Source organism: Diuraphis noxia, unplaced genomic scaffold, assembly GCF_037042655.1.
Source record: "Diuraphis noxia isolate RWA-SAM2 unplaced genomic scaffold, SU_Dnox_SAM2 contig0005, whole genome shotgun sequence".
Classification (NCBI taxonomy): Eukaryota; Metazoa; Arthropoda; class Insecta; order Hemiptera; family Aphididae; genus Diuraphis; species Diuraphis noxia.
The window spans coordinates 34,891,361-35,103,963 of record NW_028301715.1 but is presented as its reverse complement, the minus strand read 5'-3'; the positions used below and the strand labels follow the sequence as shown (position 1 = coordinate 35,103,963).

The window sequence follows — 212,603 nt, the reverse complement described above, 5'->3', positions numbered from 1 at the left end:
ATATAGAAATAATTTTTGGGGTGGGCTATAATATATAGCAACAAACAATAATTATCTAGCACCTAGAGACTATTCAATATAGTTAACAGTGAATACTGTAATTTCTGGAGAGGCTGCAGCCACTTGGCCTCCCCCTCCCCCTAAATACGCCACTGAGTGAACGGTATTTTTTAATAAACTATTTTTATTCAATATCAATTTAAAAGTATTTCGTGAATTTTAAGCACAGATAAAAATACAATAAGTAAGTGAAATAACATAAGAAAAAATAGTTATAATAATATAAAAGTAGTTCATTAATGTCCATGCTAATTAAGACTTAAAATATTTGTATTGTGTGTCCAATTTATTCCATGATGAAGAAGAAGGTTATTGGCGATAGTTATATATAGGAAACAAGTCTCCTATTATCATGTTTCAATGATTATAACATATAAGTGAGTTTATGGACCTATTTTTTATAATAATTAAAGGTTATACTCTGTAGTTAGGTAATATTTGAACTTTAAGTTCATGAATATAAATGAACTTATACATTTTTTAACAGATTTGATATTCAAGATTTTTTTTCACTTATCTCTCAATTTTGTCTTGAATACTATATTACAGCAAACATATTATAAGATTAGTATTCTTTATTACATTATTACTATTCTTCATCATATCAAATAAAATTCATCCAATAATTCATTATGAGCACATCATAATCGAAATAAATCTCAGCAACTTATCTACAAAATTATAAATCACTGGAAAAAATATCAAATCATCAATTAATTCCAAATTCAAAGTCTATATTTTATTTAATATCTCTAAACATAATCATTTTTTATATACATAAATTATTGTAATTTGAATAATGATATAGGTCTAACTATGTCCTATACCAAACGTTTTCTGATTTACATATATTTTTCTTAATTTATTAAAACTAAACATTCTGTGAGCTGTTGAAATATACTCTGTTTCAATAATATTAGTACCCACCAAAACCATTTTATAACTAACAATTCCATAGTGTCTTATATCAATCGATTCAAATAAATTACAACAAAATACAATTTTAAATAAAATCTCACAATCTATAATATAATGCATTGTACATAACACACTAAATACAAATTATTTATTTTTCTAAAAGTTGTGTGGGATTCCTTTTGGGTCCTACTTCTGATTTATTTAAACGTTAATTCACTTGCATAAATTAACCGACTGTTAAAGAGGATTAGTGTCAATTCATAAATACTATTTATCCAGGAAATGAATATTAATAGTGATTATAAATATATTATAATATACAAGTGTAAATCGTAAATGTAATGAATCGATGATAACTCCAATATGTACTTAAAAGAGAGATTCCCCGATTACATCCAATTTCGATCAGAATAGTTCAATTTCCAATCACATGTTTATGTTAATGCACAACGACCCTTCAATAACACATTGTTATAATATTGCAAGTGTAGGTAAGTCACAAATAGAATATATGGTAGGTAGGTTAAATACAAGTTCAGTAATAAGCAGGGCTTGGATTTGTATGAAACAGCATGTTTTTTTTGCGACTTCTGATTATTGATTTTGTCAGTAATGTCCACGAATCACCTCATAATGAGAGAAATGGTGGTGTTTTTATTATGCATATTTTGAATAAAATGCATATTAATGCATATATTGAATAAAATTAATATTATTGCATATTTCGATTATAAGAATGCGAAAAATGCATGTTTTATAGTATATTTCGTAATTAATATTTAAAATTTAATATTAATATTTCATATTTAATTCTAGCTCTGCTGATTAAAGTATAAAACTTGGTTTTTTTGTCAAACACAAATTTTATTTTTATAAATACAATCCTATGTTACAATAAGTATGCGATTAAAGATTGGATAGTTTGACGGAGAAAGATAAACACAATTAATAAAATTTTGTTGGTCAATATAATATCTAAGATAGAAATTAAAATGCATATTTTACAATTTTATTGCATATAAATCCTAGCCCTGGTAATAAGTAACTGATAGAAATTACGAAAACACTTAATAACTAAAATTACATATAGTTAAATAATGAAAAAATAAAAACAATATAAAATAAAATTATAAAATTATTACAATATAATATATTTATCAAAGAACACAATCAATTGCATTATTATCAGAATTGGTATTCATTAACAGAGTATTTTTTGAAGAGAAAAACATATTATAACTATCTAAGGGATGTTTGAATTACATAAAATGAATAGGGATCTCTTATATTATGAGAGTAAATGTTGAGGTATACTAAGGCTCAATTAATGTGAATCATCTATTACCTTTTTTTTTAAAGAGTAACAATAGAATTTCTTCAATCAGCTAAGGATTTAAGATTTAAAAAGTTATTGACGTTTATTTAATCAGAACGAGAGGCCTCATTCTATTTTAATATTTTTCTATATTATATTACATTGTACTTTCGAATTTAATTAATAATAATATAATAATCATCATTGACTGAATATATTTTAATGCGACTAAATAATAATATAAATATGTACATTTGTAATACACTAATACACGTTGTATTTATGTTATGAAACAAAATTTAAATGTCAAAATGAAATAGAACAAGAAAAAACTTTTTTTTAAACTCAAATCTAATGTTATAAAAAATTCACATCGTATTATATTGTATTATTGTGTTGTAATGTAGAATGGAATAAAAGAAAATAACTTTGAAGAGAAATGTTATAAAAAAATCGTATCGTGTCGAAAGGTAATTTGAAAAAAACACCAATAGACTTCTGGGTAGTGCTTTATTAATATTATTAATAATCATATACCTTTTTCATAACAAATCCTGCGATGAAGTACCACGACCTATGGGCAGCATTATTGTAATAAAATTATGTGTTTCTGTTTTTGTTATCTTCTAACTTTCTGTATACCAATGATCAGGCAAGTGAAATATTCTCCCATGCTTTAATAGTTTTATTTTTTATTAGTAAAGTTATTATATATTAACCATAACCTATCAATTGTATTTTGGTATATTTTAACAAAAAAATATCATTGAATTATATCAAATCAATTTGACGAGAATTATCAAGATATTAAGTCCCCAGCTAATAATATTACAAGGATGTTCAGTGTTCACTAAATATTTTTAAAAAAATACTTGAAAGGTTTTCAAAGTATGTTATATTTGTTTTATATAGTTACATTGTATAATATGATTTTGATAAAAATAAATCTCAGTTCAACTGCAAGGTGTGTACTATTTAAAATACAATTGTAAAAGATATGTAAAAAATTATGTAATTAGAACTTAGGTTTATTCATAAAAATTAAATACAAAATATTAAGATATGTATGACGTATGATTTTGAAAACAAAACGCGGTATCTAATAACAATTTATAAATATTTACATAATATCAGACATTCTAAATTTTTAATTGTTGTTTGACATCATATTTTATTTTAATATTAAATAACACCCTATACATAAACAGTACCTATACATCTATATTATACAAGGCGTAACATAATTACCTGATAGATATGATAACTTTTGTTTCAATCAATATTTTCAATTTCTGATTCTGAGCGAAGCGATGAAGTATTGATTTTACGATGATGTATGTTTTTTTTTTAATTTGTGTCATTTTGCTTGATAAGTTGTTAGAATAATTTCAACTTCAGTATCTTTTTTAGAGTAAAAAATCTAGCCAGAGCATTTGGAAGTCAAAATTCAAAGTAGTTTTCAAAAACACCAGGAAAAATTATGGAAAAACGGGATATTTCTAACAAAATTGGTTTTTAACAAAATCTATTTTGGTATTACGTGTAACTCCAAAATAACTTAGCGAAATAGACAATTTACACTAATTTTTACACCAATATTTTATACACACCATAAAACTTTTAATATATTTCGACTTCTGTTGATCTATTAATAGGCATATGAAATTATCAATTATTTTTAGTTTTTTTTTTAAAATTAATGTCGATAAAGAAATATTTGCTCGGTAAAAACATGAACATTTAATATAAGATTTCTCATAAGTTTGTCTATCTTAACCGATAAAAAATTGTCTATTAAAAATTCAAGTTAAATTTCTTATGAGTTTTGATGTTCAAAATTCTACAACATTAGATATTCACATGGAACGATATTCCTATTTAAATGTAATTCAAAAACTAATACTTGTTAAACAACAAGCTCCTTATACACAAAATTATATTCAAACCAATATAAGTCTATGGTATACAGCTCTGGGGATCAGCAAAACTAACATCAATAGAATACAAACCTATCAATCTAAAACTCTAAGACAAATCACTTGAGTATCATATTACGTTTTCAATCACACACTTCATCATGAGTCATGACCTCTCCATACCCTTGGTTGTAAACATGGCTAAAACATACTACAAAAGATTTCATAACCGCGAACAATAAACTACGCCTGACAAAATTTATCAATTCACCTTATTTTGACTTACCTTGTTATATTTAATACCTTATTCCTATCGGTTAATTCCAACTATCTATTGAAAATAAAACACAAAAAAAAATCAATTGCATCGAGCTAAAAAAAACCTAATCAGATACGAAACACAAACCGGTTTTCTTAATTCACTTTACTCACCTCTAGGATATAAATGGCATCGGTGTATTGATGTATAACATTTGAAAGCAGTGATAAACTACATTCGAAATTCGTTGAAAAGCTTGATAAAAATACCCACGTTTTTTGAGATTTTTTCACATTTTTTTTACGATATTATTTCCATATGCTTCAAGAAACAATTGAAATAACATCAGTAAATTGCATTTTTAAATAACCATCGTTCGATTTGGTCAATACAAAAATAATAATAAATTAAACTTTTTGAGTAGGTATGTACAACTTTTTCAGCTAAAATTGTTCACAAAAATAAATCAATAAACATTTGTGTTGCACTTTTAATACTTATTTATTAAGTATTTACATTGGTATAATTATAATACTACCGAACATAAAATTTGTAATTTATACATTCCTCTATCTTATAGACGAAAAATTTCATTTCGCCATACGCTATTTAAGAGTTATTTCATATTATTATCAATTTGTTTAATTGAAACAGCCTCACGAAGGTCCAAACAATTAATTAAAATTATACGTACTACTGATTTGGGTAAACCACAAAACAGACAAACTAATTGAACACATGTGTTAGAAATGTGGTTAGCCTTTAGCCAGTTAGGTATAATATTAATATACTTCAATATTATTTCCGTAGGCATGCGCTCGGCAAAAATCAAATTATTTCATTCTTTATTAGTTATTCATTTATTGATATAACTACTCTTTGTTCATATCAATATATTTAATATCTAAGATTTGAAAATTTTTAATAATCTAAATTATATCCTAGACAGATAAACCGTCTCCGCTCAGAATCGTTTTTCGTATACAATGGTATAATATCATTGGATTAAAATTTAATTCCATCCATTATAATAACCTACTGTACAGCAGTGCGACATCCACGACTTACCCGCTTTTTTAAAGTTAAATATCCGTAAAATTTAACACGTTGTTAATCTTCTATCAGACATATAATAAATTATAACAACCTTAATGTGGTAATTTTATCGATCCATTCAATAATTATTTAAATAATTATTAAAAATAATCTTTAATTACACATGTTTTTCAGTCTTAAATTTAGAACGTAATATATTTTGTTAATTAATAACAAATGCAATTAGGTACTAATACCTAACCTTTGAAGTCATGTAGTCTATCAAAAAATAACTTTAAGCTTCTATATTTAGTAAAAACAAGATATTTATTTCACCGTTAACTTTTCGAATGATTCAACAACTGTCAGTATAATTCAATGGTTTAATAGCAGTGAGTGGAAGATTTTCCCTGCATCATTGCTGATTTGTTTAAATAAACGATGGGGGTCAGAGGAGAAATATTGGCAACATAGTTCCTTCTCTGGTCCTCGGTATCATATTAAAAAAAGTATAATTTAAAGGTATAAGTCTTGGAAAAAAATAAAAAAAAGTTCTAAAACAAAACATATAGCGTTCAAATCCAATAAATATATCAAAAACAGCAAAATTCCCCATATTAAATATTGTTCCTGTCAGTGCAGAAAAAATATTATACCAATAACCGTTTTAGATTTCATTTTCAAATGTGGGTACCAAATGTTAGTTAACAGTATGAACAGAAAAGTTATTTTTATTCGTCATAGTTGACAGTACGTAAGTACCTACTTTCCAAACATATTTTTTTAATGTATTTATCGTGGAGGTAAGAAGGTATTCATTGCAAGTTCTCTGAACATATCTAAAATACGTAACGTGAATCTATAAACAAGGTGATTGAATCATCTAAAATCTTGATTGTCTATTTTATTTAAAAAAAGTTTTATGTCATTCTAAGCGAGATATAACGATGTAATATTTATGATATCTTACAATTTTAAAAGTCGCATGATTCGCTTAAAAATAGGGATTTCGAAAAAACCTTATGGATAGACTTTAAATAGTGTTCTTATAGGTACATTTAAATTTTATATTAAGACAATTCACTTTTCTAATATTTAATGATAAAAACACAAATATAATGCACTGACAAATTATTTTAACTTCATTTATGTAAGATACCTATTACCTATGTATTATTTGACTTTTAATCACGATCAAAAACAAATAAAAACAAAAAGAAATCGAATTCAAAAATGTTCTTAAGAATTAAATTATTACTCGAGATCACTATTTCTTTTTGTTCTGATTTTTATGGAATCTGAGCCCAAAGATCCTTGGAATCTATGACTGCGAATTCTCATCCCTAACTTTTATAATTTTGTAGTTGTTTTTATATTATTATCGATCCCATCAATAAAAGAACATTTTTCATTCCTCATCGTTCTTCACACCTTGAATTTTTTTTAGATATTTTCTTACTTTATTTTTGTACCTATTTTATTTCTTCGTATTTTGGAAGTTTGAGGCCGGTTTGATGACGATCGTGCCCTTTACATGGTTGATGAACAGCGTTACACGTATAAGAGAGTTACAGGCCAGACATATTTGTATGAAATATAGTCGCACTTATATAAGACTGGCATCATTGACTAATTTGGCTGATTGTAGAAAGTTTAAAACGCGTTGTATATAGGTACAGGTGCATTTACGGAAAGATTAATATTATTCACCAATAATACAGATGTTTTATCATATACACGTTTTATATAGAAATTATCAGACTGCAGATTTAGGTGTTGTGGTTGGTTTGGCTAATACGATTGATTCAGATCGTGTGATAACAGTGATATCCGCATTTATTTTATGTAAAGTACTCTATATGACTATATATAATACTAGTAAACTTGATTCTTCTTATTTTATAACCGTTTGCAGGGGTTTAAGTGGGGGGGGGGCGCAGGAGGACTCAGTCCCCTTACTTCTGACGGCGGTTAACAAACGTCCCCTTTAACAAATTAGGATTTTATACATTAGACATTATACATAAAATTATAATATATGGGACGCTTAAAACTATATGGAGACATTAGCCCCCTCTGGAATTTTTTCCTACTTTAACCTCTGCTGGAAATAACAATTTTAGAATTTTTACCGTTTTTTCTTGATATTTTACCAAGTTTATAAAATGTACTGGATACCTACTTACTTAAATTTCATTGTAAACTCAAACATACATTTTTATGCTTTATTATTTTCTTTTGCTACTCCTTGCTTTTTCGTAAGTGACGCAAATGACAGGTAACCATAAATGGTTAAGTCCAGTTAAACATCACAACCTGTAGGTCATTGATAAACTTTGCTGAGAAAAGCGAATGTGCTTATAACTCTAGTCACTAAAACAGCCACGTCATCTCAATCAGTTATTACTTTAAGTAATTTATGCCTTCCACTTACCCATAATTGACATTCATAAAAAAGGAAAGATTCTCAGATTTATGTCATCTGTAGTCAAAGTTAATACCAAAATTGTTGAAAGGCATACGCCTCTCTACTCTGAATTTAATATATACACTAATAATGAACAGTGAAGTACTTATATATAATGCATGCAAGATTATCGAAACCGTTCGATATATTATTATTATATTATGTTTAAATCATTGTTAATAAACATACTTCGATTTTTAATCAAAAACTACCTACAATTTTTTAATTGCTTTTATTAAACTAAAATATTCATATCTAAAAATCTAAAACCACGTTAGAACCGATAATTTCCTAACATGTTAAAAATGTGTAAAAACGATAAAACTTAACCTAAACTAACTATAAAACATGCATGATCCATTATAGCATTAACTAGAAATATACATAATCATTAATTATCTGCCTAGAACAAAATTAGTTTCTGGCAGTCTTACCTCACATATTTAATATTAACATTTTTTTAGATTCTGAACGGAGTGATGAATGTATTGATTTTACAATGATTTTTTTTTTTTGTGAGTGTGTGTGTCTGTGTACAGCATAACTAGTCGAAATAATGCTACAATATCAAACTTTGGGGGTGGTTTCTGATGTAAAAGTGACTATCCTTGTTGCATTATAGAAGTCAAAAGTAAACATTTTCCTTCAGTTTTCAAAAAAATCGATTTTTTATATGGTTTTAATTCAAAAACTAATCACTGTAAATACTTGAAATTTTCACAAAATATTTATGATAGTATATAATATACAGTTTAATTTTCAAAAATTTTGACTTTTCTTGTGTTATTTCTAGACCACTGAAATTTTCGACTTTTAAGAGAATTTTTGTTTGAAGTGTCGGTAAAAAAATGTCGGATGACCAAAAAAAATTGAAAATTGAATAAAAGGTTCATTATGAGTTGTTCTTATTGTACCTAGCTAAAAAATTAAAAATCGTTGGTCACAATTTTTTTTTATAAGCGTTTATAGTTCAAATTTTTACGAAATCTGTCGAAAACGCAAAATTTGCAAGTAATTTTGAAGTTGAAAAATCATAAAATTTTTGTGTTTATAACTAAGGATTAAAAATACAACACTAAGTTTTCCATAAGTTTTCCATAAGTTTTCCTTCAAGTAGCTATAGAGAAAACTTGAAGCATCATTATAGGAAAAATTTTATGTGCGTTTGAATTTTAAATTTCTACGAAATAGTGTAACGATAACGATTTATCCTCAAACAATTTTAAATATTTGTTATTATTCAAAAAGTATAAGTCGTAGATACTTGAAAATTTTACTAATTATTAATATTGGTATTTTCTTTACATGATTTAATTTTCAAAATATTTTGACTTTTTTTGAGATATTTATAGACACCTGAAATTTTCAATTGTTCTGGAAAATTTTTTTTTGAAGTGTCAATAATTTTTTTTTGGTCCTATAAAAATACTTGAAAATTTAATACAAAGTTCCTCATAAGTTATTCTTATAATGATTAAAAAATTATAAGAATACATAGGCACAATTTTTTTTATTAGCATTTGAAGTTCAAATATTGACAAAAATTCATCAAAACCATGAATATTTGCAAATTATTTTGTAGTTCAAAATTCATAAAATGTTTTGTCTTTATATCTAAGGTTAAAAAATTCAACACTAATTTTTCCATAAGTTTTGCTTCAAACAGCTATAGAGAAAATTTGAAGCGTCATTATAGGAAAAATGTTTTGAGCGTTTGAGTTTTAAATTTGTATGAAATCGCGTAATGATACGATTTATCCTCAAACCAGGTATATGTATATCTATGATAATATAGGGTATTATGAATTATGATAAATTGATAACTACATGCAATGTTTTTGGAAAAATTGACTATGCATTATGCATGCCTTATGCAAAATGCGTCCTAATTGAAAAATAAAATTTTTGTTTCAAAATAGAATATATGACAATATTTAAATATAATATATCCTAGACTAACAAATCATCTCCGTTCAGAATCGTTTTTCGTATAAAATGATACCTATCATTGCATTCAAATCTAACCTACCCTAGTCAGAGGTCCACCCCACCACTTAATGTACAGCAGAGCGACATCTACTTACCCGCTTTTTTTAAATTTACTTGCCGATCACATTAAACAATAATATTTGAATAAAAAATTCTACATATTATCATGGTCCGAAAGCAAAATAAACAACCAATCACTGGCGAAGTCGTGACAGGTCGGCTAGTATACATATATATATATATACAAATGTAATTTTTAAGGACTATTTTGGTCATTTTTTAGAGCATATTTGTATGGTTTTAAATTCAAGTGCGAAACGCCATTAAATAAAATTATATAGGTAGCCGTAGCTGTACTAATTGTTTGTGATTGTGTATTAGTATAATTATACACGATTTTCAAATGACGATTTACGTGTTTTTATTATTATTACACACATCATATCTGTCATGAGCTAAGCACTCGGGCGAAATAAGTTTAATAATAATTGTATAAAGTATGACATTGTTCAAATAATAATTATTACATACCTATAGTAAATAATTGCCTGCACATGTTTTACTTGTTGCTTTTATTTACTAAAGTCATTATATTAAACTTTATACAGTTGGTCAACTGCATCCAACATCTAATAAGTTGACCTATTGAAATATAAAATTAAATTTATAACAACCCGTGTTCATTGTGAAATTACTTAAAACATATCTGACGTGAACTTTTACTAGTGTTTATTAGTGTTTGTTTATGAAAGCCATCATTAAACTGGTATAAGTACGTATAACTGATTTTCTATTATGTAATTTTAAACAAGATGCCTAATTTAAGACTGTATGATATTTTATTTTTAACAAACTATGACTCAAGTTGAAAATATTTATTAATATCTAATTAGTTTTTAGTTAACTTAATATATATATATATATTTATTACAAAAAAAAGCATAACATTATTGACTATGGATTATAAATTTGTTAGTTTATATGATTATTTATACATCCACCCAAATCGTATAAAAATTAAAATATTAAACTCTGCAAGAAATATTACCTCAGACTTATAAAAATAAAATATGGGATTTATGAATTTATTTATTTTTTATTTAAAATCTATCAATATATTATATATTAAATATGATACATATTTTTATTTATTTAAATTATTTTTTTATTTTCCTTTTATTTGCCTTTTATTAAAAAATAATTATAGCAAAAATTTAGGATATTATAGTATTTTTTTATTTTATGTAGGGGAAATCCGCGGAAACATAAACCATTGGGTGTGAGGTGGTACGGTATGGGTTATTTTTTTTTTGTAGGTTTTTAAGTTAGTAGGGTTATAACACGTGTTTTTGTATGTGTGGCAAGGATATGTTGCTAAAAATCCCGGGTGGTCACCAAACCGGGAGCTAGCAACTGCGGCCGGTACATACGCTCAGTGCGTTTCTGTAGATTGAGCATACGACCGCACCTCACCAAGCCACAATATTATAGTATCATTATTATCAAAAATGTGTTGTACTCTTACTAATATAAATAATAAAAGTGGTATGAACATTATTTAGGTTTAGCGATAATATTACGTTATCATCATTTTTGGCTTCTAAGTTCAATCACTAATAATATACAATAAATATATAGTAAATACATTATGCTAAAATTTGTTATTTTTTTAGGTTGTATAAACTACTCGTCGAACTTGTGGATATGATTATGTATACAGCCTCATATATTACCAGTAAGAAAATATGTACATACTTTAAATTCATATTAAAACAGCATACCTATTTGTTGAAAATTCATTTTTGAATAATCATAATAATAAATAATAATGAATAACTTATTTTATGTCTTTTACAATAAATTCAGTAGATAGTTGAAAGTACCAGCTATAATTTAATAATTACTTTATGATATTTATAGTTTTATTTTTTAAAATTCAATAAGGTATAATAGCTTAAGATAAATAATATAATACTAAAAACATGTTTTAATTCAGTTTTATTTTTTTTTATATATACTTACCTTAGAAATTGACTTAAGGAATTAAAATGCCATGCTGTATTATAGTACAGTGATTGATTGATGTATAATTTTTAATTACTTAATGAAGTCAGCTGAAACTAATTAATAATTTATTTCAATAAAAAAAAACTTAAGAATATATTTGGAAAACCTTTGGAGTTTAGAAAAAATATTTTAATATCATAAGTTAATTACTTATATATTTTTAAAGCCCTACTTTTGTTGATCAAAAAATAAAATCAGTGAATTATCCATTTTGAGGTCCAAATATTCTAATGACCTAGAAACAACTATAAACTATAATACAACCGTGACAAAAAAAAACCGTGTCTTATTATCACCACAAACAATGCTCCCAATGTGATAGCAGCTATACTAAATGAACGAGGTGCAATTGTATCATGCAGTACCTATATACTGGATTAGTTTAAGTTTATTCACACCTACATAAAGCCGTGTTTTAAAAATTGTACTCGAAGAATTTTTCATTTAACGTCAGAGAAACCTGATAAAATGATTATATTAATATACTGTGAGTACCAATACCATAATATCTACGTATAATATTATATTATATAATAAACAAAACTAAATTGCATCTATTGTTTTTAATACAAATCAATTTTTTTCGAATATTTTAGTTAGTTAGACCCAATTAATCATCATCAGTATTGTAAAACTGCTTATTTTTTAATGTCTATAAAATACATATACAAGTACGTAAAAATATAATCAATAATATGTTATATTTCGATTTTTTATTCATAAATTAATTCTAATTTAAAAAAGCTGCAAATAAACTAAAAATAAAAACTTCAAAAATGATTTATTAAATAATAAATAGTGAATGATGTTTTCGTATTTTCTTAAAACCATTTAAATAAGTTTAAATGTATGAAAATCAAAGGATTAAAAAGTACCGATTATTCCAATGAAAAATATATGAAATGTTATGACTATTACATTACACTAAAACTGAAATTTTTAAACAATTAATATTTTCGTTTTGCAAAGCATAGTTTAAAATCATTTTCAAATAACACATTATTTAAATCATTTAATTAAGCCAATAGTCATTACACTATTTAAGCTTCAAATTATCTTAATATTAGGTGAAATCATAATGCAATCGTATTGTAAGTGAAACTAAAACATTATAAGAAATAAAATACGTCTTTTTTGAATCTTAAGGTACTTATTTTGTAAAGAGATTAGACAATTTAACAAATATTTAATTATAATTTGATCAACAAAAAAATATAATATAATACAGCATACAAAGTTCTAAATTATTTATTTTCAGGATTTGTAAACACTTGCACAACAATTATCGTTACACTATATCTACAATTACAATGTTACATAATTTCATTAATTTCAAATGTGACACTTTCTCTTTACAATCTACGTATCATATACGATCTGGTTGTTTTTTTTTGTAATATTACAAATCACATTACAGGTCCGATATAACTATAATTTAAGCAAACAAATTTTAACTACAAGCTGAACAAATTTATTTATGTAGATACATTTATTAAAAAAAAAATTCTGAAAAATATAAAATAAGCATTCAAAACTGCGATAAATTGATTTGATAAAATATGATATAGTTTTTAATTATCAAGCTTGTATTGTGTTTTACCGACTTACATATATTTAAATGAAAAATTATGCAATATAATTCGAATGTAAATAATAAATATAATATTGTATAATTACCATTTATATTACCATATTATTTTAGAATGGTTGTGAATTTTTTTTATGAATAAGATTTTGTATCAAAAAAAAGTTTAACACCAAATTACCTTATTTATAGTTTCGCCTTAAGGATTCTATTTTATCATTATTATTACTATTTACCTATGTACTTATTCTAGCTATTGTAAATATTTTTATTTTATTTTTTTGTCTCATGGTTAATTAATAAATATAAAGAGATTATAGATGTATAAATAAATAGTTTATGAATATACGTTATAACTTAATCACCTAATAAAATTAATATTTATTTAATTTTTTTTTCGAACAAAAAGATTGGTCAGAATCATAAATATTTGGTTCTGAAAATAAATCTATATAGGATCATTTTTCATAAGTTAAATATCAACTTCAAACAAAATATTGTAACATGATTACTAAAAAATCAATAAGTACTTCATTTCTTGAAATCCTCTGCATCCTTTGCATCTACTGAAAACAATGTATTAGTAGTATAAAAATTAAAGTTTTCGATATTAAACAATTAAATATGATAAATCTTACTAGATATAGTTCAACTAATTTAACTAAACATTTTATAAAAAAATTATTCAATAGAATATTTGAAATTAAAATAAATACCTAGCATTTATAAAATATATTATTTTAAATACAATTTCACAAGGTCACAAATTCTTTAATCTTTAGAACAATTATATTTTACGTGTGCAAGCTGTAACTCTACTCGTGAATTTCACCTGGTATACATTTTACACACAAGTCCTTTAGATCAGTTAAAAATTTGTTTTATTAAAAAACACAAAATATACCTTGAAACAAAAATATTATGAAAAGTACATAAATGTCAATGTCAATTAATTAAAACTATACAGTTGACCAAAAAAATATTTTGTGTATCCATATGTTGTGTACTCAATGTACCCACTCATATTATCTCATAATAATTTTTTACCAATCATTACACTGTACAATAAACAACTATTAAAATGTTAATGACAACTGTGTCTATAAAATTAAAATATTTTTAATATTAATGTAAATATTTTGTCAGACAACTTAATGTTTCACGCATAGTTATAATAAAATAAAGGCTTATTAAAAGCCATATTTTGAATATATTTTAAGATTTACAATATACATATTATTAATAAGTATTAATAAATCATAAACCAATACAAAAAAAAAAATAAATAGCCATTAATTTCATTATGTACAAATCCAGATATTTTGCTTTGATTTACTAAGTCAGATAACTTAAAGTTGTATGTTTTTTTCGTTCAGTTGTCCCTTAAAAAACATTAAACATTCACAAAAAATTATAGCTAAAAGGAATAAATAATTATTATGCGCTTGCAATTTACATGAGTGCATTTATTTTGTATTATTTAGATACGATTAACATTATTTCAACGCTTCTAATTAACTATGTTAAAACAAAACAATTATGTAGTCTTAATTAGCATAGGTTCACAAATGAGAGAAACTATTTTAAATATGTATAATTACATTCATTATGAATGATTACTCAGAAATAAATGTTAAATATTATCGTTTTGATAAGTTACAAAAGCAATTATTTATTTTTCTTATTTTCTATACTGAAATATACATAATGTAAATAATTTTAAACATGATAAAAATGTGAATCTCAAAAAAAAATTGCGTTAAAATCATTTTATGTGATATCATTAAAAGACACTCCTTTAACTCTGATGTTTCTGATAAACTTGACCCCAAAAAATCTGTTTTTATAAATACAATTATAAATATATATATATAATTATTTAACCCCAAATATAAAATATATACAGTACGCGTAAATGAATAAGAAAATCATTTTCTTTTCACACCGGTGTAGTTCGAAGTGAAAGATAAATTCAATTCCTATTAGTAAATACAACCTTCTAGAAATTAACAAGTGCGAACTTTGTGATTACTATAATTGGGACCCTGGCCGGATCTTGGTTTTTTTTCGTTGTTAATATTATTATTTGATTATCTATTCGCTTCTTCGCTGTTGTATTGGAAACCCGTAAAAAAACGATAGCGTTAGGGTGATAAGGACGTGTGACAATCTTTACATTATTAAATGCAAATACTATTAGACGGGCCCCTATTACTGGTCAGACAAATTAACGTAATTTATGGGTTTACTATCAGACATTCAGTGGGATGGGATAGTATAGTACCTGTAGGGGAACTGGAAAAAATGAATTTTGCTCAATGACTCGGAATCGTACGAATGGCGCCATGCAGTTCAACCGCCAGTGACCCAGTGTAATACAGAAAAATCCATTTGTTTTCCTGTTTATATTTTAACTACAATACATATAATATGTATAATATAATATTGTACACATACTATAATAGAATAAAAGGTCTCAAATAATTATAATATTTACTTAAAATCTCATCAGTATCTTTAGTTAAATTATTCTGAATAAATAATAGTATAGGTATAGTAACTTTAATTGACAGTCTCAAAACCATACCATAAATAAAAACATATATTGTTAGTTCTTGTAATTATTATAAACCTAATCAAATATAGTCAAAAATGAATATAGTAAAAATAATGATGTTCAAGATGATCATAAATAAAAATCTTAAGTCAAAAATACATAGTAATTATTATAATACACAGACATTTCTAACATAAATAATTTGCTGTGATTTTTATTTGTTTACATAGTAGACTTTACAATACATCTGATTTATATTTGGCAATAATTTAACATTAATATTTAAATCAATTGTGATTAATTTCTATATTCTGAGGGAAATATAATATAAATCCTATTATAAGATAACAGTAGTTTTTCTTCAATAATCATTTGTTTAACTATTGCAATAATTCCAAAATATTAATCACTTCTCATTTTAATATTTATTTTATAAATAGTATAGACATAGAACAAAAGTGATTTCTAACAAATAATTGCACGTCTTTTCAAGTATATCAGATAAATTATAATAGATGATTTACTTTAAATTATACCATCGACGAAATACTATTAAATTCCAATTTATTATTGTGTTATTCCAAAAGACTTATGTCGTTAAAGTAAATCTTTTATACTCACATGGCCAAAGATTGAAGTCTGCTTTATATTTGTTTTAATCTTTTTACGAAGTCTTTAACGACCTATTCTCTTATTCCACATAAATTATAGACAAAACACAAAACCACAAAACAGTGTATCACTTTACAATATACCAGTAATCACCACAAAATCTTTTGACACTTTAAAGCCTAGAATTAACCCATTCTGTAGATAGGTGGTTGGTTTAGGATACAGGGTAATCCATTTGATTAATTAAACTAATGTTTGGAAGAAACCACTTATTTAATATCATGAATTTAAAAAAAAAACTTACACATTACATTGACATGTTCATATATATTTCGCGTTCTTATTTTATAACTTAAATTTGCTGATATCAATGAAAATCAAATAATTATTTAATTATTTTTCCCAATTTGAAAATATTTATTTCAACACCAACCAGAAAGGGTTTGAAATGCATGCAATGCACCTCGTATATATTATTATTAAATCATAAAAAGTACAAATTTCTAATATTATATATTGGCTTTTAATTGTATTTCTATCTGTAAGATAAATTAGAATGCGTGTTAACCGTTCAGAAATACGTGCACGTACGACTTACTCACAAGTGATTTATAGCATAAAACTCTTATTATTTATCTTCTTTAAGCCAAAAAGTCTACAAAAATTTCGATTAATCCAATTTGAATCTTAAATCAATCAATAATGTATTCCATACAGGTATTGAAAATATTCATTCAAGTATTCGCTTATAAACACAATCGACACCAACCAAAATCGTGATATTACCAAGAAAAATAAGATAAAACAAAAGCTTAACTTTTAATATTAAAAAATTTCAAATAAAAAGTATTTGAAAACTGTTTTATTAATGGTATGACGATATAAGGATTTTAAACTTTTTCGAAGTTAAAATAAAAGCACTTTTACTCATTTCGTTTAACCTTGAAGTGAATTTCAGTTGATTCTTCAAGTCTTTAAGCATAGTCGTTGAAAATAAAATAAAATAATATCCTTATCATAACTTATATGTTTATTGTAGTATATGGTATGTAACTATGTACAACATAATATATTACATTATATACGATAAATTAATTAAGAAAATTTCAAGTTTCTACAAGATCCCGTATTTTAACTTTTAAGATGATTATAAAAATCTATATCGGTACGATTAAACAGTTATGAATGCATTATTTCCTCTAGTTTATATATATGCAGTTGTTTTTCTATAATAGTTAATTTGCAACAAAGCTTTTGAGTCATTAAAACACCTAATCATCTTTCCAATCAAACAGTTTACTCAAACAAATAAACAATTGAGTGAAAATCTGTAAAGGTAATATTAGATCAATATTAAATATTAATTGATGTTAAATTTATATTATTTATAGTTATTATCAGTTATATTATAGTATTTCTATAAACGTAATGAAACTTAAAATATTTATAAATAATATTGTAACTTTTTGTAAGTGAAAAAATCATATTAAAATATTATGAATAAATTTACTAGATATTATGTCTATGAATGACAAATCCATTACTTTGCAATAATATGAACGACACAAAAGTTTTCTACATTTTTTATGTGTAGACATTTAAATATTTGGATAACTATTTAAGTTATAACTAGATTAATTATTTTGTTAAACTAAAAACTAAATAACTTCCACACGCTTCCAAGTTTTAACATTTTATCAAAATTTGTTTTATAAATGTTTTTTTTATACATTATTATTTAAAACAAAAAAAAATTACAATATAAATAATATCTAAAATATCTAAAATATAAATAATATATTTAATATTCTTTAAGAATACTCGTATTTTTTACAATTCCAGTAAATTAAAACAATTGTTTCTTCCTTGAATTAATTATTATTTAATTAATTATATATTACAACTTATTATTATTTATTAGTTTAATACTATTATACAATATTATAGAAATTGATTTTAATTACTAAATTTCATGTGTTAATGTTAAGAATACTTTTGTTCTTTTGTATATTTGGGATGATGAACATAGATTCGATGATATTATATATTTTTCTAATGTTAACTAAACTAAAACATATATGAAATGAGAACATCTAATAAATAAATAAAATAATTTACATATCTGTAACAACTTATTTGTTAAAAAAAATCGTTATAGGAAAAAAGTATAAATGTGCGCTTAAAACTATTTTTATACTTAGGTATAATTTATTGATACTACTCTACTACACAATACTGATATTATTATCATGATTAATAATAACTGTTATACATATTTTTGTATTATTAACAACATCTAACTATGATAAAAACCACTCAATAATGTTAGGTTTCAAATGAATTTATAAAAACTATAACTGTAATTATTTTAGTTATTTACAGTAGAATACACTTTTTTTTTAAATATTTTAATTTTTTATTATTTGTTCAAAATTTTAAATTATAACGTCTAAAGATGTAGACATGTAGTAAACAGATGCAAATCAAATTAAATATCTATGTACGTAGATGCATGTAGAACATTATTACTGTACCTACTACAATTACAATATTGAAATCGTTTATAACTTGTGAACAAAATCATTTGTTTGAATGGATTTTCAATCATTACAACAAGATAATAATATTTTTATTATTTATTTTTTTTTTATTACCTAAGGAAAAAGCCTCGGTAACGTGACCATTGGCTTGTTTTTTCATGATGATGATAATTTAAATTAAATTGTACAATTCAATATCTTTCAAAAATAAAATTATATTTTGGATGGATTCTTCGTCAGGGCCCAGTGCGTCGTGAAGGTGTTCCGGTATGTTGTATTTTTGTCTTGCCTCTTTTGTGTCTCTGCATTCGGTAATAATAAGTTTGATTGTAGTTGTAATTCCACATGTAAGGCATATTTTTGGTGGCTCTTTTTTCATAAGGTGGCCATGAGTGTGATGTGTATGGCCTATTCTGAGGCGATTTAGTATGACTTCCTCTTAATATTTTATAATTGAGACGAGTGGTTTATTCAATAATCCGACGACTACTTAATTTAAGTGGTTTTTATCACGGAGTATTATTTAATGGAGAAAAGATAGTACCTATTACATACCTAGTTGTATACCTCTCTATGTACGCTGTGGGGACGCACTAAAGTTTGGACTGCAGGCGTCCCGAAGGACGTTCGGTCGGGTGTTCTAGACGTGATACGTGATAGCTACAATATAATGTAATATAATAGTATACATGCATAGGTTACCACCGATTACCGTGGATGTCGCAGGAGCGTGTACACGAGAATGCAGTGGTGTGAATATTATACTGCATTTTTCGGAGGTATTTATAATAGAGGCGGAAAAAACAAATACACGCACACATAGGCGCCAGGTTTTCAAAAAGCTATTGGGTGCTCTTACCAATGTAAAACAACAATGGCGCAAGCATTGGCGGGGAGGGAGTAATGGGTTGTACCCACCCCCATCTCCCAGAAAAAAAGTCCTGTACGTGCCACTGATGTCAAGTATTTGTGAGTAGCTTTTCCCCCTCACTCCGTTTACTAAATTTTCTACAAACTGGTAACAAAACATATTTACAATATAATATAAGACAATTTTTAATGAATACTGAGTATATTATAATGAAATAAAAGTTTTTAGTAACACATATTATAATATTATAAGCTTAAACAATTAATATACAAATATTTTACATTACAATTCAAATGTGTTTTGACGAACTTTGGCTTTATTTATAAAAGTATTAGCGACTTTTTCAATATCCACATCTTCATTTCGATGGACATGAAGAATAGCTATATCATTGAGACGATTTTGTGTCATTGTTGATCTCAAAAATGTCTTCAACCTCCTTAATGCTGAGAAAGACCTTTCTGCAGTGCAGGATGATACTGGAATAATTAAAGCAATTTGTAGGAGCTTGGAAAATTCTGATAACATAACACACAAATTTTCAGATTTCATTAAATTTACGGCGTCTTGTAAACTTTTTATAGAGACTTCTCTAGATTTTGCAATATCTAAGAACATATCTCGATGTAATATCAATTTATCTCGGTTAAAATCACTTCCATAAAATTCAATGACATCGGTAATATATCTGTCTTTGCCGATTACAAATTGTTCTAATGAAAAAAGATAATAACGTATTTTGACGCTTCATAATTATTAATTACTATTTAATTAAATCGTCGAATACACAGTAGGTACCTACACAGCAAGACCTTTGTCACTTTTACAAAATTGACGAGTTGACGAGGAACATAAAACAAAAAGATTTACGAGCTTACAACTTACGACTTTTTGTTATTGTGAAAGTATCTTATGAAAATACCGGGAAAAATAATGATATCGTGGTGATAACGGTTTACCTATTTTAATTATATATTGGGTGCTCCGCACCCAATGAATATTTTCAATGGGTGCTCGAGCACCCGAGCACCCATGTACTTGGCGCCTATGCACGCACATACACAAATTTATTAAACGGTGTCATTATAAATATTAGTGATGTGTAGATAACCATTGATTTTGTGTTGAGGCTATGAATAATAGTTTCGTCGACTGCAATAGCTAGGTTGTTATTATATACTCAGGTCTTTTATAGCACCCCAACAATAAATCGTTATATAATATATTTAGTTCATAGCATTTTAACAACGTACGTTACCCCAGCCCCCCCCCCCAATTTGATTTTTGCAATTTTTTTGCGCCAGTAATTAGTGCTCAATTCCTGCCAATTCCTGCCGCAAACCCCGGAATTCCTGCTCTAACGGTTTTCCCGGAAAGTCGAATTTTCTCCTGGTGGGGCTGGGGTAACGTTACTCCAGCCCCACCCGGGGAAAATTCGTCACACATATTTTTTTTTTATTTTTACGGGGGCGCTTTCTGAGCAGGAATTGGTAGGAATTAAGCACTAAATATTGGCGTTGGAAAAAACTAAAAAAGTCGAATCCTGTCCTTGGGGGGTTGGAGAAATGTTTCCCCCGCCACACATATAGTTTTTTTAATTTTTACGGGTCCGGTTTTTGGGCAGAAATTCCGGGGTTTGCGGCAGGAATTGGCAGAAATTGAGCACTAATTACTGGCGCAAAAAAATTGCAAAAATCAAGTTGGGGGGATTGGGGTAAAGTACGTTTTTTAACAAGCACATGTGGGACAAAATCGGTAGATAGGGAAAAACATCAAAATCAAAATTTGTTTCCAAAATAGTGAAGGCAGAACGTTAGAACGTTCTATAATATTATAAATTTTAGTTAGGTTTGGTATACCATTTATATTTCTAGTATTTAACAGTATTAAACAATAATATTCATCTTGATTTGAATACTCATTTTCGTAACAATTTGATTGAATCGCCACCATGTCATATTCTTATGAGTTTACTCTGATTCAATATCTTAAGCATACGTTTACAATTATAGATGGACTGAAAAAAGCTGCTTTACATAGATACCTTGAATCATATATTGTGATGATTTTTTTATATTGTTTATATTATATTTGTTATTATTATTACAACCATATATTCAAATAACATTAAGAACTAATAAATATATTAAGATACGTCGATACAATTCTATTCTTCAATAATCTTAACCACAATAGTTTTATACCAAAAGGCAAAAAGTGTGTACTGTGTAGTACATATTATATTATAATTTCAGTAATTTCACCATTAAAATATAATTATACCAAATGCATCTACGCAATTATTTAACTAACTCAAAATAATTATAGTGTAATAATGTTATACCCTTACAAATAACACCTTTTTAAAACTTTTTCTTCAAATAAATTTTCACCATCATAGTTTCAGATAAACTTAAATTCTTAAGTATTTCACTAAAAATATTTGACTTTTAAAACGTTTAAGACTAAAAACTATAGTAATTAAAAGTATACATAGGTACCTATGTTCGTAAACTAAAACAGAAGCTATACATAACTCTTACATAACTCTTACATTTACATATCAAATTATATAATTGAGTAATAGTTAATGGTAGGCGGGTACCTATATAGTTCTTACATACATTATAATATACGTCTTAAATAAACAATACCATATAAATTTATGGGCAAATAATATAGACATATTATACACGTATGGAACTCAGAAGTATGTTTATAAATTATAATTTTAAAATATTTCTTTTAACATTTAAAAATAAAATATAAAATCACGAAGTAAAATTTAATTGTGAATTATAAGTTGTTTTTTATACACAATAGCAACTAAGTATGTGTTAAAATAACTATTCATTGTGAGTAATTAAATCATTGAGCTATTTCAAATAAACTAAGAATTTTTTTCAATATTATTTTATGTTTTTATTCATTTATCAAGCAAATAAGATTACAATATAATAAGCATATGAGCGCGGCAAAGACAAAATTAATATAACATATTATGTCAAAAATCTTCATTATCATAATTAATTTTTATATTTAGCAGTTTAATAATTTAAAAATCATTAGTTAATGAAAAAAATTAATTATTAAAAATATTTAATCATTTATAATGTATAATGTTTCTAAAAAAAAAGAATGTGTTTTATAATCCTCCAATATTTTTTTTGTCACATTAATTGGTAGTCAGTAGTCACGCTGTCGTGTTTCGAGTTAAAATTAGATAAAATGAGATTATTAATAACTATTTTACCTTATACTTACACATTGTGTCCAATACTTTTGTTTAAAATTTAAAGTAGATATAAAAATAGAATGATGGCTTTATCACTTTGATCTATCTCAAACCACTGAACATTTTGTACATACTATAAATATTTAGTATTATGCATCAAATATAAAAATAACAATGAACAAATAAATAAATACATTATACTCGTAATTCAATATTATAATTTATTAACAAGTAAATTATTAAGGATAAGGATGTGATGTTTTGTTGATGTCGATACCTAAAATGCATTATGTAACTAATTTAGAAATAAATTACAGCACATCATCCATATATATAGATAATAGTGAAAAAGATACTTTTCTTCATTATACCACCACTATTTCGTTTATTATATTTTAACCACGACATAAAAAATCAGTCTACTTGGTCACAGTCTAGTGGTTTTAAATATTACCCATGTTATAAGTCATATATATTTCTAACTATTTAAGAATATCTAATATTTATGTTTCAGTATGGATTCTGAGTTGCCTAGTATCAAGCAGAGGTGATTTAAGAGATTTGCCAGGGTTCAAAATGTTTGAAAGTTGTATAGAACCACCATCAAAATGTCCAAATCCAAATATAACATTTCACTTATATACAAGGTAAAATTAAATTATGTAACTCACATACGATAATATTATTGTGTTTTTACAAATGAGACACAAATTGAATTAAATTATATTTATCTTATAAAATTAAATGTAATATTTAAATTATTTACCATGTGAAAATTACAATACTATCTACATCTAAGTGTTCAAATGTGTACCTACACATATTGGTTTAGTATTAAAACACTATAATATGTTTTCAGTTAAAAATAAAATTGTTATACTTTTGCTTTCAAGATTAAAATCTTGACAATCAGATAAAAATGAATGAATTTTAAATATTGTATTTTATTTTAATGTTATTTAATTAATTTAATTTAAATGTCCATTAGCATAAATAACGATGTTTACAATGGTGTATGTTTTTTTTTGTTAAAATGTAGTATTAGCCTTCATTAATTACTTACATATTATAAATAAACATACATAGGTACCTATTATAGGAGAGTTCTTCAAATTAACTAAGCAGATTTAAATAAATAAAAAGAAATAAAATCATATAATATTTCCCTTATATTTAATTTAATTTTAAATCTAATGAATTTATTATATTTCGTTAACCCGTGAAAGCATTTAAAATATACGATTTTAATCGTAGAATTTTATAATTTATTTTAAATAAGTACAGGAAATACTCTAAAATAAAAGTAGTCTGTAAAAAAAATTCTACCTCCCACTTTCTAATCTCTACCCTTTTTGCTTTTTTACGGAAATAATTCATTTTGATTTACGACATCAAGTACACGGAACTCATACCATAGAATTTTCGTTATCATAGTGGTTTGGCGAAGCTATTAATTTTCACTACAATAATAAATAAAAAACAATTTTCTACTAAAAATCTGAGTTTTCTATTTACTTTACACTGTAGAGAGGTTGTAATATACTACAGAAACATAAAAAAAATATTAGACACTTATATTAGTTGATATGCATCGTATATACATCCATACTTAGTGATAAATACATTTGTTTTGAATGATTAAAAAAATATGATATAGTATAAACATAATATATTGATCAACTGATCAATGATATTCATCAATAAATTATAATTCATCAATTATAATTTAATTTACAATTTACAATAATAGACCAATTTTTTATTATTCCGGGGCCTTAAAATTCTAAATCAGGCTCTGAGCATATATAATATGTTATTACTTATCACCTACATCTTGTGACGAATAAAAATACCTACCTACCATTACCATACATTAAAAACAAATATTTTAATAAATATAATACAAATATTTATAAGTGTTTGTATATGTAGGTAATTATTTTTATTTATTCATTCATTTTTTGTTTCAATAATGGACCACCACATTCTAATTCATATCCGTCTAATTGATGAAAAAAAACATTTCCATAATGTACATTTGTTAATGATACCTATATATAAATATAATATATTATTACTATACATTGTTGGCTATTTGGTAATTTATACACCGCCATCACATAATAATATACAGCTGATACAATACGCAATGAAACACAAACGAATAATGATGTATACATTATGTATGTTGGGCTTAACAGATGTCTCGTTAAAAGAAAAAAATATCCCGAAATTGGTTTTCCTGTTCGCTACTTCTATCTTTGTCGACGTAGGAATCTTACGTATGTCGTATACTACCTACACAACTTTTCTCCCGTAAAATCACTCAATATTGTCGATTTCAGAGAACTGCACCACGTAGACGAGTAAAATAGTGAATCAGTTTATGAATTGCTAGCAACACGCTCACACACGACCTCACTACACCAATATTTTTCATAGGCGTGGATCCACGGGAAGGGAGGGAGAACAATTTCCAAATTATAACATAACATTTGATTTAACTTACATTGTCTCAAAATAAATAATTCAATAAGATGTTAGAAGTAAACATTGGGCTTGTTTTTCATATCTAATAACAATATAATTTAATAATTTGTTATTAAATTGCTGTAAAGTTTTTATAAAAACTTAACAACTATTTAAAATGGATTCTTTGATTTTAATTTTAATAATAATATTATAAATACCTACTAAATATTTGTATTATAATTTTATTTTATAACGGGTTATAAATTTAGTTAAATATGTAAAATACTAAAAATGTATGTATGTATATTCGATGTAAATGTTTATCGATTCGAAAAAATTTAGTACATCTCCTCCCCATTTTGAATTTCTAGATCCAAGTCTGATACTTCATCGGACCCTGTGCATATTTAAATACTAAAATCGATCTTTTTTATGAAGTGTAGTTTTAGAAATGCATTGCCCAATAACATACGCATAATACTGCAGCTGATTATTATTTATATTTTAAATATACCTAATTCATAAAATTATATTTACACGGTTCGCGCGTTAAGTCTAAAGAATAACTTTCGACAACCGTTTATTTTTATATAACGATTTTCTATTAGATACTGTTATAATATAGTGAAATAGTACATTCATCTCCAATAACCAAGAAAATTGTTTTGGTATTCATGAGGTTAAGAAATTATCGATATTGTCATAACATGTAATGAAAAGTTTAAAACTAATATTTGGATTTTAAAAATTATAATTTTATAGCATTTACACAATATTACCTATAGGTTGTCAGTTATTATTAACTAAAACTATAAATAGTATCTAAATGAAATGATTGAAAATATAACATTTAAAGTGCTATATTAGAGCATATCGTGATGACTGAATACATATATACTTGCATTGTATTACGATTTTGTTTATCTAACCGAGCTAGTAAATGGTAATAAACATAGATACAGAGTAACGAAAAAAAGATATCATTTCAATTTTTAAAACTATAATATGAAAACCAAAAACTCAAAAACATACGCGGTTATATGACAAATTGTATATTATAATACTGTTAGTACTTCTTTGTGTTAGTATTCACGTGTGGATGAAATTCTCCAACCAAATACAGACAAAAAAAAAACCATCATTTGAATCGAATTAATGATGTGTTACACGTATAAACCAACTTCCACTGGCCGTCTTTATCCATATCAATTTCCATATAAATTTTACTACCCGCTTGCCCGTCCCCGACTAAACTAACCAGGTTTATGCTTATGTACTCACAGGTTAGAACGTTTTTGTTATTATACGTAGATATAGCTACAGGCCGCACATATTGGTGAGTGTTGTTGTACGCTCTCTGAATAATATGCCATAGAAAGAGAACGCAGTAATATATAGAGAGTCGAAAGAGGAATAAACACAAAGTGACAAATAAATCCAAGAGCATGCCGCTTACCCCTTTTTTTTGTTTCTCTTCAATTCCGTTCTCCTCGTACGTACATGATTTGTCAAAGATAAACGTAGCCACGGGTTTCTCGTCGTGTTAGGGAAATGAACCGCTCTCAATGATCCCTTTCTTCGTTTTATTCTCTCCCTTTTTCTCGCATTTTTTTCTCTGCTGGAAGTGGGTTTTTCACTCCATAAAACAACTTTCCTTTCGAACGAAAGGAACTTACGTAGATTTTATTCCGGGTCAAGTGCAGGAAGCAGACACTGGAACTTTACAAACGATGACGGGTCTCCTTCAATAATAACTTCAATGTAAGTGTATACGACACAATTTTTACCCGAAGTCTTGAACGTAATTTTTCCGAAATTGAGTAAAGAACATAATCATATAAATAAGAAACCATTCTATTCTGCATATTTTCATCTCGTTATATTATTTTTTACTTATTTATTTATTGAAACTTCTTAATAAATAAACAATTATACAACTTCTCAGGATAAAATGTGTAAAATATTTTAGTGCATTATTTGTGTAATTTTTTTAGGTTCTGTGTGGAGCAATGGATATATTTTATTTTGATCTAATACATATTTCATAAGTTGTAAGCGTATTTTTGATTTAGTGTTTATATACCTACTTACAATTAAAACCACAATATCTATTTATTGATAATCAAAACAATCTATATATAATTTAGGTACTCGTATATAAACATAGTTATAAGGTATCAGTTATTGAATTGATTCCTTTCAAATGTATTCCAGATCAAAAACAGATAATTATAGCTTAAAGAAACTTACACTATTCATTTAGTTTTAGAAGATGACGCCCCAACAATAAATAGAGTAGTTGCTCTACCTATATTTTAATCAGTGGTAGGTTTAAAGGGAAGGCTATGGGGGCATTAGACCCCCCCCCCCACCCTAGAGGTAAGCTATTTATTTTTCGAAGACTAGTATAATAATACACCTATTTGTAACGCCGGCTAATAACCATGCAGTTGATGCCACAAACAATTAATAAAAAAAAAAAAAAAATAAACCTATAAATAATTATTATAAAGTAACTTCATTGAGGAATATGATCTCGACAGAAATAATAATATCATTAAACGATTTTCAAAAGTTAAAAAAAGAAACTTGGAATTAATAAAGTAATATAAATATTTTTTTAAATAAACGGTTCATTTTTGCTATTACCTACTTTAATAAAATTACTTTAATTGATAGCAATATAACTATTTAAAATATGTTGTCACTGTGAAACAAATACATATAAAAAAAAACAAAAAAGATTTACATATTAGTAAAAGCATATTATGTTAACTAAAATTGTATATAGATTTAAAATACAACTACGTAAATTCTTGAGCCTCAACATCAATCATCAATTAACCCCCCGCCCTATGTGAGTGATAAACCCAACCCTGATTTTAATTGAACGTGGATTCATCATGTTGATTATAGATACCTAGTGTTATAATTGAGTAATATATGATTATGGTAATTGAACGTAAGTTGATTATACAAATTTATATTATATTACTGATAAAGGATTTTTCATTCAAATCTGTATCGTGTCGCTAATTATGCTGGCTATGACAATTTTTCGTTTAACATCTAAGAAATAGAATAAAAGTGAAAATTATTGTTTTATTTGAATTTCACTCCATAGTCCATTCTTACACTACATTATTATTTATTTTATTATTTATATAGATCTAGTTTATTATTATTAAAATTAAGACGCATTAAGATTAAGTAAAAATTACAATACCTATATTAAATACAACTACAATTACAATATTAGAGATTAATAAACTTATAATGAAAATAATATAGTATAGGTACATTATAATCATTTTATCATGTATATGTAGGCACATACTTAAACTATAAATTCTCAACTAAAAACTTAAGCTTACCGCTTACCCACACTATTAAAATGTAATCTACTTAAGTTATTTGAGCCCGTTCAATTTAAAAGGCTGTAAAAACGTTATTCTTAATTTAAATAAACTTTCGATTACCTATGTATTAAATATAAATTAACAGCAATTAAAATTTAAAACTAATTTGATATAACTTTAAAAATTTTCTTGAATCGTAATTTAAAAGTTGCTGGTTAGAATTCGATATTCCATCAATTACATTACAACAATTATTTTCAGTTAAACAATATATTGTACAACTATACATTCAACACTCTAATAGGTTGCAAAAACATTGCAAATACTTACATGCGTTTAAAACTAATTGAATGACATGGTTGACCTAATACAATTTTACTAATTTTAGGAAGAAAGAAAAAGAGCCCTGTGCTTTTATATCCTTTACCACTGCACAAAACTTATAAAAACCTAAGGTAGAAACGGTGACATTGTAAGATTAACAACTATTAAGATCGATGCTACTAAGGAATGACATTACAATGTTTAGTTGAAACTTGAATTATTGTTCAAAAACAAAAACGCCTTGCCGTGTGAAAATGCAGCCATGCAGGATATCTACTTTAATTTTATGTTATAAACTAAACCAATTAATTCTAAAGGATTATTATGCGATTGAGCTTATGAAAACTTCTTGATCGTCAATTTATAAAATATTATATTAAACATTTTTTAACTGCCATGTATCAAAGTGATTTACCATGTACCTAATGTCCTAATTTTTACTTTCCCTTTTCCTTGAGTAACGAATTTGTTAAAATTCCGTTTTTTAGAACTTTGAAGTATACTTATATAAGGACCATGTTTTCGAATGGATTCTTAATTTTTAATGCAATTTAAGAATTTGTGTGTGGCAAGGAAAATTGTTTATATTCAAACTAAAACCACCTTTTTTTTGTTATAACTTATAATATATTGTAAAGGAGTGGTTTATTTTTTAATGTTAAATTTTTGATTTAAATCAAAATTCTAACGAGTAAATTGTGAGTTGTTAAATTTTAATTAGGTACAAAGAATAAAAATCTACGATAGCTGATTTAAAAGATATGAATATAATAATAATTTAAAAATTATAGTAAATATTAGCCAACAAGGTTATTGGTATTTATTTATAACAATTTAACAATTTGAGAAAATTATAGAGGTCCTATACTCTACATAATAGGCGTCCTTTATTAGAAACTTTGTAATTCTTTATAGATTAAGTTTAATAACTTAGAAATTACACGATTGAATTTTGATTTAGATTTGGAAAAACAAAAAAAACAACAAATTGACAATAAACTACAGTATAAAAAGAGTAGTTCTCATTTAAAAATAAGTTCGTATTTATTAGCACAAGCCACATCAGCGTATAAAATATAATTATTTAAAAATATTGTCTTTAGGTATATTTAAAAATTCTAAAAAATTAAAATTTGAATAAATAAGTTATAAAAAAATGAGGGGACCTGTATTGAGAGAGGGAGTATTAAAATGTTTGGGTTCCCACGCCTAAAAATAGAACATGGACAATTATAGCCGTTCTTCAATGAATATAGTGATATTATTATATTATACTAATATTTATTATTTATACTAAAAGTGGAAACAATTAATATCATGTAGTAGACGTAGTAGACATTAAATAAATGTAAATATATCGGATAACCAATAACTATTTTACCAGAATTTACAGATTGAATACAAATTTATAATAGGTACATGGCCAAATAAGTACCTACGTACAACATAGATACTGAATGATACTGGATATTAAAGCATTCTTGTAAGTATCTACCTACTATTTTAATATCAAAGTTAAATAGAGAGAAAACATACAAATATTAAACTACATTATAGTATGCAATATTCGCAACTAACATATTCAACCATTCGTTAGACACACTTTGCTTTTCAACAATTTTGCCATATAGTTCAAATACGTAAGTACAACACTTGAAATCTATCTCACTACTTGTATGCGTACCCCGTGGCAATGTCACAAAATACTAACATATTAATATAATACATACATAGTAGTATGATTAGTAAAACCGTACAGTGGCTCACACGTATAATAAAACACTAAAACAGTGCACTAATATAATATGATATAATATATTATGTTCTCTGCAATGATTAATTAGAATTTTACCAAATTTCCATTATATACAATGAGATATTACATTATATCGCATTTAATAATAATATTAAACGTTTAAAATATTTTATTTTGATAAAATAAATTCACGTATATTATTATTTTTTAATGTGAATCAGAATTATATCTTCAGTAAGTCAGCAATTTATACTTTATTTGTACATTCTATTTATGGTATACATAGTATGTTATATAATAAATTAATAACTAATTATATTTTTAGTATTTACCTATAAGCGAGTCTTTTGTTTTTTTTTTATATATTATATTTTTATTTTATTCGTAGTTTGCAGTTTGAAATTTCACCAACTTTGACTTTAAAAAATAATAGTTAGTACCTGAACTATTAAAACGATTTTTTTAAGTTATATTTTGTAATTAAAAACAATAAATATATATATGGGTTATACTATGATAACTATCATTCGAAAAAGATAAAAAAACAAGAAGGAAGACAATTGTTAATATTATTAAAATACAATTAGAAGAAGAAAAGAAAAATTATCCTTATAATATTATTCTTTTTCTAGGAAAGCTACTTATTGAATGATGCACGTTTAAAATACTACTCTCTTTAATATCACAATATGTTATTATTTATTAACAATGGTTTATTATTTATTTTGATAATTATATTTTATTTAATTAAAATTAAATGAACTCGGGTTGGTTGTAAATAAAATTATAACAGCTAAATGAATACAACAAGTAATAAAAATAATTCTAAGTACGAGTGCTATAATATTCTAAATATACTAAAAATTTAAGTAAATTTAAGTTACTTAGATACAAATATTATTTTCTGACCATAGTATAAACAGTATCTATAGTTTAATATGTGTTAATGCTTACCCAATAATTTCTTAGTAGAAACTATGGGTGTTCGTGGACTAAAGAGAATATTTTCTTTTATCCCTCTCAAACCCTCTTTATAATTTCCCGAGAGACCTGTAAATTTAAGTTTTGTTATTGTTTATAATAATGATTACAGTGGCGATAGTTATTAAATTAATTCCACAAGTTTAATCTATAATGAAATTTAAATCCCAATTAAATAATAATTGTGTGCTATTTTAGGTATGTTTTTTTAGCACGCTAAATGTGTTATTATTTATTGTATAACATTTATATTATTACATTTTATAGATTAAAGTATAGTTACACAAAATATAGTAAACATTTTAGTTGTGGACAGTAAACTCAAATAATGCAGTGGTCGCCGGTTAATGTAATCACTTTTGTACGGGACATAACTGATAACATAATCCGATTGATAACTCTACACGAAAGTTGAAAAAATAATAAAATATTGTTATTAAGAAGTATAATTATTTAATTTATTATTACTGATTAGTAATTAAAGTATATAATATCATGTAGGTAAACAAAATTTAAAACTGTTAAAAAAATAAAATAAATATTAACTACTACTAACTTGAACATAGTATTTTTTAATTGATGTCAGTTTTATTTTCACCGTTAAAATATCATTGATAAATGTTCATATTTATATAGGTAGGTACCTTGGTAGGTAATTGTTATTCAAAATGTTGATAATTGTTGTTGCACTCCTCTTCCGTCTTCGTAATATTCGTAGGACACTAGGGCCTCTCTCATTTCAAAAGAACTTGGAAGTTTTTCGGTATCTGTTTGTGACTCGAGTTCAGTTTCTTCGTTTTCAATGTTTCCAGGTTTTATTTGCGATAAAGTACAATACCTTCTTCAGTAAAATTTGATGGAGTAGGTATATTTTCATAGATTTTCAATTAATTTTCTGATAACATTATGTGACGTATTGATTACGATAAATTGCATAATTTATACATAACACATTTAAGTATACATTCGGCCCGTACTTATACTTTTCAATATAAACAGACTATTGATAACATTAAAATAAAATAAACCGTGATCATAATAAGCATTAAAATATTAAAATAAACCGTGATCATAATAAGCGACGACCACTGTACATTCAAAATATGTGATTATTATAGGACTTTAGGAATTTAAACTTTTTGAAACACAGAAAATAATTAAAATTAGGTAAAATTAGGTAAACAGAAATCTAAGAAAATATGGTAAGAGCTTTAGATTTTGGTATAGGTCCATTAAATTTCCAAAATGGCTGTACCTATACCAAAACCAAATAAAAATCCTCATTCCAACTTCGGAGCTATTAATTATAAATATTTATTTAAAATATCACTTTAAATGTTCAAAATATTACCTAAACTCATTCAATCCCCAGACACCCTTACTTAGCACGTCCAAAATCGATCCCACATACTATGGTAATATTAATAATACAATAGTAAAATTGTTATGCCATAATCTCCAAATATTAATCTGAAGGTATTGGACGGTTTCTATATGCTCACACGTCTTGTCACGTTATGTGTGTGTACTTTGTATTCTTCTCTGCTCTTAAATTTACTTATTTTATATTACGTGTGTAGAGTGTTAATACCAACTTTTGTCGATAAGTAAATAAAATTGTTTAATACTGCAAATAGTTCATATTCTCATACAATAGATCACTTAAAATATTTTAAACGATACACGTGCATAATTGTTCAAACTAGTATTCTAAGACTATAATGCGTTCAGTAAAGTATAAAGGAATCGTGCGGCATTTTATTACTAAAATTATAGATTTTGTATTGTAAATACACAGGTATTAAAATATCACTTATTAAGTTTTATATTCTAATAGTTTGTGTTAAAAGTTTATTTTTCACTAAAATTCCAACAAATAATTTTAGTATTAAAATAAATAATTTATTATAGGTACCAGTAAATATTTCAAAATGGTTCGAAATTCAAACATTTCAAGCTTGCTGAAAGTTATTGTATACATCAATCATTTATTTTTTTTTTTTTTTATCAAAAGATTTTAATATATCAATATAAATTGATAGCAATATATATATACATATGTATATATAATATATATATTGAATGGCAAACTGATAAAAATAAATAAACATACGTCATATTTGAAAAAATTTAATATCTATACTCTATAAAATTATAATATTACCTAATTATAAATAGGTATTAATCTTCTACAATCAGTTGCAGCAGGTAATGTCTTAATTTTTCTAAATAATAGTGTTTTATTTTTTGTTATATTCACAAGTTTTCACTTATTAAAAACAGGAGTCGTGTGAATGAACAATGTTTCAAGCTTAGAAAATCTCAAGGCTGAGCAAGTTGATGATTTTTTTTAACTCAGTTAAGTTAATATGAGCTATTAACAAAAAGTTTAAAGTTAAAAGTTAATTTAATTATAGGTTAACTCAGTTAAGTTAGAAGTTAATTTTTTTTCACATACTTTATTATTTTACAAACCCTGAAACCCAAAACTAATTTTTGGACTATAACTATAGAACAAATGTTTATACTTTATACAGTATATTATTGTATTTCATTGAACTTTTCATTTCTAAGAAAAGAACAGTAGTTACATAATATATATAATATTATAATAACTAATAAGTCATAAATACCTAAAAATAATGAATTGGTTTTTGTTTATTTCTAGACTTGTTGGAATTTTTCCTGAAATGACGACTTTAGTCGTCACTCGTTGATAACAATAATATACCCATATAGGTATAGCCATAATGCCATATAGTCATAAAGGGACTATATTATTATTGTTACTTGATATCATAATTAATTTAATAATATAAAATCTATTATTATAAAATATTTTCTGATGTATACACTGTATATACGGTAAATATTTTTGACATAAAAATGAAATTGACTGAAATAGTGAAATGTAAAAATTAACATAACTTCTTCCGTAAAATAAAAATCAACTCGTTAATTTCAAGTCAATTAAAAAATAAATTTAATAAGTTAATGAATATCAAAAAGTAACTAGTTAAGTTAAAAAGTTAAGATAAAATTAGCTTTGTAACTTAACTTTAACTTTTTAACTTGTTAATGCCCAGCTTTGGAAAATCTGGATCATAAGTGTTCTTTAGATTCGTGTACGTCGCTAAAAAGTGGACTGTTTTCCATAGTTTTCTATATTTACACTAAACCAGGAGCCACCAATTAATATTTTCCGCGATCCACATTAAGAATTCGGAAAATTCTCACGGGCCATAAAAATTCAAAGTACATAATATTTATTATAATATGCCGGTTGGCCAAAAATATTTTATTTCTAAATAAAAAAATACACACTTATTAATTATTTAACTAAAACTAATGAAAATATAATTAAATTATTGGCTTTTTATCTCAGTCTGCGAGCCGGTTAAAATGCATTCGCGGGCCGAATACTGCACTAGACAATACATTTTGCTTTTGGTTAACAATTCGAAAACAAGGTGAATAACGCATAACAAAATCTAAAAAGTTCCAATCATAAGTTAAAATAATATAATATTAAACGATCAATACCGGTGAAATAATATTGTTTAACAACAGGCGTACCTACTAACCCACGTACGGATAACCGGATCGTAACCGTAATAATTCATTATTGCATCGTGCACATTATTATATGTTGGATAAAGGTACCATGCATAAAATAACCAACATGGTTTTAGGTTGGTCATATTTATAAGGATTACGATATGGATATGTTGCGTTACTATCGGTTAGTGCACGTATTAGAATATTTTATACTAGTTTGGTTGTAAATTTCAAATATATTGAAATGTGGATTACCTAGCCACAATGTTTTTATGAAATCTGAAATCCATTCAGAATAATATTATGGAAGGCCCACTCAAATTTTTTCCAAACTTATGAAAAGTCTATGCCATAAATATAGCCTATAGATATTTAGTATTAAAATAATAATTTACATCCAAAAAATTACAATTCGAAAACACCACAAGTTTATACTACAATAATAATAATAATCTATATTGGAAAATATTCCAATATAAAATTATTTATATAAAATGACAGTTTCAATGTGAACAAGTAGAATAAAATAAATATTCAGGTAAATCAATATCAATAATTAGGAATATCGCAGCTAAAGATAATATAGAGGTAGGTAGGTACGTAATACCTATTTATATTATTATTATTTTTATTATTTTGATATAGGTACAATAGATTAAATAAAAAATATAAGCATTACAATATGATTTAATTTACTTAATTTATGATAGAATAATATTAAGCCGTTAACTTTCAGTGATAGATATATTGAATGGATCAATACTACACGATTTTAAAGTTACCAATCGACATAAATTTACCTGCAGAGGAGTACAATAATTTGTTAATTAATACCTAATCTATTAGAGCCGATCTAAAGATAAAAATCGGTAAAAATGAACTGTAGAAATGAGATTTATTCCCAAAGTCGAAATAAGAATATTGATCTTGAAATGTAAACGCTCAATTGAACAATCGATGTAAAATATTGAGGGGAAATATTTTAAAATAGACACTAAGACCATAGGCGCAAATAAGGGTGGCTTAGGGGGTATTAGCACTCCCAATTTTAAAATTAGCGCCCTCAAATAACGTTCGTGCTTATATGTATCAAAAAAACTTCTCGCAAAAAAAAAACTAAAATGAAAAAATGCGTAGCTTAAGCACCCTTAGTTTTTTTTTTTATTGAAACTGCGTCTTTAACTAAGACATTATTATTTATATGTGTATAGTGTTTACCTATCTACCTTAATAATATTATAGCTAGAAATGTACGTGCCATAAACATATACATGCGTATTAAACATATATATGTATATACATCCTTGAGAATTTGAAGAGTTCTCAGACGGGTAAATCACGATCCGTTGAACATTGCTTACACATACTTCAGATGGTAACAGTGACAAGGGGGCGGATAGCTAACGAGCGAGACTTGTCAACTGAGACGTATTGTACCTACTGCCATAGACCATAGTGCCGTGTATGCATATAATATTGTGTATAATACGATGTATATATATGTTCATTGTAGTACATATTATTATAGAACTAGAAAACTCTGACGAGGTTATGGATTTCCCACTCGTACATTAGAAATTATTTTAGACTTGCGTATCGAACATGGTAATATATGCATACCTACGTCACATGGGAAAACACCAAAAACGACGAAATAAAAAAAATCCGAAACATATTACGGTTATCGTTTATTGATAGTATCGGCCAGAGTTTAAATATACGACTGGCATCTGAATATTTACAAATGATCATCAAGTAAGACATCACTTTTCCATGTAGACGTAGAGTATCTGAATATTTGCGAATGGTCATCATGTAAGACATCATTTCGTAGCACTTGGGGTTGAACAAGTCCAGAGAAATCGTCATTAACAATAATTAATTACAATTTAAGGAAAAACTGAAAATGTTCATGAGTACATAAAAAATAATTTTGGACTACCAAACCATAATAATATACCTATGCAGTTGCACAGGGAAATGCCAAAGTGTGTATACCAGATTCTAATGGAAAAAATTTAGTATACGACTGGCATGGAGAATATGATGTATTTGAGTTCGGTCATCCATCGCACAAACCATCACTCCATAATAGCTGGTTTATGGGGGTCCAGAAAAATTATAATAGCCTAACAATTATTTTTTTTTATATAGGTAGGTGCACGATTAATATTTATAAATTTCAACTTCAATATTTTGCTGTACCTATACTTGCCGAATTTATATATATATTTTCGTCGACGGATAGTAATATTGTGTAGTTTTGCAGCTGTTTAGACACAATATACATCACTCGACACAAGCACAACATTATAACCTCAAACAGTCTAACGACCACATATTATTATTATAGTAAAGGGCAGAAGAGAAACTACCTACATAGAAGGACATGAGCTGGGTGGGCAAACAAAAGCCCCGTGGATAATTAAAATACCTGCAGACCATATATATATATATATGTGTGTGTGTGTGTGTGTGTGTGTGTGTGTGTGTGTGTGTGTGTGTGTGTGTGTGTGTGTGTGTGTGTGTGTGTGTGTGTTATTATATGCACATTTGTATGCGTCGTACGTGTATTATGCGTTTATATACATATATATATACACACGTCCTGTGGACCGTTGACGATTTTAATTAGACAACAAGCGGCGGCGAAAAAAGACGGAATAATAATTATTGTATTCATGATAATCGTGTACCTAAGTTTATATGTGTGTGTGTATCCTAAGGGCTGCGTAGTAAAATAGTTAAACAAAACGAAAAAATAATTATTATACTAGTCTTTTATTTAGACGTTTGTTTTTTTTTCTCTTGCTCTCGCTATACATACCACTACACATAGTATATAATATATACATGTAATATGTACCCATAGGAACGTGGACAACTATATTCTAGACTTCATGAAGTCGGAGACCTTGTTGGAAGCTCCTTTTGTGACGCACGCACCCATCAAGCTGATCATACACGGTTACACGGGTCACAAGGACTATTCACCAAACACCGAGCTCAGACCAGGTAACTGTAACACTAGAACTATATTATACATTACTATTTATTCGTACACAGGGATCGGCAAGCACTTTTTTATGTCAATCCAAGAATACCTACTATTATATTATAACGTATTGCGATAAAAAAGCGAAAAAAAAAATCCCCAAGATAAAAATTAATCTATTATGTGATATTAATATGCACCCATGGCCACGCCCCAAATAATCTATAATTGTTGAAAATAATTTAATAATAGGTAGAGATCAATAAAACATATAAATACAATTTATATTTGTACCATTAGACACAACGTGCATCAAGAGCAGAGCATACTGGAGTACTTAAAACAAATTATTAATAAATATAAAATGATAATATACATATCTACCTACATTACCAATTTCTGATCGAACCTGAGATAACTATAATACATCAATAATTCAATATACAATCAGACATCAGCTATACTTGAGCTATATTGCTTAAAATATATAAATACAAATAAAAATGTTTTATATATACATTGTAGACACTATGTTACATAAAATATTAGCTTTTTGAAGTAAAAAAATATATTATCCAATTGGCAACTACACAGAAATTCAAAATACAAGTCACACGACAATTTAAATTAACATTGATTATTAACCAACAAATTATACAATATTTAAAATATTTAAAATATATAAATACTTACATAAATATAAAAAATTATAATTATTTGATTGATTAATTTTCTAAAGTTGCACAATATAATTTTTTCTAATTTTTACTTACACTAGGTTAATATTAATATATGGATGTAATAGTATTTCTGTCAACCTGTATTTACTTAATATATAACCCACTAATCTGAACTCCGTTACAAGCAGTATTTTATCCAAAAACATTGACCTGTTTATAAAATAACAAGATACATCAACATCACATAATATCATAGTAATCAATTATAATTTATTTAATCACCACCCACAACATTTATAATATTTTTTATAACACCACCAGTCTGCCTACTTCTTTTAAACTTTTTAGTAAATATAGTCACCCGATATGCATAAAATATTATTCTATAATTATTATTACTAGGCACAATATACATTTTCTTTAGTAAAGCCAACTAAAATTTTCGTTTGTATAATATTAATAGCGTTTTAATTTCAACTCTTATTCAACTTACACAAATTCGTTTAATTTCAAATTATAACAAATTCTATCAACTTGCTCGACTTTATATTTTAAGTTGGTGTTTAAGTTTCGGTATACTAGTTATGTATTTACCAAGATTTCACTAAGTCACTTGACATGTCGTATTAAAGCCACGTACATTATCATTTATCATCATAATTATGATACATTATTACTTGTACCACAGCACAACGGATATAATGTTTTAGTACAACGCTGTCAGCAAAAGCAAATTAAACGATTAAAGGGAAGACCTTGTTCGGTGAAAACCTTACAACATTAGAAAAATAATTTCCCCGACTAAAAAATATGATACCTATGTACGCAATACCGTTGGGCGTTGATTATAAATTCTAGTATTTAAAATCAATCTTAATAATGAATAAAAACGCGAAATCATAACCAGTTAATTTTGTATACTGACGTGTATATATTGATTTGCCTAATAAATAACCCCGGAAAAAATAACCCCGAAAAAATAACTCTATAATACAATTGATTTGTAAGGTGTACCTGCAGGCACCTACCTATTTGTAATACAATACAATTTCAATAATATAATAATAATTTAAAATAAATTGTCAAATTTTTCAATTACGGTAAAAACGAATGGAAATGTCAATAATATATAAATAAAAAATATTCACCATAAATGTGTAATACAATGATGTTCATGATCAATTTTAATTAAACATTTTTTATCCAGGGAAGTTTTCAAACATTTGTGACTATTTTTTTTGCAGCATTTTCACCTATTTAAACACTCTGTGTGTACAACATACATATACTTTTTAAATGCCAACTTTTCTTTGCCCTTCTGGCTCTCAAAAATATCTAGTATATCCATATTATTATTAAATATAAATTAAAACAAAGCACAGAGAAATATATAATATTAAATTTAAATATACGAAAGCACACTGTAGTACCAAATACTGAGAAATGAACTCACAGGACTTGACAAATTTTATAAATTACCGCTTCTATCAGAACATTAAAGATAAAGGCACCTTTCTTATCCATTATAATATTATTTCACATTGTCGCTGTACCTTGTTATTATATATCTGATCGATATGACAGACAGACTGGCATCGTGCTCTGAATCGTTTTTATCGTAGGTAATCAATAATTTATCACTGAATCCAAAAATAACGTTATTTGTGGGAACATAAAAATTGTATGTAGGTAATAGGTATATTAAACATTTTTTAATTTTTTTCACACAATGACATATTAACACCAATATTTAGATTAATTTGCTAAATCTCATTTGGGGTAATTTTTTCTGTGGTTATTTTTTCACGGGGTTATTTATTCGGGGTTCTTTTTTTCGGGGTCTAAATTTCCGGGGTTATTTTTTCGCGGTACCATATATATTATACAGTAGACTTATGTCTTTAGAATAAACATAGTACATACATTTTATATTTCAGTTTTTCAATACCATTCTCATTGTCAAAAGTTTAAAACCTTAACATCCCGGTTATAATAATTACGAACCACGGCTATATAGATTAGTAGTATAAAAGCATATACCCACCTATATGAGTTAATCAATAATACCTCAATGGTGAAAAATACGTTCCAGATAAAATTTAAAAAATTATCTGTGCAAAACAATGATTATTTTTAAAGAATAACACAGTTTACCGTAAATAGAATTATTGATAAAAATGAAACAGAAGTCAAAACCTACAGCAGTGATCACTGCAGGGTGTAAATCAATTTAATTTAAAAACAATAAGGTTAGGATACCTACCTACATTTATTTAAATGTATCAAGAGAAGCGACTTTTCTGATGACTAGAATCATTAGCGTGGTGAGAGGGTTTTCAGGGGCCTCGGCGCCTGTTGGTTATTATGTGGATAGGTGGATAGGTACTCGTCACTGGGCGTCATTAAAAATTAGAGTCTAATCTATGGATTTAGAAAATAATGTGTTTCGTATTTTTAAAAATGTAATACCTACCTACTTGTTATTTAGTCGTAGATTTGAATAATTTAAGTAATTACTTGTTGTTTACCTTTACCATTACCATTTTGATTATTATCCAAATATCTAGTTTAACTTTCTTTTTTTTTTTAAATATTTTTAAATTATAATCAGCAAATTATTAATTTAAATAATTTGTTTTTAAATAGGTACCTAGTATTTAAAATAATAATTTAATTAAAAATATAAATATACGAATATACCTTATACCTATACCTACCTACCAGGTATCTAATATATAAAATATATCTCAGGATCGTTATTCGTATGCAATGATTTTTCACTGAATTCAAATCAAACAAATCTACTACAATGACTTATCAATGACAAGATGCATATACACTCGATATTTACTGCACAACAAATTGCAGAGTAGCTACCTTCTTTATTATTTTACCTATGCAATCTTTTGATCGTTATATGCAAGGCTGGGCAAGTTAATGATTTTTTTTAACTCAGTTAAGTTAGGTTAAATATTTTTTTTTTAATAAATAAATTATGTTAGTTTTGTTAACTTAACTTTAATTAATAAGTTAAGTTAATAAAAAAAATGCATTGAAAAGGTTTTAAAATAAGTGAAAATCGCTTGTATAGTAGGTAATATATATGTTAACCCTTAAATTGGAAATATCACCAAACACGATTTTCACCGAGGAAAAAAATATAGAGAAAGAAAAGAAAACCGCAATAAGCATGTAACACATAATATATAATAATATACGACCTCGAACGACGAAATACATTATTCTTAAATGGAAAATACGAAATATCGATAGAGATTTTTTTCTCCCATATAGATAGGTGGACTACGTAGTACCTACTTGTACGTATAACGACGCCGTAACGCAATTATTTCCAATGACATATACAGGTAACAACACATATTTTTAGTTTCTCATAGATCCGATGTCAAATTTCGGAGTCAGTGACCATTGCTCGGCCAAAATCGACATAATCCTATGACAATATTGTTATTATGCCTATCGTGATATACCTCTCACGTATTCCTGCAGTAGCTGCAGCTATTGATACGTCAAAATCTAATTTTTTTTTTCTCTTCTCTTCTCTCTCCGAAATTAAAAGCCAATACGTACATCATATTTCCGAAATTCAGATATATATACATAAATTAATATGATGTATATAATTTAAAAACTGTTGTAGGGCTCTATCATTTTATAACTCTATTTAATATTTATATTTTACTTTGGAGTCTGGGTTGATTTAAATTTTAGTTTAAATGTGTTTACTATATTGTTTAGCCTTTACAATTCAAAAATAAATAACTCAAACATTTAAAAATGAAGTATAAAAAAAGCGGGTAACTTCCAACAATGTTTTCTGATATTCTACGAATTTTAAATCGACGATGTTTTAGACTAAAATATATCCTAGATAAAACGAAAATTCAAAATTTACTTAATTGGTAATATTAAAAAAATCGGGTAAGTCGTGTATGTCGCTCTGCTGTACAGTAGGTTACAAGTGGGTTACTGTAATGGATGGAATTAAATTTGAATCCAATGATATTATATCATTGTATACAAAAAACGATTCTGAGCGAAGACGGTTTATCTGTCTAGGATATATTAAAAATATTATTAAAAATTTTCAAATCTTAGATTTAAAAAGAAAAATTTTTATGAATTTCTAGCATAAAATAATTTACGAATTTTCGTGATTTTTACATAATATGTTGTAAAAATTCAAACTTTGAATGCTTAAAAAAAAAAATTGTGACTACATATTTCTTTTATTTTTCAATTGCTATTGTAAAAATATATAATGAGCCTTGTATTAAATTTTAAAATCTTAGATATAAAAAGAAAATTTTTTATGAATTTCTAGCATAAAATAATTTACGAATTTTCGTGATTTTTACATAATATGTTGTAAAAATTCAAACTTTGAATGCTTAAAAAAAAAAATTGTGACTACATATTTCTTTTATTTTTCAATTGCTATTGTAAAAATATATAATGAGCCTTTTATTAAATTTTCAAATCTTAGATATAAAAGGAAAATTTTTTATGAATTTCTAGCATAAAATAATTTACGAATTTTCGTGATTTTTACATAATATGTTGTAAAAATTCAAACTTTGAATGCTTATAAAAAAAAATTGTGACTATGTATTTCTTTTATTTTTTAACTTCTATTGTTACAATGTGTTAGAAACCTTGTATTAAATTTTCAAGCTTTTCTACCGAACAAATAAATTTTTATCGATATTTATAGAAAAAAAAACTAAAAAAGTTGAAAAATTAAAATATCAGTAAACAGCTCAAAACCAATCTAAATATTTTGAAAATTTTATCAAATATATAAAACGCCTATATAAACATTCAGTCAAAATTTCAAGTATCTGCGGTAATTTGTTTTAGAGTTACACCAAAATAAGGAAATCGCTAAAAGTGAAAATCCAATGTTGTAAAAATTTAAATTTCAAATGCTCATAAAAATTTAATTTGAATTTCCTGTGGAATTTTTATTTGTGATAAAGATTGAAAAACTTGTAAGGAATCTTGTATTAAATTTTTAAATCTTAGATTTAAAAAGAAAATTTTTTATGAATTTCTAGCTTAAAATAATTTGTGAATTTTCGTGATTTTTACGTATTTTGTCAAAATTCAAACCTTGAATGCTTATAAAAAATATTGTGACTATGAATTTCTTCCATTTTTCAACTGATATTTTAACAATATGTTAAGAGCCTTGTATTAAATTTTCAAGCTTTTCTGGCTAACAAATAAATTTTTATCGATATTAATTTAAAAAAAATTAATAATGATCGAAAATTTGACATGCCTATGAATAGTTCAACTTAAGTCGAAATTTTTTGAAAATTGCATGGTGGATAGAATATACTTATATAAACATTAGGTGAAAATTTCATGTATCTATGGTCATTTGTTTTAAAGTTACATCAAAAACCAAAATCGATTTTGTCGAAAAATGAGTGTGCGTAAAATTTCCCGTTTTTCCCTTAATTTTTAGTTTGTTTTTCTCAATTATTTAGAAAAGTATTAAGAATTTTTTACTTTTGACCCCCCAAAGTACCAACTAGATTCACTTTCTGATCGAACGAGGTACTGAAGTCAAAAATCAAAGCATTTTTACTGCCCCAAAACGTGATGACAGACACAAAAAAAAAAAAAAAAAAACACACATCATGGTAAAATCAATACATTCATCGCTCCGCTCAGAATCTAAAAGTAGAAGTTGATTTTAAGTTAGTAGATATAAATGATTTATATATAACTTAAATTAAAGTTAAGTTCATTAAAATAGCGAACTAGTAAGTTAAGTTAATAAGTTAAAATTAACTTTATTTATATGTTCATCAATGTAGTTGCTTAAGTCTAATAATTTTAATAATATTACGAACACGTAAAAGTATGAAACTAATACATTATACCTAGGTCCCTAAATACTTTGTGGTTGGATCGTGGATGGATATTTTTAAGTATTCAATATTCAAACTTACATAATTTCATAATATAATGGAACTTGATGATAATAACATCGAAATAAACTAATGTCTTATTGATTTATATGCTGAACCATTGACAATTGACATATAAATATATTTATAAAACATCAGGTTAGGTTAGTTTTTTTAAACATTAATTTTATATTTTTAATATGGGTTTATAATTGCTAAAAATGATAACAGTTATAAATATTTAAATAACGAATTAATATTAATATTAATAATTCAGTGTGTTTATGTAAATGTTAAATAGGTGTCACTGGTGTTTGGTGTGGGCTTATAGTTATATTATTCAGTATATAACAATGTGTTCTAACAATCTTTTTCTTTTATTCAAAAACTTATCTAACATATTATTTAAAAAGTAAGAACTAGGTATTATTTTAATTAATAAATATAACACATAGATATAACAGATAGGACGAACTAAAGGCCTTTATTTTACAAATCATGATAGTGGGAGTTATGTCACCCGATTACGCTTATAAACAACACCTTTGGGAACAAGACCGCTTTTTTGATCTATCTAGATACGTGCTTGACACTATATTATTTAGATTTAGGGTTCATAAAATTAACTATTAATTATTACTCTTATAATTTTTTTTTTACCATCATATAATTTTAAAACACAAAATAACTTGCTTTTAATTTATAAACTGATACTCTCGTGCCTTGCACATAAATACCTATATAATATGATAATATCACACTCAATAATAATTAAATATTAAGCGTCTATTTCTGATAAATCATCATATTTTGTAAATTACATGTTTTATGTGTGTTCAGCTCTCGAATTTTATTAAATTTAATTCTTAAATCTGACGCTAAGTCGTCTACCTGCAGTATAATCAAACATTTTTATTAAGGAATTTCATAACAATAATAATAATAATTTAATATGATGAAACAAATTTCTAAAAGAAAAAAAAACACTACAAAGTAAAAATGTAAAATCTCATAACTATTAACCGCCGCGCCGTTTTGGTCTCACAAGACCTGTACCCTCGACCAAAACATGTTGGTGTTTGCGCATTCCCGTTCCGCACTTCCCACTGACACACTTCATACTGACTGACCACCGAACACCCATCGGTCCATATCTACAATGGTCAGCCACGCCGTTACCTGTTGTTTATCGTGTCATCAAAAGTCATGACTCATGAGGAAACAGGAACGCAGGTAATACTCGAACGGTCAGTTGTATGCCCGAAACATTTATTGCACTAGACAGGTACTTAACATAAATATCGTTTATGGTCTCTCATGGACATGGGTAATAATATTATCATTAAATTATTTTTAATTTTAAAAACGAAAGATAAGCCCGCCCAATTATAAGATAAAAACGGACAATATAGTTAGTTAAGCCATATTTTAATTTTATATACCCATACCGAAAAAGTTAGCCTCAATATTATGCACATGGGTGAAACTAGAGTCCCATCAAAAATCCTACTCTAACTGATAAGTATTGAACAAATATTTGTCATTACGTTTACAACTAATTAGGTATACCTATAATAACGACTGTCGTCATTGATTTTTAATTGTTTTGTTATATAAGCAATCGTGTTACTGTGTTAGTATTATGTTGGAAGGATGAGGCGTGAAATAAAACATTAATCACAAACACCGTAGATATAGACGAAGAGGTTTTGATCATAATAATATGCACAGAATCGGGTGTACTAACAGTTAACTGTTTGATATTCGAAACGGTGCTGCTACTAGATCGAAACCTAAATTTATAGATGACTTTATACGGTGGCATGTGCCCCTCAGTTGGAATTTCATCCCTCATCCCCGCCCCCCATAAATACATAAAATATATAATAATATAAATACATTGATAAGCAGTGACTGTTGACTATTAATAAATGGCGAACATACACAGACATTTTATACTGACATGATCCTTGAGTAACTATACAATATTATATGATTACCATTGCCATGGTCGCATAATATAGGCCTAACTAGGGCATTATGTTAGGCACCTGGAGTTCTCCCCAGCCACTAATTAGTTTTATGGCGAAAAATAAACCACCAACCCCGCGAAATTAAACCCTAGACACTCTGCTACTAGCTCTAATACCAGTTTGTCGGTCGTTATTATCCACCAGCTTACCTTGAATACCAAAACCTGAACGTGATATCTGTGGACTACAAAGAGCTGGTGCAACCGCCGTGTTACGTGCAAGCGGTGCACAACGTTCCACTGGTGGGCAAATGCACAAAGATGTTACTGTTGAGGCTGTTCAGATTGCGGCCGGACCTGTACTTGCGTGACTTGCACGTGGTCGGATTCAGCTTGGGTGCTCAAGTTGCCGGCCACGTCGGACGGTTAATGAACAGCACTATCCAGCGAATAACCGGTATGAACGAATTATATTATTCTTTAACTATGATAGACCATGGTAATAATATTATGATCTAAGATTTTATTATTTTTTATATTTAGTCTAGGTGGTGAAGGTTCTTATTTCTTATTCGTACCTGTACACATAATATTAATTATTCCTCTTACAGGCGGGAATTATACACACCAAAAAGATGATAGATTAAAATGACAAAATGTACACAAATATAAATAAAATTGTTCAAAAATATACACATCATTAGGTACCTATCAAATCCAAAAATAAAACCGGTAATAAAATATACGTTTAGTTAGGTACGAAATCTGTGAAATTTCGGATGGAAGGGGTAGATCTAATTAAATCATTAATCTTTTAAATACGACCTCGGCACCTCGCTGATCTATTTGCCCCTTATAATGGTATAACCATAATTTTGTTTATGACAGGTCTAGACCCAGCGTCCCCGCTGTTCGACACGTTTTTGCTTAGCAACGAAGTATTGGATAAATCGGATGCGATGTTCGTGGACGTAGTGCACAGTAACATAGGCTTAAAAGGAAAAATGGCGCCGCTAGGTCATTTGGACTTTTACGCTAACAATGGTATCATACAACCTGGCTGCGGTACAAGTAATTATTTCCTTTTTATTTTATATTGGTAGTGTACACCATACATATTTATAATAATTGGCTAATATTTGCCCATTGTAGGGTTATATTGATATAATTATCATAGGCGTGCGGCGTGCCATGGTCCACGCTGCGAGCAGTACAATACCCACTTGTTATGCGTATTACGACCTGATAAATTTTTATCATGAAACTTTAATAGTAAAATTAAAAATTACAATTTTCAATAATAAAAATTAATTAAATACATTGAAAAATTGAATTGATAAAATATCTCTTATTATCTAAATCAAGGGTGGGCAACTGGCGGACTGCGAGATTTTTATCTAGCGCACGCTATCCGAAATAGAAATCGATTTTGCCACAATGTCAATAGAAGTCGCACATGTTCAAAACTTACACTAAACAATATTTAATTAGATTATTTTTAATAACCCTTTTTGTATTACCTATTACATTATAAACAAAATAAATGCTAATTAAAATGTATATTTTGAATGAACATTTTTTTTTTTGCTTTCTATGCTCTGGCCCGCCAGAATTTTCGAATTTTCTAAAAATTGGCCTTCTTAGGGCACGTATTATAATAGTTGAACTTCGGTTAAACCACGGATTCGGCCGGAAAAATCAGTGGTTCAAGCATAACCAAGGTTTAAACTATTATTGTAAAACGAGTCCAAAGTAACTTTGAGTTGCCCATCCCTAATCTAAATCATAATTGGTTTGTCCCATAGGCGTGCGCAGACTTTATTCGCAGGAGATGCCAATACAATTCAAAATAACTCAATTTTTAACTCTCTTCAAAAAAAAAAAAAAAAACATTAATCAGAATTTTTTCTAAAATAATGTAATACATAACTACAAAACTCTGTTACGTTTATGATAAGAATTATGATAATATTGATAGTTTTCAGGGTTTTCACTATTAAAAGTAAAAACATAAAACAAGCTATCTGAGTAGACTGCAGGGGATGCCATGGCATACCCGGCATCCCCCCTGTGCACGCATATGCCAACTCCCACCATGACACTAAGGCTGCTCACACTTATGATAACCATATGTATTTGTCGTCGATGTTTTGTAAGCACTAATTGAGTTAAGTGAACTGTCCACAGATACGTCGTGCAGCCACGTGAGGGCTGTTGAATATTTTGCAGAATCAATTAATAGCAAAACACCGTTTTTGGCCGTCAAGTGTATAAGTTACATAATGTATAAGTTGAAATTTTGCAAAACGTCTGAAACGTCACCATTAATAGTTATGGGCGAACATGTGAACAAAACGTGAGTGAATATCTATGTGACGTATCTACAATTCTACATATAACAAACAATATGAACATTACAATGTTGAAAATTTTAACAAAAAAAGAATAGATGTAAAGATAATTTAAATGCTGATTTTGTTTTACAGCCAAAGAGGAATTTATTATTTTATGACTAACAGTAAACCGCCATATGCACAAGGAATGGATACATATGAAAAGAAAAAGACAATCATACCATCGACAACAGACTTGTCACAAATTGACCAAAATGACATACCTTTGACTGACCAATAAATAAAAAAATTTTCTACTATCCAAAAACAATATGTCAAGTATTCTAAATCCAAAATCAAAAGCATCAATATATTTTAATTTTATTACATGTCAATTTTAATATTGTCTATAAAATATATTTCAATTGCTAAATACATAGGAGACATCTAAATAGAGTATAATTTAATTAGTATCTAACAAGTTTTGTAATTTTACTGTATCAAACTATGAATAAGGCAGAAATTGTCCGTTGTTAAATTACCAATAAACTGTTAAATATTTGCAAATAATTATTCATTTCAGCCAATTTTTGTTTTTGAAATTGAACCCCTATAGAAACAATAAATGTATTAAGTTCAATTGTAATAAAAAAAAATATTTAATTTTTACCCATGGTTTTGATGAGTAGACTTAGTTCCACTTAAAACTATGTAAGGAGATTGTGTTTCTTTCTGCTTAGATTGTAACATATTCAATGTACCAAGAGGTGTATCTGTTGAGCTCATTTGCTTCATTAGCTAAAAAATAAATAAATAATTTATTAACCATTAAAACCTATGAATACAAGTTATGTTTAATATAATAATTAAAAGTTAATTCATTACGGCTTCTTGTTCAGCTTTCTTTAAACGTTTCTCTATTTTATTTTTGCCAGGTCCCTTGCCATGGAACTTATGTGACAAATACCTAAAACAATTTTAATTTGTATAAATTTCTACTCATTTTAGATATTACAATTTTACAAACCTAAATGCTTCTTTTTCGCTTAATAAATGGCCATCATCGTCAATGTAATCCAATTTTATATTTGGTTTATAGCTGTCTTTTTCTCTGAATTCTACTGTAGGGCCACTATATCTATCTCTTCTACTCAATTTATCATCCTCAGCTCTAAATTCACAAACATAAAAATAATTTAATTAAAAATTAACAAAAACTTAGTTACAAATTAATGAATATTAATTTAAAAATGATCTAATCATTATGATAATATCTAACAATATAACTTACAAAAATGTTTTATCTTCAATAGAATAATTTTTAGCTTGTAAATGAGCAAATCTTGAAGCAGATGGTCGAGCATTTTCTTCTTTTTCGATATACCCTTTACTCATAGCCAATCTTAATGCACCAGCTACACCTTTACCCAAATCAGGTTCTGGTTCTAAGATCGGCTTGCTATCAATTGTTTTTAGATCTATTAACTTTTTCTCTGAAATTAACAAATTAAATGTAAAAAACACTTTTAATAAATAAAAATACAGCATACCCATTTCTACTTCTCTCCATCCATCATTAGATTCATCAGAGTCAACTGCATGTTCTTGTCTTAAATTATTTCTATCATAGTCCTAACATAAATATAAATTAAATACATTTTTTTTTTTTAAATAAGTTTAGTCTAATTATGTATATTATATACTACCATCAATGATTCATCTTCTTCTTCTTCTCTATTCCCAGCTTTACCATAAGTTGGTATATCTCCGAGAGTTCTACAAAACTCAGCAGTAGAGTTTAACACAATTGCGCCTAGTGCATTATCATTATATTCAGCTTTCTAAACAAAATAAATTAAATATCAAATTATTTATTGAATATATATATACATACATATATATAATTTATAGGACATATCAAAAAAATACTTACAACCAATACATCAGACAAATCAGGTTTTCTATCAATTTTTTCTAACTGTTTCAATTTCCTTGCCTTTTTTAATGCCAATTGTAATCCCATGTCATCGTCTTCTTCATTTTCCATCTTCATACTATAGGAATTCATTGGCTTGTCTATTTAATAATTAAAATAGTTTTAGATATTTTATAATTTGTCTATTTTAGTCTTGATTATTACTTTAAGACTCATAATTGATTAATTAAGAGTATGGCATGTTGTACGAGTACAGTTATATTTATAGATAGACATATATCCTAAAAAAGCGCCTAAATAAGTAGTAGTTATGTCCCCAAACATTGCTATGGAAGCAGTGGTGAATGGTGATGGTAGTAAAATGAAGCTGAATAGTAAACACAATATACCACCAGTGCCACTAAGATTATAGAACTTTAATGCTAACACTACAGGATTATTGTTATACATTTATTATTATGATATTATATTAAAATATTACTTTTTTTCAATGGAAACAACTATATCATAATAACATAATTGGTTGAATGGTTAAGTAACTGGAATTTTATTTAAACTATATCATTGAATAAACTAAAAAAGCAATTACCATGTACTTTTTGAACTTAAAACAATTTATATTTCAACACTGGAATTGCTTATTGAAGAACATTTCAACACTTAAGTTAAATTATATGGTATATTATTCTATACTCTTGGCTGCAGTTGCACTATTATTGTACATATGATTATACTATAATTGTATTGAACGTGCAACATGAGTTTTCAAACAATATTTTATGTTCGGCCACCAAGGTATGAATTAGACGAATTATGACTTATAGGTAATAATTAGTCACTAAATTTAGCTATTAACAATTTTTTTACATTCAAAATAAGTTCTCCGGACATACTTAAAAAAATAATTGGTACAAACATTAAAAAAATAACTAACTCCAAATAAAACTACAAACTTCTCTCTTTTCATTAGGTACAAAGGTATATTCCGGATCAAGGGTATACAGGGTGATTTTTTTATCGAAGAACACTCATACTCATACACTCATACTTTTTAAATAATGAGTGTTCTTCGATAAAAAAATCACCCTGTATTAGAAAAAATTAAATTTACTTAAACCGAGGCCCACATACATATAATATTTAGTGAAATAATTAATATACTCAATATAATCATAGCAAATGAAAGACGAAATCAAATTTAATATTAAAAAGCAAAAGTTACTTGAAAGATTTAACAATTTAATGAAGGCTATGATTAATATATCTACCACAAAGTCTATACATTAAATACAAATATATAATATAAAAATACACATACCATGTAATATATCATCAATATCATCAAGATCATCATTTTCTTTGGCGTTATTATTTACAAGCCTTAAAGATCGTTCCAATTTATCTGCTTTCAATGGGTTCACTCTTAATTTTTTTTTCTAATAAAAAAAAAAAACAAAAAAATAATAATAATTGATAATATTTATTGATAAAATATTAAATTAAATTACCTTGACTTTTTTAAATTTAACACTCATTTCAGTATCATTATAATAATCAGAAGCTAATTTCAATTGAGTTGTATTTAAAGTTTCTTGATTTAATTTTTTTTTTAATTTCTCCTTTATACTATCTCGTTTTACTTTATACTCATCAACACCTAAAAATAATCCATATACAATAATGATAACAAAAAAATATGTAATTGAAACATTAAAAAATGATCAATTTTTAACTTTATCTAACTAAATTTGTGCAGTTTCTTTCAAATTGAAAAACAAAACAAAAATTGGAAATATTTTAACCTAACCAAAAGCTTTATAATTTAATTAAAAGTTTTAACTGATAAAACCAAAACATATACTGAATTTCGTGAAAAATATAAAATGATTTATGATTATTGCTAAGGACTTTACCAGATTAATTATTTATTAATATTATTTGTATTTTTCATTACAATATCAAATATATATATACATATATATATATATATATATTGTCTAAAGATCATAGAATTTTTAAATGTTTGGTTTGACTTTAATATAAATCATACTCTATCTATGATAAAAATGTGTGTATATTAAAATTTGAAAAAAATTAGGGCCAGTTTTGGTTCGTTCTTAAAATAACATCACTACTATTTTTAATAGGCTAATAGTTTAAGTAATTTTTATTGGATAATATACCAAGTTTAAAACTTTTTTTTTTCAATCCTTCAATTTCTTCATCATATTTTCCAAGTACTACACTTGGGCTGTCAATATCCATTTCTTCTAACTCATCATAACCACTATAATTGAGTCGTTGCTTTCGTCTATCAATATTCTACATAGCAAATAGAAAACATATATAAGTATTTTATTTTAGATAGTTGTCCATAATTAATGTACTTCAAAATTGTATTATTACTTGTTTATATGATTCATTATCAACCATATTAACATTGACCAAGACATCTGCATCTTCTGCTAATACATCTTTATCTTGTAATGTCAAAATAACTTCTTTTCCTTCAGTAAAATCATCCTAAACAATAATTATGAAGAAATATGTATAAAATACAAAAATTTGGATCATTTGTGTAACATACCATTGAGTGTTGAACTTCTAATCCTTTCAAATGTTTGCTTGAATAAAAATTTTTCATTTCACTTTTGGTGCTTTCTTCTATGAGATTGCCAACACCAAATACATTGTCCATTTCTTCCAATTCTTGGGCCTTTTGACAAAACAAAAACATTGCTGAAAAATCAGTCCCAAAAAAAAATAATAATAAAATATTCAGTAATAACAAAAAAGAAGGTAATTAGTCACCTTTTTCTTTGCTTTTTCCATTTCATCTTGAATAGTTTTTGTTTTTTTCACCCAACTAACTGCATCTTCTTCTGAATCACTGTCTGCTAACTTTTTAACATTTAATATTTTGTTTTCAATCATACGTTTTTCCTTTTTCTCTGCTATTCTTGCTTTTATTTTATCGCTTTTATTTTTTTCTGTTAAGCTTACTAAATTATTTAAAAAATTAAATAGTTAATACAAGAATAAATACTTTTTAAATTAAAATTGTCTATTACATGCAGGTTTATGAACAAATTCGCCTTCATCGCCAGCAATAACTTCTAATCCATCATCTCTACTTTTGGTAGTTTCTTTATTATCCATCTGCAATGGCTTTAAGCCTAATTTAGCTCTAATTTTATTTGTTTCTTCAATTGACAGACTATCTGCAGCTGATGATATAGAAGGAGGAGGCGGAGGTGTGAGACTTGGAGGCGGAGGAGTGCGAACCTCATCTCGAGATATTTTTGGAGGCGGTGGTACAAAAATAACATCATCATCTAAATTATAAGATAAAAAAAAATTATTATGTACATATAAATATAAATATACCTAATGAGTATGTATTTTCTATTTACTTTATAATATACATTTTTTCATAAAAATTATTTCAAAAATATTTAATTTATTAGGTACTATTCTCAATTATAATAAACCTAATCATAATAATAATGTATGTATATGAATAGAATGTATTTTTCTAATTTTGAAAAAAATAGGATTTGGTTGCTAGGATCATAAGCAAATTAACTATTGCAAAGGTACATCTACAATATTATTTAAAATGTTATTTCCACTATAAAGCTTCCTGCAAAATTTAATAAATGATACAAATTGGTATCTAGATATCGTATTAATATAGAAAAGGTAAAATAAAAAACCATCCTTTAATGCTCTGGTAGATTCTTAACCCCCTTTTGGTTGAATATATATTAACAAAATAACTTGCCTGAACTGTGATACTTAGCATGTTTGTCCTTTGGCTTTTCTTTTTTCTTATGATGTTTCTTGTGTTTTTTATGTTTATTGGATACATCAACATCAGACAAATCACTAGATGGATGTCTTCTTTTTCTGTGTTTTGACGATAAGTCACCGTCCGACGAATCGCTGGAATGATGTCGTTTCTTCTTGTCCTTCTTCTTGTGTTTAGATGATCCCATTATTTCGAACGGTGTATAATAGTTCAACTATTATATAAATCGCAGAAAGTGATCGAGTATTGATATTAATTTTATTGGAATTTTCAATTAATATAATATGTTGTGCGACCGTGTCGTTCGTGAACGTTTAAATAACAGCGATTGTCCTAATATATAGTTATAGCAAACTAGCAGTAGTGCTAATCTCTCTTCTGTTGTGCGTTGTGCCGCTGTGGTTGTGTTTACCAAATCGTGGTCATCCGACGAAAATGATAATGTTCTCATCATGGAATAATCGCTTTTTTGATGTACCAAATTAAATCATTATATGGTAAAGCATTGGCAACACTGTCGGACCAAAACATAAATAGATATTTTTATTTATGTAGACCACGAACATATAATAGTATAGATATAAACATATTATTATTTTGTTTTAGGTTTCCGTGTTTTCCTATTCAATATTTTAAATTATACAATTCTAATTCTATATTTATACACAGTTTATACACAGAATAAAATACCAAGCAGATGCTGTATCATTCTGTGTTGCTATGCTGATTAAATTGGATGGAGTGATGAACTGATGATCAGAGGCGTCTGGATGGCATGATGCCCAAATATATCCAAGATCTAAAGTAGGTACCGAGAAATCAGTCATTTTGTAATTTAGTCACAGTCTCGTTTATCGTCAACTGCTCGACCACAGAATGGATTAAATATAGTCGACGGTTGTTGAACATTTTACAGTTCATGGTAGAAACAACACTCTATAGACTATAATGCAACAGTTTTCGGTGGTTGATTTGTGATTTGTGACTAAAACTTTTTTCACCAAATAATCAATAAATAGCTTGAGTAATCTCCGGTTGCGTTTGATTTGTGCAATTGTTTCTTGTAACGGTTGAGATTGAGCAGTTTGGACGACTCGAAGATGTTTGCAAAATATGTTAGTTGTTTAATTTTCATTAGTTAACAGTGCGTATTGTGTTACATATTCGATTTCATCACCATTTTATTATAGACTGCGCAGCTCATTGTGTTCCATACCGGTTCCTAACATATTATATTCACCGCATTTATTGTTTATTTATTTAACGTTTTCAAATATTGTTGACAATTATCGTATCGCGTGTACTGTTTACGTTTCATATTTATTCATCATGTTTTCTGATATTGACGTTATGAATGTGTTTAACGACGGTATTATGTCTTCCGAAATCGATCGGTTGTTCTATACGGAATGTTTTCAAAAAAACGAAATCATGGGTGAGGTGTATATTACGTTTGCAAAGTTACCTACTGCTGCAGATAAATTTCTATACACTTATAATCTACTAAAAAAATATAATAGATTACCTACGGAATGTAACTTGACAAATCCCAAAAATAACAAAAAAGCTCGACAAATTAGAGTCGATGCAAATATTAAGTTTCAAAATGGAGAGTATAACTCTGCTTTTTATGAGTACAATAAAAGTGTTATGACTGCAAAAATCAATAGTGAAGACTACGCATTGGCTTTGGCAAATCGTTCAGCTGCCCTCTATCATCTAAAAGAATATGATGCTTGTATCCAAAACATTCACTGTGCTTTAGCAAATAAATATCCAACTGAACTGTCATATAAGTTATATGAAAGAGAAGTAAAATGTCTAAAACATATAGGAAATTTATCACAAGCCAAATTAAAATTTAAAGTAAATATATCAAACACTTTTATGAGAAATAACACTGAACATTTTATTTATTTATTTTTTTTTTTTTTAAGGAATTTTTGTCCCATTTAACTCTAGCCACTGTATCCAAAGACAAAAAAAAAGACATCGAAATGAAAATGAAAAAGTTTTTAAAGGAAACTAATATAAATGAGAAAAATAATAAGGAAGATACACTAAATGTAATTAAATTATTTGGAGGTCCAAATAAAAATATTCCAGCATTGTCCAAATTCGTTAAAATGAAGTATTCAGAATCAATGGGTAGATGTTTGGTTGTTTCATCAGATATTAATCCAGGTAAATGGTGATATGTCTAACTTTTTGCCCATCTTGTCTGTGTAAACAATTTGAAGCTCATAGATATTATTATAGTGAGGAGTCTGACTGAGATGCTTGATGTACATTTTCCTGAGGTGAATTGTCACATATTGCTATTGGGTTATATTTGTATCATGAACTAAGATGAATAAATATGCAAAATTTCTCTTTGTGCACATCAAGCATCTCCTTCGGAAACTTTTCATTGACGTAAGCTTCAAATTATTGGGACATGGATTAATCCATAAAATAATATAATCTAAGTAGAAAATCAACAGTTACCTGATCAATTTTTATCTCGATTTTTATAGTAGTGGTTCCCAAACCTTACTATAAGCACTTTCCATGGTCGCCAGACATTATTTTTTGATTTTTGTTACTTCAAATTGAATCTTATAAAAATGTAGATCACAATTTTCTTACCTACACTGCAACTACCTAATAGGTACCACAATTGTCTCAACACTCGGAATCCAATTGCTGACTAGTTTAAAATATTAAAACAACAAAACCTGACATTTTTAAATTTTACAAACATTAACAGCCATTTACATAATTACATTTAATTAGTTACAATGCTAAAATATGAATGTTTAAAAATCATATTTATTATTTATTATAAGTATAAAAATATGTCAATTTTAGATTGGCTGTGTATGTTTAAAGTGATTATAAATTGTATGATATTCAATAAAAGTATAAAAATTGAAAATCAATGAAAATGGTTAGTGTTCATTTAATTTTTATGTTTCTCATAGTATTCACTACAGATCACTGTGGTTGAAATCGGTTCAAGAAAGAGCAGCTCTGGGAAAAATTTCAGAACTGCTGTTCAACAGCATAATGGCTTCAATATTAAATTTTTATTATATTAGTAGTATTAACTATTTCATTTTATTTATGACTACCTGTACCTATCTAATTCTAACAATTGTATAAGTATTTTTCGTATTTGTTCTCCTTTTGGGTTTTGTTGGGGACCCACTTTAAACTTATGGATTTGTAAATTGCTTTCTATATTACTATTTTAATAATTTAAAGCAAAATATATTATTAATATAGGATGTTAAAATATCAAATACTGAATAGCTTTTATTTCTTAACTAAAACATTTTAAATTTTGATAAATTGAATTAAGTAATATTATAAAGTCATCAATTTTTTTTTTTTATTCTTCACCATGAGTGTAATTCAGTTTTTTTGTTAATGCTCAATAGCCCAATTATAATATTACAGGAGAAGTCCTTGCTATTGAAAAACCTTACGCCGGGATATTAAGATATGAATCCTATGGATATAATTGTCGGAACTGTTTTAAACGTTGCTTAAGTGGCATACCTTGTCTAAAATGTACTTTGGTAAGAATTTATAACATCTATATCATCATTAGTTAAGTTAAATATAATATATTTTCTTTTTTAAAATAAGATTTTTATTTATTATTTAAAAATAAGCATTAATTGATTATTTTTTAATTTATGATTTTGTAGTAAAATAAATCATGAAAAGGGTATTTTTAATTGCTAAAAATTCATTTATTTAATTTAATTTTTAAAATTACAGTTTAATTATTTTTTTACCTTTCTAAAAGTTAATTGAAAAAACTGCAATAAGCTATTTTTAGACAATTATATTGTCACCCTTTTAACAATTATATTACCTTAATAACAATAATAACAAACCAAACAAATTTGATGACTAAACATGAAAAGTCTGGATTTTACATATTTTTACTAAAAGTAAGCACTAAGCAGCTCCAATTGGATAAAATTTCTCAACAATTAATTTTCCTATAAATTGACGTACTACCTTTTTTAGCACTCAAAAAAGCTATTCAAGGTTAAAAATATATTTTGTGTTTAACAATGTTTTAGGAATTTTTAACCGTATTGTAGTAAAATTAACATTAAAAACATGTAATATTAATTAATAATTATTATAAATTTATATGGTTCAACAGGTAATTTACTGTGATGAATCTTGTAGAATGAAATCTTATAATAGTGGTCATAAATATGAATGCTTAACGTTTTCAACATTTAAAAATTGGCCTGGCATGGATCACATGGAACATCTATCATTTTACATATTCTTAAAATCAATTTGTAAGTTAGGATTTGACGAATACATTTCAACTGTGTGTGCTTTGAATGCTGATACTACTGATCCAATGATGCGAGGCTTTAATAATAATGGAAAATATTTATCTGATCAATTTTGTTCTGTTTACACGTTGGAAGGAAATGAAACTAAAAGAACAGTAAGCGATCTATTTTCAAGACATTGTTATGCTGCTGTCATGGTTTCAATTATGACATTAGCCGGCCTACAAATACCAAATCATCAATTAGGTACTGTTGGTGAATCATTAGTTCATATTATATGTGTAGTTTCTTCTAATGCTCATGGTATATCACAATCCTTGGATTGTGAGACACAATTTAAGAAGAGTCTTGAGGTTAATAAAAGATTTATACCAGTTGCTTCTTTGTTAATGCCAGTGTTGAGCTTACTAAACCATCATTGTGATCCTAATGTAGTAAGACACAACTACAATGGAACTATAGTCCTCACTGCTATTCAGCCTATTTCTAAAGACTCACAGGTAATAATTTATAACCATTATTCAAATATATTTTAATTGTTAACAAAATAATTAAAATGATTACACCTTATTTTAAATTGTATATTTTTTTTTACCGAATTAATTTTCTATTCAATCAATATAATACTTAGATAACTTAGGTCTCGTAAAATTAATTTATAACTGGTAGTTGTCTTAGTGTGTTTCCCTAACCTTACTGATATTTTTGTTTTTAGCTTTTTGATAATTATGGTTTATTGTATGCTACACATCCCAAAGAATTTAGACATCAAATACTTAAAAACCAATATTGTTTTTGTTGTGAATGTTCAACTTGTAAAGACAATTGGCCGTTGTATGATGTATTAGCTGATCAGCCACGATCAGAGTAAGAAACAGTAATTACTTCAATAATATTATATATTTGTATTCATCAGTTATTTTATTACAGATGTAAAATACTTACTGACATCAGTTATAATTTGTTACAAAAATCATCGATCAAGTTGTATGAAATAATTAACAAAATTCAATCAAAAGAATGTGATGGTCTCCAATACATTCAGTTCTTGTACTCTCATTTGAAACTTCTTCACAATAATATAAAAAGACCCTGGAAAGAGTACTGTGACTGCCAAGAAACTATCAAAGAGATTCTCTATAGTACAAACAATAAGTTTATTATTGAAGATAATTAATAATTGTTAAATATATTGAGGAGTTATTTTTTTTAATCAAAAACATTTAAATTTTTATGCAATAACCAATGTGACAGTTATATTTTTTTTTTATATATATATATAAATATTGAAGTTTAATATTATTATTTTTTTATTAAGAAAAATCTTAAATTTTATGTTGTGACCTAGCCAAAAACTTGTTTAAACCATGTATCTACATTATTATAATTTGTCTACTATTATTTAAATTCTTAAATTTCAACATAAGAAATAAACAATTGTAAGTACTAATAATGTTTAAAACAAACACAAGATTTAATATATAATTTACTATTCAATATTTAATAAAACTTACTTTTATTATCAGGTCATGAAATTGTTTACAAAAATATTTATTGTATTATATACACAACAAAAAGTCATAATTCATTGTAAAAAGGGTAGTTATTTAAAACTAAAGAAATTAAATGTTGATCTTTGTTTGATTTTTTAGTATCAAAATGATTTAATTTACATTTAAAAAATAAGAAATCTTCTTAATTCCTTAGAGAAAGTTTTGCATTCAATTTGCATTGGTTTCCTCGTTTGGATTGTCTTCAGCGAGACTATCATCATCTCCAGAATCCGTGCTATGTTCATGTAAAAGCACATATTCTCTAGAACTGAACCCAAACTTAACGACGTCTTTTTCCATCAATTCGACATATTTTTTTGGATCTATGCGCTGGTTATTAACATATGTGCCATTAGCTGACTCTAAATCAATAATATATGGCCGAATACATCTGACATGGCGCCCATCTTTTTTGGCTGAAACTAACCTGTATTGAAGAGCTGCATGCTGTTTAGAGCATGACGGATGATCAATTGGTATGTCTGCCACTTTACGATCACGTCCGAGTAAATATCCACTTTGTCTATGTATGTGTAATACCGGTAATTGTTTCTCTCCTTTAAACGGGTATAATCGCCAGCGTCGTTTCGGTTTTCTCGCCTCAGCTGGCTCACTATACTTTATGACTACTCCATTAAAAGTATTTGTATCCTCAGCTAACTTGCCAGTAGTTTCAAAATTTGGTTCTTCTTTTTTCACTATAGGTTTCTTTTCACTAGACGAGATTTTGGTGCCCCATACGTGATCAGCATCCGACTCGCCTTGATTCCTTGAGTTGTCCCTGCGATTATGCCTTGGCCTCTTTCTACGATTATCGTCGTCCGAATTTGAATTATGTCTTCTAGGTTGTCGTTCAGGGGATTTGTTACTGTCACGATACTTGTGTGGCTTTCGACGGTCAAAATTGTCTTCTCTAAAATCAAATAAATTAAAAATGATTAATTGTCATGTTTAAGTTTAAAATTTGATTTTGAATGTCTGAGGGCCATAATCAAAACAGCTGAACAATTATTAACAGAGAGCCTAATAACAAAAAGTTTGTTTATTAAACAAAGATCGCCAAAATTAAAACCTAATCTCAAGTTTGAAATTCGTTATGCTGGTCATAATTATTGTCATTTCGACAGGCAATGTCAATTATTTATCAAGACGTCATACACTTTCTAAAATAATAGTGTTAGGTGATAAAATAAGAAAACCTACATAAAAATAAAAAAATAGAAGAATAAAAAGGTTAATTAGTTATGTAAGAAAAATTAGGTGTTAATATAAAAGATAAATAATTTCGTTTGAGAAAACCACTGAGATACACAATGTGTTGGTTTGCTAAAAACACCAAAAAAAATAAATGCGGAAGCCATGCAAAATGGTACGAAGTACAAACAAATATTCAAGATTACACTATGACTAAGTCAGACACAAAAATGTTGATAGGCGAGATATGACATATTCATATTTCATGATCACGAATTGTCTGTGTGTGGCCATATCTCACTTTATTTGTCAGTCAATTTTCAGATAATAGATTTATTTAATATATGACTACGATTACTAATTATAATTATTTGAACGCATTATGGGTATTAACGTATTTATAATGTACGAACAATTTGCATGTCTAATTTACTAAAAAAAATATACCATTTTAAATCAGTTAGGTACCTGGTAATTGTAAATAATACATAAATGAAAGGCAAAATAATTCTCATCGAACCAATTTCTAAATTTCCATTAAAATAACAGTCAATCCTGAAATTGATTTGTCAAATATTATTCACTAGCATTATATTGACCTCAGTTTTCTGAGTACTTGTGTCCAAAGACAATTGCCCATTAATCGCGTTAAAAATATTGCCGTTCAAACAGCGTTTATATCCGGACAGGACACTGTCAAAGGAACAAATAAACAACATAATATTATATTTGAAGTTGGAATTCGGAAGCTGGATGCCTCGGGAAATCATCACGTGCAATAATGTACTAGAAGTCTAGTAGTATAAAAATAGAAATAAAGTATCTGAGCATCTCTCACTCTAAATGTTTCCAAAAACACTCCGTCGTCCATGTTGTGCAAGATTAAATCTAATTAATTGCATTATGCATGTAAAATTATAATTTATTTTGTACACCAAAACAATATATCTTCGATATCATGATCAATAGGAAGATTCTGAAATAATTTAGGAAATGTTTTTATACTATGACTCGTGTGCATGTATGTACAGCCAAAATATTACAATATTGATAGAAAAATCACATTAGAACTATTATAGTATTTACATACTATAATAGTATGTAATTTGTTTAGATTTTCATATATTTATGATTAATTATCTTTAACCCTTTGACTACTGCATTAAGATGTAAATTTATCGGAAATAATTATTTCATAGAGATTTTCTGTCAATGTTTAATAAGCAAGAAGAAAGCCTACACAAATCAGCAGTACCAATATAAATGTTTTTAGACTAATACAGTAATACCGTAGTAAAGAGAATTGTATTTATACTATAGTCACAATATTAAACTAGACCATTTTAATCAGAGTTTTTAAAATTAAATTAAGATTAGGTTTTTTAATTTTTCAATTAGAAAAAATTTAATTTAATATTTCTGTTTATCTATAAATGTAGATAATTTATAAAAGGTAATTATTGAAAATTTAGTTTTTGGGCTATTTACATTTTTTTTTTTTTTTTTGTGGGATATTTCTTATGGCTGATGCAATATATTTTAGTTAGTTTGATATTTTTTCCATTGTTAAACAGTTTTAGACTATTAATTTAGAGTACAATCTATTTGAGAAGGTAGGTGTAGTAGCATATAAAATATTATTTGTTGTTTAATGTAACTTGCATTTTTGCGTTTTCATATTTAGTATCAAAAAAAAAAAAAAAAACTATTTTTAAGAGTATTAAACGGTAGTAACAATATAATAAAATTATACTTATCAGTTATCACAAATATGCTTTTTTAACATTAAAAATTAATATTACACAGCTAAAAATCACTCTTGTTAATAGTTATGTGTGTTTATCAGTGGCATGGCGAACATCTTTCAAACCCTAAGCAAATTATTTATACAATGACCCCCCCCCCTCCCCCATAAAGGTATAATTTTCGGTATACAAATTTTGTATGTTTGTTTTAGGGCTAAGCAATTGCATTAGGTAAACGTCGTTCACCACGCCACTGATGTTAATGATAATAAATGTTCACACTTGGTAAAAATAAAATTATTTACCATTTTTTTATTCTAATGTAGTAGAATTCAAAAATAAAAAAAAACATATTTTTAACAAAAATAATTTGTTAAGACTTATAAATTAGTAAAATTTTTAACATAATTGAATGTATACTATACACAAATAATTTTTACATAAACATTTGGACACAAAAGAAAACAAGTTGGTATTGATATAATAAATATAAACAAGTTAAAATATAATTTCTTCAATAATATGTCTTAATAAATGCACTCATACAAAAAATATTGCTCCTTATTAAATAAGTTTATTTAATACTAGTAAATAATTAACATTTAAAAGGTAATTATTATTATCACAACAATTGAATCGCCAGATTCCATAAACATTATGTGCTTGTTGATGCTGGTAATGTACTTATCATTTTATTTTTTGTCATTTTCAGCTAACACAGGGTAAGCTAATGTAGTAGTCAGAGAATCATTATGTTCTTCTAAGGAAGTTTGAGAATAATGCATGACTAAATCTTTTAGAGAAGAATATATATTGTAAGGTTCAGCAAATCCAAATCCTTTAGGAGTTTTATACACTATACAATGATTCACAACTCCATTGCAAACTATAGATAATGCTGATTGCCCTGTACGACTGGGTCGTATCAAAAATGTTCCATTACGCTTGCCATTTAACAGACGCTCAGCATCTGCACGTGAACAAGATTGCAGCAGCCAAGTACTCTCATCTAAATGAGAGAGGTTCTGAGGAAGTTGAATATCTTCAGGCTTACAAGTATTCCAATCTGTACCATTCAACACTCGATGGATTGCTTCGTAAGCTACACCATGGGTCAATAACCACCGAACTGATTTATCTTTTTGTCGTGTGACTACTGCTCCTTCTTGTTTTAATTGATACATTTGCCGCTCCAATGTCTGGCTATAGACCACTTGTCTAAAAACAAAATAACTAAATTAATATCAAATATTATAGATATTTTAAAAATAAAACTTACGTGTATAATTTCTCTTCAAGTACCGCTTTAGCTTCTAGCAGTAACTTAATTCGTTTTTTTACTATTTCTATATTTTTAACTAGATTATCAGCTTCATGGCGTTCAGCTTTTTTAAGAAATTTATCATGTACTCTTAACTGATCTTCAAACATTTTGTTTACTTCCTGGTACTGCTGTATACCCATACGCATCACCGATATATCAGCCATTGCAGCCTGGAATTCTTTAGACAATTCTTCATATGAAATAGATTTCTTCAAAATATCTTTAAGCAGTTCGATTAAACGCATCCATACAACATCAACATTTAAACTTTTCCAAGTACCAAACTCTTCATCTTGTTGAAATCTTGACACTGGGTACAATAATTTTACATCTAATGTAGCGTTATATTGCGATAAAGAAACTTTACGATAATGGTTCACAAGATCAATAACAGAAGAAAACTTATAAGGTTCTGAAAAGCCAAATTTTTCATTTTTGTGATATATTTTAATTAATTTATTGGTTCCTCCTTTTCTTAATGTTAATGTATACTCTCCTGCTTTATTTGATGCATTTCGAACCAAAAATGTGCCATCAGGCATGTCAGTAAGTTTTTCCTGTACATCATCTCTGGTTATATCACCCCAATACCATTCTGCTTCTTCTATGCAAGTGGGTTCTAGTAATGGATTTTTCAGTCTGGTTGCGATTGGTTCAACAGATTGAGGGCGATTGGTTTGTGACAGTTTACGAGGTGGTAGAGCCGGTGCGCCTGTGGGAGACATGATGCTCCATGACTCAAGGGCTTTTACCATAATCTGCTATAATTAACTGTCAACGAACAGCAGGATTTCTGAAATAAACAAAATATAAACATGAATAAAAGTTAGATCAACCAATTTAAAAATACAGATATTATTACTATTCATAATATGATAAAAAACTAATTATCCTGCGACCATTGTTTTAATATAATTTAATAAAGAATAACCTCACATTTAAGTTTAGTTTAAGTTTAATTAACACTTACCAGGAGCGTTTATGCTTATTACATCGGCGTTAACTAAATGACTTCCATCAGTTTAATTTATATTAAAAACTGATTTGATATTTAACTTTTCACACTTTTTAAGAGAAATCACTTGCGTACACAACAAAAAAATTTAAATTAACAATAACAACAGTATAATAATAATAATAATATTCTCAATATTTTTATTTTAATACATTTAATTAGATACAATTAGTACATTTGAAGAATTGTATTTTGGTAATAAAATAATTTTTACAAGGTTGAAGTTTTAGGTACATAGTACCGATGCATAAACAAAAACACTCCATTTTTTAAAGGCACCTTAATAAAGAATAAATTAATAATCAAAAAAAAATATGAAACGTTTGCATAAAATGTTTCGATTATTTTATGATATTAATTTATGTACAAATAATCAGAAGTATAATTTTTAATAAGATTCTTACTAATTGTAGGACTATTCTATAATCAGTTAGATGTAGTTTATATTAAACTAAATATGAAAATCAGAAATCACAGTCATATAAAAGTTATACCCAGCAGGATATTAAATTAAAAACATTAATTATTATTAAAAAAATAGAATAGATAGAATATAATCAATTTTGCACCATACTTGCTAATGCAAGATAATTTTTGCTAGCACATCAATTAATATTAATTTGAGACCATACATAATACTTAAGTCATGATATTAAAATTAATCTATCATTAATTCTATTTAGTGATTATACTACTATCAAAAAATAGTCTGGAAGAATGGTAGATAAATCTATCAGTAATTTATCAAAAAAAAAAAAATACTTGTCTAGTCAAAATTAACTTCTCAAAATTTCTTGGGTTGAATGACTATGAAAATTGATTTCCACATAAAATAATCTATGAATAATTTAGATATTAATTAATTTTTTTTTTTTTTAACAGCAAAAACAATGGTAAGTTATAAATGATAATGGTTAGCATATATTACTTTTTACTCACACAAAATTATAAGGCCTACACATTTATCATTAGAGTTAAATGCATTATTACACTGAAATCACAGTTTTTCTGGCAAGATACAATTTTAATTTATAAAATTTAAATTTATATTGCAAAATAATATTTAAAAATCCTGAGAAAAAAGAATACATTTATTATTCATTTTATGATTTAACTGATATAAAATAACAAAAATATTGAATTAGTAAACTTATTAAAATTAAGAAAATTAAAATATAGGTACCTACAACTATATTATTAACTTAATTAAGTTAGTAAACTATATATAATTAATACATGATAAAAGTCGGAGATAAACTTCACTAGGTATACCATAAAAAACAATAAGCAAATATTTTTTGTTTTATACTGTTCTTAATAATTTTAAACAAATAAAAATCTAATATCCCTTTTAATATTACTAGAATATTAATTGTATTTAATTATAAGGTTATATACCTACCTAAAATATATTCATATTCGCATGTAAAAATATTTTGCAACCAAAAATAATCAAAATAATTTAGAGATAAAAAGCATATATTATGTTTTTTAAGGACTTAAATAGATGTGTAACAATTCAGTTTTAAATGTTTGCACAGAAATATTTTAACATGACACTTAAAATTTGTTCTATGAATATGTGTAAGACTGAAAGTATATTAACAGCTTTGCTCTGTCTATTAATTATTATAAATTGAACATTTCCTACACTCTAATCAACAGAAAAAAACATTTTATTATTATAATACGTCTACTTTAAATTTTAATTGTTTTATTTTTAACCCTGAATAAACAGTTACTATTTAATTAGTCACAACCAGGGAACTCACTTATAGTAAGTATAAAGTGTTTCTTAATTTGAAGAACATTAATTGATGTGGTAAAATTAGAAATCATTGTATTTGTATATGGAAAACATTCTGATCAAAAGAGACAGGTGGTGGATCAGCATTTAATATTAAGAATTGTCCATGTTATATTATGTTTATAATATCTTAAGAATTTTCTTAAGAAGATGTCAGTGCACTATTTGCCATAATATTTTTGAGGGACTGACATATCGATATTATACTTTATTGTAATATGATTTTATAATCGACTTTCAAAAAAAACAAATTATTTTTATAAATTTAAATTATGTTTAAATGGTTTTGAGACAATATTTAGATAAATCGATATGTCATTCCCTATCTTTTTTGTAATGTGTGATTTTACTATAAGATTAGGTACTTAAAACATAGATAAATTGATTCTGCGTAAATGCGTTTAGTTTATGTTGAGTGTGGGCCAGAGAGAGAAAACAAATAGGTATCCTCTTAATTCATAGGTTGAACTAATTTTTGAAATAAAGATTTTATTAAACTTATGACATTATCAATGTATCATGTCCATAGAATACGAGATAGAGTAGTTTGAATAGGTTTGTGGCATAGTTTAAAATTATGGCTAAATAACTTGTGTATGGAAAATATAAAAGTAATAAAAATATCAAGTCTTAATAATTTATAATTTTATCATTGTTCTTAATAAATTAGTGACAACTTTGAGAAGAACTTCCGAGAACTTATAAAGAACTTTATATAATAAAGTAGGCATTTTGTCAAAGAAACAAAAATTCTACTTAACTTTAGATAAAAGATAAATTTAATAAATAGAACATTTTAAATATCTATAAATAGCTTAATGTCAAAATGTTTTGTAAATTACAGCCAAAAAGCAACATTATTTTTGTCAAAAACTGACATAACCCATTAAAATATTTTAATTTTTTGAAAGTTTATCTATACTATCAAAAAAATTACTTGGAATATACTCAGAATGCTAAGTCAATCAAATTTTGTAACAAAAACAACCCCCCAATGTTGAAAATTAGAGTAAATTATTTGTTCTGAAAGTGGTGTAAGACAAAAACAACGCTTAAAAGGACGCTACACATATATTTGCTGTCTCCGTCTTACAAATGTGTAAAATACCAAATGTATGCTTAGTTCCAATAGTTTAAAAATTAGAGTAAATTGACATATTATGAAACTTGATGGTTAGAACATTTTCGCTAAACCATCCTAAACAAAAACAATAAAGCATTTCAATCAATTACTCTACGTTTACTAACTTCTGCACCCTGGTATGTTTCTAACAATTCACTCCACAGCAACCTCAAAATTGAAACTGTTAGCACAGTTGCATTCAAACACTATCAAAAATTCCACTCCAAATTTACCACCCACAACAACCCTCTAACCCTCTTATAGCCAATCAAGGCGGAGCGAACCTACCTAATAATTTCACCTGTCGGTTAAAAAAGTGTTGATGTAGGGATTTATTAAGCCCTTGACATCATTGACGTATGAGGGTTCTATCACTGGACAGCCATCTTCTTCATATTATATATCACCATGTAAATATTTTGTAAAAAAAAAAAAAGAAATCCTATTTGTTTATTGTAGGTACTTATGTTACAGATTGTAAATATTCTATTTAAATAAAAAAAAAAAGAAGTAAAAGAACATTTTCTGTGTTTGGATGTGTGTATTTTTTGATAACTTAGCTTTTAAGGGAGTTACGACTTTATGAGCCTTTTAAATTTATACATAACTTACTGAAAAATTAAATTATCAGAAAAAAAACCCACATACAAACAGGCGCGTAGCCAGGGGAAGTGTTACAGGTGTAATAACACCCTCTCCCCTCAGCCGTGGTATACTTAATAATTTTTAATAAAGATTAAGATGCATCATAGGCGCAAATTATCTTAAATCGTGATTTACACTTATTTATCAAAATGAAGTATATTAGTTTATATTACGATAACAATAATGTAAAGCACTAAAGCCGGGTACGGCATTAATTACTATTTAAGACTGTTCTGTGACGTTTTATTGATTACTCGTTTCATGCACGATTTAATATACCTATCTTTTTATGCAGCGTGTAAGAAAACGTTTACAATTTCTTAATTATTGATTATTTGATTATCATAATGAACTATTGTATACCTTGGTAAAGTTATCAATTTTGTGTTTATAATTTTTTCAATTCATTTTGAATAACACCCCCCCCCCCTTAGAAATTTCTAGCTATGCGCCTGCATACAAACATAGATAATGTTCTTAATATCAAGTTTCATACCAAGTTGATTCACTCAATAATTAGGAAATTGTCATCTTTATATAGTTAGGTAGAAATTAAAACAAAGTACTATACATATCTTAAACACTTATTTAAACCAAATCCCTATCTATCACTTACTAGTTGAATAAAATAATGCCAATTGGTTTGATTTGAATTGTAATATAAAAACATAGTCACATGGATAGTCAATTTTAATAGCTTTATTTACTTAAGATATATACATCATATATTTATTTTTTAATGCAATAGACTAATAAGTATTAATGTTGAACTCTTTCCTATAAGAGAAGAAATCTGTAGCTTGACAAACTCATAAATTTTGGATATCACTGCCCTACAATGTCCTGTTACATGACCGACACTCAATCAGTCACATTAATAATTGCCATCATATCATCATCATAAGAGAAGAAATGCCTGAATGAGAGAAATAGGCTTTGAAATGTTTATCGATAAGCAATTGTTACTACAATGTAGAAAATTAGATAAATGCCATAAATTGTTATAAATGGCTATAAATATTAAGATTAAAAAACAAAAAAAAGGAATAGAGTTCATATCGGTTTATATCATCATAGTACAGTATACTTTACTAGAATAAGCCCCTTAAGTTTTACTAAAATTTAAATTTAAGGGTCAAATTAAGCATAAAATCAGGAACTGACGTATTTTGCAATGAGAATGACTGTAAGAAGCAAAGAAAGAAATATGATTGTTAATATGCACTAGAAGATTGAGTACTATTAATAAGAATAGATATAAGCAGATGGTAGGTAGTTTTAAATAAAATACTTCAATTTAAGTAAATATGTATCGGTACCAACTCTATTTTTATAAACTATTATTAAAATATTGAAAAATTTATATATTTATAATATTTTATAATTTATAAATTTATATAACCTGGGTAGGTACATAAATACATTCATTGAGGATGTATTTCATTTTTAGTTTCAATCCCAAAACTTTAGAAAAAGGTGGATACTTCCACAGGTATTTTGTTTTAGTTCACAAAAATCAAATAAATTGTTGGTTTTACATAAATAAGATTAGTAACCCTGGGTTACCATTAGTTTTACAAAAAAAAAAAAAAAAAAAATAGTAAAAATTAGCTAACCAGCTATTTGATTCTATAGATTTTTTTTTAATAATTCTAATACATAGTGCAATGCCCTTGAATTTATAGCTTATAAACTCAAAAAATACTCAAACAATTCTGCCAAGTTTCAAAATTTAAATTTACCTAATTAACTTTTAGAATGGAATCATTTATTAGATACTTACTTAAGTACTCAACTATATAATAGATTGTCATTAATGTAATAAGAGTAGGTATACATTATTTTTAAAAAAACTCAGATATAGACAGGCAAACCCAAACACTGTGTATGGTGTCATTATTAGTCATTACTCTATTAGGTACAGAGCAAGTTACTTGAAATTCAAAAAAAAAATAACATCATGCAGAACAATAGAAACAACTTATTATTTAGCACAATTCTCATTGACATGAAACATTTAAAACAAACCGTCTTAGGTAGTCTAGGAAGTAGACAATAATCTGTACATGTAGTGTACATATACCAAGTGAAATCATTGAAACCTAAGACACAATCAAAATACCTAAAGCTCACGCGATTACCAGAATTCAATAAATTTAACGATAACGTACATAAAACATCAGTTCGATCAACAAGCATAAATCGGACGGGTACCAAAATTTTAACGATTTTCGCAACATGTACACCTACCTACCACAGTACTACTCATTACTCAGACGCAGTTTGTGGGTGCATACAGATATCTACGAAATACCTATCTATATTTGTTTTGATTGACACTCACTCTCCGTGCCTTTTCGACGTGTGTTTGTGTTTTCTTTCGTCCTGTCTCGATGACATCTTGATGTATAAGTTCCGACGACGGATGCGTTCGATCAGCGGTCGATTGTGTTTCCACTCGTTGTCTGCTTCCTAACATAATATCGCGAACACCGGTCAGGCATACAACATACTTACGATATTTCGTTACTGACAATTAGAGACCGAGAGTCCGTGAATGGTAAATAAAAAAAAATTATTAGAAAAGAAAAAACATTGGTAATGTACAAAGGCCTAAAACGAACTATGGTTCAAGGACAACAGGTGTCACGGATCAAAGCAATGCGTTTGACGTCACACGGTATTACGGGCTACATCAAACCGAAATAAGTATCTTTTCCCTTGGCCATCATAGCCATTGATGTTACCTATGACAACTCATGGATACAAAAATCTATCGATTAGATAATCAACACCACTTGGAAACAAAACCATCTAAAATGACCAATCGAAAAAGAAACGGTTAATTTGGACTTTAATCTGGCTACACTGATTGTTGCCCTATCCCGGTAATATTGTTGACAATAATCATTTATGATTAAAATTTAAAATATTAAATAATTTGAAATTCATATAGTAATGTAATAATTTATTAATCATTTGTCTTTTAGTCCATCCACAGTCATACCATGACCGTCATCTAGATCCATACGATATTAAGGTATTGATCATATTAATCTTAGTCCGTGGTTGTAAACTTGTAACCATGAAAAATATACTTGTCATATTATCTGTTATAACAAGCCATCAAAAGTAATCGACGACAAAAAAATTGTATAAGTTCTAATTAATCATGTACTGTGTAGGAGTGTTACACGTACAAGGCCGTAACTAAAAAAAAATTTGGGGGTCCAACATTATTTAAATATAGATACTCAACACTTGTCATTACCTATAACCGCTAAAATGTTTCTACTCTTATAAACTTTAGAGAGGCGGTGAATTCATAACTATTTTTATATTTACAGTTATGCAAATATAAAAAAATTACAGGGGGCATCAAGTTTGTAAAACATTTGATAGCATAGATTGAAATATTATGCAATTTAATATACATCGAAAACCCAAATACTTGTTATATTCTTTTTAAAAATAAAAATGTACAATTTTCATATAGTATTTGATCAAGAAATAGTTCTAATAATATATATTTAATGTCTTATGATATGGCGTGTCTTCCAAAATTGCAGCATTTTCTCTCCGATAACCCCATAGATAAGTATCAACCATAATAGAATTGCAAATCTTATGTGTATTATATTTTGCCATCAATTTTTTCACTTCATTTACAACATAATCAACTGCTACAATAGAAGCTGCTCTAATTTCCACTTCTTCTGGTGCTCCATGTTTAAGAAGAATACCTGTGTTAATAAAATTAAAAATAAATTACATGGCATGACATAACGTCATTGATATGAAAAAACCTCCCATGTGCTAAATTTGCAAATTTGAAATTTAGGTATCCCTGGATTCAGAATAAATAGGCAGTCATTTTGACAAAAACTGTGGTATATCAGTCGTAGAAATAATGAAAAATAATAAACAATTTCTCTTATGTGTTAACCAAACATACATTTTTCATATTTCCTGAAAATTAGGTTTAAGCACATGGGAGGTTTTTTCGTGTCAACGATGATGTTTAATATTTAACTAAATATAATTCTAACTTACCTTGTTTTAGAGTATCTTTTAATTTGTCTGAATATTCCAAAATACCAAAGTATAATAGAACTTGAGGGACTCTGTAATGCATAAAAATTTCGGATATTAGTAATAATCATCTATAATAAGTGATTTATTAATAATTAATCAAATAGGCAAATTTAAATAGATTACAAAATGCACAATAAAACAAATAAATGTAAATATATGCGTTTAATATACCTATATTTTACCTATAATCTGCAAACATGGTTAAAGTATCTATGTCTCGAAATTCACCATAACCAGTACCTCTGAATGATGACCATATGTCAGCAATCAAAATTTGAGCTCTTTTATAAATAGCAACTAAAAAAAAAAATTGAATTATTTAAATGCAATGTGTTTAATATTCACATTGATAAATAATAATTTATTATATCACCTTTTTGATTGTTATAAATGGATTCATCTCGGAAATGACAAAAATTATTAGAAATTATGTTTAATAAATTTTGAGCAGAATGATTCGCTTCTAATATGCAGTTTACAAAGTTTCCTAACATAAATCATAAAAAATTATATTTTACAAATATTAAGTCTGCTAATAGTACAAAAGGTTATAAAATAAATAAATTTGAATAACACACCATCATATTTTTTTAGTAAAACATCTGCAGATTGTTGTAAACACAAATACCTTTCTTGTAATAGAGGAAGAGTTGTCCCATCATCTCCTAAAAGTATTTCATCCAATTGTTTTCTTGTTAATTCCAAACAAGTTTTCATATCAGTCATTTTTATTCCTTTCTATAAAAAAGGATTATTTCAATTGATTTTTAAATTTACAAAAATAACTTTCTTTTTTTTTAATATTTACAAACTTCTATAGCTCTATTGATTGCAGCACACAATCCAAAATAGCCTGTGTGTTTTTCATTTTTCCAAGTAACACTCCAATGCGATTTATTATTTGGATCAAAAAAACAATAGTTTAAAGAATCAACAATAAATATCCAATTTATTGCTTCTTCGTCTTCATTTTTTGGATGTAATGGACATTTTTTAAACTCATCAAGAGTCAACTTTTCTTCTTTTATTAATGTATAAATCTAAAATAACAAAAATGTATTATTAGAATATTGAAAATTTAGCATTCCAAGTAAATAATATTGTGGAATGGTTTGTAAATACTTAATAAATGTATAATATATATAAAAATACAGGATATTCACTAACTAAGCATGCTTAACCCATTTTTCGTTAATAATAAATTCGTTCAAATTCTGATTTTTAGAAGAAAATATGGTCTTTAAGTATGTCAGTAGAATTACAAAAACCAAATTTTGAATAACTAAATTATTGTATAAAAAAGGGAGTTAAAATGTTTGATGAATAACCTTGTAACTATATTATATCATGAATAATTGGTAAATTTAAAATTGAAGTTGTCCACAACATTTTATCTATATTTTAATTGACTTACATTAAATAATAATTATATAATTAAAAATCTAAATGTTAAGAAGGAGTCACACACACGTATGTATCCTCTCCATTTTACAAACATAAAATTTACTAATATAGCAAATTCAAGGTGGTGTCTTTTTATTTCTTAATAATAATAAGCATTAAAATGTAATGATAAGCTTAATGATTGATAAAATATTAATGTAATAAGCTAATAAACACAATTATAAAATACCTTTAGTGCCAATTTTGGAATATTTGATGAAATAATTTTCACATCTTTAGATTGACTAATTACTTTTTGACAAGTATCTAATACTTCACTGACCATTTTGTTCTAAGTTTAATAACCGATAATTATGTATCAAATAAAAAAATAAAATAAAATATTATATTTTTTTTAATTGCATAAGATACGTTAAAAACTATTGATCTATCTAATAAATTATGGACGTTAATAATTAAAACAGTACAGACTATTACAGTAGAATAGAGTATTATGTATAATATATTAATTTACTCTGTTCAATAAAAGTCTAGAAGTCGAAGAACCAGTAATGTTAACGTTCAAATGCTCGTCGCTCGACTGTAGATTGAAGAGTGAAGACTGAAGTCTGAACGTGGAACGTCTGAAGTCTGAACCTGAAATAGTGAGTGTGAGATCAAAGTATCAAACACCTGTACTTATTGGTGAGATACTGATTACTGAATTACAACAACTGATTACTATGATAAATAATTATTCTTTATCATGCTGACTACCAAATACCAAGTTACTGCCACATTACTGTCAACGATTATGATATGCCAAGTCAATTTTCTGCTATATTCGGCCCACGACAAAACAGTAAAATATACTAAATAAATCAGAAGTTTTATTTAATAGATCTTTTATTTAATTAAGCATAATTTAAGAATATATCTTTGGTAACCTTCCATCTTGACATCAGCTTCTAAGACCATGTTTCTGCCTATTGGCCATTGGGCATTGACTATTTATGGAATATGAATATTTAATTTTAATCTATAAAGATAAAGAACCTAACCATGGTCTTGTTTGACAATTAGTGTTAACAGCATGCTGTTATCACGGTAAACGGCGGTACATGATTTGTTTACATAATACATAATTTTCGACACTTGATCATTGAGAATAGAGCATAGCGCAAGTGTTCCACACAAAGCATAGCTAGACACTCCTTGAGAAACACTTTGTCAGTGTTTTAATTTTACATGTTGGGTTTAGTTTGCGTTCACCATTGAGTCCGTTACATAAATCACAAGTCCGAAGTCGTCTCTTGGAGATTTTGCTAGTGAACGAAGTGAGCTATTTTTCAGGCGTTCCTGTTTCTGACGATGATTTATTCCGAGGACAGCGAGGGGATGACGCAAGACGTTTTCAAAGCAATATTCGTCAACGATTTCGATGGCCTCCAAAAGATCTATGCCAAACATGATCTGAGCACTGATATACTGGACGAACATGGCATGACGCCGCTCCAACATGCCGCATACAAGGGTAACGAGCAAATCGTCCGTTGGCTGTTGAACAGAGTAAGTTAGATTATTTTTTGTTGTTTTCCATTATTGATTGTTTTATCCATTATAGGGCGCTGATGTTAATTCAGGTAAACACAAGTACCAGTACACTGCTCTGCATTTTGCTGCTCTCAGTGGTAACCCTGTGGTGTGCAGCCTGCTGTTGGCTGCTGGTGCCAAAAGCGAGCTGACCAATACTGTCGGTCGTACAGCTTCACAAATGGGTGCTTTTGTAGGTGAGTACATATAGGTTAGTATATCCTATGTGCTAGGTATTAATTTATTATTTACAGGAAATCACAACTGTGTGGCAGTAATCAGCAATTATGTACCAGAAGAAGAAGTCACTTGTTACACATTACCTGACTCAAATGAAAACGAACCAAAGTTACCACCAGAGTTAGCCCAACCTGTTCACAAATTTATTATGATGGTATTATTATAATTAATATTGGCAATATCATATAATCAGATTTCAATGAGTATGATAACTAATCATTGTACCATAATATTTTATAGACCAACATCCATCCAGTGAAAGTAGCTCTAGAAATACCTCCAGTTTTCCTGATCGATGATAATTCGTCAAAAATTTTCAAAGTGCTGAATTTGATGTGTGAACGTGAAATCAACAAACAACTAGAGACTAATGAAGTGATGGCTTTTAAGTTTCATTACTTAGCCAGCATTCTGATTGAAGTTGCCAAATATAAGTAATTTCATTCTAAGAGTTAACAATACAATATAAATTACAAAATATTTTTTATCTTTTATTTATAGTGATATGAAAAGTGAAAAACAATCAGATCCAAAGGAATTATTTATTAAGAAAATATTAAAAAGTGACATTTATTCCGAACAGTTTCTAAAGGATTGTATTAGAATGTTTCCATTTAGAGATTGTACAATTTTTAGACAGGTAAAATTATTCTCCTTAGTAGCATTGAATGTTATATTTATTTTAGATTGGGCATATCCTAGAATACTCAACTAGTGATAAATCCCCTAGGTACTTAAAATAAATTAAACAATAAAATGATAAAAATAGTATAATGTTAAGTTACCTATTTTATAATGGTAAGCTTACTAAATAAAATCCTTATAAAACTACTAAACTCTTGCACTTATGTCAATTAATTGATTAACTAGATTTTTGTAAACTATTTTAAGTATACATTTTTATAGTTTAATACATTATTTTATATGGATCTTAAATTCCTAACATTGATTTTTATTTATAAAATTCAGTGTATGATAATATAATAATGTATGTAATATAAATATTACTATTTATTTGTAGATGGTTGCTAGTCTGACACGAGGTAAAGATAGCATGACAGCCCTCAACGTTATTCTGGTAATGATTGGAAATAGACGCGGTATGGGTGTAGATTCTTTTGGTGATGAACGTATATGTGGTACATGCGCTGAAAATAATGCTACCAAAAAATGTGCCAAATGCAAAGCTGTACAATATTGCGACCGTGAGTGTCAACGTATCCATTGGTTTGTTCACAAAAAAGAGTGTAACAGAGAGGCCAGTAACAATGGAACCTTACAGACATCTGTAGACAGTTCACATGTAGCTGAAAGTTTATCTGGACTAGGGATTAACTAAATTTCGACACAAACAACTCAAGTAACATTATGCTATGTATAATTATATGCTATATAATATAATGTACCTATGCATAATCATTTAACGATTGATTGACAGCATATGTTTTGCGTATTAAATTTAGACTAACATGAATGTAGAATTGTTGTTAAGTAATTTGAAAATATGTGTCATAATACAATTTGTATAAATCATGTCATTTAGAAGCCTTTGATAATAGCTTTAATATTGTCATCAAAAACCATATAATATTATAGAAGTTTGTGTGGTAAAACATTTTTGACCTTTATGCTATGTTTGTTAGACAGTGTTTTGATTTTGACATGTTTTGTTTCCAATAAGTAATTCTGTACCTGTTTTTGAAACATTTTTTCTAATGAATATTATGCTATTAATTTGATTCAATACAACCTGCACTTGTTCAACAAATTTTGTCTAAATATATTGAGTAATAAAACATTGTTTGCTATTTTGTGTGTTTTCAATTAGACATGATATATCTATTTATTATTGGTCATAAGTTTTGATTTTATAATAGGTAACGTTATATTGTTATATCATGCGAATGTTAAAGTTAAGAAAATTAAATAACAATTAATGTAAAATAAAATAATACTACTACAAATAATTTGTTTGTATAATTGACTAAAAGTTATTTTATATCTATTAATTCATGATGTATACATATTGCATTAAAAATCTAAAATGAATTCTAAAAACCAATAATTGTAAAGTTATTGTTAAACAACTGAAGGGCTTACATAAAACATATAATATTATATAAACATAATCAATGACAAATATTTTAATTTTATTAAAAGTTAAATAAGGAAAAAAAGTGCAATATACCTAGTGATAATAATATAACAGGTATTACCAATTGCTACAAAATCATTTTCAGATTCGACGAATATTATATTTCCAAAATTGAAAATGTGCATGTTTAATAGCCGATGAACGGTGTCGACAATATTCACACACACACACACTGCAGAGTCGGTATCGGTGACTAAAAAAACTATTGATTTCGTTAAGTCATTCCTCGTTCATTGATTTTGTTGGACAAACACTGAGATCGCTTCCTTTATGGTGGTGTTTGTCGTCATGGACTTGGATAGGAGCGGTTCGTTAGTCAACGGGCTACTGAATTTGCCTCGGTGGAACCACGACACCAATGCCGATCTATCGTAAGTATGTCCGTCTATATTGAGAAGAAAAAAAATTATTTAAATGTATTGTTTTTGCGCTCCATTCGTTATTAATATAATATAGACAATGCGCGCCCAACTCGCGGCACAGTGTGCGAATCCGACACTCGGAAGTATTGAAACCGGTCGATGAATAGATCTACAGGTCAGCCGTAGAACGAACGAGCGAAATGTTTTTTGTTCACCCGATTTTAAGTTTCTTCTTTCGAACACCGTTCCCTAAAAAAGGGGTATTTAATGGGGCGCAAGGGATCCGTTGCCCTCGCCCGTTCATTTGCACTTTTTTTTTATTATATCGGTTGTAGAAGCACGCACCTTTAAGGCTTTAAGCCATGTGTATGCATCAACAATGCCCCAATATTTAATCTATTCGGATCGTAGGCCTACCTGAACATATCACGGGGTCTCTGAAGATCTGCTGCGTTATCGGACAGATGAACTCGTCGGGTATATCAATTGATGACGATAGCTTAGACAGTGCCACTTCCAAGTCTCGTTTGTCGTCATCATCTGCAAACGAAAATCATTGCCTTTAGTCGGACCTGTATATAGTATCATAAATTAAAATAATAAAATATATCAATAAATACTATTCCACAGTACCCGAGTGGGCGCCAAACAAGTATGATTTTGGGCCCGGGTACAAATAATAATGAATCCGGCCCCATTCGTGTGTTTTATAATTTAGTATAGGAAACGTAGGTGTACTATAATATCCGCCAGTGGCCCATTATTGTTCCGCCGGTTGTCGTTTTGCGCGTCAATTATTCTTCAATAATAGAAATGAAAAAAAGGTGTGCACACCCAAAGCGCAAGTTACTTTACTCACGTAATATTTAATTACGTACCTATAGTAATTTAATTCATGTATATCAGTCATTATTTTATTATACGTGCGTTTGTGTATGAACAATTAATATACAAATTTGAAAAAAGGTTTTATAAGAAAGCAATATAAAACAATGACTTTTCCTTAAGGATTTCGTCCGTTGGCGCCCGCCTGGAAGGAGAAAGCTGTGCACATTTGCCGTAAACATGTATTTTCTGAAATTTTTTTTATATAATATACCTATTATGGTAATAAATAATAATTAATACATAACAAATTGAATAAGTGGTTATATGATAAAAAAATAAATGATTCTCATAATAACAAATCCTGTCAATCCAATACCTATTTAACAATTAATTGATATTGTATACATTTTTACGTATATTTACAAGCTTCCTCCTCCCAGCGGATAGTCTACTGTCTATTGCTGAGGGTGACTGTTTTCGATTAAATAATTATCAATCACACAGACGAGTGGAGGGCCGGACAATGAACCATACCTAGGTATATGATAATAATTGCTTTTACCTAATATTATGCGGTAACTCTAACACACTTACCAGCCATGCCGTTTAATCGTGCTCCGCGTGTTTCAAATGACGCCTATCAATTAAAAAAAAACTACAAAGTATAATGTTTTCTTATAAATATATCATGGTAATTCGTGCCACGGTGGTCAAACTGGCGTAAACTACCTTCATAAGTGCATGTACATATTATAATCTGATACGAATAATATAATAATATCTACATAAAATTAAATAAATACAAGATTATAATATGCATTTTACTATTTTAGGCCCAAGAAAAATAATAACGCCTAAAATATAGGTAGGTACATTCATATTTATATGCGCAGACATAATATGTGGATAGTGTGTACCTACCTATTCACTGTACTAGTGTGTTATAAACTTATAAATATATTATACCGTGATAAGTTACCTAATATTTTGCGAATTAAATGCGCTGTAGTTACTTACCGATTTCCTAATTGTCGTGGTGTCTTCATCGTCCAACGGCAAATTCCATAAAAACAGCGCTTTGTCCAGCGACCCTAAAATCACAGAATCATGTGCTAAAATATTGTTAACGATTTTGCATCAACAGACTACCAACAGGCATTTCATTAACTTTGACCTATTATAGAGTCACAGTTTAACGATGGTAAAAATATAAAATTATAGATAACTATTAGATATATGTATCTACGTATTGCTCACTAGTTAGGTCCATAAATACAATATACATATTATTATAATTTATAATAATATCTACAAATAATTGTATATACCTATATATGTAACCTATTGTAAACCAACGCCAATGGCCTTTGACGCCGAGGCTTAATATAAATAATAATAATATCTACCGTATATCATCGTGGAGATATTAACAATATTATAACGATTTTATATTTACACTATATTATGTACATTGTACACTGTAGCTGCGTCGTGAGTGTTGGTGTGTCTATTTTTATTGTAATTTTCTTTCAAAAACTATCATACTTATAATTATTATAGTTCAAATTCGTTTTAAAAAAACAAACGAATTTAATTACATAAACAGTGTATTATATTATTATTATTAGATATTAATTACACCAGATTCAATAATTGTATGTAAAATTGATAATTAGGTAGGAATTGTTATAATAACCTGTAGCTAATATTTTATTATTTGACGAAAATGAGCAACAAGTGAGAATGCCGTCTTTGGGATCGATGACATGCAGACAATCTCCAGTTTTCTATAAGATAATAAAAAAAAAGCATTTAAAATATACACGCTATAAGAAATAAATAACATGAAATAGCAGCAAAGATATGAAAATATATCAGGAGACGTTCAAGCCTTCAGAGTATTTTTTAATACATTTTTTAATTAAACACTTATATTCTATAAAAATATTTTTAAGGAGGCCTAGCCTCATAGGCACAAATAGTGTTTGAGATTTGTTGAGGGACTCCAGAAGCTCAGGTTTATATTTAACACTTTACTGACACTTATAAAGTAGTGTATGTATGACATTAGTTTTTTTTTTTTTTTGGGGGGGGGAGGGGAGGCTTTACAAACTACAAAGTTTAGACGGATTAGCCTCATATATAGGCTAAGATATTATTATGATATATCGTTTACGTTTACCGTTTGCCATATCCGAGCTGTCATGTCCAGCGAAGTAGACGCCAAGAATGTAGTTATGTGCCGTGGGAACTTGACGCATGTGATGTCACTACCGTGGCCGACAAACTTCATTTTGAATTGAATTTTGTCCTCCAGTAGCCTCCAGGCTTTTACCACGGCGTCACTGCCACCAGTTAACATCATCATCGATCGTGGTTTTCTGGATGGGTCTGCGACACGCGACATTAACGGATCAATAATAGTGCAAATGATGATATAATATTATATTCAATATATATTGATTGAATATCAGGTATAAATAAATAACGTATTAGAGGATTAACACAAAAAAAAAAAGTAAAAAATAAAAATTGTTAAACATACGTGGTGACATAACAAAATAGTTTGCTGTCAAAAACAAAACCACAAATGTGTGTAAATATGTACTTATAGCTATAAACACGGAATATTTTATAATATTGGTACAAAAAATATACAGTAAACTCTCAACTATCCAGAATTAGACGGTTAAATCGCAAAATAATATTCGAAAAATATAAACTGAAACGGAAATGCAGTAATAAATAATCATATAGCTAGTATATTAAAGTGCCTAAATTTCACAAATTTTACTACTGCCCACTTAATTCCACTCTCCAAAATGTTTTGAAATATATTATAGTAGTAGTAGCTAGTAGTGTGTGTAATTAAAAGTAATAGTAATGCAGAATTTTTAATTTGCTGTACTTCACGTTTCATATCATTTTATTACTGCACAAAGTGTGTGTTACAGCATTTAATTATAGCCTATAGGCCTTAGTCCTATATAATACAATTAATTGTATTTAAACAAAGTTATAGGTACTATTTGGCCATTTTTTTCATTTTCCTGACATTTTTAATAAACTTAAACTTATTGACATAAATGTTAAAATATAGTTATTATACCTACATATAAATATATTTTATTATTTTTTTTTTTATTGGAATAAAAGGTATATAAATAATTCTTATAATAGTTCTACGAAATAACTCGAATGATTGAGAACCTAATCTAACTTGATAAATTATTTTTAAATAATAAGAGAAAAGCTAAGTTAATTCAAATGTCAATTAAACTATAGTTAAGTTCATAAGTCGGTTAGAAAATAAATTAACTAGTTAATGCCCAGTGTCCCCGCCTTTGCCTTCATCTATCGTATTTGTATAAAATATAAATATAAATTCTTTAGACGAAGCCATCACAAACACGACCATTTGATGCATACTTTTACCCCAATCTGCCCAAGTATCCAATGGAAAACATCTAGCTATATACCAAAAAAATTCTATTTCAATTGTGAATTTGAAAATCCTTGTGAAAAACTTTTTTAATATTCGAGTTTTGGAAATATTATTGTAGTGCAGACTTATATGGTGGTACAAAGATACTTAAAATATTTCAAGTCTCTAGTTATTATAGTTTAAGCTCTATGATGATCAGTCTTCAGTCAGGAAACGTTCGATTATAAATGTATGTAATAATTGTAATATACATATAGGTACTTTATAATTTATATTACTATTTATGTCAATATAAAAATTTACTCTTGAACGCAAAATGAGCACTTGTTATTCCGATTTCGTGCGCTTTGTCTTGGACTATTGTACTAGTTTTGGATATTATGTGCTTTTTCGGATGTACCGACCAAATTCGAAAGTGTCCTTCCACACAACCGGACATTAAATATCGAGAATCTGGGCTGAACGATACACAAGTGACGTCTTCGTCATTACCGCACAGTTTCCTAAAATAATTTCGATATTAAAATAATAGTATACCAATGTAATGTATACATTGGAATAAAACCGACGTTAAAAAATTATAAAACAAGACAACTAAATTTTATATATTATATGCATATATATTTAGGTAATATAATATAAGTTAGGGACGTTTGGGGTCGGAACTCGAGGGTAGTGCTATGATTGATCAGTGATCACCATATCAGTGATTACTGATTAATGATTATAAACCCATCGTACGTACGCGACTAGCTGTAATGTTTCCACTTTCCACACGAACACAATTTCGTTGTTGCAAGCGACCGCAATCAATTCGGAATTGCCAGAAAACGAACAGGATCGGGCCCCGCCGTACTCAGTGTGTAACGAACCTGTCTGTTCTAGAGTCTGTAAATTTATTTGCAATATAATTTCTAATAAACCTTATTTGAGTATTTTCCACTGTAACGTGGACAGACGGGCAGTTATATACTGAGGAGTGATTTACTAAGTATGACCCTTTAATATTTACCTAATTTATAATAATCTGATTTTTGAAATTTTTATATATTATAGTTATTTGAAGATAGCTTATAGTGTCCTATGATGATACGAACTTCTGTTGTTGTTGTTTTTTTAAAATTAGATCATATTTTTAATGTATACATTTATTAGCAGATAATTTATGTGAGAACTTATTTGATTAAGTAATTCAAAATATTCAAAATGAGTAATTTCTTAGTTATACTAAAAAGTTTACATTAAGGGTAATATAGTCCTTAAAAATATTTTAATAAAAATATAAAATAGTTGTAACATCTATTTGAACCGTTCTTATTTCTTACAAATTTTAAATAGTTTGATCGATTAATTTAGAAACTAGGTACTACAATATTTTTAAATTACCATATATTCCTCCCCTCCCCCCATCATCTTCAAAATGAATCATCATAGACCTATTACCCTTTGTATGAATATAAATTAGTAGAAGTTAAAAAATAACTTTTATTCGTTCTAATTTTGATTTTGATGTTTCAAAATTTTTAGAAAAACTATCCGTGAAACAAATTACGATATAAAAGGAAAGGGGATTACAATTTGAAAAACAAAAGTTTGTATCTTAATCCACTGGATATTTAAATAATTAAAAAATATCAACAATTTGAAAATAATATAGTCACTAAGTAGTAAGTAGGTATATTAATATATTATATATATTTTTTAAATGATTAATAACTACGCATAATTGATATATAACTCTGTGTATATAGGTAAAAATATTGTTAATCTTTACATTCAGTTCCCAAATAATGGTCATTCCGTCCAATGAACAGGTGGCCATGTACGACGAGCACGGAGAGATGGCCATATGTTGTATCGAGTAATGGTGGGCGCGCAACGGCGAGCCTTTGCATTCTTCAGTACGTCCGTTTTCATCAAAATTCCAAACTCTGACAGTCTTGTCACTAAGTAAAGTCGAAAAGAAAAAAAAGATGAAAGAAAATTTCAAATAGAATTTGGAAGTATAATCAGTATTTATCACACTAAAAATGCATTTCAATTTTCTGTTTGATTATGTTTTATTTATACAATTTTGGTATTTTTTACTTTTTTTTTTGGATGGGGGCAGTTAAAAGAGGTGTGTGTTCAAAAAAATAGTATTAGTCACACCTCATAGTCTGCATACGCTTATGGTAATAATAATCGCAAACATATACGTAATATAAATATATAGCGTTACCCGCCGGCCGCCACAAGGTATTTGCATTCGCTGCTGAAGTCACACGAATTCACTGCATTCGTAAACGTACTTAATTTTTCCCTTAGGAACACCTCTGCCTGAATATTGTCACGCTTGATAACATTTACTGCGGACTTTAAGTCCTGAAAATGATTTAACATATTGTTGAATAGGTATAGTTAATATATATTATTGTCGTTATAAATTCTACACAACAGCCAAAAGATAGGTATGCCGTTATTATTATTGTAACAAAACTCACCTCCGACGAGTCGTGTAATTTGGTGTTTAAATTTAAATCGCCTTTCACGTCCCAAACAATTACAGACTTGTCGTTAGACCCTAAAATAATATGACGTACAAATACGTGAGCAAATATAAAACGAAATATTGTGTACGCGTTGTTATTATTTGATTTACATATATATGCATAAGTATGTTATTTTGGTGTAAATATATTATAATGCACATACAACACGATCACAAATTACAATATTATGCTGAGCATGTGTTTACACGAAAAATAGCTCAAATTGTAAGGGTTTGTGTAGCGTGGACATACATAACAAGTCATAGAACCGTTGGCAATTTACCAGTCACAAACAGTGAACCGTCTTGAGAGAATCCACAAGTGTTAACATAACGGGTGTGTCCTTCCAACACTTGTAAGCAAACCGCATTGTTTGACCCGACCATCTTAAAACAATAACACAAAATATAATTTATATAGTGATATTATAATAGGTATTATATCTATATGATTCCATTTTTGTACAAAAAATAATTCGATTCGTTCTGAGAGATACTGTTTACCTCTACGAGGAAGACAAACTCGCATGACCTTCGCTGTTGCATATTACAAACTTAAAACGTAGCAAAATAATATTATGGTTGATTCACAGAACAAATTTTGCGTTGTTGATATAAATATTAGAGTGAATTAACTTTATTATAAGACTTAAAGGTTAGAATCAATTGGTAAGTCTTCACAAATCTTTTGAGTTAATTTTAATACTTTAATAGAATAAATAATATAATTTATAAAACTGTAAATCTGTAAATCGAATAACAACGAAAAAACGCACTAATAAATACCTACATGGTAGGTGACTATTACCTTTAGTAATGGTACCTATATTTTTTCCAAGAACAGTCGAATTATTAACATGATATATATATATATATGATATATATGTATTTATCGTATAAATATGTATAACTGAAAAATATTTTCAGCTTGAAGTTTGATAATAGGTCAATTTAAAGTTATAATATTTTAAATCTAACCATACGGAATTGGTTCTTCTGAACATATATTATCAATGTTGTATACTTGTAAACGAATTTATGACAGAAACAGAACACAAGGGCGTGTTCTCTAAATTAAATATATAATTAAATATATTTAACTAATGGAAGGGGTACAACTTTCTCCTTTCACTATATCTCAAGATACAATACGTTTTATATTTTGCCTCCTCACACTACAAAAAACAAATTTTTAAATAAAATTCTCCGAGATACACTACTGAATCTAACATAATATAATATGACCTTTACCTGCCAAATTCTCGTAGTCTTGTCCATCGATGTGGACGCGAACAGCGTTCCGTCAGCTCCGCCAAAACATACGCTGGTCACCGTAGATGAGTGGCCTTTCAGCGATTGTACTATTTCAACGGAACACTGATGAGAAACTATGTTCTTCTTCCACAGAGTCAGTTGCCAGATTTTTATCAGATGGTCGTTACCACACGTCAGCGCACTGTATACCTTACCCTTACCTGTAACGGTTTGAGGGATATAAGCGTGAACGGATTTAATTTAAGATGCATAATTATTAGGTACGTATAGACATTAGACGTATAATATACTCAAATAATTTCTAAGATTATATTATTTTTTCAACTTGATATAATAAATATTATATTATATACTTACTATGATATATCACTCACTTGTTATTGAAGTGATAGTTGATATGTCAGCGGAATTCACACCCATGTCGTGACAGTCGAATAACACATACAGAGGCGTAATTTTTTCGTAAGTATCACCTGTATAGGTCAGCTCAGAGACTGGCCACACTTTGGCCACCCCCGTCGTATCACCTGTCAACATTATTCTCAAGTCTGAAGAACAACATATCATCGAAATAGCTTCTTCGTGCGCTGTTGCTGTCCTGTAAATATTTCAACAGCTCATTATAATATGCACAGATAAAAAACTGAAAAAATTGTGTATTTATATAGGTATAAAATTATATAAAATTTATCATTTTATGATAAATCATAATTAACGATCATAATAATATCTATTTTCAATTAATGTCCCAAACAATGAATAATATTTGACATAATATTGAACTTAAATAATGTATATGATTCGTAACAGTTCAAATTTGAGAAATTAATTTTAATGAACCTGCAAAACTATATTATAGTGGCATTTTCAACTATTTTTCGAAAGGCGATTTATCAATTTATAAAAGTTACAGTAGATAAAAAATAAAAACAATATAATTAATGATACAATATTAGAATGTTTTTCATTGTGTGTTAAATTGGTTACACGGTAAAAGACATTTTTCGAACAGGGTTTCTTTTTGTTCTACGCACACCTTATTATTGATTTATATTCATTTATTTAATGATAGCTTATGGTATGATAAATATTTTAAAATATAATAATTTATCATTCGAATCAATTCACATAAATTAGAAACTATTCATTTCCAGTTATTTCATTAAAATATGGTTTAAAGTTATTACAATTTACAATAATAACAATAAAATTAATATTAACAGCAATGTACCTAAATTGCCTATACAACACGCCTTTCAAGTATCATAAAACTGAGGTTAGTTCACAGCATGATAGGCTGTATTTATATAAAATGTAATTTAATCATAGTCAGTTAATTTACACCAAATAAATATTATAATCTAGGGGTGGACAAATCATAGTTTACGTTTTATCGTAAGGCTCAAAACATTTTTAATATCTAACACAATAATCGGTATTTTATAAAGATAAAATTATACCTTACAAAATTTAATACGATATTATTGTATATTAATATATTGTTTTGCACTCTACAAATGTCATTAAATTTTATATCTTATTTTATCTACGATTATTGAGAAACATTTTTGTCCAGCTCTTGGCTCTTAGAGAAGAGTATTATTTTTCATTATACTGTGTGGTTCGCGACTCTATTACTGACAACTCTTATTTTATTAATTTAAAAGGATTGAAACCAATTACATTTTTTTAAATAATTAAATACAATTTTGTGGACTTAAATCTATTAAAAAGAAATACAGCAAATAGTATAATATGTATAATATATACAAATAATAATATTAAAAATTACAAAAACAATATAAAAATATAATTTAGACAATAATAATATAGGTAGCAGAAGTAATTTATAGATACAAAATATGGTTACAAAAACAATCAAAAGAAGGAAAATTAAATAGATCTATCTGGATGTCATTAGTTATTTTCATTAATCTATGAATAGGTGAATAAAGTGCATAATTAGTTCTTTGAAAAGGAATGTAAAAAGTATTTGTAGATCTAGTTCGACAATGAGGAACATTAAAATTTAAGCAGCTGAGTAATTCGGGACAATTTAAAAAACCATTTACTATTTTATAAAGAAACTTTAAATCAATGATTTTTCTCTTATTTGCAGCTAGACTGGTCATATTTAATTCGTTTAATAACGGTATATATTGTGAGTGTGGATTACGTGGTATGTTACATTTGTAAGAAACAAAACGAAGAAAACGACTTTGAATAGATTCTAGGCTTTGTATATGAACAACACTTACTTTCATTTACTTACATTCACTATTGCTGTAATCATTAAAATTCTAAGTGAAAAAATGAAATTCTGTATAATATTTTACGTTTACCAGCTCTACTAAATATTGATATAATATAATAATTAATAATCAATAATTTTAAACATTTATTGTATTGTTGTTAAACAAACACTCACAATTTTTTTTTCAATTTGTATAGATTACTTTCTATATAAATTAACAAAACGATTATAGGTACTACATTATATATATAGCTACCTAAATATAATTAGGTATTACAAAACTAATGAATATACAAAAAGTTAAATGATTAAATTTAAATGGTCAACTGCCAATTTATTAGATATTTAACGGTTTGGCGGTATTTATAAGAATATTACTCAATTAAATCTTTAACTTTCTTGTTACTATTTTCAGAGCACACATCAAAAACATTAATATGTAATAAATAATCTAAATAATTATATAGTACATGACTAAAACTATTACAGACTATATTATAGTACTTGATATTATTATATATTCCTACATAAATTAAAATACTATATAGTAAAACTTCTATATAATATGTATATAATTACTAAGTTAAATGGGCGAAAAAAAATTAGTTGGTACTCTAGAAAAATTCATTAAACAGAATTAAATAAACTTGGTTTTAATTTGGTTTGGTTCTAAAAAATATTTAGTTAAACAAAATATTTTATTAAATGGAAGTTTGTATCATACTATTGAAGTTTAACTGTAGGAAGCTTACCTAACCAGCACTCGTCTGAATATATCCCACACACACATTGTCCCATCGTCACCAGCAGATACGAAATATTTGTAATTTCCCATGAAGCATGACGATCTTATACCACCGCAACTATTTTGAACAAAAGTGTGCAAAATTCGTCCCGTCTAAAATGTATATTTAATATTAGAATAATTTTTAGTTTGTGATAATTTATATTGTAGGTAGGTATATTATGTAATATTTACATACCAATCTAAGTAATACACAAATTAACTACCTAAGTACCTACTAAAGAACTATATGAACAAAATATGATATAATAACTTGAAAGCCACAACTCAGATATTTTTTAAGCCATTATGTATGATTGTAAGTATAAGTGATAAATGGTTGAACAGTTTAAATTAGAATTCCTTTTAATACATTATATTACTCCAACGCATGTCTTAAATACATAATTATTAATTATATATACAAACACATAATGAGCGCGCAAATGAAAATGTATACATTCGATAAATTATATAAATAATAGTGGCTTGGCGTTGGTCGTACTCTCAACCGCGGAAATGCTCTAAGTGTACGCATCGGCTGATGTTGCTAGCTTCTGGATGGGTGGCCACTCAGTTTTTTAGCAATAAATCCTCGTTACACATACATTACGTGTTCCAAACCAAACGTTCTCTTCTACAAACAGCTAATGGCCATAGTTGTCGGGCTTATGATCAATAAAAAAAATATATACATGTATAATAGACAATAATTAGAATTTATTTAAAGTGAAATTATGCAAAAAATAATTATTATTCTTTTAATTATTTTCAAACAAAATCAGCAACTAAGTGGTGGGTTATCTAAAAAGACATTGATTTTCAAACTAATCTAACAGCGAACAAATACACCTATATTATATTAATAAATATAAGTGACTAAATAGGCATAAAAATATCAAAGATCAAATAATTACATTAATTACAAATATTTAAAAGCATTTTTTGAATTCGTTCATTTAAAGGTTAAATAACATACAAATATATCATAAATATCACGGTCATTAATGGAACTTGATAATAATTAGTTTCAAATTATGTGATATAATATATACACACCTGACTCCTGTATTATAAAAAGAATTACGTTTTGTGTAATGATTTATTAAATACCATTCGTACAAGGTACAAACCACAGATAACAACATTGTATATTATTATATTTACAGCTTTAATGACATATAAATATATAATTCAATGTATATTATATAGTATTTACTATAAATAATAATAATTAAAAATAAATAATGATCTAAAAATATGATCAGACAAATATACGAAAACATTAATTTTACAGCATATAATATGCATATAAAATTGAATGCATATAATATACATATAAGTACGAACATTTTTTTTATACGTTTCATTGAAAACGTTAATAAGGTATCATAAAAAATGTACGATATTTGATATTATAGACAATATAGACATAACATCACATCGTATAATATGAAATTAAAAAAAAATAAATCAAAGATTATTATTTGTATGTACCTGTTCCTGCATATCATATGAAAATTCAATAATATATTCATATTCGTTTGAATAAAATAATTATATGCACAGGATATGAGATTAATTTTAACAGATGGTTTCGTTGTTTTATAACAATGTTTAAATGTTTATTTGTATGAAGTACGTGTGCTTGTAACAATAATCATTACCGAAACTAAAAAATAAAAAAAACTCTATAAGGAGAAAGCCAATTCTAATAATTGTATGCGTTAAAATATTGGCAGCGAATTGGATATTGTACGATAAGACATAAGGATACATTTTCATATAAACGTGATCACAATGTCTTATAACTAAATGCTTTATCGAACCGATAAATTGTGAGGAAATATGATATAATATTTGTGACAGTTTAACACGCTATGTCGGTTTGAATTTAAAATTCTAGTCAAAACTTAATTTTTAAAATACTCGCATGTAACGATGACGATAATAATATAGAAAACATTTAAAACCGCAAAATATTATATAACATTTATATTTATTTATAGACACTATACAGTAAAACTATAAAAACATTATTTAATTTTGAAAAAACCCGATTATCGATATGGCTTATAAAATAATCGGACAAGTAACGATTATACAATTAAACATTAATCTATTAAAAGGGGTTATTATTGGAGATGATACAGTATAGACGTCATATTCTTATAATCATATTAATAATTATTCATAGGATATCCTCATAGCATTGATTTCAGGCCTTTTTTTCAAACTTCAGCAAGCTTCTCCGGCGTAGAAATAAAATAATAATACAAGTACATTGTACCTGCACAGTACACCTTTACCTCAAAATCGCACAGCGTATTAAAATCGGATAAAATCGATAATCAATATACCTTATAAAATAATCCCACAATATAGAGGTAATACTGAAAAACGTTTTTATTTTATCAAGAGGGAGATGTAAATAATACACATGTAGGTACACATGTACACGTCACATTCTTATTTACTGTTTAGGGAGGCCTCACAACGTTAAAACATATTATTGTTTCATTCGTCCGGTGCTGTAAAAATAAAATGATAATGTACACTCTTACCTCGACATCACAAAGTGTAGTGGTTCCATCTAAAGACGACGTGGCCAATATGGTTGCATCTCCGTCGAATTGTACACTAGTTACCATATACTTGTGGTGTGCAAGTGGCGAATAAGATTTTTCCTCGAAACCGTGGCCGAATCGCCATTCCCACACGCTCACCGTCCGGTCACTGCGACAATAACATTTATGGAAACGGACAATATTATAATTATGATTACTTCATTACTATTAATAATATAGTTTAAAATATAAGTTTTGATAACTCTCGGTGTTTCTTAATAGATATCGTTTTCTGCAATACAAATTTGTTAGCTTTAAAACTTCAAATATTTAACGATCTAACTTAATTACTTAAACAGTGCAGGCGATCACGTTTCAGAGAACGCGCCTTGTTTTATTTATTTATAAAATGTCTAAATATCAAACGCAATGTAAAAGATATTATTATATTATATTATTAAGTACATGTTATGTGTGCACGTCCGTTACCAATGTAATACACGTCATAACATATAGATCTTAACTAAATGAAAACTGATAACCATATCGATAGAAAAATCATCAAAGCGCTCTATAATGGCATCACGAATAAATAATGGAACATTTACCCACGATTTATGCAAGGTTTATACTTATTTGTTATAATTTAGAATACCTACCGGCTACTGATAAGTATTATAATTTATAACCAATAATAGACGGATTCGTGATTTATAGTATTTATAGTTGATTTTGGCTAAAAGATAAGTCGTTTATTCGTGCGTCGTTATATTTTATGAAGGTATTCTTGTTGTTTGATGTTGAGCATAAAATATTTTACTATAATTCATTGACACATGTGAATAAATAATAAAATATAGTATCTTGCTGATTATTGTAAGAAATTGTACGTCTATTGACTATTACTCTATTCCAATTTATATTATTTTTTTTGTAAACTAAAATATTTTTTAATCCTAAAATCCATATCTTCAACATTTTTTGAAACTTTTAGTTGAATGATTTGTATTCTACTTATTAGTTATTTTCCACATAATAACCTGTACGAACTGAAAAATCCAATTAATATAATATTTTCGGATTAGTGAAGTGACAAGTGAAGTGTAGGTATATAAATATCATAAAATATTGTAGGTATACTAACTATAAGAGCCTAAAATAGGTATTTTACCATATCTATTATTAGATAATTTAACTATAACAAACGAGAAAAGTATTTTTAAAAAGGCTACGTACTGAGTCCCAATAAAACCATTCAGCACGAATTGAGCCCCTGGTAGTTTTCAAGTAGGTACCTATACTATAGCTAATGGTATATTTTTCGGTTATAGTCTGAACTCAATCAGTATTGTATTTTTTTCCCCCGGTGACCCGGCACCGTTCGAAAAAGTATTCAAAGAGGAGTTTCAACCCCCCCCCCCCCCCCCCCGTAGTTTAAATCTTGATTTTGACATTGTACACAACATTGTATACAACCTAAATCGGTGTTGTACGATTGAGAACGTTTTATCTTTTTAGCAACACGATTGAGAACGATTGTCGGCAGATCAAGGAAACAATATTTTGTACCTTAAAATCAAACTTTTGAGCGACGTTGTCATTTATCTTAACTTTTAGTAATAATTTTTAGGGCTGGGATTTCGATGTAAGGACATCTTTTTTTTTGTGTTTTGAACTGTTGCTGATTAAAACTGATATTTTTGCATTTATTGACAAAATTCACCTTAAATTTGTTTATAAAATGAACGAAAATTCTTGCGATTAACAAAAGTTATTCGGCAGGTTTTTTGATTTTGGTGTGAATTGATGTTTTTAAATTTTTAATCTTAAACTGACAAATAAAAATACAAGTATATTGTAAATAAATATTTATTTTAATCTTAAAAAAATGCCTTAAGCTGACAAATAAGTGATAAATGTATTGATTTTACAATGAAGTGTGTGTTTATTATTATTTCTCAAATTTAATTCCACGTAAGTTTATCCTGTAACCAAAAACTTAAAGATAATAATTGATATCTATTATATATATTGTATATTTTATCTCTATTTTGTATTTTTAATTAATGTAGCAACGTTACATAAAAGTTAACAGGTAACAACGTTCTCAATCGTGCCTACCCATCTATATTAGGTACCTATATACTATATTACTATGTAATAAAAGTATATAATATATACGGACTGAAGCTCCTAAGACAACAAAAATTGCCTTACCTAGACCCGATAGCCAGATGATATTTTTTGGAAAAACAACATTTGGTCACGTCGCTTGCGTGTTTGCGAATGGTTTGGATACGTTTGGTGGCGACGGGGACGTCCGTAGCGCATGTGATGGCGGCCGAGGACATGACGGCGCGGCACAAAGGCCGTGACTGAATGAACGCGGAAAAATGCTATACACAGCGTATGTATGACGCGTGCTATATATAATAATTTATATGCCAATATGAAGTACCTGCTGCAGGTCAACGGCGGCGCATCGTCGTTAGGTAAACACTAATTATGACGACATTCACGTAACTACCTGCTACAGAATATTGTGGAAAATTATTATACGACCAATTTTTTTACCTACGCATATTTATTATTAATTCCGACTTGGCGGATTATTTATACTGTACAGTGTACGGTATACCATAATATAATATCAATATCTATAATTTTATAGTGATGTCACACAACTTCATCGCCGGCCTTAGTTGATGTATTTAAGTTACAAGAAGACACAAATAATTAATATTGACATGCGAAATGTAGCTTATATGGCTAAAAATTTTTTTTTTTTTTATTAACATAAAGGCTTCAATTACTAGGATTTATATACTATTATAATTGTATTTTTCAATTAGTATAATTATTATGGAATTTCAATTGTTGATCATACTTCTATATAATATATTATAATATGTGTATTTCACTGTACTCTTTATAAACCACTAGTCGCCTCATCGAACCAGATGAATAGTTCTTATATATTATTATGTGTGATAAAGTTTTTTTTTTTCTACAAATATGCGATGATTAAAGTAAACATTGTATTATATTATAATACAATATATATTTTTTATCACTGAAAAGAGACCATTATTTTTCATATTTTTAATTATCTTTTTTGCTATTATACTGACGTGTAATATAGTAATACAGTGGTCACCGCTTATTATGATCACGGTTAATGTTATCAATAGTCTATTGTTATCGAAAAGTATAAGTACGGGCCAAATGTATACTTATATGTGTAAATTTTAACGGTTATTGCAATTAATACGCCGAATAATGTTATTAGAAAATTGGTTGAAAATCGATGAAAATATAACTACTACATCGTCTACATCAAATTTTACTGAAGACGGTATAGTACATGCTTTATCTCTATCAATTCTTTGAGAAATTGAAAACGAAGAAATTGAGCTCGAGCCACAAACAGTTACTGAAAAAACGCCTAAGTTCTTTTGAAATGAGAGAGGCCCTACGAGTATTATGAAGAGGAGTGCAACAACACTTATCCAATTTTGAATTAAAATATAAATATGAGCATTTTATCAATGATCTTTTAACGGTAAAAAAAACAAATATCAATTAAAAAATTCTATAGTTCAAGTTAGTAGTAGTTAATATTTATTCATTTTATTTTATTTTTTTAACAATTTTAAATTTTGTATACCTACATAATATGTACATTAATTAGTAATCAATAATAAAAAATTAAATAATTAATTTTTTTAATAACTATGTGTACATAAAATTAAACACTAGGTACACCATTGTTATTATTTTTTCAACTTTCGTTTAGTGTTATCAATCGGATTATGTTATCAGTTACCTATGTCCCGTACCAAAGTGATTACATTAAGCGGCGACCACTGTATATATTTTCATATTATACAGAGCGATTCAACCAACATGGTCATAACACTCATAACCATCATATTTCTTCAATAACGCAGTTATTTAAAATCTGGAAATGTTTAATAGCTTTCATAGTTATAGTATGTGTTATTATTTATTTAGAAGTGTTTATATATTTAAATGTGTAAAATACTTATACTACAATGTTTTTTCCTAGTAGATTTATTTGTGAATAGTTATAATATCAAATATACGAGTATGTCATAGGGATTATTATATTTATGTTCTCATCGAGTTTATTTATTCGTGTTTTTTAAATTGAAATTTATATTAATACCTTAACAAATAAAATAAAAGCCAATGAAAAATTACTTCTAAGAGGTTTTTGATATTTTATGCATTTTAAATGAGAGTCACCTTGACCGTCTAATAAACAATCAACAATCAATATTGGTTATAACTTATAGGGAAAGGTTAATGTAAATAATTCAATATCTTTCAAAGTCTAGTAAATAGCAATAAGAATATTAATTATACTACAGGAATTATAAGTCTTAAATTTTAAGATTTTATAATGGTACAATTCTAAAAGAGTCTCATAAGTTATAATATTATGCGTTACCTATCGTGGCTAATAAAGTGTTCATTAAATTATTTATATTTTTACTATTATAAACTTTAGATATAATTGCCGATAGTATTATAAATATATATTTAATATATAAAAGCAATTATTTTTAAAAATTATCTATTTTATTAGTTTTAAATTTTTAATATTCATTCTTAAATACTTGATGAACCTAAAATATAGTTTATTTAAATAAATTTTTTCTGTTTTTTGAAATTAATCACAAATTTTACTTTTTATAAAAAAAGAATATTACTATGTAGTTTAAAATATATTATATAATTTATATAACATAATTTATATAAGCTTTTTCAAATACTTTTTAATTTTAAGAATAAACAATTGACTACATAGGTACGGGATAGATTTACGCCGACACTCACAAAGGGCACCGCACTGCGACTGTACTGGCACCCCACAGTTGGTTGGCCCTTACGGGTACAGTACTGGCCATAATTTTATCAAGTACTACACCAGTACTGAAAAACTAGTACTGGTAACCAGTGTGCAGCCAGTGTTGACTCAATACTGGCATACTACGGGCACTGAAAGAATTTCCTAGTGGATTTTGCGCTGCAGCAATCCATGGATCGATAGGTACCAATATCGAGGTTATCAGACTTTTTATTCGGAAGTTATGATTTTTCGTGTGTTTTTTTAATTAGAAAATTACGTAGTTACGTGGTTTTTAATATTGGGTTTTAGTTCGATCACTACGAAAATCGAGATTGGTATATTTTGGCGTACGATGATTTAAAATGGATCTTCGGTCGTACGGCTATTATTTCACCCGTAATCGGAGTTACAAAAAGTGAAAAAACGCATTACGTGATTTTTCGTTAACCATACGTTTCCTTGTATAGTATACGCCCGTTTAACGTTTTAAGTAAAAATTATTTTGAACATTTTTGGTATAAGAAGCTGTGTAGCTCATTATTTATTAATGTATATCGATACGTATATAAGAATAAAATATTAAAAACAAAAACTATATAAATAGGTATATAAAATTAGGTCAATTTGCTCTATAATAGTCTAATATAATATTTAAGCTAACAACATAAAACTGGAACGGCTTGATGTAAATTATTGGATTTACTTGTGATACACCTGCAACATCATTTCTTAAGCAGTGTAAAGGTCATAGAGGCTTTTATGCTTGCGAGCGGTGTGAAATTAAAGGCAAGACTAAAAACAAAAGAAGAGTATATCCCAGTGTAAATTCTAAACGACGCACTAAAAAAAGTTTTATTAAAAAACGACAAGCTGAACACCATCTGGGAGAAAGATCACCTTTATTAAGTATACCACACTTTGACCCTGTAAAATCAGTATTCTTAGATTCCATGCATTTGCTATACTTGGGAGTAATGAAATGGATATTACATAAACTGCTCAGGACAAAAAGAGTTGATCGTAGATGCAAAATTTCTCGTCCAAAAAAAATTCTTTTAAATTCTACTTTAAAAATATTTTCTAGATTTGTGCCTAAAGATTTTCAAAGAAAAAAGTTTGAATTAGATGCGCTTAGTAACTGGAAGGCAACACAGTTTCGTTTCTTTTTACATTACTGTGATGGTGCTTTGGTGCTACGTAAATGCCTTTCTAAAAATATGTATCATCATTTTCTACTATTAGTAGTTGCGTGTAGAATATTTTGTGATCCTGAACTATGCACTACCAAAGTCAACTATGCAAGAGAATTATTGAAGAAGTTTTTTGAGCTTCTTCCTTCATGTTATGGAACAGATTCACAACTGATGAATAATCACAACCTAATTCACTTGGCAGACGATGTGGAACACTCAAAAATTAATTTATCTAAAATTTCAGCATTTCCGTTTGAAAATTGTCTCGGTAAAATCAAACGATAGATTGTTGGAAAAAATAATCCTTTGGCTCAGTTGATTAGAAGAATGTCTGAACAGAAAACATGTCCACTAACAGCTAAGAAGAATGCTATACATAAAAAAAAATATCTTACTGTTAACCCTGATATTTTACATACAAATAAGAACAATGTTAAAAGTGTTATTTTAAATGGAGTTAAATTAAGTAATTTTAGACCCAATAATGTTGTTTTACTGAAGTCAGGTGAAATTTTTAATATATTTAGAATAAAAAAAAAACGGGAAAGTATTTGTTTGTATGGGTTTACATTCAGTACTATCTCAGATGTTTTCAAATATCCATGTAATTCAACAGAAGTTGGGATCATGAAATTAAGTAAATTATCAAGAAGGAAAAAAATTATTCCTTTAGAAAATGTACACAAAAAATGTGTCTTTTTTGAACATGGCCATAGCAGTTTTGTAGTTACTTTTCTTCATAGTTCATAAACATTACTTTTACAACAATTATTTTAGTTACTTACTATAAATTACTATTTATTCTATTAAAAATTTAGTGTTAATTCAATAATGTTTTACAATAAATATTAATAAAGGTATTAATATTGTTAAATATTTGTTTTTTTTCTTTAATTAAATTTTTGTGTTATGTAAATGTTAAATTTATGTTTTCAGTTTTATAATTTTTAATTGATCTGACAAATGGTTATTATAGATATGGATTATAAGAAAGATATAACACATTTCATAATTAAATTTATGGAAAACAACAAATATGGTAAAGCGAATATTGACCTAGTACCAATATCGTGGGCCTATTATGTGGAAGGCAAATTGTATTGCAAATATCCGACAAAAAAAGATTACCATAAAATAAATAAAATGAGCAAAGTTTCATCTATTTATGGATCTTTGTGGAAAGGTTATGAAGTGACTGTGATTAAAGAAGTTCGTGAGTATTAAATTTTGATTTTGATTTTAGATTCTGAACGGAGTTGTATGTATGTAGTGTATGTAGTGTATGTAGTGTATGTCAGTAGTGTGCCAGCATTAGCCAGTGCAGGCGCAATGCCGCGCCTGTTGTAGATTTCCGATTGGGCCTGAACGGAACGAATAGTATTTTTTATACTAAAGAACTGTTTAATGACTAGGCTGGCTATTTTTTTTTTGTTTTTGGTCAATGAAATTATTAGGATTATTACTCGTCTCTAACGAATGTCAACGATTGCGGTTTGCCATAGACGATGGATAATACAATATTAAAATATAAATGTATATTTTTATTTTTATAGATGCACTGTGTTTAGTAAATAATAATATACGAAATTGTGTTATTGAATAATAATTGTTTTGAAATAGTTACCTACCTATAGCAAAATAGGGAACTATAATAATATTATTTTTCATTAAAATACCTAATTTCGTTACAATTAATTTTTTGTATTTATATAGTTTCATCAAAAAAGTTGTTCAAATTCATTTTTTGTAAAATAATAATAATAAAACAACAAAAACAGAACTTATTGTTATTTATATATATATATATATAATAACTTATTGCACTTATATATGCATGTGATGAAAATATAAGCATTTATTATTATTATTTAATCGTTACTTGGACATAATAATATTAAACCTGTCACCATCATTATATACACACAACACCATAGTTTAAATACTCTCATAATGCTGATGCAACATTTATTATGTATTCGTATTTTGTGCTATAATAACCAAATCATAACATCTCTCTTTTATTTAGAATATAGGTCATAAATGCATAACATTCCATAAACACTATGCTTTTATATTTAGAAGTTAAAAAAAAAATTAATTAACTATTTGATAATACTTTCATAAAATGCCCAAAGTAAATAAAAATATTATATTTATTAAAATGTATGTTATTAAATGTATAAGAATTGGGTTTCAGCTTTTTCATTAGAACACCCACGATATTTAAGTAATAAATATTAAGTTTTATGTTTTTTTAATCCACTCACCGTAAAGTCGTAATTTATTGCTAGTGACGCACTATTCGTGCATTTTCAGCACAATTTCAGACTCTTGACATAATATATCCAGTTTTCACCACAACGTAACCGCTATCAGTTTTGAAAAAAAACTCCCTATGGCCTATAAAAAAAAAAACCACTCAATATTATCTTTGCGAAGTCATTGTATTAACTAAGTTTTTTTATTTTTTCAATTTTACCAAGAAAAGAAACTTTTATTTATACATAATAACACTATTATTTAATTTTAATAAAAATAAAGTATTGTCTAACTAAGTACGAAGCTTATAGACCACGTACTTAAGTACCTAAAATTGTACCAAGAAAAACAAAATAATAAAATCATAAGATATTCCGTAAGCGTATAACGATGACAACAGTTATATGAACTGATTTTGGTAATATAATCATACATTGCATTTCAATAATCCTTTAAATATACCGTTAAATGTATAAACGACAGTATTCTAACGTGTTGGGAATTGAAAATAACTGAATATTACAAAAGTAGGTACCTTGTAATACCATAATATTCTTTAGTCATGTAGATTCTACAGTTTTCTATAATTTGTAAATGAACCTCATAATAGCATTTAATAGTTTAACATATTATAATATTTTGTATATATTTATATAGGTACGATTACCTATATAGTTACTCACATCCCTGTACATACACTCCAGATTTTTCAAAATTTATTGTATGCCTAAATAGAATAAAATGTTATGATTTATGATATCCTATGTTGAATGCAAATAGGTAAAAAAAAATATATATCAAATTTGTATAGATTTTTAAATAAGTAGTAGAGGTAATGGAATATTTTATAACAGTTAAATTGTTCTTATTCCCGTTTTCAAAATTTAAAAGATTAACACTTAATACATTAAAAACATCATATAACAAATTTATATTTTTCAATAATACCTATATTTAAATGAAATTTCTGCTTTTATATAAAGTATAATGTGAAGTCTATCATTACGAATTCATAGACTTTGACGTCTAGTATGTTTTCGTTAAATATTTGGTATCAATATCATTTTAGTATTTGGTATATTATTATTAAATTTAAAATAGATATTTTCATTTGTGTATTATGAAAAATAACTAGCAATTAATTAATTTTTACAAATAAACGAAAAGATGAATATAAAATACAGTAATTTATATTGAAATAAAATATCTAAGAGTTTAAATATTTCGACATCCCCGACAGCCTGTCCGAAGCAATTGGTCCATATTCCAGCTACCATAATTTAATCTTTTATTAAAAAAATATTGGTTTGTATAACAAAATGTAAATTGTAAATATGTAAAATTTTTGTAAAAAGCTAATAACCTTTGTAGTTGATGCTTAACTAATAAGGGGGAAAAAAATAAGAATTTTCAACTCCTCTAAATTCCAATTGTATAACATTTGTATTAGTAGTTTTTAAGTATATTCTGGAATAGCATGTATGCAACTGAACAAAAAATTAAAAAGTATAAGTTCAAAATAATAGTCAATTTAATAATTTGTTGTTTAATTTTGACTTATTTATATAATTCAAAGTTTTAAACAGTGGAAGTTCTAATGAGATATTATGTGCAATACAATATTTAAATATTTTATTATGTACCTATAGTTAGGTATATACGTATTCAACTTTAAAAAGCGCATTTCACATCAAACATGTTCATAACTAATAAAGTAAACTTATTTTTATTTGAAACTTAATCAATCGACATAATATAATAATGTTAAAACAAGTTATTATTCAACGGTTATAAAATAGTTTAATGTATCATAATATTATATTAATCTGTGTAAATCGTTTTATATTAATACATAAATAACGATGAGGCCACGTTATAGATTAGTTTTTCATCCCCTTTGAGAGCCAATATCATAATAATAATAAATAATAATAGTATTATATAATAACAATAATAATAATGGCACTACGGAAGAAAACGTGGTAGGGGACTCTTGTCTCGACAGTTTGTCCGTCTTGACACGTCTGTTGCTGTTAACTGAGTGCAGTGCACATTATCTCGTCTTTCACACAACATATATCTTATACTTGCACTCCTGTTTGGATAACTGCAACTTCTATCGAGAAACATAATACATATTTCGTCAGATTCGAGCTCATCAAGCTCTTACAATATGGCCACAGCATTTGTAAGTACTACAATATAAATACATATTTTTGTTTTTGTCTCAAATATAATCATAATTCTAACAAAGTAATAATTATTTAAATAAAAACATTAATATAGCCAATATAGGTATCTAATATAGATTTCAGGTCCTTCGGACAAAAAACGCCTATATAATATGAATGCTTTACAAATCTGTAAATATAATATAAAATCACAATACGCGTGTTTTATGATAATGTATATAATATGTATAATGTATATTGTATATAAGTTAACATATAAAATTTAGTAAAACTAAAAAATACATAAATTAAATTATATTGAAGTAGCTTTAAATATAATATAGTAAACCATAATCATAATATCCAACGTTTAAATTCAATTTAATTTTAAAATTTATGTTTCATTCCGACTTGGTTTTATATATTTTTAAGTAAAATATACAGAGTGATTCACTAAACATTATTTCTTTCCATTATTTCTTCTGATAATGAACTATTGAATTATTAAAATTACGATTTTTTGAATTTTTAAGTATTTTCTAGGACTTAATTTTCAAATCCTTCGGTTTTAAACGAAATCATCTTGTCAAATGAGAACACTATTCTTATTATAAACTGTTAAGGAGATAATTTGTATTTATATTACACATATGAAAATCGTGGATAGGAGGATATGATATTTTGTTTTATTATTAATATTAAATGTAGACAACAAAAAACTGTTAACTAATTAAAATAGTTATTCAATAGTTATAACTATACATTGTAATACCTTTAATCTTATCTAGAATTATATATATATATATATTTAAAGCTATATTAACAATCTATACATAAAGCACAATAAGTCCATTGGATAATAATAGTAATAAAAAGATGAATTGATTGGCTTGAGGGAGGAAACCGTACATCAATAGTACCTCCTGTTTAATTTGGTGGGTTCATATAGAGATAGAGATTTTTATTTTTTGTATTACGCAAGGGGGTCTCTTGGCCATTTTCTTTTTTAAACTCAGAATTATATTAAATTTATTTATTTAAATTGTTAAAAAAAAAAAAAAACTTTAAAATCTAACCATTTTAATTATAATTTTATCTTTTCTAAAAAGAAAACTGTTATATAGGTATTAGGTACACATTTATAGATGAGTTTCGAGTATTATTTTTAAAACGACTTAGACTTCAATCAAAATAAATAACTAGTTGAACTTGGCACGGCAAATCAAGGTCAATTAATTTTCGGTAATCACACCCAAAGAAATTATGAAAACATCATTAAGGAGCATGTAATATGTCCTATATGTATTATGTATTATAGGTATACCATATAAATATAACGATCGCAGTTTTTTTTTTCATTGTCCGAAGGTCAATCTTACTTTTGCAAAATGTTTTATTCACGTTCAACCCTGGTGGCTCGTTATAGTATTTTTTACACCATATACTTATACTATATATGCATGCAATGTATGTATATTATTTACATGTCGCTCAACCTTGACAATGCAAATTCAATACAAAATAATATTATTATTGTGTGTAAGAAAAATAAGGACTGTTAACTTAAACACAATATATAATACAATGTATACACAGTGTATTTCAATTATTTCTAAAAATGTAGTCATCGTTATAATCTGATTTACTTACATATGTCAACTGTAAATGGACTGAGACGAAGATGTTTGTAAAGATGTTGTTATATAGGTTATGGTACTAAGTATATACCTACTTATATACACATTGGACGATCAAGTCGCCTTGGCGATTGTAAATGATTACGAATTCAATATTTTTTACACTTCAAGACCGTATAACACCAAAATATATCAAAACTAAACTCAGCATGTAAATTATAAGCAATAAGAAGAATATTATTAACTTTATATTATAATTGAAGGGATCTATCCAGTAAGTAGCCTTAGAATAAAATTGTACCAAATTGATAAAGATGTTTATCAGACAAAATCAATTATCTTTATGTGTAGTTGAATTATAAAACCTATTGAATTTATTCTTAACGAATTAAAATATTAAATAACAATAATTAGCGACTAATCGGATTAATATAAATACTACATATACGTAAGTAGCTTACAGCGTATAAATTTCAATTATTTCGTAAAAAGTAACTAATCATCGTTAGAATCTAGTTTACATACGTAAATTATACGCGGACTGAGACGAAGGTGTTTTAAATGATATTGTTGCATAGGTTGGTACTAAATTTTTACCTACTTATGTATACACATTGAACAGTCAAGTCCCGTTGACGATTGTAAATAGTCACGAAATTCAATATTTTCGACTCGTGAGGGTAAAAAATAAAATAATCCAATTTATAGGTTACAATTACCTATTTATAAAAAACAAGTGCACTTGATGCAGCGCTCTACATTCAGTCATGTTATCGATAATTTATTTGGGATGGTAATTAACTGGATGACCGTCATAAAAGTAGCATGTAGGCAGTAGGCATCTGCACATAATAACTATTAAGAAATCTGTTGAATATTTTATTTCGACGGATTAAGTAGGTACCGTTTAAAATCTATATTATCTCACTCATATTATTATAGTTTTTTATATGACAATTTTTACGAGTTAAAAGATTTTTTTTAAGCATTAAGACTTTAATATGACACTAAAATAAAACAAAATAACACTCAGAATGTAAACAATAAGGAGAGAAAAGTCTTTATATTATCATACTGAAAAGATTCTAATAAAACTAAAAATTTCATAAGCATTTTATTAAGCGATTTATTGTATTGGACGAAAAAATACATGTTTAAAATAAAATTGTACCAAATTGGTACATAGAAATTTACAGAAAAAATGCAATTGATTTATCAAATAAAATAAATGGTAATTTCGTATTGTCGAATCTTAAAATCTATTGAATAAGTACCTATTCTAATTTAGAATTCTATCCTTAGCGTATCAAATAACAATAAATTGGCGACAAAAATCGTATTAATATATTTAAGTAGGTACAACATAAACATAGCTCACGGAAAAAAATATTTAAATACCTATAGATATACTATCAAGTGTTTCATGTGATATAATCATTCTGATCGAGTTAAATAACATTTGCGTAGGTTTTTGTTTGCAGTTCGAATTATGGGTTCACATTCACTTTTTAACTAGAGCGAATATCCTACATGTTCAAGTGATATTTACTTTCGCCTAAAGCTACAAATTTAACATGATTCTCCATTATATCTACGGTGTTTTTATTATTGTTTAATGGAATTTTACAGTTAATAATTAGCATTCATAGAGTATAAAATAAATACATTATTATATACATCTTACGTGTGTTCTTACATGTTTACAAAAAGCTTAATTTTAATATTAAATCGTCCATATTATATTACTATATCCTTTTCATATACATTTCTACATATATCTGAACTAAATATATTAATATATATACTCTTAAAATTGTCTGTATTGTGAGTAATGATCCAATCCTATCAAGGTTATATATTCAATTATTAATTTATAACCGAAAGAGATTTTGTACGGATTCAAAACTTTCTAAAGTTAATTTCGAATGTAACATAAAAAATTTGTTGCAAATAATTTATGATGAGCAATTACGAATATTATATATATTAAAGTATGTATATAATATACTATATTATAAAAGTAGCTATAGTCAGTAATCGCTGTAAAATACTATATTATATAATCTTTTAATATTATAAAATTTAAAATTATTAGTGAAAAATTCTCTAATTTGTATTCAATTTTTAACGCGAATTATATTACATTCTACATCGATTTTAAGAATTTAGAAATTGATTTAGTTTGTTAAAATGTGTAATACTCGATAGGTATGATATAATCGAGAACTGTATTTCTACTCGAGTTTCTGCTGACGTTTAGAATGCATCTGCCACTTACGTATAGAATTCAGATCATTTTTAAGCGAATAACATTTAACATTTTCAAACAATATAACTTTTATAGTTTTATGCATGCAACATGCATAATATAAATTTGTGTTATCATAACCCACAAACACATCGGCTTGTTTAACACACGAAAACACGGTAGTGGTTTATCGGTTTAGTAATTGCGGTAGAAAAGAATATAAAGTAAACAGTCTCCAAAATGTATATTCGTTATTCGTCATAATATTATATTATAAATTATGTGGAGTCCGAAAAAATGATAAAAGCGTAAACAAGCCGAACAAATGCTGTAAATAGCGTAAATTGAAAACATACCCATATTGTACATATTTTGTGTTTGTACAATTATAATTAGCAAAGAAGAATAGTTAGAATTTTATTTATTTAAATTTAAAATGAGTTTATATTAATAATTTTTGTTTTGAAATTAGCTGATCAAAATACTATTTTCATACATATGAAATGGTTCTTAAAGGCGTATTTATCAAATAATTATATTCTATTTCGATTTAGCTAATTAAACTGCACTTAGACTAAGCTGATCGCTGGCCAATTCAACATCGCTAAAATGTGGTTAATAGATATATAGGCTTATTGCATTATTAGATCACGCTAAGCGTCACTATCCGGTTTCTTAGTTACCTAATCAATACAAATTATAATCACCAACACACTTATACATACCTTATTTAATAAGGTTAATAAGGCTTATTACAAATTATAATATCGTTTGACTGGTTCATACATTAATTCATTCATAGCATTAATTCCAATCACGATGACTATCAAATTTCGTATTGTTTTTCTGAAATCATAAATAAATCTTGTGTATACTTATAACTTAAAATAAGTATCTGTGATATCGGTTCAATAAATTTTTTTATATTGTAACATTTTGTCAAAATTAATATCAGAACATTTATTTTGATCTTTTAAAAATTACATTTACCTTTTTTTTAAATTAAAACGCTATTGATGCGTTGTACCTATTTTAATTTGATAAATAACTATAATATAAATATATCTTTTCCTAGTGAATATTTTTTAAGCCTGAGAAGAGGTAGGTACTTATATAATATAATATTGTATGTTTTGTAAGTTAAACTTATGCACCTATGTAATACTAACGTCATAATTCATAAATTTGGGGATTTTCTCTACCATTAAATGCGTGCAATCATCTAAAAGTCATCCTTTATTTTTTTTAAATTGTATTGAAAAATAAACCATTGAATAGATTTATCTTGAAAAAATCAACAACCATAGAACATAATGATAGAAAACACGCAGAGTAGTAAAATAACGATAGTGGAAAGTATATATTTTATTTAAAATGGCAAACGAACGGTATTAAATGAAAAACGAAAACTGGTCGAATAATTTATTCTCAAAAAATCATAATAATAGGATAGTAATTATTATAATAATATTAAAATGATTTGATTACGATATAACACATTCTATAAACCAAACACATTATTATATATGTATACATATAGGTATACCTATCTATTATTTAAGTTGCACTGCGTGGCAAGTCGTTTTTAGTAAATGGAAAGTCATCGATGACCTTCCTGCTGTAACATAACAATATTTTAGGGATCATCAATTATTGGTCTTGATACAGAAAATACAAAGGTATTGACAACAAAACTATTATGTTGACGAAAAGTCCAAGGAAATGATGCAAACGGGTTTTTATCATTTTATCTTCAAATGAAGATATTTAAGATAAAAGATATGATATGCAAGGAACCTGTATAATAACATAATAATATTATATTATATTAATACTAGTAACTGTAAAATAATTGCAATAGAAAGGCAATATAATATTATATATGTTTGGCAATTATATATAATAAAATATATCTGTAGATAGCCAGGTGTATACTTACTATTGATAGGTGTGGCGTGGACTAATAAATCGAAAACGTACGTAGTAGATACGCTGGTGTCATTATTGGACCATGCAAGATATACGTTCAATTTCCGTGTTTAAAATCCAATATGATTGTGATTTGGCACACTTCTTAACTAGGTAGTCCTAAAAAAGTTGATAAATATAAATACATTATACGATAGGTCAGGCAGATTTATGTATAAGCATAATGTAGGTATGATTACTCATTTATAGGTGACAGCTGTGCCCTGTGTGGACTTTAATAAATCTAAAATGTATATTAATATATTATGATTTATGATTATGACTTATATGGTGAGCACCACAGTGGCGTCATTGGAACATGTGAGATGTACATTTGCGTATTTAAAAACCAATATAGTTGTGATTTAGAGTATTTAGACTTCTTCCTAAATTGGTAAGCTTGTAAAATGAATTAATCTCGGAAATTAAATAAAGTCTTCATATGGTACAAGTATGTATCCAGCAGATTTTCGGTACAGAGCTCTATATCTAATCTATTGTAAATAATTCATTCGATAAATAAATTGTTTAGGTTATCGTTATAATACATTCACAAATTGTATAATTGTAGGTACCCGTAATTATTATGAGTTACTGAGGTAGGGGAAGTTATTTGCAGGAATTATATCCCATTGGATATTTAGGTGTATAATATATGTATAAATGATCAAAGCGATACATGGTATATAAATAATAATAGCCAGATTACCCTGAAACATATTCTCGAGAAGTGTAATTATTATTATGATAATATTTTGTTTTCGTATTCACGTCTTATTCTAAATCCTTTAGAGTAGGACTTATAGGAGACTTTATAAGACTTCCGTTTGTATCGAATAGTAAGGAACTTTCAAACTACTATTTACCTATTGTAGTAAACTAGTAAGAACTAACTCCATTCGATCGTCGAGATAATATCGTCGTTGCCCTGAATATTAATTTTAATTTATTGTATGAACCATAGGATTATTTATTTTACATATTATATTTGTGATAGGCATTATTATTATTATATTTGTCAGTTATTAACGTTCAACCAATACGACGGCCTGCGAGCTAACTCCTATAGTAACGATATCGACCATTTCTGTCTTCATAATATAATATGATCATGTAATATTTATGTTTTAAACGTGTATATTATAACTTAAAAAAATAAAAGGTGAAACTTGGAATGTTATATATGATACCAAATTTAATTTCGGTAACAAATTACCATACTATAGCTGAGATTTAAATTTTTTTATAGGTTATTATAGTCAATTACTAACACAAAATATAATTGAGCTTTGAACAGAATTGACTTAAATCAAGATTGTTTTCACCGTATTGAAAACGATAATTTTCTGCAATACAATCTGGGTTTTAAAACTTTTCATATTCTATATGAATTTATGTCGAGTTTAATAAGATCATTGTAATTTATAAAGTTATGAATAAATCTATCGACAAATAAACTGATATTATTATTTATTAATATTTTCATATGAAAAATTATGTCGTTGTACTTAAACATACTGTACATATAGTATATACACATATAAATAAAGCTCGTCATCCATCAGTGAGGTGTATTTTGTTGTAGTTCAGTGTTATTGTATTATAAATATATACGATACTTGTGTCTCGTTACGTCTCTCCTATCCTCATATAAATACGCCCCATCAAACTATACAAGTATCATTACAAACTTCGATCCATCTTATGCCCAAATTTTAAAATATATTTGGATAAACTACAAAACTAAGTTAATAAACTAATAGTTCAACTTATAAAATGTTTACATACCTATATATATATATATATATATATATATATATATATATAGCCTATAGGTTATCGGAAGACTCATATCTTAATACGCAACACGAAAACTGCAGTCAATAACTTGAATTTCAAGATGAATAAAAATAATCTTACAAGTTTATTTGTTGAGTTTTATGGGTGCTTCAAACATAACTTAAAAAACACTTCAAGGGGCAAGAAAAAATTCAAATTAGCGAAATTTTTAAGTCATCGTAACTCGGCTGTATGTATTGTGTCTGTAGGTAATTTTTTATGGACTCTTATAATATACAAATAATAACTGAATAACTATACAATATTTTCGTACAACAGTGTATTATATTTATATAGGTATTACCTAATCACTATAGTCAGCTCCCGAGACCGAGTGTATTGCAACATACTTTAACGGGATGAAAAAAAAATTCGTGTGAAACCAACATGTCATAATATTATTGGAACGCATCCGGCGAATAACGGTGCGGGACGACGACGATTTTAGTATTCCAAACATGGTATACTGCAATATAATTGTATACAAATACAAAAAAATATTATACACATATGGTATACAAAAAAATCGATCACACGGATTTGGAATATTAACAATAATCGATTATCGTCTGCATCGGTGTAGGGTATACTTGTTACCAGCTAGCTGTCTCGTCATATATAGCTATAGCCTATAGGTATAAAATATATACGGTTAAAGTTAGACATTTTACAGTGCATTTGAAGGTAGGTTTGGACAGAATGATTAAATACTCTATTTTTAAAAATATAAAAATATAATATTATATAGTATTATGCAAAATAAAGATTTTTTTTTGGAAATGTATACTTGCATTACAATGTACAAAATATATAAAAATAAAATTCAAAGTAAATAGTGAATATTGAACACAAAAAATATTTGATAGTAACTGTGGTGATTATGGTGATTTAATTACTAAAGGTAACTATATTGTCAATAACATATAATCTATTGCAATTGAAATTATTGGCGCAGCGTAGATATACATTATTAATATCATAATAGAATATAAACGGTTATTTAATAAAATTGTATAAAATACTGTATAGAAGTATTTGTTTTTTATAGTATACTGTGTGAATACATTTTTCTGATTAGTAACGTATTTTAAATATAAAAAAAAAAATTACCTAAAACGAAATATATAAATACAATTTTAAAAGATACCTATAAAAGTTTTTTGTTATTTTATTAAAAAAATTATACAATTTATACAATACAATTAGTTTAATGAATAAATTTGATAAATGGTTATTGGTAGGTGGTATCGCTTTTTTGTGCAGGCACTCAGCATTCAGCAATGCCACCCAACCAGGTACTTTTTAGGTATTATTGTTTGTTTGTATTTATATATTTATTAGTAAATCTTTAGTCCTCATGTATTTTAAGTCTTCTACGTATATATTATAATTTATATTACTAATTGATGAAGGATAAGAATTTTTAGGTCTTTGTGATAATAAAGTTTTTGTAAAATTTCAAGAGTGGACTTGGGAGGTGATATCTAAAGTTAACAGTTGTACAGTTAAGAGGTATGTGTAGGCTCCATTGCTCCAAGTTAAACATTTGTTTAGAGTTAGAACGAAATATATTATTAAAAAAGTTAAAAATTAAAAAATATATACTTCGAGTAAACATTGAAAATTAATCTTACATTGTAGTGTCGGATAATTTTTTTTAAACGTGCCTGAATAGGTTGATAAACTCCATAATGTTATACATTTTATCGGTTTCTGATTGTGTCTGAGCGTTGTGCAAGCGTCACGTGCTATATAGTAAACAACCGTTTTGACCCTATACGTAATACTCATAAATCATAATAATAATAATATGACAATAAATATGGCGTTGTGAAAGATGACTCATTGCGTGGTGTAAAATTTTTCTGACAATCCTTACCAAAACTATAAGTACTAAAAAGTTTAAAAATATTATAATATACCTACATAGGTTAAGTTTAATATTTGTATACATATTATATATATATATGTATATATGTGTAAATACAGAGTCTGAAATTTGTGGTTATCGGTATTTTCCCCGAAAATCCAAAAACCCGAAACCTTTTTTTCCCGAATCGAAATTCCCGAATGGTATTTTTTGAAAGTCCGTATACCCTAAATCTTTTTATAATAATAATTCTTGCTCTGCACTCTTTTCTACGTAATTTTGAACATTCCCTGCAGTATGTTTTTCCTTTGACTGGTAGTTTGGAACGCACGTAAATAAAACCACCGTAAATTAATTTTGTTTCGCCCAAAATTTTAATTTCGGCCATGATGGTAATTGATTAATTAAAAATAAAACAATTTTTTTTTTTTAAACGCATTTGAGAAAAATGGTTATCGAATTTTCGGGCAAAATACCATTTAGGAAAAAGTGCATTCGGGAATTCCGATTTGGGAAAATCGGTGGGTACCAACATTCGGGGTATATTATGACGCACGAACAAATATTATATTCAACATTAATGGAGTTTTGCGGTACCCGACATCATATTATGTTATCGTCATCGAAATTATTACCTTTTCATTTATACATGTATATATATATTACCTATTTATGTGTACCATTTACCAAGGTAACTGTATCTGAACACTGCAGGTATCTAGAAGAAATTTTATAACGAAAAACGTTTTACAATACATACACTGACATCTTGAACATTTGTAAGGCTGAAAGACATAAGCACTTGGTGTTTAACCGTGATTTAAGACATAAAAAGTTAAAAAAAGTTGATACTGATAAGTCGTGATAATAAAGAGCCGCAAGAGTATAAACAAAGTCTACCACGGTTCTGGTTAATATAATTAAACAGACCAAACGTTGGATCATGGCGTTTGCAAGGTTTGCAAACGTTTTAGGCTTCGTTTACCAAACAGGCAGTCCGAATTTCTCCGTTATCAAACGTTTACGTTTTCCGCTATAGAATTTCCCTCTATATTTTTATAAATATACCTACCATATACCACGGTCCACGATGCATATTATTATATTATGCAATTACTTATATAAATTATATAAATAATTAAAATTAAAATTAAAAAAAAATACCAGAATAAATTTATAGCAATATAATTAATCGTCATCAGTTGTATTGTATTTATAAGTTAGTCATTTAGGGTAGTGGAAACGTACAACTCTCTACGACCTACGCCACAGAGTTGCGGTAAGCTCGCTCTTCCGTTTCGGACTCGTTCGAATCGCGTTACCCGTCATACACTTATAATATATAGTATATACACATATATGTTTACGTGGGTCCCCAGGCATCTGATTTTCATATTTTAAATGAATCTTATTTGTAAGCCGTTAATTACGCGCGCTCGGTTGTAAAAGATAACAATACAAATAGAAAAATAACACTGACCCGAGGCTATTTAGTTATTATGTATAAATATTATTCTATTTATTATTATATTACTTATAAGTTATAAGACAGTAATCTGTAATATAATATACACACAATAACCGTAGTCCAACCAATTGGTCAACCACCCGCTCCGCGAAAGGTCATTGTACTGCCATTACATAGTCTTCTTCAGTGCATTCAAATACCTATAGCTACCTATCGGCTGATCATTATATAATATGCATATCATATATTGTGTTACGGAAATTTAGACAACTTGTGTATTTCTAAAATGGGATCTATCGCCACAAGTAATTGAAAAATGTTTTTAGAAAAAAAATTACAATCGCCCGTCGATAAAATACACCTATAAACACTATAATAATATATAAATATAATATGCACTTGAACGTCATCGTAACGGTCATTAATGGTCAGGAAACAGTCACGTGGCGGACGTGACTGCATTGTTTCAATGAAATATTTTTTTCTCTGTTCTCACTTTGGCATATTAAAGTTAAAAAAACCTCGATAGAAAGAATTCACCACGAATACCGTCTTGTCACATTCGTCCGACAGAGGCGACGGCGACGACGACGCGACGAGTCATATTAAACAGGTCGTCGACTTAGAAATTGTATTGTTTTTTCTCTCCATTAACATAAATGTCAGAAGATTTTTTGAATTTTTGATGTATATATAACTATTATTATAAATAATAATAATAATAATAATTCTGATATAAACTAGAGTTTCAGAAACAACATATGTATGCTTCTTTAATCGTCAGTCACCACACATACCTAACCTATAGGTACAACAACTATGCATTATATATAAAACCTATACCTAACACGTAATAATGCGTGATATGTTTAAAACGTTTTAGTTGTGACAATGTAGATACATCATTAATTATTAACTATCATGCACGTATACTTATGAGTTGTGATATTATATTAATGATCTGATCATCATATTTATTATAACTATAGATTTTCCTCGTAACGAATTTATTTAAAATAAAACCAAATTATTATAAAATTAAGAAGCCACAATACCAACATTTATTTTCTCTGCAGACAGTCTTTTGATTGCATGAGTAATATAGCGACAAAAGTATTCAGTACAACCTTGATATATATCTTTATAAAAAAAGATATTTCCTATGTAATGAACAATTTTTAATATTAAAATTTTATAAATAGTCGTTAATTATTAAATAAAAGATAAACTAAATTGAATTAAAATAATAGCTTATCTAAAAAAAAATGTTTAAAAACTTTCAGGGGAATGCATAACAAATATCCTGCTTTATAGAACTTTATATAGGTATAATAGATTCCTTTGTCCTAAAGTAGTAAAGTGTATAGCCAGTGTAGGGCCTAAACTTAACCACAGAGTCGTAATCGTAGAATTATTATGAAATACCTTTGTTGTTATATTAAACAGACGCTAACAGAGAAAACAAATATTAATGGGAATAAGAGAATAATATCCATAACTCACGAGTATTCACATGCTCACGCTCATCACTGAAAAATAATAGTGCTATATTTATTGTCTAGTGTTCGTATTTTATTCATAAAAAAAAAAAAATTATTATAATAACATAATAGATATGTACCTAATGATATGTTTTGAATCTGCAGCTTCAGTGATTGGTACAAAACCCAATGGTTCGCTGCAGACATGTCTATAAACTGTTTTACTCGCACTTTATTATTCTGATATTATGTTGAATCGTAAGACGTACAGTCATATGGATCTGCAATATGGTACATAGATAATAATAATAAAGTTCATAACATTTTGCGTTATTGTAGATGGCTGGTGATGGGGATTACAATAAAATAATAAATATTGTATACGCTGCTGTACCACCGACGTTAATGTTATTTATTATAATTTATAATCCACGCGCGAAACAAAATAATATACACCAGGGATGGCTAGTGATCAGAGAGCCACGAGCTGCACAGTATATTAATCTAAAATATGTAAGAGCAAAGAACAGGAATAAATGGTTCTCAATACTAATTTAAGTAAGATGCAATAAAATAAGTAAAATTCGAAATATTATGATAACTAACAAAGAATAATGTCGGATCGGATTAAATTGAGAGCAAGATAATTTTGTCTTCATATTATAATAGCTATTTTTAAACTAGTAAAAATTATTTGCGTCGTAAGAGAACGTTACATAGGCATTTGTTGTCTTCGTCTTACAAACGTACAACATGGTAATTGGTAATTTTTACTACATCCCGGATGATTTTAATGATATTATTTTTAAGTAAGTTATGACCATATTTAAACCTTTTTTTAGTACATTTTAAAACGATGATAACATACTTAAAAATAATAAAATCAATAAAATCCTCCAAGACGCCCTAAATAATATTATTGCCTTTAAATTGTATAAGATTACCTTTTTCAATCTAATTTTAAAAACTATAGAGTAAAATGTAGATTGTAAATGTAAAATTTTCCATATTGTATGTATGTATAAGATGAACACAACAAATGTCCATGTGGCGTCTTATTAAGATAAGATGCGAGCCAAGGCTTGACCACCTTTATAAATATCTTTGAAGAAAGTGGCGAAAATTCAAAGTCCTATCTGTTACAGATCTTATTTGTCACCACTTCTTTAATGGTGACAGTGGCGTTGGGCCAGCAACGCCCCGTCCCGCCAGCATTCACCAGACCCACGGTGCAGGGTCGTGGCATTGCTCAACTGAACTTGGACCCGCAGCAACAGGTACCACAGCCATTTCGCAGGGTCTCTTTGCCCCTATACAGAGGTCGAGGGTTCAGTCTGGAGGGACAAGAACCGAATAAGCCTCAGATGACGCAGCAGACGTTCCAGTCGAGACCGGTAGAAAACGTGGACGTTGATACGACGGCGAACGTCGACACGCCCCAGCCCACCAGGCAAGTTCCACAGCATCAATTTGAGAGAACACAGCAACAGCAAGTTGACAGGGTCCAACAGCAACAAAACATTGACAGAATTCAGGCTCAGCCTGAAAAACAGTTCCCCGGATTCCGGCCCCAGGTATATAGGAAATAGAAATATAAAGAAACTCAGCTGTAAAGACTTACATTATATTATTATATTAATATTACTCATTTTGAGAATCCGGTTTATCTGAATAGATATATAGGCTTGTATAAAATGTATAGCTCACAATATTCTCTGGTTGATTATTGACATTTTAACATGATTTTAAATATTGAAAACAGTGTTGAAACGTCTATAGTTATTTAAAGTTGTTGAACTATTTTATTAGCCATATTAAAAGTAATCATATGACTCAAAATATTACAGATATAAAATATTGAATATATTTATCTAAATAATTTACTAATTTCTTAGAAAAATCAAAATAGTCCAGACGGTTCAGTTTTATCGCTAATTTTATTTTTTTATCTGAATTTATTGGTAACTGCACTGCACTATAGTATTCCACTTCTATAAAGAATCTATAATAATATAATATAGGTTTATACTGTAGGTACCTAGTAAGTAATTTACATTAAAATTTAAAGCTCACCAGCCATCACTATAATTTTATTTTAATTAAATTATTTAGCCACAGATACAACCCATTGAATCACAACCAAATTTCGTGAGGAAGGTCGTGCAGAGGCCGGTGAAACGAGTACGAGTCACCGAAAATACGGAAGTTGTTTCTAAATCTCCGGAAACAATACAGAGAATGAAACTTGAACGAACAGAGTCTGCCGACAAACAACGGGCAAAGAAGCCGGTGTCTCAGGTGCCAGAATTAAATAATTTTAATTTTTTACACAATTTATAAACACCTCGTATTAGTCCCGTAAAAATCCTTATGGATTTATATCATTCTAGAGACTATAATAGTATATAGTATAGGTATTTTGTCATCGTTCCACCGAGATGTTATCACATCTTTATAATCACGTCTCTCTTATTAATTACTAGGAATTAATGTTAGTACTTTTCCACGCCACGCGGGAAAGGTTATCTCGAACTATTGCAGTAGTCATTATATTACACTCTCTTCTGACAACTGCCTTAATCCAAGTCATCAGACTCATTCAAATAACATGATATAATGGCCCGATATAAGCTAAAGTGTATCATAGACTTCACCTTTTACTTAAACTTCCTCGATCACTCATTCATTCACTCGGCACTTAGATAAAATCCTATATAAACCACACGTTTCCCCTGATGCATATTCGTGATACGATTGTCTATTTATTTTTTATTGAATATCGTGCCTTCATATATTATGCAGATACAACTCGGCTTTTAGTACATTTAGTGCTCTACTAATAAATAAAAATGTTTTCATCGAAGTGACTATTATACTAAACATACTATATAGGCACTAAAATATCGAAGTATCATAAGAAACTAACGAAACAAAATGATTACGATCACTTGCCATTAAATTGTATTTGTATTTAATATACAATTTATGTCAATTAAATACCTACTAGATTATCTTTATATTATAGAATTTCAAAACCAATTTATTTAAACTATCTATGCGTTTACTATTTGTAGCTTATTAAAATAACAATAAACCTCCAAAATGTATACATTACATATATATTATATAAATATACATAATATTTGTGTACCTTTATAGTTAAAACTTTTCGAGATAATGACGCACTGAAACGCTCGAAAAACCATTCGACAAGAACAAAACGATTAACAATAATAGTAATAATAATAATACCTACAGTGTAAAAAAAAAATAATTTTCTAATGATAACTAAATATGAATGTGTCTAATAAGTGAAAAAAATAATTAACTTTCAAATATAATAAGTTATGAAGGAAATTACATTTTAAATATATATAACATACACCATTGACCTTTTTACGAGTATATAAAAATACGTTTGTGGTGGAAGGTATATACCCATATAATAACATGAATACTTGTTAAATACAGTTAGTGTTGGACGGATATATCAAATATAATATGAACTAACGATTTGAAATCAAAAAGAATGAACCACATTCAAGATATAGTAGGTATTATAAATATGACACCTAGTTATAACGGTGAAACTCAAAACATTTGCGAAAGCATATACCTAATAAAAAAAACATATATTACATACAATATTAAACATTACATAATTTAATGTTTCATATTTAAATTATAATTACTTGATCTTATAAAATATGAAATCTGTTTATTTATTCATCCATTCTTTTTTCTTATTTTTGTAAAGCATTGTAACATTCGATATAATCATTTATGGTATGCGTGCATATATTATCTGAACGATTTTAAAAATTAACGATTTGAGAGGATCTTTACTATTTTTTAGTCACCATAGTTTTTACAAACTATGTAATTGTTTAAAATACTTTATTCATGAGAAATTTCTCAAAAGGTTCAATTCAAATATTTTTATGAAAAAAATGAAAAGATAATGTTTAATAATAATATAATATAGGTATAGGTAATAAACATCGATTAAAAATAATCCCAATATATGAATCCAAATGAAATAACAATAATATTGTACTGCAACTTACAGTTTACACATTATACAATGCACTCAATGCAGCATGGTCATATAATTGCTAGCAAAAACATTAATATTCTGATCACAATTTAAAACTGACCCGAGGAAAAAAAATAGTGTAAGTAATTACTAATTATATTCGATGTCTTTAATGGCGTAATTAGCTTAATGTATTATATCTACTGGCTACCTAACAAATATTTTATCATACAAATTTAAGTTTGTTTCTATATTATTCACAATATCCATAAGATCATATCATATTTTATAATACGTAGGTAATAGTGTAATACATAATACTAAATATTAACGACGTTCCAACATATAATATATATATATATATATATATATCACAATTTAAATTAAATTTCTGTGTCACTGATAAAAATATTGAGAAAGTACAATATCGAATTTACATTCACATTCGATTAACTGACGTACCTGCCAGTAATTTATGATATATAAGATATAAATAAATACCTATACTTACGTATAATCAGTAAACTAACGCTTCAAACCTACGACTACCTATCATAGACGGTGTAAAACAAATTAGAAATAATAACTGAAGCGTATAACAAGTGATCGTAGCGCCAAACAAGAAAGTATGGAAAAAGGTTTATAAATGATAAGACATATTTTTCGATCTATGATAATTGTATTGTTATAATAATATCATTATTATATCACGTGCTACGTGTAGTCTATATACAGGTATATATTGTGTGATAGGTACCGCGTGAGAGTAAAAACTTGAACACCACGTACACGAGAACAAAAGTTACGATTTCGTTGAAAATGTATCCAAAGTGGGGTCGAAGAGATGGCTAGTCACGTGTATATTATTATAAACTTAATAATTTAAATATTAAAAAAACACAATTAATTATTAGATAATAATATTATTATATTTATAAAAAGATCATCATGTTTCCTGTCACACAGTTTGATTTGATCTTACACCGCAAACCCTGACATCAGTAAATTATGCATTGTCAGGTAAGACAACAATCGCAAATTGTATGAAAAGGGAACTACCTAGGTAGGAACTTATACTTCGAAAAATATTATGTTTGTCCAGCTGCCGAAGATCTGCCCTTTATATAATCTATTGCTGGAGGTCGTATCCTGTTCCGCCACCTACTGCAGTGATTAATTTCCTAAATTATTTTCAAAACTTGGTTAGGTTAAAGACAGTGAAAGATGTAGGAGACGATTTTTCGTGTGAAATATGATCTTAGTACAATATCATCTGAAGTAAATTTATCGATTGATAAATCGATGAAAGTTATATAAATAAAATAGTGGTTACTGGTTAGCGGCGACAAAGTCAAGAACTCCGTCATTGTCACTGCATTATGCCATTATGCATGTAATTTTATACTGTATTTTATTGACTAGAACCTATTTTATTTATTTCAAGATTTACCTATACTATTATTATTATAAGTACGTATGAAAATAAGCTCAGCGAAATGAAACTGTGGAAAAATAAGAATTGATCGAATTTCATAATATTATACTAGGTACCCAAATCCAATTTGAACTTGAAAATAAAAAGCGGGAAAGTGGATATCGCTCTGCTATACAGTAGGTTACAAATGCCCCAAATGGGTTACTGATAATGGATGGAATTAAATTTAAATCCAATGATATTATATCATTATATAGGTACGAAAAACGATTCTGAGCGGAGACGGTTTATCTGTCTAGGATATATTATAGATTATTATTACTTATTATTAATACTTATTAAAATATTTAACTTTCCGGTGGAATTTTTTTTTTTTTGATAAAGGTAGACAATCTAATAACGAATCATGAATTAAATTTTCAAATCAGATTTTAAAAAAAAATTTTTATGAATTTCTCTCTAAGATAATTTGAACATTGCCGTAATTTTTACATATTTCGTTAAAATTTGAACTTTAAATTCTTATAAAAAAAAAAATCGTGACTATTTATTTTTAATATTTTTCAACTGCTATTGAAACAATATGTTGGAAGCATTATATTACATTTTTAAACATTTTGACCCAACCAATAAAATTTAATTGACATAAATAGAAGAAAAAAAGTTTAAAAATTAAAATGTCAGTAAACAGCTCAAAACTAATTAAAATATTTTGAAAATTGTATCAAATATAGAAAATGCCTTTATAATATTCAGTGAAAATTTCAAGTATCTGCGGTCATTTGTTTTAGAATTACACAAAAATAAGAAAATTGCTAAATGAGAAATCTAGTAAAAATCCAATGTTGTAGAAATTTAAATTTCAAACGCTAATAAAAACTTAATTTGACTTTCTGGTTGATATTTTTTTTGTTTTTGATAAAGGTTGACAAACTGGTAAGAAATCTCACATCCAATTTTCAAATCTTAGATTTTGCGAATTTTCGTGATTTTTACGTATTTTGTCAAAATTCAATCTTTGAATGCTTATAAAAAAAAAATTGTGACTATGTATTTCTTTTTTTTTTCAACTGCTATTGTAACAATATGTTAGGAACCTTTGATTACATCTTCAAACTTTTCTACCCAACAAATACATTTTTATCGATATTAATTTTAAAAAAAATAATTATTATCGAAAATCGTATATGCTTATAAATAGTTCAACTTAAGTCGAAATTTTTTAAAAATTACATAGTGGATAGAATATACTTATTTCTTATATAAGCATTTGGTGAAAATTTCATGTATCTATGGTCATTTGTTTTAAAGTTACATCAAAAACCAAAATAGATTTTGTCGAAAACTGATTGTGCGTAAAAATTCCTGATTTTTCCTTAAAATGTTTAGTTTGTTTATCTCAATTATTAAGAATATTGGGAAATACTTTTGCCCCCCCCCCCCCCCAAAGTACCAACTAGATTCACTTTCTGATCTAACAAGGTACTGAAGTCGAAAATCGAAGCATTTTTACTGCCCTTAAAACGTGATGACAGACACAAAAAAAAACACATTATGGTAAAATCAATACATTCCTCGCTCATCTGCTCAGGATCTAAAATAAATTTACAAATGAGCTTCAAATTTTTCAAAAATGAATAGATAATTCACCTAATTAAATCATAATTAATCTAATGATAAAAATTATTTTATTTTTTATCGTCTTTCAGCAAACCTAGTTCAAAAATTTTATTGGTTTCGTTAAATTAGTTTCCCAAAACGTGAATAGATTCTATTGTGTACAATCATATAACGAGGGGCATGTCTCCAATACCAATGCTTTATTTATGGCAGTATTTGAATGAGATATATATATTTTTCACCAGCATCCTTACATACGATTTTTGACGATATGAATAATATTATAACATTTTACCGTATAAAATTATTTTTACGTAACACACCTATATAATACCATTCATTTTTACCCATGTTTCAGGTGTTGAGGCGGTACAGAGACGACAACCCGGACGGTAGCATCACTTGGGGTTTCGAGAACGATGACGGTACGTTCAAGGAGGAGACCATCGGCGTGGACTGCGTGACTCGCGGCAAGTACGGTTACATAGACCCAGAGGGCGTCAAGCGCGAGTACTCGTACCAATCGGGCATACCGTGCGATATGGACAGGCGACCGCTGACCGCGCCGCAACAACAACAGCAGGGCGCCGGGTCATCCGCAGTACAAGAGGCGCAGGCCAGCGACAAATCCTACGGTTACATTGACTACACCAAGAACCAGTATGTCATGGCCAACGGACAGACGATCGACCTGAACGGCATGGCCAAGAACAGGGCGCGAAAACCGGTGGTCCGAAAGACCGTCTCAGCCGACCAACGCTTCTGAGGCGTCTGCACACGCGTGTCCCGTCGCATAATATTATATGTATCGCATCCCTCCCCAACAGCAGCGTATTATTATTATCATTATTATTAATATTAAATCAACAACGATATAGGAAACTGCAATGTAAAGAGTGCTCGAATTGGAAATCTAAATTTAGAGACACATACACAATACACTCGTAACTGCTTATTATAGACGAAAAAAAAATAGAGTCCTTAGAAATTTTTAAACGACATTCATCACCGGGATTTGATACCTGTACAAACGTAGAAATATAATATATTATATGATAGTATGCCAGAATATCAGATGAATCATATTACGTTATTATTATCTCAAAAACTATTAATTATGTTTTTGAAATAACAACTTTTTTTTAATAACTTACATTTTATTTTATTTATCCCAGAGCATAATATTTTTAGAATACTTCAACCAACAAAAATTGAATTTCAGACGAATAGGTTGGGTTTACATTTCTAAGTTTTGTTTTGCGGAATGGATAAGTACAAGCCGTACAACGGTACACTTACAATATGTTTATTCTGCAATATACTTTGCTTATCATCTAAACTTTAAATACCTAATTGTAAATAATAAATAACTAGTTCAATATTTGATTTTTGTATAAATAGAAATACTCCGAATAATAACATATTCTTCAGAGTATGAAATTAAAAATGCATTTTGCCCATCTTAAAAGTTAAAAAGAGTTAAAAAACGATATCGACAGAAAACATAATTCATTGTTTGAAAGAAGTATTCATAAAAACGTTAGTATCTTTTGAATTAATGAATGCATTTTTCCGAATATGTGAACTACTTAAGAGTTATGATGAGCGATCAAAATAAACTTTTTTTCATTCCATATTACTATAAATAAATTAAAATATCTTTTATTCAGCAGTATCATGATAAAAAATTAATTACAAAGGAGATTCGTCTTCCCCACCAATTTGAGCACTGGCAGTAAGATGATGACTTATTTTTTTTTTTATAAAATAAATAATATTATAATTTTAACGTTAATATAATATTATAATAAGCCACTGCCCCCGCAGTGTAACGCCTGACACTTCACTATTTCATTATTTTTTTGTAAAAGATCGCGTTTTATTTTAAATTATTTTAGACAGGTATGAATATAATTTAGTATAGATAGTATTTACGCAATGTGATATATATATATATATATAATTATATATACACCGCAATTGTATTATATGATATACGAAAAAGTAGACTGTTTATAATATATATAATATATATAACTATTTATATATTATATATATAATATATATATAAAATATATAACGAACATACGATGACTTTGAATTATTGCTGTACCTACTTTTTACATGGTAACGAACTATAAAAATACACAAAAACTACAATTGCAACATTTCCAATAAGACAATAAGTATTTTAATTGTAAATACCAATTTCAGATCATTTACAATTTTTAAATATTTACTTTTTTTGTGATATTACGATTATTACGAGTGCTATTCGCTGTCTTCAGGAGTTCAGAGCTGTAATTTGTCTAGGTAAATTTTGTTTTCCTCAACTATATGAGTGAACTGGTGACATACTATTGCGTCCCTATTAGTGCCACAAGTGAACTTATGCTGGCTGACATAGGTGCTAAATACGAAAACGGTTAAGTAACTACCGACAAGAGTGTACAAACGAACAAGATTTGTCTAAAAATACTTATATTAATTTTTTATATAAATTATATTTAGGTATTAGTGGCGGCGCAAGAGGAATATTAATTAGTAATTACTATTGTAAAGAAAATGTTTTTGCTAAAATGGCGAGAGCGGTGGGTATTATGAAAACATGGTACATTATTGGTTTATACCACGAACATGAAATTTTTAAGCATTAGAACAAGACAAAGTCAGGTGTGCCACCCATAACATAATTTCATGGAAAATTTTCATATTTATTGCTGGTTAATACATATATTATTATTAAAGTCAACAAACAGAAATAAATAATGGACGAATGCTTATTTTATGATAGCTTTTAACTAATTAACCACTATCGATCATTAAACATTCATCAAACCCGGATTAAGACCTTCAGGGGCCCAGGAGCCAATACATGGTCGTGGGCCCCCATCAATGAAAACAATTCTTTAAAATTATAAAAATATGTAATAAACTAAATTTAAACATTTTTATTTAAGTATGATAACGATTAATGAAGATAAAACATTAAAAACATATTATTTTTTATTAAAATACATATTTACAAATAGAATGAAGTATTTTTATGATAAAGTTTTTTTCTAGCTTTTTAACGAGCTCCATCGCCCGTTTGTTCAAATAAGAAAAAATAAAAATAGTGTGGTAGGTAGTATAAAATGTACAAATCATCATTCGATGTAATTTTAAGTCGAGAAGACTATGGGACCTTTACACTCGTGGGCCCCGGGGACGTGCCACCCTGCCCCCCCCCCCCTTAATCTGGGCTTGACATTCATAATTTAAGTTAAATCTTCATGTTTAAAGGATTGGGTTATTCAGATATAAAGTTACCTTTGAGGTTTAGAAGTTATTATACACAAACATTTAACATTCATTACACTATTATAGAACTCGATTAAACTACAGAACGATAATATAATTAGAAAACTATGCATTACTGTTAGTATAGTCACTAACCGTCTTTTCGCACGTATCGTCAGTATCTAGCCGTATAAGGTATAACTGTATAAGTGAAAACCTATTGGAGAAAAAATGTATGAATCTAGCTGTGATAACAACGATGTAAATAAAAATATGACACCACCTAAGAAAAAATTTAAAAGGTTAATGAAATTTAATAATACTAGGCTTAAAAATTATACGTGGATAATGTCTGCCCGAAATGAATATCAAGCCATGTTTTTTGGTTGAACATGGTTAAAAAAGTTTGAATATTTTGAACACAAAAATAAGGTAGAGATATATTTTGAAAATAAAATTGGAAAGGGGGTATTGGCGCCCGCAGGCAAATGATTTTTAAGGATCAAAAAAGAAATTTGGAAACAAAAAATTGTCTTTGAATACACAATGAAGACTTCATTATGTATTCTCATGAAAAATAAAAGAAGGATAATTAAATCATGATTAAATTATGTTTTTTTTGTGGCAAGTGTATAACAAAATTTAAAAATAGTGTCCAAATAAATAAACAAGAGCTATATTTCGAAAATAAAAATGGAAAGGGGGTATTTGCACCCGCAGGCAAATGATTAATAAGGATCAAAAAAGAAATTTGGAAAAAATTATAGTCTTAGAATAACTACAAATACTGCAATATGAATTCTCAAGAAAAATAAATGATGGATAATTGAATAATGATATAATTTTTTTTTTTAGTTGAACATGGTTAAAAAAGTTTGAAAATTGTGAACACAAAAATAAACAAGAGCGTTATTTTGAAAATAAAAATTGAAAGAAGATATTGGCGCCCAAGGCCAATGATTTCTAAGGATCAAAAAAGAAATTTGAAAAAATTATGGTCTTTGAATACACAATGATGACTGCACTAGCATTTTCAAGAACAATAAATGAGAAATAATTAAATCATGATAAAATTATGTTTTTTAGTAGCAAGTGGCTATAAAAGTTTGAAAATTGTGACCACAAAATTATCAAGAGCTATAGTTTGAAAATAAAAATGGAAAGGGGGTATTGGCGCACGCAAGCAAATGATTATTAAGGATCAAAAAAGAAATTTGGAAACAAAAAATTGTCTTTGAATACATAATGAAGACTGCATTATGTATTCTCATGAAAAATAAAAGAAGGATAATTAAATCATGATTAAATTATGTTTTTTTTGTGGCAAGTGTATAACAAAGTTTAAAAATAGTGTCCAAATAAATAAACAAGAGCTATATTTCGAAAATAAAAATGGAATGGGGGTGTTGGCAGCCGCAGGCAAATGGTTAATAAGGATCAAAAAAGAAATTTGAAAAAATTATGGTCTTTGAATACTCCATGATGACTGCACTAGCATTTTCAAGAAAAGCAAGTGGCTAATAAAGTGTAAAAATGTTGTCCACAAAAATAACGTATAGATATATTTTGAAAATAAAATTTGAAAGGGGGTATTGGCGCCCACAGGCAAATGATTTTTAAGGATCAAAAAAGAAATTTGGAAACAAAAAATGGTCTTTGAATACACAATGAAGACTGCACTATGTATTCTCAAGAAAAATAAATGAAGGATAATAGAATCATGATGAAATTACGTTTTTTAGTTGAACATAGTTAAAAAAGTTAGAAAATTGTGTCCACAAAAATAAACTAACGCTATATTTTGAAAATAAAAATGGAAAGGTGGTATTGGCGCCCACAGGCAAATGATTTTTAAGGATCAAAAAAGAAATTTGGAAACAACAAATGGTCTTTGAATACACAATGAAGACTGCACTAAGTATTCTCAAGAAATATAAAATAAGGATAATTAAGTCATGATTAAATTATGTTTTTTTAAGGCAAGTGGCTTAAAAAGTTTGAAAATTTTGAACACAAAAATAACGTAGAGATATATTTTGAAAATAAAATTGGAAAGGGGGTATTGGCGCCCGCAGGCAAATGATTTTTAAGGATCAAAAAAGAAATTTGGAAAAAATTATAATCTTAGAATACACTACAAATACTGCAATATGTAATCTCAAGAAAAAAAATATGAAGGATAATTGAATCATGATAAAATTATGTTTTTATAGGCATGTGGCTAAAAAAGTTTTCAATATATTTAAAAATAAATGAAGGATAATTGAATCATGATAAAATTATGTTTATAGTAGCAAGTGGCTATTAAAGTTTTAAAACTGTGACCACAAAATTAACAAGATATATATTTTGAATATAAAAATGGAAAGGGGGTATTGGCGCCCGCAGGCATATGATTTTTAAGGATCAAAAAAGATATTTTCAAAATATTATAATTATAGTATACACTACAAATACTGCAATATGTATTCTCAAGAAAAATTAATGAAGTAGAATAGAATCATGATAAAATTATGTTTTTAAAGGCAAGTGGCTAAATAAGTTTGAATATTGTGTCCACAAAAAATAAACTAACGCTATATTTTGAAAATAAAAATGGAAAGGGGGTATTGGCGCCCTTAGGCAAATGAGTTTTAAGGATCAAAAAAGAAAATTGGAAACAACAAATGGTCTTTGAATACACAATGAAGACTGCACTAAGTATTCTCAAGAAATATAAAATAAGGATAATTTAGTCATGATAAAATTATGTTTATTAAAGGCAAGTGGCTTAAAAAGTTAGAAAATTTTGAACACAAAAATAACGTAGAGATATATTTTGAAAATAAAATTGGAAAGGGGGTATTGGCGCCCGCAGGCAAATGATTTTTAAGGATCAAAAAAAAAATTTGGAAAAAATTATAATCTTAGAACTCACTACAAATACTGCAATATGTATTCTCAAGAAAAATAAATGAAGGATAATTGAATCATGATAAAATTATGTTTATAGTAGCAAGTGGCTATTAAAGTTTTAAAACTGTGACCACAAAATTAACAAGATATATATTTTGAATATAAAAATGGAAAGGGGGTATTGGCGCCCGCAGGCAAATGATTTTTAAGGATCAAAAATGAAATTTGGAAAAAATTATAATCTTAGAAGACACTACAAATCCTGCAATATGTAATCTCAAGAAAAAAAATATGAAGGATAATTGAATCATGATAAAATTATGTTTTTATAGGCATGTGGCTAAAAAAGTTTGAATAAGGTGTCCACAAAAATAAACTAACGCTATATTTTGAAAATAAAATTGCATAGGGGGTATTGGCGCCCGCAGTCAAATGATTTTTAAGGATCAAAAATAAATTTGGAAAAAATTATAATCTTAGAAGACAATACAAATACTGCAATATGTAATCTCAAGAAAAAAAATATGAAGGATAATAGAATCATGATAAAATTATGTTTTTAAAGGCAAGTGGCTAAAAAAGTTTGAATATTGTGTCCACAAAAATAAACTAACGCTATATTTTGAAAATAAAAATTGAAAGGGGGTATTGTCGCCCGCAGGCAAATGATTTGTAAGGATCAAAATAGAAATTTGGAAACAACAAATGGTCTTTGAATACACAATGAAGACTGCACTAAGTATTCTCAAGAAATATAAAATAAGGATAATTTAGTCATGATATAATTATGTTTTTTAAAGGCAAGTGGCTTAAAAAGTTTGAAAATTTTGAACACAAAAATAACGTAGAGATATATTTCGAAAATAAAATTGGAAAGGGGGTATTGGCACCCGCAGGCAAATGATTTTTAAGGATCAAAAAAGAAATTTGGAAAAAATTATAGTCTTAGAATAACTACAAATACTGCAATATGAATTCTCAAGAAAAATAAATGATGGATAATTGAATAATGATATAATTTTTTTTTTTAGTTGAACATGGTTAAAAAAGTTTGAAAATTGTGAACACAAAAATAAACAAGAGCGTTATTTTGAAAATAAAAATTGAAAGAAGATATTGGCGCCCAAGGCCAATGATTTCTAAGGATCAAAAAAGAAATTTGAAAAAATTATGGTCTTTGAATACACAATGATGACTGCACTAGCATTTTCAAGAACAATAAATGAGAAATAATTAAATCATGATAAAATTATGTTTTTTAGTAGCAAGTGGCTATAAAAGTTTGAAAATTGTGACCACAAAATTATCAAGAGCTATAGTTTGAAAATAAAAATGGAAAGGGGGTATTGGCGCACGCAAGCAAATGATTATTAAGGATCAAAAAAGAAATTTGGAAACAAAAAATTGTCTTTGAATACATAATGAAGACTGCATTATGTATTCTCATGAAAAATAAAAGAAGGATAATTAAATCATGATTAAATTATGTTTTTTTTGTGGCAAGTGTATAACAAAGTTTAAAAATAGTGTCCAAATAAATAAACAAGAGCTATATTTCGAAAATAAAAATGGAATGGGGGTGTTGGCAGCCGCAGGCAAATGGTTAATAAGGATCAAAAAAGAAATTTGAAAAAATTATGGTCTTTGAATACTCCATGATGACTGCACTAGCATTTTCAAGAAAAGCAAGTGGCTAATAAAGTGTAAAAATGTTGTCCACAAAAATAACGTATAGATATATTTTGAAAATAAAATTTGAAAGGGGGTATTGGCGCCCACAGGCAAATGATTTTTAAGGATCAAAAAAGAAATTTGGAAACAAAAAATGGTCTTTGAATACACAATGAAGACTGCACTATGTATTCTCAAGAAAAATAAATGAAGGATAATAGAATCATGATGAAATTACGTTTTTTAGTTGAACATAGTTAAAAAAGTTAGAAAATTGTGTCCACAAAAATAAACTAACGCTATATTTTGAAAATAAAAATGGAAAGGTGGTATTGGCGCCCACAGGCAAATGATTTTTAAGGATCAAAAAAGAAATTTGGAAACAACAAATGGTCTTTGAATACACAATGAAGACTGCACTAAGTATTCTCAAGAAATATAAAATAAGGATAATTAAGTCATGATTAAATTATGTTTTTTTAAGGCAAGTGGCTTAAAAAGTTTGAAAATTTTGAACACAAAAATAACGTAGAGATATATTTTGAAAATAAAATTGGAAAGGGGGTATTGGCGCCCGCAGACAAATGATTTTTAAGGATCAAAAAAGAAATTTGGAAAAAATTATAATCTTAGAATACACTACAAATACTGCAATATGTAATCTCAAGAAAAAAAATATGAAGGATAATTGAATCATGATAAAATTATGTTTTTATAGGCATGTGGCTAAAAAAGTTTTCAATATATTTAAAAATAAATGAAGGATAATTGAATCATGATAAAATTATGTTTATAGTAGCAAGTGGCTATTAAAGTTTTAAAACTGTGACCACAAAATTAACAAGAGCTATATTTTGAAAATAAAAATGGAAAGGGGGTATTGGCGCCCGCAGGCAAATGATTTTTAAGGATCAAAAAAGAAATTTGGTAACAACAAATGGTCTTTGAATACACAATGAAGACTGCACTAAGTATTCTCAAGAAATATAAAATAAGGATAATTTAGTCATGATAAAATTATGTTTTTAAAGGCAAGTGGCTAAAAAAGTTTGAATATTGTGTCCACAAAAATAAACTAACGCTATATTTTGAAAATAAAAATAGAAAGCGGGTATTGGCGCCCGCAGGCAAATGATTTTTAAGGATCAAAAAAGAAATTTGGAAACAACAAAGGGTCTTTGAAATTTGAATACACAATGAAGACTGCACAAAGTATTCTCAAGAAATATAAAATAAGGATAATTTAGTCATGATAAAATTATGTTTATAGTAGCAAGTGGCTATTAAAGTTTTAAAACTGTGACCACAAAATTAACAAGAGCTATATTTTGAAAATAAAATTGTAAAGGGGGTATTGGCGCCCGCAGGCATATGATTTTTAAGGATCAAAAAAGAAATTTTCAAAATATTATAATTATAGTATACACTACAAATACTGCAATATGTATTCTCAAGAAAAATTAATGAAGTAGAATAGAATCATGATAAAATTATGTTTTTAAAGGCAAGTGGCTAAATAAGTTTGAATATTGTGTCCACAAAAAATAAACTAACGCTATATTTTGAAAATAAAAATGGAAAGGGGGTATTGGCGCCCTCAGGCAAATGAGTTTTAAGGATCAAAAAAGAAAATTGGAAACAACAAATGGTCTTTGAATACACAATGAAGACTGCACTAAGTATTCTCAAGAAATATAAAATAAGGATAATTTAGTCATGATAAAATTATGTTTATTAAAGGCAAGTGGCTTAAAAAGTTAGAAAATTTTGAACACAAAAATAACGTAGAGATATATTTTGAAAATAAAATTGGAAAGGGGGTATTGGCGCCCGCAGGCAAATGATTTTTAAGGATCAAAAAAAAAATTTGGAAAAAATTATAATCTTAGAACTCACTACAAATACTGCAATATGTATTCTCAAGAAAAATAAATGAAGGATAATTGAATCATGATAAAATTATGTTTATAGTAGCAAGTGGCTATTAAAGTTTTAAAACTGTGACCACAAAATTAACAAGATATATATTTTGAATATAAAAATGGAAAGGGGGTATTGGCGCCCGCAGGCAAATGATTTTTAAGGATCAAAAATGAAATTTGGAAAAAATTATAATCTTAGAAGACACTACAAATCCTGCAATATGTAATCTCAAGAAAAAAAATATGAAGGATAATTGAATCATGATAAAATTATGTTTTTATAGGCATGTGGCTAAAAAAGTTTGAATAAGGTGTCCACAAAAATAAACTAACGCTATATTTTGAAAATAAAATTGCATAGGGGGTATTGGCGCCCGCAGTCAAATGATTTTTAAGGATCAAAAATAAATTTGGAAAAAATTATAATCTTAGAAGACAATACAAATACTGCAATATGTAATCTCAAGAAAAAAAATATGAAGGATAATAGAATCATGATAAAATTATGTTTTTAAAGGCAAGTGGCTAAAAAAGTTTGAATATTGTGTCCACAAAAATAAACTAACGCTATATTTTGAAAATAAAAATGGAAAGGGGGTATTGTCGCCCGCAGGCAAATGATTTGTAAGGATCAAAATAGAAATTTGGAAACAACAAATGGTCTTTGAATACACAATGAAGACTGCACTAAGTATTCTCAAGAAATATAAAATAAGGATAATTTAGTCATGATATAATTATGTTTTTTAAAGGCAAGTGGCTTAAAAAGTTTGAAAATTTTGAACACAAAAATAACGTAGAGATATATTTCGAAAATAAAATTGGAAAGGGGGTATTGGCACCCGCAGGCAAATGATTTTTAAGGATCAAAAAAGAAATTTGGAAAAAATTATAATCTTAGAATACACTACAAATACTGCAATATGTAATCTCAAGAAAAAAAATATGAAGGATAATAGAATCATGATAAAATTATGTTTTTATAGGCATGTGGCTAAAAAAGTTTGAATATTTTGAACACAAAAATCACGTATAGATATATTTTGAAAATAAAATTTGAAAGGGGGTATTGGCGCCCGCAGGCAAATGATTTTTACGGATCAAAAAAGAAATTTGGAAATAATTATAGTCTTAGAACTCACTACAAATACTGCAATATGTATTCTCAAGAAAAATAAATGAAGGATAATTGAATCATGATAAAATTATGTTTATAGTAGCAAGTTGCTATTTAAGTTTTAAAACTGTGACCACAAAATTAACAAGATATATATTTTGAATATAAAAATGGAAAGGGGGTATTGGCGCCCGCAGGCAAATGATTTTTAAGGATCAAAAAAGAAATTTGGAAAAAATTATAATCTTAGAATAGACTACAAATACTGCAATATATATTCTCAAGAAAAATTAATGAAGGAGAATAGAATCATGATAAAATTATGTTTTTAAAGGCAAGTGGCTGAAAAAGTTTGAATATTGTGTCCACAAAAAATAAACTAACGCTATATTTTGAAAATAAAATTGGAAAGGGGGTATTGGCGCCCGCAGTCAAATGATTTTTAAGGATCAAAAAAGAAATTTGGAAAAAATTATAATCTTAGAAGACACTACAAATCCTGAAATATGTAATCTCAAGAAAAAAAATATGAAGGATAATTGAATCATGATAAAATTATGTTTTTATAGGCATGTGGCTAAAAAAGTTTGAATAAGGTGTCCACAAAAATAAACTAACGCTATATTTTGAAAATAAAAATTGAAAGGGGGTATTGGCGCCCGCAGGCAAATGATTTTTAAGGATCAAAAAAGAAATTTGGAAAAAATTATAATCATAGAATACACTACAAATACTGCAATATGTATTCTCAAGAAAAATTAATGATGAGAATAAAATCATGATAAAATTATGTTTTTAAAGGCAAGTGGCTAAAAAAGTTTGAATAAGGTGTCCACAAAAATAAACTAACGCTATATTTTGAAAATAAAAATGGAAAGGGGGTATTGACGCCCGCAGGCAAATGATTTTTAAGGATAAAAAAGAAATTTGGAAACAACAAATGGTCTTTGAAATTTGAATACACAATGAAGACTGCACTAAGTATTCTCAAGAAATATAAAATAAGGATAATTTAGTCATGATAAAATTATGTTTATTAAAGGCAAGTGGCTTAAAAAGTTAGAAAATTTTGAACACAAAAATAACGTAGAGATATATTTTGAAAATAAAATTGGAAAGGGGGTATTGGCGCCCGCAGGCAAATGATTTTTAAGGATCAAAAAAGAAATTTGGAAAAAATTATAATCTTAGAATACACTACAAATACTGCAATATGTATTCTCAAGAAAAATAAATGAAGGATAATTGAATCATGATAAAATTATGTTTATAGTAGCAAGTGGCTATTAAAGTTTTAAATCTGTGACCACATAATTAACAAGAGCTATATTTTGAAAATAAAAATGGAAAGGGGGTATTGGCGCCCGCAGGCAAATGATTTTTAAGGATCAAAAAAGAAATTTGGAAAAAATTATAATCTTAGAATACACTACAAATACTGCAATATGTATTCTCAAGAAAAATTAATGAAGTAGAATAGAATCATGATAAAATTATGTTTATAAAGGCAAGTGGCTAAAAAAGTTTGAATATTGTGTCCACAAAAAATAAACTAACGCTATATTTTGAAAATAAAAATGGAAAGGGGGTATTGGCGCCCTCAGGCAAATGATTTTTAAGGATCAAAAAAGAAAATTGGAAACAACAAATGGTCTTTGAATACACAATGAAGACTGCACTAAGTATTCTCAAGAAATATAAAATAAGGATAATTTAGTCATGATAAAATTATGTTTATTAAAGGCAAGTGGCTTAAAAAGTTAGAAAATTTTGAACACAAAAATAACGTAGAGATATATTTTGAAAATAAAATTGGAAAGGGGGTATTGGCGCCCGCAGGCAAATGATTTTTAAGGATCAAAAAAGAAATTTGGAAAAAATTATAATCTTAGAATACACTACAAATACTGCAATATGTATTCTCAAGAAAAATAAATGAAGGATAATTGAATCATGATAAAATTATGTTTATAGTAGCAAGTGGCTATTAAAGTTTTAAATCTGTGACCACAAAATTAACAAGAGCTATATTTTGAAAATAAAAATGGAAAGGGGGTATTGGCGCCCGCAGGCAAATGATTTTTAAGGATCAAAAAAGAAATTTGGAAAAAATTATAATCTTAGAATACACTACAAATACTGCAATATGTATTCTCAAGAAAAATTAATGAAGTAGAATAGAATCATGATAAAATTATGTTTATAAAGGCAAGTGGCTAAAAAAGTTTGAATATTGTGTCCACAAAAATAAACTAACGCTATATTTTGAAAATAAAAATGGAAAGTGGGTATTGGCGCCCGCAGGCAAATGATTTTTAAGGATCAAAAAAAAAATTTGGAAAAAATTATAATCTTAGAATAGACTACAAATACTGCAATATATATTCTCAAGAATAATAAATGAAGGAGAATAGAATCATGATAAAATTATGTTTATAGTAGCAAGTGGCTATTAAAGTTTTAAAACTGTGACCACAAAATTAACAAGAGCTATATTTTGAAAATAAAAATGGAAAGGGGGTATTGGCGCCCGCAGGCAAATGATTTTTAAGGATCAAAAAAGAAATTTGGAAAAAATTATAATCTTAGAATACACTACAAATACTGCAATATGTATACTCAAGAAAAATTAATGAAGGAGAATAGAATCATGATAAAATTATGTTTTTAAAGGCAATTGGCCAAAAATGTTTGAATATTGTGTCCACAAAAATAAACTAACGCTATATTTTGAAAATAAAAATGGAAAGGGGGTATTGGCGCCCGCAGGCAAATGATTTTTAAGGATCAAAAAAAAAATTTGGAAAAAATTATAATCTTAGAACTCACTACAAATACTGCAATATGTATTCTCAAGAAAAATAAATGAAGGATAATTGAATCATGATAAAATTATGTTTATAGTAGCAAGTGGCTATTAAAGTTTTAAAACTGTGACCACAAAATTAACAAGATATATATTTTGAATATAAAAATGGAAAGGGGGTATTGGCGCCCGCAGGCAAATGATTTTTAAGGATCAAAAATGAAATTTGGAAAAAATTATAATCTTAGAAGACACTACAAATCCTGCAATATGTAATCTCAAGAAAAAAAATATGAAGGATAATTGAATCATGATAAAATTATGTTTTTATAGGCATGTGGCTAAAAAAGTTTGAATAAGGTGTCCACAAAAATAAACTAACGCTATATTTTGAAAATAAAATTGCATAGGGGGTATTGGCGCCCGCAGTCAAATGATTTTTAAGGATCAAAAATAAATTTGGAAAAAATTATAATCTTAGAAGACAATACAAATACTGCAATATGTAATCTCAAGAAAAAAAATATGAAGGATAATAGAATCATGATAAAATTATGTTTTTAAAGGCAAGTGGCTAAAAAAGTTTGAATATTGTGTCCACAAAAATAAACTAACGCTATATTTTGAAAATAAAAATGGAAAGGGGGTATTGTCGCCCGCAGGCAAATGATTTGTAAGGATCAAAATAGAAATTTGGAAACAACAAATGGTCTTTGAATACACAATGAAGACTGCACTAAGTATTCTCAAGAAATATAAAATAAGGATAATTTAGTCATGATATAATTATGTTTTTTAAAGGCAAGTGGCTTAAAAAGTTTGAAAATTTTGAACACAAAAATAACGTAGAGATATATTTCGAAAATAAAATTGGAAAGGGGGTATTGGCACCCGCAGGCAAATGATTTTTAAGGATCAAAAAAGAAATTTGGAAAAAATTATAATCTTAGAATACACTACAAATACTGCAATATGTAATCTCAAGAAAAAAAATATGAAGGATAATAGAATCATGATAAAATTATGTTTTTATAGGCATGTGGCTAAAAAAGTTTGAATATTTTGAACACAAAAATCACGTATAGATATATTTTGAAAATAAAATTTGAAAGGGGGTATTGGCGCCCGCAGGCAAATGATTTTTACGGATCAAAAAAGAAATTTGGAAATAATTATAGTCTTAGAACTCACTACAAATACTGCAATATGTATTCTCAAGAAAAATAAATGAAGGATAATTGAATCATGATAAAATTATGTTTATAGTAGCAAGTTGCTATTTAAGTTTTAAAACTGTGACCACAAAATTAACAAGATATATATTTTGAATATAAAAATGGAAAGGGGGTATTGGCGCCCGCAGGCAAATGATTTTTAAGGATCAAAAAAGAAATTTGGAAAAAATTATAATCTTAGAATAGACTACAAATACTGCAATATATATTCTCAAGAAAAATTAATGAAGGAGAATAGAATCATGATAAAATTATGTTTATAAAGGCAAGTGGCTAAAAAAGTTTGAATATTGTGTCCACAAAAATAAACTAACGCTATATTTTGAAAATAAAAATGGAAAGTGGGTATTGGCGCCCGCAGGCAAATGATTTTTAAGGATCAAAAAAAAAATTTGGAAAAAATTATAATCTTAGAATAGACTACAAATACTGCAATATATATTCTCAAGAATAATAAATGAAGGAGAATAGAATCATGATAAAATTATGTTTATAGTAGCAAGTGGCTATTAAAGTTTTAAAACTGTGACCACAAAATTAACAAGAGCTATATTTTGAAAATAAAAATGGAAAGGGGGTATTGGCGCCCGCAGGCAAATGATTTTTAAGGATCAAAAAAGAAATTTGGAAAAAATTATAATCTTAGAATACACTACAAATACTGCAATATGTATACTCAAGAAAAATTAATGAAGGAGAATAGAATCATGATAAAATTATGTTTTTAAAGGCAATTGGCCAAAAATGTTTGAATATTGTGTCCACAAAAATAAACTAACGCTATATTTTGAAAATAAAAATGGAAAGGGGGTATTGGCGCCCGCAGGCAAATGATTTTTAAGGATCAAAAAAAAAATTTGGAAAAAATTATAATCTTAGAACTCACTACAAATACTGCAATATGTATTCTCAAGAAAAATAAATGAAGGATAATTGAATCATGATAAAATTATGTTTATAGTAGCAAGTGGCTATTAAAGTTTTAAAACTGTGACCACAAAATTAACAAGATATATATTTTGAATATAAAAATGGAAAGGGGGTATTGGCGCCCGCAGGCAAATGATTTTTAAGGATCAAAAATGAAATTTGGAAAAAATTATAATCTTAGAAGACACTACAAATCCTGCAATATGTAATCTCAAGAAAAAAAATATGAAGGATAATTGAATCATGATAAAATTATGTTTTTATAGGCATGTGGCTAAAAAAGTTTGAATAAGGTGTCCACAAAAATAAACTAACGCTATATTTTGAAAATAAAATTGCATAGGGGGTATTGGCGCCCGCAGTCAAATGATTTTTAAGGATCAAAAATAAATTTGGAAAAAATTATAATCTTAGAAGACAATACAAATACTGCAATATGTAATCTCAAGAAAAAAAATATGAAGGATAATAGAATCATGATAAAATTATGTTTTTAAAGGCAAGTGGCTAAAAAAGTTTGAATATTGTGTCCACAAAAATAAACTAACGCTATATTTTGAAAATAAAAATGGAAAGGGGGTATTGTCGCCCGCAGGCAAATGATTTGTAAGGATCAAAATAGAAATTTGGAAACAACAAATGGTCTTTGAATACACAATGAAGACTGCACTAAGTATTCTCAAGAAATATAAAATAAGGATAATTTAGTCATGATATAATTATGTTTTTTAAAGGCAAGTGGCTTAAAAAGTTTGAAAATTTTGAACACAAAAATAACGTAGAGATATATTTCGAAAATAAAATTGGAAAGGGGGTATTGGCACCCGCAGACAAATGATTTTTAAGGATCAAAAAAGAAATTTGGAAAAAATTATAATCTTAGAATACACTACAAATACTGCAATATGTAATCTCAAGAAAAAAAATATGAAGGATAATAGAATCATGATAAAATTATGTTTTTATAGGCATGTGGCTAAAAAAGTTTGAATATTTTGAACACAAAAATCACGTATAGATATATTTTGAAAATAAAATTTGAAAGGGGGTATTGGCGCCCGCAGGCAAATGATTTTTACGGATCAAAAAAGAAATTTGGAAATAATTATAGTCTTAGAACTCACTACAAATACTGCAATATGTATTCTCAAGAAAAATAAATGAAGGATAATTGAATCATGATAAAATTATGTTTATAGTAGCAAGTTGCTATTTAAGTTTTAAAACTGTGACCACAAAATTAACAAGATATATATTTTGAATATAAAAATGGAAAGGGGGTATTGGCGCCCGCAGGCAAATGATTTTTAAGGATCAAAAAAGAAATTTGGAAAAAATTATAATCTTAGAATAGACTACAAATACTGCAATATATATTCTCAAGAAAAATTAATGAAGGAGAATAGAATCATGATAAAATTATGTTTATAAAGGCAAGTGGCTAAAAAAGTTTGAATATTGTGTCCACAAAAATAAACTAACGCTATATTTTGAAAATAAAAATGGAAAGTGGGTATTGGCGCCCGCAGGCAAATGATTTTTAAGGATCAAAAAAAAAATTTGGAAAAAATTATAATCTTAGAATAGACTACAAATCCTGAAATATGTAATCTCAAGAAAAAAAATATGAAGGATAATTGAATCATGATAAAATTATGTTTTTATAGGCATGTGGCTAAAAAAGTTTGAATATTGTGTCCACAAAAATAAACTAACGCTATATTTTGAAAATAAAAATAGAAAGCGGGTATTGGCGCCCGCAGGCAAATGATTTTTAAGGATCAAAAAAGAAATTTGGAAACAACAAAGGGTCTTTGAAATTTGAATACACAATGAAGACTGCACAAAGTATTCTCAAGAAATATAAAATAAGGATAATTTAGTCATGATAAAATTATGTTTATAGTAGCAAGTGGCTATTAAAGTTTTAAAACTGTGACCACAAAATTAACAAGAGCTATATTTTGAAAATAAAATTGTAAAGGGGGTATTGGCGCCCGCAGGCATATGATTTTTAAGGATCAAAAAAGAAATTTTCAAAATATTATAATTATAGTATACACTACAAATACTGCAATATGTATTCTCAAGAAAAATTAATGAAGTAGAATAGAATCATGATAAAATTATGTTTTTAAAGGCAAGTGGCTAAATAAGTTTGAATATTGTGTCCACAAAAAATAAACTAACGCTATATTTTGAAAATAAAATTGGAAAGGGGGTATTGGCGCCCGCAGGCAAATGATTTTTAAGGATCAAAAAAGAAATTTGGAAACAAAAAATTGTCTTTGAATACACAATGAAGACTTCATTATGTATTCTCATGAAAAATAAAAGAAGGATAATTAAATCATGATTAAATTATGTTTTTTTTGTGGCAAGTGTATAACAAAATTTAAAAATAGTGTCCAAATAAATAAACAAGAGCTATATTTCGAAAATAAAAATGGAAAGGGGGTATTTGCACCCGCAGGCAAATGATTAATAAGGATCAAAAAAGAAATTTGGAAAAAATTATAGTCTTAGAATAACTACAAATACTGCAATATGAATTCTCAAGAAAAATAAATGATGGATAATTGAATAATGATATAATTTTTTTTTTTAGTTGAACATGGTTAAAAAAGTTTGAAAATTGTGAACACAAAAATAAACAAGAGCGTTATTTTGAAAATAAAAATTGAAAGAAGATATTGGCGCCCAAGGCCAATGATTTCTAAGGATCAAAAAAGAAATTTGAAAAAATTATGGTCTTTGAATACACAATGATGACTGCACTAGCATTTTCAAGAACAATAAATGAGAAATAATTAAATCATGATAAAATTATGTTTTTTAGTAGCAAGTGGCTATAAAAGTTTGAAAATTGTGACCACAAAATTATCAAGAGCTATAGTTTGAAAATAAAAATGGAAAGGGGGTATTGGCGCACGCAAGCAAATGATTATTAAGGATCAAAAAAGAAATTTGGAAACAAAAAATTGTCTTTGAATACATAATGAAGACTGCATTATGTATTCTCATGAAAAATAAAAGAAGGATAATTAAATCATGATTAAATTATGTTTTTTTTGTGGCAAGTGTATAACAAAGTTTAAAAATAGTGTCCAAATAAATAAACAAGAGCTATATTTCGAAAATAAAAATGGAATGGGGGTGTTGGCAGCCGCAGGCAAATGGTTAATAAGGATCAAAAAAGAAATTTGAAAAAATTATGGTCTTTGAATACTCCATGATGACTGCACTAGCATTTTCAAGAAAAGCAAGTGGCTAATAAAGTGTAAAAATGTTGTCCACAAAAATAACGTATAGATATATTTTGAAAATAAAATTTGAAAGGGGGTATTGGCGCCCACAGGCAAATGATTTTTAAGGATCAAAAAAGAAATTTGGAAACAAAAAATGGTCTTTGAATACACAATGAAGACTGCACTATGTATTCTCAAGAAAAATAAATGAAGGATAATAGAATCATGATGAAATTACGTTTTTTAGTTGAACATAGTTAAAAAAGTTAGAAAATTGTGTCCACAAAAATAAACTAACGCTATATTTTGAAAATAAAAATGGAAAGGTGGTATTGGCGCCCACAGGCAAATGATTTTTAAGGATCAAAAAAGAAATTTGGAAACAACAAATGGTCTTTGAATACACAATGAAGACTGCACTAAGTATTCTCAAGAAATATAAAATAAGGATAATTAAGTCATGATTAAATTATGTTTTTTTAAGGCAAGTGGCTTAAAAAGTTTGAAAATTTTGAACACAAAAATAACGTAGAGATATATTTTGAAAATAAAATTGGAAAGGGGGTATTGGCGCCCGCAGGCAAATGATTTTTAAGGATCAAAAAAGAAATTTGGAAAAAATTATAATCTTAGAATACACTACAAATACTGCAATATGTAATCTCAAGAAAAAAAATATGAAGGATAATTGAATCATGATAAAATTATGTTTTTATAGGCATGTGGCTAAAAAAGTTTTCAATATATTTAAAAATAAATGAAGGATAATTGAATCATGATAAAATTATGTTTATAGTAGCAAGTGGCTATTAAAGTTTTAAAACTGTGACCACAAAATTAACAAGAGCTATATTTTGAAAATAAAAATGGAAAGGGGGTATTGGCGCCCGCAGGCAAATGATTTTTAAGGATCAAAAAAGAAATTTGGTAACAACAAATGGTCTTTGAATACACAATGAAGACTGCACTAAGTATTCTCAAGAAATATAAAATAAGGATAATTTAGTCATGATAAAATTATGTTTTTAAAGGCAAGTGGCTAAAAAAGTTTGAATATTGTGTCCACAAAAATAAACTAACGCTATATTTTGAAAATAAAAATAGAAAGCGGGTATTGGCGCCCGCAGGCAAATGATTTTTAAGGATCAAAAAAGAAATTTGGAAACAACAAAGGGTCTTTGAAATTTGAATACACAATGAAGACTGCACAAAGTATTCTCAAGAAAAATAAATGAAGGATAATTGAATCATGATAAAATTATGTTTATAGTAGCAAGTGGCTATTAAAGTTTTAAAACTGTGACCACAAAATTAACAAGATATATATTTTGAATATAAAAATGGAAAGGGGGTATTGGCGCCCGCAGGCAAATGATTTTTAAGGATCAAAAATGAAATTTGGAAAAAATTATAATCTTAGAAGACACTACAAATCCTGCAATATGTAATCTCAAGAAAAAAAATATGAAGGATAATTGAATCATGATAAAATTATGTTTTTATAGGCATGTGGCTAAAAAAGTTTGAATAAGGTGTCCACAAAAATAAACTAACGCTATATTTTGAAAATAAAATTGCATAGGGGGTATTGGCGCCCGCAGTCAAATGATTTTTAAGGATCAAAAATAAATTTGGAAAAAATTATAATCTTAGAAGACAATACAAATACTGCAATATGTAATCTCAAGAAAAAAAATATGAAGGATAATAGAATCATGATAAAATTATGTTTTTAAAGGCAAGTGGCTAAAAAAGTTTGAATATTGTGTCCACAAAAATAAACTAACGCTATATTTTGAAAATAAAAATTGAAAGGGGGTATTGTCGCCCGCAGGCAAATGATTTGTAAGGATCAAAATAGAAATTTGGAAACAACAAATGGTCTTTGAATACACAATGAAGACTGCACTAAGTATTCTCAAGAAATATAAAATAAGGATAATTTAGTCATGATATAATTATGTTTTTTAAAGGCAAGTGGCTTAAAAAGTTTGAAAATTTTGAACACAAAAATAACGTAGAGATATATTTCGAAAATAAAATTGGAAAGGGGGTATTGGCACCCGCAGGCAAATGATTTTTAAGGATCAAAAAAGAAATTTGGAAAAAATTATAGTCTTAGAATAACTACAAATACTGCAATATGAATTCTCAAGAAAAATAAATGATGGATAATTGAATAATGATATAATTTTTTTTTTTAGTTGAACATGGTTAAAAAAGTTTGAAAATTGTGAACACAAAAATAAACAAGAGCGTTATTTTGAAAATAAAAATTGAAAGAAGATATTGGCGCCCAAGGCCAATGATTTCTAAGGATCAAAAAAGAAATTTGAAAAAATTATGGTCTTTGAATACACAATGATGACTGCACTAGCATTTTCAAGAACAATAAATGAGAAATAATTAAATCATGATAAAATTATGTTTTTTAGTAGCAAGTGGCTATAAAAGTTTGAAAATTGTGACCACAAAATTATCAAGAGCTATAGTTTGAAAATAAAAATGGAAAGGGGGTATTGGCGCACGCAAGCAAATGATTATTAAGGATCAAAAAAGAAATTTGGAAACAAAAAATTGTCTTTGAATACATAATGAAGACTGCATTATGTATTCTCATGAAAAATAAAAGAAGGATAATTAAATCATGATTAAATTATGTTTTTTTTGTGGCAAGTGTATAACAAAGTTTAAAAATAGTGTCCAAATAAATAAACAAGAGCTATATTTCGAAAATAAAAATGGAATGGGGGTGTTGGCAGCCGCAGGCAAATGGTTAATAAGGATCAAAAAAGAAATTTGAAAAAATTATGGTCTTTGAATACTCCATGATGACTGCACTAGCATTTTCAAGAAAAGCAAGTGGCTAATAAAGTGTAAAAATGTTGTCCACAAAAATAACGTATAGATATATTTTGAAAATAAAATTTGAAAGGGGGTATTGGCGCCCACAGGCAAATGATTTTTAAGGATCAAAAAAGAAATTTGGAAACAAAAAATGGTCTTTGAATACACAATGAAGACTGCACTATGTATTCTCAAGAAAAATAAATGAAGGATAATAGAATCATGATGAAATTACGTTTTTTAGTTGAACATAGTTAAAAAAGTTAGAAAATTGTGTCCACAAAAATAAACTAACGCTATATTTTGAAAATAAAAATGGAAAGGTGGTATTGGCGCCCACAGGCAAATGATTTTTAAGGATCAAAAAAGAAATTTGGAAACAACAAATGGTCTTTGAATACACAATGAAGACTGCACTAAGTATTCTCAAGAAATATAAAATAAGGATAATTAAGTCATGATTAAATTATGTTTTTTTAAGGCAAGTGGCTTAAAAAGTTTGAAAATTTTGAACACAAAAATAACGTAGAGATATATTTTGAAAATAAAATTGGAAAGGGGGTATTGGCGCCCGCAGGCAAATGATTTTTAAGGATCAAAAAAGAAATTTGGAAAAAATTATAATCTTAGAATACACTACAAATACTGCAATATGTAATCTCAAGAAAAAAAATATGAAGGATAATTGAATCATGATAAAATTATGTTTTTATAGGCATGTGGCTAAAAAAGTTTTCAATATATTTAAAAATAAATGAAGGATAATTGAATCATGATAAAATTATGTTTATAGTAGCAAGTGGCTATTAAAGTTTTAAAACTGTGACCACAAAATTAACAAGAGCTATATTTTGAAAATAAAAATGGAAAGGGGGTATTGGCGCCCGCAGGCAAATGATTTTTAAGGATCAAAAAAGAAATTTGGTAACAACAAATGGTCTTTGAATACACAATGAAGACTGCACTAAGTATTCTCAAGAAATATAAAATAAGGATAATTTAGTCATGATAAAATTATGTTTTTAAAGGCAAGTGGCTAAAAAAGTTTGAATATTGTGTCCACAAAAATAAACTAACGCTATATTTTGAAAATAAAAATAGAAAGCGGGTATTGGCGCCCGCAGGCAAATGATTTTTAAGGATCAAAAAAGAAATTTGGAAACAACAAAGGGTCTTTGAAATTTGAATACACAATGAAGACTGCACAAAGTATTCTCAAGAAATATAAAATAAGGATAATTTAGTCATGATAAAATTATGTTTATAGTAGCAAGTGGCTATTAAAGTTTTAAAACTGTGACCACAAAATTAACAAGAGCTATATTTTGAAAATAAAATTGTAAAGGGGGTATTGGCGCCCGCAGGCATATGATTTTTAAGGATCAAAAAAGAAATTTTCAAAATATTATAATTATAGTATACACTACAAATACTGCAATATGTATTCTCAAGAAAAATTAATGAAGTAGAATAGAATCATGATAAAATTATGTTTTTAAAGGCAAGTGGCTAAATAAGTTTGAATATTGTGTCCACAAAAAATAAACTAACGCTATATTTTGAAAATAAAAATGGAAAGGGGGTATTGGCGCCCTCAGGCAAATGAGTTTTAAGGATCAAAAAAGAAAATTGGAAACAACAAATGGTCTTTGAATACACAATGAAGACTGCACTAAGTATTCTCAAGAAATATAAAATAAGGATAATTTAGTCATGATAAAATTATGTTTATTAAAGGCAAGTGGCTTAAAAAGTTAGAAAATTTTGAACACAAAAATAACGTAGAGATATATTTTGAAAATAAAATTGGAAAGGGGGTATTGGCGCCCGCAGGCAAATGATTTTTAAGGATCAAAAAAAAAATTTGGAAAAAATTATAATCTTAGAACTCACTACAAATACTGCAATATGTATTCTCAAGAAAAATAAATGAAGGATAATTGAATCATGATAAAATTATGTTTATAGTAGCAAGTGGCTATTAAAGTTTTAAAACTGTGACCACAAAATTAACAAGATATATATTTTGAATATAAAAATGGAAAGGGGGTATTGGCGCCCGCAGGCAAATGATTTTTAAGGATCAAAAATGAAATTTGGAAAAAATTATAATCTTAGAAGACACTACAAATCCTGCAATATGTAATCTCAAGAAAAAAAATATGAAGGATAATTGAATCATGATAAAATTATGTTTTTATAGGCATGTGGCTAAAAAAGTTTGAATAAGGTGTCCACAAAAATAAACTAACGCTATATTTTGAAAATAAAATTGCATAGGGGGTATTGGCGCCCGCAGTCAAATGATTTTTAAGGATCAAAAATAAATTTGGAAAAAATTATAATCTTAGAAGACAATACAAATACTGCAATATGTAATCTCAAGAAAAAAAATATGAAGGATAATAGAATCATGATAAAATTATGTTTTTAAAGGCAAGTGGCTAAAAAAGTTTGAATATTGTGTCCACAAAAATAAACTAACGCTATATTTTGAAAATAAAAATGGAAAGGGGGTATTGTCGCCCGCAGGCAAATGATTTGTAAGGATCAAAATAGAAATTTGGAAACAACAAATGGTCTTTGAATACACAATGAAGACTGCACTAAGTATTCTCAAGAAATATAAAATAAGGATAATTTAGTCATGATATAATTATGTTTTTTAAAGGCAAGTGGCTTAAAAAGTTTGAAAATTTTGAACACAAAAATAACGTAGAGATATATTTCGAAAATAAAATTGGAAAGGGGGTATTGGCACCCGCAGGCAAATGATTTTTAAGGATCAAAAAAGAAATTTGGAAAAAATTATAATCTTAGAATACACTACAAATACTGCAATATGTAATCTCAAGAAAAAAAATATGAAGGATAATAGAATCATGATAAAATTATGTTTTTATAGGCATGTGGCTAAAAAAGTTTGAATATTTTGAACACAAAAATCACGTATAGATATATTTTGAAAATAAAATTTGAAAGGGGGTATTGGCGCCCGCAGGCAAATGATTTTTACGGATCAAAAAAGAAATTTGGAAATAATTATAGTCTTAGAACTCACTACAAATACTGCAATATGTATTCTCAAGAAAAATAAATGAAGGATAATTGAATCATGATAAAATTATGTTTATAGTAGCAAGTTGCTATTTAAGTTTTAAAACTGTGACCACAAAATTAACAAGATATATATTTTGAATATAAAAATGGAAAGGGGGTATTGGCGCCCGCAGGCAAATGATTTTTAAGGATCAAAAAAGAAATTTGGAAAAAATTATAATCTTAGAATAGACTACAAATACTGCAATATATATTCTCAAGAAAAATTAATGAAGGAGAATAGAATCATGATAAAATTATGTTTTTAAAGGCAAGTGGCTGAAAAAGTTTGAATATTGTGTCCACAAAAAATAAACTAACGCTATATTTTGAAAATAAAATTGGAAAGGGGGTATTGGCGCCCGCAGTCAAATGATTTTTAAGGATCAAAAAAGAAATTTGGAAAAAATTATAATCTTAGAAGACACTACAAATCCTGAAATATGTAATCTCAAGAAAAAAAATATGAAGGATAATTGAATCATGATAAAATTATGTTTTTATAGGCATGTGGCTAAAAAAGTTTGAATAAGGTGTCCACAAAAATAAACTAACGCTATATTTTGAAAATAAAAATTGAAAGGGGGTATTGGCGCCCGCAGGCAAATGATTTTTAAGGATCAAAAAAGAAATTTGGAAAAAATTATAATCATAGAATACACTACAAATACTGCAATATGTATTCTCAAGAAAAATTAATGATGAGAATAAAATCATGATAAAATTATGTTTTTAAAGGCAAGTGGCTAAAAAAGTTTGAATATAGTGTCCACAAAAATAAACTAACGCTATATTTTGAAAATAAAAATGGAAAGGGGGTATTGACGCCCGCAGGCAAATGATTTTTAAGGATAAAAAAGAAATTTGGAAACAACAAATGGTCTTTGAAATTTGAATACACAATGAAGACTGCACTAAGTATTCTCAAGAAATATAAAATAAGGATAATTTAGTCATGATAAAATTATGTTTATTAAAGGCAAGTGGCTTAAAAAGTTAGAAAATTTTGAACACAAAAATAACGTAGAGATATATTTTGAAAATAAAATTGGAAAGGGGGTATTGGCGCCCGCAGGCAAATGATTTTTAAGGATCAAAAAAGAAATTTGGAAAAAATTATAATCTTAGAATACACTACAAATACTGCAATATGTATTCTCAAGAAAAATAAATGAAGGATAATTGAATCATGATAAAATTATGTTTATAGTAGCAAGTGGCTATTAAAGTTTTAAATCTGTGACCACAAAATTAACAAGAGCTATATTTTGAAAATAAAAATGGAAAGGGGGTATTGGCGCCCGCAGGCAAATGATTTTTAAGGATCAAAAAAGAAATTTGGAAAAAATTATAATCTTAGAATACACTACAAATACTGCAATATGTATTCTCAAGAAAAATTAATGAAGTAGAATAGAATCATGATAAAATTATGTTTATAAAGGCAAGTGGCTAAAAAAGTTTGAATATTGTGTCCACAAAAAATAAACTAACGCTATATTTTGAAAATAAAAATGGAAAGGGGGTATTGGCGCCCTCAGGCAAATGATTTTTAAGGATCAAAAAAGAAAATTGGAAACAACAAATGGTCTTTGAATACACAATGAAGACTGCACTAAGTATTCTCAAGAAATATAAAATAAGGATAATTTAGTCATGATAAAATTATGTTTATTAAAGGCAAGTGGCTTAAAAAGTTAGAAAATTTTGAACACAAAAATAACGTAGAGATATATTTTGAAAATAAAATTGGAAAGGGGGTATTGGCGCCCGCAGGCAAATGATTTTTAAGGATCAAAAAAGAAATTTGGAAAAAATTATAATCTTAGAATACACTACAAATACTGCAATATGTATTCTCAAGAAAAATAAATGAAGGATAATTGAATCATGATAAAATTATGTTTATAGTAGCAAGTGGCTATTAAAGTTTTAAATCTGTGACCACAAAATTAACAAGAGCTATATTTTGAAAATAAAAATGGAAAGGGGGTATTGGCGCCCGCAGGCAAATGATTTTTAAGGATCAAAAAAGAAATTTGGAAAAAATTATAATCTTAGAATACACTACAAATACTGCAATATGTATTCTCAAGAAAAATTAATGAAGTAGAATAGAATCATGATAAAATTATGTTTATAAAGGCAAGTGGCTAAAAAAGTTTGAATATTGTGTCCACAAAAATAAACTAACGCTATATTTTGAAAATAAAAATGGAAAGTGGGTATTGGCGCCCGCAGGCAAATGATTTTTAAGGATCAAAAAAAAAATTTGGAAAAAATTATAATCTTAGAATAGACTACAAATACTGCAATATATATTCTCAAGAATAATAAATGAAGGAGAATAGAATCATGATAAAATTATGTTTATAGTAGCAAGTGGCTATTAAAGTTTTAAAACTGTGACCACAAAATTAACAAGAGCTATATTTTGAAAATAAAAATGGAAAGGGGGTATTGGCGCCCGCAGGCAAATGATTTTTAAGGATCAAAAAAGAAATTTGGAAAAAATTATAATCTTAGAATACACTACAAATACTGCAATATGTATACTCAAGAAAAATTAATGAAGGAGAATAGAATCATGATAAAATTATGTTTTTAAAGGCAATTGGCCAAAAATGTTTGAATATTGTGTCCACAAAAATAAACTAACGCTATATTTTGAAAATAAAAATGGAAAGGGGGTATTGGCGCCCGCAGGCAAATGATTTTTAAGGATCAAAAAAAAAATTTGGAAAAAATTATAATCTTAGAACTCACTACAAATACTGCAATATGTATTCTCAAGAAAAATAAATGAAGGATAATTGAATCATGATAAAATTATGTTTATAGTAGCAAGTGGCTATTAAAGTTTTAAAACTGTGACCACAAAATTAACAAGATATATATTTTGAATATAAAAATGGAAAGGGGGTATTGGCGCCCGCAGGCAAATGATTTTTAAGGATCAAAAATGAAATTTGGAAAAAATTATAATCTTAGAAGACACTACAAATCCTGCAATATGTAATCTCAAGAAAAAAAATATGAAGGATAATTGAATCATGATAAAATTATGTTTTTATAGGCATGTGGCTAAAAAAGTTTGAATAAGGTGTCCACAAAAATAAACTAACGCTATATTTTGAAAATAAAATTGCATAGGGGGTATTGGCGCCCGCAGTCAAATGATTTTTAAGGATCAAAAATAAATTTGGAAAAAATTATAATCTTAGAAGACAATACAAATACTGCAATATGTAATCTCAAGAAAAAAAATATGAAGGATAATAGAATCATGATAAAATTATGTTTTTAAAGGCAAGTGGCTAAAAAAGTTTGAATATTGTGTCCACAAAAATAAACTAACGCTATATTTTGAAAATAAAAATGGAAAGGGGGTATTGTCGCCCGCAGGCAAATGATTTGTAAGGATCAAAATAGAAATTTGGAAACAACAAATGGTCTTTGAATACACAATGAAGACTGCACTAAGTATTCTCAAGAAATATAAAATAAGGATAATTTAGTCATGATATAATTATGTTTTTTAAAGGCAAGTGGCTTAAAAAGTTTGAAAATTTTGAACACAAAAATAACGTAGAGATATATTTCGAAAATAAAATTGGAAAGGGGGTATTGGCACCCGCAGGCAAATGATTTTTAAGGATCAAAAAAGAAATTTGGAAAAAATTATAATCTTAGAATACACTACAAATACTGCAATATGTAATCTCAAGAAAAAAAATATGAAGGATAATAGAATCATGATAAAATTATGTTTTTATAGGCATGTGGCTAAAAAAGTTTGAATATTTTGAACACAAAAATCACGTATAGATATATTTTGAAAATAAAATTTGAAAGGGGGTATTGGCGCCCGCAGGCAAATGATTTTTACGGATCAAAAAAGAAATTTGGAAATAATTATAGTCTTAGAACTCACTACAAATACTGCAATATGTATTCTCAAGAAAAATAAATGAAGGATAATTGAATCATGATAAAATTATGTTTATAGTAGCAAGTTGCTATTTAAGTTTTAAAACTGTGACCACAAAATTAACAAGATATATATTTTGAATATAAAAATGGAAAGGGGGTATTGGCGCCCGCAGGCAAATGATTTTTAAGGATCAAAAAAGAAATTTGGAAAAAATTATAATCTTAGAATAGACTACAAATACTGCAATATATATTCTCAAGAAAAATTAATGAAGTAGAATAGAATCATGATAAAATTATGTTTATAAAGGCAAGTGGCTAAAAAAGTTTGAATATTGTGTCCACAAAAATAAACTAACGCTATATTTTGAAAATAAAAATGGAAAGTGGGTATTGGCGCCCGCAGGCAAATGATTTTTAAGGATCAAAAAAAAAATTTGGAAAAAATTATAATCTTAGAATAGACTACAAATACTGCAATATATATTCTCAAGAATAATAAATGAAGGAGAATAGAATCATGATAAAATTATGTTTATAGTAGCAAGTGGCTATTAAAGTTTTAAAACTGTGACCACAAAATTAACAAGAGCTATATTTTGAAAATAAAAATGGAAAGGGGGTATTGGCGCCCGCAGGCAAATGATTTTTAAGGATCAAAAAAGAAATTTGGAAAAAATTATAATCTTAGAATACACTACAAATACTGCAATATGTATACTCAAGAAAAATTAATGAAGGAGAATAGAATCATGATAAAATTATGTTTTTAAAGGCAATTGGCCAAAAATGTTTGAATATTGTGTCCACAAAAATAAACTAACGCTATATTTTGAAAATAAAAATGGAAAGGGGGTATTGGCGCCCGCAGGCAAATGATTTTTAAGGATCAAAAAAAAAATTTGGAAAAAATTATAATCTTAGAACTCACTACAAATACTGCAATATGTATTCTCAAGAAAAATAAATGAAGGATAATTGAATCATGATAAAATTATGTTTATAGTAGCAAGTGGCTATTAAAGTTTTAAAACTGTGACCACAAAATTAACAAGATATATATTTTGAATATAAAAATGGAAAGGGGGTATTGGCGCCCGCAGGCAAATGATTTTTAAGGATCAAAAATGAAATTTGGAAAAAATTATAATCTTAGAAGACACTACAAATCCTGCAATATGTAATCTCAAGAAAAAAAATATGAAGGATAATTGAATCATGATAAAATTATGTTTTTATAGGCATGTGGCTAAAAAAGTTTGAATAAGGTGTCCACAAAAATAAACTAACGCTATATTTTGAAAATAAAATTGCATAGGGGGTATTGGCGCCCGCAGTCAAATGATTTTTAAGGATCAAAAATAAATTTGGAAAAAATTATAATCTTAGAAGACAATACAAATACTGCAATATGTAATCTCAAGAAAAAAAATATGAAGGATAATAGAATCATGATAAAATTATGTTTTTAAAGGCAAGTGGCTAAAAAAGTTTGAATATTGTGTCCACAAAAATAAACTAACGCTATATTTTGAAAATAAAAATGGAAAGGGGGTATTGTCGCCCGCAGGCAAATGATTTGTAAGGATCAAAATAGAAATTTGGAAACAACAAATGGTCTTTGAATACACAATGAAGACTGCACTAAGTATTCTCAAGAAATATAAAATAAGGATAATTTAGTCATGATATAATTATGTTTTTTAAAGGCAAGTGGCTTAAAAAGTTTGAAAATTTTGAACACAAAAATAACGTAGAGATATATTTCGAAAATAAAATTGGAAAGGGGGTATTGGCACCCGCAGGCAAATGATTTTTAAGGATCAAAAAAGAAATTTGGAAAAAATTATAATCTTAGAATACACTACAAATACTGCAATATGTAATCTCAAGAAAAAAAATATGAAGGATAATAGAATCATGATAAAATTATGTTTTTATAGGCATGTGGCTAAAAAAGTTTGAATATTTTGAACACAAAAATCACGTATAGATATATTTTGAAAATAAAATTTGAAAGGGGGTATTGGCGCCCGCAGGCAAATGATTTTTACGGATCAAAAAAGAAATTTGGAAATAATTATAGTCTTAGAACTCACTACAAATACTGCAATATGTATTCTCAAGAAAAATAAATGAAGGATAATTGAATCATGATAAAATTATGTTTATAGTAGCAAGTTGCTATTTAAGTTTTAAAACTGTGACCACAAAATTAACAAGATATATATTTTGAATATAAAAATGGAAAGGGGGTATTGGCGCCCGCAGGCAAATGATTTTTAAGGATCAAAAAAGAAATTTGGAAAAAATTATAATCTTAGAATAGACTACAAATACTGCAATATATATTCTCAAGAAAAATTAATGAAGGAGAATAGAATCATGATAAAATTATGTTTTTAAAGGCAAGTGGCTGAAAAAGTTTGAATATTGTGTCCACAAAAAATAAACTAACGCTATATTTTGAAAATAAAATTGGAAAGGGGGTATTGGCGCCCGCAGTCAAATGATTTTTAAGGATCAAAAAAGAAATTTGGAAAAAATTATAATCTTAGAAGACACTACAAATCCTGAAATATGTAATCTCAAGAAAAAAAATATGAAGGATAATTGAATCATGATAAAATTATGTTTTTATAGGCATGTGGCTAAAAAAGTTTGAATAAGGTGTCCACAAAAATAAACTAACGCTATATTTTGAAAATAAAAATTGAAAGGGGGTATTGGCGCCCGCAGGCAAATGATTTTTAAGGATCAAAAAAGAAATTTGGAAAAAATTATAATCATAGAATACACTACAAATACTGCAATATGTATTCTCAAGAAAAATTAATGATGAGAATAAAATCATGATAAAATTATGTTTTTAAAGGCAAGTGGCTAAAAAAGTTTGAATATAGTGTCCACAAAAATAAACTAACGCTATATTTTGAAAATAAAAATGGAAAGGGGGTATTGACGCCCGCAGGCAAATGATTTTTAAGGATAAAAAAGAAATTTGGAAACAACAAATGGTCTTTGAAATTTGAATACACAATGAAGACTGCACTAAGTATTCTCAAGAAATATAAAATAAGGATAATTTAGTCATGATAAAATTATGTTTATTAAAGGCAAGTGGCTTAAAAAGTTAGAAAATTTTGAACACAAAAATAACGTAGAGATATATTTTGAAAATAAAATTGGAAAGGGGGTATTGGCGAACGCAGGCAAATGATTTTTAAGGATCAAAAAAGAAATTTGGAAAAAATTATAATCTTAGAATACACTACAAATACTGCAATATGTATTCTCAAGAAAAATAAATGAAGGATAATTGAATCATGATAAAATTATGTTTATAGTAGCAAGTGGCTATTAAAGTTTTAAATCTGTGACCACAAAATTAACAAGAGCTATATTTTGAAAATAAAAATGGAAAGGGGGTATTGGCGCCTGCAGGCAAATGATTTTTAAGGATCAAAAAAGAAATTTGGAAAAAATTATAATCTTAGAATACACTACAAATACTGCAATATGTATTCTCAAGAAAAATTAATGAAGTAGAATAGAATCATGATAAAATTATGTTTATAAAGGCAAGTGGCTAAAAAAGTTTGAATATTGTGTCCACAAAAAATAAACTAACGCTATATTTTGAAAATAAAAATGGAAAGGGGGTATTGGCGCCCTCAGGCAAATGATTTTTAAGGATCAAAAAAGAAAATTGGAAACAACAAATGGTCTTTGAATACACAATGAAGACTGCACTAAGTATTCTCAAGAAATATAAAATAAGGATAATTTAGTCATGATAAAATTATGTTTATTAAAGGCAAGTGGCTTAAAAAGTTAGAAAATTTTGAACACAAAAATAACGTAGAGATATATTTTGAAAATAAAATTGGAAAGGGGGTATTGGCGCCCGCAGGCAAATGATTTTTAAGGATCAAAAAAGAAATTTGGAAAAAATTATAATCTTAGAATACACTACAAATACTGCAATATGTATTCTCAAGAAAAATAAATGAAGGATAATTGAATCATGATAAAATTATGTTTATAGTAGCAAGTGGCTATTAAAGTTTTAAATCTGTGACCACAAAATTAACAAGAGCTATATTTTGAAAATAAAAATGGAAAGGGGGTATTGGCGCCCGCAGGCAAATGATTTTTAAGGATCAAAAAAGAAATTTGGAAAAAATTATAATCTTAGAATACACTACAAATACTGCAATATGTATTCTCAAGAAAAATTAATGAAGTAGAATAGAATCATGATAAAATTATGTTTATAAAGGCAAGTGGCTAAAAAAGTTTGAATATTGTGTCCACAAAAATAAACTAACGCTATATTTTGAAAATAAAAATGGAAAGTGGGTATTGGCGCCCGCAGGCAAATGATTTTTAAGGATCAAAAAAAAAATTTGGAAAAAATTATAATCTTAGAATAGACTACAAATACTGCAATATATATTCTCAAGAATAATAAATGAAGGAGAATAGAATCATGATAAAATTATGTTTATAGTAGCAAGTGGCTATTAAAGTTTTAAAACTGTGACCACAAAATTAACAAGAGCTATATTTTGAAAATAAAAATGGAAAGGGGGTATTGGCGCCCGCAGGCAAATGATTTTTAAGGATCAAAAAAGAAATTTGGAAAAAATTATAATCTTAGAATACACTACAAATACTGCAATATGTATACTCAAGAAAAATTAATGAAGGAGAATAGAATCATGATAAAATTATGTTTTTAAAGGCAATTGGCCAAAAATGTTTGAATATTGTGTCCACAAAAATAAACTAACGCTATATTTTGAAAATAAAAATGGAAAGGGGGTATTGGCGCCCGCAGGCAAATGATTTTTAAGGATCAAAAAAAAAATTTGGAAAAAATTATAATCTTAGAACTCACTACAAATACTGCAATATGTATTCTCAAGAAAAATAAATGAAGGATAATTGAATCATGATAAAATTATGTTTATAGTAGCAAGTGGCTATTAAAGTTTTAAAACTGTGACCACAAAATTAACAAGATAAATATTTTGAATATAAAAATGGAAAGGGGGTATTGGCGCCCGCAGGCAAATGATTTTTAAGGATCAAAAATGAAATTTGGAAAAAATTATAATCTTAGAAGACACTACAAATCCTGCAATATGTAATCTCAAGAAAAAAAATATGAAGGATAATTGAATCATGATAAAATTATGTTTTTATAGGCATGTGGCTAAAAAGTTTGAATAAGGTGTCCACAAAAATAAACTAACGCTATATTTTGAAAATAAAAATTGAAAGGGGGTATTGGCGCCCCCAGGCAAATGATTTTTAAGGATCAAAAAAGAAATTTGGAAAAAATTATAATCATAGAATACACTACAAATACTGCAATATGTATTCTCAAGAAAAATTAATGAAGGAGAATAAAATCATGATAAAATTATGTTTTTAAAGGCAAGTGGCTAAAAAAGTTTGAATATTGTGTCCACAAAAATAAACTAACGCTATATTTTGAAAATAAAAATGGAAAGGGGGTATTGACGCCCGAAGGCAAATGATTTTTAAGGATCAAAAAAGAAATTTGGAAAAAATTATAATCTTAGAATACACTACAAATACTGCAATATGTATTCTTAAGAAAAATAAATGAAGGATAATTGAATCATGATAAAATTATGTTTATAGTAGCAAGTGGCTATTAAAGTTTTAAATCTGTGACCACAAAATTAACAAGAGCTATATTTTGAAAATAAAAATGGAAAGGGGGTATTGGCGCCCGCAAGCAAATGATTTTTAAGGATCAAAAAAGAAATTTGGAAAAAATTATAATCTTAGAATACACTACAAATACTGCAATATGTATTCTCAAGAAAAATAAATGAAGGATAATAGAATCATGATAAAATTATGTTTTTAAAGGCAAGTGGCTAAAAAAGTTTGAATATTGTGTCCACAAAAATAAACTAACGCTATATTTTGAAAATAAAATTGCATAGGGGGTATTGGCGCCCGCAGTCAAATGATTTTTAAGGATCAAAAATAAATTTGGAAAAAATTATAATCTTAGAAGACAATACAAATACTGCAATATGTATTCTCAAGAAAAATAAATGAAGGATAATTGAATCATGATAAAATTATGTTTATAGTAGCAAGTGGCTATTAAAGTTTTAAAACTGTGACCACAAAATTAACAAGAGCTACATTTTGAAAATAAAAATGGAAAGGGGGTATTTGCGCCCGCAGGCAAATGATTTTTAAGGATCAAAAAAGAAATTTGGAAAAAATTATAATCTTAGAATAGACTACAAATACTGCAATATATATTCTCAAGAAAAATTAATGAAGGAGAATAGAATCATGATAAAATTATGTTTTTAAAGGCAAGTGGCTAAAAAAGTTTGAATATTGTGTCCACAAAAATAAACTAACGCTATATTTTGAAAATAAAATTGCATAGGGGGTATTGGCGCCCGCAGTCAAATGATTTTTAAGGATCAAAAATAAATTTGGAAAAAATTATAATCTTAGAAGACAATACAAATACTGCAATATGTAATCTCAAGAAAAAAAATATGAAGGATAATAGAATCATGATAAAATTATGTTTTTAAAGGCAAGTGGCTAAAAAAGTTTGAATATTGTGTCCACAAAAATAAACTAACGCTATATTTTGAAAATAAAAATGGAAAGGGGGTATTGTCGCCCGCAGGCAAATGATTTGTAAGGATCAAAATAGAAATTTGGAAACAACAAATGGTCTTTGAATACACAATGAAGACTGCACTAAGTATTCTCAAGAAATATAAAATAAGGATAATTTAGTCATGATATAATTATGTTTTTTAAAGGCAAGTGGCTTAAAAAGTTTGAAAATTTTGAACACAAAAATAACGTAGAGATATATTTCGAAAATAAAATTGGAAAGGGGGTATTGGCACCCGCAGGCAAATGATTTTTAAGGATCAAAAAAGAAATTTGGAAAAAATTATAATCTTAGAATACACTACAAATACTGCAATATGTAATCTCAAGAAAAAAAATATGAAGGATAATAGAATCATGATAAAATTATGTTTTTATAGGCATGTGGCTAAAAAAGTTTGAATATTTTGAACACAAAAATCACGTATAGATATATTTTGAAAATAAAATTTGAAAGGGGGTATTGGCGCCCGCAGGCAAATGATTTTTACGGATCAAAAAAGAAATTTGGAAATAATTATAGTCTTAGAACTCACTACAAATACTGCAATATGTATTCTCAAGAAAAATAAATGAAGGATAATAGAATCATGATAAAATTATGTTTTTAAAGGCAAGTGGCTAAAAAAGTTTGAATATTGTGTCCACAAAAATAAACTAACGCTATATTTTGAAAATAAAAATGGAAAGGGGGTATTGGCGCCCGCAGGCAAATGATTTTTAAGGATCAAAATAGAAATTTGGAAACAACAAATGGTCTTTGAATACACAATGAAGACTGCACTAAGTATTCTCAAGAAATATAAAATAAGGATAATTTAGTCATGATAAAATTATGTTTTTTAAAGGCAAGTGGCTTAAAAAGTTTGAAAATTTTGAACACAAAAATAACGTAGAGATATATTTTGAAAATAAAATTGGAAAGGGGGTATTGGGGCCCGCAGGCAAATGATTTTTAAGGATCAAAAAAAAAATTTGGAAAAAATTATAATCTTAGAACTCACTACAAATACTGCAATATGCATTCTCAAGAAAAATAAATGAAGGATAATTGAATCATGATAAAATTATGTTTATAGTAGCAAGTGGCTATTAAAGTTTTAAAACTGTGACCACAAAATTAACAAGAGCTACATTTTGAAAATAAAAATGGAAAGGGGGTATTTGCGCCCGCAGGCAAATGATTTTTAAGGATCAAAAAAGAAATTTGGAAAAAATTATAATCTTAGAATAGACTACAAATACTGCAATATATATTCTCAAGAAAAATTAATGAAGGAGAATAGAATCATGATAAAATTATGTTTTTAAAGGCAAGTGGCTAAAAAAGTTTGAATATTGTGTCCACAAAAATAAACTAACGCTATATTTTGAAAATAAAATTGCATAGGGGGTATTGGCGCCCGCAGTCAAATGATTTTTAAGGATCAAAAATAAATTTGGAAAAAATTATAATCTTAGAAGACAATACAAATACTGCAATATGTATTCTCAAGAAAAATAAATGAAGGATAATTGAATCATGATAAAATTATGTTTATAGTAGCAAGTGGCTATTAAAGTTTTAAAACTGTGACCACAAAATTAACAAGAGCTACATTTTGAAAATAAAAATGGAAAGGGGGTATTTGCGCCCGCAGGCAAATGATTTTTAAGGATCAAAAAAGAAATTTGGAAAAAATTATAATCTTAGAATAGACTACAAATACTGCAATATATATTCTCAAGAAAAATTAATGAAGGAGAATAGAATCATGATAAAATTATGTTTTTAAAGGCAAGTGGCTAAAAAAGTTTGAATATTGTGTCCACAAAAATAAACTAACGCTATATTTTGAAAATAAAATTGCATAGGGGGTATTGGCGCCCGCAGTCAAATGATTTTTAAGGATCAAAAATAAATTTGGAAAAAATTATAATCTTAGAAGACAATACAAATACTGCAATATGTAATCTCAAGAAAAAAAATATGAAGGATAATAGAATCATGATAAAATTATGTTTTTAAAGGCAAGTGGCTAAAAAAGTTTGAATATTGTGTCCACAAAAATAAACTAACGCTATATTTTGAAAATAAAAATGGAAAGGGGGTATTGTCGCCCGCAGGCAAATGATTTGTAAGGATCAAAATAGAAATTTGGAAACAACAAATGGTCTTTGAATACACAATGAAGACTGCACTAAGTATTCTCAAGAAATATAAAATAAGGATAATTTAGTCATGATATAATTATGTTTTTTAAAGGCAAGTGGCTTAAAAAGTTTGAAAATTTTGAACACAAAAATAACGTAGAGATATATTTCGAAAATAAAATTGGAAAGGGGGTATTGGCACCCGCAGGCAAATGATTTTTAAGGATCAAAAAAGAAATTTGGAAAAAATTATAATCTTAGAATACACTACAAATACTGCAATATGTAATCTCAAGAAAAAAAATATGAAGGATAATAGAATCATGATAAAATTATGTTTTTATAGGCATGTGGCTAAAAAGGTTTGAATATTTTGAACACAAAAATCACGTATAGATATATTTTGAAAATAAAATTTGAAAGGGGGTATTGGCGCCCGCAGGCAAATGATTTTTACGGATCAAAAAAGAAATTTGGAAATAATTATAGTCTTAGAACTCACTACAAATACTGCAATATGTATTCTCAAGAAAAATAAATGAAGGATAATTGAATCATGATAAAATTATGTTTATAGTAGCAAGTTGCTATTTAAGTTTTAAAACTGTGACCACAAAATTAACAAGATATATATTTTGAATATAAAAATGGAAAGGGGGTATTGGCGCCCGCAGGCAAATGATTTTTAAGGATCAAAAAAGAAATTTGGAAAAAATTATAATCTTAGAATGGACTACAAATACTGCAATATATATTCTCAAGAAAAATTAATGAAGGAGAATAGAATCATGATAAAATTATGTTTTTAAAGGCAAGTGGCTGAAAAAGTTTGAATATTGTGTCCACAAAAAATAAACTAACGCTATATTTTGAAAATAAAATTGGAAAGGGGGTATTGGCGCCCGCAGTCAAATGATTTTTAAGGATCAAAAAAGAAATTTGGAAAAAATTATAATCTTAGAAGACACTACAAATCCTGAAATATGTAATCTCAAGAAAAAAAATATGAAGGATAATTGAATCATGATAAAATTATGTTTTTATAGGCATGTGGCTAAAAAAGTTTGAATAAGGTGTCCACAAAAATAAACTAACGCTATATTTTGAAAATAAAAATTGAAAGGGGGTATTGGCGCCCGCAGGCAAATGATTTTTAAGGATCAAAAAAGAAATTTGGAAAAAATTATAATCATAGAATACACTACAAATACTGCAATATGTATTCTCAAGAAAAATTAATGATGAGAATAAAATCATGATAAAATTATGTTTTTAAAGGCAAGTGGCTAAAAAAGTTTGAATATAGTGTCCACAAAAATAAACTAACGCTATATTTTGAAAATAAAAATGGAAAGGGGGTATTGACGCCCGCAGGCAAATGATTTTTAAGGATAAAAAAGAAATTTGGAAACAACAAATGGTCTTTGAAATTTGAATACACAATGAAGACTGCACTAAGTATTCTCAAGAAATATAAAATAAGGATAATTTATTCATGATAAAATTATGTTTTTTAAAGGCAAGTGGCTTGATAAGTTTGAAAATTTTGAACACAAAAATAACGTAGAGATATATTTTGAAAATAAAATTGTAAAGGGGGTATTGGCGCCCGCAGGCATATGATTTTTAAGGATCAAAAAAGAAATTTTCAAAATATTATAATTATAGTATACACTACAAATACTGCAATATGTATTCTCAAGAAAAATTAATGAAGTAGAATAGAATCATGATAAAATTATGTTTTTAAAGGCAAGTGGCTAAATAAGTTTGAATATTGTGTCCACAAAAAATAAACTAACGCTATATTTTGAAAATAAAAATGGAAAGGGGGTATTGGCGCCCTCAGGCAAATGATTTTTAAGGATCAAAAAAGAAAATTGGAAACAACAAATGGTCTTTGAATACACAATGAAGACTGCACTAAGTATTCTCAAGAAATATAAAATAAGGATAATTTAGTCATGATAAAATTATGTTTATTAAAGGCAAGTGGCTTAAAAAGTTAGAAAATTTTGAACACAAAAATAACGTAGAGATATATTTTGAAAATAAAATTGGAAAGGGGGTATTGGCGCCCGCAGGCAAATGATTTTTAAGGATCAAAAAAGAAATTTGGAAAAAATTATAATCTTAGAATACACTACAAATACTGCAATATGTATTCTCAAGAAAAATAAATGAAGGATAATTGAATCATGATAAAATTATGTTTAAAGTAGCAAGTGGCTATTAAAGTTTTAAATCTGTGACCACAAAATTAACAAGAGCTATATTTTGAAAATAAAAATGGAAAGGGGGTATTGGCGCCCGCAGGCAAATGATTTTTAAGGATCAAAAAAGAAATTTGGAAAAAATTATAATCTTAGAATACACTACAAATACTGCAATATGTATTCTCAAGAAAAATTAATGAAGTAGAATAGAATCATGATAAAATTATGTTTATAAAGGCAAGTGGCTAAAAAAGTTTGAATATTGTGTCCACAAAAAATAAACTAACGCTATATTTTGAAAATAAAAATGGAAAGGGGGTATTGGCGCCCTCAGGCAAATGATTTTTAAGGATCAAAAAAGAAATTTGGAAAAAATTATAATCTTAGAATACACTACAAATACTGCAATATGTAATCTCAAGAAAAAAAATATGAAGGATAATAGAATCATGATAAAATTATGTTTTTATAGGCATGTGGCTAAAAAAGTTTGAATATTTTGAACACAAAAATCACGTATAGATATATTTTGAAAATATAATTTGAAAGGGGGTATTGGCGCCCGCAGGCAAATGATTTTTACGGATCAAAAAAGAAATTTGGAAATAATTATAGTCTTAGAACTCACTACAAATACTGCAATATGTATTCTCAAGAAAAATAAATGAAGGATAATTGAATCATGATAAAATTATGTTTATAGTAGCAAGTTGCTATTTAAGTTTTAAAACTGTGACCACAAAATTAACAAGATATATATTTTGAAAATAAAAATGGAAAGGGGGTATTGGCGCCCGCAGGCAAATGATTTTTAAGGATCAAAAAAGAAATTTGGAAAAAATTATAATCTTAGAATAGACTACAAATACTGCAATATATATTCTCAAGAAAAATTAATGAAGGAGAATAGAATCATGATAAAATTATGTTTTTAAAGGCAAGTGGCTAAAAAAGTTTGAATATTGTGTCCACAAAAAATAAACTAACGCTATATATTGAAAATAAAATTGGAAAGGGGGTATTGGCGCCCGCAGTCAAATGATTTTTAAGGATCAAAAAAGAAATTTGGAAAAAATTATAATCTTAGAAGACACTACAAATCCTTAAATATGTAATCTCAAGAAAAAAAATATGAAGGATAATTGAATCATGATAAAATTATGTTTTTATAGGCATGTGGCTAAAAAAGTTTGAATAAGGTGTCCACAAAAATAAACTAACGCTATATTTTGAAAATAAAAATTGAAAGGGGGTATTGGCGCCCGCAGGCAAATGATTTTTAAGGATCAAAAAAGAAATTTGGAAAAAATTATAATCATAGAATACACTACAAATACTGCAATATGTATTCTCAAGAAAAATTAATGAAGGAGAATAAAATCATGATAAAATTATGTTTTTAAAGGCAAGTGGCTAAAAAAGTTTGAATATAGTGTCCACAAAAATAAACTAACGCTATATTTTGAAAATAAAAATGGAAAGGGGGTATTGACGCCCGCAGGCAAATGATTTTTAAGGATAAAAAAGAAATTTGGAAACAACAAATGGTCTTTGAAATTTGAATACACAATGAAGACTGCACTAAGTATTCTCAAGAAATATAAAATAAGGATAATTTATTCATGATAAAATTATGTTTTTTAAAGGCAAGTGGCTTGATAAGTTTGAAAATTTTGAACACAAAAATAACGTAGAGATATATTTTGAAAATAAAATTGTAAAGGGGGTATTGGCGCCCGCAGGCATATGATTTTTAAGGATCAAAAAAGAAATTTTCAAAATATTATAATTATAGTATACACTACAAATACTGCAATATGTATTCTCAAGAAAAATTAATGAAGTAGAATAGAATCATGATAAAATTATGTTTTTAAAGGCAAGTGGCTAAATAAGTTTGAATATTGTGTCCACAAAAAATAAACTAACGCTATATTTTGAAAATAAAAATGGAAAGGGGGTATTGGCGCCCTCAGGCAAATGATTTTTAAGGATCAAAAAAGAAAATTGGAAACAACAAATGGTCTTTGAATACACAATGAAGACTGCACTAAGTATTCTCAAGAAATATAAAATAAGGATAATTTAGTCATGATAAAATTATGTTTATTAAAGGCAAGTGGCTTAAAAAGTTAGAAAATTTTGAACACAAAAATAACGTAGAGATATATTTTGAAAATAAAATTGGAAAGGGGGTATTGGCGCCCGCAGGCAAATGATTTTTAAGGATCAAAAAAGAAATTTGGAAAAAATTATAATCTTAGAATACACTACAAATACTGCAATATGTATTCTCAAGAAAAATAAATGAAGGATAATTGAATCATGATAAAATTATGTTTAAAGTAGCAAGTGGCTATTAAAGTTTTAAATCTGTGACCACAAAATTAACAAGAGCTATATTTTGAAAATAAAAATGGAAAGGGGGTATTGGCGCCCGCAGGCAAATGATTTTTAAGGATCAAAAAAGAAATTTGGAAAAAATTATAATCTTAGAATACACTACAAATACTGCAATATGTATTCTCAAGAAAAATTAATGAAGTAGAATAGAATCATGATAAAATTATGTTTATAAAGGCAAGTGGCTAAAAAAGTTTGAATATTGTGTCCACAAAAAATAAACTAACGCTATATTTTGAAAATAAAAATGGAAAGGGGGTATTGGCGCCCTCAGGCAAATGATTTTTAAGGATCAAAAAAGAAATTTGGAAAAAATTATAATCTTAGAATACACTACAAATACTGCAATATGTAATCTCAAGAAAAAAAATATGAAGGATAATAGAATCATGATAAAATTATGTTTTTATAGGCATGTGGCTAAAAAAGTTTGAATATTTTGAACACAAAAATCACGTATAGATATATTTTGAAAATATAATTTGAAAGGGGGTATTGGCGCCCGCAGGCAAATGATTTTTACGGATCAAAAAAGAAATTTGGAAATAATTATAGTCTTAGAACTCACTACAAATACTGCAATATGTATTCTCAAGAAAAATAAATGATGGATAATTGAATCATGATAAAATTATGTTTATAGTAGCAAGTTGCTATTTAAGTTTTAAAACTGTGACCACAAAATTAACAAGATATATATTTTGAAAATAAAAATGGAAAGGGGGTATTGGCGCCCGCAGGCAAATGATTTTTAAGGATCAAAAAAGAAATTTGGAAAAAATTATAATCTTAGAATAGACTACAAATACTGCAATATATATTCTCAAGAAAAATTAATGAAGGAGAATAGAATCATGATAAAATTATGTTTTTAAAGGCAAGTGGCTAAAAAAGTTTGAATATTGTGTCCACAAAAAATAAACTAACGCTATATATTGAAAATAAAATTGGAAAGGGGGTATTGGCGCCCGCAGTCAAATGATTTTTAAGGATCAAAAAAGAAATTTGGAAAAAATTATAATCTTAGAAGACACTACAAATCCTTAAATATGTAATCTCAAGAAAAAAAATATGAAGGATAATTGAATCATGATAAAATTATGTTTTTATAGGCATGTGGCTAAAAAAGTTTGAATAAGGTGTCCACAAAAATAAACTAACGCTATATTTTGAAAATAAAAATTGAAAGGGGGTATTGGCGCCCGCAGGCAAATGATTTTTAAGGATCAAAAAAGAAATTTGAAAAAAATTATAATCATAGAATACACTACAAATACTGCAATATGTATTCTCAAGAAAAATTAATGAAGGAGAATAAAATCATGATAAAATTATGTTTTTAAAGGCAAGTGGCTAAAAAAGTTTGAATATTGTGTCCACAAAAATAAACTAACGCTATATTTTGAAAATAAAAATGGAAAGGGGGTATTGACGCCCGCAGGCAAATGATTTTTAAGGATAAAAAAGAAATTTGGAAAAAATTATTATCTTAGAATACACTACAAATACTGCAATATGTATTCTCAAGAAAAATAAATGAAGGATAATTGAATCATGATAAAATTATGTTTATAGTAGCAAGTGGCTATTAAAGTTTTAAATCTGTGACCACAAAATTAACAAGAGCTATATTTTGAAAATAAAAATGGAAAGGGGGTATCGGCGCCCGCAGGCAAATGATTTTTAAGGATCAAAAAAGAAATTTGGAAAAAATTATAATCTTAGAATACACTACAAATACTGCAATATGTATTCTCAAGAAAAATTAATGAAGTAGAATAGAATCATGATAAAATTATGTTTATAAAGGCAAGTGGCTAAAAAAGTTTGAATATTGTGTCCACAAAAATAAACTAACGCTATATTTTGAAAATAAAAATGGAAAGTGGGTATTGGCGCCCGCAGGCAAATGATTTTTAAGGATCAAACAAGAAATTTGGAAAAAATTATAATCTTAGAATAGACTACAAATACTGCAATATATATTCTCAAGAATAATAAATGAAGGAGAATAAAATCATGATAAAATTATGTTTATAGTAGCAAGTGGCTATTAAAGTTTTAAAACTGTGACCACAAAATTAACAAGAGCTATATTTTGAAAATAAAAATGGAAAGGGGGTATTGGCGCCCGCAGGCAAATGATTTTTAAGAATCAAAAAAGAAATTTGGAAACAACAAATGGTCTTTGAAATTTGAATACACAATGAAGACTGCACTAAGTATTCTCAAGAAATATAAAATAAGGACAATTTAGTCATGATAAAATTATGTTTTTTAAAGGCAAGTGGCTTAAAAAGTTTGAAAATTTTGAACACAAAAATAACGTAGAGATATATTTTGAAAATAAAATTGGAAAGGGGGTATTGGCGCCCGCAGGCAAATGATTTTTAAGGATCAAAAAAGAAATTTGGAAAAAAATATAATTATAGAATACACTACAAATACTGCAATATGTATTCTCAAGAAAAATTAATGAAGTAGAATAGAATCATGATAAAATTATGTTTTTAAAGGCAAGTGGCTACAAAAGTTTGAATATTGTGTCCACAAAAAATAAACTAACGCTATATTTTGAAAATAAAAATGGAAAGGGGGTATTGGCGCCCGCAGGCAAATGATTTTTAAGGATCAAAATAGAAATTTGGAAACAACAAATGGTCTTTGAATACACAATGAAGACTGCACTAAGTATTCTCAAGAAATATAAAATAAGGATAATTTATTCATGATAAAATTATGTTTTTTAAAGGCAAGTGGCTTAAAAAGTTTGAAAATTTTGAACACAAAAATAACGTAGAGATATATTTTGAAAATAAAATTGGAAAGGGGGTATTGGCGCCCGCAGGCAAATGATTTTTAAGGATCAAAAAAAAAATTTGGAAAAAATTATAATCTTAGAACTCACTACAAATACTGCAATATATATTCTCAAGAAAAATTAATGAAGGAGAATAGAATCATGATAAAATTATGTTTTTAAAGGCAAGTGGCTAAAAAAGTTTGAATATTGTGTCCACAAAAATAAACTAACGCTATATTTTGAAAATAAAATTGCATAGGGGGTATTGGCGCCCGCAGTCAAATGATTTTTAAGGATCAAAAAAGAAATTTGGAAAAAATTATAATCTTAGAATACACTACAAATACTGCAATATGTATTCTCAAGAAAAATTAATGAAGTAGAATAGAATCATGATAAAATTATGTTTATAAAGGCAAGTGGCTAAAAAAGTTTGAATATTGTGTCCACAAAAAATAAACTAACGCTATATTTTGAAAATAAAAATGGAAAGGGGGTATTGGCGCCCTCAGGCAAATGATTTTTAAGGATCAAAAAAGAAATTTGGAAAAAATTATAATCTTAGAATACACTACAAATACTGCAATATGTAATCTCAAGAAAAAAAATATGAAGGATAATAGAATCATGATAAAATTATGTTTTTATAGGCATGTGGCTAAAAAAGTTTGAATATTTTGAACACAAAAATCACGTATAGATATATTTTGAAAATATAATTTGAAAGGGGGTATTGGCGCCCGCAGGCAAATGATTTTTACGGATCAAAAAAGAAATTTGGAAATAATTATAGTCTTAGAACTCACTACAAATACTGCAATATGTATTCTCAAGAAAAATAAATGAAGGATAATTGAATCATGATAAAATTATGTTTATAGTAGCAAGTTGCTATTTAAGTTTTAAAACTGTGACCACAAAATTAACAAGATATATATTTTGAAAATAAAAATGGAAAGGGGGTATTGGCGCCCGCAGGCAAATGATTTTTAAGGATCAAAAAAGAAATTTGGAAAAAATTATAATCTTAGAATAGACTACAAATACTGCAATATATATTCTCAAGAAAAATTAATGAAGGAGAATAGAATCATGATAAAATTATGTTTTTAAAGGCAAGTGGCTAAAAAAGTTTGAATATTGTGTCCACAAAAAATAAACTAACGCTATATATTGAAAATAAAATTGGAAAGGGGGTATTGGCGCCCGCAGTCAAATGATTTTTAAGGATCAAAAAAGAAATTTGGAAAAAATTATAATCTTAGAAGACACTACAAATCCTTAAATATGTAATCTCAAGAAAAAAAATATGAAGGATAATTGAATCATTATAAAATTATGTTTTTATAGGCATGTGGCTAAAAAAGTTTGAATAAGGTGTCCACAAAAATAAACTAACGCTATATTTTGAAAATAAAAATTGAAAGGGGGTATTGGCGCCCGCAGGCAAATGATTTTTAAGGATCAAAAAAGAAATTTGGAAAAAATTATAATCATAGAATACACTACAAATACTGCAATATGTATTCTCAAGAAAAATTAATGAAGGAGAATAAAATCATGATAAAATTATGTTTTTAAAGGCAAGTGGCTAAAAAAGTTTGAATATTGTGTCCACAAAAATAAACTAACGCTATATTTTGAAAATAAAAATGGAAAGGGGGTATTGACGCCCGCAGGCAAATGATTTTTAAGGATAAAAAAGAAATTTGGAAAAAATTATTATCTTAGAATACACTACAAATACTGCAATATGTATTCTCAAGAAAAATAAATGAAGGATAATTGAATCATGATAAAATTATGTTTATAGTAGCAAGTGGCTATTAAAGTTTTAAATCTGTGACCACAAAATTAACAAGAGCTATATTTTGAAAATAAAAATGGAAAGGGGGTATTGGCGCCCGCAGGCAAATGATTTTTAAGGATCAAAAAAGAAATTTGGAAAAAAATATAATTATAGAATACACTACAAATACTGCAATATGTATTCTCAAGAAAAATTAATGAAGTAGAATAGAATCATGATAAAATTATGTTTTTAAAGGCAAGTGGCTACAAAAGTTTGAATATTGTGTCCACAAAAAATAAACTAACGCTATATTTTGAAAATAAAAATGGAAAGGGGGTATTGGCGCCCGCAGGCAAATGATTTTTAAGGATCAAAATAGAAATTTGGAAACAACAAATGGTCTTTGAATACACAATGAAGACTGCACTAAGTATTCTCAAGAAATATAAAATAAGGATAATTTATTCATGATAAAATTATGTTTTTTAAAGGCAAGTGGCTTAAAAAGTTTGAAAATTTTGAACACAAAAATAACGTAGAGATATATTTTGAAAATAAAATTGGAAAGGGGGTATTGGCGCCCGCAGGCAAATGATTTTTAAGGATCAAAAAAAAAATTTGGAAAAAATTATAATCTTAGAACTCACTACAAATACTGCAATATATATTCTCAAGAAAAATTAATGAAGGAGAATAGAATCATGATAAAATTATGTTTTTAAAGGCAAGTGGCTAAAAAAGTTTGAATATTGTGTCCACAAAAATAAACTAACGCTATATTTTGAAAATAAAATTGCATAGGGGGTATTGGCGCCCGCAGTCAAATGATTTTTAAGGATCAAAAAAGAAATTTGGAAAAAATTATAATCTTAGAAGACACTACAAATACTGCAATATATATTCTCAAGAAAAATTAATGAAGGAGAATAGAATCATGATAAAATTATGTTTTTAAAGGCAAGTGGCTAAAAAAGTTTGAATATTGTGTCCACAAAAATAAACTAACGCTATATTTTGAAAATAAAAATGGAAAAGGGGTATTGTCGCCCGCAGGCAAATGATTTGTAATGATCAAAATAGAAATTTGGAAACAACAAATGGTCTTTGAATACACAATGAAGACTGCACTAAGTATTCTCAAGAAATATAAAATAAGGATAATTTAGTCATGATAAAATTATGTTTTTTAAAGGCAAGTGGCTTAAAAAGTTTGAAAATTTTGAACACAAAAATAACGTAGAGATATATTTTGAAAATAAAATTGGAAAGGGGGTATTGGCACCTGCAGGCAAATGATTTTTAAGGATCAAAAAAGAAATTTGGAAAAAATTATAATCTTAGAATACACTACAAATACTGCAATATGTAATCTCAAGAAAAAAAATATGAAGGATAATAGAATCATGATAAAATTATGTTTTTATAGGCATGTGGCTAAAAAAGTTTGAATATTTTGAACACAAAAATCACGTATAGATATATTTTGAAAATAAAATTTGAAAGGGGGTATTGGCGCCCGCAGGCAAATGATTTTTACGGATCAAAAAAGAAATTTGGAAATAATTATAGTCTTAGAACTCACTACAAATACTGCAATATGTATTCTCAAGAAAAATAAATGAAGGATAATTGAATTATGATAAAATTATGTTTATAGTAACAAGTTGCTATTTAAGTTTTAAAACTGTGACCACAAAATTAACAAGATATATATTTTGAAAATAAAAATGGAAAGGGGGTATTGGCGCCCGCAGGCAAATGATTTTTAAGGATCAAAAAAGAAATTTGGAAAAAATTATAATCTTAGAATAGACTACAAATACTGCAATATATATTCTCAAGAAAAATTAATGAAGGAGAATAGAATCATGATAAAATTATGTTTTTAAAGGCAAGTGGCTAAAAAAGTTTGAATATTGTGTCCACAAAAAATAAACTAACGCTATATTTTGAAAATAAAATTGGAAAGGGGGTATTGGCGCCCGCAGTCAAATGATTTTTAAGGATCAAAAAAGAAATTTGGAAAAAATTATAATCTTAGAAGACACTACAAATCCTGAAATATGTAATCTCAAGAAAAATTAATGAAGGAGAATAAAATCATGATAAAATTATGTTTTTAAAGGCAAGTGGCTAAAAAAGTTTGAATATTGTGTCCACAAAAATAAACTAACGCTATATTTTGAAAATAAAAATGGAAAGGGGGTATTGACGCCCGCAGGCAAATGATTTTTAATGATAAAAAAGAAATTTGGAAAAAATTATTATCTTAGAATACACTACAAATACTGCAATATGTATTCTCAAGAAAAATAAATGAAGGATAATTGAATCATGATAAAATTATGTTTATAGTAGCAAGTGGCTATTAAAGTTTTAAATCTGTGACCACAAAATTAACAAGAGCTATATTTTGAAAATAAAAATGGAAAGGGGGTATCGGCGCCCGCAGGCAAATGATTTTTAAGGATCAAAAAAGAAATTTGGAAAAAATTATAATCTTAGAATACACTACAAATACTGCAATATGTATTCTCAAGAAAAATTAATGAAGTAGAATAGAATCATGATAAAAGTATGTTTATAAAGGCAAGTGGCTAAAAAAGTTTGAATATTGTGTCCACAAAAATAAACTAACGCTATATTTTGAAAATAAAAATGGAAAGTGGGTATTGGCGCCCGCAGGCAAATGATTTTTAAGGATCAAACAAGAAATTTGGAAAAAATTATAATCTTAGAATAGACTACAAATACTGCAATATATATTCTCAAGAATAATAAATGAAGGAGAATAAAATCATGATAAAATTATGTTTATAGTAGCAAGTGGCTATTAAAGTTTTAAAACTGTGACCACAAAATTAACAAGAGCTATATTTTGAAAATAAAAATGGAAAGGGGGTATTGGCGCCCGCAGGCAAATGATTTTTAAGGATCAAAAAAGAAATTTGGAAAAAATTATAATCTTAGAATAGACTACAAATACTGCAATATATATTCTCAAGAAAAATTAATGAAAGAGAATAGAATCATGATAAAATTATGTTTTTTAAAGGCAAGTGGCTTAAAAAGTTTGAAAATTTTGAACACAAAAATAACGTAGAGATATATTTTGAAAATAAAATTGGAAAGGGGGTATTGGCACCTGCAGGCAAATGATTTTTAAGGATCAAAAAAGAAATTTGGAAAAAATTATAATCTTAGAATACACTACAAATACTGCAATATGTAATCTCAAGAAAAAAAATATGAAGGATAATAGAATCATGATAAAATTATGTTTTTATAGGCATGTGGCTAAAAAAGTTTGAATATTTTGAACACAAAAATCACGTATAGATATATTTTGAAAATATAATTTGAAAGGGGGTATTGGCGCCCGCAGGCAAATGATTTTTACGGATCAAAAAAGAAATTTGGAAATAATTATAGTCTTAGAACTCACTACAAATACTGCAATATGTATTCTCAAGAAAAATAAATGAAGGATAATTGAATCATGATAAAATTATGTTTATAGTAGCAAGTTGCTATTTAAGTTTTATAACTGTGACCACAAAATTAACAAGATAGATATTTTGAATATAAAAATGGAAAGGGGGTATTGGCGCCCGCAGGCAAATGATTTTTAAGGATCAAAAAAGAAATTTGGAAAAAATTATAATCTTAGAATACACTACAAATACTGCAATATGTATTCTCAAGAAAAATTAATGAAGGAGAATAGAATCATGATAAAATTATGTTTTTAAAGGCAAGTGGCCAAAAATGTTTGAATATTGTGTCCACAAAAATAAACTAACGCTATATTTTGAAAATAAAAATTGAAAGGGGGTATTGGCGCCCGCAGGCAAATGATTTTTAAGGATCAAAAAAGAAATTTGGAAAAAATTATAATCATAGAATACACTACAAATACTGCAATATGTATTCTCAAGAAAAATTAATGAAGGAGAATAAAATCATGATAAAATTATGTTTTTAAAGGCAAGTGGCTAAAAAAGTTTGAATATTGTGTCCACAAAAATAAACTAACGCTATATTTTGAAAATAAAAATGGAAAGGGGGTATTGACGCCCGCAGGCAAATGATTTTTAAGGATAAAAAAGAAATTTGGAAACAACAAATGGTCTTTGAAATTTGATTACACAATGAAGACTGCACTAAGTATTCTCAAGAAATATAAAATAAGGATAATTTAGTCATGATAAAATTATGTTTTTTAAAGGCAAGTGGCTTAAAAAGTTTGAAAATTTTGAACACAAAAATAACGTAGAGATATATTTTGAAAATAAAATTGGAAAGGGGGTATTGGTGCCCGCAGGCAAATGATTTTTAAGGATCAAAAACAAAATTTGGAAAAAATTATAATCTTAGAACTCACTACAAATACTGCAATATGTATTCTCAAGAAAAATAAATGAAGGAGAATAGAATCATGATAAAATTATGTTTTTAAAGGCAATTGGCTAAAAAAGTTTGAATATTGTGTCCACAAAAATAAACTAACGCTATATTTTGAAAATAAAATTGCATAGGGGGTATTGGCGCCCGCAGTCAAATGATTTTTAAGGATCAAAAAAGAAATTTGGAAAAAATTATAATCTTAGAAGACACTACAAATACTGCAATATATATTCTCAAGAAAAATTAATGAAGGAGAATAGAATCATGATAAAATTATGTTTTTAAAGGCAAGTGGCTAAAAAAGTTTGAATATTGTGTCCACAAAAATAAACTAACGCTATATTTTGAAAATAAAAATGGAAAGGGGGTATTGTCGCCCGCAGGCAAATGATTTGTAAGGATCAAAATAGAAATTTGGAAACAACAAATGGTCTTTGAATACACAATGAAGACTGCACTAAGTATTCTCAAGAAATATAAAATAAGGATAATTTAGTCATGATATAATTATGTTTTTTAAAGGCAAGTGGCTTAAAAAGTTTGAAAATTTTGAACACAAAAATAACGTAGAGATATATTTCGAAAATAAAATTGGAAAGGGGGTATTGGCACCCGCAGGCAAATGATTTTTAAGGATCAAAAAAGAAATTTGGAAAAAATTATAATCTTAGAATACACTACAAATACTGCAATATGTAATCTCAAGAAAAAAAATATGAAGGATAATAGAATCATGATAAAAATTTGTTTTTATAGGCATGTGGCTAAAAAAGTTTGAATATTTTGAACACAAAAATCACGTATAGATATATTTTGAAAATATAATTTGAAAGGGGGTATTGGCGCCCGCAGGCAAATGATTTTTACGGATCAAAAAAGAAATTTGGAAATAATTATAGTCTTAGAACTCACTACAAATACTGCAATATGTATTCTCAAGAAAAATAAATGAAGGATAATTGAATCATGATAAAATTATGTTTATAGTAGCAAGTTGCTATTTAAGTTTTATAACTGTGACCACAAAATTAACAAGATAGATATTTTGAATATAAAAATGGAAAGGGGGTATTGGCGCCCGCAGGCAAATGATTTTTAAGGATCAAAAAAGAAATTTGGAAAAAATTATAATCTTAGAATACACTACAAATACTGCAATATGTATTCTCAAGAAAAATTAATGAAGGAGAATAGAATCATGATAAAATTATGTTTTTAAAGGCAAGTGGCCAAAAATGTTTGAATATTGTGTCCACAAAAATAAACTAACGCTATATTTTGAAAATAAAAATTGAAAGGGGGTATTGGCGCCCGCAGGCAAATGATTTTTAAGGATCAAAAAAGAAATTTGGAAAAAATTATAATCATAGAATACACTACAAATACTGCAATATGTATTCTCAAGAAAAATTAATGAAGGAGAATAAAATCATGATAAAATTATGTTTTTAAAGGCAAGTGGCTAAAAAAGTTTGAATATTGTGTCCACAAAAATAAACTAACGCTATATTTTGAAAATAAAAATGGAAAGGGGGTATTGACGCCCGCAGGCAAATGATTTTTAAGGATAAAAAAGAAATTTGGAAACAACAAATGGTCTTTGAAATTTGATTACACAATGAAGACTGCACTAAGTATTCTCAAGAAATATAAAATAAGGATAATTTAGTCATGATAAAATTATGTTTTTTAAAGGCAAGTGGCTTAAAAAGTTTGAAAATTTTGAACACAAAAATAACGTAGAGATATATTTTGAAAATAAAATTGGAAAGGGGGTATTGGTGCCCGCAGGCAAATGATTTTTAAGGATCAAAAACAAAATTTGGAAAAAATTATAATCTTAGAACTCACTACAAATACTGCAATATGTATTCTCAAGAAAAATAAATGAAGGAGAATAGAATCATGATAAAATTATGTTTTTAAAGGCAATTGGCTAAAAAAGTTTGAATATTGTGTCCACAAAAATAAACTAACGCTATATTTTGAAAATAAAATTGCATAGGGGGTATTGGCGCCCGCAGTCAAATGATTTTTAAGGATCAAAAAAGAAATTTGGAAAAAATTATAATCTTAGAAGACACTACAAATACTGCAATATATATTCTCAAGAAAAATTAATGAAGGAGAATAGAATCATGATAAAATTATGTTTTTAAAGGCAAGTGGCTAAAAAAGTTTGAATATTGTGTCCACAAAAATAAACTAACGCTATATTTTGAAAATAAAAATGGAAAGGGGGTATTGTCGCCCGCAGGCAAATGATTTGTAAGGATCAAAATAGAAATTTGGAAACAACAAATGGTCTTTGAATACACAATGAAGACTGCACTAAGTATTCTCAAGAAATATAAAATAAGGATAATTTAGTCATGATATAATTATGTTTTTTAAAGGCAAGTGGCTTAAAAAGTTTGAAAATTTTGAACACAAAAATAACGTAGAGATATATTTCGAAAATAAAATTGGAAAGGGGGTATTGGCGCCCGCAGGCAAATGATTTTTAAGGATCAAAAAAGAAATTTGGAAACAACAAATGGTCTTTGAATACACAATGAAGACTGCACTAAGTATTCTCAAGAAATATAAAATAAGGATAATTTAGTCATGATAAAATTATGTTTATTAAAGGCAAGTGGCTTAAAAAGTTAGAAAATTTTGAACACAAAAATAACGTAGAGATATATTTTGAAAATAAAATTGGAAAGGGGGTATTGGCACCCGCAGGCAAATGATTTTTAAGGATCAAAAAAGAAATTTGGAAAAAATTATAATCTTAGAATACACTACAAATACTGCAATATGTAATCTCAAGAAAAAAAATATGAAGGATAATAGAATCATGATAAAAATTTGTTTTTATAGGCATGTGGCTAAAAAAGTTTGAATATTTTGAACACAAAAATCACGTATAGATATATTTTGAAAATAAAATTTGAAAGGGGGTATTGGCGCCCGCAGGCAAATGATTTTTACGGATCAAAAAAGAAATTTGGAAATAATTATAGTCTTAGAACTCACTAAAAATACTGCAATATGTATTCTCAAGAAAAATAAATGAAGGATAATTGAATCATGATAAAATTATGTTTATAGTAGCAAGTTGCTATTTAAGTTTTAAAACTGTGACCACAAAATTAACAAGATATATATTTTGAATATAAAAATGGAAAGGGGGTATTGGCGACCGCAGGCAAATGATTTTTAAGGATCAAAAAAGCAATTTGGAAAAAATTATAATCTTAGAATAGACTACAAATACTGCAATATATATTCTCAAGAAAAATTAATGAAGGAGAATAGAATCATGATAAAATTATGTTTTTAAAGGCAAGTGGCTAAAAAAGTTTTAAAACTGTGACCACAAAATTAACAAGAGCTATATTTTGAAAATAAAAATGGAAAGGGGGTATTGGCGCCCGCAGGCAAATGATTTTTAAGAATCAAAAAAGAAATTTGGAAACAACAAATGGTCTTTGAAATTTGAATACACAATGAAGACTGCACTAAGTATTCTCAAGAAATATAAAATAAGGATAATTTAGTCATGATAAAATTATGTTTTTTAAAGGCAAGTGGCTTAAAAAGTTTGAAAATTTTGAACACAAAAATAACGTAGAGATATATTTTGAAAATAAAATTGTAAAGGGGGTATTGGCGCCCGCAGGCATATGATTTTTAAGGATCAAAAAAAAAATTTGGAAAAAATTATAATCTTAGAACTCACTACAAATACTGCAATATGTATTCTCAAGAAAAATAAATGAAGGATAATTGAATCATGATAAAATTATGTTTATAGTAGCAAGTGGCTATTAAAGTTTTAAAACTGTGACCACAAAATTAACAAGAGCTATATTTTGAAAATAAAAATGGAAAGGGGGTATTGGCGCCCGCAGGCAAATGATTTTTAAGGATCAAAAAAGAAATTTGGAAAAAATTATAATCTTAGAATAGACTACAAATACTGCAATATATATTCTCAAGAAAAATTAATGAAGGAGAATAGAATCATGATAAAATTATGTTTTTAAAGGCAAGTGGCTAAAAAAGTTTGAATATTGTTCCCACAAAAATAAACTAACGCTATATTTTGAAAATAAAATTGCATAGGGGGTATTGGCGCCCGCAGTCAAATGATTTTTAAGGATCAAAAAAGAAATTCTGAAAAAATTATAATCTTAGAAGACATTACAAATACTGCAATATATATTCTCAAGAAAAATTAATGAAGGAGAATAGAATCATGATAAAATTATGTTTTTAAAGGCAAGTGGCTAAAAAAGTTTGAATATTGTGTCCACAAAAATAAACTAACGCTATATTTTGAAAATAAAAATGGAAAGGGGGTATTGACGCCCGCAGGCAAATGATTTTTAAGGATGAAAAAGAAATTTGGAAACAACAAATGGTCTTTGAAATTTGAATACACAATGAAGACTGCACTAAGTATTCTCAAGAAATATAAAATAAGGATAATTTATTCATGATAAAATTATGTTTTTTAAAGGCAAGTGGCTTAAAAAGTTTGAAAATTTTGAACACAAAAATAACGTAGAGATATATTTTGAAAATAAAATTGTAAAGGGGGTATTGGCGCCCGCAGGCGTATGATTTTTAAGGATCAAAAAAGAAATTTGGAAAATATTATAATTATAGTATACACTACAAATACTGCAATATGTATTCTCAAGAAAAATTAATGAAGTAGAATAGAATCATGATAAAATTATGTTTTTAAAGGCAAGTGGCTAAATAAGTTTGAATATTGTGTCCACAAAAAATAAACTAACGCTATATTTTGAAAATAAAAATGGAAAGGGGGTATTGGCGCCCTCAGGCAAATGATTTTTAAGGATCAAAAAAGAAATTTGGAAACAACAAATGGTCTTTGAATACACAATGAAGACTGCACTAAGTATTCTCAAGAAATATAAAATAAGGATAATTTAGTCATGATAAAATTATGTTTATTAAAGGCAAGGGGCTTAAAAAGTTAGAAAATTTTGAACACAAAAATAACGTAGAGATATATTTTGAAAATAAAATTGGAAAGGGGGTATTGGCGCCCGCAGGCAAATGATTTTTAAGGATCAAAAAAGAAATTTGGAAAAAATTATAATCTTAGAATACACTACAAATACTGCAATATGTATTCTCAAGAAAAATAAATGAAGGATAATTGAATCATGACAAAATTATGTTTATAGTAGCAAGTGGCTATTAAAGTTTTAAATCTGTGACCACAAAATTAACAAGAGCTATATTTTGAAAATAAAAATGGAAAGGGGGTATTGGCGCCCGCAGGCAAATGATTTTTAAGGATCAAAAAAGAAATTTGGAAAAAATTATAATCTTAGAATACACTACAAATACTGCAATATGTAATCTCAAGAAAAAAAATATGGAGGATAATAGAATCATGATAAAAATTTGTTTTTATAGGCATGTGGCTAAAAAAGTTTGAATATTTTGAACACAAAAATCACGTATAGATATATTTTGAAAATAAAATTTGAAAGGGGGTATTGGCGCCCGCAGGCAAATGATTTTTACGGATCAAAAAAGAAATTTGGAAATAATTATAGTCTTAGAACTCACTACAAATACTGCAATATGTATTCTCAAGAAAAATAAATGAAGGATAATTGAATCATGATAAAATTATGTTTATAGTAGCAAGTTGCTATTTAAGTTTTAAATATTGTGACCACAAAATTAACAAGATATATATTTTGAATATAAAAATGGAAAGGGGGTATTGGCGCCCGCAGGCAAATGATTTTTAAGGATCAAAAAAGAAATTTGGAAAAAATTATAATCTTAGAATAGACTACAAATACTGCAATATATATTCTCAAGAAAAATTAATGAAGGAGAATAGAATCATGATAAAATTATGTTTTTAAAGGCAAGTGGCTAAAAAAGTTTGAATATTGTGTCCACAAAAATAAACTAACGCTATATTTTGAAAATAAAAATGGAAAGGGGGTATTGGCGCCCACAGGCAAATGATTTTTAAGGATCAAAAAAGAAATTTGGAAACAACAAATGGTCTTTGAAATTTGAATACACAATGAAGACTGCACTAAGTATTCTCAAGAAATATAAAATAAGGATAATTTAGTCATGATAAAATTATGTTTTTTAAAGGCAAGTGGCTTGAAAAGTTTGAAAATTTTGAACACAAAAATAACGTAGAGATATATTTTGAAAATAAAATTGGAAAGGGGGTATTGGCGCCCGCAGGCAAATGATTTTTAAGGATCAAAAAAGAAATTTGGAAAAAATTATAATTATAGAATACACTACAAATACTGCAATATGTATTTTCAAGAAAAATTAATGAAGTAGAATAGAATCATGATAAAATTATGTTATTAAAGGCAAGTGGCTAAAAAAGTTTGAATATTGTGTCCACAAAAAATAAACTAACGCTATATTTTGAAAATAAAATTGGAAAGGGGGTATTGGCGCCCGCAGGCAAATGATTTTTAAGGATCAAAAAAGAAATTTGGAAAAAATTATAATCTTAGAATACACTACAAATACTGCAATATGTATTCTCAAGAAAAATAAATGAAGGATAATTGAATCATGACAAAATTATGTTTATAGTAGCAAGTGGCTATTAAAGTTTTAAATCTGTGACCACAAAATTAACAAGAGCTATATTTTGAAAATAAAAATGGAAAGGGGGTATTGGCGCCCGCAGGCAAATGATTTTTAAGGATCAAAAAAGAAATTTGGAAAAAATTATAATCTTAGAATACACTACAAATACTGCAATATGTAATCTCAAGAAAAAAAATATGGAGGATAATAGAATCATGATAAAAATTTGTTTTTATAGGCATGTGGCTAAAAAAGTTTGAATATTTTGAACACAAAAATCACGTATAGATATATTTTGAAAATAAAATTTGAAAGGGGGTATTGGCGCCCGCAGGCAAATGATTTTTACGGATCAAAAAAGAAATTTGGAAATAATTATAGTCTTAGAACTCACTACAAATACTGCAATATGTATTCTCAAGAAAAATAAATGAAGGATAATTGAATCATGATAAAATTATGTTTATAGTAGCAAGTTGCTATTTAAGTTTTAAATATTGTGACCACAAAATTAACAAGATATATATTTTGAATATAAAAATGGAAAGGGGGTATTGGCGCCCGCAGGCAAATGATTTTTAAGGATCAAAAAAGAAATTTGGAAAAAATTATAATCTTAGAATAGACTACATATACTGCAATATATATTCTCAAGAAAAATTAATGAAGGAGAATAGAATCATGATAAAATTATGTTTTTAAAGGCAAGTGGCTAAAAAAGTTTGAATATTGTGTCCACAAAAATAAACTAACGCTATATTTTGAAAATAAAAATGGAAAGGGGGTATTGGCGCCCACAGGCAAATGATTTTTAAGGATCAAAAAAGAAATTTGGAAACAACAAATGGTCTTTGAAATTTGAATACACAATGAAGACTGCACTAAGTATTCTCAAGAAATATAAAATAAGGATAATTTAGTCATGATAAAATTATGTTTTTTAAAGGCAAGTGGCTTGAAAAGTTTGAAAATTTTGAACACAAAAATAACGTAGAGATATATTTTGAAAATAAAATTGGAAAGGGGGTATTGGCGCCCGCAGGCAAATGATTTTTAAGGATCAAAAAAGAAATTTGGAAAAAATTATAATTATAGAATACACTACAAATACTGCAATATGTATTTTCAAGAAAAATTAATGAAGTAGAATAGAATCATGATAAAATTATGTTATTAAAGGCAAGTGGCTAAAAAAGTTTGAATATTGTGTCCACAAAAAATAAACTAACGCTATATTTTGAAAATAAAAATGGAAAGGGGGTATTGGCGCCCGCAGGCAAATGATTTTTAAGGATCAAAATAGAAATTTGGAAACAACAAATGGTCTTTGAATACACAATGAAGACTGCACTAAGTATTCTCAAGAAATATAAAGTAAGGATAATTTAGTCATGATAAAATTATGTTTTTTAAAGGCAAGTGGCTTAAAAATTTTGAAAATTTTGAACACAAAAATAACGTAGAGATATATTTTGAAAATAAAATTGGAAAGGGGGTATTGGCGCCCGCAGGCAAATGATTTTTAAGGATCAAAAAAGAAATTTGGAAATAATTATAGTCTTAGAACTCACTTCAAATACTGCAATATGTATTCTCAAGAAAAATAAATGAAGGATAATTGAATCATGATAAAATTATGTTTATAGTAGCAAGTGGCTATTAAAGTTTTAAATCTGTGACCACAAAATTAACGAGAGCTATATTTTGAAAATAAAAATGGAAAGGGGGTATTGGCACCCGCAGGCAAATGATTTGTAAGGATCAAAAAAGAAATTTGGAAACAACAAATGTTCTTTGAATACACAATGAAGACTGCACTAAGTATTCTCAAGAAATATAAAGTAAGGATAATTTAGTCATGATAAAATTATGTTTTTTAAAGGCAAGTGGCTTAAAAATTTTGAAAATTTTGAACACAAAAATAACGTAGAGATATATTTTGAAAATAAAATTGGAAAGGGGGTATTGGCGCCCGCAGGCAAATGATTTTTAAGGATCAAAAAAGAAATTTGGAAAAAATTATAATCTTAGAATACACTACAAATACTGCAATATGTAATCTCAAGAAAAAAAATATGAAGGATAATAGAATCATGATAAAATTATGTTTTTATAGGCATGTGGCTAAAAAAGTTTGAATATTTTGAACACAAAAATAACGTATAGATATATTTTGAAAATAAAATTTGAAAGGGGGTATTGGCGCCCGCAGGCAAATGATTTTTACGGATCAAAAAGAAATTTGGAAAAAATTATAATCTTAGAATAGACTACAAATACTGCAATATGTATTCTCAAGAAAAATTAATGAAGTAGAATAGAATCATGATAAAATTATGTTTTTTAAAGGCAAGTGGCTTAAAAAGTTTGAAAATTTTGAACACAAAAATAACGTAGAGATATATTTTGAAAATAAAATTGGAAAGGGGTATTGGCGCCCGCAGGCAAATGATTTTTAAGGATCAAAAAAGAAATTTGGAAACAACAAATGGTCTTGGAATACACAATGAAGACTGCACTATGTATTCTCAAGAATAATAAATGAAGGATAATTGAATCTTGATAAAATTATGTTATTTAGAAGCAAGTGGCAATTTAAGTTTAAAAATTGTGACCACAAAATTAACAAGAGCTATATTTTGAAAATAAAAATGGAAAGGGGGTATTGGCGCCCGCAGGCAAATGATTTTTAAGGATCAAAAAAGAAATTTGGAAACAACAAATGTTCTTTGAATACACAATGAAGACTGCCCTATGTATTCTCAAGAAAAATAAATGAAGGATAATAGAATCATGATAAAATTCCGTTTTTTAGTTGAACATAGTTAAAAAAGTTTGAAAATTGTGTCCACAAAAATAAACTAACGCTATAATTTGAAAATAAAAATGGAAAGGGGGTATTGGCGCCCGTAGGCAAATGATTTTTATGGATCAAAAAAGAAATTTGGAAACAACAAATGGTCTTTGAATACACAATGAAGACTGCACTAAGTATTCTCAAGAAATATAAAATAAAGATAATTTAATCATGATAAAATTATGTTTTTTAGTTGAACATAATTAAAAAAATTTGATAATTGTGTCCACAAAAATAAACTAACGCTATATTTTGAAAATAAAAATGGAAATGGGGTATTGGCGCCCGCGGTCAAATGATTTTTAAAAATCAAAAAAAAATTTAGAGACAACAAATGGTCTTTGAATACACAATGAAGACTGCACTAAGTATTCTCAAGAAATTTTAAATTAAGGATAATTAAAACATGATAAATTTAAGTTTTTTAAAGGCAAGTGGCTAAAAAAGTTTCAAAATTGTGACCACAAAATTAACAAGAGCTATATTTTGAAAATAAAAATGGAAAGGGGGTACTGGCGCCCACAGGCAAATGATTTTTAAGGATCAAAAAAGAAATTTGGAAAAAATTATAATCTTAGATTACACTAAAAAGACTGCAATATGTATTTTCAAGAAAAATAAATGAAGGATAATAGAATCATGATAATATTATGTTTTTTTAGTGACAAGTGGTTAATAGAGTTTATAAATTGTGTCCGTAAAAACAAATTAGAGCTATAAATTGAAAATAAAAATGGAAGGGGGGTATTGGCGCCCGCAGGCAAATGATTTTTAAAGATCAAAAAAGAAATTTGGAAAAAGTTATGTTGTTGGAATACACTATGTAGACTGCACTATGTATTTTTAAAAAAAAATAAATGAAATAAAAAATGAAGGATAATTAAATCATGATAAAATTATGTTTTTCTGTTAAACATGGTTAAAAAAGTTTGAAAAATTGTGTCCACAAAAATAAACTGGATCTATATTTTGAAAATAAAAATGGAAAGGGGGTATTGGCGCCCGCAGGCAAATGGTTTTTGAGGATCAAAAAAGTAATTGGGAAAAAATTATAGTCTTGGAATACACAATGATGACTACACTTAATGTTCTCAAGAAGAAAAAAGAAGGATAATTAAATCAAGATTAAATTATGTTTTTTTAGTGGTGAGTGGCTAATAAAGTTAAAAAAATTGTGTTCACAAAACATAAAATAATGGTATATATTGAAAATAAAAATGGAAAGGGGGTATTGGCGCCCGCAGGTAAATGATTTTTGAGGATCAAAAAAGAAATTTCGTAAAAAATTGGGGTTTCGAATACACAATCTAGACTGCATTATGTATTTTTAAAAAAAATAAATGAAATAAAAAATGAAGGATAATTAAATCATGATAAAATTATTTTTTTCAGTTAAACATGGTTAAAAAAGTTTGAAAAATGTTGTCCACAAAAATAAACTAGATCTATATTTTGAAAATAAAAATGGAAATTGGGTATTGGTGCCCGCAGGCAAATGATTTTTAAAGATCAAAAAAGAAATTCGGAAAAAGTTATGGTCTTAGAATACACTATGTAGACTGCACTATGTATTCTCCAAGAAAAATAAAAGAAGTATAATTAAATCAAGATTTAATTATGTTTTTTTAGTGGCGAGTGGCTAATAAAGTTAAAAAAATTGTGTTCACAAAACATAAACTAATGGTATAAATTGAAAATAAAAATGGAAAGGGGGTATTGGCGCCCGCAGGCAAATGATTTTTAAGGGTCAAAAAAGAAATTTAGTAAAAAAATTGGGTTTTGGAATACACAATCTAGACTGCACTATGTGTTTTCAAAGAAAAATAAGAGAAGGATAATTAAGATAAAATTATGTTTTTTAGTGGCAAGTGGCTTTTAAGTTTGAAAATGTTGAAAATTGTTGAACAAATTATGATCAGAGGACGCATTATTTACTGTGATTGATATTATTTCATATGAAATACTAGTATAACACTAAAACTCGTTTAGTTTTAAAACCGTGATCCAAATTATGACAATATTAATCAGGTATATATAATATTTTAAGTATTAAGTATTTATTATAAAAGCTAAAAAAAAAGTATGTATAATTCACTAATATATAACTATAATATTATATTTTAGTATAAATGTAGTATTAATATTTTCCTCGTTAATTTTTAAATATTTTTCATTGTTATGTTGACAATTTCGAATACCTTGTTAGTTAGTAAGAAAAGATCTTTGCAAAGGTCACGACCAGTGATGATAGTCATCTATCATCACTTGAGCTCAACTTACCATTGTCGATAGGTACCTAACCTAAACAAACCTCCTAATGACTTAATTAACCATCTGCATGTCCGCGGGGAAGGCAGTGCCGTAGCCAGGGTTAGGATTTGGGGAGGGAAAAGTGTATACAGTACTATACACTCAATACCCCTCGGGAAGGCTGACTACGACACTGGGTTTAATAAGTATCAATCTAAATTATTGTATAAAAATAAATGGTATTTGGGTAACGCGTGACAAACGGATGGTTAACTAGGACACTTTGAATAAAAAGATCCTTAGTTGATTTCCGATATAAGTGTTTACTTATCAAGTTTATCTCTTGATTGTTAACCTCTTAGAAATAGCTCTTATTATTAAGATGTTGAGCCTCTTGAAATATTTTTCTCCCTACTAGATTTTCAGGACTTCATAGCAACTGCTTCTTAGATAATATATTATTGGTACAGCCATGTCCATTTTTTTGGTGCACATATTTTTTTATGACCACGAGTGTCTGGCCATGATTAGTGCATAAATGAGTATACGTGAGGGGAACTGTTGTTAACACATCCATAGTACCTACATTCTATCAAGTCTTAATCAAAAATTGTCATCTAAACTCGCAAGTATGATTGGATGTAAATTGTACAAGTAATAACTAATAATTATTAAAGATCTATGTGTTTGTATTGTCTCCGACTTACAAAAGTCCTGTTGAAGAGAATGAGAGTGCGACATCCTTATTAAAGCAAAACAACTTTTGTAATATTATTACATAAATGGAGTAATATCTAAATTATTTCCCCTTCCAACACACTAAAATTATAGTTATCATGCTTTTCGGGGCCCAAAAACGGCGGGTTTTTAATTTTATTTTTATTTTTGTATGGTACCTAATAAAAACCACCCTAGACATCAGAAATTGAATTATTATGATTTTGAATATTTTTTTAAATGAAACGATCTAAAATAAATGTTTACACAATCTTTTCTACAATAAAATATTATTATTTGTTATTTCTACATAACATTTTGCTGTGTGATTGGTAATCTTTACATCACAGTGTCTGTACATTTTTGTGACAAAGATCAAATGTCCAGAAGAAAATGTAATCATCTAAAATATCTCAAATTGCATACTTATTGTTAATTATTATTATTAAAAAGTTATAGCATGAAGTATAATATCTCATATAGACTTAAACAATGTACAATTGGTTTCTTATTATTTTTATTATTACATAGGTAATATACGTTTTTTTTTTAAACAAATCCTTCGGCAATTATATATCCATATTGCGTGTGTTTGTTTAGAAACACGTGAACATGTGGGGTAAGGATTCGTCACTAAGAACCCAGGTGGTCACCCATCCAGGAGCTAGTGACGCCAGGCGATGTTTAACCACGGCAAACCACCGCGCCACACCATACCCCAAAAAACAGTATACGACTAGTGTGCAGTGCATATACCAGGCCAGAGGCAATTTTGTTGTTTTCAAGATTTCAACTGCATAACCTAATTTTACTGTTTGGTTTTAAACACATGTAAATAAGACGAGGATTCGTCACTAAGAACCCAGGTGGTTGCCCATCCGGGAGCTAGCGACGACAGTCGATGTGTTGACCTTTAGGTACAAAATTTACTTTTTTTAACACATAGAAACCATATCTATTATATAAGATAATTAGTACTTGTGTATGTCTATTTTTCATCAAGTTCAAGAATTTTTTTAAAATTTTTATAGCTAATAATCACAACAACACGTATGTCATTTAAAATATTGAATACCTAGGTAATAAATACATACGTGAACAACAAAAATTTTTTTTTCTCAAATCTTAAATTTAAAAATTCCATTAAACTAGTCTAAAAAGTATACGATTAACACCAGTATAGATTCCAACACTCAACTAAAATAATACTTTAAAAATGATTGTATTTCTCAGAAAAATTACATATCACCAGATCTTATTTCTTCTTTCCAGCATTAGAGATTTGGATTAATTTTTAAAAAAACTAGTAATATAAGTTGCTTTCAATTTCATAATGAAATTCTTTTAACTCTTAATCACCTTCAAAAGTTGTTTTTCTTTTATCTGGACAAATTACTATTACCAATTTTTATTTTAAAACATTTTATGTTTTCTAGAGCAAAGACTTTTTATGCATTTTATATATTTTTTCTTTTTTGTAAGCTTTATTGTATGCTTATTTCTAGGTTAGTAGTAGTACACAGCATATTTAAAAACTTATGTGATATAATTCTAAATGTTTTAAGTGCATTTTTTGATAGTTTATCGAAAATCAAGCACTTAGGTAAATATTTATTGTATGAAAATATAATTATATTAAATATGAAAAAAATTGAGATTTTTACTAGCACTTTAATTTTTTTTTTTAAATATATACAATATATCATGTGTCTCAAATAACAGGGAGTACACTTTTTTGCTCATTAACCTGTAAATAGGTATCTTTAATTCTGTTTGTTGGACATTAAACTAAGCAAATCATTCATAAATTCCTATATGACTTAAAATTCTTATAAGTCATGTATTTCTTCATTCTTTTTAAATGGAAATCCCTATTTTAAATATCAATTTTGGATATCATGAAATTCTCATACAAGGAAGATCATCTGATCATACCAATCTAGTATGTCGGACTAAAAAAAAAATTTAATCATCAATAATTTACAAAATAAATAATGCCATTGTATACTATAAAAAAAAACAAAATTTACTGGAGACCAAACCAAAAAACTAAGAAGTATAAAAAAAATATAAATAATCACACAGAGATGTTTAGATTCAAATAGAATAAAAATATATTATAACTTTACTATAGTCCAAATGATGACTAATAATAAATAAAATATAATCCAAAGAAAATTTAAAACAATTTTATAAATGAATTAAACACAAGAGATGTTTAGATTCAAATAAAATAAAAATATATTATAATTATATTATAGTCCAAATGATGATTAATAATAAATAAAGATCAAATAAATATATTAATATAATATCAAATAAAATTAAAATTATAGTCAAAGCGTTAAATAATAATAAACAAAATATAATCCAATGAAGATTAACACATTTTTTTTAAAAGAATTAAACACAGAGATGTTTAGATTCAAATAAAATTAAAGTTATAGTCCAAATGACGACTAATAATAATTAAAATATAATCCAGAAATGTTTAACACATTTTTTATAAATTAATTAAACAAAGATATGTTTAGATTCAAATAAAATAAAAATATATTATAACTATATTAGAGTCCAAATGATGACTAATAATAAATAAAATATAATCTAAAGAAAATTAAAACATTTTTTAAAAATGAATTAAACACAGAGATGTTTAGATTCAAATAAAATAAAAATATATTATAACTATATTAGAGTCCAAATGATGACTAATAATAAAGAAAATATAATCTAAAGAAAATTAAAACATTTTTTAAAAATGAATTAAACACAGAGATGTTTAGATTCAAATAAAATAAAAATGTATTATAACTATATTATAGTCCAAATGATGACTAATAATAAATAAAGATCAAATAAATATATTAATATGATATCAAATAAAATGAAAAAATTATAGTCAAAGCGTTGAATAATAATAAATAAAATATAATCCAAAGAAGATTAATACATTTTTTATAAAAGAATTAAACACAGAGATGTTTAGATTCAAATAAAATAAAAATATATAATCCAAACGATGACTAATAATAAATAAAATATAATCTAAAGATTCCAAAGTAGATTAACACATTTTTTTTAAAAGAATTAAACATGGAGATGTTTAGATTCAAATAAAATAAAAATATATTATAGTCTAAATTGTAGACTAATAATAAATAAAATATAATCCAACGAAAATTAAAACATTTTTTATAAATGAATTAAACACAGAGATTTTTAGATTCAAATAAAATAAAAATATATTATAACTATATTATAGTCCAAATGATGACTAATAATAAATAAAGACAGTTACGTGTGCACACCCGACCGATCAACACGCTTATCGTTATCGCGTTCTCGCATTTATAGCTCTCGTAAGCGTACTGAAGCTCTACGTGCGTACAGGTAATCTGAATAAATATTTAACCGTTGATCCATATTCACATTTTAACATTATAAATTAATAAAACACCCAAAAAATGGGTGAATCACATTCCAAATCTAATAGGCTTAATGAAAAACTTATCGCCTCATCCAAAGTTTCAACTAACAAACAAAATGTCCCATTAATATTTAAAACTGGGCCGTCCGTTGTCATAGCAGATAACGCGACTAATGAACCTCTTTCATCTCAATACTCCGATAACGATTACAATAGCGACGCAATTAAAACTACCGATATAAATATTTCTAATCACGATTCCATCAACAAGACCAACCATATACAGAGCGTGCATAATTACAATTCCTCATTGCAACAAAACACCAATAATGAACCAGAAAAATACGCTTTTGGAAAAAAATCTTTCGCCGAAACCACTCTCAACTCTACACTACCCAAAAAAGAACACGCAATAGTCTTCGATTCAATCGACAACATACCCCAGATTGAATACATAATTGCAATTAGCAAATTAACTCCACCAAAAAACATAAAATTTGCTTCTCGGATAACCAACAACCGATTCTGTATATATCTCGATAACAAAAACACGGTTGATTTTCTTGTAGATAACCATCCCTGCATCATAATAAACTCACATACGACGATCAAAATTAGACGATTAATAAATCCGGCTAAAAGAATAATCAAATCTCATGTCTCACCCGATATACCAAACGAATACATTACATCACACCTATAAAATCATAAAATCCAAATATTATCACCAATTACACATATCAATGTGGGATTCAACATCCCAGAACTAGCTCATATCATAAGCTTTAGACGCCAAGTTTACATCAAACCTGATGATTTCGAAAAACTACCAAAATCCATCCTGATCAATCTCGAAAATACATCTCACAGAATATTCTTGGACGACGACTCGATTCACTGTTTCTTATGCAAACGCAAAGGTCACACAACAAAACAATGCAAAAACACACCAGCAGAAGCCATAAATACAAATATAAATGAAAACGTATGCAATACGTTCACAGATACAAATGTTGACACCTCTACAAACAGCATCTCACAAACCTCAACCCAAACGTCCCTCCTCAAGGACCCATTCCCGATGGAAACAACATCAAATGACATCACATTATTTACTCCAAATACAACGGATATTAAAAAAAAACCTGCACTTTCTTCAACTTCATCAAACCTAACCAACGATCCGCCTACCTCGAAATCCCCTACTCAAGATAATACATTAAAAGAAACTATTTCTAAACCAAATACAATCAAAACATCGCAACCAGCAACAAAAAAATTAATACGCAATCAATCCATTGAAAATATTGTCTTAAAGCTCGATGAAATACTCGAACCCACCAAAACCAAATTTGAAGAAATGTCCAACAAAAAAATTAATTATGAACAGTTTAAATTTATAATTGAAAACTCTCTCGGTGTATCCAATCCAGCTTCAATTTTAGGTGATTTTAACATAACATGTCTGAAAATGATCGAAGTCATAGAAAAAATCAAGCCTACAATTAATACTCCAGGCATAAAAAACAGATTGACGCGACTTTGTAATTCTTTTCTCGATAAAGCGCTATCCACTGAGCCCGCCCAAACTGACTAAAAATAAAAATTTATAATATAAAGCCACAGTACAATTTGCACAATCAATTACACAATAAAAAAAAAAATCAAATGGTCACAAATAATAGTAACAATAATAATAACAGTAACAGTAGTATAAATATACTACAGTTGAACGTAAACGGGTTCAATAAAAAATACGACGAAATCAACTTATTAATACAAGATCACAATCCAGTCATCATATGCATCCAAGAAACAAATTTTTAAAACGACAACATAACAAAACTAAACAATTATGACGGTTATAATAAAAACAGATTAGAAAGCGCAAGGGCCAGCGGTGGAGTGGCCATATATGTAAAAAATAATTACCCGAGCAGCCAATTAAATATAGATACTGTTACGGAACAAACAACCGTTGATAGAAAAATGTCTTTCAAGACCACCAAATAATAATATTGGGAAAAAGATGCGTTGTAACGAGTGAAAATCACACATGATGAATAGGAATGCCCGTTCAACGGTGTGATTTTCATTCGTCTAAACGCACTTACGCTGACCAACCAACGACGGACTAGATTGTCGAAAAGGGTATAAATACCGGACACTTTCGACAAACTAGTCACTCCACTTCAAGCCTTCAAACCGTCTACACTACCAACGATCCAGTTCAGTTCAGACAATCGAAGACCCGGACCACACAACAAGACTAGCAGCAGCAGCTCAACGACGATACGCCGCTCTACGGCTACAAGCATCGTCTTACCGACGAACACCGGCACAACCACCGCTGGACGGCGAATATCCGTGCCGACGCGCAGCTCGACGACGATACGCCGCTCCACGGCTACAAACATCGTCTGACCGACGAACACCACCGCTCCATGGCGTATCAGTGCCGCGGCCAACAGAACAGTCCGGAGACCGACCAACGACCCGATTTTAGCTGTGCGGAAGGTACCCGCTCCGAGTCGCCGACCAACGTGGAACCACACTCCAACGGCAACAATACACAATACAGTATTTCAATAAAACGGCCCTTTTCAGGGCCAACACTTTCACCACCCAGGGCATTTTTTTAGGTTGACCTTCCCGAGCCCCAATATTTGTAATTAAACAAATCTAAAATCATATTGTCCAAATATTGTATTGATAGTGTCCGGTAACTACCCGACTACTACCCAAGCGCCCCCGATTGTGTCGACCCACTTTATATAAGTCTGGTCGACACAAATCGACGCTTTACTCATCTTTGCATTGTATATATATATATATATATAAGTATATTATAAATAGAAATAGAAAGATCTTAATTACGAAACAAGAAACTTAGTTATTCATTTACGACACGGGCCGTCCATCTGGGCGAACCGTATCAATACAAATATTGAAACGATAGTGGCAACAATTAAGTTAACAAATAATGATATAAATATATGTAATATATATTTACCTAATCAGAAATCATTCACCGTCACAGATATAAATAACATCATAATAGAACAAATTCTCGAAAATAACAACATCATATTACTAAATGACACACTGAACCCACAAGACTAAATCCAATAAACGGCAACCTATCAAACATCGATCTATTCTTTGCAAGCACAGCACTTGTCCAACGGATCGATTGGAACGTATTACCAAACCTAACTAGCAGTGATCATTTTCCTATAATATTACAAATTCTATCTCGATCTGATAACTCAAAAAATGAAACATCAGAGATATGGAACCTAAAAGATCCAAATTGGACCCTATTCTCTGAACTACTCGAACTAGAAATAGACAACATAAAAAATATAGATTCATTAAACATAGACAGCATAGTAAAATCCTTCACGTACGCAATACCATAAACAGCCGAATTTTCAATAGGATAAAACAAGAGCAAGGCAAAACAACCGAAGGTTCCGTGGTGGAATGACGATATCAAAAACGCGATAAAATCGAAAAATAAGGCCCTTAATATTTTCAAAAAAACGAAAAAGCCAAGTGATTATATAAACCTTAAAAGACATAGAGCATATACAAAATATATAATAAAAAAAAGTCGTGGGACTCTTTTACCAATAATATAAATGAAGAAACAGATACCAAACTCATATGGAACAAAATACGTTCACTAAAAGGGCTCAAAAGAAATTATAAAATAAATTTAATTGATGAAAACAACAAAAATCTTATAACTGATACTAACGAAATAGTTAACAAATTAGGAAAATACTTCCAATCCAACAGCAATAATTCATCTTACAACAGTAACTTCATCAAAATGAAAATCGAAAAAGAAAAATTACCTATCATTAATATAGTTGACCACAATAACGAAAATCAAACACAAATTAATTCAATGATAACTTTGGATGAAATATCGTACACACTCAAAAAATGTAAAAGTTTAAGCTCAGGACCAGACGGAATCCCTTTTATATTTATACAATATTTTCGCCTCAAAAGTCAAATTTTACTATTAAAAATATATAACAACATTTGGTGCAATGGATCTTTCCCATCAACATGGAAAAAAAGAATAGTGATTCCTATTAACAAACCAGGAAAAAGCAGATTCAGTACAGAAGGATATCGGCCAATAACTTTACTAAATACAATGTGTAAGATAATGGAAAAAATTGTAAACTTCAGATTAAATTGGTTTCTTGAAAAAATTAACTATTTAACTCCGAACCAAAGTGGCTTTAGAAAAAATCGTTCCACATACGATAACCTTACCACAATAAAAGAAGAAGCCCAGAAAGCTCTTCAAAATAAACAAATCCTAGGTTTTCTCAATGTAGTGATCCCTCACTAACGCCTATTATTTGAGTTCAGCGACGTTGGATTGACAATCAGGTTTTTCAAAGGAGACGGTGATAGAGTTACAAGTTACACAACGTTGAAAATATTAAGTATTTTTATTAAAGTAAAATATAAAATTATATAAATTTGAGGACAGAACGTAAAGTATCTGCCCGAGAAATTAGTAATAAAAATTGGAATGAACTTATGTATAGCGGCGATGTTGAGGACAAGCCCAACGACTATACTAAGTTCTACATTGAGTGAGACACAAACTAATTCTAATTCTGCAATGGACCTAATCCTGTATTTATGCAGAATTTTTACACGGTAGAGATTGTAGGGAGTGGATCAAAGGAACCGCAAGGTGGTTGTTATTGCGAGTGTTTGGATTCCCAGTAATTCGGCGAGCCAACGCCCATACGTTCGGCAATATTCTAATCTAATTTATTGCTCTGTTTTCGTACTTATTTGTAATCGATACGCGGTTGAATCTGGTATCGATAAAACTGTCATTCTCGAGGTCCAGGAAGATAGTAGTATAATAGTAGTGTGAATTGTAATTATAATATGTTAATGTAATTAAAAAAATAGTAGAGCGACTCCGTCAGTTTACTACATCAGTATAGATATATCAAAGGCATATGACGTCACCTGGAGACATTACATTCTATCAAAACTAAATAAAGTCATATGTAAGGATAACATGCTATATTTTATAACGAACTTCCTAAAAAATAGAAGATTCCAAGTCAAAACATCAAACCAACTATCCGACACATTTACACAGGAAAATGGTGTACCACAAGGTTCCGCACTTTCTGTTACACTATTTTTGATGGCAATTAACAAAATTGATAAGCAATGTAATTTTCCGATAAAATCCAACATATTTGAAGATGATGCTAACTTCTCCTGTAGAAGCAATAATATTAAAACAGTACAATATCATCTACAAGAAACAGCAAAACACCTAGAAAAATGGTCAGCAAAAACGGGCTTCAGCTTTTCAATAGAAAAATCAAACTGTATAACCTTTACTAGGAAATCAAATGTAGGGGAACTAAATATTAAAATGGAGAACAAAACTATACCCAATAAAAAATGCATAAAAATATTGGGTATCACATTCGATTCTAGGCTTACATGGTCACAACACATAAAATCTCTGAAAATATCTACAAACAAAACACTTAGAATAATAAAAATATTATCACACACAAATTGGGGAGGTGAAACAGAAATATTGATCAAAATATGTAAAGCAACAATCCAAGCAAAACTCTATTACGGTTCGTTCCTTTATAACTCAGCCAAAAACACATTAATAAAATTTATTGACTCGAATCACAACACAGGGATGCGAATGGCTATAGAGGCCTTCAAAAGCAGTCCAATTAAAAGTATCTATAATATAGCGGGAGAACCTACGCCAGACCTAAAAATAACAGAGTTGACACTCCTAACGCTGCGAGACTAACTAGATTAACAAATAACCCAGCATCAACCAACAACATAACCCTTGAACTACAAAAAAACCAAAACTACACCAAGATCCCACAAATAATAAAAAAAGAAAAAATAATCAGTCCTCCATGGACAAGCTTATACAAAATAATCACAGAATTGAACACTCTACCTAAGGAAAACACATCTCCATATATTTATAAAAACCTACTGAAAAATGCTCTTGAGAATCAAAATGAATTTCAAGAACTATACACCGATGCCTCCAAAAGTGACGAAGGAGTAGGAATAGCTATAATAAAAAACAATTCACAGACATTGTTCAAACTACCATCAACATGCTCTATATATACAGCCGAAGCTCTTGCTATATTACTTGCCATAAAATACATTAACAAAAAGGAAAACCAAAAACATATCATTCTAAGTGATTCATTAAGCACACTTATTAGTGTACAAAATAAATTCAATCCTAGCGACATAGCAATTCAAATTCAAAATAGATTAGAAGAAGCAAACCAAAAGAACAACAACATAATAATAATGTGGTTACCTGGACACATAGGAATAATCGGTAATGAAAAGGCAGATAAACAAGCAAAACTAGCTATCAGCACACCGGACTCACAATACATTAACATTTCATCATACTCTGATATAAGAAAACAAATAAAACAGGACACCACCTTACTGTGGCAAAATATATGGACCACCCAAAACAACAAACTAAACGAGGTCAAACGATGGAGAAGAAACCCAAATATTAGTACCATAAACGAAAAAAAAATTAAATAGGGCCAGAATCGGTCACACCAGACTAACCCACGAGTACCTAATGACAAAAAGTGACCCACCAATATGTCAATCATGTGGCTCAATATAAGCCATCAAATTGGAACAAGCCTAGGCCCAAATCCTGACAATGAAACCAACACAATTGAATTCTTCAAAACAACCAAGTTACTCAAACTACTTTAGCCAACCTTTCAATGTATAAAATACCAAACAAATTAATTCTAACTATTTCTCTTGTATTTTTTTAATTTTTTTGTTTTTTTTCTTATTTCTTTGCTCTGTTCTTTATTATAAGTATAATTAATGTATGTTTATAGTGATTTTCTAATGACCTAGTAGTCGAAGCAGAAATTGTATAAATTTCAAGACCAATAAAAAAAAAAAATAAATAAATAAAGATCAAATAAATATATTAATATAATATCAAATAAAATTAAAAAATTATAGTCAAAGCGTTGAATAATAATAAATAAAATATAATCCAAAGAGGATTAACACATTTTTTATAAAAGAATTAAACACAGAGATGTTTAGATTCAAATAAAATAAAAATATATTATAATTATATTATAGTCCAAATGATGACTAATAATAAATAAAATATAATCTAAAGAAAATTAAAACATTTTTAAAAAATGAATTAAACACAGAGATGTTTAGATTCAAACAAAATAAAAATATATTTTAACTATATTATAGTCCAAATGATGACTAATATTAAATAAAATATAATCCAAAGAAGATTAAAACATTTAAAACATTTTTTATAAAATAATTAAACACACAGTTGTTAAGATTCAAAGAAAATTAAAATATATAGTCCAAACTATGACGAATAAAATAAATAAAATATAATCCAAAGATTCCAAAGTAGATTAACACATTTTTTATAAAAGAATTAAACACGGAGATGTTTAGATTCAAATAAAATAAAAATATATTATAGTCTAAATTGTAGACTAATAATAAATAAAATATAATCCAAAGAAGATTAAAACATTTTTTATAAATGAATAAAACACAGAGATATTTAGATTCAAATAAAATAAAAATATATTATAGTCCAAATGATGACTAATATTAAATAAAATATAATCCAAAGAAGATTAAAATATTTTTTATAAAGAATTAAACACAGAGATGTTTAGATTCAAATAAAATAAAAATATATAGTCCAAACGATGACTAATAATAAATAAAATATAATCTAAAGATTCCAAAGTAGATTAAAACATTTTTTATAAAAGAATTAAACACGGAGATGATTAGATTCAAATAAAATAAAAATATATTATAGTCTAAATTGTAGACTAATAATAAATAAAATATAATCCAAAAAAGATTAAAACATTTTTTATAAATGAATAAAACACAGAGATATTTAGATTCAAATAAAATAAAAATATATTTTAACTATATTATAGTCCAAATGATGACTAATAATAAATAAAATATAATCCAGAGAAAATTAAAACATTTTTTATAAATGAATTAAACACAGAGATGTTTAGATTCGAATAAAATAAAAATATATTATAACTATATTAGAGTCCAAATGATGACTAATAATAAAGAAAATATAATCTAAAGAAAATTAAAACATTTTTTAAAAATGAATTAAACATAGAGATGTTTAGATTCAAATAAAATAAAAATGTATTATAACTATATTATAGTCCGAATGATGACTAATAATAACTAAAGATCAAATAAATATATTAATATGATATCAAATAAAATGAAAAAATTATAGTCAAAGCGTTGAATAATAATAAATAAAATATAATCCAAAGAAGATTAATACATTTTTTATAAATGAATTAAACACAGAGATGTTTAGATTCAAATAAAATAAAAATATATTTTAACTATATTATAGTCCAAATGATGACTAATAATAAATAAAGATCAAATAAATATATTAATATAATATCAAATAAAATTAAAATTATAGTCAATGCGTTGCATAATAATAAATAAAATAATATAATCAAAAGAAGATCAATACATTTTTTATAAAAGAATTAAACACATTGTCGTTAAAATTCAAATAAAATTAATAGATTATAGTCCAAACGATGACTAATAATAAATAAAACATAATCCATAGCAGATTATCCGGAATATAATTCATAGCCGACTTTTAACAAATAGTTCTGATTTAAATACAAAGGAAAAAAAATAATGATAGAAAAATAAATGTCCAGAGATAACAACAAATAACTGAAACAATCAACAAAGTTTACCTAACATAAGTGTTCATAATCATGGACAAAATGAATTTTTCAATAATATCAAAAAAATGTTTCTTTTTCAAAAATAATATCGAAATATAAGATTACACATTTGATATATTATATAAAAATGGTAAAGAAAACAGAGTATCAAACGGGCTATAATACAATAACATAAATACAAACGATAAAAATATTGGAATCGACAAATCACTTAATTAGGTGCGAATGTACGACATAAATACATCATATTCCAAAGATCAATTTTGCATTTACAACAAAAGCGATTAATGAACCCAAAGAAAATATAAATAAAAACATATTAAGGAATTCACGACAATTTGTCATAATAAATAACATATTATATTATCAACGATACACACCATATATTATACCAATTATAGCATTTTTTTTTTTCCTAATGCATGATTTTGAACCTTATTTTCCAATAGATATTATACTAATAGCAGAAAAAGCATGCCTTACAAGATATTAAAGGAACTAAACGAAATAAGGAATGAAATTCCACAAATACTAAAAAAAAAGGGCACAAATTAAACGAAAATATTATTTAGACATAAGTCACGGAATAGTAAGCTTTAATCCAGGTGACCAAGAATTAATAAAATTTCCATTTTCACAAATAGGAAAAACCCCTTAATTAGCACAAAAACACAGAGGCCAATTTAAAATAATTTAAAAATAATAAATAAATATCAGTAAATAATGTAAAATTAAGCTTCGATAATAAACTAACTGAAAACATAATTCATGTTAGAAGAATAAAATCATATTATAATATAATCATATTATAAAAATAGTAAAAATACAAATTAAGCAAGCCTTACAACATATAAAAATTATTAAAGGAACTAAACGAAATAAGGAATGAAATTCCACAAATAGTAAAAAAAGGTCACAAATTAAATAAAAAATACTCATGGGAAACAAAAAGTGGAAGTCTACTCCAATCACAAAAACAACAAAACCAAGTTGTATGGATACCACTAAAATATATGAGTTAAAAGAATTTTAAGTCATATAGGAATTTATGATTGATTACAGGGTATAATTAAAGGGTAATGAGTGATTAGTAAAGTAGTAAAGTGTACTTACCCTGTTTTGTGGGACACACGATATATATATATATATATAAACCTAGGATTTTTATAGTGTAATAAAAGAATGTAATTTTTTTTAAGGCATATTAAACTGGGTATATTTAATGAATTATTAATAAGTACATAAAAGTCCTAGCTCTACAGTTTTTTATTAATTATAACTTTTACTTCCAATCATGCGCCTTATAACTTTTCATAATTAATTAACTATAATATGTTTAATGATATAGCAAATTTGTGTATAAAAATGAAATTTGTAATTTTGAAGATAATATTCATTTGATTGATTTTAACAAAATATGTAATGACAAAGTCATACTTTTTACAAGACTTATAATAATGTAAACAATCAACAATCAAGAGCTTTTTTGACTTGATAACACTTAAGAGGATGTCAGTGCATTTCTTTTTCTAGGAGAAAAAAAATTCCACTGACATCCTCTTAATCGGCCTAACCAACCTTCTCTTTTTATTCTATCCTATAAGTCGAAGGTTGTAAACCTTACCTATCCTGGTAGTATCACTCAAAGGGTCGAGTGACCTTTGCAATTTAAGATCCTTTCCTACATATTCAGAATTGTTAACATAACTATTCTACCTAACTATTCCCCTTCCCCCACCTAACCTAATACTCTCTCTCTGCCACTACCCCTCATTCTTCCTATCCCAATCACACCCTACCCTTCACCTAACTCACTGACTCTCATAATCTCCCTTTAACACTACCTCTCTCATACCCTATCACTTTCACACCATCCCCCTCACCTATCTCTCTCACACTCAATCGTCTTACATTTCCCCTCTACCCGTTTTTCTCACACTTCCACCCTCTCATTCACTTTATCTCCTTATCCTTCATCCTCTCTACCTCGCTCTCTCCCTCTCACACTATCCTTCTCTCGCCCTCTCTTTACAAGTCACTATAGTACCTATCTTCCCTAACCTAACCTAATCTAACCTTACCTCACACTATCTATCTCTCTTACTATCCCTCCTTTTCTTTCTCACACTTTTCCTCTCGATTTTTCTTCTCCTCTACCATCTCTCTACGCTACTTCTCACTATCTCTCTCTCTCTCTCTCTCTCTCTCTCTCTCTCTCTCTCTCTCTCTCTCTCTCTCTCTCTCTCTCTCTGCCCCCACTCTCACTCTCCCAGTCCCTATAGTACCTACAGGTCATCGTACCTGATAATTGGAAAAATATTTAAATATCATTGAGGAAATTATTAAAAAAAAAAATTTTTAAATATTATACCTGATCAGTTTCCTAATTTTTATCACGATTTTATTGATAACTTGAATAGTGTTATACCAGTGGTTAGAAACGAATAATTAAAAAATTGCAAGTAATCTATCCCCTGATCAATTAATAAATTAATAAAATAAAAATAAACCTACTGAAAAATAGAAAATCACTTACCCAATATCCGGATCTACTATAAAACTTCATCTTCGAAACATTGTTAATACATTTCACACAGGCTTCACAACGAATATGATATTTAGTTGGCAAATCTTCACTGACGAATACCATCTCTGAAATATCAATAAAATATTCATTAATATTTTCTGACCTATTCATTTTAGATTCTGAACTATGTGATGAATGTATAGATTTTACATTGATGTGCGTTTTTTTTTTTTTTTTTGGTGTCTATACTAGTTGAAATAATGCTTCAACTTCAAACGTTGGGGGTGGTTTCCGATGTAAAAGTGAATATCCTTGGTGCATTATAGAGGTCAAAAGTAAACATTTTCCAACAGTTTTCAAATAACAGAGAAAAACAAAAAAAAAAAAAATGACAGAAAAACGGGAATTTTTACGCAAAATCAGTTTTCGACCAAATCGATTTTTTTATATGGTTGTAATTCAAAACCTAACCACTGTAAATACTTGAAATTTTCACCAAATGTTTATGTTAGTGTTCTCTATATACAGTTTAATTTTCAAAAATTTTTGACTTTTTTTGAGTTATTTATAGACCACTGAAATTTACACTTTTTTTGAGAATTTTTTTTTGAAGTGTCGGTAAAAAAATGTTGGACGACCAAAAAAACTTGAAAATTTAATACAAGGTTCCTTATGAGTTTTTCTTATTGTAGCTAAAAAAAATTAAAAATCGTAAGTCACAATTTTTTTAATAAGCTTTTATAGTTCAAAATTTTACGAAATCTGTCGAAAACGCGAAAATTTGCAAGTAATTTTGAAGTTGAAAAATCATAAAATTTTTTGCGTTTATAATTAAGGATTAAAAATACAACACTAAGTTCTCCATAAGTTTTGCTTCAAGTAGCTATAGAGAAAATTCGAAGCATCATTATAGGAAAAATTTTAAGTGCGTTTGAATTTTAAATTTTTACGAAATAGCGTAACGATAACTATTTATCCTGAAACGATTTTAAATATTTGTTATTATTCAAAAAGTATAAGTCGTATATACTTGAAAATTTTATCAGTTATTTAGATTGGAATTGTCTTTACATGATTTAATTTTAAAAATATTTTGACTCTTTTTGAGATATTTATAGAAGACTGAAATTTTCAATTTTTCTGAAAATTTTTTTTGAAGTGTCGATAAAAATTTTTTGACCCAATCAAAATTCTTGAAAATTTAATACAAAGTTCCCCAAAAGTTATCCTTATAGTAATTAAAATATTATAAGAATACATAGGCACAATTTTTTTTTATTAGCATTTCAAGTTCAAATATTGACTTAATACATAAAAATTACGGCAATGTTCAAATTATCTTAGATAGAAATTCATAAAAAATTTTCTTTTTAGATCTAGACTGACAAATCATCTCCGTTCAGAATCGTTTTTCGTATACAATGATACCTATCATTGCATTCAAATTTAATCCCATCCATTACAGTTACCTACAGTACAGCAGAGCGACATCCACGACTTACCCGCTTTTTTAAATTAATATCGATAAAAATTTATTTTTTTGTTAGAAAATCTTGAAAATTTAATACAAGGCTCTTAACATATTGTTAAAATAGCAGTTGAAAAATAAAATAAATTCATAGTCACAATTTTTTTTATAAGCATTCAAATTATGAATTTTGACAAAATACGTAAAAATCACAAAAATTCGCAAGTTGTTTTAAGCTAGAAATTCATAAAAATTTTCTTTTTAAATCTAAGATTTGAAAATTTAATACAAGATTCCTTAAAGATTTGTCAATCTTTATCAGAAAAAAAATGTCTCCCGGAAATTCAAATTATATTTTTATCAGCATTTGAATTTCAAATATTGACAAAAATTCGTCAAAACCGTGAATATTTGCAAACTAATTTGTAGTTCAAAATTCATAATATTGTTTGTATTTATATCTAAGGTTACAAAATTTAACACCAAGTTTTTCCATAAGTTTTAATTCAAATAGCTATAGAGAAAATTTGATGCGTCATTATATGAAAAATGTTTTGAGCGTTTGAGTTTTAAATTTTTATGAAATCGCGAAATGATACCTATCATTGCATTCAAATTTAACCTACCCTTGTCAGAGGTCCACCACACCCCCTAAACTGTACAGCAGAGCGACATCCACTTACCCAATTTTTTTTTTTTTCATTACAGATACAATCCGTTTAATTTTATTATGTGTTTTGATTATTTTATTCAAGAACTTATTAATTTTATATGGCTATAAAAACATTATACCTACTGTATGGCTACTAAAACTCTATTACCGATTCATTTTTATTTTAATAATTTTTTATACAAACTTTAATTATTATTGCGTATTATAGTTTGCTTATTTATTTTATTTCAAGAATTCATGAATATTATAATTATTATTCTATATTAATTTTTGAAAGATTGAGTTTTAGAAAATGAATAAAAATTCGATTGCAATAAATTAGAGTTTGTTTATTTACCTAACATAATTTGTACGTAACTTCATAATAAATAATGACTGTACAATTTTGAGGAAAATAATAACTACTGTGTGTATGAATTAGGTAGACACATTATTTAAACAGATATTTATTATATGTATGATAACTATAAGTTATAATATATTTTTCATAACCACTTAGTTCACCACACAGTGGATCAATTCTTTTAACCTTTAGGTCATAGGGCTTTATAGGTGTACCTACAATGTAATAACTTAATAAGTACCTATGATATTAGATATAAGATAAAGAATAAAGGTTATAAATAACAATAAATACCTATAATATACATAATTTATCGAAATAAAATATATTTTATTCTAAATTCCTGACTTCTAACGTTGGATTTGGCACAAATTACCATTTACGAATTAAAATACCTAGGTTATATTATGAAATTATAATTATTATACGTCTGGCAACCTGAAAAACGACGCAGCGCGTTTATATTATTCGATCTCGCGTATTTCTTAATTTCGCGCTTAGAAATAAAATATGCGTCAACGATACTTGGAACTTGGGAATATATTTTTCGTGACGTTAAATATTTATTTAAAGCCTAAAATAATATTCAAGCCTCAAAAGAATATGAAAATAAACTTACCTCAAACATCGACTCTTTTTCGGGGTTTTGGTGAAATCCGAGACGTGTATGGGTACACTCCGATACCGACGTAAGAACGATACTTAATTGAAGTCTGAAAATATTATTAATTATGAAAATAAAATTATACGGAATACAAAATATTTTTAGTTCATGTTTGACCTAGTGCTCATTGAAATTATAATTTTAGAATCTTTAATCGACTGTCACTTCTGATTCTGAAAAGACAATTGCCACAGATTATATTATGTTACGCTTATAGGATAAATCCAAAGATATGTAATATTTCAATAAAACTTCTATTACCAAGGAGGTTCACGTTTATGAATAATGTTCATTTAAATAATTAAATGTGATACAACAATAACCAAAAAATATTTGTAATTTTAAATTTAAATTTAAATATAATATATTATTTTTCTAAGCCTATTTTTGTTTGATTATTTATTACGATCATGCTTCTTTTATGCATTACAGGTAGTATATATCTAAAATAATCCGATTAATGTTTAATTTTTATCTTTCCCACCTAGTTATAATGTGTTAATTTATTTTTTTTGAATATTTTATTCAAGATCTTATTATATCTTCACTAGTTCACTAACCACAACAAGTTATCTACTAAAACTCGGATAACTACCGGTTCGTTTTTATTTTAATAACGTAAAGATTAATTATAATTACTTGTATTAATGTTTATTTATTTTACTTCGATAATTTAAAAATATTATTCCAATTTATTATTTAAGAATTTTTGATATATTGTGTTTTTTTAAGAAAATAAATAATTAATGTAATTTTGATAAATTATTGATTAGGTAATAATATATTAATATATGTCAGTTGTTGGCTTATTGTATATATTTTGTATAATATTATATACCCTAATAAATACCGAATTCAATTCATTATATTAATCATTTTCTGATCATTTCTAATGTACAAAACCTTATCAACCATAAATTTTAATTTAATTGTGTTATTGTTCTATGAAAATATTAACAGCTATTAAAAATGCATAATTTAATATTACAAATAAAGTAATATTGGATGGTTAAATACTACACCTTCAGTGATAAGTACTTACATGAATACGAGAACAGTAAGGAGGTACTTAGCAGCTACACAGTTGCAATTTTTTACAAGCTATATTATTATAATATTTTTTTAGACGATTTACCATTGAAAAAACACATGACACATTCAAACAAATCAAATGAAAGTTCACAAAATTTCATTGAGCTAGTATAGGTGCCAATGGAAACTTAGTGTGATTAAATAACTGACTCTAATAATAAATAATAATTTTATGTTGATCTCGTGTTTATATGAACTTTATGTTACAACACAGTTTGTATTATGTTTACAGATTTAGAAAATGAAGATTTTGATGATAGTATTAAAGACAAAGACTGGAAGGAAAATAAAAGCTCAGGAACATCATAAGAAAGATCTAAAATCAGAATTTGATGACATTTTAACTAGAAAAAAAAGCGTCATAGTAAAGATTTTTGTAATAACTTTAATAAAAATACTATCGGTCAAATGGTTTTATAGAGAGGTATTTAATTAATTAAAGTTAAAAAATAATAATTCTCTGATAAATTGTTTTTACAACAATTTAAGCAACTTATGGGCAAGCAAATTATCAAGAAATTATAGTTTTAAAGAAAAATAAAAATTCAAAAATAAAATTATCAAACATACATTACATATGAAATTTGCATTTTTTGAAAAGCCTGGAATCTTACAAATAAAAAAGATTTAATTTTATCGCGCAAAGCAAAACTTATTCCAGATACTTATCATTTTTATAAGAACTTAAAAATATCTGAAATTGATAATACTTATATCAAATACTAATAAAATAATAATAATAATAAAAAACTATGAAGATGGTGATTAATTTATATAATAAAATTAGACTTAATATTTATTTATTTGCAAAGCCATATGTAGCATAATATTATTAAACATAAGGCCATGATAATTATAGTGAGTAACTTTTTTTTTACATTGTATTTCAAACAAGTATTACCTACCTATATTATTAAAATAATAATAAATTATTCAAATTCGTACATAATGTTATAGTCTTGTACTCTTGTTGTTCAAAAGCATTTGATAATTTTATAGTCAGTATCAGTTTAGAATATATTTTTTTTTAATTTGTCATATTATTTGTTACTTTGATACATAAAAATAAGCTTATTGACTTAAAGACAAGTAGTATTTTATTTTTTATTTTGTAAATATAGTAAATTATTTTTAAAGATATTGATTACATACCTACAACTATTAAATGATTAATTTTCATCCTTATATATTATATTACCTGTACAATTATAAATTATAACAACAATTTTAATCAAATTTCAAAAAAACTAACAGTTAATAATATTTTATTATTCATCAATAATTTAAAGTTCAATACTGCCATAATTGGATATATGACACAAAAATAAACATAGCTTAAATTCAATACTGCCATATTTTGGTATATCTGAAAATCAATTTCTGTATGCAATACAGCCACATATCAAAATATGACAGTCTTTGCTTGATTTACTTAAAAAATTGTAAAAGTCCATAATAAGTCTGACTTTTTGGGTTCAAGGGAATATTTTATTATATTTGAAAAAGTCACAATATAAAGTATGTTTAAAAAGCTTATTGTAGTTTTTAGGTTCAAATGCATATAGGTGAAGAACTCTTTGCAAACATCACCATTGTAAAAGTGTACGAACGTGCACCTCAATTATTTTATAATATTAAGCCGCAAAAGAATTGGTATTAAAACAAACTTACCTTAAATATCAATTATTTTGAGCTTTGTTAGAGTCCGCAACGTGTATGCACTCCGACGCTGAAATGGAAACGCATCAGATACTGCTGAATTGAAGTCTAAAAATAATGTGATTTATGAAAAAAAAGATTAAACGGAAAACAGGATGTTTTTCGTTCATGTCTACTTTGCTACCTAATTGAAATGTTAGAATCTTTAATAGACTGCGTCCTCCGCAACGACTTTGACAATCGCCATGGATTATATTGTACTAAATCAATTAGAGAAATCCATAGATACCTAGGTATATATTATAATACTACTTTTATATCAACGATGACACGATATCCTTGTATACAATCTGTTCATTGCAGGGCATCGGATAATAATGAAATGAGATAACTACCTATACCGAAATAATTCATAATTTTAAATTAAAATTATGTATAACAAAATAAAGTAGGTACCTTGGTATTATTTTAATTATTTTTTTTAAATTTATTTATTTGATTATCGATTAAGAATATTTAAGATGGTGTTTAAATGTTAGAAGCACATGCATATTTTTACTAAAATATATTTTTTTATGAACTATTAAATAAAAATGTTGATTTAAATAAATGTGATTACTGCTTTTTAAAGTTAAAATTAAATTATACAGTGCCCACATTAATTTTCCGTATTGACCATGTCGGGCGACAGCTAGTTTGTAAGATTCCATGTCAAAAGTTTTCTCCGAATACGAAACTAATAATTAATTACAAATTTGTCATTTATTATAATTAATTAATTATCTACGGCAAAAGCCACTAATATGCCAATCATGTGCCACCACAATCTCACTAAACACATCATCGTAGCATAATAATATTGTTAATCATAAGGTCATGACAATTATAATAAGTAGGGCTAGGGTTTTAAAGCAAATACTTCTTTTTTAATATAGGTACGACGGTATGAGATAGAAATTTAATTTTTATATATATAAGTTTATTAGACTCACGCTATTCTTATTCAAAATAAACCAATTTATTTTAGCTTTTTTTTTGTTTCTTTCGGTTATTTTAGATGTCGAATTTGTATATTATGTTTATATCAGGGTTCGGGTTTTATAGCATCAAAAATCCTAAAATATGCTATATAATATGACCAAAAAAAAACCGTAAAATATGCTCTATAAATATTCCCTATAAAAATCAAAAATAGCAGCAAATAAAAATAAATACAATCAAAATTGTATTCAATTTATCATATATCTTTATTAAATCATATATTTATTAAAAAAAAAAACTAAAATCTCCGTATGCAGTTTAAAAAAATTTGTATGTATACTGATTAGGTAACATTAGGTAACCTGATACCTTGAATTATGAAATCGTTTGTACGCAACTATTCAAAATTATCTGAGTAAATAAGAATAAAATTTCAATTCTTATTGATTTGCATTAATGATTACCATTTGTCACGAGATTTATGAAAAATATAAAATAAAGCGTTGAATTAAGAATATTAGCAAAACATGGCACCAAAACTTTAAAAGTAGCACTAAAATTCTTCAAATATGCAAAAAATAGCAAAATAAAATGTCATATTTAGAGTCCGTGGTGCATTAAACAAATTTACAGCCCACTCTGCTATTTTTATCTCTATCCTATAATAAGTAGCAAATGCTATAATAACATCCGAACCCTGGTTATAACTTAAAAATTATAATATAGGTACCTACTATTGTTTTGAACATTTCCTATGTCGTACGTGTGTAAGACAGAGACAACACATGCGGGTTAGACGTCCTCCTAATAATAAAACTATAGGTATACTACAGGTACCTATATAACCATATATAAGTAGGTACTCACTATGACACTACTCACTACTCAAATAGGTACTATAATTATATTTATAGTGTATTTTTCTATAAACACTTAATTAGTTTATTATTGTAATAATATTGTCTTTCTAGCAATACTCACCTAGTAGATTATATTTAAAGTGTTGCTTGAGCAACACTTGGACCCTAGGTTACTCGCCACTGAAATAATTAATACTTTTTTCGGGACAAGCGAACTATGATTAATGCCTATATAATTATTAGCATGTCACACGGGCAAGCAAATCCGCACAGGGCAAATGGAAACTGGACCCCCGATTGGGGAATGGTAAACTCCTACAAATATAATATAATCTCCTCAAAGGCTCAAAACATAGCGTTAACTCCTATAAAAGATAGTGTTAACTTCAATAAAAAATAGTGTTACCTCCTGCAATATTTATACAAAAGTTGTTTGAAAAAAATTAAAAAATGTAATAAAACATTAGTCATAATCATTTACGTTTGTTTTTGTGTAATACTTTGGAGGTAAACTTTAAACGTAAAATTTCTCCTCGTATATATTTATTTTTTGTGTATGTATAAATTCATATTTTTTTAGTGTTCGTATTTAATATATTCATTATTTTCAAGTTATGATCAACTTTAGCTTTTTGAGCTTTTTAACTCTAAAAATGTCCATGTAGGAGATTACAGTATCTTTGATTTTCAGGTAAAAATGTAAAAAGGTTATTCGTGTAGGAGTTTACATTTGTCCCCGATTACCTTTGTTGTTGTAAACTCAGCAAGATGATTTTCATCGGTAAAATAAAAATATAGGTCCCTACGAGATAATTTAATCTGCAAATAATAATAATAATAATAACGTACATTCTACACGTCATTGTAGACATTTATATTATTTAATTCTGTGCTCTAACGAATGAACATTTAGAACATTTCTTTTCTTCAAGTTCACAAATGTTGTCAGGCAAAAGCTGCTACCCACGAGGTTTTTTAATCACTAGCACTGCGTTAAACGCATTACACCCTTCCCCGCGCTCGGCTGTAATCATTATAAGATTAATATTAAGATATAGGCAGGTACATATTATATCTATTATTTACCTATATCATAATAGTGTTACTACACACACTCAAACTTAGTGGCATGCTCAGCTATTTTGAATGAGAGAGGGGGGTGTGGCATTTTTGATTTTTGACGATTTTCAGACCCCGTTATATAACGGCAAGTATGGTAGGTACTAGGTTTAGGTATACACTTTTATTGATTTATCAGCTTATCGTTTTTTTTTTTTTTTTACGACAAAACTAAGCCAAAGAGAGGGAACCCTCATCGCCCGCCGTAACCACGCCCCCTGTACACCCACGGACGTCCTTAAGGATAATTATGCCACACACTATTCAACAACCATCGCCTGTTATTTTGAACAAACCGCATGTGTTTTATAAAATAATAAAATATTACGAATGAATAGAATGTAAAATGCACGTAACAATAACGCTGCAGACGTGCGTCAAACACGAGTTAAAGTGGTTGAGGCAAATGACAATAGCGGAGTCATGGATACGGTCCATAGCCATTTGGATTATTTTAATGAACATTCGATTTTAATAAATAGGGAATATCGCTCTGCTGAATAATATTAGGTGCTATCTTTCTGTAAAATATTTAGTAGGTAACAATCTAATAATTATTAAACGAGATTACTGAACACTGAAATGTTGAAATACGATTACCTAATACGGTAGCATAATCCAGTATACCCACCTAATACCGTACTGTTGTAGTTTGTAAATTTGGCTTGGCAATAGCATGTAATAAACTGTAAACAATCACTAATCAGGTCGACAGCCGATACTCGATTGTATACATTTGACCCAGAAAATTATGACATACAGATATAATAACAGTGTAGGTAGAAGTAACATTAATTTATTAATATATAAAATAAATTACTAATAGAAATTATGTTAAAATTCAACAAAATATTATATGCGCTTAATAATATTTGTCAACAAACCGTTTCAGAATCGTTTTACGTGTGCAATCATTTATTATTGAATTTAAACATAATATATGACAGTGATCAAATTAATTACAAGGAACACTCATTAGAGCAACAGTCAGTGCCGCAACAACCATAGGGGCAGCCGGGGCAATGCCCCTGCAGAGGGCCGCTAATCGTTGGCTCAAGGGGCCCCGACGTGCAGTGCGTCTATTTAAAAAAAAAATGTATTATAGTTTAATGTTTAAATAAAATAAAATATATTAAGTAAAAATATTATTGAAAATATTTATTTTTATGATTTATAATA

At 27.5% G+C, this 212,603-nt stretch overlaps 9 protein-coding genes, 1 long non-coding RNA gene and 1 pseudogene across 18 annotated transcripts; 5 read left to right on the top strand and 6 right to left on the bottom strand.

The window, feature by feature from the left end:
- Positions 1–10,612: 10,612 nt before the first annotated feature.
- LOC107166710 (pancreatic triacylglycerol lipase-like) lies at positions 10,613–50,099 on the top strand. 3 transcript variants are annotated; one of them, XM_089228702.1, is made up of 8 exons: positions 10,613–10,731; positions 11,633–11,694; positions 23,941–24,073; positions 38,749–38,891; positions 47,671–47,922; positions 48,354–48,536; positions 49,653–49,821; positions 49,952–50,099. In XM_089228702.1, the coding sequence occupies exons 2-8, from the start codon at positions 11,664–11,666 to the stop codon at positions 50,097–50,099; spliced, it is 1,059 nt and encodes a 352-aa protein (XP_089084828.1). In that variant the 5' UTR covers positions 10,613–10,731; positions 11,633–11,663. The 3 variants fall into 3 exon arrangements, with proteins under 3 accessions (XP_089084828.1, XP_089084829.1, XP_089084830.1); XM_089228703.1 differs by lacking the exon at positions 10,613–10,731 and adding an exon at positions 11,487–11,504; XM_089228704.1 differs by lacking the exons at positions 10,613–10,731; positions 11,633–11,694 and adding an exon at positions 12,379–12,513.
- A 41-nt stretch (positions 50,100–50,140) lies between these two features.
- Positions 50,141–55,930, bottom strand: LOC107166711 (U4/U6.U5 tri-snRNP-associated protein 1). Its single transcript, XM_089228700.1, has 16 exons — positions 55,519–55,930; positions 54,806–55,069; positions 54,546–54,736; positions 54,322–54,450; positions 54,141–54,257; positions 53,918–54,056; positions 53,243–53,391; positions 53,053–53,170; positions 51,732–51,874; positions 51,505–51,639; positions 51,349–51,430; positions 51,090–51,291; positions 50,826–50,969; positions 50,684–50,765; positions 50,469–50,596; positions 50,141–50,408 (listed from the first exon to the last, which is right to left on the bottom strand). The coding sequence occupies exons 1-16, from the start codon at positions 55,730–55,732 to the stop codon at positions 50,378–50,380; spliced, it is 2,268 nt and encodes a 755-aa protein (XP_089084826.1). The 5' UTR covers positions 55,733–55,930; the 3' UTR covers positions 50,141–50,377.
- A 202-nt stretch (positions 55,931–56,132) lies between these two features.
- LOC107166712 (protein-lysine N-methyltransferase SMYD4-like) lies at positions 56,133–62,022 on the top strand. Its single transcript, XM_089228701.1, has 6 exons — positions 56,133–57,411; positions 57,483–57,729; positions 58,987–59,108; positions 59,711–60,355; positions 60,571–60,722; positions 60,786–62,022. The coding sequence occupies exons 1-6, from the start codon at positions 56,875–56,877 to the stop codon at positions 61,030–61,032; spliced, it is 1,950 nt and encodes a 649-aa protein (XP_089084827.1). The 5' UTR covers positions 56,133–56,874; the 3' UTR covers positions 61,033–62,022.
- LOC107166713 (smad nuclear-interacting protein 1-like) lies at positions 61,577–62,160 on the bottom strand. The gene is made up of 2 exons (XM_089229527.1): positions 62,125–62,160; positions 61,577–62,068 (listed from the first exon to the last, which is right to left on the bottom strand). Exons 1-2 carry the CDS (start codon positions 62,158–62,160, stop codon positions 61,577–61,579), a joined length of 528 nt encoding a protein of 175 aa, XP_089085653.1.
- A 2,150-nt stretch (positions 62,161–64,310) lies between these two features.
- Positions 64,311–72,747, bottom strand: LOC107166719 (phosphatidylinositol 3-kinase regulatory subunit gamma-like). The gene is made up of 3 exons (XM_015515494.2): positions 72,606–72,747; positions 65,627–66,464; positions 64,311–65,565 (listed from the first exon to the last, which is right to left on the bottom strand). The coding sequence occupies exons 2-3, from the start codon at positions 66,424–66,426 to the stop codon at positions 65,040–65,042; spliced, it is 1,326 nt and encodes a 441-aa protein (XP_015370980.2). The 5' UTR covers positions 66,427–66,464; positions 72,606–72,747; the 3' UTR covers positions 64,311–65,039.
- Positions 72,748–73,669: 922 nt separating this feature from the next.
- Positions 73,670–76,462, bottom strand: LOC107166718 (queuosine 5'-phosphate N-glycosylase/hydrolase). The gene is made up of 8 exons (XM_015515493.2): positions 76,275–76,462; positions 75,990–76,091; positions 75,169–75,396; positions 74,935–75,094; positions 74,730–74,843; positions 74,539–74,653; positions 74,315–74,385; positions 73,670–74,004 (listed from the first exon to the last, which is right to left on the bottom strand). The coding sequence occupies exons 2-8, from the start codon at positions 76,083–76,085 to the stop codon at positions 73,778–73,780; spliced, it is 1,011 nt and encodes a 336-aa protein (XP_015370979.2). The 5' UTR covers positions 76,086–76,091; positions 76,275–76,462; the 3' UTR covers positions 73,670–73,777.
- Positions 76,275–96,150, bottom strand: LOC107166715 (WD repeat, SAM and U-box domain-containing protein 1-like). 7 transcript variants are annotated; one of them, XM_089228696.1, is made up of 19 exons: positions 95,990–96,143; positions 93,770–93,941; positions 91,174–91,319; positions 88,542–88,765; positions 88,144–88,367; positions 87,177–87,279; positions 86,846–86,925; positions 86,584–86,726; positions 86,137–86,308; positions 85,108–85,250; positions 84,666–84,865; positions 83,100–83,308; positions 82,614–82,704; positions 81,935–82,008; positions 81,512–81,554; positions 80,507–80,629; positions 76,687–80,112; positions 76,482–76,611; positions 76,275–76,396 (listed from the first exon to the last, which is right to left on the bottom strand). In XM_089228696.1, exons 1-17 carry the CDS (start codon positions 96,121–96,123, stop codon positions 79,958–79,960), a joined length of 2,436 nt encoding a protein of 811 aa, XP_089084822.1. In that variant the 5' UTR covers positions 96,124–96,143; the 3' UTR covers positions 76,275–76,396; positions 76,482–76,611; positions 76,687–79,957. The 7 variants fall into 7 exon arrangements, with proteins under 7 accessions (XP_089084822.1, XP_089084823.1, XP_089084825.1 ...); XM_089228697.1 differs by having other exon boundaries at positions 76,524–76,611; XM_089228699.1 differs by having other exon boundaries at positions 76,482–80,112; positions 95,990–96,150.
- On the top strand, positions 77,111–79,380 carry LOC107166717 (ankyrin repeat and MYND domain-containing protein 2). Its single transcript, XM_015515490.2, has 6 exons — positions 77,111–77,308; positions 77,364–77,529; positions 77,587–77,726; positions 77,813–78,006; positions 78,074–78,212; positions 78,594–79,380. The coding sequence occupies exons 1-6, from the start codon at positions 77,111–77,113 to the stop codon at positions 78,909–78,911; spliced, it is 1,155 nt and encodes a 384-aa protein (XP_015370976.1). The 3' UTR covers positions 78,912–79,380.
- A 5,964-nt stretch (positions 96,151–102,114) lies between the features above and the next one.
- On the bottom strand, positions 102,115–110,228 carry LOC149055236 (uncharacterized). Its single transcript, XR_016191939.1, has 4 exons — positions 110,096–110,228; positions 109,703–109,953; positions 108,882–109,002; positions 102,115–102,241 (listed from the first exon to the last, which is right to left on the bottom strand). It is a non-coding gene; the product is annotated as an uncharacterized LOC149055236 (long non-coding RNA).
- LOC107166714 (uncharacterized) lies at positions 104,129–125,974 on the top strand. Its single transcript, XM_015515486.2, has 4 exons — positions 104,129–104,288; positions 117,928–118,356; positions 118,895–119,080; positions 124,232–125,974. The coding sequence occupies exons 1-4, from the start codon at positions 104,274–104,276 to the stop codon at positions 124,637–124,639; spliced, it is 1,038 nt and encodes a 345-aa protein (XP_015370972.2). The 5' UTR covers positions 104,129–104,273; the 3' UTR covers positions 124,640–125,974.
- A 67,647-nt stretch (positions 125,975–193,621) lies between these two features.
- LOC149055235 (uncharacterized) lies at positions 193,622–197,984 on the top strand (annotated as a pseudogene).
- Positions 197,985–212,603: the final 14,619 nt, after the last annotated feature.

Excerpts from the sequence above, each read along its gene's own strand:
- LOC107166710 (XM_089228702.1), top strand. The coding sequence starts at position 11,664 with ATGATTATGTATACAGCCTCATATATTACCA. Across the intron at positions 24,074-38,748 it reads ACATTTCACTTATATACAAG|GAACGTGGACAACTATATTC; the intron begins GTAAAATTAAAT and ends ATGTACCCATAG. Across the intron at positions 38,892-47,670 it reads AAACACCGAGCTCAGACCAG|CTTACCTTGAATACCAAAAC; the intron begins GTAACTGTAACA and ends ATTATCCACCAG.
- LOC107166711 (XM_089228700.1), bottom strand. The coding sequence starts at position 55,732 with ATGGGATCATCTAAACACAAGAAGAAGGACAAGAAGAAACGACATCAT. Across the intron at positions 51,875-53,052 it reads TATTGATGATATATTACATG|ACAAGCCAATGAATTCCTAT; the intron begins GTATGTGTATTT and ends ATTATTAAATAG. Across the intron at positions 50,766-50,825 it reads AGCGAAAAAGAAGCATTTAG|GTATTTGTCACATAAGTTCC; the intron begins GTTTGTAAAATT and ends AAATTGTTTTAG.
- LOC107166712 (XM_089228701.1), top strand. The coding sequence starts at position 56,875 with ATGTTTTCTGATATTGACGTTATGAATGTGTTTAACGACGGTATTATG. Across the intron at positions 57,412-57,482 it reads AAGCCAAATTAAAATTTAAA|GAATTTTTGTCCCATTTAAC; the intron begins GTAAATATATCA and ends TTTTTTTTTAAG. Across the intron at positions 60,723-60,785 it reads GCTGATCAGCCACGATCAGA|ATGTAAAATACTTACTGACA; the intron begins GTAAGAAACAGT and ends ATTTTATTACAG.
- LOC107166713 (XM_089229527.1), bottom strand. The coding sequence starts at position 62,160 with ATGCTGATCACGTATGGGGCACCAAAATCTCGTCTA. Across the intron at positions 62,069-62,124 it reads GGGCACCAAAATCTCGTCTA|TTAGCTGAGGATACAAATAC; the intron begins GTGAAAAGAAAC and ends ACTACTGGCAAG.
- LOC107166719 (XM_015515494.2), bottom strand. The coding sequence starts at position 66,426 with ATGGTAAAAGCCCTTGAGTCATGGAGCATCATGTCTCCCACAGGCGCA. Across the intron at positions 65,566-65,626 it reads CTTGAAGAGAAATTATACAC|ACAAGTGGTCTATAGCCAGA; the intron begins GTAAGTTTTATT and ends TTTTGTTTTTAG.
- LOC107166718 (XM_015515493.2), bottom strand. The coding sequence starts at position 76,085 with ATGGTCAGTGAAGTATTAGATACTTGTCAAAAAGTAATTAGTCAATCT. Across the intron at positions 74,386-74,538 it reads ACCATGTTTGCAGATTATAG|AGTCCCTCAAGTTCTATTAT; the intron begins GTAAAATATAGG and ends TATGCATTACAG. Across the intron at positions 74,005-74,314 it reads AAAAGATACTCTAAAACAAG|GTATTCTTCTTAAACATGGA; the intron begins GTAAGTTAGAAT and ends TTATTAACACAG.
- LOC107166717 (XM_015515490.2), top strand. The coding sequence starts at position 77,111 with ATGATTTATTCCGAGGACAGCGAGGGGATGACGCAAGACGTTTTCAAA. Across the intron at positions 77,530-77,586 it reads ACAAATGGGTGCTTTTGTAG|GAAATCACAACTGTGTGGCA; the intron begins GTGAGTACATAT and ends TATTATTTACAG. Across the intron at positions 77,727-77,812 it reads TTCACAAATTTATTATGATG|ACCAACATCCATCCAGTGAA; the intron begins GTATTATTATAA and ends AATATTTTATAG.
- LOC107166715 (XM_089228699.1), bottom strand. The coding sequence starts at position 96,123 with ATGTCCTCGGCCGCCATCACATGCGCTACGGACGTCCCCGTCGCCACC. Across the intron at positions 88,368-88,541 it reads AACTATCACTTCAATAACAA|GTAAGGGTAAGGTATACAGT; the intron begins GTGAGTGATATA and ends AAACCGTTACAG. Across the intron at positions 80,113-80,506 it reads AGACCCCGTGATATGTTCAG|ACGGACATACTTACGATAGA; the intron begins GTAGGCCTACGA and ends TTCTCAATATAG.
- LOC107166714 (XM_015515486.2), top strand. Across the intron at positions 118,357-118,894 it reads TCCCCGGATTCCGGCCCCAG|CCACAGATACAACCCATTGA; the intron begins GTATATAGGAAA and ends TAAATTATTTAG. Across the intron at positions 119,081-124,231 it reads CAAAGAAGCCGGTGTCTCAG|GTGTTGAGGCGGTACAGAGA; the intron begins GTGCCAGAATTA and ends CCCATGTTTCAG.